The following is a 276,297-nucleotide window of genomic DNA, read 5'->3' on the forward strand; positions in this document are numbered from 1 at the left end:
TCACTAGTCAGCAACGAGTCACGTTATAAAGCTGGATGGATCACTAGTCAGCAACGAGCCACGTTATAAAGCTGGATGGATCACTAGTCAGCAACGAGCCACGTTATAAAGCTGGATGGATCACTAGTCAGCAACGAGCCACGTTATAAAGCTGGATGGATCACTAGTCAGCAACGAGTCACGTTATAAAGCTGGATGGATCACTAGTCAGCAACGAGCCACGTTATAAAGCTGGATGGATCACTAGTCAGCAACGAGCCACATTATAAAGCTGGATGGATCACTAGTCAGCAACGAGCCACGTTATAAAGCTGGATGGATCACTAGTCATCAACGAGCCACGTTATAAAGCTGGATGGATCACTAGTCATCAACGAGCCACGTTATAAAGCTGGATGGATCACTAGTCAACAACGAGCCACGTTATAAAGCTGGATGGATCACTAGTCATCAACGAGCCACGTTATAAAGCTGGATGGATCACTAGTCAGCAACGAGCCACGTTATAAAGCTGGATGGATCACTAGTCATCAACGAGCCACGTTATAAAGCTGGATGGATCACTAGTCATCAACGAGCCACGTTATAAAGCTGGATGGATCACTAGTCATCAACGAGCCACGTTATAAAGCTGGATGGATCACTAGTCATCAACGAGCCACGTTATAAAGCTGGATGGATCACTAGTCAGCAACGAGCCACGTTAGAAAGCTGGATGGATCACTAGTCAGCAACGAGCCACGTTATAAAGCTGGATGGATCACTAGTCAGCAACAAGCCACGTTATAAAGCTGGATGGATCACTAGTCAGCAACGAGACACGTTATAAAGCTGGATGGATCAATAGTCATCAACGAGCCACGTTATAAAGCTGGATGGATCACTAGTCAGCAACGAGCCACGTTATAAAGCTGGATGGATCACTAGTCAGCAACGAGCCACGTTATAAAGCTGGATGGATCACTAGTCAGCAACGAGCCACGTTATAAAGCTGGATGGATCACTAGTCAGCAACGAGCCACGTTATAAAGCTGGATGGATCACTAGTCATCAACGAGCCACGTTATAAAGCAGGATGGATCACTAGTCATCAACGAGCCACGTTATAAAGCTGGATGGATCACTAGTCAGCAACGAGCCACGTTAGAAAGCTGGATGGATCACTAGTCAGCAACGAGCCACGTTATAAAGCTGGATGGATCACTAGTCAGCAACGAGCCACGTTATAAAGCTGGATGGATCACTAGTCAGCAACGAGCCACGTTATAAAGCTGGATGGATCAATAGTCATCAACGAGCCACGTTATAAAGCTGGATGGATCACTAGTCAGCAACGAGCCACGTTATAAAGCTGGATGGATCACTAGTCAGCAACGAGCCACGTTATAAAGCTGGATGGATCACTAGTCATCAACGAGCCACGTTATAAAGCTGGATGGATCACTAGTCAGCAACGAGCCACGTTATAAAGCTGGATGGATCACTAGTCAGCAACGAGCCACGTTATAAAGCTGGATGGATCACTAGTCATCAACGAGCCACGTTATAAAGCTGGATGGATCACTAGTCATCAACGAGCCACGTTATAAAGCTGGATGGATCACTAGTCAGCAACGAGCCACGTTATAAAGCTGGATGGATCACTAGTCAGCAACGAGCCACGTTATAAAGCTGGATGGATCACTAGTCATCAACGAGCCACGTTATAAAGCTGGATGGATCACTAGTCAGCAACGAGCCACGTTATAAAGCTGGATGGATCACTAGTCAGCAACGAGCCACGTTATAAAGCTGGATGGATCACTAGTCAGCAACGAGCCACGTTATAAAGCTGGATGGATCACTAGTCATCAACGAGCCACGTTATAAAGCTGGATGGATCACTAGTCATCAACGAGCCACGTTATAAAGCTGGATGGATCACTAGTCAGCAACGAGCCACGTTATAAAGCTGGATGGATCACTAGTCAGCAACGAGCCACGTTATAAAGCTGGATGGATCACTAGTCAGCAACGAGCCACGTTATAAAGCTGGATGGATCAATAGTCATCAACGAGCCACGTTATAAAGCTGGATGGATCACTAGTCAGCAACGAGCCACGTTATAAAGCTGGATGGATCACTAGTCAGCAACGAGCCACGTTATAAAGCTGGATGGATCACTAGTCAGCAACGAGCCACGTTATAAAGCTGGATGGATCACTAGTCATCAACGAGCCACGTTATAAAGCTGGATGGATCACTAGTCATCAACGAGCCACGTTATAAAGCTGGATGGATCACTAGTCATCAACGAGCCACGTTATAAAGCTGGATGGATCACTAGTCATCAACGAGCCACGTTATAAAGCTGGATGGATCACTAGTCAGCAACGAGCCACGTTAGAAAGCTGGATGGATCACTAGTCAGCAACGAGCCACGTTATAAAGCTGGATGGATCACTAGTCAGCAACGAGCCACGTTATAAAGCTGGATGGATCACTAGTCAGCAACGAGCCACGTTATAAAGCTGGATGGATCAATAGTCATCAACGAGCCACGTTATAAAGCTGGATGGATCACAAGTCAGCAACGAGCCACGTTATAAAGCTGGATGGATCACTAGTCAGCAACGAGCCACGTTATAAAGCTGGATGGATCACTAGTCATCAACGAGCCACGTTATAAAGCTGGATGGATCACTAGTCAGCAACGAGCCACGTTATAAAGCTGGATGGATCACTAGTCAGCAACGAGCCACGTTATAAAGCTGGATGGATCACTAGTCAGCAACGAGCCACGTTATAAAGCTGGATGGATCACTAGTCAGCAACGAGCCACGTTATAAAGCTGGATGGATCACTAGTCAGCAACGAGCCACGTTATAAAGCTGGATGGATCACTAGTCATCAACGAGCCACGTTATAAAGCTGGATGGATCACTAGTCAGCAACGAGCCACGTTATAAAGCTGGATGGATCACTAGTCAGCAACGAGCCACGTTATAAAGCTGGATGGATCACTAGTCATCAACGAGCCACGTTATGAAGCTGGATGGATCACTAGTCATCAACGAGCCACGTTATAAAGCTGGATGGATCACTAGTCAGCAACGAGCCACGTTATAAAGCTGGATGGATCAATAGTCAGCAACGAGCCACGTTATAAAGCTGGATGGATCACTAGTCAGCAACGAGCCACGTTATAAAGCTGGATGGATCACTAGTCAGCAACGAGCCACGTTATAAAGCTGGATGGATCACTAGTCAGCAACGAGCCACGTTATAAAGCTGGATGGATCACTAGTCAGCAACGAGCCACGTTATAAAGCTGGATGGATCACTAGTCATCAACGAGCCACGTTATAAAGCTGGATGGATCACTAGTCATCAACGAGCCACGTTATAAAGCTGGATGGATCACTAGTCATCAACGAGCCACGTTATAAAGCTGGATGGATCACTAGTCATCAACGAGCCACGTTATAAAGCTGGATGGATCACTAGTCATCAACGAGCCACGTTATAAAGCTGGATGGATCACTAGTCATCAACGAGCCACGTTATAAAGCTGGATGGATCACTAGTCATCAACGAGCCACGTTATAAAGCTGGATGGATCACTAGTCAGCAACGAGCCACGTTATAAAGCTGGATGGATCACTAGTCATCAACGAGCCACGTTATAAAGCTGGATGGATCACTAGTCATCAACGAGCCACGTTATAAAGCTGGATGGATCACTAGTCATCAACGAGCCACGTTATAAAGCTGGATGGATCACTAGTCAGCAACGAGCCACGTTATAAAGCTGGATGGATCACTAGTCAGCAACGAGTCACGTTATAAAGCTGGATGGATCACTAGTCAGCAACGAGTCACGTTATAAAGCTGGATGGATCACTAGTCAGCAACGAGCCACGTTATAAAGCTGGATGGATCACTAGTCAGCAACGAGCCACGTTATAAAGCTGGATGGATCACTAGTCAGCAACGAGTCACGTTATAAAGCTGGATGGATCACTAGTCAGCAACGAGCCACGTTATAAAGCTGGATGGATCACTAGTCAGCAACGAGCCACGTTATAAAGCTGGATGGATCACTAGTCAGCAACGAGCCACGTTATAAAGCTGGATGGATCACTAGTCAGCAACGAGCCACGTTATAAAGCTGGATGGATCACTAGTCAGCAACGAGCCACGTTATAAAGCTGGATGGATCACTAGTCAGCAACGAGCCACGTTATAAAGCTGGATGGATCACTAGTCAGCAACGAGCCACGTTATAAAGCTGGATGGATCACTAGTCATCAACGAGCCACGTTATAAAGCTGGATGGATCACTAGTCAGCAACGAGCCACGTTATAAAGCTGGATGGATCACTAGTCATCAACGAGCCACGTTATAAAGCTGGATGGATCACTAGTCATCAACGAGCCACGTTATAAAGCTGGATGGATCACTAGTCATCAACGAGCCACGTTATAAAGCTGGATGGATCACTAGTCAACAACGAGCCACGTTATAAAGCTGGATGGATCACTAGTCAGCAACGAGCCACGTTATAAAGCTGGATGGATCACTAGTCATCAACGAGCCACGTTATAAAGCTGGATGGATCACTAGTCATCAACGAGCCACGTTATAAAGCTGGATGGATCACTAGTCATCAACGAGCCACGTTATAAAGCTGGATGGATCACTAGTCATCAACGAGCCACGTTATAAATTTGGATGGATCACTAGTCATCAACGAGCCACGTTATAAAGCTGGATGGATCACTAGTCAGCAACGAGCCACGTTAGAAAGCTGGATGGATCACTAGTCAGCAACGAGCCACGTTATAAAGCTGGATGGATCACTAGTCAGCAACGAGCCACGTTATAAAGCTGGATGGATCACTAGTCAGCAACGAGCCACGTTATAAAGCTGGATGGATCACTAGTCAGCAACGAGCCACGTTATAAAGCTGGATGGATCACTAGTCAGCAACGAGTCACGTTATAAAGCTGGATGGATCACTAGTCAGCAACGAGTCACGTTATAAAGCTGGATGGATCACTAGTCAGCAACGAGCCACGTTATAAAGCTGGATGGATCACTAGTCAGCAACGAGCCACGTTATAAAGCTGGATGGATCACTAGTCAGCAACGAGCCACGTTATAAAGCTGGATGGATCACTAGTCAGCAACGAGTCACGTTATAAAGCTGGATGGATCACTAGTCAGCAACGAGCCACGTTATAAAGCTGGATGGATCACTAGTCATCAACGAGCCACGTTATAAAGCTGGATGGATCACTAGTCATCAACGAGCCACGTTATAAAGCTGGATGGATCACTAGTCAGCAACGAGTCACGTTATAAAGCTGGATGGATCACTAGTCAGCAACGAGCCACGTTATAAAGCTGGATGGATCACTAGTCATCAACGAGCCACGTTATAAAGCTGGATGGATCACTAGTCAGCAACGAGCCACGTTATAAAGCTGGATGGATCACTAGTCAGCAACGAGCCACGTTATAAAGCTGGATGGATCACTAGTCAGCAACGAGCCACGTTATAAAGCTGGATGGATCACTAGTCATCAACGAGCCACGTTATAAAGCTGGATGGATCACTAGTCAGCAACGAGCCACGTTATAAAGCTGGATGGATCACTAGTCAGCAACGAGTCACGTTATAAAGCTGGATGGATCACTAGTCAGCAACGAGCCACGTTATAAAGCTGGATGGATCACTAGTCATCAACGAGCCACGTTATAAAGCTGGATGGATCACTAGTCAGCAACGAGCCACGTTATAAAGCTGGATGGATCACTAGTCAGCAACGAGCCACGTTATAAAGCTGGATGGATCACTAGTCAGCAACGAGCCACGTTATAAAGCTGGATGGATCACTAGTCAGCAACGAGCCACGTTATAAAGCTGGATGGATCACTAGTCAGCAACGAGCCACGTTATAAAGCTGGATGGATCACTAGTCAGCAACGAGCCACGTTATAAAGCTGGATGGATCACTAGTCAGCAACGAGTCACGTTATAAAGCTGGATGGATCACTAGTCAGCAACGAGCCACGTTATAAAGCTGGATGGATCACTAGTCAGCAACGAGCCACGTTATAAAGCTGGATGGATCACTAGTCAGCAACGAGTCACGTTATAAAGCTGGATGGATCACTAGTCAGCAACGAGCCACGTTATAAAGCTGGATGGATCACTAGTCATCAACGAGCCACGTTATAAAGCTGGATGGATCACTAGTCATCAACGAGCCACGTTATAAAGCTGGATGGATCACTAGTCAGCAACGAGTCACGTTATAAAGCTGGATGGATCACTAGTCAGCAACGAGCCACGTTATAAAGCTGGATGGATCACTAGTCAGCAACGAGCCACGTTATAAAGCTGGATGGATCACTAGTCAGCAACGAGCCACGTTATAAAGCTGGATGGATCACTAGTCAGCAACGAGCCACGTTATAAAGCTGGATGGATCACTAGTCAGCAACGAGCCACGTTATAAAGCTGGATGGATCACTAGTCAGCAACGAGCCACGTTATAAAGCTGGATGGATCACTAGTCAGCAACGAGCCACGTTATAAAGCTGGATGGATCACTAGTCAGCAACGAACTGGATTCATGCTGTAAACATACAGAAGATTAGGTAACACTGTTTTAATATTCCGTAATACCGTTTATTAAATAATTACTCCCACATCTATAAACTATTTACTACCCACCACTGTGACCTGTACGCTCTTGTTGGCTGGTCCTCACTACATGTTCGTCGTCAAACCCACTGGCTCCAGGCCATCTATAAATCACTGCTAGGCAAATCCCAGCCTTATCTTAGCTCATTGGTCACCATAGCAGCACCCACCCGTAGTCTGCGCTCCAGCAGGTATATCTCACTGGTCATTCCCAAAGCCAACACCTCCTTTGGCCGCCATTCCTTCCAGTTCTCTGCTGCCAATGACTGGAACGAATTGCAAAAATCTCTGAAGCTGGAGACTCTTATCTCCCTCACTAACTTTAAGCATCAGTTGTCAGAGCACCTTACCGATCACTGCACCTGTACACAGCCCATCTGTAATTAGCCCACCCAACTACCTCATCCCTATATTGTTATTTATTTTGCTCTTTTGCACCCCAGTATCTCTATTTGCACATAATCTCTTGCACATCTAGCATTCCAGTGTTAATACTATTGTAATTATTCAGAAAAGTATTTAGTCAGCCACCAATTGTGCAAGTTCTCCCACTTAAAAAGATGAGAGAGGCCTGTAATTTTCATCATAGGTACACGTCAACTATGACAGACAAAATGAGGAAAGAAAATCCAGAAAATCACATTGTAGGATTTTTTATGTATTTATTTGCAAATTATGGTGGAAAATAAGTATTTGGTCACCTACAAACAAGCAAGATTTCTGGCTCTCACAGATCTGTAACTTCTTCTTTAAGAGGCTCCTCTGTCCTCCACTCGTTTCCTGTATTAATGGCACCTGTTTGAACTTGTTATCAGTATAAAAGACACCTATCCACAACCTCAAACAGTCACACTCCAAACTCCACTATGGCCAAGACCAAAGAGCTGTCAAAGGACACCAGAAACAAAATTGTAGACCTGCACCAGGCTGAGGAGACTGAATCTGCAATAGGTAAGCAGCTTGGTTTGAAGAAATCAACTGTGGGAGCAATTATTAGGAAATGGAAGACATACAAGACCACTGATAATCTCCCTCGATCTGGGGCTCCACGCAAGATCTCACCCCGTGGGGTCAAAATGATCACAAGAACGGTGAGCAAAAATCCCAGAACCACACGGGGGGACCTAGTGAATGACCTGCAGAGAGCTGGGACCAAAGTAACAAAGCCTACCATCAGTAACACACTACGCCGCCAGGGACTCAAATCCTGCAGTGCCAGACGTGTCCCCCTGCTTAAGCCAGTACATGTCCAGGCCCGTCTGAAGTTTGCTAGAGTGCATTTGGATGATCCAGAAGAGGATTGGGAGAATGTCATATGGTCAGATGAAACCAAAATATAACTTTTTGGTAAAAACTCAACTCGTCGTGTTTGAAGGACAAAGAATGCTGAGTTGCATCCAAAGAACACCATACCTACTGTGAAGCATGGGGGTGGAAACATCATGCTTTGGGGCTGTTTTTCTGCAAAGGGACCAGGACGACTCATCCGTGTAAAGGAAAGAATGAATGGGGCCATGTATCGTGAGATTTTGAGTGAAAACCTCCTTCCATCAGCAAGGGCATTGAAGATGAAACGTGTCTGGGTCTTTCAGCATGACAATGACCCAAACACACCGCCCGGGCAACGAAGGAGTGGCTTCGTAAGAAGCATTTCAAGGTCCTGGAGTGGCCTAGCCAGTCTCCAGATCTCAACCCCATAGAAAATCTTTGGAGGGAGTTGAAAGTCCGTGTTGCCCAGCGACAGCCCCAAAACATCACTGCTCTAGAGGAGATCTGCATTGAGGAATGGGCCAAAATACCAGCAACATTGTGTGGAAACCTTGTGAAGACTTACAGAAAACGTTTGACCTGTGTCATTGCCAACAAAGGGTATATAACAAAGTATTGAGAAACTTTTGTTATTGACCAAATACTTATTTTCCACCATAATTTGCAAATAAATTCATTAAAAATCCTACAATGTGATTTTCTGGATTTTTTTTTCTCATTTTGTCCGTCATAGTTGACGTGTACCTATGATGAAAATTACAGGCCTCTCTCATCTTTTTAAGTGGGAGAACTTGCACAATTGGTGGCTGACTAAATACTTTTTTCCCCCACTGTAACTCTGTGTTGTTTTTATTGCACTGCTTTGCTTTATCTTGGCCAGGTCGCAGTTGTAAATGAGAACCTGTTCTCAACTGGCTTACCTGGTTAAATAAAGGTGAAATAAAAAAAATAAAAAAAAATCATTAAAGCGTTTTTGCAGTTCCTAATCTACAGTGAGCTCTATTTAACATTGACATAACCCTAAATGGTTCATTACAGAACATTAAAATAAAGGGTAAAGTAAAGTGAAGACTATAACATATTATGTCTATAGAGCGACGACAGACAGACATGCAGGAAAGTAACGTTGTTTTATTAAAATCATGCACATCACGTTAGTGCAAATACTTATTTGATGTACTCCGTATAACTCTCCATTTCTTTACAAAATAGAATTTTAAACAATGATTTATTCAATCTGTACAATATTTTCAAATATAACTATGTACAGAGAACATGATGTGCACTGGCTTGGTATCATGAGAGAGACTGACTGGGCAGATTCTTTAATCATTATTTTCAGGAGGAAATCAAAACCGTTGGAATATTAAATATGACAAACGATTTTCTTTTAACAAAATGTTTGAATAAATTATACAAATAATTTAGTATGATACGATTCAGTAAGGAACAGCGAACAATTGTATAAAATATCCAGATACGCTGACCCTCCCTGTGCTGGTTGTATTAACTACAGTACTTTACCAAACTATCCTGAGTCTATACTCTTCAAGTAGTCTAATAAAACTGGTGATAAAATTATTTGATGCAACAATGTGAATTATTTTCCAATGACCAAAATTATTGGATTCCTGTGTTGGTCAGGCAGTAGGTGAATTAGGCTGAATAAAAACACGCTTTCTGAGACTTTAATCAGTTTGATCATGAAATATCTAAATATATGAAAACTAGATGTTAATTAGTGATAGAAAAAACTAAACCGCAAAATGTATTTTATGAGAAGAAAATGGCGATACCGTAAATGTGGGGGTAAATTCTTTTTAATGTACCAATTGTTTATTTTTTTTAGCCAAAGTCACGACTGAAATAAACCCAAATCAAAAACCAACAATGACTGATTAAATTGAAAGTGATTGAAACCCCCCCCACATACATAATGATAATGAATGATGGCATATTGAACTGAAACATGGAGACTAGGGTGCAGACCAAATCCCTATATACTGCACTAAAAAGGGGATAGGGTGCCATTGGGGAAAGACTAGGGCTGAGGGGAAGTGTATTATTGATAAGCCCACACAGACTCACCAACACATTCTGTTGAATATCAACTCCAGCAGGGTTGGATGTGACCAATATCAACTTTTATTTTGTGTAGATAATGTATATTTACACACACACGTGCATACATTCATACAGTGACCTGCAAAAGTATTGGGACAGTGACCATTTGTTTTGATGTTTTGGCTCTGTACTCCAGCACTTTGGATTTGAAATGATACAATGACTGAGGTTAAAGTTCATTTGTAAGTCGCTCTGGATAAGAGCGTCTGCTAAATGACGTAAATGTGAAGTGCAGACAGTCAGCTTTAATTTGTGTGTAAGTTCATACAGCACTTTTTGTACATAATCCTCCCATTTTAGGGGACCAAAAGTATTGGGACAAATTCACTTATATGTGTATTAAAGTAGTCAAAAGTGTAGTATTTGGTCCCATATTCTGACTCTACGCACTTGTTGGATGCGTTTGCTGTTTGTTGAGAGGTTAGCATGTCTTGGGGGTATATTTGGGAGTCTTATTCAGGATTATCTGTAATCCCGGTAGCGTCCACGTTAATGTAGAAGAGTTTAGAAACATATTCTATTCTTATTTACAATAAAAGTGACTCCAAAATGACACTATACATTATTTACCATTCATTTCTATTGGGCACAAAATAATTTGAAACAACCAAGACACAACAACATGCAGCCAAGGAGTGTGTAAAGTCACAAGCTTAAAGCAATCCGTACGTGCTGTGAATATGGAACCAAATACTAAACTTTGTACTACTTTAATACACATATAAGTGAATTTGTCCCAATACTTTTGGTCCCCTAAAATGGGGGGGACTATGTACAAAAAGTGCTGTAATTTCTAAACGGTTCACCCGATATGGATGAAAATACCCTCAAATTAAAGCTGACGGTCCGCACTTTAACCTCACAGTCATTGTATCGTTTCAAAAGTGCTGGAGTACAGAGCCAAAACAGCAACATGTGTCCCAATACTCTTGGGTGACTTGAGAAGGCCTGCATTCTAGCGATAGTAGCAGGTGTCGTCAAAACATCCCATTTGGAAAGCGTGAAAAGGGAATTGCTGTTGCGTCCTTCAGATGACGAGAGGCCTCGTTGTGATGTAGCACACAGTTACTGTGTGATGTAGAACTCGGTGTGAATAAGAATAAACACTGTTCTAGTTCAAGGTGTACCGCTGGCTGGCTGTTGGACTGACATTTTAACCTCAATCCTTCCTGGTCTCTTGTATAGTCCAGTCCTGTGCTTTGTGGTGGCGTCACAGGACAGGGGCGTTGAAGCGTTGACAATAACGTGTATTGACACAGTGAAATACGATGAATAGCTTGTTTGCCCTCGGAGTGACAGTGTTTATTTACAGCTACAGCAAAGGCAGTGTCCCTGTATAATCCTGGTATAACCAGACTGAATCAGTGAGCTCAAATGGTGATCGCAGCATTTCGTCTGCTTTAACCAGACTAGGCATCACAACCTTTCCTTCCTTCGCCATGTTGGTCGTCTTCCTCTCAGAACCTCCTGGTTCACATGGCGCCTCATAACAAATCAGATCCAGTCTCTCTACACGACCCTCTCGGGTTAACCTCTGAACGTCACTGTGCTTAGTGGTAGGATCACAATAATGCCAAACCAACCAGTCCGACATGTTCATAGCTTTCTGCTACAGATTCAGTCTGGAGGTGAGACAGACAGACGGGTAACTCCATGTCACAGACAGGTAAGGCAGCAGAATCATCCTTAGGTGAGTTTGTAGTAGCTACAGAGGGCTTTCTGGCTGGCTGGGAATAGAACCATTAACATACTGGTATGGGACTAGAACCCAGAGCGTACAGAGAACTCTGTCTGGGGACTAGAACCCAAAACATACTGTGCACTTGGGGCTGGGGACTAGAACCCATAAAGTACAGAGGGCCTAGAACCATAGACACATGGGCGGGGTCTGGGCCTAGAACCAGACACACGAGCAGGGTCTGGGCCTAGAACCATAGACACATGGGCAGGGTCTGGGCCTAGAACCATAGACACATGGCTGGGGTCTGGGCCTAGAACCATAGACACATGGGCAGGGTCTGGGCCTAGAACCATAGACACATGGGCAGGGTCTGGGCCTAGAACCATAGACACATGGGCAGGGTCTGGGCCTAGAACCATAGACACATGGGCAGGGTCTGGGCCTAGAACCATAGACACATGGGCAGGGTCTGGGCCTAGAACCATAGACACATGGGCAGGGTCTGGGCCTAGAACCATAGACACATGGGCAGGGTCTGGGCCTAGAACCATAGACACATGGGCAGGGTCTGGGCCTAGAACCAGACACATGGGCAGGGTCTGGGCCTAGAACCATAGACACATGGGCAGGGTCTGGGCCTAGAACCATAGACACATGGGCAGGGTCTGGGCCTAGAACCATAGACACATGGGCAGGGCAGGAAAACATGAGGCCACATCACTTTTCAAATCAGCTGAGGCAATACTTTTTACTGTTACACACACACCACTTTAGATTTAGTTTAATAAAATACATTGACGCAAAGTGTTAAAAAGCGGCGCTTTTTGTGCTGTTTCTTTTAGACCGATTTGCCTCATGATTTGTCAACTTGCGCAAAAAATGTCTGTCCTTCACATCGGAGTGCTGCTGCAGGCTCTTTGCGTGTCTTGACCAAATCGGATTCACGGGAATTGCAGGAAGCGCAGGCCAGGCACAAAGCTCAAGGCGTGCTTTCCACTTTCCTTCCAGTATTTATTTAGCAAGCATGATAAAACACATCACTCTCGACAGACACAAGCAAAAAACTCTTACATAAACGTAGCAGCCTATAACACACCTAAACATTAGCGAATCTGACATGCTGTACTGCATGGAAACAATCCTTTCAACTGTTACTAACAGCTGGAGTCTAGCCCACTACGACCCCGTCCCCCTGGCCAGGGGAAATTAAGCAGTAACGTTTGTTTGTGAGAAAATGTGAATGAGATCAAATTTGGTTTGCGTTCAAACTTGGGCTGGTTCAGCTACCAAGACTGGAATTAATCAATAAACAGAACAGCTGACCTGACGGAGTCCATTTTTCATTAGGCCTACAAGTTGAATAGGGCAGGACCACACGTTGCAAACCTACATAAAGCAAAGCTCAGCGCTGTGAGTTTTACTGTCCAATCATGTTGCTTTCTCTGTGTCTGTGTATACGAAACCCCCTTTAAAAGATAATTAATACGAACAAGTACAAGGTTGCTGCAGTTGGACAGATTTTGATCCTCCAAGGCCAGGAGTTATTCCAGCAGTTTTCATGTGACCCGATTAGAAAAACTCTGGTCCCATCATAGCCCATATTAAACCTTTTTACAACAAATGAATCACATCATTTACCGTATCAGGTCCAGTTTACCCTGGGTAGGTTACCATCTGCACATGGGCCAAGCACCCAGAGTTAGCAGGCTAGAGTTAGCAGGCTAGAGTTAGCAGGCTAGAGTTAGCAGGCTAGAGTTAGCAGGCTAGAGTTTAGAGACAGACAGACAGACAGACAGAGACACAGACAGACAGACAGACAGACAGACAGACAGAGACAGACAGAGACACAGACAGACAGACAGAGACAGACAGACAGACAGACAGAGACAGACAGACAGACAGAGACAGACAGACAGACAGAGACAGACAGACAGAGACACAGACAGACAGACAGACAGACAGACAGACTACAGATGCAGTCCCCTACAGCCTTTACACACGATCAACTGAAGGGGTTTGGTTTGTGCCCATAATGTCTTCTAGTGTCTAAAACCAGTTGCCAAATAAACTGTGTTCAAGTCAACAGGTGCCTTTGTTCATATCTCCAAAAATGACCAAAACTCATCTAGTAGCATATCAAATAACTTTCCATTTGAATGACAAAGTCTACGTTCTGTAGTGTTGTTTTAAACATTATTAATATTTGTTCATAGTTATTTTTTTTTTTTTACAATACACAGATAAAACAAGACAGAGTAGTACAGCAGAGATCACGTTGGTATAAAACCCAGTCACCTCCACACCAGAGGTTTCAATAACTGGCTCTGAGAGGCGCTTCTAGACAGTCCGGTCCGACTCCACACCCCTGTTAGATTCATTAGGCATTTAACAAGCCCTTGTGCCTAATGACTTTCCCAAATTGCCCCCTACTCCCTATATAGTGCAGTACCTTTTCCCAGGGCACTATACAGGGAGTAGGGTGGCGTTAGGGATTCAACCTAATAATCATAATCAGATTGATGATTTGGCTTCAATTTTAAACCCATATTTGTAATAGCACATTAACACCCCAACATGGTAAACCAAGCACACAGACACTCCTCTAAAACAACCTGGAGCCCAAAAGAAAATAATACAGGTTTGGTACCCATCAGAAAAACTAAAAACAAAGCCTAGTTTAGGCCACTTTAATAATAATAATAATACAATGACCAATATTCCCATCATCAAACTGATTAAGAACAGAAAACAATAACTGCTGATATAGTATTTAATCTATGGTAGAAATAACTATTTGTATTCATCTTCTTTCTCTCTCTCTCTCTCTATATATATATATATACAGTTTGACTTTGTACAGTTTAAAGCAGAGGGCCTTTCTGTGGGGGAATGACTAGACCAGACGGGATGTTATCGATCAATCAATTCATTCATTAATAAATCTATCAATCAAGGGGGCAGAGGAGTAGCAGCCCTGGAGGATCAATCAGGTGGCTAGAAGGGCGGGAGGTCGGGGTGTTGAGGGAGGACAAGCTGGACAGGAGGTTGGGGTGTGGAGGGAGGAATGGAGGCCAGGTAGACAGGTAGACAGGTGGAGGTGGTACAGGAGGTTGGGGTGTGGAGGGAGGAATGGAGGCCAGGTAGACAGGTAGACAGGTGGAGGTGGTACAGGAGGTTGGGGTGTGGAGGGAGGAATGGAGGCCAGGTAGACAGGTAGACAGGTGGAGGTGGTACAGGAGGTTGGGGTGTGGAGGGAGGAATGGAGGCCTGGTAGACAGGTGGAGGTGGTACAGGAGGTTGGGGTGTGGAGGGAGGAATGGAGGCCAGGTAGACAGGTAGACAGGTGGAGGTGGTACAGGAGGTTGGGGTGTGGAGGGAGGAATGAAGGCCAGGGCAGGCCTGGTAGACAGGTGGAGGTGGTACAGGAGGTTGGGGTGTGGAGGGAGGAATGGAGGCCAGGTAGACAGGTGGAGGTGGGACAGGAGGTTGGGGTGTGGAGGGAGGAATGGAGGCCAGGTAGACAGGTGGAGGTGGGACAGGAGGTTGGGGTGTGGAGGGAGGAATGGAGGCCAGGTAGACAGGTGGAGGTGGGACAGGAGGTTGGGGTGTGGAGGGAGGAATGGAGGCCTGGTAGACAGGTGGAGGTGGTACAGGAGGTTGGGGTGTGGAGGGAGGAATGGAGGCCAGGTAGACAGGTAGACAGGTGGAGGTGGGACAGGAGGTTGGGGTGTGGAGGGAGGAATGGAGGCCTGGGCAGGCCTGGTAGACAGGTGGAGGTGGTACAGGAGGTGTGGTACTAAATGTTGCTGCCGCCTCAGGTCGAGGTGCTCTTGGAGAAGTTGGGGTAAAGCACCGCTGCTGTCACCGCTACCATCACTGCTACCACTGGCATCCAGGGGCTCCAACCAATCTGCAAGGAGAGACACAGAGAGAGGGTTAGAGTTGGAAGTCTAGGTCTTCAGCTGGCCTACACTGGTCAGGTGGAGGAAAGAGAGAGAGAGAAGCATGCAAGAGAAAGTTTCCCTGGGAGTGAGCCATTTGAGTTACCTCACAGGACCGTCCTGTTCTGAGGAAGCAATGAAAAATACATGTTGATTAAAATAAAATGCCAGAGGAAAAAATCTAGAGCTGCAAAAGAATGATGGTCATAAAGTATGATGTCATAAAGTATGATGGTCTTAAAGTATGATGTCATAAAGTATGATATCATAAAGTATGATGGTCATAAAGTATGATATCATAAAGTATGATGGTCATAAAGTATGATATCATAAAGTATGATGTCATAAAGCAATAATGACAAAAATAGTTCAAAAATAAGTAAAAAGGTGAAACAACCCCCCAGAATAAGCCTTGGTGGGTTAGTGATCCAAGCAACACAGACGGCAGGCTTCAATGACTGGTTGTATTAGTAGGACAGTGTTTCCCAACACCAGTCCTCCAGTACCGTCCGGGGCCACAATGAAAATGTGTACTGTTGGGGGATCTGGAAGACCGGAGTTGGGAAACACTGTAGTAGGAGACTGACTGTATAGACCAGGACTGCCCAACCCTGTTCCTGGAGAGCTACCCTCCTGTAGGTTTTAACTCCAACCCTGTTCCTGGAGAGCTACCCTCCTGTAGGTTTTAACTCCAACCCTGTTCCTGGAGAGCTACCCTCCTGTAGGTTTTAACTCCAACCCTGTTCCTGGAGAGCTAGCCTCCTGTAGGTTAACTCCAACCCTGTTCCTGGAGAGCTACCCTCCTGTAGGTTTTAACTCCAACCCTGTTCCTGGAGAGCTAGCCTACTGTAGGTTTTAACACCAACCCTGTTCCTGGAGAGCTAGCCTCCTGTAGGTTAACTCCAACCCTGTTCCTGGAGAGCTACCGTCCTGTAGGTTTTTGCTCCAACCCTAATCTAGCACACCTGATTCTAATAATTAGCAGGTTGATAAGATGAATCAGGTTAGTAACACCTGTGGTTGGAGCGAAATCCTACAGGAGGGTAGCTCTCCAGGAACAGGGTTGGGCAACCCTGGTATAGACCAAGGGTAGGCAACCCTAGTTCTGGAGTGCCGCAGGCACTTCATGTTTTTGATTTAACCGACCTGGCAGACCAGGTGTGTTTAATTTAGTCAATCACTGAACTGATCAATTAGCTCAGTTGGTCAGATGGGGTGCCTAGTTGGAACAAAATCCTGCAGTACCTGCAGCACTCCAGGAACAGGGTTGTCTTCCCCTGGTCTATAATAATAATAATAATAATAATAATAATAATAATAGTTAGTTTAGTGCAGGGCTGTTCAACTCAGGTCCCTGGAGCGCCGAAACACTTTTCATTAGTATCCTCTCCTTCCATCAGACTGGTTCAGACCTGGGACACCTGGTTCAGACCTGGGACACCTGGGCAGCGTTTACACAGGCAGCCCAATTCTGATCTTTTTTTTTTACTGATTGGTCTTTGGGGACTAATCATATCAGCTCTTTTGTCCATAATTGAGCTGTCTGTGTAAACGCGGATCTGGTGAGTGAGTGTGGGACATTAACTACCAGGTAGAAACAAAACCCAGAAGTGTTTTGGGATTTCGGCCCTTCAGAACCAGAATTGACCAGCCCAGGTTTAGTGTTAGTTCTCCCCAGTGTTGGTTGTGCCAAGCAGCAGCTGCAGGGGGAGTGGTTGAATGAATGATAGCCATGCACTGGAGAGTTGGAGGAGGAGGAGGAGGAGGAGGAAGAGGAGGAGGAGGAGGAGGAGGAGGAGAAGAGAGGAGGAGGAGGAGGAGGAGGAGGATGCAGACAGATGAGACCACACCAACTCAACAGAACGTCGGGTACCTTTCTACCACAACTGGCTGAAGCACCAATACAGCAAAGCCAGGATAAGGCCGATGAAAATGGCTTGGACAGGCTGCAATATGGATGGCTAAAGGAGGGAAGGGATCAATCAATCAGAGAGAATAATCAATTGTTATAAACTCATCAAAACGAATAAATAATGGGAAAATAATCCAAATGAATAAATAAACAGAAAACTGAAGTGAAGGCCAGTTGGATTAATTTTTAAAGTCAACAGAAGAGGGGGATTGGGAGAGGGATAGGGCAGGGGGCTGGAGGAAGATAGGGCAGGGGGCTGGAGGGGGATAGGGCAGGGGGCTGGAGAGGGATAGGGCAGGGGGCTGGAGAAAGATAGGGCAGGGGGCTGGAGAAAGATAGGGCAGGGGGCTGGAGAAATATAGGGCGGGGGGCTGGAGAGGGATAGGGCAGGGGGCTGGAGGGAGATAGGGCAGGGGGCTGGAGAGGGATAGGGCGGGGGGCTGGAGAGGGATAGGGCGGGGGGCTGGAGAAAGATAGGGCAGGGGGCTGGAGAAAGATAGGGCAGGGGGCTGGAGAAAGATAGGGCAGGGGGCTGGAGAGGGATAGGGCAGGGGGCTGGAGAGGGATAGGGCAGGGGGCTGGAGAGGGATAGGGCAGGGGGCAGGAGAAAGATATGGCAGGGGGCTGGAGAGGGATAGGGCAGGGGGCTGGAGAAAGATAGGGCAGGGGGCTGGAGAAAGATAGGGCAGGGGGCTGGAGAAATATAGGGCAGGGGGCTGGAGAAATATAGGGCGGGGGGCTGGAGAGGGATAGGGCAGGGGGCTGGAGGGAGATAGGGCAGGGGGCTGGAGAGGGATAGGGCAGGAGAAAGATATGGCAGGGGGCTGGAGAGGGTTAGGGCAGGGGGCTGGAGAGGGATAGGGCAGGGGGCTGGAGAAAGATAGGGCAGGGGGCTGGAGAAATATAGGGCGGGGGGCTGGAGAGGGATAGGGCAGGGGGCTGGAGAGGGATAGGGCGGGGGGCTGGAGAGGGATAGGGCGGGGGGCTGGAGGGGGTTAGGGCAGGGGGCTGGAGGGAGATAGGGCAGGGGGCTGGAGGGGGATAGGTCAGGGGGCTGGAGAAAGATAGGGCAGGGGGCTGGAGAAAGATAGGGCAGGGGGCTGGAGAAAGATAGGGCAGGAGAAAGATAGGGCAGGGGGCTGGAGAGGGATAAGGCGGGGGGCTGGAGGGGGTTAGGGCAGGGGGCTGGAGGGAGATAGGGCAGGGGGCTGGAGGGGGATAGGGCAGGGGGCTGGAGAAAGATAGGGCAGGGGGCTGGAGAAAGATAGGGCAGGGGGCTGGAGGGGATTAGGGCAGGGGGCTGGAGAGGGATAGGGCAGGGGGCTGGAGAGGGATAGGGCAGGGGGCTGGAGAGGGATAGGGCAGGGGGCAGGAGAGGGATAGGGCAGGGGGCTGGAGAGGGATAGGGCAGGGGGCTGGAGAGGGATAGGGCAGGGGGCTGGAGAGGGATAGGGCAGGGGGCTGGAGAGGGATAGGGCAGGGGGATACATCTAGAAGCTGAACACAGGTATAGATACATGTCACACCACATCTAGAAGCTGAACACCATAACAGTAAGACTATGGGACAGTGGAGAGAGAGGGGTTTAACACAAACACACTGGAACATACTGCGCAAACCGATTTTGAAAGCTGATCACTCTTAGGCCGGGATTCAATTAGATCCTGCTGTGTCCACAATGCTCCATTTAAATGTCATTTCTGATAGAGCCATTTACCGTTAACTGTGAACACGGTCTCCGCAAATGCAGGAACATTTCCTTTAAATGGCGACAAAGCATGATCAGATTGAATCCCAGCCTTTGTTGATTTGATGTCCCAGGACTGAGATTAATTTGATGTCCCAGGACTGAAATTAATTTGATGTCCCAGGACTGAGATTCATTTGATGTCCCAGGACTGAGATTCATTTGATGTCCCAGGACTGAGATTAATTTGATGTCCCAGGACTGAGATGAATTTGATGTCCCAGGACTGAGATTGATTTGATGTCCCAGGACTGAGATTGATTTGATGTCCCAGGACTGAGATTGATTTGATGTCCCAGGACTGAGATTGATTTGATGTCCCAGGTCTGAGATTGATTTGATGTCCCAGGACTGAGATGAATTTGATGTCCCAGGACTGAGATGAATTTGATGTCCCAGGACTGAGATGAATTTGATGTCCCAGGACTGAGATTGATTTGATGTCCCAGGACTGAGATTGATTTGATGTCCCAGGACTGAGATTCATTTGATGTCCCAGGACTGAGATTCATTTGATGTCCCAGGACTGAGATTAATTTGATGTCCCAGGACTGAGATTGATGTGTGTGTGTTATTTGTTAATCTTGACCAGGGCAGAGGGGTTTCTAGTAGTAGGAGCCTGGCCGGTAGTGATTAACAGCCACAGGCTGTGTTGCATCCTAAATGCATTAGGGGTTGATGTAGCATGGAACTACAGGGAGCTTCCATCCCATTTCTCACACCAGTCCTTCCATGAGGATGTTATGAAAAGTAGCCCAAGGATATATATATATATATATAGCTCAGAAATAGAACAGAAACCCAAAGTTATCCATCACCACATCTGATGACAACTTCTGGCTCCTAACAGAAACTACTGTAGAGGACAGAAAGGCACGAAACTGGCCTCCATCCTTTTCCAATAGTACTGTAGAGGACAGAAAGGCATGAAACTGGCCTCCATCCTTTTCCAATACTCCTGTAGAGGACAGAAAGGCATGAAACTGGCCTCCATCCTTTTCCAATACTCCTGTAGAGGACAGAAAGGCACGAAACTGGCCTCCATCCTTTTCCAATACTCCTGTCAGTCCCTTACAGTGATGGATGTGGGCAGATCAAAGGTTGCTGAATATGTTCCCAACGTGCTGAGTGATGACTTTATCAGTCTCTTAAGAAATGACTTCTTTGCTGACTGCCAATAGCAGGAATAAACAGAACCAGCAGGTCATTACTACTGTGATGCTAATCATTGGGACTTGCAGACATGGAGCTCTGTGTGGTGCTGTTGGTAACGTTCAGCTACTTCATGGAGCTCTGTGTGGTGCTGTTGGTAACGTTCAGCTACTTCACGGAGCTCTGTGTGGTGCTGTTGGTAACGTTCAGCTACTTCATGGAGCTCTGTGTGGTGCTGTTGGTAACGTTCAGCTACTTCATGGAGCTCTGTGTGGTGCTGTTGGTAACGTTCAGCTACTTCACGGAGCTCTGTGTGGTGCTGTTGGTAACGTTCAGCTACTTCATGGAGCTCTGTGTGGTGCTGTTGGTAACGTTCAGCTACTTCACGGAGCTCTGTGTGGTGCTGTTGGTAACGTTCAGCTACTTCACGGAGCTCTGTGTGGTGCTGTTGGTAACGTTCAGCTACTTCACGGAGCTCTGTGTGGTGCTGTTGGTAACGTTCAGCTACTTCACGGAGCTCTGTGTGGTGCTGTTGGTAACGTTCAGCTACTTCACGGAGCTCTGTGTGGTGCTGTTGGTAACGTTCAGCTACTTCACGGAGCTCTGTGTGGTGCTGTTGGTAACGTTCAGCTACTTCATGGAGCTCTGTGTGGTGCTGTTGGTAACGTTCAGCTACTTCACGGAGCTCTGTGTGGTGCTGTTGGTAACGTTCAGCTACTTCACGGAGCTCTGTGTGGTGCTGTTGGTAACGTTCAGCTACGTCATGGAGCTCTGTGTGGTGCTGTTGGTAAAGTTCAGCTACTTCATGGAGCTCTGTGTGGTGCTGTTGGTAACGTTGAGCTAATTTGACATGTTCCTGGATCTCAAAAAGTGGGGGCCCTAAGCAAGAAGTCAAATCAGACATTTCCTTTTGCATCTTGACAACACAACAATCATCCCTTGGGATGCTGTTATCTGTAGTAAGTCTAGTAAATGAACCAGAGAGAGAGAGACAGACAGAAAAGGCCTGGTGGCTTCTGGACAGGAAATGGGGTTAGGATGTAACTACTCACATTCTTGCTCTTGTCCTGCAGCAGTTTGAGGTTGACTTTACACTGTTGCAGCTCCTCGTTGATGGAGCGTTTCTCCTGCTCTGTCCTCTCATAACGCTGCCGCAGGTCAGATAGCGAGGTCTGGGTGTCCTCATACTGGAGGGGGGGGGTTGGAGAGAGAGATTCATGTGAGCAACATTCAAAAACAGACAAACTTTGCATGCAGCCGCTGGCTGTGTGTCTGTATAGTACCCCTCTCTACAGGCTGTGTGTCTGTATAGTACCCCTCTCTACAGGCTGTGTGTCTGTATAGTACCTCTCTACAGGCTGTGTGTCTGTATAGTACCTCTCTACAGGCTGTGTGTCTGTATAGTACCTCTCTACAGGCTGTGTGTCTGTATAGTACCTCTCTACAGGCTGTGTGTCTGTATAGTACCCCTCTCTACAGGCTGTGTGTCTGTATAGTACCTCTCTACAGGCTGTGTGTCTGTATAGTACCTCTCTACAGGCTGTGTGTCTGTATAGTACCCCTCTACAGGCTGTGTGTCTGTATAGTACCCCTCTCTACAGGCTGTGTGTCTGTATAGTACCCCTCTCTACAGGCTGTGTGTCTGTATAGTACCCCTCTCTACAGGCTGTGTGTCTGTATAGTACCCCTCTCTACAGGCTGTGTGTCTGTATAGTACCTCTCTAAAGGCTGTGTGTCTGTATAGTACCCCTCTCTACAGGCTGTGTGTCTGTATAGTACCTCTCTACAGGCTGTGTGTCTGTATAGTACCCCTCTCTACAGGCTGTGTGTCTGTATAGTACCCCTCTCTACAGGCTGTGTGTCTGTATAGTACCCCTCTCTACAGGATGTGTGTCTGTATAGTACCCCTCTCTACAGGCTGTGTGTCTGTATAGTACCTCTCTACAGGCTGTGTGTCTGTATAGTACCTCTCTACAGGCTGTGTGTCTGTATAGTACCCCTCTCTACAGGCTGTGTGTCTGTATAGTACCCCTCTCTACAGGCTGTGTGTCTGTATAGTACCCCTCTCTACAGGCTGTGTGTCTGTATAGTACCCCTCTCTACAGGCTGTGTGTCTGTATAGTACCCCTCTCTACAGGCTGTGTGTCTGTATAGTACCTCTCTAAAGGCTGTGTGTCTGTATAGTACCCCTCTCTACAGGCTGTGTGTCTGTATAGTACCCCTCTCTACAGGCTGTGTGTCTGTATAGTACCCCTCTACAGGCTGTGTGTCTGTATAGTACCTCTCTACAGGCTGTGTGTCTGTATAGTACCTCTCTACAGGCTGTGTGTCTGTATAGTACCCCTCTCTACAGGCTGTGTGTCTGTATAGTACCCCTCTCTACAGGCTGTGTGTCTGTATAGTACCCCTCTACAGGCTGTGTGTCTGTATAGTACCCCTCTCTACAGGCTGTGTGTCTGTATAGTACCCCTCTCTACAGGCTGTGTGTCTGTATAGTACCTCTCTACAGGCTGTGTGTCTGTATAGTACCCCTCTCTACAGGCTGTGTGTCTGTATAGTACCCCTCTCTACAGGCTGTGTGTCTGTATAGTACCCCTCTACAGGCTGTGTGTCTGTATAGTACCTCTCTCTACAGGCTGTGTGTCTGTATAGTACCCCTCTCTACAGGCTGTGTGTCTGTATAGTACCCCTCTCTACAGGCTGTGTGTCTGTATAGTACCCCTCTCTACAGGCTGTGTGTCTGTATAGTACCTCTCTACAGGCTGTGTGTCTGTATAGTACCCCTCTCTACAGGCTGTGTGTCTGTATAGTACCTCTCTACAGGCTGTGTGTCTGTATAGTACCCCTCTCTACAGGCTGTGTGTCTGTATAGTACCCCTCTCTACAGGCTGTGTGTCTGTATAGTACCTCTACAGGCTGTGTGTCTGTATAGTACCCCTCTCTACAGGCTGTGTGTCTGTATAGTACCCCTCTACAGGCTGTGTGTCTGTATAGTACCTGTCTCTACAGGCTGTGTGTCTGTATAGTACCTCTCTACAGGCTGTGTGTCTGTATAGTACCTCTACAGGCTGTGTGTCTGTATAGTACCCCTCTCTACAGGCTGTGTGTCTGTATAGTACCCCTCTACAGGCTGTGTGTCTGTATAGTACCTCTCTCTACAGGCTGTGTGTCTGTATAGTACCTCTCTACAGGCTGTGTGTCTGTATAGTACCTCTCTACAGGCTGTGTGTCTGTATAGTACCCCTCTCTACAGGCTGTGTGTCTGTATAGTACCCCTCTCTGCAGGCTGTGTGTCTGTATAGTACCCCTCTCTACAGGCTGTGTGTCTGTATAGTACCTGTCTCTACAGGCTGTGTGTCTGTATAGTACCTCTCTACAGGCTGTGTGTCTGTATAGTACCTCTCTACAGGCTGTGTGTCTGTATAGTACCTCTCTACAGGCTGTGTGTCTGTATAGTACCTCTCTACAGGCTGTGTGTCTGTATAGTACCCCTCTCTACAGGCTGTGTGTCTGTATAGTACCTGTCTCTACAGGCTGTGTGTCTGTATAGTACCTCTCTACAGGCTGTGTGTCTGTATAGTACCTCTCTACAGGCTGTGTGTCTGTATAGTACCTCTCTACAGGCTGTGTGTCTGTATAGTACCCCTCTCTACAGGCTGTGTGTCTGTATAGTACCTCTACAGGCTGTGTGTCTGTATAGTACCCCTCTCTACAGGCTGTGTGTCTGTATAGTACCCCTCTCTACAGGCTGTGTGTCTGTATAGTACCCCTCTCTACAGGCTGTGTGTCTGTATAGTACCCCTCTCTACAGGCTGTGTGTCTGTATAGTACCTCTCTAAAGGCTGTGTGTCTGTATAGTACCCCTCTCTACAGGCTGTGTGTCTGTATAGTACCCCTCTCTACAGGCTGTGTGTCTGTATAGTACCCCTCTCTACAGGCTGTGTGTCTGTATAGTACCTCTACAGGCTGTGTGTCTGTATAGTACCCCTCTCTACAGGCTGTGTGTCTGTATAGTACCTCTCTCTACAGGCTGTGTGTCTGTATAGTACCTCTCTACAGGCTGTGTGTCTGTATAGTACCTCTCTCTGCAGGCTGTGTGTCTGTATAGTACCTCTCTCTGCAGGCTGTGTGTCTGTATAGTACCTCTCTCTGCAGGCTGTGTGTCTGTATAGTACCCCTCTCTACAGGCTGTGTGTCTGTATAGTACCTCTCTACAGGCTGTGTGTCTGTATAGTACCCCTCTCTACAGGCTGTGTGTCTGTATAGTACCTCTCTACAGGCTGTGTGTCTGTATAGTACCTCTCTCTGCAGGCTGTGTGTCTGTATAGTACCTCTCTCTGCAGGCTGTGTGTCTGTATAGTACCTCTCTCTGCAGGCTGTGTGTCCTGCTAGCAGCCTGGGCCAGCTGTGTCTGCAGCTTGTTAGCATCCTGGAGGTGTTGGTCCTGCAGTGAGCCCAGTCTACTCTGCATCTCTCTCTGGGACTTCTCCAGACTGGCAGTCTGCTCCCTGGAACTGAGGAGGGGGAGGACAGGGGGAGGTAGGGGGGAGGTCAGGGGGAGGACAGGGGGAAGACAGGGGGAGGGCAGGGGGAGGTGGTCAGCACATGGATGTGTTTTGTAATAATAAGGTTAGTCTATTGTAGATGTTGTGTACTTCAGCTTGCTCTCAATATTTCAACTGCTCTCTCCCCCTCCTCCCCCTCCATGCTGCCCAGCCCCATGTCAGCTCCTGCATACTACTGTGGTAGAAGCCCACCCATCCAGCTAATAAGTACCTAACAGGTTATCCACCCACCCAGCTAATAAGTACCTGACAGGTTATCCACCCACCCAGCTAATAAGTACCTGACAGGTTATCCACCCACCCAGCTAATAAGTACCTAACAGGTTATCCACCCACCCAGCTAATAAGTACCTGACAGGTTATCCACCCACCCAGCTAATAAGTACCTGACAGGTTATCCACCCACCCAGCTAATAAGTACCTGACAGGTTCTCTACCCATCCACCCACCCAGCTAATAAGTACCTGACAGATTCTCTACCCACCCAGCTAATAAGTACCTGACAGGTTATCCACCCACCCAGCTAATAAGTACCTGACAGGTTATCCACCCACCCAGCTAATAAGTACCTGACAGGTTATCCACCCACCCAGCTAATAAGTACCTAACAGGTTATCCACCCACACAGCTAATAAATACCTGACAGATTATCTACCCACCCAGCTAATAAGCACCTGACAGGTTATCCACCCACCCAGCTAATAAGTACCTGACAGATTATCCATCCACCCAGCTAATAAGTACCTGACAGGTTATCCACCCACCCAGCTAATAAGTACCTGACAGGTTATCCACCCACCCAGCTAATAAGTACCTGACAGGTTATCCACCCACCCAGCTAATAAGTACCTGACAAGTTATCTACCCACCCAGCTAATAAGCACCTGACAGGTTATCCACCCACCCAGCTAATAAGTACCTGACAGGTTACCCACCCACCCAGCTAATAAATACCTGACATGTTATCACAAACCCACCCACCCAGCTAATAAGTACCTGACAGGTTATCCACCCACCCAGCTAATAAGTACCTGACAGGTTACCCACCCACCCAGCTAATAAATACCTGACATGTTATCCACAAACCCACCCACCCAGCTAATAAGTACCTGACAGGTTCTCTACCCACCCACCCAGCTAATAAGTAGCTGACAGGTTCTCTACCCATCCACCCACCCAGTTAATAAGCACCTGACAGGTTATCCACCCACCCAGGTAATAAGTACCTGACATGTTATCCACAAACCCACCCACCCAGCTAATAAGTACCTGACAGGTTCTCTACCCACCCACGCAGCTAATAAATACCTGACAGGTTCTCTACCCACCCACACAGCTAATAAGTACCTGACATATTATCCACAAACCCACCCACCCAGCTAATAAGTACCTGACAGGTTCTCTACCCATCCACCCACCCAGCTAATAAGTACCTGACAGGTTATCCACCCACCCAGCTAATAAGTACCTGACAGGTTCACTACTCACTCACCCAGCTAATAAATACCTGACAGGTTACCCACCCACCCAGCTAATAAATACCTGACAGGTTACCCACCCACCCAGCTAATAAATACCTGACAGGTTATCCACCCACCCAGCTAATAAGTACCTGACAGGTTACCCACCCACCCAGCTAATAAGTACCTGACAGGTTCTCTACCCACCCACGCAGCTAATAAATACCTGACAGGTTCTCTACCCACCCACCCAGCTAATAAGTACCTGACAGGTTCTCTACCCACCCACGCAGCTAATAAATACCTGACAGGTTCTCTACCCACCCATCCAGCTAATAAGTACCTGACATGTTATCCACAAACCCACCCACCCAGCTAATAAGTACCTGACATGTTATCCACAAACCCACCCACCCAGCTAATAAGTACCTGACAGGTTCTCTACCCATCCACCCACCCAGCTAATAAGTACCTGACAGATTCTCTACCCATCCACCCACACAGCTAATAAGCACCTGACAGGTTATCCACCCACCCAGCTAATAAGTACCTGACAGGTTCACTACCCACCCACCCAGCTAATAAATACCTGACAGGTTACCCACCCACCCAGCTAATAAATACCTGACAGGTTACCCACCCACCCACCCAGCTAATAAATACCTGACAGGTTACCCACCCACCCAGCTAATAAATACCTGACAGGTTATCCACCCACCCAGCTAATAAGTACCTGACAGGTTATCCACCCACCCAGCTAATAAATACCTGACAGGTTACCCACCCACCCAGCTAATAAATACCTGACAGGTTATCCACCCACCCAGCTAATAAATACCTGACAGGTTACCCACCCACCCAGCTAATAAATACCTGACAGGTTCTCTACCCACCCACCCAGCTAATAAATACCTGACAGGTTCTCTACCCACCCACCCAGCTAATAAATACCTGACAGGTTCTCTACCCACCCACCCAGCTAATAAGTACCTGACATGTTATCCACAAACCCACCCACCCAGCTAATAAGTACCTGACAGGTTCTCTACCCATCCACCCACCCAGCTAATAAGTACCTGACAGATTCTCTACCCATCCACCCACCCAGCTAATAAGCACCTGACAGGTTATCCACCCACCCAGCTAATAAGTACCTGACAGGTTCACTACTCACTCACCCAGCTAATAAATACCTGACAGGTTACCCACCCACCCAGCTAATAAATACCTGACAGGTTACCCACCCACCCATCTAATAAATACCTGACAGGTTATCCACCCACCCAGCTAATAAGTACCTGACAGGTTACCCACCCACCCAGCTAATAAGTACCTGACAGGTTCTCTACCCACCCACGCAGCTAATAAATACCTGACAGGTTATCCACCCACGCAGCTAATAAATACCTGACAGGTTACCCACCCACCCAGCTAATAAATACCTGACAGGTTATCCACCCACCCAGCTAATAAGTACCTGACAGGTTATCCACCCACCCAGCTAATAAATACCTGACAGGTTATCCACCCACCCAGCTAATAAATACCTGACAGGTTATCCACCCACCCAGCTAATAAATACCTGACAGGTTATCCACCCACCCAGCTAATAAATACCTGACAGGTTACCCACCCAGCTAATAAATACCTGACAGGTTACCCACCCACCCAGCTAATAAATACCTGACAGGTTACCCACCCACCCAGCTAATAAGTACCTGACAGGTTACCCACCCACCCAGCTAATAAGTACCTGACAGGTTATCCACCCACCCAGCTAATAAATACCTGACAGGTTACCCACCCACCCAGCTAATAAATACCTGACAGGTTATCCACCCACCCAGCTAATAAATACCTGACAGGTTACCCACCCACCCAGCTAATAAATACCTGACAGGTTATCCACCCACCCAGCTAATAAGTACCTGACAGGTTACCCACCCACCCAGCTAATAAGTACCTGACAGGTTACCCACCCACCCAGCTAATAAATACCTGACAGGTTATCCACCCACCCAGCTAATAAGTACCTGACAGGTTACCCACCCACCCAGCTAATAAATACCTGACAGGTTATCCACCCACCCAGCTAATAAATACCTGACAGGTTATCCATCCACCCAGCTAATAAGTACCTGACAGGTTCTCTACCCAACACTGTACCAGGCTAGCACATCCCCCCAATAGCACTAGATTCCTCCCCCCTCCGACAGCGCTGAATGTGATGAAGGATTTCAACAGTAAGGAGTGTTGAGTGTCAGCAGAGACCTGGGGACTGACAGAGAGCAGAGACCTGGGGACTGACAGAGAGCAGAGACCTGGGGACTGACAGAGAGCAGAGACCTGGGGACTGACAGAGAGCAGAGACCTGGGGACTGACAGAGAGCAGAGACCTGGGGACTGACAGAGAGCAGAGACCTGGGGACTGACAGAGAGCAGAGACCTGGGGACTGACAGAGAGCAGAGACCTGGGGACTGACAGAGAGCAGAGACCTGGGGACTGACAGAGAGCAGAGACCTGGGGACTGACAGAGAGCAGAGACCCGGGGACTGACAGAGAGCAGAGACCTGGGGACTGACAGAGAGCAGAGACCTGGGGACTGACAGAGAGCAGAGACCTGGGGACTGACAGAGAGCAGAGACCCAGTCTGCAGTAAGCCTGGTCTGCAGTAAGCCTGGTCTGCAGTAAGCCTGGTCTGCAGTAAGCCTGGTCTGCAGTAAGCCTGGTCTGCAGTAAGCCTGGTCTGCAGTAAGCCTGGTCTGCAGTAAGCCTGGTCTGCAGTATGCAAAAAGCAACACTTGGCAAACCTACCACTGTCACTTTAGCTGGATCTTATTGCTCTGTGTTGTGGCCGCAACCCTCCGCCCCACATCATATGTCTTGGTGTAACAGTGTTCAGTAGAGTCAGGGCTACCCCCCCCAATGGCTGTGTCTGCAGTGTGTAGACCCACCTGTTCAGTTCAGTCTCCAGTCTGTGTAGTCTGTCCACCAGGGTAGTCTTCTCGGAACGGAGCCACTCACACTCCTGCTGCAGACTGGAGCAGTCCTTCTGAAGACGGTCCAACTCTCCTACAGAGAGACAGATTATCATTATTATAGCAGTCCTCCTGAAGACGCTCCAACTCTCCTACAGAGAGACAGATTATCATTATTATAGCAGTCCTCCTGAAGACGCTTCAACTCTCCTACAGAGAGACAGATTATCATTATTATAGCAGTCCTTCTGAAGACGCTCCCTCTCCTACAGAGAGACAGATTATCATTATTATAGCAGTCCTTCTGAAGACGGTCCCTCTCCTACAGAGAGACAGATTATCATTATTATAGCAGTCCTCCTGAAGACGCTTCAACTCTCCTACAGAGAGACAGATTATCATTATTATAGCAGTCCTTCTGAAGACGCTCCCTCTCCTACAGAGAGACAGATTATCATTATTATAGCAGTCCTCCTGAAGACGCTCCCTCTCCTACAGAGAGACAGATTATCATTATTATAGCAGTCCTTCTGAAGACGCTCCAACTCTCCTACAGAGAGACAGATTATCATTATTATAGCAGTCCTCCTGAAGACGCTCCCTCTCCTACAGAGAGACAGATTATCATTATTATAGCAGTCCTCCTGAAGACGCTCCAACTCTCCTACAGAGAGACAGATTATCATTATTATAGCAGTCCTTCTGAAGACGCTCCAACTCTCCTACAGAGAGACAGATTATCATTATTATAGCAGTCCTCCTGAAGACGCTCCAACTCTCCTACAGAGAGACAGATTATCATTATTATAGCAGTCCTCCTGAAGACGCTCCCTCTCCTACAGAGAGACAGATTATCATTATTATAGCAGTCCTTCTGAAGACGCTCCAACTCTCCTACAGAGAGACAGATTATCATTATTATAGCAGTCCTCCTGAAGACGCTCCCTCTCCTACAGAGAGACAGATTATCATTATTATAGCAGTCCTCCTGAAGATGCTCCAACTCTCCTACAGAGAGACAGATTATCATTATTATAGCAGTCCTCCTGAAGACGCTCCAACTCTCCTACAGAGAGACAGATTATCATTATTATAGCAGTCCTCCTGAAGACGCTCCAACTCTCCTACAGAGAGACAGATTATCATTATTATAGCAGTCCTCCTGAAGACGCTCCAACTCTCCTACAGAGAGACAGATTATCATTATTATAGCAGTCCTTCTGAAGACGCTCCCTCTCCTACAGAGAGACAGATTATCATTATTATAGCAGTCCTTCTGAAGACGCTCCCTCTCCTACAGAGAGACAGATTATCATTATTATAGCAGTCCTTCTGAAGACGCTCCAACTCTCTGATTTCAAAACAGTGGCAACTTTAATGCTGCAAGGATGTGATCACAAAGAAGTGGATTTTTCGCTGGGGTATAGAGAGAGATGTCAGTTTCAATTCCATATGATGGAGGATAATGTAAGAGCAAACTTCAATTCCTGAGGAATTGATCAGGAAAACCCATATGGCTCTGCTATTGGAAGGGTTAGTGGTTAGCGTGGTATCGTACCTTGTAGCTGGTGGGCTCTCTGCTGGTGCTGGCTCTGCTGTTGGAAGGGTTAGTGGTTAGCGTGGTGTCGTACCTTGTAGCTGGTGGGCTCTCTGCTGGTGCTGGCTCTGCTGTAGGAAGGTGGCCTGCAGGGAGTTGATCTCCTGTTCGTATTTTGCCGCAGCCTGCCGCCACTTCTCCAGCTCGGCCGTGACACCTCCCAGGTCCCTCTGCAGGGCGGCGATGTCGCGCTCCCTCTCGGCCGTGGCGGCCTCCATGGCGTGGCGGAGGACTAGCACCTCCTCCTGAGCCGAGTACAGCTCCTCCCACGTGCTGCTGCTGCTCTCTCTCTGCTCCTTCAACTCCTCCATGTCCCCTGCTAGCTTCCCCAACTGGCCTGGGAACATATAGTAAATACAATATATAACCTCGCTTCCCCAACTGGCCTGGGAACATATAGTATATATAACCTCGCTTCCCCAACTGGCCTGGGAACATATAGTAAATACAATATATAACCTCGCTTCCCCAACTGGCCTGGGAACATATAGTATATATAACCTCGCTTCCCCAACTGGCCTGGGAACATATAGTATATACAATATATAACCTCGCTTCCCCAACTGGCCTGGGAACATATAGTATATATAACCTCGCTTCCCCAACTGGCCTGGGAACATATAGTATATATAACCTCGCTTCCCCAACTGGCCTGGGAACATATAGTATATACAATATATAACCTCGCTTCCCCAACTGGCCTGGGAACATATAGTATATACAATATATAACCTCGCTTCCCCAACTGGCCTGGGAACATATAGTATATACAATATATAACCTCGCTTCCCCAACTGGCCTGGGAACATATAGTATATACAATATATAACCTCGCTTCCCCAACTGGCCTGGGAACATATAGTAAATACAATATATAACCTCGCTTCCCCAACTGGCCTGGGAACATATAGTAAATACAATATATAACCTCGCTTCCCCAACTGGCCTGGGAACATATGGTATACAGTGATCCCTCGCCACTTCGCGGTTCACTTATCGCGGATTCGCTATTTCGCGGATTTTCATAATGCATTTTTTTTTTTTTGGTGCATTGTGCTCTGCATTCTGATTCGCTAAAAACTCACTCCCGCTTCTTGTATCAAAACATGCTACGAATTGTGCTATCATTTTGTCGTCTCGTGCAGTTATGTGTACGTACATAAAACAGCTTGGCAAATTTACATTAAGTTGGCCAAAATATCTTGTAATTTCGAACATCTCCTAAACCCATAATGTCGACGAAACGGCCTGGACCGACAAAAGCACCTGCGGATGGGCCCAAACGGCGGAAGATGCTACCTATCTCAGATAAAGTTAAACTTCTGGACATGCTAAGGGAAGGTAAATGACAAAGCCACAAAGCGACGATGAAAGAGAAGAGGGAGAAGAGGACACGAGAGATGAGGAGGAAGGACTAACGCTTGGTCGCTTAGCAACCATGGTGCGAATGGCCACTGAACTTAAGCGAGTAGCTGAGGAATGGGACCCTTTGATGAGCCGTTCATTACAGTTCTCCAACGTAATCGATGGTGGCATGTCGGTGTACAAGGATCTTTTTGCAAAGAAGAAAAAAGAGCGACAACAGCTGCCTATCACTATGTTCTTCTCCCGAACAAACACACCTGCACCGCGGGCTTCAGAAGAAGAGAACACTGCAGAGCGCAGTCAGGATGCAGCGGCCCAGTCTGAAGAGCAGTGAAACGGCCTACACGTGAGTCACTGTATTTGTATACATGTAATAGTTGCTAATTGTAAAAAAAAAAAGTTTTCTATTTCGCGGATTTCACTTATCGCGGGTCATTTTCGGAACGTAACCCCCGCGATAAACGAGGGATTACTGTATACAATATATAACCTCGCTTCCCCAACTGGCCTGGGAACATATGGTATATACAATATATAACCTTGCTTCCCCAACTGGCCTGGGAACATATAGTAAATACAATATATAACCTCGCTTCCCCAACTGGCCTGGGAACATATAGTATATATAACCTCGCTTCCCCAACTGGCCTGGGAACATATAGTAAATACAATATATAACCTCGCTTCCCCAACTGGCCTGGGAACATATAGTATATACAGTCATGTACACTATATAATATACAGTGCTATGAAAAAGTATTTGCCCCCTTTCTAATTTTCTTGACTTTTGCATATTTGTGATACTGAATGTTATCAGATCTTCAACCAAAACCTAATATTAGATAAAGGGAACATAAGTGAACAAATAACACAACAATTACATATTTATTTCATAAACAAAGTTATGCAACACCCAATTCCCCTGTGTGAAAAAGTAATTGCCCCCTTACACTCAATAACTGGTTGTGCCACATTTAGCTGCAATGACTCCAACCAAACGCTTCCTGTAGTTGTTGATCAGTCTCTCACGTCGCTGTGGAGGAATTTTGGGCCCACCCTTCCATGCAGAACTGCTTTAACTCAGTGACGTGTGGGTTTTCAAGCATGAACTGCTCATTTCAAATCCTGCCACAACATCTCAATTGGGATTAGGTCTGGACTTTGACTAGGCAATTCCAAAACGTCCAATTTGTTGCTTTTTAGCTATTTTCATGTAGACTTGATTGTGTGTTTTGGATCATTGTCTTGCTGCATGACCCAGCTGCGCTTCAGCTTCAGCTCACAGATGGATGGTCTGACATTCTCCTGTAGAATTCTCTGATACAGAGCAGAATTCATGGTTCCTTCTACTAAGGCAAGTCGTCCAGGTCCTGAGGCAGCAAAGCATCCCCAAACCATCACTCCACCACCACCACCATGCTTGATCTTTGGTATGATGTTCTTACTGTGGAATGCAGTGTTTGGTTTTCGCCAGGCATAATGGGACCCATCTCGTCCATAATTGTTGTGTTATTTGTCCACTTATGTTCCCTTTATCTAAAATTAGGTTTTGGTTGAAGATCTGATAACATTCAGTATCACAAATATGCAAAAGTAGAGAAAATTAGAAAGGGGGCAAATACTTTTTTTCATAGCACTGTATAACCTCACTTCTCCAACTGGCCTGGGAACAATCATGTAATGTAGACAATAATATATATGGGCTGTAAGACGCGGGTTGCCATACACAAGGTTGCTGGTTTGATTCCCACCCCAACCCTAAACTTAACCAATCACGTTTGCACATCTGCCATAAGGGGGTGGGGTGGGGGGTGGGGGGACAACTGTCTGTTTGTTAGTTACTATACGCACTCTGTCAGTAATGTATCTGGATGGTATAGTAATATAAAGTAATGTATCGTATAGTAATGTAAAGTATGGTAATGTAATGTATGGTATAGTAATGTAAAGTATGGTAATGTAAGGTATGGTATAGTAATGTAATGTAAAGTAATGTATGGTATATTAATGTAAAGTATGGTATAGTAATATAAAGTAATGTATCGTATGGTAATGTAAGGTATGGTATAGTAATGTAAAGTACAGTGGGGGGAAAAAAGTATTTAGTCAGCCACCAATTGTGCAAGTTCTCCCACTTAAAAAGATGAGAGGCCTGTAATTTTCATCATAGGTACACGTCAACTATGACAGACAAAATGAAAAAAAAAAAATCCAGAAAATCACATTGTAGGATTTTTAATGAATTTATTTGCAAATTATGGTGGAAAATAAGTATTTGGTCAATAACAAAAGTTTGTTGGCAATGACACAGGTCAAACGTTTTCTGTAAGTCTTTACAATGTTTTCACACACTGTTGCTGGTATTTTGGCCCATTCCTCCATGCAGATCTCCTCTAGAGCAGTGATGTTTTGGGGCTGTCGCTGGGCAACACGGACTTTCAACTCCCTCCAAAGATTTTCTATGGGGTTGAGATCTGGAGACTGGCTAGGCCACTCCAGGACCTTGAAATGCTTCTTACGAAGCCACTCCTTCGTTGCCCGGGCGGTGTGTTTGGGATCATTGTCATGCTGAAAGACCCAGCCACGTTTCATCTTCAATGCCCTTGCTGATGGAAGGAGGTTTTCACTCAAAATCTCACGATACATGGCCATTCATTCTTTCCTTTACACGGATCAGTCGTCCTGGTCCCTTTGCAGAAAAACAGCCCCAAAGCATGATGTTTCCACCCCCATGCTTCACAGTAGGTATGGTGTTCTTTGGATGCAACTCAGCATTCTTTGTCCTCCAAACACGACGAGTTGAGTCTTTACCAAAAAGTTATATTTTGGTTTCATCTGACCATATGACATTCTCCCAATCCTCTTCTGGATCATCCAAATGCACTCTAGCAAACTTCAGACGGGCCTGGACATGTACTGGCTTAAGCAGAGGGACACGTCTGGCACTGCAGGATTTGAGTCCCTGGCGGAGTAGTGTGTTACTGATGGTAGGCTTTGTTACTTTGGTCCCAGCTCTCTGCAGGTCATTCACTAGGTCCCCCCGTGTGGTTCTGGGATTCTTGTGATCATTTTGACCCCACGGGGTGAGATCTTGCGTGGAGCCCCAGATCGAGGGAGATTATCAGTGGTCTTGTATGTCTTCCATTTCCTAATAATTGCTCCCACAGTTGATTTCTTCAAACCAAGCTGCTTACCTATTGCAGATTCAGTCTTCCCAGCCTGGTGCAGGTCTACAATTTTGTTTCTGGTGTCCTTTGACAGCTCTTTGGTCTTGGCCATAGTGGAGTTTGGAGTGTGACTGTTTGAGGTTGTGGACAGGTGTCTTTTATACTGATAACAAGTTCAAACAGGTGCCATTAATACAGGTAACGAGTGGCGGACAGAGGAGCCTCTTAAAGAAGAAGTTACAGGTCTGTGAGAGCCAGAAATCTTGCTTGTTTGTAGGTGACCAAATACTTATTTTCCACCATAATTTGCAAATAAATTCATAAAAAATCCTACAATGTGATTTTCTGGAGAAAAAAATTCTCATTTTGTCTGTCATAGTTGACGTGTACCTATGATGAAAATTACAGGCCTCTCTCATCTTTTTAAGTGGGAGAACTTGCACAATTGGTGGCTGACTAAATACCTTTTTTCCCCACTGTATGGTAATGTCAGGTAAGGTATGGTATAGTAATGATATGTATGGTAATGTATGGTATAGTAATGTATGGTATAGTAATGTATAGTATAGTAATGTATGGTATAGTAATGTATGGTATAGTAATGTATGGTATAGTAATGTATGGTATAGTAATGTAAGGTATGGTATAGTAATGTATGGTATAGTAATGTATGGTATAGTAATGATATGTATGGTAATGTATGGTATAGTAATGTAAAGTCTGGTATAGTAATGTATGGTATAGTAATGTATGGTATAGCAATGTAACGTATGGTAATGTAATGTATGTTAATGTATGGTATAGTAATGCAATGCATGATAATGTAATGTAATGTATGGTATAGTAATGTAATGTATGGTAATGTATGGTATAGTAATGCAATGCATGATAATGTAATGTAATGTATGGTATAGTAATGTAGGTAGGTACTGTATCGATATAGTATGTGGCAGGGGTATTCAACTCTTACCCTACGAGGTCCGGAGCCTGCTGGTTTTCTGTTCTACCTGAACTGGATCTGTACTATACTCACTATGTAATGTACTGGATCTGCACTATATTCTAATGTACTGGATCTGCACTATATTCTAATGTACTGGATCTGCACTATATTCTAATGTACTGGATCTGCACTATATTCTAATGTACTGGATCTGCACTATACTCTAATATACCAAATCTATACTGTACTGGGTCTGTACTATACTCGCCCTGTAGGTACTGATCTGTACTATACTCTGTAGGTACTGATCTGTACTATATATACTCACTCTGTAGGTACTGATCTGTACTATACTCACTCTGTAGGTACTGATCTGTACTATACTCACTCTGTAGGTACTGATCTGTACTATATACTCACTCTGTAGGTACTGATCTGTACTATACTCACTCTGTAGGTACTGATCTGTACTATACTCACTCTGTAGGTACTGATCTGTACTATACTCACTCTGTAGGTACTGATCTGTACTATACTCTGTAGGTACTGATCTGTACTATATACTCACTCTGTAGGGACTGATCTGTACTATACTCACTCTGTAGGTACTGATCTGTACTATATACTCACTCTGTAGGTACTGATCTGTACTATATACTCACTCTGTAGGTACTGATCTGTACTATATATACTCACTCTGTAGGTACTGATCTGTACTATATATACTCACTCTGTAGGTACTGATCTGTACTATATATACTCACTCTGTAGGTACTGATCTGTACTATATATACTCACTCTGTAGGTACTGATCTGTACTATATATACTCACTCTGTAGGTACTGATCTGTACTATATATACTCACTCTGTAGGTACTGATCTGTACTATATACTCACTCTGTAGGTACTGATCTGTACTATATATACTCACTCTGTAGGTACTGATCTGTACTATATATACTCACTCTTTAGGTACTGATCTGTACTATACTCACTCTGTAGGTACTGATCTGTACTATATACTCACTCTGTAGGTACTGATCTGTACTATATACTCACTCTGTAGGTACTGATCTGTACTATACTAACTCTGTAGGTACTGATCTGTACTATACTCACTGTAGGTACTGATCTGTACTATATACTCACTCTGTAGGTACTGATCTGTACTATATACTCACTCTGTAGGTACTGATCTGTACTATACTCACTGTAGGTACTGATCTGTACTATATACTCACTCTGTAGGTACTGATCTGTACTATATACTCACTCTGTAGGTACTGATCTGTACTATACTCACTGTAGGTACTGATCTGTACTATACTCACTGTAGGTACTGATCTGTACTATACTCTGTAGGTACTGATCTGTACTATACTCACTCTGTAGGTACTGATCTGTACTATATACTCACTCTGTAGGTACTGATCTGTACTATATATACTCACTCTGTAGGTACTGATCTGTACTATATATACTCACTCTGTAGGTACTGATCTGTACTATACTCACTGTAGGTACTGATCTGTACTATACTCACTCTGTAGGTACTGATCTGTACTATATACTCACTCTGTAGGTACTGATCTGTACTATATATACTCACTCTGTAGGTACTGATCTGTACTATATATACTCACTCTGTAGGTACTGATCTGTACTATATACTCACTCTGTAGGTACTGATCTGTACTATATATACTCACTCTGTAGGTACTGATCTGTACTATACTCACTGTAGGTACTGATCTGTACTATACTCACTGTAGGTACTGATCTGTACTATACTCACTCTGTAGGTACTGATCTGTACTATATATACTCACTCTGTAGGTACTGATCTGTACTATATATACTCACTGTAGGTACTGATCTGTACTATACTCACTCTGTAGGTACTGATCTGTACTATACTCACTCTGTAGGTACTGATCTGTACTATACTCACTCTGTAGGTACTGATCTGTACTATACTCACCCTGTAGGTACTGATCTGTACTATACTCACTCTGTAGGTACTGATCTGTACTATATACTCACTCTGTAGGTACTGATCTGTACTATACTCACCCTGTAGGTACTGATCTGTACTATACTCTGTAGGTACTGATCTGTACTATATACTCACTCTGTAGGTACTGATCTGTACTATATACTCACTCTGTAGGTACTGATATGTACTATATACTTACTCTGTAGGTACTGATCTGTACTATATACTCACCCTGTAGGTACTGATCTGTACTATACTCACTGTAGGTACTGATCTGTACTATACTCACCCTGTAAGTACTGATCTGTACTATACTCTGTAGGTACTGATCTGTACTATATACTCACTCTGTAGGGACTGATCTGTACTATACTCACTCTGTAGGTACTGATCTGTACTATACTCACTCTGTAGGTACTGATCTGTACTATATACTCACTCTGTAGGTACTGATCTGTACTATATACTCACTCTGTAGGTACTGATCTGTACTATATACTCACTCTTTAGGTACTGATCTGTACTATACTCACTCTGTAGGTACTGATCTGTACTATATACTCACTCTGTAGGTACTGATCTGTACTATATATACTCACTCTGTAGGTACTGATCTGTACTATATACTCACTCTGTAGGTACTGATCTGTACTATACTCACTCTGTAGGTACTGATCTGTACTATACTCACTGTAGGTACTGATCTGTACTATATACTCACTCTGTAGGTACTGATCTGTACTATACTCACTCTGTATGTACTGGTCTGTACTATACTCACTGTAGGTACTGATCTGTACTATACTCACTGTAGGTACTGATCTGTACTATACTCACTCTGTAGGTACTGATCTGTACTATATACTTACTCTGTAGGTACTGATCTGTACTATATACTCACCCTGTAGGTACTGATCTGTACTATACTCACTCTGTAGGTACTGATCTGTACTATAATCACTGTAGGTACTGATCTGTACTATACTCACTCTGTAGGTACTGATCTGTACTATACTCACCCTGTAGGTACTGATCTGTACTATACTCACTCTGTAGGTACTGATCTGTACTATATACTCACTCTGTAGGTACTGATCTGTACTATACTCACCCTGTAGGTACTGATCTGTACTATACTCTGTAGGTACTGATCTGTACTATACTCACTGTAGGTACTGATCTGCACTATACTCACTCTGTAGGTACTGATCTGTACTATATACTTACTCTGTAGGTACTGATCTGTACTATATATACTCACTCTGTAGGTACTGATCTGTACTATACTCACTCTGTAGGTACTGATCTGTACTATACTCACTGTAGGTACTGATCTGTACTATATACTTACTCTGTAGGTACTGATCTGTACTATATACTCACCCTGTAGGTACTGATCTGTACTATACTCACTCTGTAGGTACTGATCTGTACTATACTCACTCTGTAGGTACTGATCTGTACTATACTCACTCTGTAGGTACTGATATGTACTATATACTCACTCTGTAGGTACTGATCTGTACTATACTCACTCTGTAGGTACTGATCTGTACTATACTCACTGTAGGTACTGATCTGTACTATATACTCACCCTGTAGGTACTGATCTGTACTATATTCACTGTAGGTACTGATCTGTACTATATTCACTGTAGGTACTGATCTGTACTATATTCACTGTAGGTACTGATCTGTACTATACTCACTCTGTAGGTACTGATCTGTACTATATACTCACTCTGTAGGTACTGATCTGTACTATATATACTCACTCTGTAGGTACTGATCTGTACTATACTCACTCTGTAGGTACTGATCTGTACTATACTCACTGTAGGTACTGATCTGTACTATATACTCACTCTGTAGGTACTGATCTGTACTATACTCACTCTGTAGGTACTGATCTGTACTATACCCACTCTGCAGGTACTGATCTGTACTATACTCACTCTGTAGGTACTGATCTGTACTATATACTTACTCTGTAGGTACTGATCTGTACTATATACTTACTCTGTAGGTACTGATCTGTACTATACTCACTCTGTAGGTACTGATCTGTACTATACTCACTGTAGGTACTGATCTGTACTATACTCTGTAGGTACTGATCTGTACTATATACTCACTCTGTAGGTACTGATCTGTACTATATATACTCACTCTGTAGGTACTGATATGTACTATACTCTGTAGGTACTGATCTGTACTATATACTCACTCTGTAGGTACTGATCTGTACTATATACTCACTCTGTAGGTACTGATCTGTACTATATACTCACTCTGTAGGTACTGATCTGTACTATACTCACTCTGTAGGTACTGATCTGTACTATATACTCACTCTGTAGGTACTGATCTGTACTATACTTACTCTGTAGGTACTGATCTGTACTATACTCACTCTGTAGGTACTGATCTGTACTATATACTCACTCTGTAGGTACTGATCTGTACTATACTCACTCTGTAGGTACTGATCTGTACTATACTCACTCTGTAGGTACTGATCTGTACTATACTCTGTAGGTACTGATCTGTACTATATACTCACCCTGTAGGTACTGATCTGTACTATACTCACTCTGTAGGTACTGATCTGTACTATAATTACTCTGTAGGTACTGATCTGTACTATATATACTCACTCTGTAGGTACTGATCTGTACTATATATACTCACTCTGTAGGTACTGATCTGTACTATACTCACTCTGTAGGTACTGATCTGTACTATATACTCACTCTGTAGGTACTGATCTGTACTATATACTCACTCTGTAGGTACTGATCTGTACTATATACTCACTCTGTAGGTACTGATCTGTACTATACTCACTCTGTAGGTACTGATCTGTACTATACTCACTCTGTAGGTACTGATCTGTACTATACTCTGTAGGTACTGATCTGTACTATATACTCACTCTGTAGGTACTGATCTGTACTATATACTCACTCTGTAGGTACTGATCTGTACTATACTCACTCTGCAGGTACTGATCTGTACTATACTCACTCTGTAGGTACTGATCTGTACTATATACTTACTCTGTAGGTACTGATCTGTACTATATACTTACTCTGTAGGTACTGATCTGTACTATACTCACTCTGTAGGTACTGATCTGTACTATACTCACTCTGTAGGTACTGATCTGTACTATACTCTGTAGGTACTGATCTGTACTATATACTCACTCTGTAGGTACTGATCTGTACTATATATACTCACTCTGTAGGTACTGATATGTACTATACTCTGTAGGTACTGATCTGTACTATACTCACTCTGTAGGTACTGATCTGTACTATATACTCACTCTGTAGGTACTGATCTGTACTATATACTCACTCTGTAGGTACTGATCTGTACTATACTTACTCTGTAGGTACTGATCTGTACTATACTCACTCTGTAGGTACTGATCTGTACTATATACTCACTCTGTAGGTACTGATCTGTACTATACTCACTCTGTAGGTACTGATCTGTACTATACTCTGTAGGTACTGATCTGTACTATATACTCAATCTGTAGGTACTGATCTGTACTATACTCTGTAGGTACTGATCTGTACTATACTCTGTAGGTACTGATCTGTACTATATACTCACTCTGTAGGTACTGATCTGTACTATACTCACTCTGTAGGTACTGATCTGTACTATACTCACTCTGTAGGTACTGATCTGTACTATACTCTGTAGGTACTGATCTGTACTATATACTCACTCTGTAGGTACTGATCTGTACTATATACTCACTCTGTAGGTACTGATCTGTACTATACTCACTCTGTAGGTACTGATCTGTACTATACTCACCCTGTAGGTACTGATCTGTACTATATACTCACTCTGTAGGTACTGATCTGTACTATATACTCACTCTGTAGGTACTGATCTGTACTATATACTCACTCTGTAGGTACTGATCTGTACTAATATACTCACTCTGTAGGTACTGATCTGTACTATATACTCACTCTGTAGGTACTGATCTGTACTATATATACTCACTCTGTAGGTACTGATCTGTACTATATATACTCACTCTGTAGGTACTGATCTGTACTATATACTCACTCTGTAGGTACTGATCTGTACTATACTCACTCTGTAGGTTCTGGATCTGTACTATACTCACTCTGTAGGTACTGATCTGTACTATACTCACTCTGTAGGTACTGATCTGTACTATATACTCACTCTGTAGGTACTGATCTGTACTATACTCACTGTAGGTACGGATCTGTACTATACTCTGTAGGTACTGATCTGTACTATATACTCACTCTGTAGGTACTGATCTGTACTATACTCACTCTGTAGGTACTGATCTGTACTATACTCACTGTAGGTACGGATCTGTACTATACTCTGTAGGTACTGATCTGTACTATATACTTACTCTGTAGGTACTGATCTGTACTATACTCACTCTGTAGGTACTGATCTGTACTATATACTCACTCTGTATGTACTGATCTGTACTATATAATCACTCTGTATGTACTGATCTGTACTATATACTCACTCTGTAGGTACTGATCTGTACTATATACTCACTCTGTAGGTACTGATCTGTACTATATACTCACTCTGTAGGTACTGATCTGTACTATACTCACTCTGTAGGTACTGATCTGTACTATATATACTCACTCTGTAGGTACTGATCTGTACTATATATACTCACTCTGTAGGTACTGATATGTACTATATATACTCACTCTGTAGGTACTGATCTGTACTATACTCACTCTGTAGGTACTGATCTGTACTATATATACTCACTCTGTAGGTACTGATATGTACTATATATACTCACTCTGTAGGTACTGATATGTACTATATATACTCACTCTGTAGGTACTGATCTGTACTATATACTCACTCTGTAGGTACTGATCTGTACTATACTCTGTAGGTACTGATCTGTACTATATACTCACTCTGTAGGTACTGATCTGTACTATATACTCACTCTGTAGGTACTGATCTGTACTATACTCACTCTGTAGGTACTGATCTGTACTATATATACTCACTCTGTAGGTACTGATCTGTACTATATATACTCACTCTGTAGGTACTGATATGTACTATATATACTCACTCTGTAGGTACTGATCTGTACTATACTCACTCTGTAGGTACTGATCTGTACTATATATACTCACTCTGTAGGTACTGATATGTACTATATATACTCACTCTGTAGGTACTGATATGTACTATATATACTCACTCTGTAGGTACTGATCTGTACTATACTCACTCTGTAGGTACTGATCTGTACTATATATACTCACTCTGTAGGTACTGATCTGTACTATACTCTGTAGGTACTGATCTGTACTATATACTCACTCTGTAGGTACTGATCTGTACTATATACTCACTCTGTAGGTACTGATCTGTACTATACTCACTCTGTAGGTACTGATATGTACTATATATACTCACTCTGTAGGTACTGATCTGTACTATACTCTGTAGGTACTGATCTGTACTATACTCACTCTGTAGGTACTGATCTGTACTATATATACTCACTCTGTAGGTACTGATATGTACTATATATACTCACTCTGTAGGTACTGATATGTACTATATATACTCACTCTGTAGGTACTGATCTGTACTATATACTCACTCTGTAGGTACTGATCTGTACTATACTCTGTAGGTACTGATCTGTACTATATACTCACTCTGTAGGTACTGATCTGTACTATACTCACTCTGTAGGTACTGATCTGTACTATACTCACTCTGTAGGTACTGATCTGTACTATACTCACTCTGTAGGTACTGATCTGTACTATATACTCACTCTGTAGGTACTGATCTGTACTATACTCTGTAGGTACTGATCTGTACTATACTCACTCTGTAGGTACTGATCTGTACTATACTCACCCTGTAGGTACTGATCTGTACTATACTCACCCTGTAGGTACTGATCTGTACTATACTCACCCTGTAGGTACTGATCTGTACTATACTCTGTAGGTACTGATCTGTACTATACTCACTCTGTAGGTACGGATCTGTACTATACTCACTCTGTAGGTACTGATCTGTACTATACTCACCCTGTAGGTACTGATCTGTACTATACTCACTCTGTAGGTTCTGGATCTGCTTGGCTGACTCCTCTGTCTGCTGCGTGTTCCTCCTCCTCTCCTCTTCCAGTAAGGCCTGGAGGTCCAGACACTTCTGCTTGCCTGTGTTGGCCAACTCCTGGGCCTCCAGCAGCTCTCTGTGGAGGTGGTGAATCACCTGCTCTGTGTCCCTGGGCTCCAGGTTGACCCGACGGAGCTCGTCTGGAGAGAGGAGAGACAAGATAGTTAGACTTAGGGACGGGACAGACCGGGACCCCCTCCCCCTCCCCCCAGACCAGGACCATGTCTGGCATAATGACTGCTGGAGGGTTATGTGCTTGATGTGGTGGAGAGTCCCGGGGTGTGAAGGTCCTGTGGGATGATGTGGTCTGGGGGCAGGGAGGGACCACAAACCAACCATGTCATCTCACTCCTCCACTCACATCACAGATCACAGACCAGATGTTAACACTGATGTCATGATTCTGTTTATACCTGCTTATATTTCTGTCCCCCTTCCTGTGTCAGACCTTACAACCAGTACATAGTGATCGCGCTGACGTCAACCCCGTCAACTCCCGATGGCGCATGAAGTACGGAAGTATTTGAATTTGAAGCGAGCCATATTTTGCTGAATGGGGCTGAATGGCACCAGAAACATCTCAAAAGGATCATGGTAGATGTAGTTGTTTTTCCTCTTGCCTGACAGAGTTTAATGGGGGCCTCCTGGTAGCCTGCCGTCCTGTATGATGACATGTACTAGTCAGAATGCATCACTATTGAAACCTTAAAATAATTCACCGTGGGGATAGAACTTGATCATAATAAACTAAATTTGAGAGCCGAAAACGGGCATCTAGAGTTTTTGGGGTTTACATAGGCTTTCTAGGGCAGACCAGGGCTTTCTAGGGCAGACCAGGGCTTTCTAGGGCTGACCAGGGCTTTCTAGGGCAGACCAGGGCTTTTGGCACCCCCCAGTAGAGCTTGTGACTTCATGCTCCAGACCAGACACTGGTGTGTTTGTTAGAGGGTGACCAAGGAGCGTATTTACTTTACAGTGACTAACACACATGGCCTTTAGATCTCTCTCTCTCCCACGCCCTCTCCCTCCCTCCCTCCCTCCCTCTCTCTCTCAACTCCCTCCCTCTCTACACTCCTTCCTTCCTCTCTACATCCCTTCCTTCCTCTCCACACCCCTTCCCCTCTCCACACCCCCCCTCTCTCTCCACCCCCCCTCCACACCCCTCCCCACACCCCTTCCTTCCTCTCCACACTTCTCCCCTCTCTCCACACCCCTTCCTCTCTCCACACCCCTTCCTCTCTCTCCACACTTCTCCCCTCTCTCCACTCCACCCCCCCTCTCCAACCCCCCCCTCCACACCCTCCCCTCTCTCCACACCCCTCCCCTCTCTCCACACCCCTTTCTCTCTCTCCACACTTCTCCCCTCTCTCCACCCCCCCCCCCCTTCCTCTCCACACCCCTCCCCCTCCTCTCTCCACTCCCCACCCTCTCTTTCCACATCCCTCCTTCCCTCTCTATATAACTATATATCTTCAGGACCTGGAAGACTTGCTGTGATAAATGGAACCATGTATTCTGCTGTCCACCAAAAAATCCTGAAGGAGAATGTACGGCCATCAGTTTGTGACCTCAAGCTGAAGCGAACTTGGGTTCTGCAGCAGGACAATGATCCAAAACACACCAGCAAGTCCACCTCTGAATGGCTGAAGAAAAACAAAATGAAGACTTTGGAGTGGCCTAGTCAAAGTCCTGACCTGAATCCTATTGAGATGCTGTGGCATGACCTTAAAAAGGCAGTTCATGCTCGAAAACCCTCCAATGTGGCTGAATTACAACAATTCTGCAAAGATGAGTGGGCCAAAATTCCTCCACAGCGCTGTAAAAGACTCATTGCAAGTTATCGCAAACGCTTGATTGCAGTCGTTGCTGCTAAGGGTGGCCCAACCAGTTATTAGGTTGTAGGGGGCAATCACTTTATCCCACAGGGCCACGTGGGTTTGGATTTTGTTTTCCCTTAATAATAACAACCTTAATTTCAAAACTGCATTTTGTGTTTACTTGTGTTATCTTTGACTAATATTTACGTTTGTTTGATGATCTGAAACATTTAAGTGTGACAAACATGCAAACAAATAACAAATCAGGAAGGGGGCAAACACTTTTACACCACTGTATAGCATCCAGAACAATGGGACTGAATGGTCATAATGTTCGGTTCAGTTTCCAGGGGGCCAGAGAATCAGAGGGCCTTGCTCCAGGGAGAAGTGATGACAGGGCTGGGCATCAGAAGGGATTTACTGTATGACCTCTAGAGTGAGAAGTGAGTGAGGACGGGGGGCTCTTCAGTCACACCAGGCTCGGTGCTATGGAGGTGTTGAGATGTGAGGCTGAAGCTCTCTGGCTGCTTCTGTCTGACTAGAGCCCAGTCCCAGGCACATGATGGCCCTGCTGAACGGCCATATCCTCCCACGCCTCTGCACCTGGACCAGGATTCACCTTGCTGCCTGGGGTAGGGCCAGGTCAGGCCAGTGTCAGAGAGGAAGTCAGGCCAGGCCAGTGTCAGAGAGGAAGAGTCAGGCCAGGCCAGTGTCAGAGAGGAAGAGTCAGGCCAGGCCAGTGTCAAAGACAGGCCAGGCCAGTGTCAAAGAAATAGGTACTCCTAAATGCTTAATTTAGAGTTATTAATGTAACTTTAGTTGTTCTACAAATGTTGGGCTATATGTTTTGATTTTTAATACATTGTAAGGCTGCATGATGCGACTATTGATGATTTGAAAAAAGTCACTTGAAAGTCGTGAGCTCTGCTTTGTTTTTTTGCGCAGGCTGTACACACTTCATCAGTCTCTCATTCACTATTTGACAAGCACTTGATAATGCCTCAAATTTCACGGTGGCATCCCCTTTGTGTGGCCGTAATGCACAATAAAAAAATCCTTGCCTTTTGCGGCCAGTGGCCGTTGTGCCCTTCTCCCTGAGGTTGGCCTCTGCTCTCCCTAACACAACACCATCACAAAGCTCTCCCTAACAACACCATCACAAAGCTCTCCCTAACACCATCACAAAGCTCTCCCTAACACAGCACCATCACAAAGCACTCCCTAACACCATCACAAAGCTCTCCCTAACAACACCATCACAAAGCTCTCCCTAACAACACCATCACAAAGCTCTCCCTAACACAACACCATCACAAAGCTCTCCCTAACAACACCATCACAAAGATCTCCCTAACAACACCATCACAAAGCTCTCCCTAACAACACCATCACAAAGCTCTCCCTAACACAACACCATCACAAAGCTCTCCCTAACAACACCATCACAAAGCTCTCCCTAACACAACACCATCACAAAGCTCTCCCTAACACAACACCATCACAAAGCTCTCCCTAACACCACACCATCACAAAGCTCTCCCTAACACCACACCATCACAAAGCTCTCCCTAACACCATCACAAAGCTCTCCCTAACACAACACCATCACAAAGCTCTCCCTAACAACACCATCACAAAGCTCTCCCTAACAACACCATCACAAAGCTCTCCCTAACACACCATCACAAAGCTCTCCCTAACACAATACCATCACAAAGCTCTCCCTAACACACCATCACAAAGCTCTCCCTAACAACACCATCACAAAGCTCTCCCTAACAACACCATCACAAAGCTCTCCCTAACAACACCATCACAAAGCTCTCCCTAACACACCATCACAAAGCTCTCCCTAACACAACACCATCACAAAGCTCTCCCTAACACAACACCATCACAAAGCTCTCCCTAACACAACACCATCACAAAGCTCTCCCTAACACACCATCACAAAGCTCTCCCTAACACAACACCATCACAAAGCTCTCCCTAACACAACACCATCACAAAGCTCTCCCTAACACACCATCACAAAGATCTCCCTAACACACCATCACAAAGCTCTCCCTAACACAACACCATCACAAAGCTCTCCCTAACACACCATGACAAAGCTCTCCCTAACACACCACCATCACAAAGCTCTCCCTAACAACACCATCACAAAGCTCTCCCTAACACAACACCATCACAAAGCTCTCCCTAACACAGCACCATCACAAAGCTCTCCCTAAAACACACCATCACAAAGCTCTCCCTAACACAACCATCACAAAGCTCTCCCTAACACACCATCACAAAGCTCTCCCTAACACAACACCATCACAAAGCTCTCCCTAACACAACACCATCACAAAGCTCTCCCTAACACAACACCATCACAAAGCTCTCCCTAACACCATCACAAAGCTCTCCCTAACACACCATCACAAAGCTCTCCCTAACACACCATCACAAAGCTCTCCCTAACACAACACCATCACAAAGCTCTCCCTAACACAACACCATCACAAAGCTCTCCCTAACACAACACCATCACAAAGCTCTCCCTAACACAACACCATCACAAAGCTCTCCCTAACACAACACCATCACAAAGCTCTCCCTAACACCATCACAAAGCTCATCACAAAGCTCTCCCTAACACAGCACCATCACAAAGCTCTCCCTAACACAACACCATCACAAAGCTCTCCCTAACACCATCACAAAGCTCTCCCTAACACCATCACAAAGCTCTCCCTAACACAACACCATCACAAAGCTCTCCCTAACACACCATCACAAAGCTCTCCCTAACACACCATCACAAAGCTCTCCCTAACACACCATCACAAAGCTCTCCCTAACAACACCATCACAAAGCTCTCCCTAACACAACACCATCACAAAGCTCTCCCTAACACAACACCATCACAAAGCTCTCCCTAACACCATCACAAAGCTCTCCCTAACACAACACCATCACAAAGCTCTCCCTAACACCATCACAAAGCTCTCCCTAACACAACACCATCACAAAGCTCTCCCTAACACACCATCACAAAGCTCTCCCTAACACACCATCACAAAGCTCTCCCTAACACACCATCACAAAGCTCTCCCTAACACAACACCATCACAAAGCTCTCCCTAACACAACACCATCACAAAGCTCTCCCTAACACAACACCATCACAAAGCTCTCCCTAACACAACACCATCACAAAGCTCTCCCTAACACCATCACAAAGCTCTCCCTAACACCATCACAAAGCTCTCCCTAACACCATCACAAAGCTCTCCCTAACACAGCACCATCACAAAGCTCTCCCTAACACAACACCATCACAAAGCTCTCCCTAACACACCATCACAAAGCTCTCCCTAACACAACACCATCACAAAGCTCTCCCTAACACACCATCACAAAGCTCTCCCTAACACACCATCACAAAGCTCTCCCTAACACACCATCACAAAGCTCTCCCTAACAACACCATCACAAAGCTCTCCCTAACACAACACCATCACAAAGCTCTCCCTAACACCATCACAAAGCTCTCCCTAACACAACACCATCACAAAGCTCTCCCTAACACACCATCACAAAGCTCTCCCTAACACACCATCACAAAGCTCTCCCTAACACAACACCATCACAAAGCTCTCCCTAACACAACACCATCACAAAGCTCTCCCTAACACAACACCATCACAAAGCTCTCCCTAACACCATCACAAAGCTCTCCCTAACACCATCACAAAGCTCTCCCTAACACACCATCACAAAGCTCTCCCTAACACAACACCATCACAAAGCTCTCCCTAACACAACACCATCACAAAGCTCTCCCTAACACAACACCATCACAAAGCTCTCCCTAACACCATCACAAAGCTCTCCCTAACACAACACCATCACAAAGCTCTCCCTAACACAACATCACAAAGCTCTCCCTAACACACCATCACAAAGCTCTCCCTAACACACCATCACAAAGCTCTCCCTAACACAACACCATCACAAAGCTCTCCCTAACACAACACCATCACAAAGCTCTCCCTAACACAACACCATCACAAAGCTCTCCCTAACACAACACCATCACAAAGCTCTCCCTAACACCATCACAAAGCTCTCCCTAACACCATCACAAAGCTCTCCCTAACACACCATCACAAAGCTCTCCCTAACACAACACCATCACAAAGCTCTCCCTAACACAACACCATCACAAAGCTCTCCCTAACACAACACCATCACAAAGCTCTCCCTAACACACCATCACAAAGCTCTCCCTAACACAACACCATCACAAAGCTCTCCCTAACACACCATCACAAAGCTCTCCCTAACACACCATCACAAAGCTCTCCCTAACACACCATCACAAAGCTCTCCCTAACACAACACCATCACAAAGCTCTCCCTAACACAACACCATCACAAAGCTCTCCCTAACACAACACCATCACAAAGCTCTCCCTAACACAACACCATCACAAAGCTCTCCCTAACACAACACCATCACAAAGCTCTCCCTAACACCATCACAAAGCTCTCCCTAACACCATCACAAAGCTCTCCCTAACACCATCACAAAGCTCTCCCTAACACAGCACCATCACAAAGCTATCCCTAACACAACACCATCACAAAGCTCTCCCTAACACCATCACAAAGCTCTCCCTAACACAACACCATCACAAAGCTCTCCCTAACACACCATCACAAAGCTCTCCCTAACACACAATCACAAAGCTCTCCCTAACACACCATCACAAAGCTCTCCCTAACAACACCATCACAAAGCTCTCCCTAACACAACACCATCACAAAGCTCTCCCTAACACACCATCACAAAGCTCTCCCTAACACAACACCATCACAAAGCTCTCCCTAACACAACACCATCACAAAGCTCTCCCTAACACACCATCACAAAGCTCTCCCTAACACACCATCACAAAGCTCTCCCTAACACAACACCATCACAAAGCTCTCCCTAACACAACACCATCACAAAGCTCTCCCTAACACAACACCATCACAAAGCTCTCCCTAACACAACACCATCACAAAGCTCTCCCTAACACCATCACAAAGCTCTCCCTAACACACCATCACAAAGCTCTCCCTAACACAACACCATCACAAAGCTCTCCCTAACACAACACCATCACAAAGCTCTCCCTAACACAACACCATCACAAAGCTCTCCCTAACACAACACCATCACAAAGCTCTCCCTAACACCATCACAAAGCTCTCCCTAACACAACACCATCACAAAGCTCTCCCTAACACACCATCACAAAGCTCTCCCTAACACACCATCACAAAGCTCTCCCTAACACACCATCACAAAGCTCTCCCTAACACACCATCACAAAGCTCTCCCTAACACAACACCATCACAAAGCTCTCCCTAACACAACACCATCACAAAGCTCTCCCTAACACAACACCATCACAAAGCTATCCCTAACACAACACCATCACAAAGCTCTCCCTAACACAACACCATCACAAAGCTCTCCCTAACACATCACAAAGCTCTCCCTAACACAACACCATCACAAAGCTCTCCCTAACACAACAACATCACAAAGCTCTCCCTAACACAACAACATCACAAAGCTCTCCCTAACACAACACCATCACAAAGCTCTCCCTAACACAACACCATCACAAAGCTCTCCCTAACACACCATCACAAAGCTCTCCCTAACACAACACCATCACAAAGCTCTCCCTAACACAACACCATCACAAAGCTCTCCCTAACAACACCATCACAAAGCTCTCCCTAACAACACCATCACAAAGCTCTCCCTAATACAGCACCATCACAAAGCTCTCCCTAACACACCATCACAAAGCTCTCCCTAACACAACACCATCACAAAGCTCTCCCTGACACAACACCATCACAAAGCTCTCCCTAACACAACACCATCACAAAGCTCTCCCTAACACAACACCATCACAAAGCTCTCCCTAACACAGCACCATCACAAAGCTCTCCCTAACACAACACCATCACAAAGCTCTCCCTAACACACCATCACAAAGCTCTCCCTAACACAACACCATCACAAAGCTCTCCCTAACACAACACCATCACAAAGCTCTCCCTAACAACACCATCACAAAGCTCTCCCTAACACACCATCACAAAGCTCTCCCTAACACAACACCATCACAAAGCTCTCCCTAACACAACAACATCACAAAGCTCTCCCTAACACAACACCATCACAAAGCTCTCCCTAACACAACACCATCACAAAGCTCTCCCTAACACACCATCACAAAGCTCTCCCTAACACAACACCATCACAAAGCTCTCCCTAACACAACACCATCACAAAGCTCTCCCTAACAACACCATCACAAAGCTCTCCCTAACAACACCATCACAAAGCTCTCCCTAATACAGCACCATCACAAAGCTCTCCCTAACACACCATCACAAAGCTCTCCCTAACACAACACCATCACAAAGCTCTCCCTGACACAACACCATCACAAAGCTCTCCCTAACACAACACCATCACAAAGCTCTCCCTAACACAACACCATCACAAAGCTCTCCCTAACACAGCACCATCACAAAGCTCTCCCTAACACAACACCATCACAAAGCTCTCCCTAACACACCATCACAAAGCTCTCCCTAACACAACACCATCACAAAGCTCTCCCTAACAACACCATCACAAAGCTCTCCCTAACACACCATCACAAAGCTCTCCCTAACACCATCACAAAGCTCTCCCTAACACAACACCATCACAAAGCTCTCCCTAACACCATCACAAAGCTCTCCCTAACACAACACCATCACAAAGCTCCATATATAGTCAGGAGTACCAGCTGTGAGACCCACACCCCACCCTGCCAGGTTGGCAGGCCTGATATGATACAAATGGCACCCTATTCCCTATATAGTGCACTACTAATACCCATAGGCTGCACTATATAGGGAATAGGGTGCCATTTGGTAATACCTAATAAAAATGTTCATCATACAACATCCCCATAAATGGCACCGACCACTGTTGAAGTGAACCACTGTTGATCCATCCTGTTGCCTCCACCCAACAAGGTTTGATGTTAACCATACTACCACAGAATAAACAAGTCAACCAATATTGAGAAGTAAATCTATATTATTATATATAAATATGTATTACCTTTGAGCAGGGCGACCCTGTTCTGTGGATCGTTCAGCTCATGATCATCCATGTTTCCGTCTACACACACACAGACACACACAGACAGAGTGAGAGAGACAGAGTGAGAGTGAGAGTGAGAGTGAGAGTGAGAGAGAGAGAGAGAGAGAGAGAGAGAGAGAAGGAAAAGAGAGAGAGACAGTGAGAGAGAGAGACGTAAAAGAGAGAGGAGGGAAAGACAGGAAGGAAAGAGATGATTAACAGTGAGATGGGACCAGACCAGGCCAAACGGACAGAAAGAGGCATTGAGTGACAAACTAAATCAATAGTTATCCCATGGTTCTGCTCTGGATAGAGTTTAATTAGCACGCTATGCTGATGTCGTAGTTATAATTGATTAACATAAAACAAAAAACAAAATTTACACATCGGCTTATCATCTTAGAAGCATAGTGAAGAGTGATTGACGTTATGAATGAACATAAAGTCTACAGTAATTGAAATCTGTCAGTCCTTATAATTAAATAAAAAAGGACATACCTCTGTCAACTTCAAAATAGTTCACCTTTAAAAAAATTTGCTGAAAAAAATATAGACTTCTTTATATTATAAAAGGTTGAACTGTATTTTGTTGTTGGAGGTGTTTTACCTGACGTGTCGTCACTGCTGCGATCTTTGCTGGGGCTTAGTGTATCTGACATGTCCGACTCCTTGGCATCCAGCAGGTTTTCTACTGGACAGAGGGACCGGCCAATTAGAACAGGGGAAGGGGACTACACACACACAACACTGAACTACCAAATTCATAAAACCACATGACATAAAATGTAAGAGAAAGTATGTTTAACTCTATAAGCAATATTAAAACAGTACACATGACATGTCCACAAAGCTCTCCCTAACACAACACAATACCACAAAGCTCTCCCTAACACAACACAATACCACAAAGCTCTCCCTTTTAATTTTATTTAATTTACCCCCCGTGGGAATCAAACCCACAACCCTGGCGTTGCAAACGCCATGCTCTACCAACTGAGCTACATCCCTGCCGGCCATTCCCTCCCCTACCCTGGAGGACGCTGGGCCATTCCCTCCCCTACCCTGGAGGACGTTGGGCCAATCCCTCCCCTACCCTGGAGGACGCTGGGCCATTCCCTCCCCTACCCGTTGGGGCTAAACACTAAAACTAGTTACTGTTCTACAGAGCCAGTTGGGGGTAAACACTAAAACTAGCTGTTTGCTAACTCAACAATGGTCCTTATGCACTGTGGTATTTGGGGAGTGAGAGTAAGAGTGAGTGAGTGAGTGAGTGAGTGAGTGAGTGAGAGAGAGAGAGAGAGAGAGAGAGAGAGAGAGAGAGAGAGAGAGAGAGAGAGAGAGAGAGAGAGAGAGAGAGAGAGAGAGAGAGAGAGAGAGAGAGAGAGAGAGAGAGAGAGAGAGAGAGAGAGAGAGAGTGAGAGAGAGAGAGTGAGAGAGAGTGAGAGAGTGAGTGAGAGAGAGAGAGAGAGAGAGAGAGAGTGAGAGAGAGTGAGAGAGAGAGTGAGAGAGAGAGTGAGGGAGAGAGAGAGAGAGAGAGAGAGAGTGAGTGAGAGAGAGAGTTAGGGAGAGAGTGTGCACAATAGTGGAAATGTGTCCAGGGGTCCAGGCATTGTCTCACAGCTCAGAGCTCCCATCCAACAACATAACAAGGGATTTGTTAGTCTGACTCTGTTCAGGGCAGCTCAGAGCTCCTGTCCAACACAACAAGGGCTTTGTCTGACTGTTCAGGGCTGGTGTTAGAGCCATTTTGATGTAAGAAAGAAAATGTATTCAACTTATTTTGGTTGATTTATTAAAAGATAAATCAATGTATAGAAAATGCTTATTATTGTAGAGGAATGTATGTCAACTGTTCTTTATGTTATATGTATGATAGAAGCCTTTTATGGATGCTATAGTGACACCTGGTGGACACAATTTGATATAATAATGGGCCTGAGGGAACACAGTGTGTTGTGAATTCTGTAATGAATGTATTGTAATGTTTTTAAAATTGTATAACTGCCTTAATTTTGCCGGACCCCAGGAAGAGAAGCTGCTGCCTTGGCAGCAGCTAATGGGGATCTATCATAAATACAAATACCTACGGTTTACCTGTAAGAATAGAGAATGATGGGTTATGGGTAAAGATGGTGTCAGTAACTCATTAGGACAGCTGATTGACCTGAGGGAAGTTGCTTAGTAGAGCTACAGTTTTCTACCCTTTCTTTTGGATTGAATTTGCCTGTTGCTATTTATCATTTTGTACTTTGGGATTTGACCTTTTTGCCATATCACTTGGAACCCGTTTAACCTCATCTGGATTACAACGCTTTCTTTTACAATTTACCAACCTGGAATCTGTGTGACAAACAATGGACAATTAACTTGAGTAATAAATACATTTGAACTGCAACAGCAAATCTCCTTTCATCGATGGAAACTCGTAAGGAACCAAACCTGTATTTAGGCTTTTATAGAAGAGGCCTTTTAAAATCTGGAACCTTAACCACTACAGCTGATCAGAGCCACCGTCCAACAACAACAAGGGGTGTGTCGGACTCTGTTCAGGGCTGCTCAGTCACCCTATAGTAGAGGTCTTCGTGATCTTCCTGTTCGGCTTTGCGTCCCCTCGGGCTCGTGCGGTGGAGGAGATCTTCGTGGGCTATACTCAGCCTTGTCTCAGGGTGGTAGGTTGGTGGTCTGTTGATATCCCTCTGGTGGTGTGGGGGCTGTGCTTTGACAAAGTGGGTGGGGTTAAATCCTGCCTGGTTGGCCCTGTCTGGGGGTATCGTCGGACGGGGCCACAGTGTCTCCCGACTCCCCGTCTCAGCCTCCAGTATCTATGCTGCAATAGTCTATGTTCTATCTGGTGTAATTCTCCTGTCTTATCTGGTGTCTTTAAGTTCTCTCTCCCTATCTCTCCCCCCTCCCGGAGGACCTGAGCCCTAGGACCATGCCTCAGGACTACCTGGCCTGACGACTACTGTCTGTCCCCAGTCCACCTGGTCGTGCTGCTGATCCAGTTTCTGCTGTTCTGCCTGCGGCTATGGAACCCTGACCTGTTCACCGGACATGCTACCTTGTCCCGGACCTGCTGTTTTCGTCTCTCTCCCTCTCCCTCCCCTGTGTCGACCTCTGAATGCTCGGCTATGAAAAGCCAACTGACATTTACTCCTGAGGTACTGACCTGTTGCACCCTCTACAACCACTGTGATTATTATTTGACCTTGCTGGTCATCTATGAACGTTTTAACATCTTCAAGAACGATCTGGCCTTAATGGCCATGTACTGTTATAATCTCCACCCGGCACAGCCAGAAGAGGACTGGCCACCCCTCAGAGCCTGGTTCCTCTCTAGGTTTCTTCCTAGGTTCCTGCCTTTCTAGGGAGTTTTTACTAGCCACGGTGCTTCTACATCTGCATTGCTTGCTGTTTGGGGTTTTAGGCTGGGTTTTCTGTATAAGCACTTTGTGACGTCTGCTGATGTAAAAAGGGCTTTATAAATACATTTGATTGATTCACGGATCCACATGTACCCGAATGCCCGAGACGGGACCCGAGTAGGTCCGGATCCAGAATTATATATGACACTGGTCTGGGTCGTCGGATCTGATATGATAGTTACGGTCTTGGGTATGTATCATTTCAACTGACTTGTCTGAACGCGACTGCTGCAGTAAAAATCCCCAGGTCCATTATGGAAAGGGTCCGACCTCTACCCTATGACCCAGGGTCTGCTGATCCTCCTGGGTTACAGCTCAAACTCTGTCAACCTACATGAGTATATTTGTAATTTGCTATTTGGACTATTGATTTTCTTCTTGATATTTTGAGTGGACATTTTTACTGCAAGAGGGATCTGGCAATACAAGCATTTCGCATCACCTGTAATAACTGCTAAACGGTGTATGCAACAAATAAACGTTGATTTGAGATTGGAAACACAGGCGCTGCCGATCAGTGGTTTCTGTTTTGAGCAGCCTCTTGCCTGATCTTGGTGGCAGTAATCTGGTGTGTGTGTGTGTACTGTAATCTGGTGTGTGTGTGTACTGTAATCTGGTGTGTGTGTGTACTGTAATCTGGTGTGTGTGTGTACTGTAATCTGGTGTGTGTGTGTACTGTAATCTGGTGTGTGTGTGTGTACTGTAATCTGGTGTGTGTGTGTGTGTGTGTACTGTAATCTGGTGTGTGTGTGTGTACTGTAATCTGGTGTGTGTGTGTACTGTAATCTGTATAATCTTGGGGGATTAAGGTTGGTCAGATGCCATGAGACATCTGTAGCATCTCTGCCATTCCCTCCCATCCTTCACTCTGAAACAAAACTATTGGCATGATGAGGTCTGTTAGTGACTGTTCCCTGCTGCTAGAATCCTTGTCAGTGGCCTGGTCTCGTATTATAAAACAGTGTTGTGTGATTCAGCTGCAGTTTAATCTCCTGGCTGCATTCGGACTGCAGAGAGAGACGGTACCAGGCAGCTGAGCCTTAGACGATTCGTGCCAGGAGAACTTTAACAGCCGACTCGTGGCTTGGATGCGACTAATAATGCCCCGAGTACAGTTTTACCTACAAAAAACAGGCACTGTGGTTGGGAAAAGCTTCAAGAGCTGATACCCACGGATCATGCAGATTCAGGATAGACAGGTGAACCACAGAGGCCAAGCCAGATTCAGGATAGACAGAAGGAGAACCACAGAGGCCAGATTCAGGATAGACAGAAGGAGAACCATAGAGGCCACGCCAGATTCAGGATAGACAGAAGGAGAACCACAGAGGCCAGGCCAGATTCAGGATAGACAGAAGGAGAACCAGAGAGGCCAGATTCAGGATAGACAGAAGGAGAACCAGAGAGGCCAGATTCAGGATAGACAGAAGGAGAACCAGAGAGGCCAGATTCAGGATAGACAGAAGGAGAACCAGAGAGGCCAGATTCAGGATAGACAGAAGGAGAACCAGAGAGGCCAGATTCAGGATAGACAGAAGGAGAACCAGAGAGGCCAGATTCAGGATAGACAGAAGGAGAACCAGAGAGGCCAGATTCAGGATAGACAGAAGGAGAACCAGAGAGGCCAGATTCAGGATAGACAGAAGGAGAACCAGAGAGGCCAGATTCAGGATAGACAGAAGGAGAACCAGAGAGGCCAGATTTAGGATAGACAGAAGGAGAACCAGAGAGGCCAGATTCAGGATAGACAGAAGGAGAACCAGAGAGGCCAGATTCAGGATAGACAGAAGGAGAACCAGAGAGGCCAGATTCAGGATAGACAGAAGGAGAACCAGAGAGGCCAGATTCAGGATAGACAGAAGGAGAACCAGAGAGGCCAGATTCAGGATAGACAGAAGGAGAACCAGAGAGGCCAGATTCAGGATAGACAGAAGGAGAACCAGAGAGGCCAGATTCAGGATAGACAGAAGGAGAACCAGAGAGGCCAGATTTAGGACAGGCCAAAGAGATGACTACCCGACGGTAGAGAGCAGGCCAGTTGCAACTAAACGGAGAGCTGGCCTGGCTCAGGTTGGGCTCCTCTGGAAGAACAATACCTGGTAACAAGCACAGGGTGGCGCTGTTGGGCACATGCTGGAGTTTATCTCGTTTTTCTTATACCCAATAGACGGTTGTTGTTAAGCAACAAAACCGACGCGTGCAACTATGGGGCAAAACAGATGAGGTTGGCTAAGATAGTTGACAACATGTAAGCTATATATATATATATATATATATATATATATATATATATATATATATATCGTCTCCAATGTTAACTGAAAAAATTAATACATTTGCACAATGAGCACTTGTCTCAAATACATCGATACAGTCATTGGTTAGCTAGCTAGCGAATTTTAGCAATATTAGCATTGCCATGAAATCAGACGAAAACACCTCAAAACAAGACATGACGAGCTGAAACGAGCCACTTGCGATTCCCCACATGGCAGCTTCCTGTCATTGTTGCTAGCAATCTGTGCGTCCAGAATCACAACAACATGCGGACTTCTGCCCCGTGGAAGCGAGCACATGGTTTTGGTGACGTTGTCAGCTAACCCATCTATAGAGCCCTTGTAATGAACAGTGTTTTACCTTTGAGTCTGTCAGGACTGGTAAGGCTGTCTCCTTCTGCCGTCTGGTGGTTCTGCAGGTGGGCATCTATGACCTCTGAGACAGATGCATAGTAGAGGTCAGCCATTAGTAAGACTGTGGTCATAAACACCTCATATCAGTTACATTTAGGGAAAAGTATTGGAAATCAGCATACGATGCAATTTTATCGTATCTGTCCCTAATATTGAAATTTGAGAGGAGCAAAACTTCTCTCCCGACACTTATGCCACAACATTTGTACAATCAAAATAAACTATCTACATTTGTCATTTTATTTTCTAATGATCTGTCAGTCGGTGAACATGCCTGGGCCAGAATAAATAATAAACACAAGCAGACAAAGGAGACCTTCTAAACAACGCCAAGTAGACCAACTAAAACAACCATATGGCCTCAGCCAAGTAGAGACTAAAACAACCATATGGCCTCAGCCAAGTAGACCGACTAAAACAACCATATGGCCTCAGCCAAGTAGAGACTAAAACAACCATATGGCCTCAGCCAAGTAGAGACTAAAACAACCATATGGCCTCAGCCAAGTAGAGACTAAAACAACCATACGGCCTCAGCCAAGTAGAGACTAAAACAACCATATGGCCTCAGCCAAGTAGAGACTAAAACAACCATATGGTCTCAGCCAAGTAGACCGACTAAAACAACCATATGGCCTCAGCCAAATAGAGACTAAAACAACCATATGGCCTCAGCCAAGTAGAGACTAAAACAACCATATGGCCTCAGCCAAGTAGACCGACTAAACCAACCATATGGCCTCAGCCAAGTAGACCGACTAAACCAACCATATGGCCTCAGCCAAGTAGACAGACTAAAACAACCATATGGCCTCAGCCAAGTAGAGACTAAACCAACCATATGGCCTCAGCCAAGTAGACTGACTAAAACAACCATATGGCCTCAGCCAAGTAGAGACTAAAACAACCATATGGCCTCAGCCAAGTAGAGACTAAAACATCCATATGACCTCAGCCAAGTAGACCGACTAAAACAACCATATGGTCTCAGCCAAGTAGAGACTAAAACAACCATACGGCCTCAGCCAAGTAGACCGACTAAACCAACCATATGGCCTCAGCCAAGTAGAGACTAAAACAACCATATGGCCTCAGCCAAGTAGAGACTAAAACAACCATACGGCCTCAGCCAAGTAGAGACTAAAACAACCATATGGCCTCAGCCAAGTAGAGACTAAAACAACCATATGGTCTCAGCCAAGTAGACCGACTAAAACAACCATATGGCCTCAGCCAAATAGAGACTAAAACAACCATATGGCCTCAGCCAAGTAGAGACTAAAACAACCATATGGCCTCAGCCAAGTAGACCGACTAAACCAACCATATGGCCTCAGCCAAGTAGACCGACTAAACCAACCATATGGCCTCAGCCAAGTAGACAGACTAAAACAACCATATGGCCTCAGCCAAGTAGAGACTAAACCAACCATATGGCCTCAGCCAAGTAGACTGACTAAAACAACCATATGGCCTCAGCCAAGTAGAGACTAAAACAACCATATGGCCTCAGCCAAGTAGAGACTAAAACATCCATATGACCTCAGCCAAGTAGACCGACTAAAACAACCATATGGTCTCAGCCAAGTAGAGACTAAAACAACCATACGGCCTCAGCCAAGTAGACCGACTAAACCAACCATATGGCCTCAGCCAAGTAGAGACTAAAACAACCATATGGTCTCAGCCAAGTAGAGACTAAAACAACCATATGGCCTCAGCCAAGTAGAGACTAAAACAACCATATGGCCTCAGCCAAGTAGAGACTAAAACAACCATATGGCCTCAGCCAAGTAGAGACTAAAACAACCATATGGCCTCAGCCAAGTAGAGACTAAAACAACCATATGGTCTCATCCAAGTAGACCGACTAAAACAACCATATGGCCTCAGCCAAGTAGAGACTAAAACAACCATATGGCCTCAGCCAAGTAGACTGACTAAAACAACCATATGGCCTCAGCCAAGTAGACAGACTAAAACAACCATATGGTCTCAGCCAAGTAGACCGACTAAAACAACCATATGGCCTCAGCCAAGTAGACCGACTAAACCAACCATACGACCTCAGCCAAGTAGACTGACTAAACCAACCATAAGGCCTCAGCCAAGTAGAGACTAAAACAACCATATGGCCTCAGCCAAGTAGAGACTAAAACAACCATACGGTCTCAGCCAAGTAGACCGACTAAAACAACCATATGGCCTCAGCCAAGCAGACCGACTAAAACAACCATATGGCCTCAGCCAAGTAGACAAACTAAAACAACCATATGGCCTCAGCCAAGTAGACCAACTAAAACAACCATATGGCCTCAGCCAAGTAGACTGACTAAAACAACCATACGGCCTCAGCCAAGTAGAGACTAAAACAACCATACGGCCTCAGCCAAGTAGACCGACTAAAACAACCATACGGCCTCAGCCAAGTAGACCGACTAAAACAACCATATGGCCTCAGCCAAGTAGACCGACTAAAACAACCATATGGCCTCAGCCAAGTAGACCGACTAAAACAACCATATGGCCTCAGCCAAGTAGAGACTAAAACAACCATACGACCTCAGCCAAGTAGAGACTAAAACAACCATACGACCTCAGCCAAGTAGACTGACTAAAACAACCATATGGCCTCAGCCAAGTAGAGACTAAAACAACCATACGGTCTCAGCCAAGTAGACCGACTAAAACAACCATATGGCCTCAGCCAAGTAGACTGACTAAAACAACCATATGGCCTCAGCCAAGTAGAGACTAAAACAACCATACGACCTCAGCCAAGTAGACTGACTAAAACAACCATACGGCCTCAGCCAAGTAGACCGACTAAAACAACCATATGGCCACAGCCAAGTAGAAAGGAAATAACTAGATTTAACAACAATGACTAGCTAAACCTAATTCCTACACTACTATTTTGCTGGCAAAGCAAACCATCGAGAACACACACACACACACACTTACCGTCATAGTTGGCCAGCTTGTGCAACGACGAGCCCACTGCTTCTTTCAACTGCTTCACGGCTGTAGAGGGGAGAAAGGGTGGTCAACACGTGACTATGACTGAATGGGACACCTGTAGGGACACCTGTAGGGACACCTGTAGAGACACCTGTAGGGACACCTGTAGGGACACCTGTAGGGACACCTGTAGGGACACCTGTAGAGACACCTGTAGAGTGAGAGAAGCATCCATCTCTAAGCCTTGTCTCAGGATTAGCCTCTAGCTAGCTTCTGAGTGGCAGTAGTAGGAAGGCAGCTTATTTAAGAACAGCAAACCCAAAATGTTCAACAAATTAGCTATTAATACGTTAATTTAAATTTGGCATGCTGGAATTCTCTCAACACAGTACCACTCAAAGCAGTGTGATGTCAAAATATACAGAACAGTACAAACGATCGGTGCAAAGACAACAGCTAGCGTCATCAGTGGTAGGTAAACTACAGTACCCAACATGCAACAGAACAAGGAAGTTAAACACCCAGACAGTCCAAGAGAGGAACCACACGGTTAGGCTAATATCTAGTGAAAAGTTAAAAAGGTGGTGTTATCATGCAGAAAACAAAGCGTGAATGTCTCAAAAGAAGAGAAAAACAAGTTATGCAATTATATGAAGAAGAAACAATATGTTGTAAAGGGAACCGTTCTAGAAGCCTGCCCTTAGACACGGTACACACTCCTATACCAGGAAACCATTCTAGAAGCCTGCCCTTAGACACGGTACACACTCCTATACCAGGAAACCATTCTAGAAGCCTGCCCTTAGACACGGTACACACTCCTATACCAGGAAACCATTCTAGAAGCCTGCCCTTAGACACGGTACACACTCCTATACCAGGAAACCATTCTAGAAGCCTGCCCTTAGACACGGTACACACTCCTATACCAGGAAACCATTAGAAGCCTTCCCTTAGACACGGTACACACTCCTATACCAGGAAACCATTCTAGTAGCCTGCCCTTAGACACGGTACACACTCCTATACCAGGAAACCATTCTAGAAGCCTTCCCTTAGACACGGTACACACTCCTATACCAGGAAACCATTAGAAGCCTTCCCTTAGGCACGGTACACACTCCTATACCAGGAAACCATTAGAAGCCTTCCCTTAGACACGGTACACACTCCTATACCAGGAAACCATTCTAGAAGCCTGCCCTTAGACACAGTACACACTCCTATACCAGGAAACCATTCTAGAAGCCTTCCCTTAGACACGGTACACACTCCTATACCAGGAAACCATTAGAAGCCTTCCCTTAGACATGGTACACACTCCTATACCAGGAAACCATTCTAGAAGCCTGCCCTTAGACACGGTACACACTCCTATACCAGGAAACCATTCTAGAAGCCTGCCCTTAGACACGGTACACACTCCTATACCAGGAAACCATTCTAGAAGCCTTCCCTTAGACACGGTACACACTCCTATACCAGGAAACCATTCTAGAAGCCTGCCCTTAGACACGGTACACACTCCTATACCAGGAAACCATTCTAGAAGCCTGCCCTTAGACACGGTACACACTCCTATACCAGGAAACCATTCTAGAAGCCTTCCCTTAGACACGGTACACACTCCTATACCAGGAAACCATTCTAGAAGCCTGCCCTTAGACACGGTACACACTCCTATACCAGGAAACCATTCTAGAAGCCTGTCCTTAGACACGGTACACACTCCTATACCAGGAAACCATTCTAGAAGCCTGCCCTTAGACACGGTACACACTCCTATACCAGGAAACCATTCTAGAAGCCTGTCCTTAGACACGGTACACACTCCTATACCAGGAAACCATTCTAGAAGCCTGCCCTTAGACACGGTACACACTCCTATACCAGGAAACCATTCTAGAAGCCTGCCCTTAGACACGGTACATGTGGCTAACCCTAAACTCTTAGATCACAGCAGTTCCCTTGACAACAATAAACTCTGGTTTCATCACGGGCAGCATGGATGGACAGCGTTCTCCAAACCACAGTCAACTAAACGCATCAGTAGGACAGGAAATGGATGTCAGAAACTTTGCGCTACAGGTATTCCTCCACAGTAGCTCTGCGGTAAAGTCGCCCTTAAGGTACACATCTAGGATCAGCTTCCCCTCACCCAATCCTAACCTTAACCATGGGGGGGGAACACATCTAGGATCAGCTTCCCCTCACCCAATCCTAACCTTAACCATGGGGGGGGGAAACGGGAAAAACTGACCCAAGATCAGCATTTAGGGGCAAATTCACCCTGAACCCCTGAACCCCTGAGCCCCTGAACCCCTGAGCCCCTGAACCCCTGAGCCCCTGAGCCCCTGAACCCCTGAGCCCCTGAACCCCTGAACCCCTGAACCCCTGAACCCCTGAACCCCTGAGCCCCTGAACCCCTGAGCCCCTGAACCCCTGAACCCCGGGGAATAATCATTCATAATCTGAAATATCCTGATGACAGGCTGACTACTGTCTGCACTATAGTGAAAGCATTGTAACAGATCAGATTTTACACTAGCACCTAGGTCTGGCTGTTCAACCGATTGGCAAACGTACTGCAAATTGAAAAATCATGTGACTAAATAAAATAAAAAGAAGAAGAAACTCCACTATGAAACAAAGATAAATGACACAAAGAATGATAGTAAAAAGCTTCGGAAGACCTAAAATGATTGGGGGAAGTCTGTCCATAATAAAGCGCTGCTCTACCTTCTTAACATCACTATCAACAAGGCAGGTCCTACAGGCCCTAGTTCTGTCACACCTGGACTACTGTTCAGTCGTGTGGTCAGGTGCCACAAAGAGGGATTTAGGAAAATTGCAATTGACTCAGAACAGGGCAGCACGGCTGGACCTTGGATGTACACAGAGAGCTAACATTAATAATATGCATGTCAATCTCTCCTGGCTCAAAGTGGAGGAGAGATTGACTTCAAATCAAATTTTATTTGTCACATGCGCCGAATACAACAGGTGTAGACCTTACCGTGAAAAGCTTACTCACAAGCCCTTAACCAACAATGCAATTTTAAGAAAATAGGATTGAGAAAATATTGACTAAATAAACTAAAAAGGGTGTCAATGCCGAAACTAGTCCGGGTGGCCATTTGATTAATTGTTCAGCAGTCTTATGGCTTGGGGGTAGAAACTGTTAAGGAGTCTTTTGGACCTAGACTTGAGGCTCCGGTACCGCTTGCCGTGCGGTAGCAGAGAGAACAGTCTATGACTAGGGTGGCTGGAGTCTTTGACCATTTTGAGGGCCTTCCTCTGACACCGCCTGGTATAGAGGTCCTGGATGGCAGGAAGCTTGGCCCCAGTGATGTACTGGGCCGTACGCACTACCCTCCGTAGCGCCTTACGGTCGAATGCCGAGCAGTTGCCATAGCAGGCGGTGATGCAACCTGTCAGGACGCTCTCGATGGTGGATCTGGGGACCAATGCCAAATCTTTTCAGACTCCTTAGGGGGAATAGGTTTTGTCATGCCCTCTTCACAACTGTCTTGGTGTGCTTGGACCATGTTAGTTTATTAGTGATGTGGACACCAAAGAACTTGAAACTCTCGACCCCGCTCCACTACAGCCCTGTCGATGTGAATGGGGGCGTGTTCTGCCTGCCTTTTCCCGTAATCCACAATCATCTCCTTTGTCTTGCTCACGTTGAGGGAGAGGTTGTTGTCCTGGCACCACACTGCCAGGTCTCTGACCTCCTCCCTATAGGCTGTCTCATTGTTGTCGGTGATCAGGCCTACCACTGTTGTGTCGTAAGCAAACTTAATGATGGTGTTGGAGTCGTGCTTGGCCACGCAGTCGTGGGTAAACAGGGAGTACAGGAGGCGACTAAGCACGCACCCCTGAGGGGCCCCCGTGTTGAGGATCAGCGTGGCAGATGTGTTGTTGTCTACCCTTACCACCTGGGGGCGGCCCGTCAGGAAGTCCAGGATCTAGTTGCAGAGGGAGGTGTTTAGTCCCAGTGTCCTTAGCTTAGTGATGAGCTTCGTGGGCACTATGGTGTTGAACGCTGAGCTGTAGTCAATGAACAGCATTCTCACGTAGGTGTTCCTTTTGTCCAGGTGGGATAGGGCAGTGTGGAGTGCGATTGAGATTGCCTCATCTGTGGATCTGTTGGGGCGGTATGCGAATTGGAGTGGGTCTAGGGTTTCCGGGATGATGGTGTTGATGTGAGCCATGACTAGCCTTTCAAAGCACTTCATGGCTACCGACGTGAGTGCTACAGGGCAGTAGTCATTTAGGCAGGTCACCGTCACTTTCTTGGGCACAGGTACTATGGGGGTCTGCTTGAAACATGTAGGTATTACAGACTTGGTCAGGGAGAGTTTGAAAATGTAAGTGAAGACACTTGCCAGTTGGTCCGCGCATGCTCTGAGTACACGCCCTGGTAATCCATCTGGCCCCGCGGCCTTGTGAATGCTGACCTGTTTAAAGGTCTTGCTCACATCGGCTACAGAGAGCGTGATCACACAGTCGTCCGGAACAGCTGGTGCTCTCCTGCATGCTTCAGTGTTGCTTGCCTTGAAGCTTGCATAAAAGTCATTTTGCCCGTCTGGTAGGCTCGCGTCAGTGGGAAGCTCGCAGCTGGGTTTCCCTTTGTAGTGCGTAATAGTTTGCAAGCCCTGCCACATCTGACGCTTTGCCTGTTTGATGGTTCGTCGGAGGTCGTAGCGGGATTTCTTATAAGCGTCCAGATTAGAGTCCCGCTCCTTGACAGAGGCAGCTCTAGCCTTTAGCTCAGTGCGGATGTTGCCTGTAATCCATGGCTTCTGGTTGGGATATGTACGTACGGTCACTGTGGGGACGTCGTCGTCGATGCACTTATTGATGAAGCCGGTGACTGAGGTGGTCTACACCTCAATGCCATTGGATGAATCCCGGAACATATTCCAGTCTGTGCTAGCAAAACAGCCCTGTAGCGTCTGCGTCATCTGACCACTTCCGTATTGATCGAGGTACATCCTGCTTCCTTAGTTTTTGCTTGTAAGCAGGAATCAGGAGGATAGAATTATGGTCAGATTTGCCAAATGGAGGGCGAGGGAGAGCTTTGTACGCGTCTCTGTGTGTGGAGTAAAGGTGGTCTAGATTTTTTTTCCTCTGGTTCCATGTGACATGCTGGTAGAAATGAGGTCAAACGGATTTAAGTTTGCCTGCATTAAAGTCCCTGGCTACTAGGAGCGCCACTTCTGGATGAGCATTTTTTTGTCTGCTTAGAGACTGTAGCATCAACAGCTCGTTGAGTGAGCTCTTTTCGGTCATAAGAGATGGTAGCATATACAGCTCGTTGAGTGCGGTCTTAGTGCCAGCATCGGTTTGTGGTGGTAAATAGACAGCTACGAAAAATATAGATAAACTCTCTTGGTAGATAGTGGGTCTACAGCTTATCATGAGGTACTCTACCTCAGGCGAGCAATACCTCGAGACTACCTTAATATTAGACATCGCGCACCAGCTGTTATTGACAAATAGACACACACCTCCACCCCTCGTCTTACCGGACGTAGCGGTTCTGTCCTGCCGATGCGGAAAACCCAGCCAACTGTTTATTATCCGTGTCTTCGTTCAGCCAACGACTCGGTGAAACATAAGATTGTAGGATATTCTCGAACGGAGCTCATCCAGTTTATTCTCCAGTGATTGCACGTTGGCCAATAGAACGGAAGGTGGAGGCGGGTTACCCATTCGCCGACGAATTCTCACAAGGCACCCTGATCTCCGCCCCCTGTATTTCCTCCTTTTCTTCATGCGAATGACGGGGATTTGGGCCTTGTCTGAGAGCAACATTATATCCTTCGCGTCAGACTCATTAAACAAAACATCTTCGTCCAGTTCGAGGCGAGTAATCACTGTTCTGATATCCAGAAGCTCTTTTCGGTCAAAAAAACACACAAAATAGCACAATTGGTTATGAGCTCGTAAAACGGCAGCCATCCCTTCCGGTGCCATTCTCCTACTTGTATTTGTGATAGGTATTGACATGTTTAAACGACTAGCACACAGCTCGGACACCCATGCATACTCCACAAGACATGCCACCAGAGGTCTCTTCACAGTCCCCAAGTCCAGAACAGACTATGGGAGGAGCACAGTACTACATAGAGCCATGACTACATGGAACTCTATTCCCCATCAAGTAACTGATGCAAGCAGTAAAATTAGATTAAAAAAACAGATACAAAAACACCTTATGGAACAGCGGGGACTGTGAAGCAACACAAACATAGGCACAGACACATGCACACACACACACAATAACATACGCACTATACACACACGCACACATGGATTTTGTGTTGTAGATATGTGGTAGTGGAGTAGGGGCCTGAGGGCACACAGTGTGTTGTGAAATCTGTTGTGAATGTATTGTAATGTTTTTTTTTTTTAAGTATAACTGCCTTAATTTTGCTGGGCCCCAGGAATGGGGATCCATAATAAATACAAATACTCAACCTACAACAACCTGAACTCAATTTCAAATTGCTGAGGCAAATATTAACCTATCTGGTATTCTCAGGGCATCAATGGAACACGTAGAGCACTCAGATGGTGGAAAATCAATTGAAAGTCTGCCTCCATAAATGTAGTGCATGGCCAGCAATATATTGACAGGAGCCCTTCAGCCCAGGGCTGGAATCTGCGTGCTGTGGTCTATTAATAAAGCTAGGATTTGATTAGAGCTGATGTAGTCTGAACTGGAGCAAGCAAACAGTGGAACGAATGCTGTAGTGTACACTATGTACTCTCTAGTGTGTTGCTGTAGTGTACACTAAAGTAGTGCAGTCCCCTCCACCCTTTTCAAGAAAGTAGTCTAACAAAGAAAGAAACAAAAATATCATGATGTATGACCACTACATAATCTGACCACTACATAATCTGACCACAACATAATCTGACCACTGAGAGATGTATGACCACAACATAATCTGACCACAACATAATCTGACCACTGAGAGATGTATGACCACAACATAATCTGACCACTACATAATCTGTCCACTGAGAGATGTATGACCACTGAGAGATACAGAATATAGTATAATATGTATAGGACATATCTATAGTATAATATGTATCGGACATATCTATAGTATAATATGTATCGGACATATCTATAGTATAATATGTATAGGACATATCTATATATGTATAGGACATATCTATATATCTATAGGACATATCTATAGGACATATCAGTAGTAACTTGTGCAGACAGATCAGTACAATAGGCTGGACAGACACACAGGACATCCAGTCTTAAATTAGGGAACAGCAACAGGACAAGTCATTGGACATCCAGTCTTAAATTAGGGAACAGCAACAGGACAAGTCATTGGACATCCAGTCTTAAATTAGGGAACAGCAACAGGACAAGTCATTGGACATCCAGTCTTAAATTAGGGAACAGCAACAGGACAAGTCATTGGACATCCAGTCTTAAATTAGGGGAACAGCAACAGGACAAGTCATTGGACATCCAGTCTTAAATTAGGGAACAGCAACAGGACAAGTCATTGGACATCCAGTCTTAAATTAGGGGAACAGCAACAGGACATCCAGCCTCCTCTATCTAACAGTCTACTACAGACTTCACCTGGAACTCTCATCTGGTCTATCAACGATGCAAATATCAAGTAGCCTAATGCCAAATCCAAACTACCAATGGCACACCCATAAATCCAAGATGCTCTGATCGGAATCCACGTGGAATCGGGAACAAAAAACTATAAACCTTTTCCTCCTCCAGGTTTCCAGTGTTCATTCAATCAATATCAAAAATCAGTCAAATGTATTTAGAAAGGCCTTTTCACATCAGCAGTAAGTTGTCACAAAATACTTTCACAACAGATACAAGCTTTGTCTCAGCGCGGCAACTCAGACCTGGCTGCCTCAGCAATACTACAGTACTACTACTACTGTTCATGTTACGGTATCCAGGGAGATCACACTGCACCGCAAAGAGATGATGGACAGGTTCACTGGTGCCTGAAGGCCTGTGCAATGGGCCAATGTTTACAGTAAAGCTACTGTAATGTACACTGTTGTTGTGTGAGTCACATTAGGAGACTGCGTAGAACATCCTTTTCTTACAAGAGAATACCAGTGCTGTTTTACATAATAACACATAACAAGTCCCTCTCAATCTACATTGATGAATCTATAGTTAATTAACTTCCTGTTAGTTAGAAAATATTAAATGGAATCCAACACAACTTGTGAATAATTTTAATGGAACACCAGTACTCCCTACAGAACAGGACTCCACCCTCAAGTTGACCACTAGAGAATGAGCATCAGTATGAACCAGTTCATCACACTCCTTTACACATTGTTGATTTAAAGCACCCAGATCATCATTGTGTAGTCACCAGCAAGTGAAGAACACAGCAAGAGAGATCCCAGGTGAAACACTAAAGCCAAACGACCTTCCTGTTGGTTCAGATCAATGTCAGCGTCCATGTCATTGTCTCCTGCTGGATCTCCTGGTACACAGACATGAAGCCTCAACGACCCCAAACAAGCTCAATTTACAGTATATCATATTGATTTAAAAAACAGCAGCAATAGTCAAAATGACTTACAGTAACCTAAGTAACCTGGCCTAGACCCCAGTGTGTTACGGTAACCTGGTCTAGACCCCAGTGTGTTACGGTAACCTGGCCTAGACCCCAGTGTGTTACGGTAACCTGGCCTAGACCCCAGTGTGTTACGGTAACCTGGCCTAGACCCCAGTGTGTTACGGTAACCTGGCCTAGACCACAGTGTGTTACGGTAACCTGGCCTAGACCCCAGTGTGTTACGGTAACCTGGCCTAGACCCCAGTGTGTTACGGTAACCTGGCCTAGACCACAGTGTGTTACGGTAACCTGGCCTAGACCCCAGTGTGTTATGGTAACCTGGCCTAGACCCCAGTGTGTTACGGTAACCTGGCCTAGACCACAGTGTGTTACGGTAACCTGGTCTAGACCCCAGTGTGTTACGGTAACCTGGTCTAGACCCCAGTGTGTTACGGTAACCTGGTCTAGACCCCAGTGTGTTACGGTAACCTGGCTTAAACCCCAGTGACTTACAGTAACCTGGTCTAGACCCCAGTGTGTTATGGTAACCTGGCCTAGACCCCAGTGTGTTACGGTAACCTGGCCTAGACCACAGTGTGTTACGGTAACCTGGTCTAGACCCCAGTGTGTTACGGTAACCTGGTCTAGACCCCAGTGTGTTACGGTAACCTGGCCTAGACCCCAGTGTGTTACGGTAACCTGGCCTAGACCACAGTGTGTTACGGTAACCTGGTCTAGACCCCAGTGTGTTACGGTAACCTGGTCTAGACCCCAGTGTGTTACGGTAACCTGGTCTAGACCCCAGTGTGTTACGGTAACCTGGTCTAGACCCCAGTGTGTTACGGTAACCTGGTCTAGACCCCAGTGTGTTACGGTAACCTGGTCTAGACCCCAGTGTGTTATGGTAACCTGGCCTAGAACCCAGTGTGTTACGGTAACCTGGTCTAGACCCCAGTGTGTTACGGTAACCTGGTCTAGACCCCAGTGTGTTACGGTAACCTGGCCTAGACCCCAGTGAGTTACGGTAACCTGGCCTAGACCCCAGTGTGTTACGGTAACCTGGCCTAGACCCCAGTGTGTTACGGTAACCTGGTCTAGACCCCAGTGTGTTACGGTAACCTGGCCTAGACCCCAGTGTGTTACGGTAACCTGGCCTAGACCCCAGTGTGTTACGGTAACCTGGCCTAGACCCCAGTGTGTTACGGTAACCTGGCCTAGACCCCAGTGAGTTACGGTAACCTGGCTTAAACCCCAGTGTGTTACGGTAACCTGGCCTAGACCCCAGTGTGTTACGGTAACCTGGCCTAGACCCCAGTGTGTTACGGTAACCTGGTCTAGACCCCAGTGTGTTACGGTAACCTGGCCTAGACCCCATTGTTTATTTAACAAAAAGTGGTTTATTTAACAGAAACTCAGATTTGATGTGTGCAAAGATATGCGAACCCCTTCAGTCAACAGATTGTGGCACCTCCATTAGCATCGATAACTTGGACTAAACGTCTCCTATAGCCAGTAATCAGTCTCTGACGTCTGTTTTGAGGGATCTTTGCCCACTCCTCCTTACAGAACTCAATTTAGTGAGGTTTGAGGGGTGTCTTGCATGAACTGCCCGCTTCAGGTCCTGCCACAGCATCTCGATTGGATTTAGGTCAGGACCAATCCAAAACACAAATCTTATTTCTCCTGAGACACTCTTTGCTTGAATGCTTTGGGTCGTTGTCTCGTTGGAAGACCCATTTTCGGCCCAGCTTTAGCTCCTTGACTGATAGCCTCACGTTCTGTTCAAGAATCTCCTGGGATACCTCAGAATTCATGGTTCCCTTAATGATGTGGAGTCGTCCAGGTCCAGAGGAGGAAAATCAGCCCCAGATCTTGACATTCCCACCACCATGCTTGACTGTTGGGATAAGGTTATTTTGGTGGTAGGCAGCGTTGGGTTTTCACCAAACATAGTGGTGTTGATTGTGAACAAAAAGTTCAATTTCGGACTCATCGGTCCAGAGAATGGACTTCAAGAAACCTTCAGGTTTGTCCAGGAGGTCTCTGGCAAAGTTAAGACAAGACAGTTTGGTTCTGTTTTGACAGCAGAGGATTCTTCCTAGCAACCCTCCCGTGAACGGCATTTTGATTCAGTGTTCTTACTGTTGAAGCATGCACAGTTACCGGAGAGCAGTAAGGGACTCTGCAAATCTCTAGATGTTATGTTTGGGTTGGCTTTTACCTGATTTATTATTGTTCTTGAGGCTCTTGGGGATATTTTGGAAAGGCGTCCACTTCTAGGCCAAGTTGCTGCCATGATAAATGCTCTCCATTTGTAAATGATTTGCCTCACAGTGGACTTGATGGAGCTCAAATCTTTTTGAGATGATTTTATAGCCTTCCCCAGACTGATGTGCTCTCACTACCCTCGTCCTGATGTCCTCTCCCTACCCTCGTCCTGATGTCCTCTCCCTACCCTCGTCCTGATGTCCTCTCACTACCCTCGTCCTGATGTCCTCTGAGATCCCCAGACTGATATGCTCTCACTACCCTCGTCCTGATGTCCTCTGAGATCTCCTCTCCTCTCGGCATGGTGTGGCTTTGCATTCACCTGGATGGGTAACACCAAACGGACCAGGTTTCTTATCTCTATTTATCAGAGTCCCGCCCAAACTCTTTCCTAACGATCTCTCCTTTGATTGGTTCATTTGGTAGCTAATTATTTACCCACCTGATTCTACTTACCTACTTCATTTAAACAACGCAACTTCGGTTCACTTATTTTTGCACCTGCACTAATTCCTTTTTAATGTTGTTTTTCTACTACACGCGTGATTTCCTCTACACCAACATATGGTATTGATAAATATAAACCTGTTATGTCAGATCAAAAAGACTGGTTCTGATTAAATGACGATTTCATGGTATAAACTGAAGAAATCTGCACAAGGAGTTCACATACTTTCAAGCAGCACTGTATATCCCAATATAGAAACACATATAGAAACTGATAAGGACACGCTTGTGAAGCAGCACTGGATAGAAATCATGCTTGGTGAACAAACAGCTACAGGAACCAGTAGCTAGCTACCATTCAGACAACAGATCAGAAGGAGCAAGACTGACGGACTGACAGACTGACAGACGGACGGACGGACTGACGGACGGACGGACTGACGGACAGAACGAAGTAGATGAAGAATAACAAGCAACGGAAGGTCAGAAGCTCTGAGTCATGTTCCCTATGGGCCCTGGTTAAATATAGTGCACTACGGAGGGAACAGGGTTCCCTATGGGCCCTGGTTAAATATAGTGCACTACGGAGGGAACAGGGTTCCCTATGGGCCCTGGTTAAATATAGTGCACTACGGAGGGAACAGGGTTCCCTATAGGCCCTGGTTAAATATAGTGCACTACGGAGGGAACAGGGTTCCCTATGGGCCCTGGTTAAATATAGTGCACTACGGAGGGAACAGGGTTCCCTATGGGCCCTGGTTAAATATAGTGCACTACGGAGGGAACAGGGTTCCCTATGGGCCCTGGTTAAATATAGTGCACTACGGAGGGAACAGGGTTCCCTATAGGCCCTGGTTAAATATAGTGCACTACGGAGGGAACAGGGTTCCCTATGGGCCCTGGTTAAATATAGTGCACTACGGAGGGAACAGGGTTCCCTATGGGCCCTGGTTAAATATAGTGCACTACGGAGGGAACAGGGTGCCATAGCGGCTGAAGCCAAGCAGAGCACTAACGTTAAGACACGTCGGGTCTGACGGACCGTCACTCACCTAAACTGTTGTTGTCCTTTATGCTTTTGTCCTGCAGCTGATCTAACCCAACTGGAAACAACAACAACTTCAATTATTCTCTGAGGACATGGACTGGAGTGACCCAAGGTCAATTTAAATTATTCTTTGAGGACATGGACTGGAGTGACCCAAGGTCAACTTAAATTACTACTACTGTTCAAAGGTGTGTGTGTGTCTCTGTTGCTAACCTTGCAGGGCAGTGAGGCGCTCGTTAGTGAAGTCGTTATCAGCCTGCAGGGCCTCAATACGAGCCTGTAGAGTCTGTTCCTTCTCCTCCATCTCCTCAATACAAAGCTGCAGCTCCTTCTTCTCCAGCTGACCCTTCTGAGTCAGCTCCTCCTGGCGGCCCTCTGCCAGCTACACACACAAACATTTGGTCATGTTAAAGCCATGTTAAAGCCATGTTAAAGCCATGTTAAAGGCATGTTAAAGCCATGTTAAAGCCATGTTAAAGCCATGTTAAAGCCATGTTAAAGCCATGTTAAAGCCATGTTAAAGGCATGTTAAAGCCATGTTAAAGGCATGTTAAAGCCATGTTAAAGGCATGTTAAAGCCATGTTAAAGCCATGTTAAAGCCATGTTAAAGGCATGTTAAAGGCATGTTAAAGGCATGTTAAAGGCATGTTAAAGGCATGTTAAAGCCATGTTAAAGGCATGTTAAAGGCATGTTAAAGCCATGTTAAAGGCATGTTAAAGCCATGTTAAAGCCATGTTAAAGCCATGTTAAAGCCATGTTAAAGGGTGTTCTGGAGAATCTGATGTGTGCTGGTGCTCAGACATTAGATAGAAATGTCACTGATCTTCAAGCCTCTACAATAAAGTGACTGAGTTTCTTCCTCCTCTTCAACCTGTGTCCCCCCCTCTCTCCTCTTCAACCTGTGTCCCCCCCCCCCCTCCTCTCCTACCTGTCCCCCCCCCCTCTCTCCTCTCATACCTGTCCCCCCCCCCCCCTCCTCTTCAACCTGTGTCCCCCCCCTCTCTCCTCTCCTACCTGTCCTCCCCTCTCTCCTCTCCTACCTGTCCCCCCCCTCTCTCCTCTCCTACCTGTCCCCCCCCTCCTCTTCAACCTGTGTCCCCCTCCCTCTCTCCTCTCCTACCTGTCCCCCCCCCTCTCTCCTCTCCTACCTGTCCCCCCCCCTCCTCTTCAACCTGTGTCCCCCCTCTCTCCTCTCCTACCTGTGCCCCCCCCCCTCTCCTCTCCTACCTGTCCCCCTCCCTCTCTCCTCTCCAACCTGTGTCCCCCCCCCCTCTCTCCTCTCCAACCTGTGTCCCCCCCTCTCTCCTCTCCTATCTGTGCCCCCCCCCTCTCCTATCCAACCTGTGCCCCCTCCCCTCCCCCAACATGTGTCTCCACCCCCCTCACCAACCACGTTCACCTACTGTACCTTGATCTTGTCTGTGAGGTCCTTGATCTCGTTGATGGCCCCGTTGTACTTATTAGCCAGTTCTCTGAACTCTTCCTGGTTCCTCTCATTCATCTCCTTCAGATGGGTACACTCATCCTCCGTGTTACTCAGAGATCTCTGGAATAACAACAGTTGAGATGACAACACATTCATTCATTCATCCTCCACACACACACACACACACACTTCACCCAGCCCCGGGTCTCACCTCGACCTCTGACAGCTTCCTGACCACCTCGATCTTCTCCTGCAGGACCCTCCTCAGGGACTCTTTGGCCGTGGTCTCATAGTTGTGTTTGTCTTCCTGCAGGGCTGCCAGCTCGTTACGCATCCCATCCTCCGTTTGGTTCTTGAGAGGGGGAGGTGGGAGGTTAGCCAAATAGAGAGAGGGGTAGGGTGGGGGGGGAGGTTAGCGAAATAGACAGAGGGGTGGGGTGGGACTGTGTCTATGGGGTTGTCTCTGGTGCTTTGACTAATACACAGTCATAGGGTCAGGAGTTTTTTATGGCCATGTAAAGTGCCCATCAGTTCCCATGGTCAGGAAAGACTATTAATCCAAATACAGGAAGAAAAAAACCCCAATTAGAATGTCAATTGATATATACAGTGAGCTCCAACAGTAGTGGGACAGGGACACATTGGTTGTTGTTTTGGCTCTGTACTCCAGCACTTTGGATTGGAAATGATACAATGACTATGAGGTTAAAGTGCAGACTGTCAGCTTTAATTAGAGGGTACTTTCATCCATATCGAGTGAACCGTTTAGAAATTACTCCCCATTTTAGAGGACCAAAAGTATTGGGACAAGTTCACCTACAGTACCAGTTAAATGTTTGGACACACCTAGAGAATGCCAAGAGTGTGCAAAGCTGTCATCAAGGCAAAGGGTGGCTACATTGAAGAATCTCTAATATAAAATATATTTTTTGGTTACTACATGATTCCATGTGTGTTATTTCATAGTTCTGATGTCTTCGCTATTATTCTAGGGCGGCAGGTAGCTTAGTGGGTAAGAGCGTTGTGCCAGTAACCGAAAGGTTGCTGGTTCTAATCCCCGAGCTGACTAGGTGAAAAATCTGTCGATGTGCCCTTAAGCAAGGCACTTAACCCTAATTGCTCATGTAAGTCGCTCTGGATAAGAGCGTCTGCTAAATGACTAAAAATGTAAAAAATGTAATGTAGAAAATAGTACAAAATAAAGAAAAACCCTTGAATGAGTAGGTGTGTCCAAACTTTTGACTGGTACTGTATATAGTATCTATAATGGTAGTGTATATGTGTATTAAAGTAGTAAAAAGCGTAGTATTTGGTCTCATATTCCGGGCATTCAATGACTACATCAAGCTTGTGACGCTACAATTTTGTTTTGGTTGTTTCAGATTATTTTGTGCCCAATAGAAATGAATGGTAAATAAATTAGACGCACATATATCATACCCCCCAAGACATGCTAACCTCCCCTGTTATTGTAATGGCGAGAGGTTAGCATGTCTTGGGGGTATGATATAAAATGCTAACTTCCCCTGTTATTGTAATGGTGAGAGGTTAGCATGTCTTGGGGGTATGATATAAAATGCTAACCTCCCCTGTTATTGTAATGGTGAGAGGTTAGCATGTCTTGGGGGTATGATATAAAACGCTAACCTCCCCTGTTATTGTAATGGTGAGAGGTTAGCATGTCTTGGGGGTATGATATAAAATGCTAACCTCCCCTGTTATTGTAATGGTGAGAGGTTAGCATGTCTTGGGGGTATGATATAAAATGCTAACTTCCCCTGTTATTGTAATGGTGAGAGGTTAGCATGTCTTGGGGGTATGATACTTGTGCGAGTAACTTATTTACCATTCGTTTCTATTGGGCAAAAAACAAACAGCAAATGATTCCAACAAGTGCGTAGATTCACAAGCTTGATGTAGTCGTTGCCTGCTGTGAATATGGGACCAAATACTAAACTTTAGACTACTTTAATACACATATAAGTGAACTTGTCCCAATACTTTTGGTCCTCTTCAAAATGGGGGGGACTATGTACAAAAAGTGCTGTAATTTTTTAACTGTTTACCCAATATGGATGAAAATACCCTCAAATTAAAGCTGACTGTCTGCACTTTAACCTCATAATCACTGTATCATTTCAAATCCAAAAGGGCTGGAGCCAAAACAACAACACAATGGTGAATGTCACAGTACATTTGGAGCTCACTGTAACTAGGTGACTCACTTTAGGTATTTATCATTTAAAGACGCAAATCGCTCCGCCATTTCCTGGTTGCTAAAAATTGTAAATAGTTCGCCTAATTTCGGTTTATGTGACAAAACAAGCAGGTATCGTGTAGAGAATCGTTGTACCCATCTAAACCGCTGTGAAATATATTTTCCATGACCAAAAATATTGTATTTTCAGCCGTTGGAAGCTGGTGTACAAAACCGAAAGTAAAAGACGCAAAAAATAAAAAATTAACGGGAAGCATAGAAATACATAATGTAGAGCAGATCTACCGCTTCTTAGACTGGCTGTCAATAAGAATGACAGATCTATAACACATTTCTATGTGAATCTGGTCAGCTCGCCCAAAAGGTTACATATTGTAGCTTTAAATGTTCTTACTTTAGAGTAGGTATTTACACTGAACAAAAATATAAAACGCAACAATTTCAAAGATTTTACTGAGTTACGGTTCATATAAGGAAATCAGTCAATTGAAATAAAATTCATTAGGCCCTAATCTATGGATTTCACATGACTGGGAATACAGATATGCATCTGTTGGTTACAGATACCGTAAAAGAAAGGTAGGGTTGTGGATCAGAAAACCAGTCAGTATCTGGTGTGACCATTATTTGCCTCATGCAGCGCGACACATCTCCTTCACAGAGAGTTGATCAGGCTGTTGATTGTGGCCTGTGGAATGTTGTCCCATTCTGAACATGCTCAGTGGGTGACAGGTCTGGTGAGTATGCAGGCCATGGAAGAACTGGGACATTTTCAGCTTCCAGGAATTGTGTACAGATCCTTGCGACATGGGGCCTGTGAATTATCATGCTGAATCATGAGGTGATGGCGGCGGATGAATGGCACGACAATGGGCCTCAGGATCTCGTCACGGTATCGCTGCGCCTTCAAATTGCCATCGATAAAATGCAATTGTGTTCGTTGTCCGTAGCTTATGCCTGCCCATACCATAACCCCACCATGGGGCACTCTGTTCACAACCTGGACATCAGCAAACCGCTCGCCCACATCTGCCATCTGCCCAGTACAGTTGAAACCGGGATTCATCTGTTAAGAGCAAACTTCTCTAGCGTGCCAGCGGCCATCGACGCCGAACTGCAGTCAGGTCAAGACCCTGGTAAGGACGACGAGAACGCAGATGAGCTTCCCTGAGACGGTTTCTGACAGTTTGTGCAAAAATTATTTGGTTGAGCAAACCCACAGTTCCATCAGCTGTCCGGGTGGCTGGTCTCAGATGAACCCCCAGGTGAAGAAGCTGGATGTGGCGGTCCTGGCCTGGCGTAGTTACACGAGGTCTGCGGTTGTGAGGCCGGTTGGACGTTCTGCCAAATTCTCTAAAACGACTTTGGAGGTGGCTTATGGGAGAGAAATTAACATTCAATTCTCTGGCAACAGCTCTGGTGGACATTCCTGCAGTCGGCATGCCAATTACACACTCCCTCAAAACTGTAGACATCTGTGGCATTCTGTTGTGTGACAAAACTGCACATTTTAGAGTGGCCTTTTCTTGTCCCCAGCACAAGGTGCACCTGTGTAATGATCATGCTGTTTAATCAGCTTCTTGATATGCCACACCTGTCAGGTGGATGGATTATCTTGGCAAAATGAGAAAATGCTCACTAACAGGGATGTATACAAATTTGTGCACACCATGAGAGAAATAAGCTTTTTGTTCGTATGGAACATTTCTGGGATCTTTTATTTCAGCTCATGAAACAGGGGACCAACACTTTACACGTTGCACTTATATTTTTGTTCAGTGTGTCATTTAAATGATCTCACTTTAGGCATTTATCATTTAAATGATCTCACTTTAGGCATTTATCATTTAAATGTTCTTACTTTAGGCATTTATCATTTAAATGTTCTTACTTTAGGCATTTATCATTTAAATGTTCTTACTTTAGGCATTTATCATTTAAATGATCTTACTTTAGGCATTTATCATTTAAATGATCTCACTTTAGGCATTTATCATTTAAATGATCTCACTTTAGGCATTTATCATTTAAATGATCTCACTTTAGGCATTTATCATTTAAATGATCTCACTTTAGGCATTTATCATTTAAATGATCTCACTTTAGGCATTTATCATTTAAATGATCTCACTTTAGGCATTTATCATTTAAATGATCTTACTTTAGAGTAGGTCTGCAGCTGGTTGCCCATCACCTCTAGTCTGGAGAGAAGCCGGTCCTCATCGATCAGAGCCTAGCAGAGAGAGACAGAGAGAATTCAGGCTGTAACAACAAAATGTGGAAAAAGTTGAGCGGTGTGAATAATTTCTGAAGGCCCTGTAGCAGTTAGTCAGTATAAGCCATTACCCTCTGAAGGATTAACACAGGCCTGGTCTAGTGGTAATGACCCTGGTTCTGAAGGTTTAACACAGGGCTGGTCTAGTGGTAATGACCCTGGTTCTGAAGGTTTAACACAGGGCTGGTCTAGTGGTAATGACCCTGGTTCTGAAGGTTTAACACAGGGCTGGTCTAGTGGTAATGACCCTGGTTCTGAAGGTTTAAAACAGGGCTGGTCTAGTGGTAATGACCCTGGTTCTGAAGGTTTAACACAGGGCTGGTCTAGTGGTAATGACCCTGGTTCTGAAGGTTTAACACAGGGCTGGTCTAGTGGTAATGACCCTGGTTCTGAAGGTTTAACACAGGGCTGGTCTAGTGGTAATGACCCTGGTTCTGAAGGTTTAACACAGGGCTGGTCTAGTGGTAATGACCCTGGTTCTGAAGGTTTAACACAGGGCTGGTCTAGTGGTAATGACCCTGGTTCTGAAGGTTTAACACAGGGCTGGTCTAGTGGTAATGACCCTGGTTCTGAAGGTTTAACACAGGGCTGGTCTAGTGGTAATGACCCTGGTTCTGAAGGTTTAACACAGGGCTGGTCTAGTGGTAATGACCCTGGTTCTGAAGGTTTAAAACAGGGCTGGTCTAGTGGTAATGACCCTGGTTCTGAAGGTTTAACACAGGGCTGGTCTAGTGGTAATGACCCTGGTTCTGAAGGTTTAACACAGGGCTGGTCTAGTGGTAATGACCCTGGTTCTGAAGGTTTAACACAGGGCTGGTCTAGTGGTAATGACCCTGGTTCTGAAGGTTTAACACAGGGCTGGTCTAGTGGTAATGACCCTGGTTCTGAAAGTTTAAAACAGGGCTGGTCTAGTGGTAATGACCCTGGTTCTGAAGGTTTAACACAGGGCTGGTCTAGTGGTAATGACCCTGGTTCTGAAGGTTTAACACAGGGCTGGTCTAGTGGTAATGACCCTGGTTCTGAAGGTTTAACACAGGGCTGGTCTAGTGGTAATGACCCTGGTTCTGAAGGTTTAAAACAGGGCTGGTCTAGTGGTAATGACCCTGGTTCTGAAGGTTTAACACAGGGCTGGTCTAGTGGTAATGACCCTGGTTCTGAAGGTTTAACACAGGGCTGGTCTAGTGGTAATGACCCTGGACCACATATTACATTTTAACCTTTTATCTGGCAATAAAACTTCAAAATACTTGAGGATTGTGGAATTGTGTTTCGGTACCTGCCAGCTGCTCTCTGAAGCCTCCTGTGTGGTGGTCAGTAGGGTTAGGGTGGTAGTGTGCACTAGGTAGTGTATAGTGTATCTCTACCTGCCAGCTGCTCTCTGAAGCCTCCTGTGTGGTGGTCAGCAGGGTTAGGGTGGTAGTGTGCACTAGGTAGTGTATAGTGTATCTCTACCTGCCAGCTGCTCTCTGAAGCCTCCTGTGTGGTGGTCAGTAGGGTTAGGGTGGTAGTGTGCACTAGGTAGTGTATAGTGTATCTGTATCTGCCAGCTGCTCTCTGAAGCCTCCTGTGTGGTGGTCAGCAGGGTTAGGGTGGTAGTGTGCACTAGGTAGTGTATAGTGTATCTCTACCTGCCAGCTGCTCTCTGAAGCCTCCTGTGTGGTGGTTAGTAGGGTTAGGGTGGTAGTGTGCACTAGGTAGTGTATAGTGTATCTCTACCTGCCAGCTGCTCTCTGAAGCCTCCTGTGTGGTGGTCAGTAGGGTTAGGGTGGTAGTGTGCACTAGGTAGTGTATAGTGTATCTCTACCTGCCAGCTGCTCTCTGAAGCCTCCTGTGTGGTGGTCAGTAGGGTTAGGGTGGTAGTGTGCACTAGGTAGTGTATAGTGTATCTCTACCTGCCAGCTGCTCTCTGAAGCCTCCTGTGTGGTGGTTAGTAGGGTTAGGGTGGTAGTGTGCACTAGGTAGTGTATAGTGTATCTCTACCTGCCAGCTGCTCTCTGAAGCCTCCTGTGTGGTGGTCAGTAGGGTTAGGGTGGTAGTGTGCACTAGGTAGTGTATAGTGTATCTCTACCTGCCAGCTGCTCTCTGAAGCCTCCTGTGTGGTGGTCAGTAGGGTTAGGGTGGTAGTGTGCACTAGGTAGTGTATAGTGTATCTCTACCTGCCAGCTGCTCTCTGAAGCCTCCTGTGTGGTGGTCAGTAGGGTTAGGGTGGTAGTGTGCACTAGGTAGTGTATAGTGTATCTCTACCTGCCAGCTGCTCTCTGAAGCCTCCTGTGTGGTGGTCAGCAGGCGTTGCAGCGTTGCCAACTTCTGCTCCAACATCTGCTCCCTGTGTAGGGCCTCCTGGTGGGGGGAGAGGAGAGGGAGGGAGGGAGAGAGGGGGGAGAGGGGAGGGAGGGAGGGAGAGAGGGGAGAGGGGAGAGGGGGGAGAGGAGGGAGAGGGAGGGAGGGGGGAGGGAGGGAGGGAGAGAGGGGAGAGGGGGGAGAGAGGGAGAGAGGGGAGAGGGGGAGAGGAGGGAGAGGGAGGGAGGGGGGAGGGAGGGAGGGAGAGAGGGGAGAGGGGGGAGAGGAGGGAGAGGGAGGGAGGGGGGAGAGGAGGGAGAGGGAGGAGAGGGAGAGGGAGGGAGAGAGAGGGAGGGAGAGGGGGAAGGAGGGAGAGGGGAGGGGAGAGAGGAGGGAGGGGGAGAGGAGGGAGGGGGGAGAGGGGAGAGGGGGGAGGAGGGAGAGGGGAGGAGGGAGAGGGGGGAGGAGGGAGGAGAGGGAGGAAGAGAGGGAGAGGGAGGGAGGTAGGGGAGAGGGAGGGAGGTAGAGAGGAGGGAGAGGAAGGTAGAGAGGAAGGGAGGAGGGAGAGGAAGGGAGGAGGGAGAGGGAGGGAGGAGAGAAGGGGAGGGAGGAGAGAAGGGGAGAGAGGAGAGTGGAGGGAGAGCGGAGGGAGGAGAGAGGAGGGAGAGGGAGAGCGGAGGGAGGAGAGAGGAGGGAGAGGGAGAGCGGAGGGAGGAGAGAGGAGGGAGAGGGAGAGCGGAGGGAGGAGAGCGGAGGGAGAGGGAGGGAGGGAGGTAGAGAGGAGCAGGGAGAGAGGGAGGAGAGCGGCGGGAGAGGGGGGAGGAGAGCGGCGGGAGAGGGGGGGAGGAGAGCGGCGGGAGAGGGAGGGAGGAGAGCGGCGGGAGAGGGAGGGAGGAGAGCGGCGGGAGAGGGAGGGAGGAGAGCGGCGGGAGAGGGAGGGAGGAGAGCGGCGGGAGAGGGAGGGAGGAGAGCGGCGGGAGAGGGAGGGAGGAGAGCGGAGGGAGAGGGAGGGAGGAGAGCGGAGGGAGAGAGGAGGGAGAGAGAGAGAGCGGGAGAGAGAGGGAGGGAGAGAGAGCGGGAGAGAGAGGGAGGGAGAGAGAGGAGGGAGAGAGAGGGAGAGAGAGGAGGGAGAGAGAGGAGGGAGAGAGAGGAGGGAGAGAGAGGAGGGAGAGAGAGGAGGGAGAGAGAGAGGGAGGTAGGTAGAGAAAATGACATTCATCAGCATTCAGCATAATCAGTTGAAAGCAGAGCTGATGCATAAGCAGTATATATTTTCAGTCATCCATTTATCCATTTTGTGAGGGATGTTCGAAGAGGGTAAAACTGCAGTACACCAATAACAGATGAGAGAGAAAGCACACATCTTCAAAGTCCCATATAATTTGACCAGTCAAGTCAGCAGTTCCACAGACTACGAAGCCATGCACCCAGCAGTGGTAAGAGCGTAGTAGCGCTCCCTAGCCAGTAGATGTCAGCGTTGTTCCATAAATACCTGCAGATACTGGGAGAGCTGGAAGAGTTCCTGAGAGTACATAGTGGGGGTGTTGGCTGCAACCTGCAGGAGGGGAGGAGAGACGCAGACCAGGACATCAGGTTAGACAGGAACACTGGTAACACACACACCTCAGTCAACATGGCTTACCCTCACGTATCTAACTACCTAGGCTCATCTGCTGGCAAAGGCTGAGTTCACTCACAGAGTCAAAATAACACCAAGTGATGTTTGATGTATCGTCTAATATGATTAATAGTTGGGCCCTGAGAAGTTTCCTGACTATCTGGACGTCACTGTTCTAGCCAATACATCTATTGCTGTGCCTAACACGTGGAAGATTATGGAAGGGTCCAAAAAACTCAGTGTGAGTCACGAGTCAGCGTCTCAGTAGAAATAGTCAGATGATGCAGTCAGATATACCCTAGCCTGGGATCAGACCATCAGATATACCCTAGCCTGGGATCAGACCATCAGATATACCCTAGCCTGGGATCAGACCATCAGATATACCCTAGCCTGGGATCAGACCATCAGATATAGGGCTGTGCTGCTCCTTCACTGGGCCCTAAAATAAGCCTGTTACTCTGGTCAGGCAGAGAAAGGAGAGGGGCTCAGTGTTTAGGTCAGGAACAGGAGGAGAGGAGAGATTGGTGTTTAGGGCCGGAGGGAGAGGAGGGTTTGGTGTTTAGGGCCGGAGGGAGAGGAGGGTTTGGTGTTTAGGGCCGGAGGGAGAGGAGGGTTTGGTGTTTAGGGCCGGAAGGAGAGTATGGTTTGGTGTTTAGGGCAGGAAGGAGAGGAGGGTTTGGTGTTTAGGGCAGGAAGGTGAGGAGAATATAATATAATAATATGCCATTTAGCAGACGCTTTTATCCAAAGCGACTTACAGTCATGTGTGCATACATTTTTACGTATGGGTGGTCCCGGGGATCGAACCCACTACCCTGGCGTTACAAGCGCCATGCTCTACCAATTGAGCTACCAATTGAGCTACAATATGGTTTGGTGTTTAGCCCAGGGCAGGCAGGGAGAGAGAGGAGAATATCAGTAATTCAATTTGCACTGTGCTCTATCTAATAAGATTAGGAGTCTTAAACAAGGAGCCTGGCTGAGGCACTTCCCTCTCAATCTACAGAGAAAGACACCACTGTATTGGCTTGGGCTTGATATGCAGTCAGACCCTGTGTACAGTAGAGCTGCTGATGTCGTAGACGTGTTGAATTGGCCGTTGGGTAGTGTTGCATGGAATACCGAAACTTCTGTACTTTACCAATAGGGGGGAAAAAACGGTTCGGTACTACAATTTTTCTTACATTCTGTACTTCTGTCAAATGTGTCTCACGTATTTGAGAGGATCAAGTCTGTATCAGCCCCTTACTAGAGCTGTCTGGCTGCATTGTTAGCTTCATACTCATCATGTTGCACAGAAGTTAACACACTTGAATAATGTAACACGGCATGTAGAAATGTTGAAAATGTTAATTACTGTTCGCAAAACAATGTCCATACAGGCAAGAACACTTAAAATTTGGGCTGTCTCCAACAAAAAAATGTTTTTGTGTCGACCGAAAATCGATGTATTTCAATAAAATCAACTATATGCTTGTCTGATGCTTTAAGCGAATTGTTTGATGAATTAAGACAAATGACTCAAGAGGGAGCCAGAAATCAAGATATCCAGAAGAAAGAAAAACATATGAACCATCCCCCTCCTACTGTCTTTCTACTCTCCTGAAGATGCCGGTAATAGGCTACGAGGAGTCTGCAACCTTTCTGATGTGGAATCCCAATTTAATCCTGATCCTGATCTGCGTGCCAGTTATTGTTTTCACATGCACATTTGACGAACAGTTTCATTTAAATGTATAATAACGTCTTCGCATCTCAAAATCATTGTCGTGTGGTTAATCAAAGTAAAAAAACGTTGCAGCCTGCGGGTAGAAAATATCCTGATAAAAATCAATATCCTATAAATCGCATTGGCTATGCATGGCCTGTCTGCAACGAACTTGAAACATTGTATCAACTATCAACTTTGGTACAGCCCTCGCATTAGCAAAGTCACAACATGGTATAAAATATTCTGGGCCCTCAGAGTTACTCTCAGCAGTAGGGTATTGAGAAATAATAATCAGGCCCATTTTATGTTTTCACTGGATCCGAGCATTTTTCCCTTTCACGCTGAGTGGTTATCAAAAGGGAGAGCTGGAAAGATATTTCAAAAAGGCTACGTTAAGGAAATATTGTCATTCTCAATGGATGCAAAAACGGACTTTGCTTGCTGTTTGAGGTGAAGAAAACATTGCTCTGAGAAGCTCCACAGCTCATTAGTGGTGGTGCGTTAAGCCAATCAGAAATACTATCAGATCCCCAAATGGGCACATTTAAGCCTATATTTATGCCTAAGGCCAGGTAGCCTATAGACCTACACTACATGACCAAAGGTATGCGGACACCTGCTTGGCAAACATCTCATTCCAAAATCATGGGCATTAATGCGGAGTTGGGTTCCCCCCTTTGCTGCTACAACAGCATCCACTCTTCTGGGAAGGTTTCCCGCTAGATGTTGGAACATTGCTGAGGGGACTTGCTTCCATTCAGTGTTGCAACCGAGGACAGATTATTTTTATGCACTACGTGCTTCAGCACTCGGCAGTTCGGTTCTGTGAGCTTGTGTGGCCGACCACTTCATGGCTGAGCCACTGTCTCGCTTAGACGTTTCCGCTTCACAATATCAGCACTTGTAGTTGACGGGGGTCTGGGGAGTTTCCTGGCCATGGACCCAAAATTTCGATGTTTTGTTCCCCGAGCCACTTAGTTATCACTTTTGCTGGAAAAGGCATTGGTCATCACCAAACTGTTCTTGGATGGTTGGGAGAAGTTGCTCTCGGAGGATGTGTTGGTACCATTCTTTATTCATGGCTGTGTTCTTAGGCAAAATTGTGAGTGAGCCCACTCCCTTGGCTGAGAAGCAACCCCACACATGAATGGTCTCAGGATGCTTTACTGTTGGCATGACACAGGACTGATGGTAGCGCTCACCTTGTCTTCTCCGGACAAGGTGTTTTCCGGATGCCCCAAACAATCGGAAAGGGGATTCTTCAGAGAAAATGACTTTACCCCAGTCCTCAGCAGTCCAATCCCTGTACCTTTTGCAGAATATCAGTCTGTCCCTGATGTTCTTCCTGGAGAGAAGTGGCTTCCTCGCTGCCCTTCTTGAAACCAGGCCATCCTCCAAAAGACTTCGCTTCACTGTGCGTGCAGATGCACTCACACCTGCCTGCTGCCATTTCTGAGCAAGCTCTGCACTGGTGGTGCCCCGATCCCGCAGCTGAATCAACTTTAGGAGACGGTCCTGGCGCTTACTGGACTTTCTTGGGCACCCTGACGCCTTCTTCACAACAATTGAACCTCTCTCCTTGAAGTTCTTGATGATCCGATAAATGGGTAATTTAGGTGCAATCTTACTAGCAGCAATATCCTTGCCTGTGAAGCCCTTTTTCTACCTGCAGGCTGCAATGTATTTATTTGTTGGTTTCTGTAGACTATTTTTATAATCTTGATTTACCACATGACATTGATTTTGAGATATGAAGACTTTATTATAAATAAAATAACTGTTCCACAAAAATGTGCATATGAAAATCATAACTGTCACGCAGATCAGTAGAAATGGCAGGATAACTTGGCACTCCAAATGGAAAAGGACATCATAACTGTCAGGCAGATCAGTAGAAATGGGAGGATAACTTGGCACTCCAAATGGAAAAGGACATCATAACTGTCAGGCAGATCAGTAGAAATGGGAGGATAACTTGGCACTCCAAATGGAAAAGGACATCATAACTGTCAGGCAGATCAGTAGAAATGGGAGGATAACTTGGCACTCCAAATGGAAAAGGACATCATAACTGTCACGCAGATCAGTAGAAATGGGAGGATACCTTGGCACTCCAAATGGAAAAGGACATCATAACTGTCAGGCAGATCAGTAGAAATGGGAGGATAACTTGGCACTCCAAATGGAAAAGGACATCATAACTGTCACGCAGATCAGTAGAAATGGGAGGATAACTTGGCACTCCAAATGGAAAAGGACATCATAACTGTCACGCAGATCAGTAGAAATGGGAGGATAACTTGGCACTCCAAATGGAAAAGGACCGACCGCTGGTTTAGCCAATTACTTATTACTGGCAACTTCAGGAGCGTCACGGCAGAATGTGTGGAGGCCAGCAGCAGTGGGAGGAGAGGGGGGCGGGGAACAGTTTTTTTTTCTTCTTCTGGCTAGGCTATATTGATCTCTGGCTCCCTCTTTAGTAATTTGTGTCATCATTTTTAATTGCAGTTTTTAAAGCATCAGATAAGCTCAGTAGCCTACAAACATACAAGTTTTAAAATTTCGTCCAATCAATTGGTCGAAAAAAACGGACAATTCTCGTTCGACAAACACTTTTTTTTTTTTTTTTTTTTTTTTTTGTGGACTGCCCCAAATATAGTGTACTTCTATGAGTAATCAGGTGCGCGTCCTTACTCAGCAGTGACAGTAGCGCTCCAAACAAAAGAAATTGACAAAACTCTTAAAAACGGAATGAAATAAACCAAAACAAAGTCAAATTCCACAGCCACATTCTGCCTGGCGAATTAAGTCATTCATTTCTTAAAGAGACAGCGCACAGTTTTAGAAGAGGTTGCTTCTTCTATGCAAATGTTGTTAATCAGTACAATAAAATAATATGTTCTCCTAACCGTTACCAATAAAATAAATGTCCTAAATGGAAGGGATTGTTTGTCATCTATAGCCCCGTGAACTAGGTGAAAACAGGCTCAATAACTCAATGCATTCACACACTCCTATTGAATAATATGCATTCACCTGATTTACCCAATCTATCAATAGAGATTTACCACTCAGATAATCGATTACCTTTATTGTTTTGTAGTTAGATTGGTAAAAACAAAGTCAAATTGACTCAATGCATACATGACTGTAATTTTTTTTAAACATAAAATGTTTATGATATTGAACTCAAAGTTGCCCAACGATTGACAGAGCAGTAGCTGAGTTTATCTGTCTGGATCAAGTGGCATTCTGGGACTTTGGCTAATATGCCTTTTTTTGTGTGATATTTTTGGTATTGAGTATCGTGATGGTATCGAGTATTGTGATACTAAACCTATCGGTATCGAAGTCCAAATTCTGGTATCGTGACACTAAACCTATCGGTATCGAAGTCCAAATTCTGGTATCGTGACAACACTACCATCAGGTAACAACTGAATCAACAGAAGGTAAGTACACATGTTGAATGGGCCATCAGGTAACAACTGAATCAACAGAAGGTAAGTAGACGTGTTGAATGGGCCATCAGGTAACAACTGAATCAACAGAAGGTAAGTAGACGTGTTGAATGGGCCATCAGGTAACAACTGAATCAACAGAAGGTAAGTAGACGTGTTGAATGGGCCATCAGGTAACAACTGAATCAACAGAAGGTAAGTAGACGTGTTGAATGGGCCATCAGGTAACAACTGAATCAACAGAAGGTAAGTAGACGTGTTGAATGGGCCATCAGGTAACAACTGAATCAACAGAAGGTAAGTAGACGTGTTGAATGGGCCATCAGGTAACAACTGAATCAACAGAAGGTAAGTAGACGTGTTGAATGGGCCATCAGGTAACAACTGAATCAACAGAAGACATGAGGTAAACTTTTGGCCACAGTCCCCCAAGACAGCAACCGATGATTATCATCCTTGGGAAACCAACTGTATTAAAACCAACCATATTAAAACCAACTAGCCATCTGATAAAGAGGTCAGCAACATCCCATGGACCTGTTGAAACACTGTCATGTTTCACAACTTCTACCCACTGTGGTTGGTTGATGAACAGATAAATAACATCCACATGGATAGTGAACTAGTCCCCAGTAGCTCAGTTGGTAGAGCATGGTGCTTGCAACGCCAGGGTTGTGGGTTCGTTTCCCACTGGGGGGCCAGTATGGAAATGTATGCACTCACTAACTGTAAGACGCTCTGGATAAGAGTATTCTTGCCAATTGAAAATGTGTTTTTCATTCTAGCAGTCGTGCCTGCATGTCAAAGGTCACACGGTAGCAACATAACTTGTAAACTACAACACGATAGTATTTCAGGCATTCACAGCTTACATTCGTTAATGCATTTAGTCTAATTCTACTGTTAAATTAACCTTGCATTGTTATACAGATTCAATTTTTGTAAACGTGACATTTATCTCAGGGGGGCTTAAAGGGTACAGTAGCATAAAGCCTGAATGGAAAATGGCAACAAATAAATATTGATCAATATGATCGACACTAACTTTGCATAATATTGTAGCTCATCGCGCATATTTGTACCCCAAACCACCGGTTTCCAAATATTTTATGAGAAGACTACGCTATTCTGAATTCTTCACCATAAAAATCACTGTTGTTCCAATTAAGCCCAGTACGCTCCTATTGAGCCCGGTTTGCATTGAAACACATGGGGATAGTGTGTTGATATCCATAATATTCAATGAGCTTGAGCATAGTTATTTTTTTTAGATTTACGTTGATTAAAAACGACAGGTTATGCTTCTAGCCCTGGTGCCTTTACCAAGATTAGAAACAACTAGAAACCTCTTTACTCTCTCTTAAGACGTCTGGAGCGGACAGGAAGTGGTTGATGCAGAGAGAGTAGAAGAAGACCAGGGTTGAGGGATATCAGGGAACAAGACGACGACTACTGGGCAACTACTTATGGACTTTTGGGTGGAGGCATCGTCATTGTTGTCCTTCACTCATCCAGGTGATAAGTGTTTTTTTTCTTTTTTTTCTTCTGCTACTTTTGTAATAGAACAATAGAGAGGGAGACTTGAACTGTCTTCAGACAGGCTTTAGAAAGACAAGTTGATCTAATTAACAACAATAGCAGTACAGCAAAGGTGAACCAGCTTTTCAGATAATTAATAGAAACTTTGTGCATGGCTTCTTATCCACAGACGGCCAGTGTGGGTGCAGTTTTTTTTTATAACCAAGCAATAACACCTGATTCAACTAATCATGTCTTGATTGAAGTCTATGATTAGTTAAATCAGGTGTGTACTGGTTCAACTACAATAACAGCCTAAGTCCAGATCTGTGATGTGATTGGACCCCCCCCCAGTACTTTGTTGAAGCACCTTTGTCAGCATCTTCTTGGGTATGACGCTACAAGCTTGGCACACCTGTATTTGGGGAGTTTCTCCCATTCTTCTCTGCAGATCCTCTCAAGCTGTGTCAAGTTGTATGGGGAGCGTTGCTGCACAGCTATTTTCAGGTCTCTCCAGAGATGTTCGATCAGGTTCAAGTCCGGGCTCTGGCTGGGCCACTCAAGGACATTCAGAGACTTGTCCCGAAGCCACTCCTGCATTGTCTTGGCTGTGTGCTTGGGGTCGTTGTCCTGTTGGAAGGTGAACCTTCGCCCCAGACTGAGGTCCTGAGCGCTCTGGAGCAGGTTTTCATCAAGGATCTCTCTGTACTTTGCTCCGTTCATCTTTGCCTCGATCCTGACTAGTCTCCCAGTCCCTGCCGATGAAAAACATCCCCACAGTATGATGGGAGAAACTCCCCAAATACAGGTGAGCCAGGCTTGTAGCGTCATACCCAAGGAGATGCTGTAATTGCTGCCAAAGCTGCTTCAACAAATTACTGAGTAAAGGGTCTGAATACTTTTGTAAATGTGATTTCAGTTCTTTATTTTATAAATTAGCTAAAATTAAATTAAAATTAAAAAACTTTAGATTTGTCATTATGGGGTATTGTTTGTAGATTTATGAGGAAAAAAGCAATGTAATCAATTTCAGAATAAGGCTGTAACTTAACAAAATGTGGAAAAAGTCAAGGGGTCTGAATACTTTCCGAAGGCACTGTTGACAAAAGATATAAACAGACGGATCGAGTAAACAGAAAAACACAGTACCATTTTTCCAGAAACCATATTCCAAAAGCCTTCATGGATGCAAGGATGAGGATTCTTGGACATCCAATCGAGTGTAAAAAAAAAAAAAAAAACTTTAAAAAGTCTAATGTGTGGCCCTCCACAACTACCCTGGCCTCCACGGATTAAGCCCAATCGCAAGATACGTGCCTTCCGCAACTACCAACCTGGAGAGCGGAGGAGGGTTGTGGCAGGGGACAACCACCTCCAAGAGCCAGGGAGACTGTCTCATGCCAGGGGGACAACCACCTCCAAGAGCCAGGGAGCCTGTCTCATGCCAGGGGGACACCAACCTCCAAGAGCCAGGGAGACTGTCTCATGCCAGGGGGACAACCACCTCCAAGAGCCAGGGAGACGGTCTCATGCCAGGGGGACAACCACCTCCAAGAGCCAGGGAGACTGTCTCATGCCAGGGGGACGAGGCTTGATAAACAAGTTAAGGACTTCTTCCTCCCCCCAGACCTGTGCCTGGGGGGGCGGTGTGAGGAAGATGGTTAGGAGAGGACAACTCAACCCAAGGCCAGCCAATCATGCCAAATAGGTCTTTGGACTGCTCACACACACTTGATGGACACAGACTCAGTTCTTTGTGTGCACTGTGAACCAAAGCACTCTGTACTCAAATGTAGAATTTAAATCTGGTTAATAACATGAAACCTGATTCTATGACGTCTCAGTGTTCAGTCATTTAGATTAGATTGAACTACACCACCAGTACAAGAAAGCCTGTAAAGTCTGTGGCTCACAGCTATTCTCTACGGTGTCAGCACCTGATGTTCAGATAGAATGCATTGGAACGCCTTGTATTGAGATTAAGAAATGCCAACAGAGCTTTTTCAGCACACAAAAAATACATCTTTATTCTGGCTTCTGAACATAAACCACAATACAACAGTGCCTGCTATGAACACTCGTATAAAACAAAAGTGTCACAAAACATTTCAGTGTAGATACAAATATTTATGAGCAATATAAATATTTTGGAACAATATAAAACAGATGTCTGAACAACCGAACAAGTAGTTCATTTCACTGGGGTCCCAGTCATTCGGTCCATGTCCTCTTTTTGAAGTCATGCACAATCTCATGCAGCTGGTGATAGACTTCCTCTGAGTTTTGGCGAGAGTTCATCCATGAAATCAGCTATAGGTGCCAGGGCCCTGTGGAGAGGAGGAGAAGAGGGGGGACATTAGGAGAGTCTGGAGAGCAGTGTGCATGGTGAGGAGAGGAGGAGATCAGAGTAAAGGAGGAGAGTCTGAAATGGTTTGTATTTATTTACCTCTGGGACAAGCTGGTGGCTCGGTGTATGACTTTCTTCAGATTGAGATCTGTCTTCAATCATTTGCAATGCCTTTTGCGAGTGATGTGTCAAGGACTGAGTCTGCTGCTAACCTGTAGCGTCGGTGAGGAGCAAGCCAGTGGAGTAGGACTTGGGAGGGCTCAGGATAGAACTTACCAGGTCCTACATGGAGATTGTTTCCAATTCTGCACTGCAGCTCAGTGCGGGAGATGGGCGGGGGGCCAATCACCAGTCAGTACTGGGGGCAGAGGCAGTGCTGGGGGCCAATCACCAGTCAGTACTGGGGGCAGAGGCAGTGCTGGGGGCCAATCACCAGTCAGTACTTGGGGCAGAGAACAAAACCAGGTGTTGTCTCCATTCAGTGGTGTCTGTGCCTTGAAAAATAAAAATAAAGTAAAGGGCTATTTATTACACATATGCAAACCGATCAACGAACATCAAATATCATTAACCGAGACTAAAATAGACTATATAAACGGCCTGGACTAGCTACTCAACGCTGATAAAACGTTTGCAACATTTTGACTTGCTACCAAACGTTGACTTTGCTGTTATCAATGTGGGAAACTTCTGATAAAAAGTTGTAAAGATCTTTAGTTTATTTGGTTGGCTCGCTTGCTTTCTCTGGACAAGTATGCCGCTAGGCTATCTAGCCAGCCAAGTAGCTAGCACTAGCTATTGTTAGCAAAACATGGCTACTTTTTGTCGACTACAATAGAAAATACAACATACCCCATCCTTTGGTGAAGACGGCATGTTGCTTTTAATCTTCCCATGCTTCACGTGCTGAACAAGCCAGCAGCAACATTTCTGGAGTAGCCTTTCCACCGGCTGAGCCCTCTGGAGTAGCCTTTCCACCGGCTGAGCCCTCTGGAGTAGCCTTTCCACCGGCTGCAGCCCTCTGGAGTAGCCTTTCCACCGGCTGAGCCCTCTGGAGTAGCCTTTCCACCGGCTGAGCCCTCTGGAGTAGCCTTTCCACCGGCTGAGCCCTCTGGAGTAGCCTTTCCACCGGCTGAGCCCTCTGGAGTAGCCTTCCCACCGGCTGAGCCCTCTGGAGTAGCCTTTCCACCGGCTGAGCCCTCGTTTCTTTTCTTGCCTTGACGAACTTCGAGAAACCTACCCCAGTTCTTTGAACAAGTGGTTGGGTCGGACCCCAGCGTCGCCGCAATCTCCCGCCATTAATTGGATGGGTGTCCACATAAAAATAGTCTGTCCTCGGTTGCAACACTCACTACCGAGTTCCAAACTGCCTCTGGAAGCAACGTCAGCACAAGAACTGTTCGTCATGAAATGGGTTTCCATGGCACACAAGCCTCAGATCACCATGTGCAATGCCAAGCGGCGGCTGGAGTGGTGCCAAGCGTCGGCTGGAGTGGTGTAAAGCTCGCCGCCATTGGACTCTGGAGCAGTGGAAACGCGTTCTCTTTAGTGATGAATCACGCCTCACCAGATGGCAGACCGACGGACGAATATGGGATTGGCAGATGCCAGGAGAACGCTACCTGCCCGAATGCATAGTGCCAACTGTAAAGTCTGGTGCAGGAGGAATAATGGTCTGGGGTTCGGGTTTTTCATGGTTCGGGCTAGGCCCTTTAGTTCCAGTGAAGGGAAATCTTAACGCTACAGCCTACAGTTACATTCTAGACCATTCTGTGCTTCCAACTTTGTGGCATCCCCATCAAACACCTTTGGGATGAATTGGAAAGCTGACTGCGAGCCAGGCCTAATCGCCCAACATCAGTGCCGACCTCATTAATGCTCTTGTGGCTGAATGGAAGCAAGTCCCCGCAGCAATGTTCCAACATCTAGTGGAAAGCCTTCCCAGAAGAGTCGAGGCTGTTATAGCAGCAAAGGGGGGGACCAACTCCATATTAATACCCATGATTTTGGAATGAGATGTTCGATGAGCAAGTGTCCACATACTATTTGTCATGTAGTGTATGAACAAGAACTGCTCCGAACTGCTTCGGTTGCCATAACCCTAACTACTAACCCCAATTCTAAACCTAATTATAACCCTAACCCCTAAGCTTAAAATATCCCCCCCCCCCCCCCCCCCCACACACACACACACACACACACACACACACACACAGGAGAACGCATTGCAACAGGGGGCGGCAGGTAGCCTAGTGGTTAAGAGCGTTGGGCCAGTAACCGAAAGGATGCTGGTTCGAATCCCCAAGCTGACTAGGTGAAAAATCTGTTGATGTGCCCTTGAGCAAGGCACTTGCTCTTGTAAGTCGCTCTGGATAAGAGCGTCCGCTAAATGTAGAAAATGTAAAATTTTATGCAACACTTACCTTATCAACAGGAAGTGGTAAAGGTGCTTGGATGACGCTGTGGAGAGGACAGAGGTCAGGAGTCAGAGCTCAGTTCAGAGAGAGGTTAAAGGTCATTCAACAGTTTATACCATAGAGATACATCTATATATACACAGTCTGTTACAGCCCGAATTCAACATTAGATTCTCACCCATCTACACACAATATCCCATAATGACAAAGTGAAAATGCTAATGTTTGAAAATGAAATACAGAGATCTCATTTACACAAGTATTCACACCCCTTTGCTATGACACTCCAAATTGAGCTCAGGTGCATCCAATTCCCTTTGATCATACTTGAGACGTCACTACAACTTGGAGTCCAACTGTGGCCAATTCAAATGTTTAGACATCACTGTGGGCTATATACCACCCCTCCTATCTCTGTGGGCTATATACCACCCCTCATATCTCTGTGGGCAATATACCACCCCTCCTATCTCTGTGGGCTACATACCACCCCTCCCATCTCTGTGGGCTATATACCACCCCTCCTATCTCTGTGGGCTATATACCACCCCTCCCATCTCTGTGGGCTATATACCACCCCTCCTATCTCTGTGGGCAATATACCACCCCTCCTATCTCTGTGGGCTATATACCACCCCTCCCATCTCTGTGGGCAATATACCACCCCTCCTATCTCTGTGGGCAATATACCACCCCTCCTATCTCTGTGGGCAATATACCACCCCCCCTATCTCTGTGGGCTACATACCACCCCTCCTATCTCTGTGGGCTACATACCATCCCACCCTCTTCTGATCTCTATATCTTTTAACCATGCTGTGACGCTTCACTTCAGTCTTTCTAATCGCATAGAATCAACCGATTGAGAGTTGAAGATAAACGTTTTAGCTAAGAGTATTATTATATTGTTAAATGATTGACCATGTCTTCCCATATCTCCCAACAATGCTATTTATAGTGTTAATTTTAGATAAATGTTATGCCATTATAGCCATACCTGAATCTGAGACCAGAAAGAGGCTGCCTGGGGTCCAGAACAGATGGTCTAACTCCCTCAAACTACACTCTGGACCTCAAAGTCAGTTCCACTGCGTTTCACTGTTCCCCTCTAATCAGGGACTGATTTAGACCTGGGACACCAGGTGGGTGATTCCCCTCTAACCAGGGACTGATTTAGACCTGGGACACCAGGTGGGTGCAATTAAGTTTCAGGTAGAACAGAAAACCAGCAGGCTCCGGACCTCGTAGGGTCAGAGTTGAACACCCCTGGTCTAGCGATTCTGTCTCTTCACAGCAAAATCTGCAGATCTGAGATGGTTGTATGCCCCATATATTTAACATTTTGTTTGTGGCAAGACTTTTGTACAATAATTTAAGCTGAAAAGCACAAAATATTGAATCTTGCTTTGTAAACTCAGCAAAAAAAGAAACGTCCCTTTTGCAGAACCCTGTCTTTCAAAGATCATTCGTAAAAATGTATAAAGCCACACCAAGTCTCGCGGGGGAAAAAAGTAGAACCCAAAGTAGTCTAAATGAGTTGATGGAATCGATTTTCTTACGATTATTGGTCAAATTTCGGGAATTTATCAAATAGATTACCATGTATAGTTTTGTAAGACTATAACTTACCAACCACCCAGCTTTGGACTAGTTCGGTCTATTTCCATGCTATTGAGGAGCTGGCTAGTACATACCCATTGACTTTCAGGAATTTAAACGTCGGACTCTGGGTAAGTAGACAATTACACAAAATCTCAAAAGTATCCCTTTAAACAGTTTTATACAACAGTCATGAAATAGTTAATAACTATATCAATGTTGACAGTCCAATGGGAGAACAGAACAGGTAAATAGAGCAGGACGTTGTTGACCTCTGTGCTGTAGTTAATGATTGACAGAAGTCAGCACAGTGACAGCTTGGGTATTTCCAAATACAGACCGTATGACTTTCAATAGTGTTTCAATATATATATATTTTGGCCTCATGAGGGCTGCGGGGTGCGTGCTACGCCACTGCTTATAACTATGGGTTAAGCATAACTAGAAGAAATCTAAGATGCGTCAAATAAATGGGCTGGCCTTTCTGTCCGACTCCCTCCCACTACCGCAAGAACAGCTCCCAAACCCAACCACTGTCCCGCTAGCGGATATGACACAGCTCTCTGGCCTTTCTGTCCGACTCCCTCCCACTACCGCAAGAACAGCTCCCAAACCCAACCACTGTCCCGCTAGCGTTATTTCAGGCGGATATGACACAGCTCTCTTGCCAGCCATGGTCCCGGCAATGTTGCAACCCCTATAGGCAATATCAAATGCGCAAAAATAACTTAGGAGATAACACTGATTTAGACTGCTAGACATACTGTATGACACATTACATACATACATGCATACATACATACATACATACACAGTTTAAAATGGGAATAATTTGATTTGCTCTTCTTCTGTAACCAAGGACTGATGTTCCTACCTTGGACCTGTTTAACTGCCAGTATCAAAATGTCTGCCTGTGTTGAATGTTACGGTTAGAGTTGGGCTCCAGACTGGGCCGGGGACACTGATTATGTCTCTGGTGATGTTGTGACTTCCTACAGCCTCTCTGGCTGGTGTGATGTGTATCAGGTGATGTTGTGACTTCCTACAGCCTCTCTGGCTGGTGTGATGTGTATCAGGTGATGTTGTGACTTCCTACAGCCTCTCTGGCTGGTGTGATGTGTATCAGGTGGTGTTGTGACTTCCTACAGCCTCTCTGGCTGGTGTGATTGTGTATCAGGTGATGTTGTGACTTCCTACAGCCTCTCTGGCTGGTGTGATTGTGTATCAGGTGATGTTGTGACTTCCTACAGCCTCTCTGGCTGGTGTGATTGTGTATCAGGTGATGTTGTGACTTCCTACAGCCTCTCTGGCTGGTGTGATTGTGTATCAGGTGATGTTGTGACTTCCTACAGCCTCTCTGGCTGGTGTGATTGTGTATCAGGTGGTGTTGTGACTTCCTACAGCCTCTCTGGCTGGTGTGATGTGTATCAGGTGATGTTGTGACTTCCTACAGCCTCTCTGGCTGGTGTGATGTGTATCAGGTGATGTTGTGACTTCCTACAGCCTCTCTGGCTGGTGTGATTGTGTATCAGGTGATGTTGTGACTTCCTACAGCCTCTCTGGCTGGTGTGATGTGTATCAGGTGATGTTGTGACTTCCTACAGCCTCTCTGGCTGGTGTGATGTGTATCAGGTGGTGTTGTGACTTCCTACAGCCTCTCTGGCTGGTGTGATGTGTATCAGGTGATGTTGTGACTTCCTACAGCCTCTCTGGCTGGTGTGATGTGTATCAGGTGATGTTGTGACTTCCTACAGCCTCTCTGGCTGGTGTGATTGTGTATCAGGTGATGTTGTGACTTCCTACAGCCTCTCTGGCTGGTGTGATTGTGTATCAGGTGATGTTGTGACTTCCTACAGCCTCTCTGGCTGGTGTGATTGTGTATCAGGTGATGTTGTGACTTCCTACAGCCTCTCTGGCTGGTGTGATTGTGTATCAGGTGATGTTGTGACTTCCTACAGCCTCTCTGGCTGGTGTGATGTGTATCAGGTGATGTTGTGACTTCCTACAGCCTCTCTGGCTGGTGTGATTGTGTATCAGGTGATGTTGTGACTTCCTACAGCCTCTCTGGCTGGTGTGATGTGTATCAGGTGATGTTGTGACTTCCTACAGCCTCTCTGGCTGGTGTGATTGTGTATCAGGTGATGTTGTGACTTCCTACAGCCTCTCTGGCTGGTGTGATGTGTATCAGGTGATGTTGTGACTTCCTACAGCCTCTCTGGCTGGTGTGATTGTGTATCAGGTGATGTTGTGACTTCCTACAGCCTCTCTGGCTGGTGTGATTGTGTATCAGGTGATGTTGTGACTTCCTACAGCCTCTCTGGCTGGTGTGATTGTGTATCAGGTGATGTTGTGACTTCCTACAGCCTCTCTGGCTGGTGTTTAGAGAACATTGGTGCTGTCTGATTAATATATAAACGCTTTCGCAGAGAAGGCCCATTAGACATGTTCTCTGCTGTCTGTGCTGGAGGTGTCTCCCTGTTGCAACATCGGCTGCTACACATCACTGCTGATGTGGGATGTGTCTCTATAAGCTTGGCACATTTAGCCACTGGGAGTTTTGCCCATTCTTCAAGGCAAAACTGCTCGAGCTCTTTCAAGTTGAATGGGTGTAGAGCAATCTTTAAGTCATACCACAGATTCTCAATTGGATTGAGGTCTGGGCTTTGAATAGGCCATTCCAAGACATTTAAATGTTTCCCCTTAAACCACTCGAGTGTTGCTTTAGCAGTATGCTTAGGGTCATTGTTCTGCTGGAAGGTGAACCTCTGTCACGTTCGTTTAAGGACTGGTCAGACCAAGGCGCAGCGTGAAAGGCATACATGTTTATTTCACCGATAAACACACGAACAAAACAACAAACCAACGAAAGGTGAAGTCCTCAGGCTGAACACAAAACAAGCCTCTAACGCGGAACAAGATCCCACAACTAACGAGTGCCAACAGGCTGCTTAAGTATGATCCCCAATCAGAGACAACGAGCGACAGCTGCCTCTGATTGGGGATCACACCCGGCCAAACATAGAACTACACAACCTAGAATGAGAACATAGAAATACTAACATAGAATATCCACACCCTGACTCAACATACAAGAGTCCCGTGAGTCAGGGTGTGACAAGGCATCTCCCTGTTGCAACTTGTAATTAAACCTAAATGATTTATGATAGACTATATCAGCGCCTGCGCTTCTCTTTGTTTCACCTGAAAATCCCCTTTACACACCTTAACCTTTTGTGACCGTTTCACTACCTCCATGACAACCCAGAACACTCCCTCCCCATCTCCTAGATCAAATCTGGTTCATGATTTGCATAAATAAAAACGTGGTGACCGGCGAGTGGCACAAACAAATGAAGTCTCTAAAGAAAGGTTTTCTATCGTGACCCGTCACAGAATCACAACTGTAGACAATTTGATCTTCATCTCTGTATGTGGAAGCTAGTCTTCCCAGACGCTTTCACGCCGGAAATCTCTCCAACTCTACTGTAGACAGATGTTTACCTTCATGATTAACTACAAGTTAAAAAATATTTAACAGTATATCTGACAGCTATTTCCAGATGATTTCGCTCCTTTAAATCCCATCAAAAAAATAAAAAAAGGTCAAAAAGGGAAAAGATTATTGTGAAAGTTAAACAGTTGGTTGACCTTTGCATTGCATGGGCATCTCACGCTATTAAACTAGCCCTGTGCCTAGGTCCCAAAGACAAACCTACAGGCTTATTGTTATAAGAGAGTGACTCCGCTGTCGTCTCCTGCTCTACTCTACAGTCTACTACATTCTGCTGGAAAAACGCCATCAGGGCTTCCTTCCTCGTCTTTTCAGTAACACTTCTTTTTCTAAAGCTTAGCCTACAAATGCACAAAGGTATTGACTTGCACGCACTGGTTCACACGCATTGACTGACACACACAAGCACACATTGACACACGTCAGGTTACCTGATAAGCACTTGGTTTCACTCAACCTGGTCAGCTCCAACAACCATTAGTAGACAGCCTGTATTCCCTTCAGACCAGTCCGTAACGTCCCCCCTGTATCACTAGTACGTCAACATACTGGTTGATAAATGAGGAACTTCAGTTCAGCTACCTCCGTTTCCCTCACAGCCAGATAAGACAGACTTCTGTATTTTCAAACCAGCCTGTCACAATCACACCACAGAGCACTGCAGGGCCAACCTCCTCACTCACTCACTAACTGCCCCTCCCAGAAGGAAGAGTCAAAGAGCGCCCACACACGGATTGACCCTCAGGCAGTAAAATGTTGAGGAAACCAGTGATAAGGACGCATCCCTTATGGTGTCCAGAGAGAGAGAGACAGAGAGACAGAGAGACAGAGAGACAGAGAGACAGAGACACAGAGACACAGAGACACAGAGACACAGAGACACAGAGAGAGAGAGAGAGAGAGAGAGAGAGAGAGAGAGAGAGAGAGAGAGAGAGAGAGAGAGAGAGAGAGAGAGAGAGAGAGAGAGAGAGAGAGAGAGAGAGAGAGAGAGAGAGAGAGAGAGAGAGAGAGAGAGACAGAGACAGAGACAGAGACAGAGACAGAGACAGAGACAGAGAGACAGAGACAGAGACAGAGACAGAGACAGAGACAGAGACAGAGACAGAGACAGAGACAGAGACAGAGACAGAGACAGAGACAGAGACAGAGACAGAGACAGAGACAGAGACAGAGACAGAGAGAGACAGAGAGACAGAGAGACAGAGAGAGGTCGTAAAACTGGAGCAGGACAATAGCAGTTAGACCGGTGTCTGTCTGTCTGTCTGTCTGGTGGCTCCCAACACACTGCGGTTAACCTAAACCAGTATAAAACGGTTACTGTTCCGGTTATCCGTTGTCACCAGGTATAACATGGTTCTCTACAGGTGACCGACAGGACACACAGGTTGGACGACATTCCATTTCACACCACAAAACCTGTGACAGTCGAGTACAAATAGAAAGTCTGGTTGTCCTCACCATAGAAAATGAATGCACAAGCTTGCACAACAATGTCTTTTAGTCCAGACTTAAAAAGTGATGCTTCAGAACTTTTGTATAATTTCAGACAGTTTTGAAAAGTGCTCACGTGCCAAAATGGGTCCCAAATATGGTGTACAATTGTGTACTACGTCATCCATTATGTTATGTTAAGTCCTGCAAAAACTAAAATGTACATTTGTGTGCAATTCGTACAATATGTTAAAAGCCCTGACAGCTCCAGTACATACGCCACAGTGCATTCCGAAAGTATTCAAACCCCTTGACATTTTCCACATTTTGTTACGTTACAGCCTTATTCTAAAATAGATTTTTCCTCAATCTACACACAATACCCTATAATGACAAAAATAATAGTTCATTTAAAATGTTTGCAAATTTATACAAATAAAATAAATACCTTATTTACATAAGTATTCAGACCCTTTGCTATGAGACTCAAAATTGAGCTCAGGTCCATCCTGTATGTTATCATGTGTCTGTCTATGTTTGTGTTGTTTCACAGTCCCCGCTGTTTCATAAGTTGTATTTGTATCAGTTATTTTTTAAAATCTGATTCTACTGCTTGCATCAGTTACCTGATGTGGAATAGAGTTCCATGTAGTCATGGCTCTATGTAGTACTGTGCACCTCCCATAGTCTGTTCTGGACTTGGGGACTGTGAAGAGACCTCTGGTGGCATGTCTTGTGGGGTATGCATGGGTGTCCGGGCTGTGTGCTAGTCGTTTAAAAACAGACAGCTCGGTGCATTCAACATGTCAATACCTCTCACAAATACAAGTAGTGATGAAGTCAATCTCTCCTCCACTGAGCCAGGAGAAACAAAGTACAGGCTCAGTGAGCACAGCCTTGTCATTGAGAAGGGTAGACACAGGAGCGCGAGGGAGCGAAGAGCAGCGAGACAGGAGAGAGAGCGCGCGAGAGAGACGGGGGAGAGAGACGGGCGAGAGACGGGGGAGAGAGACGGGGAGAGAGACGGGGGAGAGAGACGGGGGAGGAGAGACGGGGGAGAGACGGGGGAGAGAGACGGGGGAGAGAGCGGGAGAGAGACGGGGAGAGAGCGCGCGAGAGAGACGGGGGAGAGCGAGAGAGAGACCGTGGAGAGCGAGAGAGAGACTGGAGAGCGAGAGAGAGACTGGAGAGCGAGAGAGAGACTGGAGAGCGAGAGAGAGACTGGAGAGCGAGAGAGAGACTGGAGAGCGAGAGCAAGAGACATGACTGATTGAGTGGGAAATACTGAGTGAGGGGTCACGAGACTGAAGTCTATATCATTGCTACAGCTCACAGGGACAGACATGAATAATACCATGGATCTGTGTGTGTGGGGGGGGGGGGGGTCTGTGTGCTAGAGGTCGCAGTGTGAAGTCCACACTAAGTCTGAGCTGAGTGCCAAGAGACAGAGACACAGAGACAGAGACAGAGACACAGAGAGAGAGACAGAGAGAGAGAGAGAGAGACAGAGAGACAGAGAGACAGAGAGACAGAGAGACAGAGAGACAGAGAGACAGAGAGACAGAGAGACAGAGAGACAGAGAGACAGAGAGACAGAGAGAGAGAGAGAGAGAGAGAGAGAGAGAGAGAGAGAGAGAGAGAGAGAAGGTAAGCAGCTACAGCCAGTTAGCCAGAGACGGCCGTTAGCCCTGATGATGTGTTACAGTAGTGGCTGGCTTGACTATAGTTTTTTTTTTTTTATATGCCAGCAGCACACCACCCTGCATCCTATTGGCTGGCTGGCCTCTGAAGCTAAGCAGGGTTGGTCCTGGTCGGTCCCTGGATGGGCCAATAGGAGCAGTGGCGACCAGTCAATTTAGGTTTTTTTTGTTGCCTATTTTGCGTGTTATTTTGGCATTAATACGCGTCACATATGAGTTTGCAAACAATGTTAAAAAAAAAGTATAATCTTTGAGTTAATAAAGCCGCATACAGACTTGGTCTCTTTTTTGCTTTCTTGAGTAAGGCAGCTCCAAAATGCAGGTGTTTCAGCCTAGCTCAGTGCTTTCTGTGGTGGTGGGGCAGCCAGCGGAACATACGGAGCGTAGGGGTTGGTAATGTTCTCTAGTTGTGCCGTGATTGGCTCAGTGTTCTGTCACTCATGGGGACACTACGTCACCGCTAAATCTACTGGGAGAGCTCGGAAATTCAAGACCCTTGGGTGCTGCCATGGAGTTACATTAGAAGGGCCCATCCAAGAAGGCTCAAGGTCATTGGCCACAGATAAAAATGACGTCAAATCACGTTATATCCACAGTAGTTTCCATTGGATGATCATGTCAACGTCATACTTTCAAAATCTTAGCTAGCAGTCATCATGAATCAAGTCGACAATCTACTGGCAAATCATTATTCCTTGTCATATGAAGAGAAATTATGAAGAGAAATTATAGATAAAACGTATAGATGCTCGTCGGCCATTAGACATAAACATTACACAACAAGTTGGAAATTGCAAATTCAACAATGAGTGGTTTGGAAGGAATCAGTGGCATTGCAAAGCAATCACTAGCCTGCTATTCAGTGGAATGGATGTGTGGTCCAAGTCCGGGTTTAAGGGTCTCTTGTCCAAGCTTAACATTGGCCATGCTCTCAATCCAGCTTGACTTCTGCCGCTTTCAAAACTGGAAACTCGGAAATCTCAGACTTCAGTGAGTTCAAGACAACTGGGAACTCTGGGGGGGGGGGGGGAAACGAATTCCGACTGGGAAAATACGTTTTGAATGGTCATCCAACTTGGAATTCCAAGTCGGGAACTCAGGCCTCTTTCTAGAGCTCCGACCTGAAGATCACTAACGATAATGACTTGACTGTGTTTTTTTCAGAGTTCCCAGTTGTCTTGAAAGCACCATAAATCCAGAGAATGCCAGACTTTGATGACAAAATTTGCCCACGAAGGACCGCCGCGCCACCTTCCTGTTCAAGTGAGCACAGCACAACAAGGTGATTCCAAAAATGTCTTGTATGCTGCTGCATAAATGATGTAATATGCCAGGGAGATATGTATGCTGTAGCTAAGAAAGTAATACTAAGTGTATGTTGTGTAGTAAGCTGTTAGTAACCCATGTGCCTCACTCTAATAATTTGGTCCCTTTCCACCCTCATAACGTAGTCTACTGTTCTGACTTGGTGGTGCACATGTAGCCTATAGCCTGTTTTAGAGAAATGTCATTGTCTGCTTATATGCCCCCTTTATTTATCCTAGGGTTCTGACTTGATGTACTGTAAGAACGGCCCATGTTCTGAATTCTGTCGCTGTACATTTCAAAAGTGCTGAAGAAATAGTTATGACTACGTCCGTCCCAGCTCGCTCATTAATGTCTTAATCGAAATTACGGATTGCCTCTTATCCGCTCGTCCCCTTATGCCATAGTTTGTACATCTCAATTGTCAGTAGAAACCACATTTGTTTAAGCAAGTCAGCCATATCAGCTATGTTTTTTTTAAGGCAGTAAATGAGGCTGATAGCAAGGTGTAGCAGTGGTAAGGATTCACTACATGGTGCTGAAAAGAAAGATCTGCTGTTGGGAAAGCTTTATGTAGGCCCTAACAGTTTGTGGGCACCGTTAGTCACCGTTATAGTCCAGACAAGCTAAACACCTTCGCCCGCTTTGAGGATAACACAGTGCCACTGACGAGGCCCACTACCAAGGACTGTGGCCTCTCATTCTCCATGGCCGACGTGATTAAGACATTTAAGCATGTTAACCCCCGCAAGGCTGCCGGCCGAGACAGCATCCCTAGCCGCGTCCTCAGAGCATGCGCAGACCAGCTGGCTTGTGTGTTTATGGACATATTCAATCTCTCCCTTTCCCAGTCTGCTGTTCCCACATGCTTCAAGATGGCCACCATTGTTCCTGTACCCAAGAAAGCAAAGGTACAGTTGAAGTCGGAAGTTTACATACACTTAGGTTGGAGTCATTAAAACTTGTTTTTCAACCACTCCACAAATGTCTTGTTAACAAACTATAGTTTTGGCAAGTCGGTTAGGACATCTACTTTCTGCATGACACAAGTAATTTTTCCAATAATTGTTTACAGACAGATGATTTCACTTATAATTCACTATCACAATTCCAGTGGGTCAGAAGTTTACATACACTAAGTTGACTGTGCTTTAAACAGCTTGGAAAATTCCAGAAAATGATGTCATGGCTTTAGAATATTCTGATAGGCTAATTGACATCATTTGAGTCAGTGCATCAAAGCTGGGACCGAGAGACTGAAAAACAGCTTCTATCTCAAGGCCATCAGACTGTTAAATAGCCATCACTAGCACATTAGAGGCTGCTGCTGCATATTGAAATCACTGGCCACTTTAAGAAATGGAACACTAGTCACTTTAATAATGTTTACATATCTTGCACTACTCATCTCATATGTATATACTGCATTCTATTCTATAATATTCTACTGTATCTTAGTCCATGCCGCTCTGTCATTGCTTGTCCATATATGTATATATTCTTAATTCCATTCCTTACTAGTTTTGTGTGTATTGGGTATATGTTGTGAAATTGTTAGATATTACTGCACTGTCAGAGCTAGAAGCACAAGGATTTCGCTACACCCGCTATAACATCTGCTAAACACGTGTACGTGACCAATACAATTTGATTTGATTAATGTATTGTTCAGTATTGTGATGTGTAGTTGCTTTGCTGGCATGCATCTAAAAAAAACATTTTGAGTTTGCCCCACCAAGATTTATATGCTAAAATCGGCACTGAGTAGGAGGCGCCCTATCCCAGGGACATTACCCTGTATAGGGTGCAGTCTTTCGGATGGGACGTTAAACAAGTGTCCTGACACTCTGTGGTCACTAAAGATCCCATGGCACTTATCGTAGAGGCCAGAGTGTGACTACCTGCCAACGTGGCTGGCGAATTGGACATTCTGACCTGCCAACGTGGCTGGTACCTTAGTAGCCCCCCCACTGGTACCTTAGTAGACCCCACCACTGGTACCTTAGTAGACCCCACCACTGGTACCTTAGTAGACCCCCCACTGGTACCTTAGTAGACCCCACCACTGGTACCTTAGTAGACCCCACCACTGGTACCTTAGTAGACCCCACCACTGGTACCTTAGTAGACCCCCCCACTGGTACCTTAGTAGACCCCCCACTGGTACCTTAGTAGACCCCCCACTGGTACCTTAGTAGACCCCCCACTGGTACCTTAGTAGACCCCCCACTGGTACCTTAGTAGACCCCCCACTGGTACCTTAGTAGACCCCCCACTGGTACCTTAGTAGACCCCCCACTGGTACCTTAGTAGACCCCCCACTGGTACCTTAGTAGACCCCCCACTGGTACCTTAGTAGACCCCCCACTGGTACCTTAGTAGACCCCCCACTGGTACCTTAGTAGACCCCCCACTGGTACCTTAGTAGACCCCCCACTGGTACCTTAGTAGACCCACCCCACTGGTACCTTAGTAGACCCCACCACTGGTACCTTAGTAGACCCCACCACTGGTACCTTAGTAGACCCCACCACTGGTACCTTAGTAGACCCCCCCACTGGTACCTTAGTAGACCCACCCCACTGGTACCTTAGTAGACCCACCCCACTGGTACCTTAGTAGACCCCCCCACTGGTACCTTAGTAGACCCACCCCACTGGTACCTTAGTAGACCCCCCACTGGTACCTTAGTAGACCCCCCCACTGGTACCTTAGTAGACCCCCCACTGGTACCTTAGTAGACCCACCCCACTGGTACCTTAGTAGACCCACCCCACTGGTACCTTAGTAGACCCCCCACTGGTACCTTAGTAGACCCCACCACTGGTACCTTAGTAGACCCCCCCACTGGTACCTTAGTAGACCCCCCACTGGTACCTTAGTAGACCCCCCCACTGGTCGTTTGTAACAGCAGTTTAATGGGAATGCCAGAACTATCAGCTACATATTAGTACTACTTACTCTGATCGTCGTCGAGCCTCCATGCCGTCCGGTAGAAACAGCTTGATTGTAGAAACTATGCAGCCATGAGTAACTGGAACACACGTGTTATCATGTTATTGTCAAACACCACCACAATCCTATATAAACAATGACCAACCATAAAGATCCACTGACGAGGCTCCAAAAAGGGTCATTGTTAGATGACATATTAAAAAGACAACTAAGAGAGTTTGAAGATAAAATAAAATGTAAAACTAGCATTTCTCCCAGTCTCTAAAGCAGGGTAAAGTTAAACATCTGTATAATACAGGTAGACCAATACATGGTAAGTCCAGTATAATACAGGTAGACCAATACATGGTAAGTCCAGTATAATACAGGTAGACCAATACATGGTAAGTCCAGTATAATACAGGTAGACCAATACATGGTAAGTCCAGTATAATACAGGTAGACCAATACATGGTAAGTCCAGTATAATACAGGTAGACCAATACACGTTAGGTCCAGTATAATACAGGTAGACCAATACATGGTAAGTCCAGTATAATACAGGTAGACCAATACATGGTAAGTCCAGTTGTATCATAATGCAGTAAAGTGTCCCAGCCAGAGCCCGGACTTGAACCCGATCGAACATCTCTGGAGACACCTGAAAATAGCTGTGCAGCGACGCTCCCCATCCAACCTGACAGAGCTTGAGAGGATCTGCAGAGAAGAATGGGAGAAACTCCCCAAATACAGGTGTGCCAAGCTTGTAGTGTCATACCCAAGAAGACTTGAGGCTGTAATCGCTGCCAAAGGTGCTTCAACAAAGTACTGAGTAAAGGGTTGGAATACTTATGTAAATGTGTTTATTTTTATTTTTATGTTTAATACATTTGCAAAAATGTGTAAAAGCCTGCTTTTGCTTTGTCATTATGGGGTATTGTGTGTAGATTAAATGAGGGAAAAAACAATTTAATACATTTTAGAATAAGACTAACGTAACAAAAATGTGGAGAAAGTGAAGGGGTCTGAATACTTTCCGAACGCACTGTATATCGTCTTACTTTTGAACTCTGCATTGTTGGGAAAGGGCTCGTCTGTAAGCATTTCACGGTAAGGTCTACACCTGCTGTATTGAAATTCCCACTTGGTTTACGAACGCACCACGACACTGCCTCCTTCAGTGGCAGATGCACACTTGTGACTCAAAGGGGGCGTGTCTGTAGCGCGGAAAATGTGATGTCACTGTTACAGGGTGCATTGGCCAATTCATTGAAAACCTTTGCATTGGCTTGCTATTATTAGAGTGGGTACTACCCGTTGGCTGAAATGGGTGCAAGAGGGATGTTCGTAACGTTGCTCGAGCACTTTCACGAGGTGCTGAAACCCCCTATTCTTCTCAACCACGAATATCTGCGGCTATAAATCATAGACTGTAAAAAATATAAACATAACCTAACGATCGCTCTTGTAATGTCTTTGTCCAAGGGCTGCTTGAATGCAGAGGGGAGACCATGTTTTTGTGCTACCGTCTTGCTCCAGAATAATGGGGTGAGGTCAGTGTAAACCTGTCAGATATTTGAGGTGATGGCAGCTGCATAGGCTATTGCCGTCAACATACTTTTAACTTTTTATCCACAACTCTGTCCATCGCAGCTTTAATCTACTGGGAATACAAAATGTTCCTAAACTGGACATTTAAACAGGATGGAGGACCCTCCCAATTCCGGTTGATCAACCCCATCGTACAGAACTAGTTCTCAGTTGCTCCTCACAAAAAGGACCATTTGAAATGCGGCAATTAAGATTTGAATGTTAATTACAACATGTGGCTGTATTAGTGGAAATAGGCCTGAATCGTTTTTTCAGCTCAGATTTACTCAAGAGGCATAAGCCTACAATGCAGCATAGGCAAAGTCTACAGGCCTAGTGTTTTCTATTTGGTAAATATTGTTTTATGTATTTACACGGGTTCACAGTGCGGACCGAACCGAGGTCCCCACACTGAACAGTTCAGTACCAATACATGTACCGTTACACCCCTATGGGCTAATTTCTACCATATTTGTTTAACCAGTTATTCCCTTTCAAATCAGTGAAGGGATGTGACCAAGTGCACACTTTGGGGGGGGCGGGGGGATAATAGCCTTTATGTTGTGTAGCCCTCTACGTGTACCATAGCGATGGACGTACTTCCCAGAATGCCCCATTTAGTACAATTGAGGGCTTTCAGACTATACCACAGGCTAGACCTCAGAGTAACCTCCGGTAACCGTTAGATACAAATGTAATAAACAGAGGTTTTCTTCCCAATAATGTGCTTCTCTCACTTGAACCGTTTTAAGATAGTGAATATTATGACCCCATCACTGAAAGAGAAGACTCTCAGGAACACGCGTGTGTCTTCTGTTTCCCTCTACACACGCCTCATTAGAACAGAGTGGACAAGACCAGGCACTAAATCAGACTTGGGGGGGGGGGGAGAGACAGAACATCAATGAGGATGTTCTTTTCTCCACAGAAGATCATACAAAATTATTGCCTGATTATCTTCTGACCTTCCCAATAGTTTTGTTGCGTTTTAGTCACTTCAAACCAGGGGTTGGAACTGGTTCAAGGAACAAAGCCCTCGCTGTCACTCAGAAATGTATTCCAGTGTCTGCCAGCTGAACATCTTTACCAGTGTGTGTAGGCTACCTGCCCCTCCCCCCGAAGCACGCATAGTCTGCTGTAGCTACTGACGCTAAGTCTGCTGTAGCTACTGGCGCTAAGTCTGCTGTAGCTACTGGCGCTAAGTCTGCTGTAGCTACTGGCGCTAAGTCTGCTGTAGCTACTGGCGCTAAGTCTGCTGTAGCTACTGGCGCTAAGTCTGCTGTAGCTACTGGCGCTAAGTCTGCTGTAGCTACTGGCGCTAAGTCTGCTGTAGCTACTGGCGCTAAGTCTGCTGTAGCTACTGGCGCTAAGTCTGCTGTAGCTACTGGCGTTAAAGGCGTGATTCAGAAATGAGGGAGAGAGATTTTTTAAATTAGACAACAATGGATTCACTTTTTCAATGCAAGTGTTATCAAGTTTCACATTGGATTTATTAACTACAAAAAGGTAAGACGTGTTTTTATTTAAATTCTGGTGGCCGCTCTGCACACACAAGCTTGTTAGCTAGCTTGTTAGCTAGCTCTGGTCCAGCTCTCAAACTGCAGGCGGTATTATGTGTAATGTAACGGAACTGAGAGTCATGACCAAGGGCTAGCTCTGGTCCAACGTTAGCTAAGCCAACTCAATTAAGTTCAAGGACATTCAAAGTTCCTTCACAGAAGCCTCTCCTCCGTAGGTATAATTCTGATAATGCATGTCATAACAACAAGATGCCCAGCGCCTCATGCCCAGCGCTCTCCTCACCCGCCAAATGTCAGTCGCATATTACACTACCCAATGGATACATAGCAAGCTGCTCTACCAGATGGTGAATTTAATGTAGTGCAAAATGTTTGTTTTTTTAAAGTAGATTTCAGAGGTTTAAAAATGAACGTTTTATGGGTTCGAACAGGTTCCGAACTTTATTTTGCTGGTCGGAACAGTGGAACGGAACAAAAAAAAAGATATGGGGTCTTTCCAACTCTGATGTGTACTAACCATACACATTGTTGTGTACCATATACCTTGCATTTACATTTACATTTTAGTCATTTAGCAGACGCTCTTATCCAGAGCGACTTACAGTTAGTGAATACATATATTTTTATACTGGCCCCCCGTGGGAAACGAACCCACAACCCTGGCGTTACAAACGCCATGCTCTATCAACTGAGCTACTTCCCTGCCGGCCATTCCCTCCCCTACCCTGGACGCCGCTGGGCCAATTGTGCGCCGCCCATGAGTCTCCCGGTCGCGGCCGGCTGCGACAGAGCCTGGATTCGAACCAGGATCTCTAGTGGCACAGTTAGCACTGCGATGCAGTGCCTTAGACCACTGCGCCACTCAGGAGTACGCATCATTGTTGTGTACCATATACCTGACATCATTGTTGTGTGTACCTTTGCGCGTGTTCTCTGTGACGTCGACCCCGAACTGGATGCTGTCACCAGAGAGGACCTCACAGGGGGGGCTTTCCTCGGACCCCCGGCTCAGACGCTGGCTGTTGATGAACGTCCCGTTACTGCTCTTAGTGTCCTGGAGGTAGAACTGCAGGAAACACAGAAATACACCGTTACTCTACGTCAGTCAACACCATAGTAACCCCAGCTAAATACACCGGTACTCTACGTGAGTCAACGCCATAGTAACCCCAGCTAAATACACCGGTACTCTACGTCAGTCAACACCATAGTAACCCCAGCTAAATACACCGTTACTCGACGTGAGTCAACGCCATAGTAACCCCAGCTAAATACACCGGTACTCTACGTCAGTCAACACCATAGTAACCCCAGCTAAATACACCGTTACTCGACGTGAGTCAACGCCATAGTAACCCCAGCTAAATACACCGGTACTCGACGTGAGTCAACGCCATAGTAACCCCAGCTAAATACACCGTTACTCGACGTGAGTCAACGCCATAGTAACCCCAGCTAAATACACCGGTACTCTATGGTAGTCAATACAGGAAAATACAACAGGGTATATAATAGGGGCGTAACGGAGCACATATTCGTACCAAACCATTCAGTACAGGGAACCCCAATGAATACAAAATATATACACTACCAGTCAAAAGTTTAGACACCTACTCATTCAACGGTTTTTCTTTATTTTTACTATTTTCTACATTGTAGCATAATAGTGAAGACATCAAAACTATGAAATTAAACATGGAATCATCTAGTAGCCAAAAAAGTGTTAAACAAATCAAAATATATTTTAGATTTGAGATTCTTCAAAGTAGCCACCCTTTGCCTTGATGACAGCTTTGCACACTCTTGGCATTCTCTCAGCTTCCAGGAGAACAGATGATGTAGACTAAACCAACAGGCTGTTCACACAGCTTCCAGGAGAACAGATGATGTAGACTAAACCAACAGGCTGTTCACACAGCTTCCAGGAGAACAGATGATGTAGACTAAACCAACAGGCTGTTCACACAGCTTCCAGGAGAACAGATGATGTAGACTAAACCAACAGGCTGTTCACACAGCTTCCAGGAGAACAGATGATGTAGACTAAACCAACAGGCTGTTCACACAGCTTCCAGGAGAACAGATGTAGACTAAACCAACAGGCTGTTCACACAGCTTCCAGGAGAACAGATGTAGACTAAACCAACAGCCTGTTCACACAGCTTCCAGGAGAACAGATGATGTAGACTAAACCAACAGGCTGTTCACACAGCTTCCAGGAGAACAGGGTCCTGTTCAATAGGCACCAAACCGAACAACACTGAGGCAACAAGGGATTAACTGGATTTGTCCAATAAGAAATGTTAATTTTTATTTTCTGCTGCAAAACATCTGAAAACATTTTATGTTATGTGCCCCAATGAACACAGCCCGGCCTGCTGTGGATTTAACAACATCCTCCTGACCTCCGAGGCCTCACTTCTACAAACAGCCTTCGAAACATCCATCAAAACACTGCCTAGATCACACATCTGCAATTATTCCATCAGGCAGTACACCTCCCTCCCACCCACCCACCCACCTCCGCAGTTCTCCCAATGAGCCACAGTCCCCTCCTCTCCTTCACCTCTCCTTCCTCCACCTCGTCTTCCTCCTCTCCCCCCCCCCTCCAGCTCCTCCTCTCCTAGCCAATCAGGATAGAAAATAAAACAGAGTAGCAGCAGAGTATGTGTGTGTGTGTGTGTGTGTCTGTGTGTGTGTGTGTGTGTGTGTGTGTGTGTGTGGCATCAATATGTGTATGTCGTGTGTGTGTGTGTGTGTGTGGCATCAAAATGTGTATGTTGTCTGTGTGTGTGGCATCAATATGTGTGTGTGTGTGTGTGTGTGTGTGTGTGTGTGTGTGTGTGTGTGTGTGTGTGTGTGTGTGTGTGTGTGTGTGTGAGTGTGGCATCAATATGTGTATGTTGTGTGTGTGTGTGTGAGTGTATGTCGTGTGAGTGTTGAAGTGTCAGTGTGGTATGTGTGAGTGTGCAGGTAGAGTCCAGTGAGGGTGCAGAGAGTCAGTGCAGATTTTTTAATTTTTTTAAAGGGGGTCAAAGCAAATAGTCCGGGTGGCCATTTTATTAACTGTTCCGCAGTCTTATGGCTTGGGGGTAGAAGCTGTTCAGGAGCATTTTGGTCCTAGATTTTGCGCTCCGGTACCGCTTGCCGTGTTGTAGCAGAGAGAACAGTCGATGACTTGGGTGGCCGGAGTCTGACATTTTTCTTCGGCCTTCCTCTGACACCGCCTGGTATAGAGGTCCTGGATGGCAGGGAGCTCAGCCCCAGTGATGTACCTGGACGTATGCACTACCCAATGTAGAGCCTTACGATCGGGATGCCAAGCAGTTGCCATACCAAGCCGTGATGCAGCCAGCTTGATAAAGCTGCAGCAAGATGTATTTTCAAATGCAACATCTCATGTCCAGAGATGGGTTTGGGCTTCCAGAGTAGCACCCTCTGACAACTGTTTATTCAAGGAACTATAGAGAAGTCCTTTCTTCTTCCATCAGAGACCAGAGAAAGACGGCACCACAGGGCTGCAGTCAACCTCTAGAAAACAACCTTACATGACTGCCACTGGTAGTGCTGCTCCTTCTGGTCCCCATGGTTACTGAAACGACCTCTGTCTCCACGGAAACAACTACCTGTTGCCAGTGAACAACAAGCTAGACATGTCTGTCTGCTTTCCACCCAACAGAGACTTAGACAGTACACTGCACAAGGGGCAAGGACACACACACAAACACGTCAGATTGCCTCACTGCACGACTCAACACAGCGCCAGAGAAGAGCTCAAATCAGAAGGAGTGGGGTCTGTCGCTCTGATAGAAGAATTTGTATGTGTAAAGTAATGACGAAAGTGTTTCCACCCCCCCGATACTGTATAAATGTGTAAACTGTGTTAGTGTTATAAAGACAATAAAACCACTAAACAGGGAAGATGGGTAGAAACTGTTGGAGACGAACATTCCATAGTAAGGGGGGGGGCCTAGAAACTGTTGGAGACGAACATTCCATACTAAGGGGGGGGGACCTAGAAACTGCTGAAAGAAACATTCTATACTGTGGAAAGTCACAGGCCGCCTAAAGGTGGGAGGAGCAAAGTTCCTTTGTGTGGACGCATATAAAAAGCCTGTGTGTGTTTTTAGCGCCAGAGATCTCATGAATAAAAAGACGGACCTATTGCAGAAGGGGACTTTGTTTAATTCATTATTAAACCAGAGCCTTACACCCTCTGGCAATTATTCAAAGCTTGAGTGATAGTTGAGTTCAACCATTGAGATAACAACATTCTCGTGACAGGGTCTCCGTAGGTTATCAGAGGGAGTGGGTCTGTGGGTCTGTGGGTCTCCATAGGTTATCAGAGGGAGTGGGTCTGTGGGTCTCTGTAGGTTATCAGAGGGAGTGGGTCTCCGTAGGTTATCAGAGGGAGTGGGTCTGTGGGTCTCCGTAGGTTATCAGAGGGAGTGGGTCTGTGGGTCTCCGTAGGTTATCAGAGGGAGTGGGTCTGTGGGTCTCTGTAGGTTATCAGAGGGAGTGGGTCTGTGGGTCTCCGTAGGTTATCAGAGGGAGTGGGTCTGTGGGTCTCCGTAGGTTATCAGAGGGAGTGGGTCTGTGGGTCTCCGTAGGTTATCAGAGGGAGTGGGTCTGTGGGTCTCCGTAGGTTATCAGAGGGAGTGGGTCTGTGGGTCTCCATAGGTTATCAGAGGGAGTGGGTCTGTGGGTCTCCATAGGTTATCAGAGGGAGTGGGTCTGTGGGTCTCCGTAGGTTATCAGAGGGAGTGGGTCTGTGGGTCTCCGTAGGTTATCAGAGGGAGTGGGTCTGTGGGTCTCTGTAGGTTATCAGAGGGAGTGGGTCTGTGGGTCTCTGTAGGTTATCAGAGGGAGTGGGTCTCTGTAGGTTATCAGAGGGAGTGGGTCTGTGGGTCGCCGTAGGTTATCAGAGGGAGTGGGTCTGTGGGTCTCCATAGGTTATCAGAGGGAGTGGGTCTGTGGGTCTCCGTAGGTTATCAGAGGGAGTGGGTCTGTGGGTCTCTGTAGGTTATCAGAGGGAGTGGGTCTGTGGGTCTCCGTAGGTTATCAGAGGGAGTGGGTCTGTGGGTCTCCGTAGGTTATCAGAGGGAGTGGGTCTGTGGGTCTCCGTAGGTTATCAGAGGGAGTGGGTCTGTGGGTCTCCATAGGTTATCAGAGGGAGTGGGTCTGTGGGTCTCTGTAGGTTATCAGAGGGAGTGGGTCTGTGGGTCTCTGTAGGTTATCAGTGAGCTGTCCTGCACCTATAGTGGTTCGCAGGCGCACTGCATTGCTGTGTGGTGTTGTAGTGTACTGTGTGTTATGGTGTGTTCTGAGGTAAAGTCGTGCTGTGCGGTGTTGTAGTGTACTGTGTGTTATGGTGTGTTCTGAGGTAAAGTCGTGCTGTGTTGTAGTGTACTGTGTGTTATGGTGTGTTCTGAGGTAAAGTCGTGCTGTGCGGTGTTGTAGTGTACTGTGTGTTATGGTGTGTTCTGAGGTAAAGTCGTGCTGTGCGGTGTTGTAGTGTACTGTGTGTTATGGTGTGTTCTGAGGTAAAGTCGTGCTGTGTTGTAGTGTACTGTGTGTTATGGTGTGTTCTGAGGTAAAGTCGTGCTGTGCGGTGTTGTAGTGTACTGTGTGTTATGGTGTGTTCTGAGGTAAAGTCGTGCTGTGTGGTGTTGTAGTGTACTGTGTGTTATGGTGTGTTCTGAGGTAAAGTCGTGCTGTGTGGTGTTGTAGTGTACTGTGTGTTATGGTGTGTTCTGAGGTAAAGTCGTGCTGTGTGGTGTTGTAGTGTACTGTGTGTTATGGTGTGTTCTGAGGTAATGTCGTGCTGTGTGGTGTTGTAGTGTACTGTGTGTTATGGTGTGTTCTGAGGTAAAGTCGTGCTGTGTGGTGTTGTAGTGTACTGTGTGTTATGGTGTGTTCTGAGGTAAAGTCGTGCTGTGCGGTTGTATGTGTTGTGTCAGGAACTCCCTAAAAATACTATTAGCATTCCAAAAGGGCCGCAAACTCCACATGCAGGCATTAACATTGATTGAACTTTGCTTCTCTCCCCCCCTAACAACTGCCCTAACAACTGTTACTAAGGAGGAGGATAAGGTGCCCTAACAACTGTTACTAAGGAGGAGGATAAGGTGCCCTAACAACTGTTACTAAGGAGGATAAGGTGCCCCAACAACTGTTACTAAGGAGGAGGATAAGGTGCCCCAACAACTGTTACTAAGGAGGAGAATAAGGTGCCCTAAAAGCTGTTTATACAGAGTTTATATCTGTAACAACCATATGATGACATGCCAGATCTTCTCCCATCAGTCCAATAGGAAAAATACAAACTATTAAAGGGATACTTAGGGATATTGGCAACGAAGCTAATAATCTACTTCCCCCAGAGTCAGATGAATTTGTGGATACCATTTTTATGTCTGTGAGTAGTTTGAAGGAAGTTGCTAAATAGCATAACGTGCAAGCGCTAACTAGCATTAGCGCAATGCCTGGAAGTCTATGGTAAGTGATAGCATGCTATTAGATACTATAGACTTCGTCACGAAACAACCTCTAACTTCCTTCATACTGGATGCAGAGACATAAACATGGTATCCACGAGTTCATCTGACTCTGGGTGAAGTAGATAAAGTGATAATTTGGTCTCTCATTACCACATTGTGAAGTGTTACAGGGTTTCATTGCCAGACACTGCACAATCACAAGCAGACAGAATGTGCATCCCAAATGAAACCCTATAATGTGACCTACTACCCTACAGGCCCTCGTCAAAAGTAGTGCACTATATAGGGAACAAGTTGCCATTTGGGACACAAACAGATAAATGTTTCCAATTAAAAACAGAGGGGGAAAATATTTTGGGTTAAAATTAGGTCTGACCCCATTTAGACGACTGGTTGATTGCTGGTCGATAGGCACAGTCCATCACTCTAAGACAGGCATCGGCAATGTAAGGCTACGAGAGTGTTTGCCTTGGCACGCCAAGCAATTTTATAAAAATGGAGAAAGTGAAATTGCATTGGTTTCCCATAAATTGCTACTGCTTCAGACATGACACCGTTTGTGTGTTCCTTAGGTGAGTGTGTGAAGGTAATGTGTCTTGGGTTAAAATTAAAATGTTGAGTCAAGAAGGGGAGAGTGGTTTAGATGCACAAGGCGTTTCCCTCTCTTCAGAATGTGCTCCCTCACGCCAATTCGTGAACATTTGTTTGTAAAAAAAGAAAACTGAAGCGCTAAGCACAGGGAGATGAATTCACCTTTCAGCAGGACAATAACCTAAAACACAAGGCCAAATCTACACTGCAGTTGCTTACCAAGAAGACAGTGAATGTTCCTGATTGGCCGAGTTACAGTTTTGACTTAAATCTACTTGAAAATCTATGGCAAGACCTGAAAATGGTTGTCTAGCAATGATCAATAACCAATTAGACAGAGCTTGAAGAACTTTGAAAAGAATAATGGGCAAATGTTGCACAATCCAGGTGTGGAAATCTCTTAGAGACTTACCCAGAAAGACTCACAGCTGCAATGGCCGACAAAGTTGATTCTAACATGTATTGACTTCGTGGGTGGAATATTTATCTAAAATCAAGAGTAGTTTTTTTCCATGTTTTTTTTTTCATGTTTTTTTTCAACTGTTAGATTCCTTCCAACGTTTTTTTTTTGGTAGATAGTTGACAAAAAATGACAATGATACATTTTAATCCCACTTTGTAACAAAATGTGGAAAAGGGGTGTGAATACTTTCTGAAGGCAGTAGAAGTCTGATTGTCAACGAACGCTAATTCCATGATGACCGAATTTTGCATTGCAAATATTCAAAGTCTGAACTATTTAAATACCTGGTTGACATATCCATTCTTGCATTGGCATTTACTGGTAGATATAATAACTTCTAAAATCTTTCATACCGCTGCACGCAACAACCAGCTATTTGAGAGCTAGGCTACGTGTGTGCAGCGCTCTCTCTCTCTGCAGGACATATTATCTATAGCTATCCATATCTACGCTTATCAAAAATATAAAATGCAACATGTAAAGTGTTTCATGAGCTGAAATGAGTTTCAAAAAGCTTATTTCTCTCAAATTTTGTGGACAAATTTGTTTACATCCTTGTTAGTGGGCATTTCTCCTTTGCCAAGAAAATCCATCCACCTGACAGGTGTGGCATATCAAGAAGCTGATTAAACAGCATGATCATTACACAGGTGCACCTTGTGCTGGGGACACTAAAAGGCCACTCTAATATGTGCAGTTTTGTCACACAACACCACAGATGTCTCAACCGTAGACCACGTGTAACCATGCCAGCCCAGGACCTCCACATCCGGCTTCTTCACCTGCGGGATCATCTGAGACCAGCCACCCGGACAGCTGATGAAAAAAGTAAGGGGCCTAGACAGCTGCCCTGGGGAATTCCTGATTCTACCTGGATTACGTTGGAGAGACTTCCATTAAAGAACACCCTCTGTGTTCTGTTAGACAGGTAACTCTTTATCCACAATATAGCAGGGGGTGTAAAGCCATAACACATATGTTTTTCCAGCAGCAGACTATGATCGATAATGTCAAAAGCCACACTGAAGTCTAACAAAACAGCCACCCCAATCTTTTTATCATCAATTTCTCTCAGCCAATCATCAGTCATTTGTGTCAGTGCTGTGCTTGCTGAGTGTCCTTCCCTGGGAAACTGAGGGCCCAGAATAGTTGATACAATGTTGCAAAGCCAGACCCAGTTGGTACAAGTTTGTTTCAGACAGGCAGAGTTGAGAGATGAATGCAACTGAAAGAACATGAACAAACCTCCATGCTTGCCAATGTGACTTATAGGATATTTTCTACCTGCAGTGTTTTTATTTGTTGGCTATATGTAGGCTATTTTTACCTAGTTGGCAATAGAACAAAAATAAGTTATACAAAGTTTAACTAAAACTGTTCAACGAAAACATGCATATGAAAATCATAACTGGCAGATCGGTAGAACATTTTAAGATCAAATGTAAATTGAGTTCCACATGAAAAATGTTGCCGACCCCTGGTTAAGCCTATTGCCAGCAACTTCAGGAGCGTAACGGCAGAATCTGGGAAGGAAAGCAGGAGCGGGAGGAGAACAGGTTCTGGATCCCTCGAGTCATTTGTGGGTCTTAATTATTTCATCAAACAGGGCGCTTATAGCATAAAGCTCAATGCATATAGTTGACTTTATTCAAACACATAAGGTGCGTCTATGGAAAAATACACGTTTTAAAATTGGTCAAAAAAACAGACCAAGATCTTTTGGGGAGTTGGGGACAGCCCTAGTTCAAATCCTACTCAAAATCCATTTCAAATACTTTATCTGGGCTAGAATGAGCTTGTCTGGCACCACGGAACCAATAGAATAGTCTTAAGAACACAAACCCCGCCCATCTGGAACTCCAGGGAGGCTACAACAAATGCTAAAAAGTATTTGAAAGATTGAGTAGCATGTCAACCCAGGTTTGCTCAGGACGTACTAATATTTCCAAACGTTTGGTGAGGTCATACCTCAGAGAAACAGTATGATCTACCACAGAAAGCAAACGACGAACGGAGGCCTAATCCACAGACTTTTCTCAAAACCATAACATATATAAAAAAGCGCCCTTTAAGGTGTGTCCAATTACAGGGGTGATGTGTTTTTCTTGTGGTATTGCAAAGTGTCCTTGTGTTCTAGAATGGCACTATAAAACCAATGTATTATCATTGATTATCTCTGCGTGGAGTGGTATTGGTAGTGGTATTCATATTAACTGCAGTCCAATTACAGGAGAGGAGGGTAACTACAACATTGAGACAGAGAGAAAAACAGAGGGACCCAAGGAGAGGAGGGAGGAAGGAGGAAGGAGAGGGTCATAGGAGGATGTGAGTTTGCTGTTGCCGTGACTACCATACAGGGCCGGGAAAGAGCAGCAGTTGGGGGGTTTGGATCTCAGTTGGGTGCAGAGGGGAGTGGTAAGGCAGGGGCTTGCTGTTCGGATCTCAGTTGGGTGCCGAGGGGAGTGGTAAGGCAGGGGCTTGCTGTTCGGATCTCAGTTGGGTGCAGAGGGGAGTGGTAAGGCAGGGGCTTGCTGTTCGGATCTCAGTTGGGTGCAGAGGGGAGTGGTAAGGCAGGGGCTTGCTTTTCGGATCTCAGTTGGGTGCAGAGGGGAGTGGTAAGGCAGGGGCTTGCTGTTCGGATCTCAGTTGGGTGCAGAGGGGAGTGGTAAGGCAGGGGCTTGCTGTTCGGATCTCAGTTGGGTGCAGAGGGGAGTGGTAAGGCAGGGGCTTGCTGTTCGGATCTCAGTTGGGTGCAGAGGGGAGTGGGAAGGCAGGGGCTTGCTGTTCGGATCTCAGTTGGGTGCAGAGGGGAGTGGTAAGGCAGGGGCTTGCTGTTCGGATCTCAGTTGGGTGCAGAGGGGAGTGGTAAGGCAGGGGCTTGCTGTTCGGATCTCAGTTGGGTGCAGAGGGGAGTGGTAAGGCAGGGGCTTGCTGTTCGGGGGTTTGGATCTCAGTTGGGTGCAGAGGGGAGTGGTAAGGCAGGGGCTTGCTGTTCGGATCTCAGTTGGGTGCAGAGGGGAGTGGTAAGGCAGGGGCTTGCTGTTCGGATCTCAGTTGGGTGCAGAGGGGAGTGGTAAGGCAGGGGCTTGCTGTTCGGATCTCAGTTGGGTGCAGAGGGGAGTGGTAAGGCAGGGGCTTGCTGTTCGGATCTCAGTTGGGTGCAGAGGGGAGTGGTAAGGCAGGGGCTTGCTGTTCGGATCTCAGTTGGGTGCAGAGGGGAGTGGTAAGGCAGGGGCTTGCTGTTCGGATCTCAGTTGGGTGCAGAGGGGAGTGGTAAGGCAGGGGCTTGCTGTTCGGATCTCAGTTGGGTGCAGAGGGGAGTGGTAAGGCAGGGGCTTGCTGTTCGGATCTCAGTTGGGTGCAGAGGGGAGTGGTAAGGCAGGGGCTTGCTGTTCGGATCTCAGTTGGGTGCAGAGGGGAGTGGTAAGGCAGGGGCTTGCTGTTCGGATCTCAGTTGGGTGCAGAGGGGAGTGGTAAGGCAGGGGCTTGCTGTTCGGATCTCAGTTGGGTGCAGAGGGGAGTGGTAAGGCAGGGGCTTGCTGTTCGGATCTCAGTTGGGTGCAGAGGGGAGTGGTAAGGCAGGGGCTTGCTGTTCGGATCTCAGTTGGGTGCAGAGGGGAGTGGTAAGGCAGGGGCTTGCTGTTCGGATCTCAGTTGGGTGCAGAGGGGAGTGGTAAGGCAGGGGCTTGCTGTTCGGATCTCAGTTGGGTGCAGAGGGGAGTGGTAAGGCAGGGGCTTGCTGTTCGGGGGTTTGGATCTCAGTTGGGTGCAGAGGGGAGTGGTAAGGCAGGGGCTTGCTGTTCAGATCTCAGTTGGGTGCAGAGGGGAGTGGTAAGGCAGGGGCTTGCTGTTCGGATCTCAGTTGGGTGCAGAGGGGAGTGGTAAGGCAGGGGCTTGCTGTTCGGATCTCAGTTGGGTGCAGAGGGGAGTGGTAAGGCAGGGGCTTGCTGTTCGGGGGTTTGGATCTCAGTTGGGTGCAGAGGGGAGTGGTAAGGCAGGGGCTTGCTGTTCGGATCTCAGTTGGGTGCAGAGGGGAGTGGTAAGGCAGGGGCTTGCTGTTCGGATCTCAGTTGGGTGCAGAGGGGAGTGGTAAGGCAGGGGCTTGCTGTTCGGGGGTTTGGATCTCAGTTGGGTGCAGAGGGGAGTGGTAAGGCAGGGGCTTGCTGTTCGGATCTCAGTTGGGTGCAGAGGGGAGTGGTAAGGCAGGGGCTTGCTGTTCGGGGGTTTGGATCTCAGTTGGGTGCAGAGGGGAGAGGTAAGGCAGGGGCTTGCTGTTCGGATCTCAGTTGGGTGCAGAGGGGAGTGGTAAGGCAGGGGCTTGCTGTTCGGATCTCAGTTGGGTGCAGAGGGGAGTGGTAAGGCAGGGGCTTGCTGTTCGGATCTCAGTTGGGTGCAGAGGGGAGTGGTAAGGCAGGGGCTTGCTGTTCGGGGGTTTGGATCTCAGTTGGGTGCAGAGGGGAGAGGTAAGGCAGGGGCTTGCTGTTCGGATCTCAGTTGGGTGCAGAGGGGAGTGGTAAGGCAGGGGCTTGCTGTTCGGATCTCAGTTGGGTGCAGAGGGGAGTGGTAAGGCAGGGGCTTGCTGTTCGGGGGTTTGGATCTCAGTTGGGTGCAGAGGGGAGTGGTAAGGCAGGGGCTTGCTGTTCGGGGGTTTGGATCTCAGTTGGGTGCAGAGGGGAGAGGTAAGGCAGGGGCTTGCTGTTCGGGGGTTTGGATCTCAGTTGGGTGCAGAGGGGAGAGGTAAGGCAGGGGCTTGCTGTTCGGGGGTTTGGATCTCAGTTGGGTGCAGAGGGGAGAGGTAAGGCAGGGGCTTAATGTTTGGGGGTTTGGATCTCAGTTGGGTGCAGAGGGGAGAGGTAAGGCAGGGGCTTGCTGTTCGGGGGTTTGGATCTCAGTTGGGTGCAGAGGGGAGTGGTAAGGCAGGGGCTTTAATGTTTGGGGGTTTGGATATCTATCACCATGATACAGTACTACGTGGAGATGTAGCCTTGATTTGAAATTAAGATAGTGAAGACATTCTGGCAAAACATGAAGAAAAATGCTCCACTTCTTTGGTACATTGTGCGCATTGGGAAAGTATTAAGACCACATGACTTTTTCCACATTTTGTTAAGTTACAGCCTTATTCTAAAATTGATTAAATTGTTTTTTCCCCCACCTCATCTACACAAAATACCTCAATGACAAAGCAAAAACAGTTTTAGACATTCTTGCAAATGTATGCAACATAAAAAACAGAAATACCTTATTTACATATGAATTCAGACACTTTGCTATGAGACTGGAAATTGAGCTCAGGTGAATCCTATTTCCATTGATCATTTTTTAGATGTTTCTACAACTTGGAATCCACCTCTGGCAAATTCAATTGATTGGACATGATTTGGAAAGGCACACACCTGTCTATATAAAGGTCCCACAGTTGACAGTGCATTTCAGAGCAAAGACCAAGCCATGAGGTTGAAGGAATTGTCCGTAGAGCTCCGAGACAGGATTGTGTCGAGGCACAGATCTGGGGAAGGGTACCAAAAAATGTCTGCAGCATTGAAGTTCCGCAAGAACACAGTGACCTCCATCATTCTTAAATGGAAGAAGTTTGGAACCACCAAGACTCTTCCTAGAGCTGGCCGCCCGGCTAAACTGAGCAATCGAGGGAGAAGGGCCTTGGTCAGGGAGGAGACCAAGAACCCAATGGGTCACCCTGACAGAGCTCCAGAGTTCCTCTGTGGAGATGGGAGAACATTCCAGAAGGACACCCATCTCTGCAGCACTCCACTAATCAGGCCAGACGGAAGCCATTCCTCAGTAAAAGGCACATGACAGCCCGCTTGGAGTTTGCCAAAAGGCACCTAAAGGACTCTCAGACCATGAGAAACATGATTCTCTGGTCTGATGAAAACAAGATTGAACTCTTTGGCTGAATGCCAAGCATCACGTCTGGAGGAAACCTGGCACCATCCCTACGGCGAAGCACGGTGGTGGCAGCATCATGATGTGGGGATGTTTTTCAGCAGCATGGACTGGGGGACTAGTCAGGATCGAGGAAAAGATGAACAGCGCAAAGTACAGAGAGATCCTTAATGAAACCCTGCTCCAGAGTGCTCAGGACCTCAGACTGGGGCGAAGGTTCACCTTCCAACAGGACAACGACCCTAAGCACACAGCCAAGACAACGCAGGAGTGGCTTCGGGACAAGTCGAAGCATTCTGCAGTGATACGCCATCCCATCTTGTTTGGTCTTAGTGGGACTATCATTTGTTTTTCAACAGGACAATGAACCAACACACCTCCAGGCAGTTTAAGGGCTATTTTACCAAGAAGGAGAGTGATGGACTGCTGCATGAGATGACCTGGCCTCCACATTTCCCCGACCTCAACCCAATTGAGATGGTTTGGGACGAGTCAGACAGCAGAGTGAAGGAAAAGCAGCCAACAAGTGCTCAGCATATGTGGGAACTCCTTCAAGACTGTTGGAAAAGCATTCCAGGTGAAGCTGGTTGAGAGAATGCCAAGTGTGCGCAAAACTGTCATCAAGGATAAGAGTGGCTATTTGAAGAATCTCAAATATAAAATATATTTTGATTTGTTTAACACTTTGGTTACAACATGATTCCATGTGTGTTATTTCAGTTTTGATGACTTCACTATTATTCTACAATGTAAAAAAATTATAAAAATAAAGAAAAACCCTTGAATGAGGAGGTGTGTCCAAACGTTTGACTGGTAGTGTAGGTCCTGGATGGCAGGAAGCTTGTACTGGGGAGTACGCACTACCCTCCGCCTTGCGGTCGGATACCGAGCAGTTGCCATACCACTGCGCCACTCTCCTGGTTGCATCGCAGTGCTAACTGTGCCACTAGAGATCCTGGTTGGAATCCAGGCTCTGTCGCAGCCGGCCGCGACCGGGAGACTCATGGGTGGCGCACAATTGGCCCAGCGTCGTCCAGGGTAGGGGAGGGAATGGCCGGCAGGGATGTAGCTCAGTTGATAGAGCATGGCGTTTGCAACGCCAGGGTTGTGGGTTCGATTCCCACGGGGGGCCAGTATAAAAAAATATATATATGTATTCACTAACTGTAAGTCGCTCTGGATAAGAGCGTCTGCTAAATGACTAAAATGTAAAATGTAAATGTAATACCAGGCGGTGATGCAACTGGTCAGGATGCTCTCGATGGTGCAGCTTTAGAATTTTTTGAGGATCTGAGGACCCATGCCAAATCTTTTCAGTCTCCTGGAGGGGGAAAAGGTGTTGTCGTGCCCTCTTCACGACTGTCTTGGTGTGTTTGGACCATGATAGTTTCAAGTTCCTTGGTGTCCACATCACCAACAAACTATCGACCCGCTCAACTACAGCCCCTTCGGTGTGAATGGGGGCGTGTTCGGCCCTCCTTTTCCTCTAGTCCACAATCAGCTCCTTTGTCTTTCTCACGTTGAGGGAGAGGTTGTTGTCCTGGCAACACACTGCCAGCTCTCTGACCTCCTCCCTATAGGCTGTCTCATCGTTGTCGGTGATCAGGCCTACCACCGTTGTGTCATCAGCAAACTTAATGATGGCGTTAGAGTCGTGCTCGGCCACGCAGTCGTCGGAAAACAGGGAGTACAGGAGGGGACTAAGCATGCACACCTGAGGGGCCCCTGTGTTGAGGATCAGCGTGGCAGATGTGTTGTTGCCTACCCTTACCACCTGGGGGCGGTCCGTCAGGAAGTCCAGGATCCAGTTGCAGAGGGAGGTGTTTAGTCCCAGTGTCCTTAGCTTAGTGATGAGCTTTGTGGGCACTATGGTGTTGAACGCTGAGCTGTAGTCAATGAACAGCATTCTTACATAGGTGTTCCTTTCGTCCAGGTAAGAAAGGGCAATGTGGACTGCGATTGAGATTGCCTCATCTGTGGATCTGTTGGGGCGGTATGCGAATTGGAGTGGGTCTAGGGTTTCTGGGATGATGGTGTTGATGTGAGCCATGACCAGCCTTTCAAAGCACTTCATTGCTACCGACGTGAGTGCTACAGGGAGGTAGTCATTTAGGCAGGTTACCTTCGCTTTCTTGGGCACAGGGCTACGGTGATCTGCTTGAAACGTAGGTGTTACAGACTCAGTCAGAGAGAGGTTGAAAATATCAGTGAAGACACTTGCCAGTTGGTCCGCGCATGCTCTGAGTACACGTCCTAGTAATCCGTCTAGCCCCGCGGCCTTGTGAATGTTGACCTGTTTAAAGGTCTTGCTCACATCGGCTACGTAGAGTGTGATCACACAGTCGTTCGGAACAGCTGGTGCTCTCATGCATGCTTCACTTTTGCTTGCCTCGAAGCGAGCACAAAAAGGCATTTAGTTCGTCTGGTAGGCTTGCCTCACTGGGCAGCTCGCGGCTGCCTTTCCCTTTGTAGTCTGTAATAGTTTTCAAGCCCTGCCACATCCGACGAGTGTCAGAGCCGGTGTAGTAGGATTCAATCTTAGCCCTGTATTGATGCGTTGCCTGTTTGATGGACGGTCTGAGGGCATAGCGGGATTTCTTATAAGCTTCCGGATTAGTGTCCCACTCCTTGAACGCGGCAGCTCTAGCCTTTAGCTCGTTGAGGATGTTGCCTGTAATCCATGGCTTCTGGTTGGGATATGTACGTGCGGTCACTGTGGCTACGACATCGTTGATGTACTTATTGATGAAGCCGGTGACTGAGGTGGTATATTCCTCAATGCCATCGGATGAATCCCGGAACATATTCCAGTCTGTGCTAGCAAAACAGTCCTGTAGCATCCGCGTCATCTGACCACTTCCGTATTGATCGAGTCACTGGTACTTCCTGCTTTAGTTTTTACTTGTAAGCAGGACTCAGGAGGATAGAATTATGGTCAGATTTCCCAAATGGAGGGCGAGGGAGAGCTTTGTATGAGTCTCTGTGTGGAGTAAAGGTGGTCTAGAGTTCTCTTTCCCTCTGGTTGCACATGTAAACCGGAGTGAAGTTTGCCTGCATTAAAGTCCCCTGCCACTAGGAGCGCCGCTTCTGGATGAGCATTTTCTTGTTTGCTTAGAGACTGTAGCATCAACAGCTCGTTGAGTGAGCTCTTTTCGGTCATAAGAGATGGTAGCATATACAGCTCGTTGAGTGCGGTCTTAGTGCCAGCATCGGTTTGTGGTGGTAAATAGACGGCTACGAAAAATATGAACTCTCTTGGTAGATAGTGGGTCTACAGCTGATCATGAGGAACTCTACCTCAGGCGAGCAACACCTTGAGGCTTCCTTAATATTAGACATTGCGCACCAGCTGTTATTGACAAATAGACACACACCTCCACCCCTCGTCTTACCAGACTTAGTTGTTTTGTCCTGCCGACGCATGGAAAACCAAGTCAGCTGTATATTATCCGTGTCGTCGTTCAGCCTCTACCAAACATAAGATATTACAGTTAATGTCCCGTTGGTATGATAGTCTCGAACGGAGATCATCCAGTGATTGCATGTTGGCCAATAGAACAGATGGTAGAGGAGGGTTACCCACACGCCGACGAATTCTCACAAGGCATCCCGATCTCCACCCCCTCTATTTCCGTATTTCCTTCACGCGAATGACAGGGATTTGGGACTGGTCTCGGAGAAGCAGTATATCCTTCGCGTCGGACTCATTAAAGAAAAATTATTAGTCCAGTTCAAGGTGAGTAATCGCTGTTCTGATATCTAGAAGCTATTTTCAGTCATAAGAGACGGCAGCAGCAACATTATGTACAAAATAAGTTACAAACAATGTGAAAACACAAAATAGCACAGTTGGTTAAGAGCCCTGTAAAACGGAAGCCATCCCCCTCCGGCACCATTATTCATTCCCTGCAGAGAAAAATGGGAGAAACTCCCCAAATACAGGTGTGCCAAGCTTGTAGTGTCATACCCTGAGTGTCATACCCCGTCTCCTGAGTGGCGCAGTGGTCTAAGGCACTGCATCGCAGTGTTAACTGTGCCACTAGAGATCCTGGTTCGAATCCAGGCTCTGTCGCAGCCGGCCGCGACCGGGAGACTCATGGGCGGCGCACAATTGGCCCAGCGTCGTCCAGGGTAGGGTAGGGAATGGCCGGCAGGGATGTAGCTCAGTTGATAGAGCATGGCGTTTGCAACGCCAGGGTTGTGGGTTTGATTCCCACGGGGGGCCAGTATAAAAAAAAAGATGTATTCACTAACTGTAAGTCGCTCTGGATAAGAGCGTCTGCTAAATGACTAAAATGTAAATACCCAAGAAGAGTCGAGGCTGTAATCACTGCCAAAGGTGTTCAACAAAGTACTGAGTAAAGGGTCTGAATACTTATGTAAAAGTGATATTATTTATATGAATGTGCTAAAAAGGCTGTAACGTCACAAAATGTGGAAAAAGTCAAGGGGTCTGAATACTTATGAATATCAGAAGAGATGGCCAGAAGTAGAGTATAGGATGTAGTATAGGATATAGGATGTAGTATAGGATGTAGTATAGGATGTAGTATAGGATGTAGGATGTAGTATAGGATGTAGGATGTAGTATAGGATGTAGAATGTAGTATAGGATGTAGTATAGGATATAGGGTGTAGGATATAGGATGTAGTATAGGATATAGTATAGGATATAGAATGTAGTATAGGATATAGTGTAGGATGTAGGATGTAGTGTAGGATATAGGATGTAGTATAGGATATAGGATGTAGTATAGGATATAGGATGTAGTATAGGATATAGGATGTAGTGTAGGATATAGTATAGGATATAGTATAGGATGTAGTATAGGATGTAGTATAGGATGTAGTATAGGATATAGTATAGGATGTAGTGTAGGATGTAGTATAGGATGTAGTATAGGATATAGGATGTAGTGTAGGATGTAGTATAGGATAGGATATAGTATAGGATGTAGTATAGGATGTAGTATAGGATATAGGATGTAGTGTAGGATGTAGTATAGGATATAGGATGTAGTGTAGGATGTAGTGTAGGATGTAGTATAGGATATAGTATAGGATATAGTATAGGATGTAGTATAGGATGTAGTATAGGATGTAGTATAGGATATAGGATGTAGTATAGGATATAGGATGTAGTATAGGATATAGGATGTAGTATAGGATATAGGATGTAGTATAGGATATAGTATAGGATATAGTATAGGATATAGGATGTAGTAAAGGATATAGTGTAGGATGTAGGATATAGGATGTAGTGTAGGATATAGTATAGGATATAGTATAGGATATAGTATAGGATGTAGTATAGGATGTAGTATAGTATATACATGTAGCAGGGAACAGGAACAGACATGTATGTTAACATAACTGCTAGTGCAAGTGACGTGAGATTTGGTTCTGATTTACGAGATGTAATGAACAAGTAATCTATGGCAGACTGACAAATTACTAGATTCATGTGTGTTTGTGTGTGGAAACATTAAAATGCTAGATCCACTGCATTAGTCAGCTCATGATCAACAGCCCACCTGACAGTAAAACAAAAAAATGGTAGCTCGTTTTCACTCTGGCCACACTAAATAATTCCAGTCTAAGGCTCTTTCTCAGTATTTCCTGATTCCTCACGTCCCGCCTCCTGAAACCGCATTGGTGGAGAAGACCCAATGGTCCCTGATCTTATCCCACAAATTGGTCTTTTGACCAATCGGATCAGTTCTCCAGCCCATAATTGGGCTGTGTGTAAACGCAGTTCAAGTCCTTTTCCACTGATCTTCTCCAATGCGTTTTAGAAAAAAAAAGCAAGGAATAGCGCTTAAATTGATTAAGAGCCACTAAATCTACTCAGACCAACTCCAGTAACACTCCAATCTGAAACAGTCCGACACCACGGTCCTGTTTTCTTCTGTCTTGACAGTTTCCACTACAATAGCCAAGGTTCTTCCATTAGACCGTGATGGAGCCTGGCAGTACATCTGATCGTCTTCCCTCTGCACTCTCTCCTCTAAAACGTAGGACATGATTCTGGAAAAAGGATATAGCTCAGGTTTAATAGGAGTTGACACAGTCCTCCCTCCTTCCATATGCCCAAACTCATGAGCTAGCCTACATCCTCTCCATTTTGGAAGGAATTTATACACAGATACTCCTCCCCAGGTGACTGAATGAGAAAACATGTTGTCATTCACAGCAGTCACCTGCTTGAGGTTGGTCCAGGCCAGGACAGGGTAGCAGGCAGCTAGAGGCTGGTCCAGGACAGGACAGGGGCAGCTAGAGGCTGGTCCAGGACAGGACAGGGGCAGCTAGAGGCTGGTCCAGGACAGGACAGGGGCAGCTAGAGGCTGGTCCAGGAAAGGACAGGGGCAGCTAGAGGCTGGTCCAGGAAAGGACAGGGGCAGCTAGAGGCTGGTCCAGGCCAGGACAGGGTAGCAGGCAGCTAGAGGCTGGTCCAGGACAGGACAGGGTAGCAGGCAGCTAGAGGCTGGTCCAGGACAGGACAGGGGCAGCTAGAGGCTGGTCCAGGACAGGACAGGGGCAGCTAGAGGCTGGTCCAGGACAGGACAGGGGCAGCTAGAGGCTGGTCCAGGACAGGACAGGGGCAGCTAGAGGCTGGTCCAGGACAGGACAGGGGCAGCTAGAGGCTGGTCCAGGACAGGACAGGGGCAGCTAGAGGCTGGTCCAGGACAGGGTAGCAGGCAGAACGTGTGTATTATGAAGCACTAACACACACACACACACACACACACACACAACCTGCTCATTATCAAACAGACTGCTGTGTGCTTGGGTGTGTGTGTTTGCATGTGTACAGACCGAAAGTCGGCTGGTACACGGACGTTAACGCAACATGGTTGCTTCAACATGTTCTGTCCCATGTCCTTTCTGCTAAATTGGTTTTGTTTTTCCCTTCAGCTAATTGGTTAGCTTAGGAGTTCCACACAAACACACTGTGCCAGCATGCCAACTCCTTGCTCATTCTCATGCCAACAGCAGAGGAGGAGTTAAGAACAAACAGTTCAGATCTGGGACCAGGCTAAACCACAGAGAGAGAGATCAGATCTGGGACCAGGCTAAACAACCCAGAGAGAGAGATCAGATCTGGGACCAGGCTAAACAACCCAGAGAGATCAGATCTGGGACCAGGCTAAACCACACAGAGAGAGATCAGATCTGGGACCAGGCTAAACCACACAGAGAGATCAGATCTGGGACCAGGCTAAACCACACAGAGAGATCAGATCTGGGACCAGGCTAAACAACCCAGAGAGAGATCAGATCTGGGACCAGGTTAACCCACACAGAGAGAGAGAGAGAGATCAGATCTGGGACCAGGCTAAACAACCCAGAGAGAGATCAGATCTGGGACCAGGCTAAACAACCCAGAGAGAGATCAGATCAATCTACCAACCTTCACAGGAGCAGAAGAACCCCTTGACTGTTACAGGCTGAATTTTAAATGCATTGAGATTTTTTTGTCACTGACCTACACACAATACCCCATAATTTTAACAAATTCATAAAAAAGCCAATAAATATTCAATCCCTTTGTTATGGCAAGCCTAAATAAACTCAGGAGTAAAAAGTTGCTGTGTGAAAGTGTTTAACCCATAACAGTCTAAGCTATATGGAATAGTTTTAAAAAGGTCATACCAAGGATCATTTCGCCATTTGATTTAGAATTTTAAAGACCCATTGAAGTACAAAAAAAATAAAAATAGATTTTAAAAAATAAAATAAAAATTGTCTTTCTGCTATTATCCCATACAAACGCATTGAATAACAGATTCACTACATGGAACAGATAGTCCCCAAAAAAATATCAAAAGGAAGTTTGTTCTGAAGTGTCTGTCCTATATCTAAGAGAAATAAGAAAGATCAGGAAACATGTCTTATTTTTACATTAATTTAACCCCATACAGTGGGGGGAAAAAGTATTTAGTCAGCCACCAATTGTGCAAGTTCTCCCACTTAAAAAGATGAGGCCTGTAATTTTCATCATAGGTACACGTCAACTATGACAGACAAAATGAGGGGAAAAAATCCTGAAAATCACATTGTAGGATTTTTTATGAATTTATTAGCAAATTATGGTGGAAAATAAGTATTTGGTCACCTACAAACAAGCAACATTTCTGGCTCTCACAGACCTGTAACTTCTTCTTTAAGAGGCTCCTCTGTCCTCCACTCGTTACCTGTATTAATGGCACCTGTTTGAACTTGTTATCAGTATAAAAGACACCTGTCCACAACCTCAAACAGTCACACTCCAAACTCCACTATGGCCAAGACCAAAGAGCTGTCAAAGGACACCAGAAACAAAATTGTAGACCTGCACCAGGCTGGGAAGACTGAATCTGCAATAGGTAAGCAGCTTGGTTTGAAGAAATCAACTGTGGGAGCAATTATTAGGAAATGGAAGACATACAAGCCCACTGATAATCTCCCTCGATCTGGGGCTCCACGCAAGATCTCACCCCGTGGGGTCAAAATGATCACAAGAACGGTGAGCAAAAATCCCAGAACCACACGGGAGGACCTAGTGAATGACCTGCAGAGAGCTGGGACCAAAGTAACAAAGCCTACCATCAGTAACACACTACGCCGCCACAGACTCAAATCCTGCAGTGCCAGACGTGTCCCCCTGCTTAAGTCCAGGCCCGTCTGAAGTTTGCTAGAGTGCATTTGGATGATCCAGAAGAGGATTGGGAGAATGTCATATGGTCAGATGAAACCAAAATAGAACTTTTTGGTAAAAACTCAACTCGTCGTGTTTGGAGGACAAAGAATGCTGAGTTGCATCCAAAGAACACCATACCTACTGTGAAGCATGGGGGTGGAAACATCATGCTTTGGGGCTGTTTTTCTGCAAAGGGACCAGGACGACTGATCCGTGTAAAGGAAAGAATAAATGGGGCCATGTATCGTGAGATTTTGAGTGAAAACCTCCTTCCATCAGCAAGGGCATTGAAGATGAAACGTGGCTGGGTCTTTCAGCATGACAATGATCCCAAACACACCGCCCGGGCAACGAAGGAGTGGCTTCGTAAGAAGCATTTCAAGGTCCTGGAGTGGCCTAGCCAGTCTCCAGATCTCAACCCCATAGAACATCTTTGGAGGGAGTTGAAAGTCCGTGTTGCCCAGCGACAGCCCCAAAACATCACTGCTCTAGAGAAGATCTGCATGGAGGAATGGGCCAAAATACCAGCAACAGTGTGTGAAAACCTTGTGAAGACTTACAGAAAACGTTTGACCTGTGTCATTGCCCCAACAAAGGGTATATAACAAAGTATTGAGAAACTTTTGTTATTGACCAAATACTTATTTTCCACCATAATTTGCAAATAAATTCATAAAAAATCCTACAATGTGATTTTCTGGATTTTTTTTTCTCATTTTGTCTGTCATAGTTGACGTGTACCTATGATGAAAATTACAGGCCTCTCTAATCTTTTTAAGTGGGAGAACTTGCACAATTGGTGGCTGACTAAATACTTTTTTCCCCACTGTATTTTAACCACATATATACTTCACTTCCATTCATTTTTTCAACTGGTACCGGGGGACCTTCAGACGAGTCTTGTGAGGCCTGTGGGCGTCCTAGAGCAAAACAACCGACGTGTTCGTGTCCCAGAGAGCCTCACCTTTCCACAGAGGGGTCATATCAGTGTGTTTCCCAAACTCCACAATACTAACCTAAATGACAGAGTGAAAAGGAAAGCCTGTAGAGAATAACAATACTCCAAAACATGCATCCTGTTTCCAACAAGGTACTAAAGTAAAACTGCAAACAATGTGGCAAATAAATTAATTTTATGTCCTGAATACAAAGTGTTACATTTGGGGCAAATCCAACAACACATACACTTACTACCACTCTTCATATTTTCAAGACTGGTGGTGGCTGCATCATGTTCTGGGTATGCTTGTCATCGGCAAGGGAGATTTTTTGGGATAAAAACATTACAGAATAGAGCTAGCACAGGCAAAATTCTAGAGGAAAACCTGGTTCCGTCTGCTTTCCAGACACTGGGAGATGAATTCACCTTTCAGCACGACAATAACCTAAAACACAAGGCCAAATCTACACCGGCGTTGCTTACCAAGAAGACAGTGAATGTTCCTGATTGGCCGAGTTAAAGTTTTGACTTAAATCTGCTTGAAAATCTATGGCAACTGTTCAATTTTTTTCTTCCACTTTTTTGTTGTTGTAGATTGTTGACAAAGAAAATGACAATGATACATTTTAATCCCACTTTGTAACAAAATGTGGAAAAAGGGGGTGTGAATACTTTCTGAAGGCAGTAGAACTTCTAAATCTGCAACCGTAACTTCAAATGACTTTTCAAAGGACCAAAGAGCCTAGAGGAAAAGTCTGATTGTCAACGTAGGCTATTCCATGATGACCTAATTGCGCATTGCAAATATTCAAACGGAACTTTTTAAATACCTGGTTGACATACCCATTCATGCATTGGCATTTACTGGTAGATATAATAACAAAAACTTTGCTACCCCTACCGCTGTTAGTCTATAGCTATCCATATCTACACTGAACAAAAATATAAACGCAACATGTAAAGTGTTGGTCCCATGTTTCATGAGCTGAAATAAAGATCCCAGAAATGTACCATATGCACAAAAAGCTTATTTCCCTAAAATTTTGTGGACAAATTTGTTTACATCCCTGTTAGTGAGCATTTCTCCTTTGCCAAGACAATCCATCCACCTGACAGGTGTGGCATATCAAGAAGCTGATTAAACAGTATGATCATTACACAGGTGCACCTTGTGCTGGGGACAATAAAAAGCCACTAAAATGTGCAGTTGTCACAGATGTCTCAACTTTTGAGGGAGCCTGCATTTGGCATGCTGACTGCAGGAATGTCCACCAGAGCTGTTGAGAAGAGAATTGAGTGTTCATTTCTCTACCATAAGGCGCCTCCGTCATTTTAGAGAATTTGGCAGTACGTCCAACCGGCCTCACAACCACACCAGCCCAGGACCTCCACATCCGGCTTCTTCACCTGCGGGATCGTCTGAGACCAGCCACCCGAACAGCTGATGAAACTGTGGGTTTGCACAACTGAAGAATTTCTGCACAAACTGTCAGAAACCGTCTCAGGGAAGCTCATCTGCGTTCTCGTCGTCCTCACCAGGGTCTTGACCTGACTGCAGTTCGATGGCCACTGGCACGCTAGAGAAGTGTGCTCTTAACAGATGAATCCCAGTTTTAAGTGTACCGTGCAGATGGCAGATGTGGGCGAGCGGTTTGCTGATGTCCAGGTTGTGAACAGAGTGCCCCATGGTGGGGTTATGGTATGGGCAGGCATAAGCTACGGACAACGAACACAATTGCATTTTATCGATGGTAATTTGAATGCAGAGATACCGTGACGAGATCCTGAGGCCCATTGTCATGCCATTCATCTGCTGCCATCACCTCATGTTTCAGCATGATAACGCACGGCCCCATGTCGCAACGATCTGTACACAATTCCTGGAAGCTGAAAATGTCCCAGTTCTTCCATGGCCTGCATACTCACCAGCCATGTCACCCATTGAGCCTGCTTGGGATGCTCTGGATCGACGTGTACGACAGCGTGTTCCAGTTCCCGCCAATATCCAGCAACTTCACACAGCCATTGAAGAGGAGTAGAACAACATTCCACAGGCCACAATCAACAGCCTGATCAACTCTATGCGAAGGAGATGCGTCGCGCTGCATTAGGCAAATGGTGGTCACACCAGATACTGACGGGTTTTCTGATCCACGCCATTACCTTTTAGGTACTGTATCAGTGACCACCAGATTAATATCTGTATTCCCAGTCATGTGAAATCCAAAGATAAGGTCTTAATGAATTTATTTCAATAGACTTATTATATCTGTAACTCAGTCAAATGTGTCGCATTGCCAAATCAAAACAGTTGCACTACATTTACATTTTACATTTTAGTCATTTAGCAGACGCTCTTATCCAGAGCGACTTACAGGAGCAATTAGGGTTAAGTGCCTTGCTCAAGGGCACATTTACGTCATTTAGCAGACGCTCTTATATAGTACTTACCAGAACCTGATGATTATATAGGGAATATGTGCCAAATGCCATTTGGGCCGACCCTTCAAGTGAAATATGTATTTTGTCGCTACACAGCTGCTAACAGCTGGTCATAGTTGGAATGTTCTGGCGCTGGGGATGGAACGTCCCAAACGGCCTATTCCCTGGTCAAAAGGGGATGGAGCGTCCCAAACGGCCTATTCCCTGGTCAAAAGGGGATGGAGCGTCCCAAACGGCCTATTCCCTGGTCAAAAGGGGATGGAGCGTCCCAAACGGCCTATTCCCTGGTCAAAAGGGGATGGAGCGTCCCAAACGGCCTATTCCCTGGTCAAAAGGGGATGGAGCGTCCCAAACGGCCTATTCCCTGGTCAAAAGGGGATGGAGCGTCCCAAACGGCCTATTCCCTGGTCAAAAGGGGATGGAGCGTCCCAAACGGCCTATTCCCTGGTCAAAAGGGGAGCACAATTTAGTGAATAGGGTGTGCCATTTGGGACACAGGCCGAAAGTCTCTAGGCTGGCCCAGTTTTACGTGACTCGGTGTTGGCAACTTCTCCCAACACTCCTCATACAGTATCAGCCATGCCAGGGGAGTCTTTCCTTTCAGGTCAATAGAGCTCCCCGAGGCTCGCTGCCTGTAGTAGTGGTCTCTGGGGAGAATAATCTCTTGGCCTTACCATAAGAGTTGACAAGACTGCACAAATGGTACTGTTTGTAGGGCTGTCCCCGACCCCAAAAAAAATCTTAGGTTGACCGAAATTAGTCTGTTCTTTTGACCAATCGATTGGTCAAAATTTACCACATATTTTTACCTATAGACACACCCTGTGTTTTAATCAAATCAAATATATTCATTGAGCTTGTCTGATACTTTAAGCTCACTGTTTGATGACATAAGACACCAATGACTCAAAAGGGAGCCAGAGATCTAGATAACCAGAATAAAAAAATAACTTAACCTGACCCAACCATTCTCCTCCCGCAGATTCTGTAAATTAAAATGATTATCTAAAAAGTCAATGCTATTGCCAACTATGTAAAAATAGCCTACATAAAGCCAAACAAATAAAAACGTGCAACATTGTATAAAATATTCTGGGCCCTCAGAGTTTCCCGTGCCAGTGAGCTCGGGACAGACAGCTGTAGGCTATATACGCAAGGGTTAAGAAGCAGTGCTTGACTGGTGCAGGAGCTCACTGGAGTTGAGTACCGGCACCTCAACTTTTCTACTGCTTGAGCTCCTGTTCCTCTTATAGAATATTAGCTCAAAAGTATTGTGGAGCTCCTGCACCTAAATATTAAAAACAGTACCAGCCCCCAAAATGAGTACCGGAACCTATTTCAGTCCAAGTCGAGCACTGGTAAGAAGTAATCAGGTAGGCATATTTTATGACGTTTCCACTGGATCATAGCATGACATTTTCCCTTTCACGCCGAGTGGTTATAGAAAGTTAGAGAGCTGGAAAGATTTTTTCAAATACACTGAGGAACTATTGTCATTCTTAATGGATGTAAAAACAGACTTTGCTTGCTGTTTGAGGTGAAGAAAACTTTACTTTGAAAAGCTCCACAGCTCATTACATTAAGCCAATCAGAAATACTATCAGATCCACAAATGGGCACATTTATGAGTACATTTGTGTGCAGGCCAGGTAGCCTATATACTTCTATGCATACTCAGCTGTGCGTCCTTACTCAACATTGACAGGAGCGCTCCAAACCAAAACACAATGACTAAACTGAATTGACAACTAGTAAATGTAATGAAATAACGTGTCCACTCCCACAATGAGAACGGTAAGACTGGAATAATAATATATTGAATACATTAACGGAAATACCATAACCAAACAAACATTGTAAATTAGAAATGATAGGAATTAACGGTAAAACGTACTACTGGTGATATACGTAACGGGGAAGGGATATACACTAACAATCAAATGCAAACAATTCACACAATGAAGTTATGAAACAGTGAAGTGTGCACAAATTGGCGGGGGAGAACGCATTCTGGATAGATAAGTGCATTGTGCATCTGGGCACTGCATGGTCAATCCGACATCTGCACAGGGCCATGCAGCATTTACGGTGATACTGCCTCAGGGCCTTCATCCTTCGCAGAGCAGTACGGAGCTGTTGTGAAGGAAGTGAGTTTGTGTTTATAAAAGGATGCATCACCCCAACCTACCGTCAACGTGGAACTATACAGAGCCTTCCGCATTGTTACAAGATTTGGGAGGCGCATGGTGATGCGGTACGGAGCTCGATTTGGCCTCTACATGCCTCTGGAGGCTCCACAATTGCGTCACACCATCCATACGGAGCCTCCGACCACATTTTCAGATCAAGCATAAATTGGCTTTTAGTCTAGGCCTCCGCAATGGATTAGTTCGCTGAGATGGGCGCGAATGACTGTACATCTATCCATCTATAAACAATCTTGGGTCGACCAACAGCCTATCGACCAAACAATCAACCACTGGACTAATTGGGGTCAGCCCTAGCTGCGTGACCAGGCTACTACTCTCAGACAGTCACCGGTAGCAGTCACAGTAGCAGGGCTCAGTCACCATACAGTACCAGGGCTCAGTCACCATACAGTACCAGGGCTCAGTCACCATACAGTACCAGGGCTCAGTCACCATCCAGTACCAGGGCTCGGTCACCATCCAGTACCAGGGCTCAGTCACCATACAGTCCCAGGGCTCAGTCACCATACAGTCCCAGGGCTCAGTCACCATACAGTCCCAGGGCTCAGTCACCATACAGTCCCAGGGCTCAGTCACCATCCAGTACCAGGGCTCAGTCACCATACAGTACCAGGGCTCAGTCACCAGACAGTCCCAGGGCTCAGTCACCATACAGTACCAGGGCTCAGTCACCATACAGTACCAGGGCTCAGTCACCATACAGTACCAGGGCTCAGTCACCAGACAGTCCCAGGGCTCAGTCACCAGACAGTCCCAGGGCTCAGTCACCATACAGTCCCAGGGCTCGGTCACCATCCAGTACCAGGGCTCAGTCACCATACAGTCCCAGGGCTCAGTCACCATACAGTCCCAGGGCTCAGTCACCATACAGTCCCAGGGCTCAGTCACCATACAGTCCCAGGGCTCGGTCACCATCCAGTACCAGGGCTCAGTCACCATACAGTACCAGGGCTCAGTCACCAGACAGTCCCAGGGCTCAGTCACCATACAGTACCAGGGCTCAGTCACCATACAGTACCAGGGCTCAGTCACCATACAGTACCAGGGCTCAGTCACCATACAGTCCCAGGGCTCAGTCACCATACAGTCCCAGGGCTCAGTCACCATACAGTCCCAGGGCTCATAATAATAATAATATGCCATTTAGCAGACGCTTTTATCCAAAGCGACTTACAGTCATGCGTGCATACATTTTTGTGTATGGGTGGTCCCGGGGATCGAACCCACTACCTTGGCGTTACAAGCGCCGTGCTCTACCAGCTGAGCTACAGAGGCTCAGTCACCATACAGTACCAGGGCTGTCACCATACAGTCCCAGGGCTCAGTCACCATACAGTCCCAGGGCTCAGTCACCAGACAGTCCCAGGGCTCAGTCACCATACAGTACCAGGGCTCGGTCCCCATACAGTACCAGGGCTCGGTCCCCATACAGTACCAGGGCTCGGTCCCCATACAGTACCAGGGCTCAGTCACCATCCAGTACCAGGGCTCAGTCACCAGACAGTACCAGGGCTCAGTCACCAGACAGTCCCAGGGCTCAGTCACCATACAGTCCCAGGGCTCAGTCACCATCCAGTACCAGGGCTCAGTCACCAGACAGTACCAGGGCTCAGTCACCAGACAGTCCCAGGGCTCAGTCACCATACAGTACCAGGGCTCAGTCACCATCCAGTACCAGGGCTCGGTCCCCATACAGTACCAGGGCTCAGTCACCATCCAGTACCAGGGCTCAGTCACCATCCAGTACCAGGGCTCAGTCACCAGACAGTACCAGGGCTCAGTCACCAGACAGTACCAGGGCTCAGTCACCAGACAGTCCCAGGGCTCAGTCACCAGACAGTCCCAGGGCTCAGTCACCATACAGTCCCAGGGCTCAGTCACCATACAGTCCCAGGGCTCAGTCAGCAGACAGTCCCAGGGCTCAGTCACCAGACAGTCCCAGGGCTCAGTCACCAGACAGTACCAGGGCTCAGTCACCAGACAGTACCAGGGCTCAGTCACCATACAGTACCAGGGCTCAGTCACCATACAGTACCAGGGCTCAGTCACCATACAGTACCAGGGCTCAGTCACCATACAGTACCAGGGCTCAGTCACCATACAGTACCAGGGCTCAGTCACCATACAGTACCAGGGCTCAGTCACCATACAGTACCGGGGCTCAGTCACCAGACAGTACCGGGGCTCAGTCACCAGACAGTACCAGGGCTCAGTCACCAGACAGTACCAGGGCTCAGTCACCATACAGTACCAGGGCTCAGTCACCAGACAGTACCAGGGCTCAGTCACCATACAGTACCAGGGCTCAGTCACCAGACAGTACCAGGGCTCAGTCACCAGACAGTACCAGGGCTCAGTCACCAGACAGTACCAGGGCTCAGTCACCAGACAGTACCAGGGCTCAGTCACCATCCAGTACCAGGGCTCAGTCACCAGACAGTACCAGGGCTCAGTCACCATCCAGTACCAGGGCTCAGTCACCATACAGTCCCAGGGCTCGGTCACCATACAGTACCAGCTGTTTCAGGTGTTCAGGGCCCATATCCACAAAGCATCCCAGTGAAGTGCTGATGTAGGATCAGGTCCCCACCTGTCCGTATAATATTATTCACTGACCTAAAAAAAGAGAAACTTTAGCTCCATCACTCCTGCTCCGTGAGGTATTGTGGATACAGGACCAGCTGGTCTCTGGGGGAAACCCCTCTCATAGCCTAGATATGTTTGCGCTGTCTACATGACAATAGGAGTTCACAAGATGGCACAAAGAGCACTGAGAACAGCGCAGGCTAGGTTACCACTGTCTGGCCATAGGACAGAAAGCCCTAATAATGCCAGAGCTCCAGAATGATTAACCACAACAGTCAACACAAATCCTTCTACCCCCCCACCACCCATAAAATAAAAGGTGTTTGTCCCACTGGCTATCATAAGTTGAATGCACCAATTTGTACGTCGCTCTGGATAAGAGCGTCTGCTAAATGATGTAAATGTAAATGGAGCGCCACGGTGACGGCACCACCAGGATTCCAATTCAGAATCACAACTCCGGAACCTGGAAAACATAAACAACTGATTACTCAGGACTGCTGCTCATGCCTGGAGATCATAAAACTAAGCCCTGACTGTTGGCATTTTAAAAATGCACTACCTACCGGAGAGAACAGAGCAGGGTATTAAAAGACCTGGCACATACCCACAGTAGACTAGGCCTATTGTTAGGGCCAAATGGCACCCTATTCCCCTCATAAGACCCCATTATCCTCTATAGTGCACTACTTTTCACCAGAACCCGATGGGGAATAGGGTGCCATTTCGGGCGCACATTTCCCCTCAATCTCCTTCCTATAGGCTGAACAAGAATGCCTGGGGGCGGGGGATCCGCTTGTTGCTGGTGGTTTTAGCAGGCCTTAGGAACATTTACAAAATGAACATTGTTAAGACATCACAGAGCCTGTAGACGTTAACAAAGGCAGAGAAATGTGTTCTCTTAAAGATGCAAAGGCTTTATATGTATACTGAAAAAATATATATAAAAACGCAACATGCAACAATTTCAAAGATTTTGCTGATTTACAGTTCATATAAGGAAATCAAGTCAATTTAAATGAATTCATTAGGCCCAAATCTATGGATTTCACGACTGGGCAGGGGTTCAGCCATTGGTCGGCATAGGCCCACCCACTGGGGAGCCAGGCCCATCCAATCAGACTTTTTTCCCTCAAAAGGGCTTTATTACCCCCCCCCCCCCAGAATATCCCGCAGGTGAAGAAGCCGGATGTGGAGGTCCTGGGCTTGCATGGTTACACGTGGTCTGTGGTTGTGAGGTCGGTGGGACGTTCTGCCAAATTCTCTAAAACGACATTGCAGGCGGCTTATGGTAGAGAAATTAACATTAAATTCTCTGGCAACAACTCTGGGGGACATTACTGCAGTCAGTATGCCAATTGCACGCTGCCTCAAAACTTGAGACATCTGTGGCATTGTGTTGTGACAAAACTGCACATTTTAGAGTGGCTTATTGTCCCCAGCACAAGGTGCACCTGTGTAATGACCATGCCGTTTAATCAGCTTCTTGATATGCCACACCTGTCAGGTGGATGTATTATCTTGGCAAATGAGAAATGCTCACTAAGAGGGATGTAAACAAATTTGTGCACAACATTTGAGAGAAATATGCTTTTGTACGTATGGAACATTTCTGGAATCATTTATTTCAGCTAATTAAACTTGGAACCAACACTTTACAGGTTGCGTTTACATGAACAGCCAACAAAACGTAATTTTCTCAAATTTGCCAAAATGCAATTCGCGGGAAAACACCATTCTAAACAGCGCGCCTGATAGCGGTTACATACAGTGCATTCAGAACCTGTGACTTTTTCCACGTTTTGTTACAGCCTTATTCTAAAATTGATTAAATTGTTTTTTTCCCCTCATCATTCTACACACAATACCCCATAATGACAAAGCAAAAACAGGTTTTTAGATTTTTTGCAAATATAAAATAAAACAGAAATATCACATTTACATAAGTATTCAGACCCTTTACTCAGTACTTTGTTGAAGCACCTTTGGCAGCGATTACAGCCTCCAGTCTTCTTGGGTATGACGCTACAAGCTTGGCACACCTGTATTTGGGGAGTTTCTCCCATTCTTCTCCGCAGATTCTCTCAAGCTCTGTCAGGTTGGATGGGGAGCGTCGCTGCACAGCTATTTTCAGGTCTCTCCAGAGATGTTCGATCGGGTTTAAGTCCGGGCTCTGGCTGGGCCACTCAAGGACATTCAGAGACTTGTCCCGAAGCCACTCCTGCGTTGTCTTGGCTGTGTGCTTAGGGTTGTTGTTCTGTTGGAAGGTGAACCTTCGCCCCAGTCTGAGGTTCTGAGCGCTCTGGAGCAGGTTTTCATCAAGGATCTCTCTGTACTTTGCGCCGTTCATCTTTTCCTCGATCCTGACTAGTCTACCAGTCCCTGAAAAACAAACCCACAGCATGATGCTGCCATCACCATGATTCACCGTATGGATGGTGCCAGGTTTCCTCCAGAAGTGATGCTTGGCATTCAGGACAAGGAGTTCAATCTTGGTTTCATCAGACCAGAGAATCTTGTTTCTTATGGTCTGAGAGTCCTTTAGGTGCCTTTTGGCAAACTCCAAGCGGGCTGCGTGCCTTTTACTGAGGAGTGGCTTCCATCTGGCCACTCTACCATAAAGACCTGATTGGTGGAGGGATGCAGAGATGGTTGTCCTTCTGGAAGGTTCTCCCATCTCCGCAGAGGAACTCTGGAGCTCTGTCAGTGACAATTCCTTTGACCTCAAGGCTTGATTTTTGCTCTGACATGCACTGTCAACTGTGGGACCTTATATAGACAGGTGTGTAAATGTAAATGTGTGTGCCTTTCCAAATCATGCCAATTTCGAGTTTCAAAGCAAAGGGTCTGAACACTTATGTAAATAATGTTTTATTTTTATTTTTTTACAAAATATTTCACACAGAAAACTGTTTTAACTGTCATTATGGGGTATTGTGTGTAGTTGAGGGAAAAATGTTGTAAATCCATTATAGAATAAGGCTGTAATGTAATTTTTTTGGGAAAAAGTCAAGGGCTCTGAATAGTTTCTGAATGCACTGTATGCGTTGCATGTGCATGACCATCAGGGCCTATTGCATATCATAATCACATTATTACATTGGTTATAACACTCTGAACACGTGACAGCAAAACGGATGCAGATGCCGGACAAATAAACTAAAAACGGGGAAATGTTTGGTCAGAAGGTAAAGGGGAAGTCAGATGTGATATAAATGTGACTAGTTGTGGAGATCAAGATAATAATAATAATAATAATAATAATAAGTGTGACAAACAGGTGCTGTTAGATTACAATATAAAAATTCTGACAGTTTGGAACAATGTAAACACTAAATAAATTATAAGCGTACCAGTCTTTTTTGGAAAGCCTTTTTTTTTTTTTTTTTTTACAGCAAAAAATAAAAAAGTCACACAAAAAACGTGAATGCAATTGCCGACATGGAACGGTTTATTTATTGTTTACACTAATTATTTAAGAGTCGCTTTATTTTAAAACTAAAATGCTTGATTGCATTTCCAATCATGAATGACTCGTGTGCTGTGTGATGACATGAACGAATGAATGCAGTCTATATAAGTATTGAAATATAGGCCTAATTTAGGGTATTAAGACTAAACGGGATGTTTTGTAACAGGATGTTTATCTAAAACAGGATGCGTTCTTACGACTACAGCTCCATGTTGGTTATACAAGACTGCCTACCAATGATAATGACATCACTTATTATAATATTCACAATAATAACAATAAGGAGATCGAGGTTATTATTAGAAATATTATTTTTCTGACAATTTGGGAGTTTAAACACTAAATAAATGATAAGTAATTCCAGAGGCAGTTCTAACAGGATAAAAAAAAAGTGTAAAGCCTTTATTACAGCAATGATTAAAAACCAGAGGTAAAGGAGAACTGATGTTTCAGAACGGCAGGCCGCTATCCAACGCGGGAGAAAAGCGCATTTCTTACAAAATAATTATAAACCTGGGTTGTTTTGAGCCCTGATTTCTGATTGGCTGGAAGCCATGGTATATAAGACCGTATACCACGGGTATGACAAAATATTTAGATTTTACTGCTCTAACTACGTTGGTAACCGATTTATATAATAATAAGGCTCCTCCAGAGTTTGTGATATATGGCCTGTATACAGTTGAAGTAGGACGTTTACATCCTCTTAGGTTGGAGTCATTAAAACTAGTTTTTCAACCACTCCACACATTTCTTGTTAACAAACTATAGTTTTGGCAAGTCGGTTAGGACATCTACTTTGTGCATGACACAAGGAATTTTTCCAACAATTGTTTACTTACAGATTATTTCACTTATAATTCACTGTATCACAATTCCAGTGGGTCAGAAGTTTACATACACTAAGTTGACTGTGCCTTTAAACAGCTTGGAAAATTCCAGAAAATGATGTCATGGCTTTAGAAGCTTCTGATAGACTAATTGACAGCATTTGAGTCAATTGGAGGTGTACCTGTGGATGTACAAACTCAGTGCCTCTTTGCGTGACATCATGGGAAAATCAAAAGGAATCAGACAAGACCTCAGAAAAAAATATATAGACCTCCACAAGTCTGGTTCATCCTTGGGAGCAATTTCCAAACGCCTGAAGGGACCACGTTCATCTGTACAAACAATAGTACGCAAGTATAAGCACCATGGGACCACGCAGCCGTCATACCGCTCAGGAAGGAGACGCGTTCTGTCTCCTAGAGATGAACGTACTTTGGTGCGAAAAGTGCAAATCAATCCCAGAACAACAGCCAAATACCTTGTGGAGATGCTGGAGGAAACGGGTACAAAAGTATCTATATCCACAGTAAAACGAGTCCTATATCGACATAACCTGAAAGGCCGCTCAGCAAGGAAGAAGCCACTGCTCCAAAACCGCCATAAAAAAGCCAGACTACGGTTTGCAACTGCACATGGGGACAAAGATCGTACTTTTTGGAGAAATGTCCTCTGGTTTGATGAAACAAAAATAGAACTGTTTGGCCATAATGACCATCGTTATGTTTGGAGGAAAAAGGGGGTAGCTTGCAAGCCGAAGAATACCATCCCAACCATGAAGCACGGGGGTGGCAGCATCATGCTGTGGGGGTGCTTTGCTGCAGGAGGGACTGGTGCACTTCACAAAATAGATGGCATCATGAGGAAGGAAAATTATGTGGATATATTGAAGCAACATCTCAAGACATCAGTCAGGAAGTTAAAGCTTGGTCGCAAATGGGTCTTCCAAATGGACAATGACCCCAAGAATACTTCCAAAGTTGTGGCAAAATGGCTTAAGGACAACAAAGTCAAGGTATTGGAGTGGCCATCACAAAGCCCTGACCTCAACCCTATAGAAAATGTGTGGGCAGAACTGAAAAACCGTGTGCGAGCAAGGAGGCCTACAAACCTGACTCAGTTACACCAGCTCTGTCAGGAGGAATGGGCCAAAATTCACCCAACTTATTGTGGGAAGCTTGTGGAAGGCTACCCGAAACGTTTGACCCAAGTTAAACAATTTAAAGGAAATGCTACCAAATACTTATTGAGTGTATGTAAACTACTGACCCACTGGGAATGTGAAGAAAGAAATAAAAGCTGAAATAAATCATTCTCTCTAATATTATTCTGACATTTCACATTCTTAAAATAAAGTGGTGATCCTAACTGACCTAAGACAGGGACTTTTTACTATGATTAAATGTCAGGAATTGTGAAAAACTGAGTTTAAATGTATTTGGCTAAGGTGTATGTAAACTTCGACTTCAACTGTACCACGGCTAAGGGCTGTGTCCAGGCGTTGCGCCGTGCATAAAAACAGCCCTTAGCCGTGGTATATTGACCATATACCACACCTCCTCGGGCCTTATTGCTTAAATATAATTTTTTATTAGTGTTGCACCATTCTTTTTACATAATATAACCATATACGATTTCAGTAGCACGTCTTAAGAGTGATGGACTGTGCCATCCCCACGGCCTCCACAATGGATCAGTCCACTCAGACGGGAGCCAATCAGAATGGATCAGTCCACTCAGACAGGAGCCAATCAGAATGGATCAGTCCACTCAGACAGGAGCCAATCAGAATGGATCAGTCCACTCAGACGGGAGCCAATCAGACCGGTGTCTTGTACAACATGAATTATTTATATATTTTTTGCTATATGAAGAAATCTCGGTCGACCAACAGCCTTAATGGGGTCAGCCCTAATTGACATCGACTTGTATTTCCAATGAATAAAAAGCATTATTTTGCTAATGGGATTTCACATTTTGGCCGGCAACAGTTTTAATCGGCTTTTCGTTTATTTATTGTTAAATTCGGCCAAAAGCCGGCTAATGTAAACCATGCATAGCTTTATTACAGGTGACCGTTTTAATACTCATCACTGCATCCTGTATCAGATGGTCGGCTGGACTGCGCTCAAGTCCCCTAGATCACTTCATTACTCCCTTCTTGTTTACAAAGCTCTGCTCCACAAGCGTCCAACATACCTCACTTCCCTTGAAATATACAAAATATGAGATACCAAACTCGTTGGTCCTGCTTGTCTCCACAAAGTTTTAGTTTTATCACCACAGTTATGGAATAGAATCTGCATACTGGACCCTATTCCAACTAAACTACTGATAGAGCTACTTCCTGTGCTTGGCCCTCCTATGTTGAACATAATAAATGGCTCCTTATCCACCGGATGTGAACCAAACTCACTAAAAGTGGCAGTAATAAAGCCTCTCCTGAAAAAGCCAAACCTTGACCTGGAAAATGTTTTAAAAAACTATTGGCCTAAATCGAATCTCCCATTCCTCTCAAATATTTTAGAAAAAGATGTTGCACAGCAACTCACTGCCTTCCTGAAGACAAATAATGTATACAAAATGCTTCAGGGTTTTAGACCCCATCATAGCACTGATACTGCCCTCGTGAAGGTGGTAAATGTCATTTTAATGGAGTCAGACCAAGGGTCCTGCATCTGTCCTCGTGCCCCTAGACCTTAGTGCTGCTTTTGACACCATCGATCACCACATTCTTCTGAAGAGATTAGAAACCCTAATTGGTCTACACGGACAAGATCTTGCCTGGTTTAGATCTTATCTGTCGGAAAGATATCAGTTCGTCTCTGTGGAAGGTTTGTCCTCTGACGAATCAATTGTACGTTTTGGCATTCGTCACGGTTCCATTTTAGGACCACTATTGTTTTCACTATATATTCTAACTCTTGGTGATGTCATTCAGAAACACAATGTCAACTTTCACTGCTATGTGGACGACACACAGCTGTTTTACTTTTAAACTCGGACAAAACAGAGATGCTAGTTCTATGTCCCAAGAAACAGAGAGATCTGCTGTTTGACCTGACAATTAATCTTGATGGTTGGACAGTCGTCTCAAATAAAACTGTGAAGGACCTCGGCGTTACTCTGGACCCTGATCTCTCTTTTGACGAACATAAAGAATATTTCAAGGACAGCTTTTTACCAGCTTCGTAACATTGCAAAAATCAGAAACCTTTTGTCCAAAAATTATGCAGAAAAGCTCATCCATGTTTTTGTCACTTTTAGATGAGACTACTGCAATGCTCTACTCTCCGGCTACCTGGATAAAGCACTAAATAAACGTCAGTTAGTGCTAAACACGGCTGCTAGAATCTTGACTAGAACCAAAAAATGTGATCATATTACTCCAGTGCTAGCCTCTACACTGGCTTCCTGTTAAGGCTAGGGCTGATTTCAAGGTTTTACTGCTGACCTACAAAGCATTACATGGGCTCGCTCCTCCTCATCGCTACGATTTGGTCCTGCCGTCTCTTGCTGTCTCTGATTGGCCGGCTCCCATCTCTCCACTGGGATTCTCTACCTCTGACCCTATTACGGGGGCTGAGTCACTGGCTTACTAGTGCTCTTCCATGCCGTCCCCAGGAGGGGTGCGTCACTTGAGTGGGTTGAGTCACAGACGTGATCTTCCAGTCCGGTTTGTCGCCCCCTCGGGCTCGTGCGGTGGAGGAGATCTTCGTGGGCTATACTCAGCCTTGTCTCAGGGTAGTAGGTTGGTGGTCTGTTGATATCCCTCTGGTGGTGTGGGGGCTGTGCTTTCAAATCAAATCTAATTTTATTGGTCACATGCGCCGAATACAACAGGTGCAGACATTACAGTGAAATGCTTACTTACAGCCCTTAACTAACAGTGCATTTATTTTTAACAAAAAAAGAAAAAAGAAAACAACAACAAAAAAAGTGTTGAGAAAAAAAAGAGCAGAAGTAAAATAAAGTGACAGTAGGGAGGCTATATATACAGGGGGGTACCGTTGCAGAGTCAATGTGCGGGGGCACCGGCTAGTTGAGGTAGTTGAGGTAATATGTACACGTGGGTAGAGTTAAAGTGACTATGCATAAATAATTAACAGAGTAGCAGCAGCGTAAAAAGGATGGGGTGGGGGGGGCAGTGCAAATAGTCCGGGTAGCCATGATTAGCTGTTCAGGAGTCTTATGGCTTGGGGGTAGAAGCTGTTGAGAAGTCTTTTGGACCTAGACTTGGCACTCCGGTACCGCTTGCCGCTTGTCCTGTGCTTTGGCAAAGTGGGTGGGGCTATATCCTCCCTGTCCGGGGGTATCGTCGGACGGGGCCACAGTGTCCCCCGACCCACGTGTCTCAACCTCCACTATCTATGCTGCAATAGTCAATGTGCCAGGGGGCTAGGATCAGTCTGTTATATCTGGTGTAATTCTCCTGTCTTATCTGGTGTCCTGTGTGAATTTAAGTATGCTCCCTCTAATTCTCTCTCCCTCCCCTCCCGTAGGACCTGAGCCCTAGGACCATGCCTCAGGACTACCTGGCCTGATGACTCCTGGCTGTCCCCAGTCCACCTGGTCGTGCTGCTGCTCCAGTTTCAACTGTTCTGCCTGCGGCTATGGAACCCTGACCTGTTCACCGGACGTGCTACCTTGTCCCAGACCTGCTGTTCTCAACTCTCTCTCTCTACCGCATCTGCTGTCTCGACCTGTGAATGCTCAGCTATGAAAAGCCAACTGACATTTACTCCGGAGGTGCTGACCTGTTGCACCCTCTACAACCACTGATTATTATTTGACCCTGCTGGTCATCTACGTTTGAACATCTTGAAGAACAATCTGGCCTTAAATGGCCATGTACTGTTATAACCTCCACCCGGCACAGCCAGAAGAGGACTGGCCCCCCCTCAGAGCCTGGTTCCTCTCTAGGTTTCTTCCTAGGTTCCTGCCTTTCTAGGGAGTTTTTCCTAGCCACCGTGCTTCTACATCTGCATTGCTTGCTGTTGGGGTTTTAGGCTGGGTTTCTGTATAGCACTTTGTGACGTCTGCTGATGTAAAAAGGGCTTGATAAATACATTTGATTGACAAAACAAATTACACCTGGATTCCCTGGTGCCAATTTAACTCAAAATGTAAAGCCCCTGTTTAGGGGACCTGCTACAGGTTCCGACCTACATTTTTCACGTATAAATCGATCAGTGGACACCGTAGATCGAAATGGCTTGCATTGAGCGGTAACCATGATTCTCACGGACACAGGTGTACGTCTAATCTGCCTGCGTGAAGCAGAATATGAAACATGACGCCACTTGAAGCTGGGATGTCCCTCCCTCCATTTAATTCGCTCTTCCGGCTGTCCATCAACTCCTGGCTGAACGTCACAGCCACTAACAACTGCCTGGAATCCTGAAATCGTAACAAAATTAATATGAGATGAGAGGAGAGTTCCTGAGTTCAGGAACCCAATCTAGAGCTCTGTGAGAAGTTAAGGTGAAATCTTAGTTGTTTTATCAATTGATTATACTATATCTATAAAAAATATAAGTAATTTCAATCCTTATTTTATACACTTTTGTTGAATAGCAAATACATAAAACATTTCATATTTTCATAATTTGTACGTGTACTTGAGCTTGTCCTCAAAAAAGTGACGACACCTCAGCAATTTATTTTTACAAGAAAGGTGAGATTTTAACCTTAGAGTTTGCAGCATTACTAGTTACTGTTAATGCAAATGTATTAAAAATAAAAATAAAAGAAATACCTTAACATAAGTATTAAGACCTTTTGCTATGAGATTCGAAATTAAGCTCAGATAATCCTTGAGATTTTTTCTACAACTTGATTGGACATGATTTGGAAAGGCACACACCGGTCTATATAAGGTCCCACAGTTGACAGTGCATGGCAGAGCAAAAATCAAGCCATGAGGTCGAAGGAATTGTAACTGACAGAGCTCCAGAGTTCCTCTGCGGAGATGGGAGAACCTTCCAGAAGGATAACCATCTCTGCATCCCTCCACCAATCAGGTCTTTATGGTAGAGTGGCCAGACGGAAGCCACTCCTCAGTAAAAGGCATATGACAGCCCGCTTGGAGTTTGCCAAAAGGCACCTAAAGGACTCTCAGACCATAAGAAACAAGATTCTCTGGTCTGCTGAAACCAAGATTGAACTCCTTGGCCTGAATGCCAAGCGTCACGTCTGGAGGAAACCTGGCACCATCCCTACGGTGAAGCATGGTGGTAGCAGCATCATGCTGTGGGGATATTTTTCAGCGGCAGGGACTGGGAGACTAGTCAGTATCGAGGGAAAGGTGAACGGAGCAAAGTACAGAGAGATCCTTGATGAAAACCTGCTCCAGAGCGCTCAGAACCTCAGACTGGGGCGAAGGTTCACCTTACAACAGGACAATGACCCTAAGCACACAGCCAAGACAACACAGGAGTGGCTTCGGGACAAGTCTCTGAATGTCCTTGAGTGGCCCAGCCAGAGCTCGGACTTGAACCCGATCGAACATCTCTGGAGAGACCTGAAAATAGCTGTGCAGCGACGCTCCCCATCCAACCTGAGAGCTTGAGAGGATCTGCAGAGAAGAATGGGAGAAACTCCACAAATACAGGTGTGCCAAGCTTGTAGCGTCATACCCAAGAAGACTTGAGGCTGTAATCGCTGCCAAAGGTGCTTCAACAAAGTACTGAGTAAAGGGTCTGAATACTTGTGTAAATGTGATATTTCAGTTATATTTTTTATGAATTTGAACAAATTTCTAAAAACCTGTTTTTGCTTTGTCATTATGGGGTATTGTGTGTAGATTGATGAGGGAAAAAAGCAATTTAATCTATTTTAGAATAAAGGCTGTAACTTAACAAAATTTGACAAAAGTCATGGGGTCTGAATATTTTCCGAATGCACTGTAGATTACATTTAGTTACATTTAAGAGGTTTTAAAACTTAAAATTAGTTCACTAAAGTGTGCAATTGTTTCAATTGATTATTATAACTTGTTGTACTAACCTGATGTAATGTATTTATAGCTGTCTTGTGGTTTAAATATTCTTGTTGTTGCTCTATTGATGTAATTGTTGTCCTCAGGGCCCCATTGTAAATGAGACACTGGTCTCAAATTGGGTTCCCCTGAATAAATATGTTGTTTTTTTAAACAGTAACACACTGCAGAATTTGTTTAACAGTAATATGATACTGGAATAGTAAAATGCCAGTTCTTCAAGCAGTTATAGTCCTAGTAGCAAACCATGTGCTTATAATTAAACGATGTAGAATCATCATGAAATGAACAGTGAATGACGGCTGATGTTCTGTGGTCAGAGAAGATAGGAACGGACACCAGCGGATTCAAAACCGTTCATCGGCGCGGTCTGGTTTGTCCTTTAAGCAGTGAGACGTAGGGAGCTTATAAAGGACTGGCAGAGTAAGACTGCATTCCAAGTTAGGGGGTGTGTAATCTCTTGGTCTATATTAAACTCTTGGCTCTGCCTGCTACACATAGAATGATGTTCAAACTAAGACATTCAGCCAGTGAGGTCAGGTAACAAGAAGCACAATATGACACAGACACCTAGTTAATAAAACAGGTATTTAAATCTACTTACATCATTAAAACAGGAAGTGGGGCCTATATCTTCCTGGACTGAACAACTACAGTTGCTATTACGTTTTAGAAGTTTACAGGAATCTGAGGGAGAGGCCTATATCAGCGCTAAAATCAGTTCAGTAAACAAACTGGTCGCATTACGTAGGCCTACTCATGTGGAAGGGGTGGAGCAGACTGTGTAACAGGTATGGTACATATGGTATGGTGAACGTCGAGCAATATCCACGCCACCTCTGGCTGTCTAAGTTTGAATCATATTGAACCACTGACACATGATCCCGGTGCAAGCCAACCGTCCAAGGGTGCAAGCCAACCGTCCAAGGGTGCAAGCCAACCGTCCAAGGGTGCAAGCCAACCGTCCAAGGTTGCTCTGTAGCGACAACTGCACTAGTTACTGCACGCTGTCCAGGACTCTACCAATGACAGGCAAGTGAAGCCCAGGTGAGGTGTGCCCCCCCCCCCCCTCGCACAATGTATTGGGTGGTATTTATTAAGGCATACCGTAACAAAAACTTTTTACAATGGAATATGAAAATGCTCCAAGCGTTTCTCATGGAACAAGTTCCGCCGGTAGTGCTTCATGGTTTCAGTCCATTTCTTCAGTGTGTCTAATGAATACAACTCTGGTGGGTTTCTCATTCCTCCCCCCCCAGGTGAAATGAACCAATACATGCCCTGTAACTTCTCATGACAACAACACAACTGCCCCCAGCGAAAGTAACATTACCGGTCTGTCTGACAAGACAACTACAACCATTTCGTCAAGGAAGCACTAAAACCTTCTGTTCTTGGGTGTGTGTCACATGATGCAGTTACGACAGATTGATGTGCATGTGGGTACATGAGGACCTCGTTGGGAGGTATGAGATGCGTGTATTAGGGTGGGGTGTTGTCTTGGGTTGTCTTGGCTTGCAGGCAGCTGTGTGTCTTGCATTAACCGTCTTTATCCAAGAAGCTCATGTTTATCCAAGAAGCTTTATTATTATTATTATTATTTATTATTTAAGCTCAAAAACAGACTTCCGAGCAGCTGTAGCCTAAGCAATTACCTACGGGATCCTTAAGCGCATCCCAAACTACACCCTATGTAGTGCACTACTCTTGACCAGAGCATTTGGAAAGCACAGGGTGCCATTTGGAAAGCAGACTATAAATCTCCCCTGGATGCTCTAAAAGGTGATATCCCACATGATTATGTGTTTATTTAGGTGGGAGGAAGTTGGCACACAGACTGCAACATTTGTGTCCTAGGCTAGCCCTATACAAAACAGAAATTCGACCAATGGTTTGAAATTCTATCTCAGCACAGTTGCCATAGCTGGCTGTCAGTCAGTGGCAAACCGTGTGTGTGAGTCTCACCCCTGCAGCCATGACCCATTATGTATCCATAGGTGGCTGACAGACCACTTACTCCATTGAGTTACCTGGATATGGCGACTGCAAGGCCCGTTCAACCTGTTCTGACTGCATGCCAGTGATTGCGCAAAGTGATTGTACCAAGCGAGGTAAAAAGCTAGTCGCTAGCCGACTGGTTGACAGACTCACCTTGCCAGTCTTGTGATCGAACCAGAGAAGAGCGTGGTTCCGTGACAGAACCTTGCAGTCGAACGTAGCATTGTTCTGAGCGGGTCGGCATCGCGCCACAGAGCGCCCGATCTTGACTGGCTCGTCCAGGTAGACATGACGTTCCTGAAAAGGGTGTGAATTCGGACGGCAGGAGAAGACGGCCAGCGCTGAAGGCATTGATGATGGCTTGGGAGTGTTACTCCAACCAGAGACTAAAGACAATGTTTCTTGATCCAGAATGACAATGCTCGAAGTCTTCAATCATCCGCTGTTAATTCATTTAGCCTAGCTATTCCGCTGGCTGGCGGCTATTCTATTTTGAGTTAGGCACTAACTAGCTATCAAACATTACTATTCATTTTGACGTTTTTCAACGAGAAACGTAACCAATACCCTCTTGTATAAATCTAACAAGTAAAAAAAAATAAACAATTTCTTTATGGACTATCTTTCTACAGAGCTACATTACGTCCAGTTAATGTTACTCAACACGACTATGTACAGGTCAGAATTCCCACTAGCCAGAACCGCATGACGATAGCAACAGAAGCCGTCTAAAAAATATCTTCCCACGTCCATCAAAATGTGCAGGGAAAGAAGCTATATTGAGCAGGCTAGTATGGCAACAAATCTTTAGCCCAGCATCGGATATATCCAGATTGGTCGTTTACACAAACTATTTGACCAGTGCGCGGTTTCCTATCCCTGCTGATGATACGGCTATTTTAACACACCCGTTGTCAACCTGACCGTGGTTTAATAGGTCATTAATACATTGTTTTTCTATAGAGTTTGTGTCATTACTTTGTGTTTATCCTACGCACTATGGACCGGTGCGATATAGGAGTATCTGACCTTGTTTGTTAGCTAGCTGGCTAACTAGCTAATGCAAACCTCCAGCCACTCCCAACTCAGGCAGGCTAGCAAGCTAATATTGAGTTTCAGGGGCCTAAACAGCAACAAATCCTTCTAATCTCGAGGCCAAATGTTCCAAACTGCTTCAAAGACAAACCTTAAAACTAAAATGGGTATTACAGCGGGGGGTGTAGAGATTGATATGACACATACAATAACCCTGCAGTGTGGCTATGTTTGTTGGCAACTACCTAACGTTAGATAGATATCCATTTAACGTTAGCTAGCATTATTTTTTTTAAATATAGCTAACTAAGCTAACGCGCTAACAACTTGTAATTTAGCCGCAGCAGTAGATGGGTCTCTTCGGGCGACTCGTACTCAACCAACTCTTGAACGACGCTACTTCAGGCAAAATATAGTCCCTTTGACAAAAAAACAAGTAACGCTAGACAGTAAACTGGGGCCCTCTTCGAAAGCAAACGTTAGCCGAGTCGGAAAGAGTTAGCTAGGATGGGATAGCCTTGCTAGCTAGCTGACAGAAAACTGAGACGAGTTTGGCTGCAGCTCCTCGCTAGCGCATCACCAGTCCAGTAGCTAATCTTCTGACGATTCCAAGTGAAGCCACACTATCGATAGCACAACGTGTGATTTACAGAATGATCCCGTTGAACTGGGTAAACTTTCGAAAAATGTATCCTCCTCCGCAAGAATCCGCCGCCATACTGAAATGAAATAATACAACACGAAAACAGACCCGGTAAGCGCCAATGTGTTGCCGTTTAGCGCACGCGACATGCCCACAACGTAATTGGAGGCGGGACCAAGGTTCAAAATGGACAAACTGGGGTCCAATCAGAATAGACGTTCATGACACGCTGCAGTTTTACGTGTACATGCACATTTTACGTGTACATGCAAATATTGTTTAAGTAGCTTATATACCGAAGTATTTTTTATTGTAACACTTGCATGCTTTTTCAGTCAATGGTAGATTTGAAGTTAAGATATATACAATCTCAATTGCAAATCTAATATGATTAATTAGACATTCAGAAAACTCATTTCTGAATCCCAAGGGATTTACCAGACTTCATTACGGAAAGATTATAAGAGTTGTTCTAAAACGTTTAAATGTATGAACCCCCCTGCTTCAGTCCTTATAATCACTGATCTGTGAGTTACATGCAAACCTCACCGGCCACGTTGCGTGCGCGAGCGTTGCAAAAATAAATGTACACATACATATTATTCAATAATTTCACCCACACCGCTCACTCATAATGGAGTGTCTGCATAGCCAAGCCCTAAAATAGAACTTGGTTCTATAGACTCGCCACAAGTCCCCTCCTTATTGGATATCAGGAAGATACAAACCCACCTGGATACTTGAAAGTCAAATGAGGATATATTAATTTAAGATAACGCACTAAAAACTATGTTTCCCTTTTTATATGTGGATTAATCGTCTGAGTAGAGAAACACATTATTTTGTATGACTCCAGGTCAAAATCCCCCCCCCCCCCCTAATTAATATATTTGGTTCACAGTTGTTTTTTATATTTTAACCTGTGTCTCCTGATCTCATCTGGTGAGGATGGACAAAATCAACATGCGCACGTGGACGCACGCGTTTTGCCGTGTAGTCAGAATGTTAGGTTTCCTCAATATATCCACAGGAAAGTGTAATTCCGTCAACTTTTAAAATTGCTGGTAGTGTGTTCAGATTTCTATCACCTGAAGCATGCGCACAAGATAAAAAAATACACGCATGAGACACATGCATACTTGCCGAGCTCCTGCAGGTGTTTACATAATTCAGCACATGATTCAGGTGATAGAAATCTGAACACACACTACCAGTGCTTTGAAAAGTTGATGTAATTATACTTTCCTGTGGATATATTGTCTCACATTCCTACCTGCAAAAGGTCCAACAGCACGGACAACCAGTAAAGGAAGCTAAAAAATATATAATTGTATTCAACATTCTGGCTTGTAGACTTACATTTACGCAGACACTCTTATCCAGAGCGACTTACAGATAGTGAGTGCATACATAATCGTTAAATTTTTCATACTGGCCCCCCGTGGGAATCGAACCCACAACCCTGGCGTTGCAAACGCCATGCTCTACCAACTGAGCTACATCCCTGCCGGCCATTCCCTCCCCTACCCTGGACGACGCTGGGCCAATTGTGCGCCGCCCCATGGGTCTCCTGGTCGCGGCCGGCTACGACAGAGCCTGGATTCAAACCAGGATCTCTAGTGGCACAGCTAGCACTGCGATACAGTGCCTTAGACCACTGCGCCACTCAGGAGGTTAAACTTGATTCAAACGCACATTTCTTCCCGACCTAGAATTCATTGCAGTTCAACATTAGGTTTCCAGCCGAGGTTTCATCTTCAGTGGCCACGTTTACATGCACACCAATATCCCGTTAGTATTCGGGATACTCAAGTATTCTGTTTTTGAGTTGACGCATACAAACACAATATCCATAATAAAAGCTTGTATCCCGTTCATGAGAAACCCGGATAAAATGCCTGGGATATGCTGATCTAAGACGGGATACTGTGGCATGTAAACATTTCCCATTTACTGTTGTTTTTGCAGTCTGCCCAGGCTCAGTTTCGCATGTCATGGATTGTCAAACAAACCATGTCAAAAAGTAGGCTACCTGCGCAGTTCAATCCACCATAATAATTCCATAATAATTTAGTCTAGTATAATTAATTTTCTACTGGCTACTTTCACCCCTAATTTAGACACGTTTCTGCTAACAATTTCCGACATTTGGTTGCCAATATTTACAATTTCCAACATTTGTTTCAGAGTGGCGCAGTGGTCTAAGGCACTGCATCGCAGTGCTAGCTGTGCCACTAGATCCTAGTTCGAATCCAGGCTCTGTCGTAGCCGGCCGCGACTGGGAGACCCATGAGGCGGCGCTCAATTGGCCCAGCGTCGTCCAGGGTAGGGGAGGGAATGGCCGGCAGGGGATGTAGCTCAGTTGGTAGAGCATGGTGTTTGCAACTCCAGGGTTGTGGGTTCGATTCTCACGGGGGGCCAGTATGAAAAAAATGAAAAAAAGAATGTATGCACTCACAAACTGTAAGTCGCTCTGGATAAGAGCGTCTGCTAAAAATGTAAATGTAAATGTAAAACTAGTTTGATAGGCCTACAAATAATATGTTCCTGGAGTATCCTTTATGGGTTCTTCAAATTGAAATTGTGGGGGAACCCCTATAAGTTCTCAGAGGAACCCTTTAAAAGGGTTCTTCAAAGAACCCCTTTTAATGGATCCTCGAATAACCTTTTGAATAACCTTTATTTATATTATTATAATAATAATACGCACAACAATAACAACAATAACAACAATAACACAATATTGTAGTTGTCAGTGTTTATTATGATTTTAGTGGCAAAGCAGAAGTAAAAAATCTAAATATGAGGTAAACTCCCAGCAGAGCCCCAAGTCCAATGGATATATCCTCTGGCATGTTGATGTTAATGTGTTGATGTTCTCCGTATCCATAGCCAGAATGATTTTGCAGTGCATGGTGATCGAACAGGTTTCCTGTTATATTCAGAGGTGTAGGGAGGGTGAAGTCTGTGAATCCAAAAAAAATAGTAATTATATAGATGATTAACAAAACATGCACATGACAGTACTCATACCTTGGTTTTTGTGGTAAATGTGGATGGAAAAAAACTTTTGATAATGGTTTTCATACACATATCTTGTCCACAATGTAGAGGCCTATGGGATATTCATTGAAGAGGTAAGGGAGGAGGATGGTGAATGTGATCTGCATAACATACCAATAGACATCCATTTGTATGCCTCCTCGTCTGTATACCTGCAGACACAGACACAAAAGTGAGCAGTTCAGTCACCTGCACCCAATACAGCTAGCCTTCAACATATTCTTATAGCATACATATTCTTACCTCTTCTTTGATTGATATCCATTGAATTGTGTCCATTTTCTGTTTTAGAAAGATTTGCATAAATATGAAAAGATAGATGGTATCATCATAAAACAATATCAATTTAGATCGTACAAGGGACAAACCTTACCTTAAATTGAGGAGATCTTTAAAAAATGTCAGCTAAGTGCCTGCACCTGCTGTCCTTTCAAATTCAAATCCAAATGTTTCAGTTGGGCAGTTCCTGCAAGAACCCCCACCAACTAAGGAGGTTCCTCGATGAACCCCACCTCCTATGGGGTTCTTGGAAGAACCTTTTGGGGGAAATTGTCAGTGCCAAGAACCCTAAGGTTCTTCGAAGAACTTTGAGGATCTTAGAAGAACCCTTGTTGAACCCCTAATTTTTAGAGTGTACATGCAATTTCTCTTCTGTGATAATTTGCTTCCCCAGAAGACTAAATAAAGTATTGCTCACCAGAATAATGTCTTACATTGATACAATGAATGCATTAGTAATCTAGTTTACACCGGTAAAGTTGTCTGTTTCATTTAGGGACCGGGGAGAAAACAAATTAACTTCAAAAAAGTGGAAAGATTATTCCTGTGCAAAATGTCATCAGTTTTAAGGAAATGGAAAGCTGAGAAAACAACGAAACTCTTTTCTGATAAGTCTTCAGTTCATCTTGGGCGCATATTTTATGTGGTTGAAATACACATTACACCTGCATTCACATTTTCTCAAGAGATGTTGAAAGAAATTAATCATATTTCTCCAATCCTGTTCCCATGACAAAATAAACATGTGTTATATAATTTCACTGCAAGAAATGCATAATTCTGCAGGAGTTAATATTATTTAATAGGTTATAGGGCCTACAGTCAGTGTCCATATTTCAGTTACTATTCCATTTAACCCATATACATAAATGAGGAATATTCTGTTTATTCATGGCAACAGGGATACTCATGAGCGGGATATCAAAGGAACATGGCCTGTTTATTGCCTTACCTCCATAACTTGCTACATTTGAACACACTGTATATATATTTTCTGTTGTATTTTTTGACTTTATGTTTTGTTTTACCCCATATGTAACTCTGTGTTGTTGTTTTTATCGCACTCCTTTGCTTTATCTTGGCCAGGTCGCAGTTGTAAATGAGAACTTGTTCTCAACTGGCTTACCTGGTTAAATAAAGGTGAAAAAAAAAAAAAGGTCCTGATAGAGACCTTAAGCAGGATATGAGCTACTATCCGGAATATAGTGCGCATGTAAACGTGGTCAGTGCCTCTGCACCTCTAGTCCCCATAAAGCTGCTCTCTGGACAAACCTTTAGGCCTATGACAAACTTTGTTTTTGTTTTTTTACAATGAAGATGTATATTTCGACTCAACTTCCATTGTCCTCCTAGTCACACACACACACACACACACACACACACACACACACACACACAACACACACTCTCCATGACTGCTGCTACTGGACTCATATTTATTACAACTGCACAATGTCTATTTATTATTGAACAATCTATTGCTTAATTCCCATGCACATGTCTAAATATCCTACTTCAATTCGTTTCAGTGCCTTCTTGTGTTATATTTCTGAAAAATATTGTAGCCTATTTTTATTAATTGAGCTTTTATTTTCTAGTACTCATTTATTCACTTAATTACGCTTCTATTGTTGTTGCATTGTTGAGAGGTGAAATTGCAAGTAAGCATTGGATTGCACTGTGTATTCCAGGTACACCGAGTGGACAAAACATTATGTTCTTTCCATGGCCGACTGACCAGGTGAATCCAGGTTAAAGCTATGATCCCTTATTGATGTCACTCGTTAAATCCACTTCAAATCAGTGTAGATGAAGGGGAGGAGACGGGTTAAAGAAGTATTTTCAATTGCCTTGAGACAATTGAGACATGGATTGTGTATGTGTGTATGTTTTGTGTATTGAGGGTGAATGGCCAAGACAAAATATTTTAAGTGCCTTTGAACGGGGTATGGGTAGTAAGTGCCAGGCTCACCGGTTTGAGTGTGTCAAGAACTGCAACGCTGCTGGGGTTTTTCCACGCTCAACAGTTTCCAGTGTGTATCAAGGACGGTCCACCACCCAAAGGACACCGATGAATTTAGGCTATTCTGAGGGCAACTCAATATTAGGATGTTTTGTACACTCAGTGTATATCATGTTTATATGACATATAAACAAATTTGAACTTGAGAGTACTTTGCATAGTAGTTATATGAAGTCAGTGACATGTCTAAGGAGGGAAACATATATACATTTAGTGGTTGATAGCTAGACTGCTAACTCATGGCCCTAAGTAAACCACATAGCATATTTCCTGGCCCTAAATCTCTCACAACCCTCCAAAATAGAGACTGGGATGTCTTTGGGGGAATGGACAACAGCTGTCACAGTCATTCTGGGGTTCAGCAGTGTCTTGGACCCCTCCTCTCTGTAATCTCATTGCTTAAGTCAGTGTTGTGGCTAATAGAGGAATTAAAGAATTTGCCCTTAGATTACGATCATGAATCTCATGATGTCACGAAACATGGTCTTGTGTTTTGATGCAGTGTTCGACCTATATGATGCAGTGTTTTGCAATTATATGATTTTTTTATTTCAACAAATGAAATACATTGAAATGAAAGATAAGGCAGTAGTTGTCACCGAAGCCACTATCCGAGATGTGAGTTTTTAACATTTGGTTTCGATTAAGGGGGAAGAGCCAGACCGAGGCTTGTACTTGAATCTCTACATTGGTGGCAGTGCCACTGCCGGGATAGTGGGATTTGGAATTACGCTCGGACGCCAGTTCTGGAGAGGAGGAACCCATCTAAACATGGTGGTAAAGCGGGGGGAGAACCAATAACCCTGTGGCTTTTAGGGAAGCGTCCAACCACCTGGCCATCAAGGTTAATCTGATAAGAGACTGTAGTAGTCGCTCTGTTTCTCCTGTTTGTGCCAACTGTACTAGGAGTCATTCAACATACTGCCCAAAGCTCCTGCCTCAGTCTTCTAAGAGGTCTTGTTCTAGGGCGCAGGAGTTCCTGCTTAACCCTTGCTGCAAGCACAGAGTTACTGGTTCAAGTGCCCTTTCAACTGCCCCCCCCCCCCCTTAATTACTACAATTTATTTTATTTACTGAAACCTTTAGGTATATGATCAGATGCTTCTGCATAAATGACTAGAATGGCAAAAATAGCAACTAAACGAAGAGCCAATGAAATTCGACTACAGATGAGGACACTTCTAGCCAATCAAAAACCACAAAACCAGCCGTGGTTGTAGCGCTCACTAGTGGGCTTGTGCCGCTACTGCATTTCTGGTTGTAACGTTACGTCCTTACGTAGCGTAGCTACGTTTTCTGTGTTGTTGGTTTTGTTTCTGTGTGGGGTACGTTGGTTAGCTTGCTATCAAGGGATAAAGAGACCAGTATAAAAGTTATCGAAAGGAAACATTTTCCACCGTTGGGCTTCGTGATGGCTTTGCAGGGCTCCGAGGAGAAACTCGCAGAGCCGGAAGAGGTTGGAGACGAGGATGTGAGCGTCTCTCCAGCGGAAGAAATAACGTTAACGGTCGGGCCTGAAGGAGAGGAGGACACGGACCCGCTTCTCCTGCCGTGGGATCGCTTCTCTGCCTGGCTACACTGCATCTGTGTCGTCGGGTTCGATCTGGAACTCGGCCAGGCGGTGGAGGTAACGTTACAGTTAAATACTTTTCCTCTGCTTGTTGTCAGTTCGTTAGATGGCTAGCTAACTTAGCTAGCTAACTTAGCTAGCTGGCTAACTTAGCTAGCGAATGGTGTTAGTTGTAGCTAACTATCTATCTGGCTAACGTTCTTTAGCAAGCTATTGGAATTGAAAGTATACAGTTAGCATCTACCTAGCTAGCTAACCAGCGAGCTATCCTGGTTGACCGCTATCTAGCTAACTGTTGTTTCTCTCACTTACAGGTCATCTACCCACACCATTCCAAACTATCCGAGAAGGAGGCAAGTTGTGTTTTCAAAAGTAACGTCATGTATCACACTGACTGTGTTGTATTCAAATGTCACATCAAACAAACGATCAATTATTTTTGTTACAGAAAACAAGTATCTGCTACTTGTCATTCCCAGACTCCAACTCAGGTGAGCTCCTTCCTTCACAGTCTCTCATGAACCAGAATCTGGGTTTACAGGAGACGTTGAATATGACGATTTACCTTGAAACCCAGGAAGCAGCCATTAACTTGCTATTCACAAGCTTAATAATGTAAAAATACGTTCGGTACTTAGCAAAAAATGGAGTCTTGCTGAGCAACTATCGTCATTACTGCCGTCACGACAGGTATGTAGTTTAAAAAAATGCCTAAATAAATTTGCATTCAGTTTTGATGCCCACGATTTAAAAAAAAATATATTTATTCTCAGCTGGTAATTGAAGCGCGCTTCCCATTCCCCATTCAAGTACATATATGTTTTCAACTTTCTTTCATTGTCCAGTAGCCAAAGGCACAATCCAAGTCTTATTAGCAACCCCATCCTAGTTGTTGCACCTTTAGATCTCCCCTCTTTCTCAAATTTCGAACGGTTATTTTCACCGCTTTTGGCAACGGTGTTTTCCCGCTAATTGCATTATGGAACAAACATTCACACACAGTCTACTGCCTTGTGCGCATTTCTGCGCATATAATGTGAAGAAATAATACTTTATCAACATTTAAAGCTAAACGTTTTGATCTGTTGCATCCGCCTAATTGCTTTGAAACGTTTTTGTGTAGCTTAGGCCTACTGGATGTATGAATTTGGGCTCTATCGTCCCACAACTGTCCCAGAGTCTGTTTGGAATAGGCAATTTCTTTCTTGACAAGCTGACCAATAGAATAGGTCTACTTTTCTACGATGGGGGATAGTAGATTGACGTAGGCTAGTGATTTTGCTGTTCGTTATTTGTCTTGTTGGCTGAGGAAAAGTAAATGTGACCGTTATTCTAACATCTTCAAAGTGTGCATTGGAATTCGGTAAGAAGGACGTTTCAGCCTCAACTTGAATGTGAATTGAACATGAATTACTGTAATGTAAGTGTGATTTCTGTCATTCTGAGCACCGTGGGTGGACACCCTAATCAGGTAAAGCACCCAATGCGTATGGGTCCAGTACATTTCTAAAATGTCTGTTAAATTAAATGCTGCTGGTCAAATGTCTGAGGCCACATTTTCCTAACTGGACCCAGCCACTGAGTCAGCTTTTACTCCACAGCTGATTGGGTATCAGGCAATAGCCGAGCTTATAAAGCTATTCAAATATTTTCTCTGGACTCTCCCACTTTTCTAAGTAGTACGTACACACACACACTTAATGTAAACAATGAACAAGATTAGCTCTCCCTTACTTTGACTTAAACAGGAGACAGACAGGGGAGTAGAATTTAGCAGATGTAGGCCTAATCCACAGTGGTATGTAGTGTGTGTCTGTCTGTCTGTCTATCTGTATTTCTGTGTGTCTGTCTGTGTGTGTGACTGTCAAATCTGTGCGTCTGTCTGTCTGTGTGTGTCTGTCTGTGTGTGTGACTGTCAAATCAAATGTATTTGTCATATGCGCCGAATACAACAGGTGTGGACTTTACCGTGAAATGCTGACTGACGAGCCCTTAACCAACAATGCAGAGTTAAAAAGTAAGAACAATTTGCAAGACAGAAAAAGGAAACGGTAACAATAAAATAACAATAATGAGGCTATATACAAGGAGTACCAGTACTGAGTCAATGTGCAGGGGTACCAGGTAGTAATGAGACTATATACAAGGAGTACCAGTACTGAATCAATGTGCAGGGTTACCAGGTAGTAATGAGACTATATACAAGGAGTACCAGTACTGAATCAATGTGCAGGGTTACGAGGCAGTTGGAGGTAATATGTACACTACCGTTCAAAAGTTTGGGTTCACATAGAAATGTCCTTGTTTTCCATGAAAACATACATGAAATGAGTTTGAATAGGAAATATAGAAAAATGAATAGGAAATGTAGTCATTGACAAGGTTAGAAATAATGATTTTTAATTGAAATAATAATTGTGTCCTTCAAACTTTGCTTTCATCAAAGAATCCTTCATTTGCAGCAATTACAGCCTTGCAGACCTTTGGCATTCTAGTTGTCAATTTGTTGAGGTAATCTGAAGAGATTTCACCCCATGCTCCCTGAAGCACCTCCCACAAGTTGGATTGGCTTGATGGGAACTTCTTACGTACCATACGGTCAAGCTGCTCCCACAACAGCTCAATAGGGTTGAGATCCGGTGCTGGCCACTCCATTATAGGCAGAATACCAGCTGACTGCTTCTTCCCTAAATAGTTCTTGTATAGTTTGGAGCTGTGCTTTGGGTCATTGTCCTGTTGTAGGAGGAAATTGGCTCCAATCAAGCGCCGTCCACAGGGTATGGCATGGCGTTGCAAAATGGAGTGATAGCCTTCCTTCTTCAAGATCCCTTTTACCCTGTACAAATCTCCCACTTTACCACCACCAAACCATCACATTGCCTCCACCATGCTTGACAGATGGCATCAAGCACTCCTCCAGCATCTTTTCATTTGGTCTGCGTCTCACAAATGTTCTTCTTTGTGATCCGAAAACCTCAAACTTCGATTCGTCTGTCCATAACACTTTTTTCCAATCTTCCTCTGTCCAGTGTCTGTGTTCTTTTGCCCAGCTTAATCTTTTATTTTTATTGGCCAGTCTGAGATATGGCTTTTTCTTTGCAACTCTGCCTAGAAGGTCAGCATCCCGGAGTCGCCTCTTCACTGATGACGTTGAGACTGGTGTTTTGCGGGTACTATTTAATGAAGCTGTCAGTTGAGGACCTGTGAGGCACCTGTTTCTCAAACTAGACACTCTAATGTATTTGTCCTCTTGCTCAGTTGTGCACCGGGCCTCCCACTCCTCTTTCTATTCTGGTTAGAGCCAGTTTGCACTGTTCTGTGAAGGGAGTAGTACAGTGTTGTACGAGATCTTCAGTTTCTTGGCAATTTCTCGTATGGAATAGCCTTCATTTCTCAGAACAAGAATAGACTGACTAGTTTCAGAAGAAATTTATTTGTTTCTGGCCATTTTGAGTCTGTAATCGAACCCACAATTGCTGATGCTCCAGATAATCAACTAGTCTCAAGAAGGCCAGTTTTATTGCTTCTTTAATCAGCATAAACATTTTTCAGCTGTGCTAACATAATTGCAAAAGGGTTTTCTAATGATCAATTAGCCTTTTAAAATGATAAACTTGGATTAGCAAACACAACGTGCCATTGGAACACAGGACTGATGGTTGCTGATAATGGGCCTCTGTACGCCTATGTAGATATTCCATAAAAAATCAGCTGTTTCCAACTACATTAGCCATTTACAACATTAACCATGTCTACACTGTATTTCTGATCAATTTGATGTTATTTTAATGGACAAAAAAAATTGCTTTTCTTTCGAAAAACAAGGACATTTCTAAGTGACCCCAAACCTTTGAACGGTAGTGTACATGTGGGTGGAAGTAAAAGTGACTAGGCAATCAGGATAGATAATAAACAGAGTAGCAGCGTGTGTTGTAGTGTAATTGTGTGGGTAGAGTCCAGTGAGTGTGCATAAAAGGGTGTCAATACAAATAGTCAGGGTAGCCATTTGATTAACTGTTCACCAGTCTTATGGCTTGGGGGTTGAAAAGTAATCTTTAGACATGTTGTATTTTACTTAAATGTAGTTTTGTTATTGACTACAACAAACAGACAAGAAAATTGTGTTTGGAAAAATGTGAAGTTTTGCTGAGAGCCAATGGGGTAACCTAGGTAACCACAGGTTGTTTTCCCCACGGGCGGGCGGGCTGCGACGTTCTGTCCAATACCGACTGGGACAATGCAATAAAATGTTTGCAGGCCGATAAAGGAATGTTGAGACAGGACGGAATGTTCACATGCTCATTGAAAAATGAGAACAGCAATAGAACATTTGTATTGGGTGGATCGCATCTTAAAAACATGATATTTGGTTAGTTTTTGCCATCAGACCAAATGATTTACCTAGCCTGACTCCTCATTGAAACAACAATGTGACAAATAGCAGAACTACATATTTGATTTAGTGAAATGAGTCATACTGGGATAAAGTCCAAGAGATCCAAATCCAGTTACGTATTGGCTTTTACCCCTTTTGCACTAACTCTTTTGACTCATCACATACGCTGCTGTTACTGTTTATTATCTATCCTGTTGCCTAGTTACTATCCCTACTTATCTGGACATATCTATATACTGGTACCCTGTGTACAGTGGGGAAAAAAAGTATTTAGTCAGCCACCAATTGTGCAAGTTCTCCCACTTAAAAAGATGAGAGAGGCCTGTAATTTTCATCATAGGTACTGTTACTGGTACCCCCCCATCATAGGGGGGGTACCAGTAACCTGGACGACGCTGGGCCAATTGTGCGCCGTCCTATGGGACTCCCGGCCACAGCCGGTTGTGGCACAGCCCGGGATCGAACCCGGGTCTTTAGTAACGCCTCTAGCGATGCAGTGTCTCTCGGGAGGTCCTATACTTATCTATTTCATAATTATGTTTTTTGATCAGACATTATGCATTTTACCACATTTATTAGTGTTTTCGAAGTCCAAAACAGTAATAAACAAAAAAATAAAAAATAATAAAAAAATAATTGCGTTGCTCCCATAATGAAAAGGCCTAAATTACATACATTTACATCATTTAGCAGACGCTCTTATCCAGAGCGACTTACAATTTGGTGCATTCAACTTATGATAGCCAGTGGGACAACCACTTTAAAAAAAAAATGTTATGTGGGGGGGGGGTAGAAGGATTCCTTTATACTATTCCAGGTATTCCTTAAAGAGGTGGGGTTTCAAGTGTCTCCGGAAGGTGGTGAGTGACTCCGCTGTCCTGGCGTCGTGGGGGAGCTTGTTCCACCATTGGGGTGCCAGAGCAGCGAATAGCTTTGACTGGGCTGAGCAGCGAATAGCTTTGACTGGGCTGAGCAGCGAATAGCTTTGACTGGGCTGAGCAGCGAATAGCTTTGACTGGGCTGAGCGGGAACTGGGCTGAGCGGGCACTGGGCTGAGCGGGCACTGGGCTGAGCGGGCACTGGGCTGAGCGGGCACTGGGCTGAGCGGGCACTGGGCTGAGCGGGCACTGGGCTGAGCGGGCACTGGGCTGAGCGGGAACTGGGCTGAGCGGGAACTGGGCTGAGCGGGAACTGTGCTTATCTGACTACCCCTCTAGATGATGCATCATGGGTGAATAAATATTTTAAAAATGGATTGGAGTTTTTACTGGATCTTGAAAAAGTGTTACGGTAATGAGACATGTCCACATACTGCCTCGCCTGGTTCACCAACTACTTCTCAGATAGAGTTCAGTGTGTCAAATCGGAGGGCCTGTTGTCTGGACCTATGGCAGTCTCTATGGGGGTGCCACAGGGTTCAATTCTTGGGCCGACACTTTTCTCCGTGTATATCAATGATGTCGCTCTTGCTGCTGGTGACTCTCAGATCCACCTCTACGCAGACGACACCATTTTGTATACATCTGGCCCTTCATTGGACACTGTGTTAACAAACCTCCAAACGAGCTTCAATGCCATACAACAATCCTTCAGTAGCCTTCAACTGCTCTTAAACACTAGTAAAACTAAATGCATGCTTTTCAATCGAACGCTGCTAGCACCCGCCCACCCGACTAGAATCACCACTCTCGACGGGTCTGACCTAGAGTATGTGGACAACTACAAATACCTAGGTGTCTGGTTAGACTGTAAACTCAACTTCCAGACTCACATAAAGAATCTCCAATCCAAAGTTAAATCTAGAATCGGCTTCCTATTTCGCAACAAAGCCTCCTTCACTCATGCTGCCAAACATGCCCTCGTAAAACTGACTATCCTACCGATCCTTGACTTCGGCGATGTCATTTACAAAATAGCCTCCAACACTCTACTCAGCAAATTGGATGTAGTCTATCACAGTGCCATCCGTTTTGTCTCCAAAGCCCCATACACTACCCACCACTGTGACCTGTACGCTCTTGTTGGCTGGTCCTCACTACATGTTCGTCGTCAAACCCACTGGCTCCAGGCCATCTATAAATCACTGCTAGGCAAATCCCCGCCTTATCTTAGCTCATTGGTCACCATAGCAGCACCCACCCGTAGTCTGCGCTCCAGCAGGTATATCTCACTGGTCATTCCCAAAGCCAACACCTCCTTTGGCCGCCATTCCTTCCAGTTCTCTGCTGCCAATGACTGGAACGAATTGCAAAAATCTCTGAAGCTGGAGACTCTTATCTCCCTCAATAACTTTAAGCATCAGTTGTCAGAGCACCTTACCGATCACTGCACCTGTACACAGCCCATCTGAAATTAGCCCACCCAACAACCTCATCCCTATATTGTTATTTATTTTGCTCTTTTGCACCCCAGTATCTCTATTTGCACATCATCTCTTGCACATCTAGCATTCCAGTGTTAATACTATTGTAATTATTCTGCACTATAGCCTATTTATTGCCTTACCTCCATAACTTGCTACATTTGCACACACTGTATATTATATGTATTTCTGTTGTATTTTTGACTTTGTTTTGTTTTACCCCATATGTAACTCTGTGTTGTTTTTATTGCACTACTTTGCTTTATCTTGGCCAGGTCGCAGTTGTAAATGAGAACCTGTTCTCAACTGGCTTACCTGGTTAAATAAAGGTTAAATAAAAAATAAAAATAAAAACATTTTTTTGTACTAAATAAATATTATAGTTTAATGTAAACTTCAACTAGTATACCATTTATGATTTATGTACAGACTACAGCAGCATGTTTTGTTTTATTCAAATAAGTTAGGTTTTTCTAAAGAAACATTATTACAAAATGACCCGAGAATTTAATCCGGACTCATTTCGGTAATGAGAATTCGAGGTGAAAAATGTAAAGAAATTCAGGCGAAAATGTATTTAAAATTAGACACTTTCCCAAACACTAGACATCTTAGTCCTCAGCACTATAGTTGATTTTTGCAGATGCATCATGGTTTTGTAACTCAATTTTGCTACAGACATTTAAAAACTGTCTCGGGCGCCTCTCCAGGAAGTGTTCAACTGGGTTGAGATCTGGTGACTGAGACACATACACACACACACACACACACACAGTCACACACAGTCACACACACACACAGTCACATACACACACACACACACACACACACACATACCCTTGAAACCTCCCATGCTCCTTTGAGACCCCTCTTTCTAAGTCACTGAGATCTCTTCTAACCATGGTTGCCAAATTAATGGGCAACTGGCCATTTTTAATACATGACCCTAAGCATGATGGGATGTTTTAATTTCTTAACTCAGGAACCACACCTGTGTGGAAGCACCTGCTTTCAATATACAGTCGTGGTCAAACGTTTTGAGAATGACACAAGTTTTGGTCTTCACAAAGTTTGCTGCTTCAGTGTTTTTAGATGTTTTTGTCAGATGTTACTATGGTAACACTGAAGTATAATTACAAGCATTCCATAAGTGTCAAAGGCTTTTATTGACAATTACATTAAGTTTATGCAAAGAGTCAATATTTGCTGTGTTGACCCTTCTTTTTCAAGACCTCTGCAATCCGCCCTGGCATGCTGTCAATTAACTTCTGGGCCACATCCTGACTGATGGCAGCCCATTCCTGCATAATCAATGCTTGGAGTTTGTCAGAATTTGTGGGTTTTTGTTTGTCCACCCGCCTCTTGAGGATCGACCACAAGTTCTCAATGGGATTAAGGTCTGGGGAGTTTCCTGGCCATGGACCCAAAATGTTGATGTTTTGTTCCCAGAGCCACTTAGTTATCACTTTTGCCTTATGGCAAGGTGCTCCATCATGCTGGAAAAGGCATTGGTCGTCACCAAACTGTTCTTGGATGGTTGGGAGAAGTTGCTCTCGGAGGATGTGTTGGTACCATTCTTTATTCATGGCTGTGTTCTTAGGCAAAATTGTGAGTGAGCCCACTCCCTTGGCTGAGAAGCAACCCCACACATGAATGGTATCAGGATGCTTTACTGTTGGCATGACACAGGACTGATGGTAGCGCTCACCTTGTCTTCTCCGGACAAGCTTTTTTCCGGATGCCCCAAACAAACGGAAAGGGGATTCATCAGAGAAAATGACTTTACCCCAGTCCTCAGCATTCCAATCCCTGTACCTTTTGCAGAATATCAGTCTGTCCCTGATGTTTTTCCTGGAGATAAGTGGCTTCCTCGCTGCCCTTGTTGACACCAGGCCATCCTCCAAAAGACTTCGCCTCACTGTGCGTGCAGATGCACTCACACCTGCCTGCTGCCATTCCTGAGCAAGCTCTGCACTAGTGGTGCCCCGATCCCGCAGCTGAATCAACTTTAGGAGACGGTCCAGCGCTTGCTGGACTTTCTTGGGCGCCCTGAAGCCTTCTTCACAACAATTGAACCTCTCTCCTTGAAGTTCTTGATGATCCGATAAATGGTTGATTTAGGTGCAATCTTACTAGCAGCAATATCCTTGCCTGTGAAGCCCTTTTTTTTACAAAGCAATGATGACGGCACGTGTTTCCTTTGCAGGTAACCATGGTTAACAGAGGAAGAACAATGATTTCAAGCACCACCCTCCTTTTTAAAGCTTCCAGTCTGTTATTCTAAATCAATCAGCATGACAGAGTGATCTCCAGCCTTGTCCTCGTCAACACTCTCACCTGTGTTAACGAGAGAATCACTGACATGATGGCAGCTGGTCCTTTTGTGGCAGGGCTGAAATGCAGTGGAGGGATTAAGTTCATTTTCATGCACAAAGTGAGGTCCATACCGAAATGGCTTGTCGAGATCGTTGTGGAAGTACTTGACTGGCCTGCACAGAGCCCTGACCTCAACCCCATCGAACACCTTTGGGATGAATTGGAAAGCCGACTGCGAGCCAGGCCTAATCGCCCAACGTCAGTGCCCGACTTCACTAATGCTCTTGTGGCTGAATGGAAGCAAGTCCCTGCAGCAGATGTACTGTCTCCTCTGGTCTGTAGTCTGATGTACTGTCTCCTCTGGTCTGTAGTCTGATGTACTGTCTCCTCTGGTCTGTAGTCTGATGTACTGTCTCCTCTGGTCTGTAGTCTGATGTACTGTCTCCTCTGGTCTGTAGTCTGATGTACTGTCTCCTCTGGTCTGTAGTCTGATGTACTGTCTCCTCTGGTCTGTAGTCTGATGTACTGTCTCCTCTGGTCTGTAGTCTGATGTACTGTCTCCTCTGGTCTGTAGTCTGATGTACTGTCTCCTCTGGTCTGTAGTCTGATGTACTGTCTCCTCTGGTCTGTAGTCTGATGAGTTAAATTCCAGTGAGTAAAGTCAGAGGACACTACTGACCTACCGACCAGGGCTCTGGTCAAAGGTAGTGTCCTATATAGAGAATAGTGTGTCATTGAACAGGATTAGACAGCTGCTGTATTTCTACACTATGTACTGGGCTGGCTTAGACGATTACTCTGTACTGGACTGGCTTAGACGATTACTCTGTACTGGGCTGGCCTAGACGATTACTCTGTACTGGACTGGCTTAGACGATTACTATGTACTGGACTGGCTTAGACGATTACTCTGTACTGGGCTGGCTTAGACGATTACTCTGTACTGGGCTGGCTTAGACGATTACTCTGTACTGGACTGGCTTAGACGATTACTCTGTACTGGGCTGGCTTAGACGATTACTCTGTACTGGGCTGGCTTAGACGATTACTCTGTACTGGGCTGGCTTAGACGATTACTCTGTACTGGGCTGGCTTAGACGATTACTCTGTACTGGGCTGGCTTAGACGATTACTCTGTACTGGACTGGCTTAGACGATTACTCTGTACTGGGCTGGCTTAGACGATTACTCTGTACTGGGCTGGCTTAGACGATTACTCTGTACTGGACTGGCTTAGACGATTACTCTGTACTGGGCTGGCCTAGACGATTACTCTGTACTGGGCTGGCTTAGACGATTACTCTGTACTGGGCTGGCTTAGACGATTACTCTGTACTGGGCTGGTTTAGACGATTACTCTGTACTGGGCTGGCTTAGACGATTACTCTGTACTGGGCTGGCTTAGACGATTACTCTGTACTGGGCTGGCTTAGACGATTACTCTGTACTGGGCTGGCTTAGACGATTACTCTGTACTGGGCTGGCTTAGACGATTACTCTGTACTGGGCTGGCTTAGACGATTACTCTGTACTGGGCTGGCTTAGACGATTACTCTGTACTGGGCTGGCTTAGACGATTACTCTGTACTGGGCTGGCTTAGACGATTACTCTGGGCTGGCTTAGACGATTACTCTGTACTGGGCTGGCTTAGACGATTACTCTGTACTGGGCTGGCTTAGACGATTACTCTGTACTGGGCTGGCTTAGACGATTACTCTGGGCTGGCTTAGACGATTACTCTGTACTGGGCTGGCTTAGACGATTACTCTGGGCTGGCTTAGACGATTACTCTGTACTGGGCTGGCTTAGACGATTACTCTGTACTGGGCTGGCTTAGACGATTACTCTGGGCTGGCTTAGACGATTACTCTGTACTGGGCTGGCTTAGACGATTACTCTGTACTGGGCTGGCTTAGACGATTACTCTGTACTGGGCTGGCTTAGACGATTACTCTGTACTGGGCTGGCTTAGACGATTTTAAACTCAACTCCACGATTTACGATGGAGGTGAGCGGCGACTGATTTCAGCACACAAAGAATAGCCCGGAGTTACACACGACATTGTTCTATGAGTGACAAGGAGTTGGCATGATGGCACAAACAGACTGGAACTCAGACCACTAGTTACCTGCTTCAGAGGACAAGCAAAAACTCAGGAAAAGATTCAGATCACTTTATTCATTAATTGTACACTAGGTCCAAACGAAATTTGACTTGCACTTTATTCCAACCCCTTTGAAAGACTCATAGCTATACAGGTTGTAGAGATTGGAGCTCTGCCTCGCTGGGCACCTGGGAAAACCTCCTGTCCCTGGTGGTGTGCAGCAGACAGGCTGACATGCAGCCTCTGCTCTGGAATGTAGGACTGGTTTTCCACTGGGCAGTAACTCAGAGGGATAGAACCTTCATTACATCACTGTGTTCTCTCTCACTGGGCAGTAACTCAGAGGGATAGAACCTTCATTACATCACTGTGTTCTCTCTCACTGGGCAGTAACTCAGAGGGATAGAACCTTCATTACATCACTGTGTTCTCTCTCACTGGGCAGTAACTCAGAGGGAAAGAACCTTCATTACATCACTGTGTTCTCTCTCACTGGGCAGTAACTCAGAGGGAAAGAACCTTCATTACATCACTGTGTTCTCTCTCACTGGGCAGTAACTCAGAGGGATAGAACCTTCATTACATCACTGTGTTCTCTCTCACTGGGCAGTAACTCAGAGGGATAGAACCTTCATTACATCACTGTGTTCTCTCTCACTGGGCAGTAACTCAGAGGGATAGAACCTTCATTACATCACTGTGTTCTCTCTCACTGGGCAGTAACTCAGAGGGATAGAACCTTCATTACATCACTGTGTTCTCTCTCACTGGGCAGTAACTCAGAGGGATAGAACCTTCATTACATCACTGTGTTCTCTCTCACTGGGCAGTAACTCAGAGGGAAAGAACCTTCATTACATCACTGTGTTCTCTCTCACTGGGCAGTAACTCAGAGGGATAGAACCTTCATTACATCACTGTGTTCTCTCTCACTGGGCAGTAACTCAGAGGGAAAGAACCTTCATTACATCACTGTGTTCTCTCTCACTGGGCAGTAACTCAGAGGGAAAGAACCTTCATTACATCACTGTGTTCTCTCTCACTGGGCAGTAACTCAGAGGGATAGAACCTTCATTACATCACTGTGTTCTCTCTCACTGGGCAGTAACTCAGAGGGAAAGAACCTTCATTACATCACTGTGTTCTCTCTCACTGGGCAGTAACTCAGAGGGATAGAACCTTCATTACATCACTGTGTTCTCTCTCACTGGGCAGTAACTCAGAGGGAAAGAACCTTCATTACATCACTGTGTTCTCTCTCACTGGGCAGTAACTCAGAGGGATAGAACCTTCATTACATCACTGTGTTCTCTCTCACTGCGCAGTAACTCAGAGGGATAGAACCTTCATTACATCACTGTGTTCTCTCTCACTGGGCAGTAACTCAGAGGGATAGAACCTTCATTACATCACTGTGTTCTCTTCTGCTGCCTGCTGGAATGTCTGTCCACTTGACCTGTTATGTTAATGTTTCCCCCTTCAAATGTCTGTCAACTTGACCTGTTATGTTAATGTTTCCCCCTTCAAATGTCTGTCAACTTGACCTGTTACGTTAACGTTTACCCCTTCAAATGTCTGTCAACTTGACCTGTTACGTTAACGTTTCCCCCTTCAAATGTCTGTCAACTTGACCTGTTACGTTAACGTTTCCCCCTTCAAATGTCTGTCAACTTGACCTGTTACGTTAAAGTTTACCCCTTCAAATGTCTGTCAACTTGACCTGTTACGTTAACGTTTACCCCTTCAAATGTCTGTCAACTTGACCTGTTACGTTAACGTTTCCCCCTTCAAATGTCTGTCAACTTGACCTGTTACGTTAACGTTTACCCCTTCAAATGTCTGTCAACTTGACCTGTTACGTTAACGTTTCCCCCTTCAAATGTCTGTCAACTTGACCTGTTACGTTAACGTTTCCCCCTTCAAATGTCTGTCAACTTGACCTGTTACGTTAACGTTTCCCCCTTCAAATGGCTGTCAACTTGACCTGTTACGTTAACGTTTCCCCCTTCAAATGTCTGTCAACTTGACCTGTTACGTTAACGTTTCCCCCTTCAAATGTCTGTCAACTTGACCTGTTACGTTAACGTTTACCCCTTCAAATGTCTGTCAACTTGACCTGTTACGTTAATGTTTCCCCCTTCAAAAGTCTGTCAATTTGACCTGTTACGTTAACGTTTACCCCTTCAAATGGCTTCACCAAATGCCTTGTTGGACTTAAATGTCTTATTTGGACCTGTATGTCTTTTTATTAGCCTGGTCCCAGATCTGTTTGTGCTCTTGCCAACTCCATTGCTGTCATTGTCAAGCATGATAATTTCATAAGGAGTTGACAAGAGAGCAAAAACAGTATTTAACCGTATGGTTTAAAAGCACCCTTCATCTCAGGACCTTGTTGATATCACAGCATTCCTCCCCTCTGAGTGACCACCCCTCCCCATGTCAGTGCTGGAATTCCATCCAGCCTAGAGAAAAGAGCTGGAGCATGGAGGAGGAGGATAACTACATGTGTTTCCTCTTCCTGTTTGGCAGGTTGTCTAGGGGACACACAGTTCTGCTTCCGTTTCCGCCAGGCCTCAGGCAGGATGTCCTCTCTGGGGTTTTTTCTGGACCAGTTTGACCGTGATGCCCCAGTCTGCCTCAAGGTAAAAAGGGTTCAGGAACACTCTACATGTCTGGCTGGCTGTCGCTGTCTGTCTGGCTGGCTGTCTGGCTGGTTGGCTGTCTGTCTGTCTGGCTGCCTCTGTCTGGCTGGCTGGCGGTCTCTGGCTGGCTGTCGCTGTCTGGCTGGCTGCTTCTGTCTGGCTGGCTGTCTCTGTCTGTCTGGCTGCTTCTGTCTGGCTGGCTGTCTCTGTCTGTCTGGCTGCTTCTGTCTGGCTGGCTGTCTCTGTCTGTCTGGCTAGCTGGCTGCCGGCTGGCTGTGTCTGGCTGGCTGGCTGGCTGCAGCGCCCTGCTCCAGAGGACCAGAACCAGTGTCACAAGAACACCTTCAAACGTCTTTAGACCTTTTACTAGACAGTGTAAAGAGCCTGGAGTTGCTCCCGGATCGTAAAACTCTACATCACAGGGTCTCTACATCACAGGGTCGCTACAGTTGTTGTTATTTGCGGTCGTAAACATTGTTTTGAGTTAATTCTATGAGGGGGGAGGGTCTGCAATTTATTTAACAGTGCAAGGGGAGGGTCATGTGAAAATATTTTTGAGGTTGGGGAGTGGGGGTAGCGTGCTGAATAAAGATAGCTGGGTTATAATAGCATGTCCACTAAGGGGAAACTCCTCATGACTCTACAGGTAAACATCGACCTGAGAGATGAGAATCTCTGTGAGAGCCATACAGACTCAGCCAACACTTTCCCCATGCCATTACACACATCAGTCAGTCACCAACCGGCCATTACACACATCAGTCAGTCACCAACCGGCCATTACACACATCAGTCAGTCACCAACCGGCCATTACACACATCAGTCAGTCACCAACCGGCCATTAAACATCAGTCAGTCACCAACCGGCCATTACACACATCAGTCAGTCACCAACCGGCCATTAAACATCAGTCAGTCACCAACCGGCCATTACACACATCAGTCAGTCACCAACCGGCCATTAAACATCAGTCAGTCACCAACCGGCCATTAAACATCAGTCAGTCACCAACCGGCCATTACACACATCAGTCAGTCACCAACCGGCCATTAAACATCAGTCAGTCACCAACCGGCCATTACACACATCAGTCAGTCACCAACCGGCCATTACACACATCAGTCAGTCACCAACCGGCCATTAAACATCAGTCAGTCAGTCACCAACCGGCCATTAAACATCAGTCAGTCACCAACCGGCCATTACACACATCAGTCAGTCACCAACCGGCCATTACACACATCAGTCAGTCACCAACCGGCCATTACACACATCAGTCAGTCACCAACCGGCCATTAAACATCAGTCAGTCACCAACCGGCCATTAAACATCAGTCAGTCACCAACCGGCCATTAAACATCAGTCAGTCACCAACCGGCCATTAAACATCAGTCAGTCACCAACCGGCCATTAAACATCAGTCAGTCAGTCACCAACCGGCCATTAAACATCAGTCAGTCACCAACCGGCCATTAAACATCAGTCAGTCACCAACCGGCCATTAAACATCAGTCAGTCACCAACCGGCCATTAAACATCAGTCAGTCACCAACCGGCCATTACACACATCAGTCAGTCACCAACCGGCCATTACACACATCAGTCAGTCACCAACCGGCCATTACACACATCAGTCAGTCACCAACCGGCCATTACACACATCAGTCAGTCACCAACCGGCCATTAAACATCAGTCAGTCACCAACCGGCCATTACACACATCAGTCAGTCACCAACCGGCCATTACACACATCAGTCAGTCACCAACCGGCCATTAAACATCAGTCAGTCACCAACCGGCCATTACACACATCAGTCAGTCACCAACCGGCCATTAAACATCAGTCAGTCACCAACCGGCCATTAAACATCAGTCAGTCACCAACCGGCCATTACACATCAGTCAGTCACCAACCGGCCATTAAACATCAGTCAGTCACCAACCGGCCATTACACACATCAGTCAGTCACCAACCAGCCATTGAACATCAGTCAGCAGCCATAGCCATCCATGGCTTCCTACTGCACTCTGACTGCCAGGTCTGGTCACACACTGGAAAACACTAAAGTTGGAAAACGAATATATTCCTTGGGAGTATGCTGCCCTGACATCTGGGTTTCAGTATTTAACCTGTCCTATAGAGAAGGGGATAGTGTTATGTCTGGGTTTCAGTATATAACCTGTCCTATAGAGAAGGGGATAGTGTTATGTCTGGGTTTCAGTATATAACCTGTCCTATAGAGAAGGGGATAGTGTTATGTCTGGGTTTCAGTGTATAACCTGTCCTATAGAGAAGGGGGATAGTGTTATGTCTGGGTTTCAGTGTATAACCTGTCCTATAGAGAAGGGGATCAATTCACTTGTCATCTTTCCACTTCCAACCATGCAGTATGTAGGCCTACACCAATGACTAATGTACTGGTGTGTGTGTCTTAATGTACTGGTGTGTGTGTGTGTCCTTACTAAATGTGAGTTTGTGTGTGTAGAGGGACCAGGGCCATTACTATGGTTACGTCTACTTCAGACAAGTCCGGGACAAGTCACTCAAGAGGGGCTACTTTCAGAAGGTGAGTTGGCAGGATTCAGCACGTGATATGAGACAACATCTTTGCATAATTTTTTATTCTTGCTACATTTTTTTTTTTTCAAAACTCCCTGATCTTATTTCAGTATGATTAACTGTTGATCTGTGTGTGTTTCCAGTCCCTGGTCCTTATCAGCAAGCTACCCTATGTCATGTTCTTCCACTCCCTGCTGAAGCTCATTGCTCCAGAGTACTTTGAGAAGCAGGAGCCATGCCTGGAGGCTGGTGAGTCTCCCAGTTCATCCTGCTCCAAACGGGGAAACAGGGAGGGACTTCTTCAACACTCGGATTCATTTTCTTTTGCAAAGCTTTTTGCTACAGCCTGCCCTAATGAGCACAACTCTGTTCTCTGAGCTATGGAATGATTAGTAGAGGGTCTGGTCCCTGGTCCCTTTATAAAGTGTTGTCTGATTAGTAGAGGGGCTGGTCCCTGGTCCCTTTATAAAGTGTTGTCTGATTAGTAGAGGGGCTGGTCCCTGGTCCCTTTATAAAGTGTTGTCTGATTTAGTAGAGGGGCTGGTCTGTGGTCCCTTTATAAAGTGTTGGCTGATTAGTAGAGGGGCTGGTCCCTGGTCCCTTTATAAAGTGTTGTCTGATTAGTAGAGGGGCTGGTCCCTGGTCCCTTTATAAAGTGTTGTCTGATTAGTAGAGGGGCTGGTCTGTGGTCCCTTTATAAAGTGTTGTCTGATTAGTAGAGGGGCTGGTCCCTGGTCCCTTTATAAAGTGTTTTCTGATTAGTAGAGGGGCTGGTCCCTTGTCCCTTTATAAAGTGTTGTCTGATTAGTAGAGGGACTGGTCTGTGGTCCCTTTATAAAGTGTTGTCTGATTAGTAGAGGGGCTGGTCCCTGGTCCCTTTATAAAGTGGTGTCTGATTAGTAGAGGGGCTGGTCCCTTGTCCCTTTATAAAGTGTTGTCTGATTAGTAGAGGGGCTGGTCTGTGGTCCCTTTATAAAGTGTTTTCTGATTAGTAGAGGGGCTGGTCCCTTGTCCCTTTATAAAGTGTTGGCTGATTAGTAGAGGGGCTGGTCCCTGGTCCCTTTATAAAGTGTTGGCTGATTAGTAGAGGGGCTGGTCCCTGGTCCCTTTATAACGTGTTGTCTGATTAGTAGAGAGGCTGGTCCCTGGTCCCTTTATAAAGTGTTGGCTGATTAGTAGAGGGGCTGGTCTGTGGTCCCTTTATAAAGTGTTGTCTGATTAGTAGAGGGGCTGGTCCCTGGTCCCTTTATAACGTGTTGTCTGATTAGTAGAGAGGCTGGTCCCTGGTCCCTTTATAAAGTGTTGTCTGATTAGTAGAGGGGCTGGTCCCTGGTCCCTTTATAAAGTGTTGTCTGATTAGTAGAGGGGCTGGTCTGTGGTCCCTTTATAAAGTGTTGTCTGATTAGTAGAGGGGCTGGTCCCTTTATAAAGTGTTGTCTGATTAGTAGAGGGGCTGGTCCCTTGTCCCTTTATAAAGTGTTGTCTGATTAGTAGAGGGGCTGGTCTGTGGTCCCTTTATAAAGTGTTGTCTGATTAGTAGAGGGGCTGGTCCCTGGTCCCTTTATAAAGTGTTGTCTGATTAGTAGAGGGGCTGGTCCCTGGTCCCTTTATAAAGTGTTGTCTGATTAGTAGAGGGGCTGGTCCCTTGTCCCTTTATAAAGTGTTGTCTGATTAGTAGAGGGGCTGGTCCCTGGTCCCTTTATAAAGTGTTGTCTGATTAGTAGAGGGGCTGGTCTGTGGTCCCTTTATAAAGTGTTGTCTGATTAGTAGAGGGGCTGGTCCCTTGTCCCTTTATAAAGTGTTGGCTGATTAGTAGAGGGGCTGGTCTGTCGTCCCTTTATAAAGTGTTGTCTGATTAGTAGAGGGGCTGGTCCCTTGTCCCTTTATAAAGTGTTGTCTGATTAGTAGAGGGGCTGGTCCCTTGTCCCTTTATAAAGTGTTGTCTGATTAGTAGAGGGGCTGGTCCCTGGTCCCTTTATAAAGTGTTGTCTGATTAGTAGAGGGGCTTGTCCCTGGTCCCTTTATAAAGTGTTGTCTGATTAGTAGAGGGGCTGGTCCCTTGTCCCTTTATAAAGTGTTGTCTGATTAGTAGAGGGGCTGGTCCCTTGTCCCTTTATAAAGTGTTGTCTGATTAGTAGAGGGGCTGGTCTGTGGTCCCTTTATAAAGTGTTGTCTGATTAGTAGAGGGGCTGGTCCCTTTATAAAGTGTTGTCTGATTAGTAGAGGGGCTGGTCCCTGGTCCCTTTTATAAAGTGTTGTCTGATTAGTAGAGGGGCTGGTCCCTTGTCCCTTTATAAAGTGTTGGCTGATTAGTAGAGGGGCTGGTCTGTGGTCCCTTTATAAAGTGTTGTCTGATTAGTAGAGGGGCTGGTCTGTGGTCCCTTTATAAAGTGTTGTCTGATTAGTAGAGGGGCTGGTCTGTGGTCCCTTTATAAAGTGTTGTCTGATTAGTAGAGGGGCTGGTCCCTGGTCCCTTTAGAAAGTGTTGTCTGATTAGTAGAGGGGCTGGTCTGTGGTCCCTTTATAAAGTGTTGGCTGATTAGTAGAGGGGCTGGTCCCTGGTCCCTTTATAAAGTGTTGGCTGATTAGTAGAGGGGCTGGTCCCTGGTCCCTTTATAAAGTGTTGTCTGATTAGTAGAGGGGCTGGTCCCTTTAGAAAGTGTTGTCTGATTAGTAGAGGGGCTGGTCTGTGGTCCCTTTATAAAGTGTTGGCTGATTAGTAGAGGGGCTGGTCCCTGGTCCCTTTATAAAGTGTTGGCTGATTAGTAGAGGGGCTGGTCCCTTTATAAAGTGTTGTCTGATTAGTAGAGGGGCTGGTCCCTTGTCCCTTTTATAAAGTGTTGTCTGATTAGTAGAGGGGCTGGTCCCTTTATAAAGTGTTGTCTGATTAGTAGAGGGGCTGGTCCCTTGTCCCTTTATAAAGTGTTGTCTGATTAGTAGAGGGGCTGGTCCCTGGTCCCTTTATAAAGTGTTGTCTGATTAGTAGAGGGGCTGGTCTGTGGTCCCTTTATAAAGTGTTGTCTGATTAGTAGAGGGGCTGGTCCCTGGTCCCTTTAGAAAGTGTTGTCTGATTAGTAGAGGGGCTGGTCTGTGGTCCCTTTATAAAGTGTTGGCTGATTAGTAGAGGGGCTGGTCCCTGGTCCCTTTATAAAGTGTTGGCTGATTAGTAGAGGGGCTGGTCCCTGGTCCCTTTATAAAGTGTTGTCTGATTAGTAGAGGGGCTGGTCCCTTTAGAAAGTGTTGTCTGATTAGTAGAGGGGCTGGTCCCTGGTCCCTTTATAAAGTGTTGTCTGATTAGTAGAGGGGCTTGTCCCTGGTCCCTTTATAAAGTGTTGTCTGATTAGTAGAGGGGCTGGTCCCTTGTCCCTTTATAAAGTGTTGTCTGATTAGTAGAGGGGCTGGTCCCTTGTCCCTTTATAAAGTGTTGTCTGATTAGTAGAGGGGCTGGTCTGTGGTCCCTTTATAAAGTGTTGTCTGATTAGTAGAGGGGCTGGTCCCTTTATAAAGTGTTGTCTGATTAGTAGAGGGGCTGGTCCCTGGTCCCTTTTATAAAGTGTTGTCTGATTAGTAGAGGGGCTGGTCCCTTGTCCCTTTATAAAGTGTTGGCTGATTAGTAGAGGGGCTGGTCTGTGGTCCCTTTATAAAGTGTTGTCTGATTAGTAGAGGGGCTGGTCTGTGGTCCCTTTATAAAGTGTTGTCTGATTAGTAGAGGGGCTGGTCTGTGGTCCCTTTATAAAGTGTTGTCTGATTAGTAGAGGGGCTGGTCCCTGGTCCCTTTAGAAAGTGTTGTCTGATTAGTAGAGGGGCTGGTCTGTGGTCCCTTTATAAAGTGTTGGCTGATTAGTAGAGGGGCTGGTCCCTGGTCCCTTTATAAAGTGTTGGCTGATTAGTAGAGGGGCTGGTCCCTGGTCCCTTTATAAAGTGTTGTCTGATTAGTAGAGGGGCTGGTCCCTTTAGAAAGTGTTGTCTGATTAGTAGAGGGGCTGGTCTGTGGTCCCTTTATAAAGTGTTGGCTGATTAGTAGAGGGGCTGGTCCCTGGTCCCTTTATAAAGTGTTGGCTGATTAGTAGAGGGGCTGGTCCCTTTATAAAGTGTTGTCTGATTAGTAGAGGGGCTGGTCCCTTGTCCCTTTTATAAAGTGTTGTCTGATTAGTAGAGGGGCTGGTCCCTTTATAAAGTGTTGTCTGATTAGTAGAGGGGCTGGTCCCTTGTCCCTTTATAAAGTGTTGTCTGATTAGTAGAGGGGCTGGTCCCTGGTCCCTTTATAAAGTGTTGTCTGATTAGTAGAGGGGCTGGTCTGTGGTCCCTTTATAAAGTGTTGTCTGATTAGTAGAGGGGCTGGTCCCTGGTCCCTTTAGAAAGTGTTGTCTGATTAGTAGAGGGGCTGGTCTGTGGTCCCTTTATAAAGTGTTGGCTGATTAGTAGAGGGGCTGGTCCCTGGTCCCTTTATAAAGTGTTGGCTGATTAGTAGAGGGGCTGGTCCCTGGTCCCTTTATAAAGTGTTGTCTGATTAGTAGAGGGGCTGGTCCCTTTAGAAAGTGTTGTCTGATTAGTAGAGGGGCTGGTCTGTGGTCCCTTTATAAAGTGTTGGCTGATTAGTAGAGGGGCTGGTCCCTGGTCCCTTTATAAAGTGTTGGCTGATTAGTAGAGGGGCTGGTCCCTTTATAAAGTGTTGTCTGATTAGTAGAGGGGCTGGTCCCTTGTCCCTTTTATAAAGTGTTGTCTGATTAGTAGAGGGGCTGGTCCCTTTATAAAGTGTTGTCTGATTAGTAGAGGGGCTGGTCCCTTGTCCCTTTATAAAGTGTTGTCTGATTAGTAGAGGGGCTGGTCCCTGGTCCCTTTATAAAGTGTTGTCTGATTAGTAGAGGGGCTTGTCCCTGGTCCCTTTATAAAGTGTTGTCTGATTAGTAGAGGGGCTGGTCCCTTGTCCCTTTATAAAGTGTTGTCTGATTAGTAGAGGGACTGGTCTGTGGTCCCTTTATAAAGTGTTGTCTGATTAGTAGAGGGGCTGGTCCCTGGTCCCTTTATAAAGTGTTGTCTGATTAGTAGAGGGGCTGGTCCCTGGTCCCTTTAGAAAGTGTTGTCTGATTAGTAGAGGGGCTGGTCTGTGGTCCCTTTATAAAGTGTTGGCTGATTAGTAGAGGGGCTGGTCCCTGGTCCCTTTATAAAGTGTTGTCTGATTAGTAGAGGGGCTGGTCCCTGGTCCCTTTAGAAAGTGTTGTCTGATTAGTAGAGGGGCTGGTCTGTGGTCCCTTTATAAAGTGTTGGCTGATTAGTAGAGGGGCTGGTCCCTGGTCCCTTTATAAAGTGTTGGCTGATTAGTAGAGGGGCTGGTCCCTGGTCCCTTTATAAAGTGTTGTCTGATTAGTAGAGGGGCTTGTCCCTGGTCCCTTTATAAAGTGTTGTCTGATTAGTAGAGGGGCTGGTCCCTTGTCCCTTTATAAAGTGTTGTCTGATTAGTAGAGGGACTGGTCTGTGGTCCCTTTATAAAGTGTCGTCTGATTAGTAGAGGGGCTGGTCCCTGGTCCCTTTATAAAGTGTTGTCTGATTAGTAGAGGGGCTGGTCCCTGGTCCCTTTAGAAAGTGTTGTCTGATTAGTAGAGGGGCTGGTCCCTGGTCCCTTTATAAAGTGTTGTCTGATTAGTAGAGGGGCTGGTCCCTGGTCCCTTTATAAAGTGTTGTCTGATTAGTAGAGGGGCTGGTCCCTGGTCCCTTTATAAAGTGTTGTCTGATTAGTAGAGGGGCTGGTCCCTGGTCCCTTTAGAAAGTGTTGTCTGATTAGTAGAGGGGCTGGTCTGTGGTCCCTTTATAAAGTGTTGGCTGATTAGTAGAGGGGCTGGTCCCTGGTCCCTTTATAAAGTGTTGGCTGATTAGTAGAGGGGCTGGTCCCTGGTCCCTTTATAAAGTGTTGTCTGATTAGTAGAGGGGCTGGTCCCTGGTCCCTTTATAAAGTGTTGTCTGATTAGTAGAGGGGCTGGTCCCTTGTCCCTTTATAAAGTGTTGTCTGATTAGTAGAGGGGCTGGTCTGTGGTCCCTTTATAAAGTGTTGTCTGATTAGTAGAGGGGCTGGTCCCTGGTCCCTTTATAAAGTGTTGTCTGATTAGTAGAGGGGCTGGTCCCTGGTCCCTTTATAAAGTGTTGGCTGATTAGTAGAGGGGCTGGTCCCTGGTCCCTGTATAAAGTGTTGTCTGATTAGTAGAGGGGCTGGTCCCTGGTCCCTTTATAAAGTGTTGTCTGATTAGTAGAGGGGCTGGTCCCTTGTCCCTTTATAAAGTGTTGTCTGATTAGTAGAGGGGCTGGTCTGTGGTCCCTTTATAAAGTGTTGTCTGATTAGTAGAGGGGCTGGTCCCTGGTCCCTTTATAAAGTGTTGTCTGATTAGTAGAGGGGCTGGTCCCTGGTCCCTTTATAAAGTGTTGTCTGATTAGTAGAGGGGCTGGTCCCTGGTCCCTTTATAAAGTGTTGTCTGATTAGTAGAGGGGCTGGTCCCTTTATAAAGTGTTGTTGTGTGTTTAGTTGTAACTATTATTTGCCCTGTGAAGTCTGTAGTCTGTAGCCTGTAGCCTGTAGCCTGTAGCCTGCAGCCTGTAGCCTGTTGCCTGCAGCCTGTAGCCTGTAGCCTGTAGCCTGCAGCCTGTTGCCTGTAGCCTGTAGCCTGCAGCCTGTAGCCTGTAGCCTGCAGCCTGCAGCCTGTCTGTGTGTCTTCATCTGGCTTGTTTCTGTGTGTGACAGCCTGCAACGACATCGACCGCTGGCCCACTCCTCATCCAGGGAAAATACTGACCCTCCCTATAATGGGGACAGTTATGAAGGTACGTCTAACCCTAACCCAGGGTAAATACTGACCCTCTCTATAATGGGGACAGTTATGAAGGTACGTCTAACCCTAACCCAGGGTAAATACTGACCCTCCCTATAATGGGGACAGTTATGAAGGTACGTCTAACCCAGGGTAAATACTGACCCTCTCTATAATGGGGACAGTTATGAAGGTACGTCTAACCCTAACCCAGGGTAAATACTGACCCTCTCTATAATGGGGACAGTTATGAAGGTACGTCTAACCCAGGGTAAATACTGACCCTCTCTATAATGGGGACAGTTATGAAGGTACGTCTAACCCTAACCCAGGGTAAATACTGACCCTCTCTATAATGGGGACAGTTATGAAGGTACGTCTAACCCAGGGTAAATACTGACCCTCTCTATAATGGGGACAGTTATGAAGGTACGTCTAACCCAGGGTAAATACTGACCCTCTCTATAATGGGGACAGTTATGAAGGTACGTCTAACCCAGGGTAAATACTGACCCTCCCTATAATGGGGACAGTTATGAAGGTACGTCTAACCCTAACCCAGGGTAAATACTGACCCTCTCTATAATGTGGACAGTTATGAAGGTACGTCTAACCCAGGGTAAATACTGACCCTCTCTATAATGGGGACAGTTATGAAGGTACGTCTAACCCAGGGAAAATACTGACCCTCTCTATAATGGGGACAGTTATGAAGGTACGTCTAACCCAGGGAAAATACTGACCCTCTCTATAATGGGGACAGTTATGAAGGTACGTCTAACCCAGGGAAAATACTGACCCTCTCTATAATGGGGACAGTTATGAAGGTACGTCTAACCCAGGGAAAATACTGACCCTCCCTATAATGGGGACAGTTATGAAGGTACGGAATGGCTAAATATTGATATAGGCCTTTTCTACGATTACCAATCAATCAAATGTATTTATAAAGCAATTTTTTTTACACCAGCAGTTGTCTCAAAGTACTTGTCTTTTACAGTAATGATTATAGTGTTAAGCAACTCAAACATAATCAATCAATAATCAATATTTCTTCATGTTTTGCTAGGTTCGGATCCCTACATGTTATGACAAGCCTGGAACTTCTCAGCTGGTGCAGTCAACACAGGTGATGATGGGAATCACCATGCTACTAAAAACATGACGAGGCATCCAAAATGGCTCCCTCTATTCGCTATTAGTGAACTACTTTTGACCAGAATAGGATGCCATTTCAGATGCATACCGTGTCATTCTGGTGCACTGCTGATAATCTCCTCATAACCCTGTGACCCTTATTATACCCGATGACTCATTTGTGTTACAGAATGACAACCTGGTGTCCATAGTTCTCCCCACAATCCATGAGGTAGACTTGTTCATGTGAGTACATGTTAGTAGTGGGGGGTTCATCCCAAATGGTGCGCACTATATCTTTTATATAGTGCACCACCTTTGACCAGGGCCTGCATAGGGCTCTGGTCAAAAGTAGTGCACTATATAGGGAAAAGGGTGCTGGACTGTTGATGAGTTGTTGTACCACCTCCTCAGCTCTCTGATGCCACCCATTGGTAGGGAGTGGTAGTGCAGGCCTGCCCCTTTTGTACCCTTAGCTGCTTTATGTTGTTCCCCCACTGTAGCCATGGTAACATCAGTTCCTCCTCTCAGGGACTCGTTTCTGTAAAGAATCCATCCAGGGGGAAACGGAGAGCAGATCCAGTTACAGTCTGTGTTTGCATGAACATCTGTCCATCTCTTTCACTCACTCTCTCTGCAGGTGTTTCCACCCAGTCTTCTTCCACATTCAGATGTTATGGGAGCTGGTGTTGCTAGGAGAGGCTCTGGTTGTCATGGCACCATCACCGGCAGAATCCTCCGATACTGTTCTGGCATTGGTCAGGTGAGACAAGGAGGGTGTGGCTAGAAAGATTAACATATTTTTTAAAAATAAAACAGTATACAGATATAATGTAAAATACAGTGCTGTGAAAAAGTATGTTCCCCTTTTAGAATTTTCTCTATTTTTGCATATTTTTGACACTGAATGTTTTTCGATCTTCAACCAAAACCTAATATTAGATAAAGGGTACCTGAGTGAACAAATAACACAACATTTTGACAATTATTTTATTTATTTCATAAACAAAGTTATGCAACACCCAATTCCCTTGTGTGAACAAGTAATTGCCCCCTTACACTCAATAACTGGTTGTGCCACATTTAGCTGCAATGACTCCAACCAAATGCTTCCTGTAGTTGTTGATCAGTCTCTCACATCGCTGTGGAGGAATTTTGGGCCCAACCTTCCATGCAGAACTGCTTTAACTCAGTGACGTGTGGGTTTTCAAGCATGAACTGCTCGTTTCAAGTCCTGCCACAACATCTCAATCGGGTTGAGGTCTGGACTTTGACTAGGCCATTCCAAAACATTAAATTAGTTGCTTTTCAGCCATTCCGATGTAGACTTGATTGTGTGTTTTGGATCATTGTCTTGCTGCATGACCCAGCTGCGCTTCAGCTTCAGCTCACAGACGGATGGTCTGACATTCTCCTGTAGAATTATCCCACAAATGTTCTGCATGGAAGGGTGGGCCCAAAATTCCTCCACAGCGACGTGAGACACTGATCAACAACTACAGGAAGCGTTTGGTTGGAGTCATTGCAGCTAAAGGTGGGGAATTACTTCTTCACACAGGGGCATTGTGTGTTGCATAACTTTGTTTATTAAATAATTATCCAAATGTTGTGTTATTTGTTCACTCAGGTACCCTTTATCTAATATTAGGTTTTGGTTGAAGATCTAAAAACATTAAGTATCAAAAATATGCAAAAAATAGAGAATCAGAAAGGCAAATACTTTTTCCCACAATGTCATGCAGGAGCTACATGCAGGCTGATGCCAGTATAATATACGCAACCCCTTTATCAAGGTTATTAACGTGTCTGGAGTACAATCACTAATGTGTGTGTGTGTCCTGTGTGTGTGTGTGTGTGTGTCCTGTGTGTGTGTGTGTGTGTGTGTGTGTGTGTGTGTGTGTGCGTGTACAGCTGCATCTCTCCACTGCGTTACTGCAGTGACTTCAGACCGTACTTCACCATCCATGACAGCGAGTTTAAGGAGTACACCACCAGGACACAGGCCCCGTGAGTAACACTATACCACCAGGACACAGGCCCCGTGAGTAACACTATACCACCAGGACACAGGCCCCGTGAGTAACACTATAGTATAGTATAGTAGGAGTACCAGGACACAGGCCCCGTGAGTAACACTATATTAGGAGTACACCACCAGGACACAGGCCCCGTGAGTAACACTATAGTATAGTAGGAGTACACCACCAGGACACAGGCCCCGTGAGTAACACTATAGTATAGTAGGAGTACACCACCAGGACACAGGCCCCGTGAGTAACACTATAGTATAGTAGGAGTACCAGAACACAGGCCCCGTGAGTAACACTATATTATAGTAGGAGTACCAGGACACAGGCCCCGTGAGTAACACTATATTATAGTAGGAGTACACCACCAGAACACAGGCCCCTTGAGTAACACTATAGTATAGTAGGAGTACCAGGACACAGGCCCCGTGAGTAACACTATAGTATAGTAGGAGTACCAGGACACAGGCCTCCTGAGTAACACTATAGTATAGTAGGAGTACACCACCAGGACACAGGCCCCGTGAGTAACACTATAGTATAGTAGGAGTACCAGAACACAGGCCCTGTGAGTAACACTATAGGATAGTAGGAGTACACCGCCAGGACACAGGCCCCGTGAGTAACACTATAGTATAGTAGGAGTACCATAACACAGGCCTCCTGAGTAACACTATAGTATAGTAGGAGTACACCACCAGGACACAGCCCCCGTGAGTAACACTATAGTATAGTAGGAGTACACCACCAGGACACAGGCCCCGCGAGTAACACTATAGTATAGTAGGAGTACACCGCCAGGACACAGGCCCAGTGAATAACACTATAGTATAGTAGGAGTACACCACCAGGACACAGGCCCCGTGAGTAACACTATAGTATAGTAGGAGTACACCACCAGAACACAGGCCTCCTGAGTAACACTATAGTATAGTAGGAGTACACCACCAGGACACAGGCCCCGTGAGTAACACTATAGGATAGTAGGAGTACCAGGACACAGACCTCCTGAGTAACACTATAGTATAGTAGGAGTACCAGGACACAGATCTCCTGAGTAACACTATAGGATAGTAGGAGTACCAGGACACAGACCTCCTGAGTAACACTATAGTATAGTAGGAGTACCAGAACACAGGCCTCCTGAGTAACACTATAGTATAGTAGGAGTACAAGAACACAGGCCTCCTGAGTAACACTATAGTATAGTAGGAGTACACCACCAGGACACAGGCCCCGTGAGTAACACTATAGTATAGTAGGAGTACACCACCAGGACACAGGCCTCCTGAGTAACACTATAGTATAGTAGGAGTACCAGAACACAGGCCTCCTGAGTAACACTATAGTATAGTAGGAGTACAAGAACACAGGCCTCCTGAGTAACACTATAGTATAGTAGGAGTACCAGAACACAGGCCTCCTGAGTAACACTATAGTATGAGTACACCACCAGGAGACAGGCCTCCTGAGTAACACTATAGTATAGTAGGAGTACCAGGACACAGGCCTCCTGAGTAACACTATAGTATAGTAGGAGTACAAGAACACAGGCCTCCTGAGTAACACTATAGTATAGTAGGAGTACCAGAACACAGGCCTCCTGAGTAACACTATAGTATAGTAGGAGTACCAGAACACAGGCCTCCTGAGTAACACTATAGTATAGTAGGAGTACCAGAACACAGGCCTCCTGAGTAACACTATAGTAGGAGTACACCACCAGGACACATGCCTCCTGAGTAACACTATAGTATAGTAGGAGTACCAGGACACAGGCCTCCTGAGTAACACTATAGTATAGTAGGAGTACAAGAACACAGGCCTCCTGAGTAACACTATAGTATAGTAGGAGTACCAGAACACAGGCCTCCTGAGTAACACTATAGTATAGTAGGAGTACCAGGACACAGGCCTCCTGAGTAACACTATAGTATAGTAGGAGTGCCAGGACACAGGCCTCCTGAGTAAAACTATAGTATAGTAGGAGTGCCAGGACACAGGCCTCCTGAGTAACACTATAGTATAGTAGGAGTACCAGAACACAGGCCTCCTGAGTAACACTATAGTATAGTAGGAGTACACCACCAGGACACAGGCCCCGTGAGTAACACTATAGTATAGTAGGAGTACCAGAACACAGGCCTCCTGAGTAACACTATAGTATAGTAGGAGTACCAGAACACAGGCCTCCTGAGTAACACTATAGTATAGTAGGAGTACCAGAACACATGCCTCCTGAGTAACACTATAGTATAGTAGGAGTACCAGGACACAGGCCTCCTGAGTAACACTATAGTATAGTAGGAGTGCCAGGACACAGGCCTCCTGAGTAACACTATAGTATAGTAGGAGTACCAGAACACAGGCCTCCTGAGTAACACTATAGTATAGTAGGAGTACCAGAACACAGGCCTCCTGAGTAACACTATAGTATAGTAGGAGTACCAGGACACAGGCCTCCTGAGTAACACTATAGTATAGTAGGAGTACCAGGACACAGGCCTCCTGAGTAACACTATAGTATAGTAGGAGTACACCACCAGGACACAGGCCCCGTGAGTAACACTATAGTATAGTAGGAGTACCAGAACACAGGCCTCCTGAGTAACACTATAGTATAGTAGGAGTACCAGAACACAGGCCTCCTGAGTAACACTATAGTATAGTAGGAGTACCAGAACACAGGTCTCATGAGTAACACTATAGTATAGTAGGAGTACCAGAACACATGCCTCCTGAGTAACACTATAGTATAGTAGGAGTACCAGGACACAGGCCTCCTGAGTAACACTATAGTATAGTAGGAGTACCAGAACACATGCCTCCTGAGTAACACTATAGTATAGTAGGAGTACCAGAACACATGCCTCCTGAGTAACACTATAGTATAGTAGGAGTGCCAGGACACAGGCCCTGTGAGTAACACTATAGTATAGTAGGAGTACCAGAATACAGGCCCTGTGAGTAACACTATAGTTTGGTAGGAGTACCAGGACACAGGCCCTGTGAGTAACACTATAGTATAGTAGGAGTACCAGAATACAGGCCCTGTGAGTAACACTATAGTTTGGTAGGAGTACCAGGACACAGGCCCTGTGAGTAACACTATAGTATAGTAGGAGTACCAGGACACAGACCTCCTGAGTAACACTATAGTATAGTAGGAGTACCAGGACACAGGCCCTGTGAGTAACACTATAGTATAGTAGGAGTACCAGGACACAGACCTCCTGAGTAACACTATAGTATAGTAGGAGTACCAGGACACAGGCCCTGTGAGTTAACTGGCACAACTGAAAACACCTTGTGCTCTCAACTGAGGGGTATACTACAAAGCAGCTTCTATGAATTAGCCAACTCACTCTGATAAGCCAGCAGAAATAACTATGGATTTGCTTCTTCATTAAAAAAAGCTACACTTAGATATGTGTTGTCGTTTGTTGAATCAATTAGAGCATACCAATTTCAAGCTTATCTTAAAAAAATATTTATATATTTCAGAATATTTAGGTAAATTGGCTAGCTAACTCCTTGATCCTGCTTAGTAGGATACCGCTGTGGCCTGATCTCTACTCTCAAGCTAGTTATCGACACAGGCCCAGTGCGTAACTGGAGGAATAACGATCACTTTATACTTCACATTTGATTTGATTTGGGGAGGCAGGTAGCTTTGTGGTTAAGAGCGTTTTGCCAGTAACCGAAAGGTTGCTGGTTCTAATCCCCGAGCTGACTAGGTGAAAAATCTGTCGATGTGCCCTTGAGCAAGGCATTTAACCCTAATCGCTCCTGTAAGTCGCTATGGATAAGAGCGTCTGCTAAATGACCAATAAAAAAAATAATTAAAAAAAATAACAATTTGTCTAGCTATGTAGAATGGACATGCTAGCTATGAGTTTTTAGGGAGTGTATGGAGCACAGAAGCCAGCCAGACATGCTTATGTTGTCAAGTAGAGCTACAATGATTTCTTAACATGTGTGTCTTTGTGCCTGTCTGTCTTTGTGGCTGTCTGTCTTTCTGACTGTCTATGTCTGTCTCTCTTTCTCTGTCTGTCTCTCAGGCCATCTGTGATTCTTGGCGTGACCAACCCGTTCTTTGCTAAGACCCTCCAACACTGGCCTCACATCATCCGTATTGGAGACATGAAGCAGGCTGGAGAGACGGTCAAGCAGATGAAGGTCAAGAAGCTGAAGAACCTGAAGACCCTGGACTCTAAACCAGGTTATTGACCGTAGGCTTTACTCTCACATGACTAGGGTTGCAAAAATACCCGGCTTTTTTAAATCCTGGTTGAAGAATTCCAGGATGGAGAATTCCCTTGCAGGTGATTCCACAAATGCTTCTTTCTGGGATTTCTGAAAAACTTTTGAATTTTGTGAAAGTTTCTGGATTTTTACAACCCTACGCATGACTGGTATGGATGGCTGCTGGTGTTTTTACAACCCTACGCATGACTGGTATGGATGGCTGTTGGTGTTTTTACAACCCTACGCATTACTGGTATGGATGGCTGCTGGTGTTTTTATATACACATTCCCCTTTCACCAATGGAGGCTCCTCAGAGGAGGAAGGGGAGGACCAACTTACTCAGTGAATTTCATAAAAATAAAATAGTGAAACATTAAGGTTATCCTTTTTAGATAAAACTATACTAAATATATTCACATGTCACAATCATTTATTAAAACACTGTTTTGCAAAGAAGGTCTACAGTAGCCTCAACAGCAGTCTGTAGGGTAGCACCATGGTGTAGCCGGAGGACAGCTAGTTTCCATCCTCCTCTGGGTACATTGACTTCAATACAATACCTAGGAGGCTCATGGTTCTCACCCCATTCCATAGACTTACACAGTAATTATGACAACTTCCGGAGGACGTCCTCCAACCTATCAGAGCTCTTGCAGCATGAACTGACATGTTGTCCACCCAATCAAAGGATCAGAGAATGAATCTAGTATTGAAAGCATAAGCTACAGCTAGCTAGCACTGCAGTGAATAAAATGTGGTGAGCAGTTGACTAAGAGAGGAAGACAATAGTTTAACAGTTTTCAACAACTTAACAGAGAGGAAGAGAGAGAGAGAGCTATATTTCGTTGTATTTTTTCTCTCACTTTAACAGCTAGCTAAGTTAGCCTACTCACACACCCGGCTCAAACAGAGGAATGCTGTTTATGTTAGCTAGCTGGCTAAGGCTATCCAACACTGGAACTCTTCCAAGTCAAGGGAAGCTTTCAGTTGTATTAATGTATTGCCACCGGGGCCCGCCGGTGTAACTGCTAAACTGCTTACTGTACTGCGTGATTGTAGCGGGTTTACTAATGCGTTAGTTCTAGTAGCTGTGTTGACTATGACGTTAGCTAATATGGTGACAATGATATAGGCCAGGGTTCTTCAATTCCGGTCCTGGAGGGCCGAAACACCTCTGTTTTTCATCCTCTCCTTCTAATCGGGGGCTAATTCAGACCTGGGACACCAGGTGAGTGCAATTAACTACCAGGTAGAAATAAAAAACAAGTGTTTCGGCCCTCCAGGACCGGAATTGAAGAACCCTGATGTAGGCTGTGTGTAGCGGTTAGTGATCAGGGTATGAAGGTTTGGCTTGGAAAGGTTTTTTCGCCTGGACACAGAATAGCGGGTAGATGGAAGAAGGGCTTATACAACGAGCCAAGGGATCATGCTGTTTGTATGTGGCTGCTATGAAAGTCAACTGTGTTTGGGGGTGATCATTCCGCCGATTCTGTTAAAAAGTTTCTTAAACGGAAGCAACGGAACGAAACGGGGATAAACCTAGCTGAATTTGTCCAATAGAAACTCTCGTTTGCAACTGTTTGGACTAATGATTACACCCTAGATCCGCTAGATGCAGGCCAGAGTGTGCAAGGCGGTATTTTCTGTCACTTTGATTACTCCAACTTGGGTCTCGACCTGTGCACCTCCTTTATAAACTTTCATTCGTAGGCTATGTTGTAGCAACCTCATGATAGGTATAGGGAACATTTTAGTATCATTTAGTATCCTAAACATATTGATGGTACATTGAGCTGGGTGAATGGAATATGAATTACAGTCATCCAATATGCTGTAATAGAAATAAGGCCATGCTCATAAAAATAATAATCGTTCTCCCAAATCTTAAACGGCACGGACCGACACTGCCCTTCACTGTGTAAAGCTAGTGTTCCCATATCCACATTGCCCCTTCACTGTGTGAAGCTAGTGTTCCCATATCCACATTGCCCCTTCACTGTGTGAAGCTAGTGTTCCCATATCCACATTGCCCCTTCACTGTGTGAAGCTAGTTTGTGTGTTCCATTGCAGGTGTCTACAGCGCATACAAGCCCTACATTAGCAAAGATGAGGATATCATCAAACAACTACAGAAGGTAAGCGGGGAACTAGGGAACTACAGAAAGTAATGGGGGGGGTGTATTGGGGGGGGGGGGGGGGGGGGGGGTGTATTGGCAATAGCGAGCCGTTTGGGACTAACTATGCCTGCTGTATATACTGAGGTTCCTGTTGTGCCCTCCCCTCAGGATGTTGTTGTTGTTGTTGTTGTGTATACTGAGGTTCCTGTTGTCTCCTCCCCTCAGGGTGTCCAACAGAAACGTCCCTCGGCGGCACAGAATGCCATCCTGCGACGGTACTTCCTGGAGCTGACGCAGAGCTTCATCATTCCACTGGTGAGAACATCAGAAACTTAGAACATCAAACTTAGAACATCAGAAACTTAAAACCTCAGAACCTGGGAACCTTAGAACCTAGAACATCAATAACTGCTCTTATATTCCGAGTCCATACTCACGTAACAATAAGGAATTCCCCTCGACCACACCCACACATTTGGGAAAACATACATTCCTTCCTCTTGTAAAAGAGCCAACTTCGTCGTCTATTTTTTTTGTTATACAGAAATAACAAAACGTGCCGAAAAGCTGCTGCGTTGTTCAATGTAACCAGGCAAAAATCTCGACCTACGGTTTGCGATGCTCCCACGTAGGGAAATAGAGCCTGCGAGAAGAGCTCTTCTGAAAGCCAGTCAATATTTAAATTAACCAGAAAATAAACTTCTCTGTTGATATCACATACATTATTAAGGATTTCACACATGTTATCCAGATACAGACTGTTAGCTCTTGGTGGTCTATAGCAGCTTCCCACCAGAATGGGCTTTAGGTGAGGCAGATGAACCTGTAGCCATATTACTTCAACAGTATTTAACATGAGATCCTCTCTAATCTTTACAGGAATGTGGTTCTGAATATAAACAGCAACACCTCCACCATTGGCATTACTGTCTTGTCTGTAAATGTTATAACCTTGTATTACTACCACTGTATAATCAAAGGTATTATCTAAGTGAGTTTCAAAGATAGTCAGAATATGAATGTCATCTGTTACTAGCAAATTATTGATTTCATGAACATGTTTCTTAAGCTACATATGTTAAGGTGGGCTATTGTGAGCACTTTTCCTCTGGGATGTTTTAATTGCTTTACTGGGAAACTTAGCAGAAGTAGATATGCTCATGTTATTTATGTTAGTGCAGGGTGAGCTGCACACAGTGGACTTCCTACTAGGGCACACCACCTGAGTTCTAACAGTATAAATCTGGTTTTAGGCACATGATTACTGCATCCAATAGCTATAGGATCAGCAGAGGCATTCAGGGCAGTTAGAGGGACATAAATTAGGTTACTTACATTGTGTCTACCAACGCCCCTGATGTAATGTGCATTTGCTGAAGCATTATGACAACTCAGCGTCACAATGGTAGGGATTAACTGAGCTGGGCTTGGGTCATTGATAAGTCATTGTCACAATGCAGCCTTATAATGCTGTGAAAGGATCCAGGAACCCAAATGATTTTGATGGATCACATCCTCCTTACAAAACGTGTTTTGTTTCCAAAAGATATCGAAATTGTCAACAAAAGTTACACCCATTGAGCTGCAATAATCCCGTAGCCAGTTGTGAAGAGAAAGAATCCTGCTAAAGCATTCAATACCACGATTCAGAGAGGGCACAGGGCCAGATATGATGGGTCTTTTTATTAGTGTCTAGCAGAGAGTCAATCAGCTCTTTAAAATCCAGTTTCAACTGTTCAGAGCTGCCCTTCATAATGTCATTAAAACCCACATGGACTACGATAGAATCGATTTCCATGTCCTGACGTAGTACATTCGGGAGCAGCTTAGTAATGTCATTTACTTGAGCTCCGGGATAGGACATTGTTTTTGCACCTGGAACGGTCACATTTCTTGATCACAGGTAAGACATTTAACTTGTTTAATATAGTCTGTTTGTAACTCTCTCACTACTTGTAGCTGTATATTCTGCTTGTAACTCCACTCACTACTTGTAGCTGTATATTCTGTTTGTAACTCCACTCACTACTTGTAGCTGTATAGTCTGTTTGTTTGCGTTGTTGGTCTTGGTTAGCTTAATGTTCCGGTCGGTAGCTAACTAGCACCGTCATGAAAAGAGACTTGAGGGAAGCCCTTCAATATTACGTTTTTCTAAGTAGTGAGAACGCTTGGTGGGAAGCCCTACAATATTACGTTTTTCTAAGTAGTGAAAACGCTTGGGAGCAGGCAATGTTGAAAAGTAATCTTTAGACATGTTGTACTTGAAATGTAGTTTTGTTATTGACTACCAATCAAATCAAATCAAATGTTATTGGCCACATGCGCCGAATACAACAGGTGCAGACATTACAGTGAAATGCTTACTTACAGCCCTTAACCAACAGTGCATTTATTTTTAATAAAAAAGTAGAATAAAACAACAAAAAAGTGTTGAGAAAAAAAGAGCAGAAGTAAAATAAAATAACAGTAGGGAGGCTATATATACAGGGGGGTACCGGTGCAGAGTCAATGTGCAATAACAGTAGGGAGGCTATATATACAGGGGGGTACCGGTGCAGAGTCAATGTGCAATAACAGTAGGGAGGCTATATATACAGGGGGGTACCGGTGCAGAGTCAATGTGTGGGGGGCACCGGCTAGGCTATATACAGGGGGGTACCGGTGCAGAGTCAATGTGCGGGGGCACCGGTGCAGAGTCAGTGTGCGGGGGCACCGGTGCAGAGTCAATGTGCGGGGGCACCGGTGCAGAGTCAATGTGCGGGGGCACCGGTGCAGAGTCAATGTGCGGGGGCACCGGTGCAGAGTCAATGTGCGGGGGCACCGGCTAGGCTATATACAGGGGGGTACCGGTGCAGAGTCAGTGTGCGGGGGCACCGGCTAGGCTATATACAGGGGGGTACCGGTGCAGAGTCAGTGTGCGGGGGCACCGGCTAGTTGAGGTAATATGTAGATGTGGGTAGAGACAAGCAGACAACAAGAAAATATGGGTTGAAAAAGGTTCCGTTTTTGCTGTGAGCCAATGGGATTAACCTAGGTAAGCACAGGTTGTTTCTCCCCCCAGGTGGGCGGGGCCGCGACGTTCTATCCAATACCGACTGGGAATATAGAACACTGTGCTGAGAACCTTTAAAAAGTAGTTGTGTTGAAGGGCTTTATGAAAACTTCTCTAACACAAGTCTTCTTCTATTCCCTTTCTCCGTCTCACAGGAGCGTTACGTGGCCAGTCTGATGCCTCTGCAGAAGAGCATCTCTCCTTGGAAGAGTCCTCCCCAGTTGAGACCGTTCCTCCAGGAGGAGTTTATGAAGACTCTGGAGAAGGCTGGTCCTCAGCTCACCTCACGACTCAAAGGAGACTGGATGGGACTCTACAGGTGCTGACATCCACATTTGCATTGTTGACACGCATAGATAGCCTGGTTCCACGTGTATTTAACCTTTTATTTATCCAGGGAGTCGACTGAGATGTCTCTTTTACAGATGAGCCCTGAATTACAAAAACGCACACATCAAATATACAAAATGCAAAACAAACACAGTCATAGGGGAAAGACACATTCATCAGTAAAAATGTCCTCAATCAGTTTTCAGAATTTCCCTAGATGCACCAAAGCATCCCATTTTAAAGAGTTTTTGAGATTATTCTATAAATAAGGTGCAAAAAACTAAAATCGGATTTACCTAACTATGTAGATACCAAAGGAATTTCCAGTGTTCACTATTCCTGAGACCGGGGCAACGTGTACAGTACGTCTAAAAGTTATCCCTGAGACCGGGGCAACGTGTACAGTACGTCTAAAAGTTATTCCTGAGACCGGGGCAACGTGTACAGTACGTCTAAAAGTTATCCCTGAGACCGGGGCAACGTGTACAGTACGTCTAAAAGTTATCCCTGAGACCGGGGCAACGTGTACAGGACGTCTAAAAGTTATCCCTGAGACCGGGGCAACGTGTACAGTACGTCTAAAAGTTATCCCTGAGACCGGGGCAACGTGTACAGTACGTCTAAAAGTTATCCCTGAGACCGGGGCAACGTGTACAGGACGTCTAAAAGTTATCCCTGAGACCGGGGCAACGTGTACAGTACGTCTAAAAGTTATCCCTGAGACCGGGGCAACGTGTACAGTACGTCTAAAAGTTATCCCTGAGACCGGGGCAACGTGTACAGTACGTCTAAAAGTTATCCCTGAGACCGGGGCAACGTGTACAGTACGTCTAAAAGTTATCCCTGAGACCGGGGCAACGTGTACAGGACGTCTAAAAGTTATCCCTGAGACCGGGGCAACGTGTACAGTACGTCTAAAAGTTATCCCTGAGACCGGGGCAACGTGTACAGGACGTCTAAAAGTTATCCCTGAGACCGGGGCAACGTGTACAGTACGTCTAAAAGTTATCCCTGAGACCGGGGCAACGTGTACAGTACGTCTAAAAGTTATCCCTGAGACCGGGGCAACGTGTACAGTACGTCTAAAAGTTATTCATGATATTAGGTACAGCGGGTGTTTTGGTAAAATAGCTTTCTTTAGAAACTAAAAAAGAGAGTAGTGCATTGATCGTTGAGACTAAAGAGCGGGCCAGCCTACTTCCTGATGTAGAAGGCAGTGATGTGTACTGAACCTATCACCAGCGTAATAAATCGTAATGTGTTATGATAAACTGGGTCCAGTGGCGTCAATACAGTGGCAGCTGCATTCATATACAGTGGGGAAAAAAAGTATTTAGTCAGCCACCAATTGTGAAAGTTCTCCCACTTAAAAAGATGAGAGGCCTGTAATTGTCATCATAGGTACACGTCAACTATGACAGACAAAATGAGAAAAAAAAATCCAGAAAATCACATTAGGATTTTTTATGATTTTATTAGCAAATTATGGTGGAAAATAAGTATTTGGTCAATAACAAAAGTTTCTCAATACTTTGTTATATACCCTTTGTTGGCAATGACACAGGTCAAACATTTTCTGTAAGTCTTCAAGGTTTTCACACACTGTTGCTGGTATTTTGGCCCATTCCTCCATGCATATCTCCTCTAGAGCAGTGATGTTTTGGGGCTGTCGCTGGGCAACACGGACTTTCAACTCCCTCCAAAGATGTTCTATGGGGTTGAGATCTGGAGACTGGCTAGGCCACTCCAGGACCTTGAAATGCTTTTTACGAAGCCACTCCTTCGTTGCCCGGGCGGTGTGTTTGGGATCATTGTCATGCTGAAAGACCCAGCCACGTTTCATCTTCAATGCCCTTGCTGATGGAAGGAGGTTTTCACTCAATCTCACGATACATGGCCCCATTCATTCTTTCCTTTACACGGATCAGTTGTCCTGGTCCCTTTGCAGAAAAACAGCCCCAAAGCATGATGTTTCCACCCCCATGCTTCACAGTAGGTATGGTGTTCTTTGGATGCAACTCAGCATTCTTTGTCCTCCAAACACAACGAGTTGAGTTTTTACCAAAAAGTTCTATTTTGGTTTCATCTGACCATATGACATTCTCCCAATCCTCTTCTGGATCATCCAAATGCACTCTAGCAAACTTCAGACGGGCCTGGACATGTACTGGCTTAAGCAGGGGGACACGTCTGGCACTGCAGGATTTGAGTCCCTGGCGGCGTAGTGTGTTACTGATGGTAGGCTTTGTTACTTTGGTCCCAGCTCTCTGCAGGTCATTCACTAGGTCCCCCCGTGTGGTTCTGGGATTTTTGCTCACCGTTCTTGTGATCATTTTGACCCCACGGGGTGAGATCTTGCGTGGAGCCCCAGATCGAGGGAGATTATCAGTGGTCTTGTATGTCTTCCATTTCCTAATAATTGCTCCCACAGTTGATTTCTTCAAACCAAGCTGCTTACCTATTGCAGATTCAGTCTTCCCAGCCTGGTGCAGGTCTACAATTTTGTTTCTGGTGTCTTTTGACAGCTCTTTGGTCTTGGCCATAGTGGAGTTTGGAGTGTGACTGTTTGAGGTTGTGGACAGGTGTCTTTTATACTGATAACAAGTTCAAACAGGTGCCATTAATACAGGTAACGAGTGGAGGACAGAGGAGCCTCTTAAAGAAGAAGTTACAGGTCTGTGAGAGCCAGAAATCTTGTTTGTTTGTAGGTGACCAAATACTTATTTTCCACCATCATTTGCAAATAAATTCATTAAAAATCCTACAATGTGATTTTCTGGATTTTTTTTCTCTCAATTTGTCTGTCATAGTTGACATGTACCTATGATGAAAATTACAGGCCTCTCTCATCTTTTTAAGTGGGAGTACTTGCACAATTGGTGGCTAACTAAATACTTTTTTTGCCCCACTGTAGATGCTATTGCCATAGTCTAAAGCTGAGATGAATGTCGACTGGATTATTCGTTTTCTGCTATTTAATGAAAGGCATGCCCTATTCTTATAAAAGAAGCCCATTTTTAAGCTTTTATAAGATAGCTTTATTTTTTTACTTCTGTCTGTCTACCAGGAAACACAAGTCTGTTATGATGTAATATAATGACAGTCTGTTATGATGTAATATAATGACAGTCTGTTATGATGTAATATAATGACAGTCTGTTATGATGTAATATAATGACAGTCTGTTATGATGTAATATGATGACAGTCTGTTGTGATGTAATATAATGACAGTCTGTTATGATGTAATATGATGACAGTCTGTTATGATGTAATATGATGACAGTCTGTTATGATGTAATATGATGACAGTCTGTTATGATGTAATATGATGACAGTCTGTTATGATGTAATATGATGACAGTCTGTGCGTTTCCTGTTTGCAGACTTTGTGAATGTGACATGGTCTATGCATCCTAAAAGCCTGTTGTTGTTGTTGTTGTTGTTGTTTTCATCTTGGTGTGTATTTCCTATCCAGACAGTTCCTGAGGTGTCCTAACTTTGACGGCTGGTTCAGGAATCGCAGGAGAGAGATGATGAAGAAACTGGAGGCCCTTCACCTGGAGGCTCTCTGTGAGGAGGTGAGTAATGAAGAAACTGGAGGCCCTTCACCTGGAGGCTCTCTGTGAGAAGCACTACATGAGGTATTTTTTATTTATTATGGATCCCAATTTAGTTCCTGCCAAGGCAGCAGCTACTCTTCCTGGGGTTTATTATGGATCCCCATTAGTTCCTGCCAAGGCAGCAGCTACTCTTCCTGGGGTTTATTATGGATTCCCATTAGTTCCTGCCAAGGCAGCAGCTACTCTTCCTGGGGTTTATTATGGATCCCCGTTAGTTCCTGCCAAGGCAGCAGCTACTCTTCCTGGGGTTTATTATGGATCCCCGTTAGTTCCTGCCAAGGCAGCAGCTACTCTTCCTGGGGTTTATTATGGATCCTCATTCGTTCCTGCCAAGGCAGCAGCTACTCTTCCTGGGGTCCAGCAACATTAAGGCAGTTATACAATTTTAAAAAACATTTCAATACATTCATAACAGATTTCACAACACACTGTGTGCCCCCAGACCCCTACTCTAATACCATATATCTACAATACAAAATCCATGTGTACATTCCCTGCTGTTCCATAAGGTGTGTATGTGTGTGTGTATATATATATATATATATATAATTTTTTTTGGTGGTATTTTACCCCTTTTTCTCCCCAATTACGTGATATCCAATTGGTAGTTACAGTCTTGTCCCATCGCTGCAACTCCCGTCCTCTGAAACACAACCCAACCGAGCCGACACTGCTTCTTGACACAGTGCCCGTTTAACCTGGAAGCCAGCCACACCAATGTGTCGGAGGAAACACTGTACACCTGGCGACCGAGTCAGCGTGCACTGCGCCCGGCCCGCCACAGGATTCGCTAGTGCGCGATGGGGCAAGAACATCCCTTCCTGGTCAAACCCTACCCTACCCTGGACGACGCTGGGCCAATTGTGCGCTGCCCCATGGGTCTCCCAGTCACGACAGAGCCTGGACTCGAACCAGGATCTCTAGTGGCACAGCCTTAGACCACAGCGCCTCTCGGGAGGCCCCATAAGGTGTATCTTTAAACGTTTTTTAAATCTAATTTTACTGCTGGCATGAGTTACTTGATGTGGAATAGAGTTCCATGTAGTCATGGCTCTATGTAGTACTGTGAACCTCCCATACTCTGTTCTGGACTTGGGGGCTGTGAAGAGACCTCTGGTGGCATGTCTGTGCGCCTCCCATAGTTTCCCAAGTCCCTCTTTGTGGCACCTGACCACACGACTGAACAGTAGTCCAGGTGTGACAAAACTTGGGCCTGTAGGACCTGCCTTGTTAATAGTGATGTTAAGAAGGCAGAGCAGCGCTTTATAAAAACAAAATCAGTAGATCAGCTTTAATATTGCAGATAGATTGTAACTTCCATCAATGTAATTGTCAGCATCACTTCCAATCCCCCATGTTTTTTTCTTGCATATATATATACATACATACATACATACATACATGCATACATGCATACATGCATACATGCATACATACATGCATACATACATACATGCATACATGCATGCATACATGCATACATACATACATACAGTGAGGGGAAAATAGTATTTGATCCCCTGCTGATTTTGTACGTTTGCCCACTGACAAAGACATGATCAGTCTATAATTTTAATGGTAGGTTTATTTGAACAGTGAGAGACAGAATAACAACAAAGAAATCCAGAAAAACACGTCAAAAATGTTATAAATTGATTTGCATTTTAATGAGGGAAATAAGTATTTGACCACTCTGCAAAACATGACTTAGTACTTGGTGGCAAAACCCTTGTTGGCAATCACAGAGGTCAGACGTTTCTTGTAATTGGCCACCAGGTTTGCACAACTCTCAGGAGTGATTTTGTCCCACTCCTCTTTGCAGATCTTCTCCAAGTCATTAAGGTTTCGAGGCTGACGTTTGGCAACTCGAACCTTCAGCTCCCTCCACAGATTTTCTATGGGATTAAGGTCTGGAGACTGGCTAGGCCACTCCAGGACCTTAATGTGCTGCTTCTTGAGCCACTCCTTTGTTGCCTTGGCCGTGTGTTTTGGGTCATTGTCATGCTGGAATACCCATCCACGACCCATTTTCAATGCCCTGGCTGAGGGAAGGAGGTTCTCACCCAAGATTTGACGGTACATGGCCCCATCCATCGTCCCTTTCATGCAGTGAAGTTGTCCTTTCCCCCTAGCAGAAAAACACCCCCAAAGCATAATGTTTCCACCTCCGTGTTTGACATTTTTACATTTACATTTTAGTCATTTAGCAGACGCTCTTATCCAGAGCGACTTACATGAGCAATTAGGGTTAAGTGCCTTGCTTAAGGGCACATCGACAGATTTTTCACCTAGTCGGCTCGGGGATTAGAACCAGCGACCTTTCGGTTACTGGCACAACGCTCTTACCCACTAAGCTACCTGCCGCCCTGACGGTGGGGATGGTGTTCTTGAGGTCATAGGCAGCATTCCTCCTCCTCCAAACACGGTGAGTTGATGCCAAAGAGCTCGATTTTGGTCTCTTCTGACCACAACACTTTCACCCAGTTCTCCTCTGAATCATTCAGATGTTCATTGGCAAACTTCAGACGGGCCTGTATATGTGCTTTCTTGAGCAGGGGGACCTTGCGGGCGCTGCAGGATTTCAGTCCTTCACGGTGTAGTGTGTTACCAATTGTTTTCTTGGTGACTATGGTCCCAGCTGCCTTGAGATCATTGACAAGATCCTCCCGTGTAGTTCTGGGCTGATTTACTCACGTTTCTCATGATCATTACAACTATACGAGGTGAGATCTTGCATGGAGCCCCAGGCAGAGGGAGATTGACAGGTCTTTTGTGTTTCTTCCATTTGAGAATAATCGCACCAACTGTTGTCACCTTCTCACCAAGCTGCTTGGCGATGGTCTTGTAGCCCATTCCAGCCTTGTGTAGGTCTACAATCTTGTCCCTGACATCCTTGGAGAGCTCTTTGGTCTTGGCCATGGTGGAGAGTTTGGAATCTGATTGATTGATTGCTTCTATGGACAGGTGTCTTTTATACAGGTAACAAACTGAGATTAGCAGCACTCCCTTTAAGAGTGGGCTCCTAATCTCAGCTCGTTACCTGTATAAAAGACACCTGGGAGCCAGAAATCTTTCTGATTGAGAGGGATTCAAATACTTCTTTCCCTCATTAAAATGCAAATCAATTTATAACATTTTTGACATGCGTTTTTCTGGATGTTTTTGTTGTTATTCTGTCTCTCATGCTCCAAAGCTTTTTACTATCATTCTTTATATCAATTATCTTTGTTTCATAGTGTAGTTTCTTCTTCTTTTTATTCAGTTTAGTCACATGATTTCTCAATTTGCAGTACGTTTGCCAATCGGTTTTACAGCCAGACCTATTTGCCACATCATGCATCGGGGCCTATTGACAACTCTCTCTCCATTTGTATATTCTTCATGTAGGATCTGCAGTTGCGTGTCCAGCAACACACTGAGGTGGAGACTGTGGACCTCGTTCTCAAACTCAAAGACAAACTGGTCAGTATGGGGTTGTTTTCATTGTAACAGATTGACATGGTATTCTCCAGACTGACAGGACTTCAGCCTTCTGCTTAGAACACATAACAGTAGTGTGGTTCTACCAACCCATAGATTTGTACTCTACGTGGCCAAAAGTATGTGGACACCTGCTCGTCGAACATCTCTTTCTAAAATCATGAGCGTTAATATGGAGATGGTCGCCCCCTTTGCTGCTATAACAGCCTCCACTCTTCTGGGAAGGCTTTCCACTAGATGTTGGAACATTGCTACGGGGACTTGATTCCATTCAGCCACAAGAGCATTAGTGAGATCGGGCACTGATGTTGGGCGATTAGGCGTTCCAATTCATCCCCAAGGTGTTCGATGGAGTTGAGGTCAGGGCTGTGTGCAGGCCAGTCAAGTTCTTCCACACCGATCTCGACAAACCATTTCTGTATGGACCTCGGTTTGTGCACTGGGTCAATGTTATGCTAAAACAGGAAAGGGCCTTCCCCAAACTGTTGTCACAAAGTTGGAAGCACAGAATGGTCTAGAATGTCATTGTATGCTGTAGCGTTAAGATTTCCCTTCACTGGAACTAAGGGGCGTAGCCCGAACCATGAAAAACAGCCCCAGACCATTATTCCTCCTCCACCAAACTTTACAGTTGGCACTATGCATTGGGGCAGGTAGCGTTCTCCTGGCATCCGCTAAACCCAGATTCATCCGTAGGATTGCCATATGGTAAACCATGATTCATCACTCGCGTTTCCACTGCTCCAGAGTCCAATGGTGGCGAGCTTTACACCACTCCAGCTGACGCATGGCATTGCGCATGGTGATTTGTATTTCTATTTATTATGGATCCCAATTTAGTTCCTGCCAAGGCAGCAGGCTACTCTTCCTGGGGTTTATTATGGATCCCCATTAGTTCCTGCCAAGGCAGCAGGCTACTCTTCCTGGGGTCCAGCAAAGTTAAGGCAGTTATACAACAGATTTCACAACACACTGTGGTGTCCTCAGGCCCCTACTCCACCACTACCACATATCTACAGTACAAAATGTGTACGTGTGTGTATAGAGCGTATGTGATCTTAGTCCTGTGTTTGGCTGCTCAGCCATGGAAACCCATTTCATGACGAACAGTTATTGTGCTGACGTTGCTTCCAGAGGCAGTTTGGAACTCGGTAGTGAGTGTTGCAAACGAGGACAGACGATTTTTACGCGTTTCAACACTCGGCGGTCCCGTTCTGTGAGCTTGTGTGGCCTACCACTTCACGGCTGAGCCGTTGTTGCTCCTAGACGTTTCCACGTCACAATAACAGCATTTACAGTTGACCAGGGCAGAAATTTGACGAACTGACTTGTTGGAAAGGTGGCATCCTATGACGGTGCCACGTTGAAAGTCACTGAGCTCTTCAGTAAGACCATTCTACTGCCAGTGTTTGTCTATGGAGATTGCATGGCGGTGTGCTCGATTTTTATACACCTGTCAGCTGAAATAGCCAAATCCACTCATTTGAAGGGGTGTCCACATACTTTTGGCCATGGTATGTTCAGTGTAAGCTAAATTAACTTGATTTATGTTAGCTAACACAAAGTATCTTAAAGAACTGGGAAGTCATCCAGATGATTTGATGCCTTGCTGACCTGTTCCTCCCTACTGTCTGTTCTAGACTCAGGCAGAGAGAGAGCAGCTTCCTCTGAGGCCGGGGACGTTGACCAAACTACAGGCCCACATCGACTCTGTCATCCTGTCATTACCTGATGATCTACAGGGAATCCTGCACAAGCCCTCCACACCCTGACCTCCACACCCCTGACCTTTAACCCCTGACCACTAATCATTGACCTATAACCCCTGGGGGAGGAGGAAGGAAGGACTGTTTCAGTCTCAGCATTGAACTATGGATTTTTAACAGACATATATATTATATATAATTTTTTTAAAGTGCCCTCTCTAAGATCTGTGTGGCTGCCAGCCCCAGCCCCTCTCCCACATCATGTGCAATGCTGGCATTGCCCAAATCCGCTGATGATTATTGATTATGCAACCTGTCAGAAATAAGAAGATAAGCCAATAAGTGGTTTATTCCTCAGAGAACGTCTGTGCTGCAGTGAGTCATGTGACGTGGTGAAGTCAAAAAGGGAAAGACCATAATCTGTGTCCGGGAAACCGGCCCTTAGTCTACACTTATTAAAACAGCCTGGTTTGGTTTCTACACTGCGCTGATACTGCAGTTGCAATAAACGACAGACAGGTTGCGTAATATATGGCTTAATTGTCAACAGTCCGTGTACGGTATGAAAGGTTGCTGTGCTGTTGTGTATATATGTTGAAGACATGATGACAGGAAGAGCTGTAATGTATAGCATCACTGAGTGTACAAAACATTAAGAACACCTTCCTAATATTGAGTTGCGGCCCCTTTTGCCCTCAGCCTCAATTCGTCGGGTGCATGGACTCTACAAGGTGTCGAAAGCGTTCCACAGGGATGCTGGTCCATGTTGACTCCAATTTTTATTATTATTTTTTTATTTCACCTTTATTTAACCAGGTAAGCCAGTTGAGAACAAGTTTGCTTCCCACAGTTGTGTCAAGTTGGCTGGATGTCCTTTGGGTGGTGGACCATTATTGATACACACAGGAAACTGTTAAGCGTGAAAAACCCAGCAGCGTTGAAGTTCTTGACACAAACCGATACGCCTGGCACCTACTACCATACCCCGTTCAAAGGCACTTAAATATTTTGTCTTGGCCATTCACCCTCTGAATGGCACACATACACAATCCATGTCTCAATTGTCTCAAGGCTTAAAAATCCTTCTTTAACCTGTCTCCTCCCCTTCATCTACACTGATTTGAAGTGGATTTAACAAGTGACATCAATAAGGGATCATAGCTTTCACCTGGATTCACCTGGTCAGTCTATGTCATGGAAAGAGCAGGTGTTCTTAATGTTTTGTACACTCAGTTGAGGAGACGACATCAGGGTGGCATTCATGAGGCACAAAACAGATTTGAAACAAGCTTGTCCAATAATAAATGGTTGTTTGCTTTGCGTTGCAAAACGTTTTGTTACGCTGTGCCCTAATGAATAGGACCCGGTTGGAGGTTGGTCTGTGTGTGTTGATTAGAATACCAGGGTGCTGTTGTTATTTTAGACCAATACCAGGGTGCTGTTGTTATTTTAGACCAATATGATTGAACTTGTATATCATCATCATTATTAGAAGAACAGAAGGAGAAAGACCTGAACTGCTTCCCAAATGGCACCCTATTCCTTCTATTGGAACAACACTTTTGGTCTAAATTTGTATTTTATATTAGGGAGACATTTGGGATGCAATAATTCTAAATCATGTTGTTAAATCATGTTGTTAAAATGGGCAACAGGGAAACTGACTGACTGACATTGCCTTGTCATATTGATTTGGACCTGATTTTGTGAAGTTGTACCCCATTATTCATCTGTGTAGGCCCACCACAACCCATATGAAAAGTCCTTGAGCACCAGGACTTTCTAGCGGCTAGCTAAACCAGAGTTGGGGGGTTTCCTACCGTTCCACTGACACTGGCTGGTTCTCCAATGGCACCCTGTTCCATTTCCACTTGAGACCCAGCCACTTTCTCTCTGTCTTGAGACCCATCCACTGTCTCTCTGTCTTGAGACCCATCCACTGTCTCTCTGTCTTGAGACCCAGCCACTGTCTCTCTGTCTTGAGACCCAGCCACTGTCTCTCTGTCTTGAGACCCAGCCACTTTCTCTGTCCGCCATGTCATTTATTTGGTTCACACCAACTGTTTCATCATAAACAAATGTTGCTGATCATAATGGTTGTTGATAGCCTTGGTACCAGTCTGTTTAGCTAATCATCCCACTGCTTGTCTTATGACATGGAGTACAAGGAGTGGAATACATTTTACATTTCAGTCATATAGCAGACGCTCTTATCCAGAGCGACTTACAGTTAGTGAGTTTTTTTTATTTATACTGGCCCCCCCGTGGGAATCGAACCCACAACCCTGGCGTTGCAAGCGCCATGCTCTACCAACTGAGCTACAGGGGACTGTTGGCTAACAGACTGGTCCCCGGGCTAACAGACTGGTCCCCGGGCTAACAGACTGGTCCCCGGGCTAACAGACTGGTCCCCGGGCTAACAGACTGGTCCCCGGGCTAACAGACTGGTCCCCGGGCTAACAGACTGGTCCCCGGGCTAGGATGTTGATACGGTATGTGGAAATGCTGTGATGTTAGCTTCATGATCTTGTTTAGCCTTCTAGATCCTAACTGTTTTGTATTCAAGCTATTTTAATGAACAAACTTCACTTTTGTTTTTATGCTTTGAGTAGTAGTTTTGTTTAGAGCGTATTCCATGCATGGTGTGCAATGTCTCAACCATGAGATGCAATGTCTCAACCATGAACTGACTGATGAGATGTTAGTGTAGAGTTCTTCCTCTGTTGAACTGTTAAACATTATGCTGAACAACATTACTGCAGAGGATGTTTTTCTAAATAGAGATGTTGCAGTCAGACTTTCCAGCCATTAGACTACCTATGGGTTTTACATCTTACATTTTGAAAACCGATATATATGATTTGATTTGTTGAATATTTTGATGTTACAGAATACGTTATTTTTCTTGATCCGCTTTTTATCATAGGGTGTGCCTTTTAATGAGGGATGGTTAGGAAAACGGAGCCAAAGGTTAAATGTCAAACTGTGACGGTGTGGTAGGCTTATAATAACATCTGCTGATATCTACAGTAGTGGCTCACTCACTCAGTAACCTGTCATATTCTGATCTGCTTCAAACACCATGGAACACCATCATTCCATTGGAACCGTTGTAACGCATCAGCATCAGAATTCCATTGGAACGGTATGGAACGCTATCATTCCATTGGAAATGTTGTAACGTATCAGAATTCCATTGGAACGGTATGGAACGCTATCATTCCATTGGAACTGTTGTAACGCATCAGAATTCCATTGGAACTGTTGTAACGTATCAGAATTCCATTGGAATGGTATGGAACGCTATAATTCCATTGGTACTGTTGTAACGCATCAGAATTCCATTGGAACTGTTGTAACGTATCAGAATTCCATTGGAACTGTTGTAACGCATCAGAATTCCATTGGAACTGTTGTAACGCATCAGAATTCCATTGGAACGGTATGGAACGCTATAATTCCATTGGAACTGTTGTAACGCATCAGAATTCCATTGGAACGGTATGGAACGCTATCATTCCATTGGAACTGTTGTAACGCATCAGAATTCCATTGGAACGGTATGGAACGCTATAATTCCATTGGAACTGTTGTAACGCATCAGAATTCCATTGGAACGGTATGGAACGCTATCATTCCATTGGAACTGTTGTAACGCATCAGAATTCCATTGGAACTGTCCTCCGAGGGAACATTTCAGTTAAATTAATATTGGTAGGTACACACCTGTGACAATTGGTTTTATATTTTGAAAATACTTATTTTAACAAGCTTCAATTTTGTATAAAGGGCTATTCTCATATTCCATTCATCTAAAAAGTTATGTTTTGTACATATGTTGTAAAAAAATATATACCCAGCCATCGCCCATTTATGATTATATTCATTATATTACCATTACAATGGTTATTTTACTAAATATAGATATTACTGACATGGAATACTATAAATGTGTAATATCTTCCAATGGGCTGGTTAGATGTTACAGAACTAGATTAAGGATGGTAACAAAACAACAAAATATACTACATCATATTGCTTTGAGTAACTCAGTATTTTTACATTTGCAATGTTTGATCCTTTTGTATTGAAGCCTTAATATATTAACTACTGAGGAACCACTATTAATGCTTACAGACTGTAATGGCATTCAGTGAGAGGAAGTATTTTAATGTGAATAAACGGGCAACTAGGAACTTACTAATAAATGGTTTGGTATTTTCTTTGTTTTGTTAATGGGGAGTGTTGTAAAATACATACAGTATATTAACACACTTATCTTAACACAGCATTTAGAATGTTAACAGTGTAGTAAGTAGGAAATAGCAGCCTTGTGGACCAATCAGATTCTATCTGTATAAAAGAGCATTTGCAACATCCTCTTTCATGACTCCAACAGAATATATACACTGAGTATGAAAAAATGTATGCACTCACTTAACTGTAAGTCGCTCTGGATAAGAGCGTCTGCTAAATGACTAAAAATGTAAAATGAAAGTGACGTGGAGGCGCAGTGGTCTAAGGCGCTGCATCGCAGTGCTAGCTGTGCCACTAGAGATCCTGGTTCGAATCCAGGCTCTGTCGTAGCCGGCCGCGACCGGGAGACCCATGGGGCGGCGCACAATTGGCCCAGCGTCGTCCAGGGTAGGGGAGGGAATGGCCGGCAGGGATGTAGCTCAGTTGGTAGAGCATGGTGTTTACTAGAGACTATATAAGCGGGGCAGGGAGGTAGCTCAGTTGGTAGAGCATGGCGTTTACTAGAGACTATATAAACGGGGCAGGGAGGTAGCTCAGTTGGTAGAGCATGGCGTTTACTAGAGACTATATAAGCGGGGCAGGGAGGTAGCTCAGTTGGTAGAGCATGGCGTTTACTAGAGACTATATAAGCGGGGCAGGGAGGTAGCTCAGTTGGTAGAGCATGGCGTTTACTAGAGACTATATATAAGCGGGGGAATGGCCGGCAGGGAGGTAGCTCAGTTGGTAGAGCATGGCGTTTACTAGAGACTATATAAGCGGGGGAATGGCCGGCAGGGAGGTAGCCCAGTTGGTAGAGCATGGTGTTTACTAGAGACTATATAAGCGGGGGAATGGCCGGCAGGGAGGTAGCTCAGTTGGTAGAGCATGGTGTTTACTAGAGACTATATAAGCGGGGGAATGGCCGGCAGGGAGGTAGCTCAGTTGGTAGAGCATGGCGTTTACTAGAGACTATATAAGCGGGGGAATGGCCGGCAGGGAGGTAGCTCAGTTGGTAGAGCATGGTGTTTACTAGAGACTATATAAGCGGGGCAGGGAGGTAGCTCAGTTGGTAGAGCATGGTGTTTACTAGAGACTATATAAGCGGGGGAATGGCCGGCAGGGATGTAGCTCAGTTGGTAGAGCATGGTGTTTACTAGAGACTATATAAGCGGGGCAGGGATGTAGCTCAGTTGGTAGAGCATGGTGTTTACTAGAGACTATATAAGCGGGGCAGGGAGGTAGCTCAGTTGGTAGAGCATGGTGTTTACTAGAGACTATATAAGCGGGGCAGGGATGTAGCTCAGTTGGTAGAGCATGGCGTTTACTAGAGACTATATAAACGGGGCAGGGATGTAGCTCAGTTGGTAGAGCATGGCGTTTACTAGAGACTATATAAGCGGGGCAGGGAGGTAGTTCAGTTGGTAGAGCATGGCGTTTACTAGAGACTATATAAGCGGGGGAATGGCCGGCAGGGAGGTAGCTCAGTTGGTAGAGCATGGTGTTTACTAGAGACTATATAAGCGGGGGAATGGCCGGCAGGGAGGTAGCTCAGTTGGTAGAGCATGGCGTTTACTAGAGACTATATAAGCGGGGCAGGGAGGTAGTTCAGTTGGTAGAGTATGGTGTTTACTAGAGACTATATAAGCGGGGGAATGGCCGGCAGGGAGGTAGCTCAGTTGGTAGAGCATGGTGTTTACTAGAGACTATATAAGCGGGGGAATGGCCGGCAGGGAGGTAGCTCAGTTGGTAGAGCATGGCGTTTACTAGAGACTATATAAGCGGGGCAGGGAGGTAGTTCAGTTGGTAGAGTATGGTGTTTACTAGAGACTATATAAGCGGGGGAATGGCCGGCAGGGAGGTAGCTCAGTTGGTAGAGCATGGTGTTTACTAGAGACTATATAAGCGGGGCAGGGAGGTAGCTCAGTTGGTAGAGCATGGCGTTTACTAGAGACTATATAAGCGGGGGAATGGCCGGCAGGGAGGTAGTTCAGTTGGTAGAGCATGGCGTTTACTAGAGACTATATAAGCGGGGCAGATACATCTGTTCATGCTGCTGCTTGCCTAACCCTGGAGGATTGGTTGAAGAGCGTGATTGGCTGCTGCAGATGGGGATGTGTTTTGCTCATTTTGGGTTCTTTATTGGTCCAAAATATATATATTTTTTAGCTTTTTCAGAATACCACAGTATGAGTCATAATACCCATAAAACCTAGCGGTCAAACAGGGAAATGGTTCCAATCGTTTTTCCACCATTCATTTTGTCTAGGGGACTTTAGAAAGACTTAAAATAAGGTCTGTGTTTCGTGAAGGCTTACCCTGGCGTGACGTTTAGATAACCGTGTAAATCTCTCTAGGACGAGGTGTTTATGTTCCTAGTCCTAACCCCAAGAACATAGAGAGATACAGTACCTGTCAAAAGTTTGGACACACCTACTCATTCAAGGTTTTTTCTTTAGTTTTACTATTTTCTACATTGTAGAATAATAGTGAAGACATCAAAACTATGAAATTAAACATCATGTAGTAACCAAAAATATATATTTGAGATTTGAGATTCTTCAAAGTATCCACCCTTTGCCTTGATGACAGCTTTGCACACTCTTGGCATTCTCTCAACCAGCTTCATGAGGAATGCTTTTCCAACAGTCTTGAAGGAGTTCCCACATATGCTGAGCACTTGTTGGCTACTTTTCCTTCACTCTGCCGTTCGACTCATTTGTATTTATTTATTTCACCTTTATTTAACCAGGTAAGCCAGTTGAGAACAAATTCTCATTTACAACTGCGACCTGGCCAAGATAAAGCAAAGGAGTGTGATTAAAAACAACAACACAGAGTTACATATGGGGTAAAACAAAACATAAAGTCAAGAAAACAACAGAAAATATATATACATTGTGTGCAAATGTAGCAAGTTATGGAGGTAAGGCAATAAATAGGCCATAGTGCAAAATAATTACAATTAGTATTAACACTGGAATGATAGATGTGCAAGAGATGATGTGCAAATAGAGATACTGGGGTGCAAATGTGCAAAATAAATAACAATATGGGGATGAGGTAGTTGGGTGGGCTAATTTCAGATGGGCTGTGTACCCCATCCCAAACCATCTCAATTGGGTTGAGGTTGGGTGATTGTGGAGGCCAGGTCATCTGATGCAGCTCTCCATTACTCTCCTTCTTGGTCAAATAGCCCTTACACAGCCAAGAGGTGTGTGTGTTGGGTCATTGTCCTGTTGAAAAACAAATGATAGTCCCACTAAGCCCAAACCAGATGGGATGGCGTATCGCTAGAGAATGCTGTGGTAGCCATGCTGGTTAAGTGTGCCTTGAATTCTAAATAAATCACTGACAGTGTCACCAGTAAAGCACCATCACAACTCCTCTTCCGTGCTTCATGGTGGGAACCACACATGCAGAGATCATCCGTTCACCTACTCTGCGTCTCACAAAGACACGGCGGTTGGAACCAAAAATCTCAAATTTGGACTCATCAGACCAAATGACAGATTTCCACAGATCGAATGTCCATTGCTCGTGTTTCTTGGCCCAAGCAAGTCTCTTCTTCTTATTGGTGTCCTTTAGTAGTGGTTTCTTTGGAGCAATTCGACCATGAAGGCCTGATTCACGCAGTCTCCTTTGAATAGTTGACGTTGAGATGTGTCTGTTACTTGAACTCTGTGAAGCATTTATTTGGGCTGCAATCTGAGGTGCAGTTAACTCTAATGAACGTATCCTCTGCAGCAGAGGTAACTCTGGGTCTTCCATTCCTGTGGCGGTCCTCATGAGCCAGTTTCATCATAGCGCTTGATGGTTTTTGCAACTGCACTTGAAGAAACTTTCAAAGTTCTTTACATTTTCCGGATTGACTGACCTTCATGTCTTAAAGTAATGATGGACTGTCGTTTCTCTTTGCTTATTTGAGATGTTCTTGCCATAATATGGACTTGGTCTTTTACCAAATAGGGCTATCTTCTGTATACCCCCCTACCTTGTCACAGCACAACTGATTGGCTCAAACGCATTAAGAAGGAAATAATTTCCACAAATTAACTTTTGACAAGGCACACCTGTTTAATTGAAATGCATTCCAGGTGACTACCTCATGAAACTGGTTGAGAGAATGCCAAGAGTATGCAAAGCTGTCATCAAGGCAAAGTGTGGCTACTTTGAAGAATCTCAAATATAACATATATTTAGATTTGTTTAACACTGTTTTGGTTACTACATGATTCCATATGTGTTATTTCATAGTTTTGATGTCTTCACGATTATTCTACAATGTAAACAATAGTAAAAATAAAGAAAAACCCTTGAATGAGTAGGAGTGTCCAAACTTTTGGCTGGAACTGTATATATTTATGTTCCTAGCCTTGGTAACGTAGAGATGCACTCTATAACCCTAACAGCCTCAACTATGGGACCAATTTTCAATCCAGTGAATTCAGGAGATATACTGAAATTCCAATTGCAATGTTCCTCCTGTCAAGGCTTGTCTGTGTTGTTCCAACAGAGTAGTAAAGATGTGTGTGAGTGTGTATTGCATCTGTAAGGCACTGGCCTACTCTGACCTATTGGACTGAAATGGCATGTCATGTGACGTGTTTCATCTAGGATCTTTGTGGTGGGACAGCAGCGATCCTGAGAGGATGCTCCAGAACATGGTGTATCATCTGTCCTTACCTACTGTACACACCACAGCCCTTAGTCTGCTCTGACATTGGCCACCAACTTTACAGAGAGAAGTACTGTGAGTGTTTGCATTCCCTGTTAATGATCCCCACATAGCTCCGGGAGGACCAGCTGGGAGACATAGCTCCGGGAGGACCAGCTGGGAGACATCGCTCCGGGAGGACCAGCTGGGAGACATAGCTCCGGGAGGACCAGCTGAGAGACATAGCTCCGGGAGGACCAGCTGGGAGACATAGCTCCGGGAGGACCAGCTGAGAGACATAGCTCCGGGAGGACCAGCTGAGAGACATAGCTCCGGGAGGACCAGCTGGGAGACATAGCTCCGGGAGGACCAGCTGGGAGACATAGCTCCGGGAGGACCAGCTGGGAGACATAGCTCCGGGAGGACCAGCTGGGAGACATAGCTCCGGGAGGACCAGCTGGGAGACATAGCTCCGGGAGGACCAGCTGGGAGACATAGCTCCGGGAGGACCAGCTGGGAGACATAGCTCCGGGAGGACCAGCTGGGAGACATAGCTCCGCTGGTGTTCGCCAATAAAACATGACCTACCCAACGCCATGTCTGTCGGTGACATCACAGATAAACTGATAGACTGCGGATGCTTCTGCTCAGGACCCCTGTTAAGTATGACTGGAAAATTATGTTGGATGGGAGTCCGTGCTTAGCTTGAATGACACCAAACTCAAAGTCCTCCCCTTCCTGGAGGAAGTTTGTGTTTGTAGCAGATGGGGATCTGTTTAACTCACTCTTCAACCTGAAGTGTTTCCACCTACGCTGCCGAATAGCAGCTAGCTACTAGCTTTAAGGTGGAAGTGTTTCCACCTACGCTGCCGAATAGCAGCTAGCTACTAGCTTTAAGGTGGAAGTGTTTCCACCTACGCTGCCGAATAGCAGCTAGCTACTAGCTTTAAGGTGGAAGTGTTTCCACCTACGCTGCCGAATAGCAGCTAGCTACTAGCTTCAGGGTGGTGTGACTGGTTACTGTAAGACGCTTCAGGGGGGCATGTTGTTTGGCAGGGTCGGGTTCAGGTCCGATAGACTGGACGGGCTCTCTGACCAGCTCTTCAAGAAATAGCTAGCCAGGAAGTGGTACTCGCTAAGCAAGCAATATGACATCCTTTAAACATTTTAGTCTTTTAGCAGACGCTCTTATCCAGAGCGACTTAGTTAGTTAGCTATCTGAAGATGAATGCACTTGGTGAGACAACCACATCAGTCATAGTAAGTAAATTTTTCCTCAAAATACAAAATATATATGTACAAAAGTATGTGGACACCCCTTCAAATTAGTGGATTCGGCTACTTCAGCCACACCCGTTGCTGACAGGTGTATAAAATTGAGCACACAGCCATGCAATCTCCATAGACAAGCATTGGCAGTAGAATGGCCTTAATGAAGAGCTCAGTGACTTTCAACGTGGCACCTTTCCAACAAGTCAGTTCGTCAAATTTCTGCCCTTCTAGAGGTGCCCCGGTCAACTGTAAGTGCTGTTATTGTGAAGTGGAAACGTCTAGGAGCAACAACGGCTCAGCCGTGAAGTGGTAGGCCACACAAGCTCACAGAACGGGACCGCTGAGTTCTGAAGCGCGTAGAAATCATGTGGCCTCGGTTGCAACACTCACTACAGAGTTCCAAACTGCCTCTGGAAGCAACGTCAGCACAATAACTGTTCATCGGGAGCTTCATGAAATGGGTTTCTATGGCCGAGCAGCCGCACACAAGCCTAAGATCACCATGTGCAATGCCAAGCGTCAGCTGGAGTGGTGTAAAGCTCACCGCCATTGGACTCTGGAGCAGTGGAAACGCGTTGTCTGGAGTGATTAATCACGCTTCACCATCTGGAAGTCCAATGAATTCCTCAATGTTGCAAACATTCAAGCGAACTGAGCGCACCCCTGGTGTGGTGCCTAGATGGAACAAAATCCAGCAGTCTCTGCGGCGCTCCAGGAACAGGGTTGTATCCTGCAGTCTCTGCGGCACTCCAGGAACAGGGTTGTATCCTGCAGCGCTCCAGGAACAGGGTTGTATCCTGCAGCGCTCCAGGAACAGGGTTGTATCCTGCAGCACTCCAGGAACAGGGTTGTATCCTGCAGCACTCCAGGAACAGGGTTGTATCCTGCAGCACTCCAGGAACAGGGTTGCTTACCCCTGTTGTAGAGCATGAACCTGGAGGAGTGGGTCACTGCTTTGACGTTGCAGAGAATGACAGGGCGTTGGCGAAGGGGTAGTTGAGAAATCTGTTTGTGTGGCCTGATGCTAGACAAGCCGTTAGCGTTTAGCGCTGCCCTCTACTGTAGTAACGCATCATGGGTGCATTCACTAGGGAACCGAACAGAAAGAAACTGTGAGGGACCTAACTGAATTTGGCAAAATAGCAACTTTCGTTGTAAAACATTTTCCATTGTGAAACGTTTTGCTAGGGTGTGCACAAATTATAACACCCCATGTTGGATCAAAGGTGAAGTACAGGCTAGAGACTTTGGCCAGGGTTGAATTTATGGCACCTTAGAGACAGCTGCCTTTTTAAAGGAATTTTCCCAGACATTATAGAGACATCTGCCTTTAAGGCATTTCACGAGTTTAAGGACGAAACATTTAAGTGGGTTTACAATATTATATATAGGAAATGGGATGTGAGAATGAGGTTTGAAGAGAGGAGAGAGAATGGACCCGATCCAGGGAGTGGACTCTGTAGATTTTGGCTTGGCGTTTCAAGCAGACCTCGTCGCCAGGCCATTGCAGTCCACCCCAGGAGATCCTTGGAAGAACCTAAGAGATGCTAGATAGAAGGGATGCACCGCTTGACAATTCACTGCAGAACAAACAGGGGGAATGTTATTTTGGTCATGTTTAAGAAGGGTGGCAGGTGGTGATTTAAGGGGAGTGAGGACAGGCGTAGAAGCTGGTTAGCGATGAGTTGCAGCTATCAAGGCAACTAGTTAGTGTTGCAAACAGGTGTGGAGGCTGATTGGCCATTAGTAGCAGCTGGTGCTTGTTGGTGGAGGCTGATTGGCCGTTAGTAGCAGCTGGTGCTTGTTGGTGGAGGCTGATTGGCAATTAGTAGCAGCTGGTGCTTGTTGGTGGAGGCTGATTGGCCGTTAGTAGCAGCTGGTGCTTGTTGGTGGAGGCTGATTGGCAGTTAGTAGCAGCTGGTGCTTGTTGGTGGAGGCTGATTGGCAGTTAGTAGCAGCTGATTTGCTAGGGAGCTCCGTTCAAGGCAACTAGTATTGCGTTCAAGTCTGGTCCTCTCTCCTGAATTTTTGTTAATTCTTCACACCATTTTCCCAGACATTGTAGAGCAGTGTCGATCTCATTCTACAGAGGGCCGAGTGTCTGCAGGTTTTAGTTTTTCTCTTTCAATTAGGACCTAGACAACCAGGTGAGGTGAGTTCCTTACTAATTAGGGATCTTAATTCATCGATCAAGTCCAATGGTGGAGCGAAAACCCGCAGGCACTCGGCTCTCCATGGAATGAGTTTGACACGTGTTATAGAGACGGCTGCCTTTTACAGGCATTTTCCCAGACGTTCGTGGAGATTGCATTCACTGTAAATGCTGCGCATGTCGGCTCAAGTGCAAATTACCTTCAAAAGTCTTGTAATGCGCTGCTTTTAACATGCCTTGGATTGAATCCCGGCCTAAATTTGGTAAAGAATATGCCGTCTGTTTTTCTGGTTAATGCTGTTTTTCTGGTTCTTCTCTCCTCCTGTCTCCAGTGGTTTGTCCAGGCCTCTTGGTCAGTTCTGATAGAGGGGATGGACTGGTTGTCTGACCAGCGCTTCAAGAAATACTGGAACTTGCTGAGCTTCCTGCTTATGGACAAGGAGGCGGCTACATTTACTCTGATGCTCCATTGAGCAACTTCAATTGGAATTAATGGACATTTTTCTTGACTTGGTCTACTATATATTAGTCTAGTGTTTTTGTTAGCATGTTAACAGAACCAACCAGGGAAGTGCCTTCCTGAGTAGTCCCATCTGTTTCATGTTTTCTTATATTACTTCTATATAATGTTTATTCTAATGCCTTCTGTATTACACTGTGATATCGTAGAATGAAAAGTACTTTGTTTTTATTTAATTTATTGTAGAATGAAAAGTTTATATTATCACTGAATTAATGTAAGCAATAAAGTAATGTATAATTGTATCTGCAGTGGTTTTTCTTTGTGATCCGATCACAGTGCAGATGAAAGGAACTCAATTCAGAAGCAACACAAGCGTTTCCATCATTACTGGGTTTGTCTGGCGGAGAGCAAGACTCATCTTTATTCAATTACACATGAATAATCAAAGGGTCTGTATGAGAAATAGCAGTCATTCATGGATCAACTGGTTGGTTGGAGAATATAATGAAGAACAAACCATTTCATTACTCAGCACACTGTTAATAAACTGATCCTCCACAGAAAGCATCTCGGAGGCCTGGTTGGTTTCCCAAGCACTGGGCACGTATTCAGAAAGCATCTCGGAGGCCTGGTTGGTTTCTCAAGCACTGGGCACGTATTCAGAAAGCATCTCGGAGGCCTGGTCGGTTTCCCAAGCACTGGGCACGTATTCAGAAAGCATCTCTGAGGCCTGGTTGGTTTCCCAAGCACTGGGCACGTATTCAGAAAGCATCTCTGAGGCCTGGTTGGTTTCCCAAGCACTGGGCACGTATTCAGAAAGCATCTCGGAGGCCTGGTTGGTTTCTCAAGCACTGGGCACGTATTCAGAAAGCATCTCTGAGGCCTGGTTGGTTTCCCAAGCACTGGGCACGTATTCAGAAAGCATCTCGGAGGCCTGGTTGGTTTCTCAAGCACTGGGCACGTATTCAGAAAGCATCTCGGAGGCCTGGTTGGTTTCCCAAGCACTGGGCACGTATTCAGAAAGCATCTCGGAGGCCTGGTTGGTTTCTCAAGCACTGGGCACGTATTCAGAAAGCATCTCGGAGGCCTGGTTGGTTTCCCAAGCACTGGGCACGTATTCAGAAAGCATCTCAGAGTAGGAGTACTGGTCCAGGATCAGCCCCCCCCAAAGGGAAAACCTATCCTAGATCAGCGCTCCTACTCTGAGATGCTTTCTGAATATGGGCCCTGGTCTCAGGGAGGCTGCTCACTGCTATTTCAGTTCCCAGAGTGATCGGTTTCATTTAAGAGATGTACTAGTTGGTCAGAACCCTGAAACACAATGTAGGGGCCCTGATATAGAGACATGGTTTAGAAACACAATGTAGGGGCCCTGATATAGGGACATGGTTTAGAAACACAATGTAGGGGCCCTGATATAGGGACATGGTTTAGAAACACAATGTAGGGGCCCTGATATAGAGACATGGTTTAGAAACACAATGTAGGGGCCCTGATATAGGGACATGGTTTAGAAACACAATGTAGGGGCCCTGATATAGAGACAGACATGGGCCATGTCCCAATTATCTCTCCATTCTCCCAAAGTGTGCACTGGTTCACTTCCCTTCACTGATTTAAAAGGAAATGACTGGTAACAGAAATATGGCGTAATCTCCCAGTACCCCCCTACCCTCCGCCAATCTAACGCTTTTAGATTTGTGGGAAGTGATGAACAAGTTTACACTTCAGGAGAAAGGAGATGTGATTGGGACCGCTCCTGGTTGAGAAACGGCACCAGTCTGAGACCCTGGGGTGGATCAGGCACAGACCGCTGTATACAGGGGAGATAGCTTTGCTTCACTTCCACCTGAGGTCACAGACCAGTGCTATGTGATCAGAGGGGTGTGAGACGCTGGGCAGGGCCTGACAGGTAGTGATCTCCTGGTGGCTGGGCAGAGGGATCATCTGTTCCACCTGCAGCACCCGTGGATCCATGAAGATATAGTCCAGGCATCCGTGGAAGCCCCCTACGTAGTTAGTATAGGCCGGCTCCCCGCAGGCGCTACTCAGCTGGAAGGGGTTGGAGACCTCCATGGGGCAGAGCTCGTCCGGCCCGTTGGAGCTCCAGTCTGGGTGGGTGCTGGGCAGAGCTCCCTGGCTCACCAGCTGGAAAACCCCTGAGGACGGGGTGCTGTTGAAGTCTCCGGAGAAGAGGAGCGAGGCGTCAGGGTAACTCTGGGTGATCACCTGCTGCAGCTGTTTCAGAGCTACGGACATCTGGACCAGACGCACATTCCCACCTGTGGTGAGGATATAGAACCGTTAAACCGTTATAACAATGGAATATGTTTATGGCTGGAATATGTACTTGATTCACACTAGTGTGCCAACTTAAACCGTGATAGGTTGGTTTGGATATTTAGTTTTCAGCATGGTTCCAGTGATAGGTTGGCTTGGATATTTAGTTTTCAGCATGGTTCCAGCAACTATGGTGGATGTGCAAACAGTCCAGCTCGGCTCAGTGGTGTGAAACAGGTCATGCTGTGCTGCATAGCTAAGGCCCAGAGTTTTACCTAACCATGTTACTTGATGAGAAACAACTCTGGGCTCCTGTAATAATGTAGACTGTAACTAGGGCTAAGGGTAGTAACGCATTGCTGATACAATAACACTTTACCTTTGGGATGCCAGTAGAGGTGGGTGTTGGCAACACAGATCTTCTTAGACGGATCATTCAGACACTGAAGGACACTCACCTACAAAGGAGAAAATAAGGTTTCAGCCAAGCAGAGCCAAACTGAGGGGAGAGAGCACACACATGTCAATTAGCCTAGCCACACACACACACACACACACACGCCTAGCTCCGATTGTAGCTAGATCCCAAAGGGCCTCGGATCCCAGCAGATCCTAGTTACAGCCGGAGCCAACACACCCCCCATTACTCTACCTGTAGTGTGGTAGATCTTTGCACCACCTTCTCCTTCAAGGCAGGGTTGCTGCTCACTCTGTCCAACAGTTCTTCGTGGATCGGGTCTGACGTCAGAGCTTCACTCAGCATTATGTCGTGTTGACTGAGCAGTTTAAACTTCGACCTCCTGTAGTAGGTGGCCAAGCCTTCGTGCTGCTTCTCCTTAATCCTGAAGACCCCGTCGAAGCCGAACGCGTCCAGGGCCGGAGACAGACTGTCGGCGAACACGTTCTTATCCACCTCCTGAAGGCAGATGATGTCAGCGTTATAGCCGGACAGTTCTTTTTTTATCAGACTTTGTCTGTAGTCCAGTTCCAACGCATAGGGGGTGCAATACGGGTACAGGACGGTTTTGGAGAGGTCCGTTTGTGCGTAAACGTCAGCTAAGATGTTGTATGACACTACTCTGATGGCGGTGTCATCTGTCACCTTGTTGGTGTACATGTGTCTGTTGTCAAAGGTACACGTGCCAGGCCCTGCCTCGACTGTACCGATGGTTATTAACTCCTTGTCCATCCCACACCTTTTTCCATCTCCCGGCGTGCATGTCAGTTTAAGCTTGGAGCCAATGTCCATATTTGAAGGGATGAACACCCGTTCGCTCCCCGCCTCGGTCCAATCAGTCTCTCCTCGACGCTCCTCGTCACCTGCACCCGACTTGCTCTCCTTGAACCATTTAAACCGACAGTCTTTCAAATCCCCAAATTCTATCTTGAGCTTCGGGCACACGGGAAACCCGGCCAGGAGAGAAGCGGGCAGCTCTGCCGTGGTGAATGTGGGAGGGTTCCTCTCCACCGTGTACTTACTGTCACCCACGTGTAAAACTGCCCCATCCTGCCAGGCATCGGAGTTTATAGCATCCCCTGCCACAAAGTCTCCGTTGTAGTACAGCCTCACCGCTGTAGCGGGCTCCTGGGCGTCCGTGGGCGCGCCTTTGTTTTTCTTGGATTTCTTAGCTTTGCCCTGGCCCTTGATGATACTGTTAGCGATCCGTGCCAGAGCTTTGCCTAGCTCCTCCGTCTGGTCCCTGAGCATTTGTTTGTTGCTCCCGTCAAGGACGAAGGAAATGGTGAGTTTGGATTCCCAAGGGACACATCTTACCACGGCTCGATCCATTCTCCTGTAAAACCGACAGATGATGTTGTAGTTACCCCTCGACGAGATGGGCACGGTGTTTCGGAGAAATAATCTGGAGGCGGTAGTCAAATAGTTTAACATAGGGCCCAGAGAATGAGTGGACGAGTAGTCCGCTGTACGTGTAGCTAGCTAGTGAAGCGAAAGCGGTGATCTGTAACGTCAAATGGCTAATTCACCAACCAAGCAACCAGTAGCTTCCGTTTTCAGAGTAGCAGTTTCGATTATGTTTATTGCATAATCTTTACTATGAACGTTAAAGAGGGCTGAACAGTCATACTTTTTTTAAAAATGATCATCTCATTCACCTCAAGAAATTAGTTTACCACGACTTTATCACGAATTCAGATAATTTCCACGATAGTACTCACTGTTTTACGCAGCAACAACTTCTTTTTTTTTACTCAATGGTAAACCTCTTCTAACATATGGCGCATACTGTCACCTAGTGGAGGCTAGGGGTGTTCTACAAACCTGGTCCTGGGGGAAGGTGTGTGTGGGTTTCTTTGACATATAGTGGACACATTTTTTGGCAGCTAGAATTGTAGACAAACACACCCCTCCCGTAATGACAGTGGGGTTGGAGTAAACTCTGGTAGCCAGCAAATACCACTACCCTAACGATAACAGGGTACGTCGTATCCGGCCGCGACCGGGAGACCCATGGGGCGGCGCACAATTGGCCCAGCATCGTCCAGGGTAGGGGAGGGAATGGCCGGCAGGGATGTAGCTCAGTTGGTAGAGCGTGGCGTTTGCAATGCCAGGGTTGTGGGTTCGATTCCCACGGGGGGCCAGTATGATTATTTTTTACTGTAAGTTGCTCTGGATAAGAGTGTCTGCTAAATGACTAAAATGTAAAATGTACGGAATGTGCTGGTTATTTATTTGATTACAATGTTTGTCTACTACTTAATCTGCCAAAACAATGATTATAAAGTCCTGTCTCATTCACATTACAAACTTCATAGGAGCTGAATCACACAGACACACAAACATCTGTCCCTTCATAGTCCCCTGTAGCTCAGTTGGTAGAGCATGGCCCTTGCAACGCCAGGGTTGTGGGTTCGTTTCCCACGGGGGGCCAGTATGAAAATGTATGCACTCACTAACTGTAAGTCGCTCTGGATAAGAGCGTCTGCTAAATGACTAAAATGTCAAATGTACACCCCCTCTGGCCAGAAACATCTGTCCCTTCTCCTCTCCAACTACTTATCCATGAACTCCACCCGACAGAGCACTACACAGGTAATAATCTTCCTACGTGTTAAATAAGTGTATTATCCATGAACTCCACCTGACAGAGCACTACACAGGTAATAATCTTCCTACGTGTTAAATAAGTGTATTATCCATGAACTCCACCTGACAGAGCACTACACAGGTAATAATCTTCCTACGTGTTAAATAAGTGTATTATCCATGAACTCCACCTGACAGAGCACTACACAGGTAATAATCTTCCTACGTGTTAAATAAGTGTATTATAACTTAGTGATTTTATTGCGAATGGCAACAGTGTCACGCACCTTGTGGGTCTCCCTGCCCATAGTCAGACCTGCTATCCACTGGTCCAATGTGGGTACATTTTTGGGAGAGGAACCGAACAGGCTCCTACGCAAATCAAATCGTATTTGTCACATGCGCCGAATACAACAGGTGTAGACTTTACAGTGAAATGCTGACTGGCGAGCCCTTAACCAACAATGCAGAGTTCAAAAGTAAGAGAAGATTAGCAAAAAAAAAAGAGGATATATACTGAACAAAAATATAAATGCAACATGCAGCAATTTCAACGCTTTTTCTGAGTTACAGTTCATATAAGGAAATCAGTCAATTGAAATAAATAAATTAGGACCTAATCTGTGGATTTCACATGACTGGGCAGGGGTGCAGCCATGGTTGGGCCTGGGAGGGCAAAGGCCCACCCACTTGGGAGCCAGGCCCAGCCACTGGGGAGCCAAGCCCAGCCAATCAGAATGAGTTTTTCACCACAAAAGGGCTTTATTACAGACAGAAATACTCCTCAGTTTCATCAGCTGTCCGGGTGGCTGGTCTCAGACGATCCCGCAGGTGAAGAAGCCAGATGTGGAGGTCCTGGGCTGGTGTGGTTACACGTGGTCTGCGGTTGTGAGGCTGGTGAACGTACTGCCAAATTCTCTAAAACAACGTTGGAGGCGGCTTATGGTAGAGAAATTAACTTTTAATTATCTGGCAACAGCTCTGGTGGACTTCCTGCAGTCAGCATGCCAATTGCACGCTCCCTCAACACTTGAGACATCTGTGGCATTGTGTTGTGTGACAAAATTGCACATTTTAGAGTGGCCTGTTACTGTCCCCAGCACAAGGTGCACCTGTGTAATGATCATGCTGTTTAATCAGCTTCTTGATATGCCAATTTCTGGGATCTTTTATTTCAGCTCATGAAAAATGGGACCAACACTTTCATGTTGCATTTATATTTTTGTTCAGTATAGGAACACAATAAAATAACAATAATGAGGCTATATACAGGGAGTGCCGGTACTGAATCAATGTGCAGGGGTGCGAGGTAGTTGAGGTATAAGTAAAAGTGACTAGCCAATCAGGATAGATAATAAACAGAGTAGCAGCAGAGTATGTGAAGAGTGTGTGTATGTGTGTGTGGCGTCAATACGCATGTGAGTGTGTGTGTGTGTGTATATGTAAATGTCTGTTGGAATGTCAGTGTGAGTGTGTGGGGAGAGTCCAGTGAGTGTAGATAGAGCCAGTGCCAGAATGTCAGTGCAAAAAAAAGGGGGAGTTAATGCAAATAGTCCGGGTAGCCTTTTGATTAACTGTTAAGCGGTCTTATGGCTTGGGGGTAGAAGCTGTTCAGAAGCATTTTGGTCCCAGACTTGGCGCTCCGGTACCGCTTGCCGTGCGGTAGCAGAGAGAACAGTCTATGACTTGGGTGGCTGGAGTCTTCAACCATTTTTAGGGCCTTCCTCTGACACCGCCTGGTATAGAGGTCCTGGATGGCAGGAAGCTTGGCCCCAGTGATGTACTGGGCCGTACGCACTACCCTCTGTAGTGCCTTGTGGTCGGATGCCAAGCAGTTGCCATACCAAGCAGTGATGCAACCGGTCATTGTATCACAATTCCAGTGGGTCAGAATTTTACATACACTAAGTTGACTGTGCCTTTAAACAGCTTGGGAAATTCCAGAAAATGATGTCATGGCTTTAAATGCTTCTGATAGGCTAATTGACATCATTTGAGTCAATTGGAGGTGTACGTGTGGATGTATTTCAAGACCTACCTTCAAACTCAGTGCCTCTTTGCTTGACATCATGGGAAAATCAAAATAAATCAGCTAAGGCCTCAGAAAAAAATGGTAGACCTCCACAAGTCTGGTTCATCCTTGGGAGCAATTTCCAAACGCCTGAAGGTACCAGGTTCATCTGTACAAACAATAGTACGCAAGTATAAACTCCATGGGACCACGCAGCCGTCATACCGCTCAGGAAGGAGACGCGTTCTGTCTCCTAGAGATTAACGTACTTTGGTGCGAAAAGTGCAAATCAATCCCAGAACAGCAAAGGACCTTTTGAAGATGCTGGAGGAAACAGATACAAAGGTATCTATTTCCACAGTAAAACGAGTCCTATATCAACATAACCTGAAAGGCCGTGAAGTGTCGAGTCAAATGTTGCTAATAATGCTGTTAAACAAAGGAGTCCGCTTATACTGAGCTTTGATCATAAGTTTTATTCATATCACAAGATTTCAGCATAAGTGTACAGGTGTCCAGATCACCCGGAGAGCAGTGGTTCCCAAATTGCAATGTCTGCTCTGCTCTTCTTCGTTTAAACCCAGTACTTATAATTTTCCCAAGATATGGGTGGCTCCCTCTACTGTCCAATCCCCTGTCTACAACACACAGACTTCTCTGTCCTATGTGGCATCACACTAAAACAAATCCCTCTGACACTAAATAAACATCCTCTCAGGTTCCACATAAAAACACTAACAAAGTCATAATCTTAATACACTACATTCCCCCCTTCGAGACTAACTAAAAGTCTCGAAAACAAAAAGAATAGGATTATGACAAGTAACAATTTATCTTATTGAGTATCTTTAACAATAAACCAAAAACATTTTCCTCTGGAGTGTAAATACCTTTCTATGAAATATGAACAAATCTTTATGAAGTGTGAATACATTACTATTAGGGGTGTAACGATCCATCTACTACATTGATGTATCGATTTATATTCATATGATCCAACTACATCGATCTGTGCTCGGCGAGTTGGCCTTTTGGACAACATATATCGATCTAACATCGTTTTAAAATGTAATAAATCGATTGTATCGATACTAGGAAATAACCCATTTGATTTAAGCACGTCAGACTTTATATGCAGGGGTGCACATAACTGGTACGCAGATACGCAAGCGCGACAAAAATCAGGAATGCGTAATGCCACTTGTGTTACTACGCGCCTTTGCGTACTTGACCGATCTTCTCATCTAACCTTACACATGACATGTTGCTTGTCAACTACTGTCAGGGATGTCCAAAAAGCAACAGACATTAAGCAGCTTCTTTGGCGTTTCGCCACCTACAAAGAAACGCCAACTGGAGCCAGAGCCGAAGAAAATACTTAACGATGAGCGCACTGAAATGTGGTGCAAGATTTGCCGCTCAAATCCACATCTAGCAGACAAAACATGTGCATTTTATAAAGGCTCAAAGAATTTCAACCATCCTTTATTTGACAAACATGAAAAGAGCAAGGAGCACACGAATGTGGCGCAAGCCATTGCTAAAAGCTAGCCGAGAATAAATGTCCAGTCGGTCACTTGCCAGATGGCGAGACAAGCTGAATGAAGAACAGCGGCAAGCTCTGTTTAATATTTTTCTCTTTCCATAAAGCTAAACATCAGATCCATCAAAAAGCAGCCCCCAAAATTCAGCAGACTGCAACTTGGCTCGTAACTCCCCGCTGATGGGTGAGCGATGCTAGAGCAAAAAAAACTGCTGCACTGAATAAAGCGAAGTGAAGAAAATGGGATCTCCTTTGTGGAACTGGGTAAGTTTCATAATATCTGATGGTCTGCATGGAGGCATGAAACACTGTTAAAAATATAAAGACTATTGCCAGCCATTAAAATGCAACTGGTTACCAGGTATTTATTTCAGTCACACTGGTTGAATTTTTGGCTAAAAGGTTACTGAATCGATTTCAAGTCACTGAATCGTTTCGGATCGTATCGTTCTAAATGAACCAATATCGTCCTTGAATCGTATCGACAACCACGAATCGTGATACAAATCGAATCGTTGTTAAAACGAATCGTTACACCCCTAATTACTATGAAATATGAACAAATCTTTATGAAGTGTGAATACATTACTATGAAATATGAACAAATCTTTATGGAGTGTGAATACATTACTATGAAATATGAACAAATCTTTATGAAGTGTGAGAGCGAAAAATCTGTCTGGCAGCCTTCTTTCCAAATATCCATCCATCAATCAAGACAGTAAAATTCTCTCACGGCCCCTCTGCCCCAGGCAACCACCTAGGTACTCCAGATCAATTCATAAATCTTTATCAATGCATTTGAAACTATGATGCAATTAAATACACATGTAAGCCCCTGCAAACAAAATACTATCCAAAAAATATCCACACTAAGGCTGGTCGACCCATCGGACCCTACGGTGGATTATCTCTATCCCTGCCTAGACTCCATGTCCCTAAGCTTCCACGAAATAAACAAAAACATCTAAGATCCCCACATGTATTCAATAACATCAAATATCATTCTACAAAAATTAATACCTAAGAATATGACACAAATTATGTATTACACATGCAAATATGTCTATATTTCATTGCAGACACTGGAATGTAGTCCACTACACTTCATCTCCTCCGTAGTCTCGACTTCCAATGCATCTTCGATGATGGAATTGGAACATTTCCACACCTTCCTTGTTCCATCTCCTCCAGTCCCTTCATATTGTCCTTTCATATTGTCCCTTCATATTGTCTTTGTTTGAGTATTTCAATCTCTACATATTCCCCCAAATGCTTCTGGAAGAAAAGAAAAGACCAAACAGTATCTTTTGCAAAACAACACTTTCAAATTAAAACATCAATATCAACTAAGAATATAAAAAATGATATAAAATGATATATGAATCACATTATCCTATTTCCCCCCTTTGATTCATAACAACATACTAAAATCACACTAATATTGAAAAACATTTGAAAAATGATCAAATAATCAAAAAGGATATTTATCCATCAATACTCCATCCAGTCCCACTTGTCCATCTTCATCCAGATCAGGAACAGTCAACAACGGCATCTGAGTGTTGTCTCCAGGCATCACTACTCCAACCCATCTCAATATCATAGCTTTCGCAAAGGTCAGTAACAAATTACAAAAGAAAAACATCACACACAGTGCTATCAAAGCTGATATTAAAATTTGAACCCTCACTGCTCCCACTGGGCCTAACTGATCTTGCAACCAAGACTTCACTGACCATCCAGCTCCTTCAGATCTACCAAATGCATCCCTTATATTCTTCAATGCATCTATAACACTAGTGATATTATCTGAACTATCTGGAATCAAAGTATAGCTAATATTATCAATATGATCTTCCCAAATTTTACACCATACCATGGAAAAATCCCCACTTCTCTCTTAGACTTATTCTCCAATGATAGGCTTCCCAGACTATGAAATTCCTCTAAAATTGGTGCTGGAGCTATCTGCTCCCTTGTAATCAAATGCGATATATTTATGGCTTTAATAACTATCAATGTTGAAAGAGTTAAATTGCTTCTCACTGTTGTTATAATAGGCTGAAGTGTTGATGTCCTTGTTGTTACTTCATCCATTCTCCCTAAGACTTTTAACTCCTTACTTGTATTTCCATTTATCACCACTAGTGTCACTCTCTCTTCCTACTAACATTGAAACTTAGCTTACTGTCCTAGAGTTCCTTCAACCCTAGTTTTCCTAACTTTTTTAATCTAATCTTTTCTCCTAACCTTTAAAAACCTGTTCCACTGATTTATTCACAAAATCCTTTTACCACCAATTTTTAGAATATGTGATCGGGAAGTTTGAAATCTCTTGCACCTCTTGGTGTAGGAATGTAACCAAGAATAACTGTCACCCCTTTTAACTTTATTTTTCAGACAGATTGTCTAATAGGCAGTCTAATAGATTCCCAAAAACCCTATTCTTTTAAAATCTTCTACCAGACAGCCGTCTAGTGTACCTCTTATTGTACAGTTCAATTTACACAATGCATCTCTTCCCAACAATGCAATAGGTATATGTTCTGATACCAGTATGTGTATTTTAATTTCTCTTTGATTTTTATAGCAGATCTCAATTGGTTCCTTAAGAGTAATCAGCTGTTTTACTCCCTCAAATCCCTATCCTAATTAGTTTATTTTACATAGTGAGATGTTTAACCTCTTTAGGCTCAACACAGATAAAAGCTTTTCCTCTATTCCTTCTCATAGTCCTTTTTATTTTCACTTCAATTGTTGGATATTTTTTCTTCTTCTCCCTAAATCGGTGCTATCAGCTGACACCCCCCTTCGGATCTTCTAGGCACTCTAGAATCCTTGCTCCTTTAAGGGTTCACCTGGAGGACAGGTGATCTTCACTTGCTCCTTTATCTTCCTCAGAAATGTCCTCTGTTGTTTCCTCCTGGCGCATTGCACTCACAGGTAAAGTGACCAACCTGTCCACAATTATAACACACTTCTGAAAGTTGCTGGAAGTGTAGCTGAAACCTTCCTCCTCCTTCTAAGCCTTCTCGTCCTCTTCCTCTCCAATTCTGTGTCTGTCCAGAAACTGGCTGTGGATATGGAACAACTGGAACCGCTATTGGTGGCTGATACAATTGCATTTGACCTTGTTCAGTTGAAGCTGTAGCAGTGATTGTTGATTTGGTTCACCCTGATTCTTCATAACCAAAGCTTTTCTTCTCCTTCTTCTTCTTCACCAGTTGTATTTGATTGAGTTTTCTGAGAGTTTCTTGGTCCTGCACTTTCTTGTTGTTGACATATCAGTATTCTTCAAAAGGTTATATTCTAAGTTCTGTCCTCGAAATATCATCTTCCATCATCTTCTTACTTTTCTCTCTTTCCTTGGCCTCAATGTATTCTTCTCCTCCAATTCTTGGGATCATTTTCTCAGCAGTTTCTTCTTCTCTTCTGTATCTTCAGCTTCTTGAGTTGTTCCTCCAGTTCTCTTTGTCTCTTCTAAATTATTCGCTTTATCCAGGCATGATACGCATCGGTCTATATCTCTTTCTATTTCTTCTTTGCTAATCATTGTAGGATAAAATCCTCTTGAATATGAAGCACCTTTAATCTCCAAGTCTTCATCTTTGTCTTCATCTTTCCGAACCTCATTCTTCTCTTAGTTTCCAGACATCTCGGTTTTTTCTTACTTCTGGAGTTTGGATTCATTTTTATGGTCGTTTCTGCTTGTCCTCTCTCTATTATTCGTTCATCTTCATCTCTGATGCAATAATCACCCTCCTGAATGATCACCGGAAGCTTTATCGTTGGTATCTTTCATCAGTTTTTGTTTGAGAATGAAGGACAACTTAAGAACCCCCAGCTCTCTTTGTCTCTTTTCTTTTAGTTGTTCCCTTTTTTCCCTTTCTTTTGAACTGCTTTATGAATTGACAGAAGCACTTTCATGATGTTGATGACGTCAGGGTTAAGAGTCCCTTCCACTGGCCATGGTTGTTCAATGTCAGGCCAACTTTTGTTCCATTTGCCGGATAACCTCGCAATACTTTAGTTAATGGTATTGCTATTTTGTACTATATCAACAGGTGTAATTACCTTCATAGTCCTGATATCCTTTTTCCCCATTGTAACAACTCTTTTATATTCCTTTATTGTGAATTATTTTACTTTAGACTATATAGCCTATGGCTTCCTCCCTTTAATTTTTAATATAAACCAAAACAAAAAAAATATGTTTTTCTTTCCTAAATAACAAAAACTAATCAATAAAAAATATGAATATTCAAAAATAATTAATCAAAAAATTTTCTTCTTCCCCCAATTAACCAATTAATCAATAAATGTATGAATAATCAAAAAAAAATTTTTTATTTCCATTTCCTATTTTACTAATTTATCAATTAGTGGCTATCTTACCACCTTCAATCAGGAAAAGTACAGGAAAGTAGACAACTTCAGAGCAATCCAAAAAGAAAATACCTATAATCCAGCAACACTACAGTACTCATAAACCAATTATTTAATAAGCACCCAATTATCTTAATTTTACAGAATAATGTCAGTACTCGATTCCCAACACAACTCTAATCAACCCACTCATTCACAAAAACTCCAATACGCAATTTTTATTTTATCAGTCTTTTGCCAAGCCCCTGTCAAATTGTCATAACATCAAATATCCTGTAGGGGAAGGTTTTGTAAACAGAACAGCACTAGCCTGATATTTGACTCGATCCTCTGTCGCGTCACACCTGTCGCGTGATGTACACGTCAGCACCTCCTCTCTTTCTCTCTCTCTCCTCTCGTCCTATCGTCTCTCATATGACAAAAGAACAAAGAAACAGACAAGAATTTAGTAGTTTATGCAATCACTGAGTCACTTCAACCATTCAATATTCCTCCGTTCACATTCGCTCTAAGAATTAACTCAGGAATCGCATAAATAGCTCAATAACATTTTTATTTTATTTATTTACTTAATTATTTTTATTTTTAATCCGTCAACATCTCTCTCTCATTTATCAATTCAATAGGTCTCAAGAAAACAGTTTCATCTTCAAACAACAGCCGATGTAACAACCAGAATACACCATTAGACTCTAAATGTCTAATTCTTTGTTCCTCCGTCTGTGTCTCCCCGCAGCACAGTGCAACAGAGGATTTACCTATTTACCCCTACGTCACTCTAGTGTCGTAAAATTACACGTGTCGTAATCTAGTGTCGTAAAATCACACGCATGCGCAGTTCATTCACCAATACGATTTCACCGTGGAAGGGAGCCCTCCCAGCTCTCTCTCCAAGCCAAACAGAAAGTTAACAGTCCCGCTGTGACTCCGTTTTCTCCTCATAGCCAAACAACATTTAACAGAGCTCACAAAGCATAGAACTTAAATTCTACACACACAAACATACTTTAAGAGGCTTTATTCCATCGCGATGGCCCTCTAAGGTCACATGTTAGCATGTAGCATGTAGCATGTATGTAAAATGTGGCATGTAACATGTAGCAATGTAACCTACATTGCGCCAAATTCCTTTTCCTTTGTCCCTAACTTTATGCTGCCGCGAGTTATGGATATTCTATGAGCGGTCACATCAAACAAATTTTTCGTCAAACACCAGCTGAGCGATAACTTGCAATAGAATGTATATACCACTCTCCAGTCCCAGACTCACCTAAAACACATCTAACGCGTTATCAGGATTTTCGGCCCATCCTAAGATCGCCTCCCTGAGGTCTTGCCAGATCCGCAATGCCCTAATTTGTATACATATCTTGGCCTTATTCACTTCCATCGATTGTTCTTGAATTCCTATTCAAGCCACATATCTCTATAGACACTCTATAGGCTCTCTCCCCCCTTTTGCGCTGTCTACCAGTGCAAAGAAATTTAGAATGTTTAGGCCAGACCCCCAGTTCTCAGCAATAAAGCAACACAAAGCACACATCGGTCCCCAATAGTACATCTCTCCAGCGCACACTCAAATAGCCTCCGAACTAACAAATGCCCAAAGTGGTGAGGAACTCACCCTTATCTGGCCATGACTTCGGAACGAGAGTCAGCTTGGCGCCCATGAATGGAACACAGGAGAGACGCAGACCGTCCCTTTTCGTGACGCCATTTTGTAGTGTCGAGTCAAATGTTGCTAATAATGCTGTTAAACAAAGGAGTCCGCTTATACTGAGCTTTGATCATACGTTTTATTCATATCACAAGATTTCAGCATAAGTGTACATTTACATTTTAGTCATTTAGCAGACGCTCTTATCCAGAGCGACTTACAGTTAGTGAATACATATATATATATATTTTTCTTATACTGGCCCCCCCGTGGGAATCGAACCCACAACCCTGGCGTTGCAAACGCCATGCTCTATCAACTGAGCTACATCCCTGCCGGCCATTCCCTCCCCTACCCTGGACGACTTGTGCGCCGCCCATGAGTCTCCCGGTTGCGGCCGGCTGCAACAGAGCCTGGATTCGAACCAGGATCTCTAGTGGCACAGTTAGCACTGCGATGCAGTGCCTTAGACCACTGCGCCACTCAGAAGCCTGGGTACAGGTGTCCAGATCACCCGGAGAGCAGTGGTTCCCAAATTGCAATGTCTGCTCTGCTCTTCTTCGTTTAAACCCAGTACTTATATAATTTTCCCAAGATATGGGTGGCTCCCTCTACTGTCCAATCCCCTGTCTACAACACACAGACTTCTCTGTCCTATGTGGCGTCACACTAAAACAATTCCCTCTGACACTAAATAAACATCCTCTCAGGTTCCACTTAAAAACATTAACAAAGTCATAATCTTAATACACTACAGCCGCTCAGCAAGGAAGAAGCCACTGCTCCAAAACCACCATAAAAAAGCCAGACTACGGTTTGCAACTGCACATGGGGACAAAGATCGTACTTTTTGGAGAAATGTCCTCTGGTCTGATGAAACAAAAATAGAACTGTTTGGCTATAATGACCATCGTTATGTTTGGAGGAAAAAGGGGGTAGCTTGCAAGACGAAGAACACCATGCCAACCGTGAAGCACAGGGGTGGCAGCATCATGCTGTGGGGGTGCTTTGCTGCAGGAGGGACTGGTGCACTTCACAAAATGGATGGCATCATGAGGAAGGAAAATTATGTGGATATATTGAAGCAACATCTCAAGACATCAGTCAGGAAGTTAAAGCTTAGTCGCAAATGGGTCTTCCAAATGGACAATGACCCCAAGCACACTTCCAAAGTTGTGGCAAAATGGCTTAAGGACAACAAAGTCAACGTATTGGAGTGGCCATCACAAAGCCCTGACCTCAATCATATAGAACATTTGTGGGCAGAACTGAAAAAGCGTGTGCGAGCAAGGAGGCCTACAAAGCTGACTCAGTTACACCAGCTCTGTCAGGAGGAATGGGCCAAATTTCACCCAACTTATTGTGGGAAGCTTGTGGAAGGCTACCCGAAACATTTGACCCAAGTTAAACAATTTAAAGGCAATGCTACCAAATAATAATTGAGTGTATGTAAACTTCTGACCCACTGGGAATGTGGTGAAAGAAATAACATCTTAAATAAATCATTCTCTCTAATATTATTCTGACATTTCATTAGATGAGTTGGATTGCGGAGTAAAGGAAAAGAAGCCAACAACTGCTCAGCATATGTGGGAACTCCTTTAAGACTGTTGGAAAAGCATTCCAGGTGAAGCTGGTTGAGAGAATTTCAAGAGTGTGCAAAGCTGTCATCAAGGCAAAGTGTGGCTAATCTTAAATATAAAATATATTTTGATTTGTTTAACACTTTCTTGGTTACTACATGATTCCATATGTGTTATTTCATAGTTTTGATGTCTTCACTATTATTCTACAATGTAGAAAATAGTAAAAAATAAAGAAAAACCCTTGAATGAGGAGGTGTGTCCAAACTTTTGACTGGTACTGTGTGTATATCTGCTGTCAGTGTATATCTGCTGTCTGTGTATATCTGTGTATATCTGCTGTCTGTGTATATCTACTGTCTGTGTATATCTGTGTATATCTGCTGTCTGTGTATATCTGCTGTCTGTGTATATCTGCTCTGTGTATATCTGCTGTCTGTGTATATCTGCTGTCTGTGTATATCTGTGTATATCTGCTGTCTGTGTATATCTGCTGTCTGTGTATATCTGCTCTGTGTATATCTGCTGTCTGTGTATATATGCTCTGTGTATATCTGCTGTCTGTGTATATCTGCTGTCTGTGTATATCTGCTCTGTGTATATCTGCTGTCTGTGTATATCTGCTGTCTGTGTATATCTGCTCTGTGTATATCTGCTGTCTGTGTATATCTGCTGTCTGTGTATATCTGCTCTGTGTATATCTGCTGTCTGTGTATATCTGCTCTGTGTATATCTGCTGTCTGTGTATATCTGCTGTCTGTGTATATCTGTGTATATCTGCTGTCTGTGTATATCTACTGTCTGTGTATATCTGCTGTCTGTGTATATCTGCTGTCTGTGTATGTCTGTGTATATCTACTGTCTGTGTATATCTACTGTCTGTGTATATCTGTGTATATCTACTGTCGGTGTATATCTACTGTCTGTATATCTGCTGTCTGTGTATATCTGCTGTCTGTGTATATCTACTGTCTGTGTATATCTACTGTCTGTGTATATCTGCTGTCTGTGTATATCTGTGTATATCTACTGTCTGTGTATATCTACTGTCTGTGTATATCTGTGTATATCTGCTGTCTGTGTATATCTACTGTCTGTGTATATCTGCTGTCTTGTGTATATCTACTGTCTTGTGTATATCTACTGTCTGTGTATATCTACTGTCTGTGTATATATGCTGTCTTGTGTATATCTGCTGTCTGTGTATATCTACTGTCCGTGTATATCTGCTGTCTTGTGTATATCTGCTGTCTGTGTATATCTACTGTCTGTATATCTGCTGTCTGTATATCTGCTGTCTGTGTATATCTACTGTCTATATATCTGCTGTCTGTATATCTGCTGTCTGTGTATATCTGCTGTCTATGTATATCTGCTGTCTGTGTATATCTGCTGTCTGTGTATATCTGTGTATATCTGCTGTCTGTGTATATCTACTGTCTGTGTATATCTACTGTCTGTGTATATCTGTGTATATCTACTGTCTGTGTATATCTGCTGTCCGTGTATATCTGCTGTCTGTGTATGTCTGTGTATATCTACTGTCTGTGTATATCTACTGTCTGTGTATATCTGTGTATATCTACTGTCTGTGTATATCTACTGTCTGTGTATATCTGCTGTCTGTGTATATCTGCTGTCTGTGTATATCTACTGTCTGTGTATATCTACTGTCTGTGTATATCTGTGTATATCTGCTGTCTGTGTATATCTGTGTATATCTACTGTCTTGTGTATATCTACTGTCTGTGTATATCTGTGTATATCTACTGTCTGTGTATATCTACTGTCTGTGTATATCTGCTGTCTGTGTATATCTGCTGTCTTGTGTATATCTACTGTCTGTGTATATCTACTGTCTGTGTATATCTGCTGTCTTGTGTATATCTACTGTCTGTGTATATCTGCTGTCTGTGTATATCTACTGTCTGTGTATATCTGCTGTCTTGTGTATATCTACTGTCTGTGTATATCTGCTGTCTGTGTATATCTGCTGTCTGTGTATATCTACTGTCTGTGTATATCTACTGTCTGTGTATATCTGCTGTCTGTGTGTATCTACTGTCTGTGTATATCTACTGTCTGTGTATATCTGCTGTCTTGTGTATATCTACTGTCTGTGTATATCTGCTGTCTGTGTATATCTACTGTCTGTGTATATCTACTGTCTGTGTATATCTACTGTCTGTGTATATCTGCTGTCTGTGTATATCTACTGACTGTGTATATCTGCTGTCTGTGTATATCTACTGTCTGTGTATATCTACTGTCTGTGTATATCTGCTGTCTGTGTGTATCTACTGTCTGTGTATATCTACTGTCTGTGTATATCTGCTGTCTTGTGTATATCTACTGTCTGTGTATATCTGCTGTCTGTGTATATCTACTGTCTGTGTATATCTACTGTCTGTGTATATCTACTGTCTGTGTATATCTACTGTCTGTGTATATCTGCTGTCTGTGTATATATACTGTCTGTGTATATCTGCTGTCTTGTGTATATCTACTGTCTGTGTATATCTGCTGTCTGTGTATATCTGCTGTCTGTGTATATCTGTGTATATCTGCTGTCTGTGTATATCTACTGTCTGTGTATATCTGTGTATATCTGCTGTCTGTGTATATCTGCTCTGTGTATATCTGCTGTCTGTGTATATCTGCTGTCTGTGTATATCTGTGTATATCTGCTGTCTGTGTATATCTGCCGTCTGTGTATATCTGCTCTGTGTATATCTGCTGTCTGTGTATATCTGCTCTGTGTATATCTGCTGTCTGTGTATATCTGCTGTCTGTGTATATCTGCTGTCTGTGTATATCTGCTGTCTGTGTATATCTGCTCTGTGTATATCTGCTGTCTGTGTATATCTGCTGTCTGTGTATATCTGCTCTGTGTATATCTGCTGTCTGTGTATATCTGCTCTGTGTATATCTGCTGTCTGTGTATATCATCTGTCTGTGTATATCTGTGTATATCTGCTGTCTGTGTATATCTACTGTCTGTGTATATCTGTGTATATCTACTGTCTGTGTATGTCTGTGTATATCTACTGTCTGTGTATATCTACTGTCTGTGTATATCTGTGTATATCTACTGTCTGTGTATATCTACTGTCTGTATATCTGCTGTCTGTGTATATCTGCTGTCTGTGTATATCTACTGTCTGTGTATATCTACTGTCTGTGTATATCTGCTGTCTGTGTATATCTGTGTATATCTACTGTCTGTGTATATCTACTGTCTGTGTATATCTGTGTATATCTGCTGTCTGTGTATATCTACTGTCTGTGTATATCTGCTGTCTTGTGTATATCTACTGTCTTGTGTATATCTACTGTCTGTGTATATCTACTGTCTGTGTATATATGCTGTCTTGTGTATATCTGCTGTCTGTGTATATCTACTGTCCGTGTATATCTGCTGTCTTGTGTATATCTGCTGTCTGTGTATATCTACTGTCTGTATATCTGCTGTCTGTATATCTGCTGTCTGTGTATATCTACTGTCTGTATATCTGCTGTCTGTATATCTGCTGTCTGTGTATATCTGCTGTCTATGTATATCTGCTGTCTGTGTATATCTGCTGTCTGTGTATATCTGTGTATATCTGCTGTCTGTGTATATCTACTGTCTGTGTATATCTACTGTCTGTGTATATCTGTGTATATCTACTGTCTGTGTATATCTGCTGTCCGTGTATATCTGCTGTCTGTGTATGTCTGTGTATATCTACTGTCTGTGTATATCTACTGTCTGTGTATATCTGTGTATATCTACTGTCTGTGTATATCTACTGTCTGTGTATATCTGCTGTCTGTGTATATCTGCTGTCTGTGTATATCTACTGTCTGTGTATATCTACTGTCTGTGTATATCTGTGTATATCTGCTGTCTGTGTATATCTGTGTATATCTACTGTCTTGTGTATATCTACTGTCTGTGTATATCTGTGTATATCTACTGTCTGTGTATATCTGCTGTCTGTGTATATCTGCTGTCTTGTGTATATCTGCTGTCTGTGTATATCTACTGTCTGTGTATATCTACTGTCTGTGTATATCTACTGTCTGTGTATATCTGCTGTCTTGTGTATATCTACTGTCTGTGTATATCGGCTGTCTGTGTATATCTACTGTCTGTGTATATCTGCTGTCTTGTGTATATCTACTGTCTGTGTATATCTGCTGTCTGTGTATATCTGCTGTCTATGTATATCTACTGTCTGTGTATATCTGTGTATATCTACTGTCTGTGTATATCTACTGTCTGTGTATATCTGCTGTCTGTGTATATCTGCTGTCTGTGTATATCTACTGTCTGTGTATATCTACTGTCTGTGTATATCTGTGTATATCTGCTGTCTGTGTATATCTGTGTATATCTACTGTCTTGTGTATATCTACTGTCTGTGTATATCTGTGTATATCTACTGTCTGTGTATATCTGCTGTCTGTGTATATCTGCTGTCTTGTGTATATCTGCTGTCTGTGTATATCTACTGTCTGTGTATATCTACTGTCTGTGTATATCTACTGTCTGTGTATATCTGCTGTCTTGTGTATATCTACTGTCTGTGTATATCGGCTGTCTGTGTATATCTACTGTCTGTGTATATCTACTGTCTGTGTATATCTGTGTATATCTACTGTCTGTGTATATCTGCTGTCCGTGTATATCTGCTGTCTGTGTATGTCTGTGTATATCTACTGTCTGTGTATATCTACTGTCTGTGTATATCTGTGTATATCTACTGTCTGTGTATATCTGCTGTCTGTGTATATCTGCTGTCTGTGTATATCTACTGTCTGTGTATATCTACTGTCTGTGTATATCTGTGTATATCTGCTGTCTGTGTATATATGTGTATATCTACTGTCTTGTGTATATCTACTGTCTGTGTATATCTGTGTATATCTACTGTCTGTGTATATCTGCTGTCTGTGTATATCTGCTGTCTTGTGTATATCTGCTGTCTGTGTATATCTACTGTCTGTGTATATCTACTGTCTGTGTATATCTACTGTCTGTGTATATCTGCTGTCTTGTGTATATCTACTGTCTGTGTATATCGGCTGTCTGTGTATATCTACTGTCTGTGTATATCTGCTGTCTTGTGTATATCTACTGTCTGTGTATATCTGCTGTCTGTGTATATCTGCTGTCTGTGTATATCTACTGTCTGTGTATATCTACTGTCTGTGTATATCTGCTGTCTGTGTGTATCTACTGTCTGTGTATATCTACTGTCTGTGTATATCTGCTGTCTTGTGTATATCTACTGTCTGTGTATATCTGCTGTCTGTGTATATCTACTGTCTGTGTATATCTACTGTCTGTGTATATCTACTGTCTGTGTATATCTGCTGTCTGTGTATATCTACTGTCTGTGTATATCTGCTGTCTGTGTATATCTACTGTCTGTGTATATCTACTGTCTGTGTATATCTGCTGTCTGTGTGTATCTACTGTCTGTGTATATCTACTGTCTGTGTATATCTGCTGTCTTGTGTATATCTACTGTCTGTGTATATCTACTGTCTGTGTATATCTACTGTCTGTGTATATCTACTGTCTGTGTATATCTGCTGTCTGTATATATACTGTCTGTGTATATCTGCTGTCTTGTGTATATCTACTGTCTGTGTATATCTGCTGTCTGTGTATATCTACTTTCTGTGTATATCTGTGTATATCTACTGTCTGTGTATATCTACTGTCTGTGTATATCTGCTGTCTGTGTGTATCTGCTGTCTGTGTATATCTACTGTCTGTGTATATCTACTGTCTGTGTATATCTGTGTATATCTGCTGTCTGTGTATATCTGTGTATATCTACTGTCTTGTGTATATCTACTGTCTGTGTATATCTGTGTATATCTACTGTCTGTGTATATCTACTGTCTGTGTATATCTGCTGTCTGTGTATATCTGCTGTCTTGTGTATATCTGCTGTCTGTGTATATCTACTGTCTGTGTATATCTACTGTCTTGTGTATATCTACTGTCTGTGTATATCTGTGTATATCTGCTGTCTGTGTATATCTGTGTATATCTACTGTCTTGTGTATATCTACTGTCTGTGTATATCTGTGTATATCTACTGTCTGTGTATATCTACTGTCTGTGTATATCTGCTGTCTGTGTATATCTGCTGTCTTGTGTATATCTGCTGTCTGTGTATATCTACTGTCTGTGTATATCTACTGTCTGTGTATATCTACTGTCTGTGTATATCTGCTGTCTTGTGTATATCTACTGTCTGTGTATATCTGCTGTCTGTGTATATCTACTGTCTGTGTATATCTGCTGTCTTGTGTATATCTACTGTCTGTGTATATCTGCTGTCTGTGTATATCTGCTGTCTGTGTATATCTACTGTCTGTGTATATCTACTGTCTGTGTATATCTACTGTCTGTGTATATCTGCTGTCTGTGTGTATCTACTGTCTGTGTATATCTACTGTCTGTGTATATCTGCTGTCTTGTGTATATCTACTGTCTGTGTATATCTGCTGTCTGTGTATATCTACTGTCTGTGTATATCTACTGTCTGTGTATATCTACTGTCTGTGTATATCTGCTGTCTGTGTATATCTACTGTCTGTGTATATCTGCTGTCTGTGTATATCTACTGTCTGTGTATATCTACTGTCTGTGTATATCTGCTGTCTGTGTGTATCTACTGTCTGTGTATATCTACTGTCTGTGTATATCTGCTGTCTTGTGTATATCTACTGTCTGTGTATATCTGCTGTCTGTGTATATCTACTGTCTGTGTATATCTACTGTCTGTGTATATCTACTGTCTGTGTATATCTGCTGTCTGTGTATATATACTGTCTGTGTATATCTGCTGTCTTGTGTATATCTACTGTCTGTGTATATCTGCTGTCTGTGTATATCTACTGTCTGTGTATATCTGTGTATATCTACTGTCTGTGTATATCTACTGTCTGTGTATATCTGCTGTCTGTGTGTATCTGCTGTCTGTGTATATCTACTGTCTGTGTATATCTACTGTCTGTGTATATCTGTGTATATCTGCTGTCTGTGTATATCTGTGTATATCTACTGTCTTGTGTATATCTACTGTCTGTGTATATCTGTGTATATCTACTGTCTGTGTATATCTACTGTCTGTGTATATCTGCTGTCTGTGTATATCTGCTGTCTTGTGTATATCTGCTGTCTGTGTATATCTACTGTCTGTGTATATCTACTGTCTGTGTATATCTACTGTCTGTGTATATCTACTGTCTGTGTATATCTGTGTATATCTACTGTCTGTGTATATCTACTGTCTGTATATCTGCTGTCTGTGTATATCTGCTGTCTGTGTATATCTACTGTCTGTGTATATCTACTGTCTGTGTATATCTGCTGTCTGTGTATATCTGTGTATATCTACTGTCTGTGTATATCTACTGTCTGTGTATATCTGTGTATATCTGCTGTCTGTGTATATCTACTGTCTGTGTATATCTGCTGTCTTGTGTATATCTACTGTCTGTGTATATCTACTGTCTGTGTATATCTACTGTCTGTGTATATATGCTGTCTTGTGTATATCTGCTGTCTGTGTATATCTACTGTCCGTGTATATCTGCTGTCTTGTGTATATCTGCTGTCTGTGTATATCTACTGTCTGTATATCTGCTGTCTGTATATCTGCTGTCTGTATATCTGCTGTCTGTGTATATCTGCTGTCTATGTATATCTGCTGTCTGTGTATATCTGCTGTCTGTGTATATCTGTGTATATCTGCTGTCTGTGTATATCTACTGTCTGTGTATATCTACTGTCTGTGTATATCTGTGTATATCTACTGTCTGTGTATATATGCTGTCCGTGTATATCTGCTGTCTGTGTATGTCTGTGTATATCTACTGTCTGTGTATATCTACTGTCTGTGTATATCTGTGTATATCTACTGTCTGTGTATATCTACTGTCTGTGTATATCTGCTGTCTGTGTATATCTGCTGTCTGTGTATATCTACTGTCTGTTTATATCTACTGTCTGTGTATATCTGTGTATATCTGCTGTCTGTGTATATCTGTGTATATCTACTGTCTTGTGTATATCTACTGTCTGTGTATATCTGTGTATATCTACTGTCTGTGTATATCTACTGTCTGTGTATATCTGCTGTCTTGTGTATATCTGCTGTCTGTGTATATCTACTGTCTGTGTATATCTACTGTCTGTGTATATCTACTGTCTGTGTATATCTGCTGTCTTGTGTATATCTACTGTCTGTGTATATCTGCTGTCTGTGTATATCTACTGTCTGTGTATATCTGCTGTCTTGTGTATATCTACTGTCTGTGTATATCTGCTGTCTGTGTATATCTACTGTCTGTGTATATCTGCTGTCTGTGTATATCTACTGTCTGTGTATATCTACTGTCTGTGTATATCTGCTGTCTGTGTGTATCTACTGTCTGTGTATATCTACTGTCTGTGTATATCTGCTGTCTTGTGTATATCTACTGTCTGTGTATATCTGCTGTCTGTGTATATCTGCTGTCTGTGTATATCTACTGTCTGTGTATATCTGCTGTCTGTGTATATCTGCTGTCTGTGTATATCTGCTGTCTGTGTATATCTACTGTCTGTGTATATCTGCTGTCTGTGTGTATCTACTGTCTGTGTATATCTACTGTCTGTGTATATCTGCTGTCTTGTGTATATCTACTGTCTTGTGTATATCTGCTGTCTGTGTATATCTACTGTCTGTGTATATATACTGTCTGTGTATATCTACTGTCTGTGTATATCTGCTGTCTGTGTATATATACTGTCTGTGTATATCTGCTGTCTTGTGTATATCTACTGTCTGTGTATATCTGCTGTCTGTGTATATCTACTGTCTGTGTATATCTGTGTATATCTACTGTCTGTGTATATCTACTGTCTGTGTATATCTGCTGTCTGTGTGTATCTGCTGTCTGTGTATATCTACTGTCTGTGTATATCTACTGTCTGTGTATATCTGTGTATATCTGCTGTCTGTGTATATCTGTGTATATCTACTGTCTTGTGTATATCTACTGTCTGTGTATATCTGTGTATATCTACTGTCTGTGTATATCTACTGTCTGTGTATATCTGCTGTCTGTGTATATCTGCTGTCTTGTGTATATCTGCTGTCTGTGTATATCTACTGTCTGTGTATATCTGCTGTCTTGTGTATATCTACTGTCTGTGTATATCTGCTGTCTGTGTATATCTACTGTCTGTGTATATCTGCTGTCTTGTGTATATCTACTGTCTGTGTATATCTGCTGTCTGTGTATATCTACTGTCTGTGTATATCTGCTGTCTGTGTATATCTACTGTCTGTGTATATCTACTGTCTGGGTATATCTGCTGTCTGTGTATATCTACTGTCTGTGTATATCTGTGTATATCTACTGTCTGTGTATATCTGCTGTCTGTGTATATCTACTGTCTGTGTATATCTACCTGTCTGTGTGTATCTACTGTCTGTGTATATCTGTGTGTATCTACTGTCTGTGTATATCTACTGTCTGTGTATATCTACTGTCTGTGTGTATCTACTGTCTGTGTATATCTGTGTGTATCTACTGTCTGTGTATATCTACTGTCTGTGTATATCTACTGTCTGTGTGTATCTACTGTCTGTGTATATCTACTGTCTGTGTATATCTACTGTCTGTGTATATCTACTGTCTGTGTATATCTACTGTCTGTGTGTATCTACTGTCTGTGTATATCTGTGTGTATCTACTGTCTGTGTATATCTACTGTCTGTGTATATCTACTGTCTGTGTGTATCTACTGTCTGTGTATATCTGTGTGTATCTACTGTCTGTGTATATCTACTGTCTGTGTGTATCTACTGTCTGTGTATATCTGTGTGTATCTACTGTCTGTGTATATCTGCTGTCTGTGTATATCTACTGTCTGTGTATATCTACTGTCTGTGTATATCTACTGTCTGTGTGTATCTACTGTCTGTGTATATCTACTGTCTGTGTATATCTACTGTCTGTGTATATCTACTGTCTGTGTATATCTACTGTCTGTGTATATCTACTGTCTGTGTGTATCTACTGTCTGTGTATATCTGTGTGTATCTACTGTCTGTGTATATCTACTGTCTGTGTATATCTACTGTCTGTGTATATCTACTGTCTGTGTGTATCTACTGTCTGTGTATATCTGTGTATATCTACTGTCTGTGTATGTCTGCTGTCTGTGTATTTCTGCTGTCTGTGTGTATCTACTGTCTGTGTGCCTGTTTGTAGGTATGTGTATATATTTTGAAGCTGTACAGCTATAGCCCTTCAGGGGCAATAAAGATGTATTCGCTTGTATACTGAATGTAATGTCATGTAGGTGGAGAAAACTGAGCGTTCCAGAGCTGTAAGATGTCGGCCAGGGAGAAAGCAGACACAGTCCGCCATTACATCGCCAGCCTGGCCTTGATGGACGTCATCCTTAACAGACCCGCTACCTTGGACAGGCTGGAGAATCAAACGGGGGACTTTGACCTGAGGAGGTTGGCTTTTAGCAAATGGGATGAGTAGACAGTGTGAGGTAGCCTCTTACGACGAGCTAGCAAGCTCAGGATGGCTGTACGAGACTAAGTGTGAGGTAGCCTCTTACGACGAGCTAGCAAGCTCAGGATGGCTGTACGAGACTAAGTGTGAGGTAGCCTCTTACGACGAGCTAGCAAGCTCAGGATGGCTGTACGAGACTAAGTGTGAGGTAGCCTCTTACGACGAGCTAGCAAGCTCAGGATGGCTGTACGAGACTAAGTGTGAGGTAGCCTCTTACGACGAGCTAGCAAGCTCAGGATGGCTGTACGAGACTAAGTGTGAGGTAGCCTCTTACGACGAGCTAGCAAGCTCAGGATGGCTGTACGAGACTAAGTGTGAGGTAGCCTCTTACGACGAGCTAGCAAGCTCAGGATGGCTGTACGAGACTAAGTGTGAGGTAGCCTCTTACGACGAGCTAGCAAGCTCAGGATGGCTGTACGAGACTAAGTGTGAGGTAGCCTCTTACGACGAGCTAGCAAGCTCAGGATGGCTGTACGAGACTAAGTGTGAGGTAGCCTCTTACGACGAGCTAGCAAGCTCAGGATGGCTGTACGAGACTGTGTGAGGTAGCCTCTTACGACGAGCTAGCAAGCTCAGGATGGCTGTACGAGACTAAGTGTGAGGTAGCCTCTTACGACGAGCTAGCAAGCTCAGGATGGCTGTACGAGACTAAGTGTGAGGTAGCCTCTTACGACGAGCTAGCAAGCTCAGGATGGCTGTACGAGACTAAGTGTGAGGTAGCCTCTTACGACGAGCTAGCAAGCTCAGGATGGCTGTACGAGACTAAGTGTGAGGTAGCCTCTTACGACGAGCTAGCAAGCTCAGGATGGCTGTACGAGACTAAGTGTGAGGTAGCCTCTTACGACGAGCTAGCAAGCTCAGGATGGCTGTACGAGACTAAGTGTGAGGTAGCCTCTTACGACGAGCTAGCAAGCTCAGGATGGCTGTACGAGACTAAGTGTGAGGTAGCCTCTTACGACGAGCTAGCAAGCTCAGGATGGCTGTACGAGACTAAGTGTGAGGTAGCCTCTTACGACGAGCTAGCAAGCTCAGGATGGCTGTACGAGACTAAGTGTGAGGTAGCCTCTTACGACGAGCTAGCAAGCTCAGGATGGCTGTACGAGACTAAGTGTGAGGTAGCCTCTTACGACGAGCTAGCAAGCTCAGGATGGCTGTACGAGACTAAGTGTGAGGTAGCCTCTTACGACGAGCTAGCAAGCTCAGGATGGCTGTACGAGACTGTGTGAGGTAGCCTCTTACGACGAGCTAGCAAGCTCAGGATGGCTGTACGAGACTAAGTGTGAGGTAGCCTCTTACGACGAGCTAGCAAGCTCAGGATGGCTGTACGAGACTAAGTGTGAGGTAGCCTCTTACAACGAGCTAGCAAGCTCAGGATGGCTGTACGAGACTAAGTGTGAGGTAGCCTCTTACGACGAGCTAGCAAGCTCAGGATGGCTGTACGAGACTAAGTGTGAGGTAGCCTCTTACGACGAGCTAGCAAGCTCAGGATGGCTGTACGAGACTAAGTGTGAGGTAGCCTCTTACGACGAGCTAGCAAGCTCAGGATGGCTGTACGAGACTAAGTGTGAGGTAGCCTCTTACGACGAGCTAGCAAGCTCAGGATGGCTGTACGAGACTAAGTGTGAGGTAGCCTCTTACGACGAGCTAGCAAGCTCAGGATGGCTGTACGAGACTAAGTGTGAGGGGTGGTTAAACAAATCAAATGTTCAATAGTTTTATTGTAATTCTGTGTAATGTGTAGCGAACGAGAGGGACAGGTTGGGCAGATGTTGTATGGTAATTCTTATTGATTGATGATTAATGATGATTGATATATATCTTAGCCTTCCTATAAATATTAATACAATTGTATGGCTTATGTGATTTAATCACAAAAACAACAATAATTGTTTACCAAAAAAAAAAGACAGTTTACTCATTCTACTGTTGTGAGATCTGTGTTGCTTCTGATGTCACAGTATTTTGGTCTTTCTAGAAACGAGGGAACCAGTGAGGATTTCCTACACTGGACAACTTGTTACAGTTGACAAATCATTGATAATAATCTGCCAATTAGTTTCTTGTCATTAGATTAAGATAAGGGGGATCAATATTTAATATTTCACGAGTTGATTTAATTAAGGCCTATGTTTAAACCTTTATCATGTTTGGTGTCTTGACAGATTTGTCCAAAATCGTGTGATATAAAACATTACTTTTCTGTCCTTGCATTTATGTCAGCGTAAGTTGTAATTCTATCATATATTAAGCAGGAATCAGTTAAATTAGACATTGGACGTGAACCCTGTAAGTATCCTGGATCTAGATGTCAGACGGTTATTTTTTTGTATAGAGATCTCAGAAATGCAGTGTAACTAGGTTACATTTTGTGTATCCTTATGTTATGTGGTGAAAACAGTTTTCATGGGCACACAAATCCAAAATAATAAATGCGATTGAAAAATCAAATGCTTCTAACCGAAATAAATCAAATCAAATCAAATTTTATTGGTCACATGCGCCGAATACAACAGGTGCAGACATTGCAGTGAAATGCTTACTTACAGCCCTTAACCAACAGTGCATTTATTTTAAACAAAAAAAGTAAGAATAAAACAACAACAACAAAAAAGTGTTGAGAAAAAAAGAGCAGAAGTAAAATAAAGTGACAGTAGGGAGGCTATATATACAGTAAAATAAAGTGACAGTAGGGAGGCTATATATACAGGGGGGTACCGTTGCAGAGTCAATGTGCGGGGGCACCGGCTAGTTGAGGTAGTTGAGGTAATATGTACATGTGGGTAGAGTTAAAGTGACTATGCATAAATACTTAACAGAGTAGCAGCAGCGTAAAAAGGAGGATGGGGTGGGGGGGCAGTGCAAATAGTCCGGGTAGCCATGATTAGCTGTTCAGGAGTCTTATGGCTTGGGGGTAGAAGCTGTTGAGAAGTCTTTTGGACCTAGACTTGGCACTCCGGTACCGCTTGCCGTGCGGTAGCAGAGAGAACAGTCTATGACTAGGGTGGCTGGAGTCTTTGACAATTTTGAGGGCCTTCCTCTGACACCGCCTGGTATAGAGGTCCTGGATGGCAGGGAGCTTTGCCCCAGTGATGTACTGGGCCGTACGCACTACCCTCTGTAGTGCCTTGCGGTCAGAGGCCAAGCAGTTGCCATACCAGGCGGTGATGCAACCAGTCAGGATGCTCTCGATGGTGCAGCTGTAGAATTTTTTGAGGATCTGAGGACCCATGCCAAATCTTTTTAGTCTCCTGAGGGGGAATAGGCTTTGTCGTGCCCTCTTCACGACTGTCTTGGTGTGTTTGGACCATGATAGTTCGTTGGTGATGTGGACACCAAGGAACTTGAAGCTCTCAACCTGTTCCACTACAGCCCCGTCGATGAGAATGGGGGCGTGCTCAGTCCTCTTTTTTTTTCCTGTAGTCCACAATCATCTCCTTTGTCTTGGTCACGTTGAGGGAGAGGTTGTTGTCCTGGCACCACACGGCCAGATCTCTGACCTTCTCCCTATAGGCTGTCTCATCGTTGTCGGTGATCAGGCCTACCACTGTTGTGTCGTCGGCAAACTTAATGATGGTGTTGGAGTCGTGCCTGGCCATGCAGTCATGGGTGAACAGAGAGTACAGGAGGGGACTGAGCACGCACCCCTGAGGGGCCCCCGTGTTGAGGATCAGTGTGGCAGATGTGTTGTTACCTACCCTTACCACCTGGGGGCGGCCCGTCAGGAAGTCCAGGATCCAGTTGCAGAGGGAGGTGTTTAGTCCCAGGATCCTTAGCTTAGTGATGAGCTTAGAGGGCACTATGGTGTTGAATGCTGAGCTGTAGTCAATGAATAGCATTCTCACGTAGGTGTTCCTCTTGTCCAGGTGGGAAAGGGCAGTGTGGAGTGCGATAGAGATTGCATCATCTGTGGATCTGTTGGGGCGGTATGCAAATTGGAGTGGGTCTAGGGTTTCTGGGATTATGCTGTTGATGTGAGCCATGACCAGTCTTTCAAAGCACTTCATGGCTACAGACGTCAGTGCTACGGGTCGGTAGTCACCTTACCTTGAGACTTAAAACCTAAATCGATACTGTCATTAACGTGGTTCTTCAATAATTGTGCATAATACTTGTTCGATGCGCATTTGCTGTTGAGCTGTTTAAATACGCCTTTATATTTTCACACATCATCATCTGACCCAGGAAGGAATGTTCTGAATGACAGCCAAGTGACGAACAGCTGTTGTGATAGAGCATGTGATGCTACAGCAGCTGTTGTGATAGAGCATGGGATGCTACAGCAGCTGTTGTGATAGAGCATGTGATGCTACAGCAGCTGTTGTGATAGAGCATGGGATGCTACAGCAGCTGTTGTGATAGCCCATGGGATGCAACAGCAGCTGTTGTGATAGAGCATGGGATGCTACAGCAGCTGTTGTGATAGCCCATGGGATGCAACAGCAGCTGTTGTGATAGAGCATGGGATGCAACAGCAGATGTTGTGATAGAGCATGCGATGCTACAGCAGCTGTTGTGATAGAGCATGGGATGCTACAGCAGCTGTTGTGATAGAGCATGGGATGCAACAGCAGCTGTTGTGATAGCCCATGCGATGCTACAGCAGCTGTTGTGATAGCCCATGGGATGCTACAGCAGCTGTTGTGATAGAGCATGGGATGCTACAGCAGCTGTTGTGATAGAGCATGGGATGCTACAGCAGCTGTTGTGATAGAGCATGGGATGCTACAGCAGCTGTTGTGATAGCCCATGGGATGCTACAGCAGCTGTTGTGATAGAGCATGGGATGCTACAGCAGCTGTTGTGATAGAGCATGGGATGCTACAGCAGCTGTTGTGATAGAGCATGGGATGCTACAGCAGCTGTTGTGATAGCCCATGGGATGCTACAGCAGCTGTTGTGATAGCCCATGCGATGCTACAGCAGTTGTTGTGATAGCCCATGCGATGCTACAGCAGCTGTTGTGATAGCCCATGCGATGCTACAGCAGCTGTTGTGATAGCCCATGCGATGCTACAGCAGCTGTTGTGATAGCCCATGGGATGCTACAGCAGCTGTTGTGATAGCCCATGGGATGCTACAGCAGCTGTTGTGATAGCCCATGCGATGCTACAGCAGCTGTTGTGATAGCCTATGCGATGCTACAGCAGCTGTTGTGATAGCCCATGGGATGCTACAGCAGCTGTTGTGATAGCCCATGCGATGCTACAGCAGCTGTTGTGATAGCCCATGGGATGCTACAGCAGCTGTTGTGATAGCCCATGCGATGCTACAGCAGCTGTTGTGATAGCCCATGCGATGCAAGAACAGCTGTTGTGATAGCCCATGCGATGCTACAGCAGCTGTTGTGATAGCCCATGCGATGCAACAACAGCCCAAGTGCTGTTGTTGAGGAATGTCCAGAATATTTTGGTGTCTCATTCGTTACACCGGTGAAGACAGTTGTGTCTGGATCCACACTGGATCTAATATCCCTATCGAGTTGAGGTTGATCATTTGTTGCTGTCTGCTTGATTTACAGCAGGGTCTCGTTAGATTTAACAGAGAAAGCATCAAGGTAACGAGTTAATGTTTTCATATGTTTTTGTACCTCGGATTGGACACCGAGTCTACTGTGCGCAATTGTATAGGGATGGGCTATTGTACAAGACCCAACGCTCTTCCTGTTAATGGTTCTGGATATAATGACAACAAATGACATAGCCTAGATGGCTTCTTCACAATATGATCAGGTAATGAAATAACAGGACAAATACATTTTTTATTTTTTTTACATTGTAGAATAATAGTGAAGACATCAAAACTATGAAGTAACACATATGGAATCATGTAGTAACCAAAGAAGTGTTAAACAAATCAAAATATGTTTTATAATTGAGATTCTTCAAAGTAGCCACCCTTTGCCTTGATGACAGCTTTGCACACTCTTGCCATTCTACATATACATATAAATACATACATACACAGAGTACAATACTGTATATATACACATCTTTAAAAATAAAAAATATTTTCCTTTATTACTTTCTAACCCCACCACCCCTTCCCTAATTGGAGTAAACTAGTGAACAACAACGCTTAGGCCTCTACTTCCAGCTTATACACACTATATCAATGTTATGGACACAGTCTATTTTACAATAGTTCTATTTTATTTGTTTTTACTCCTGAACTTCCTCTACCCTCAACCTCTCCGATCTGTTTCTGATGTCCATCCGGTTTGATTTCTATTTGCCACATCTTTCAAACTGTGCTCTTTCACAAAAGTTCTTAACCTATGACCTATATATACGTTTTACGGACACAGTATGTTTTACAGTCCTCATCTTGTTGTTATTAGTTGTTATTAGTCCCAACCTTCAGCGCCATTCAACACCACCCATCTATCTCTTAACACCATCCATATTGGATTTCTATTTGCCATATATCTTTCAACTGTACTGTGATGTTTCGCAAAAGTTCTGAACCTTTCTATTCTTATTGTTTCCACAGATTGTAAATTGAAAATAAACATTTTTGCTAAAAGTATTATTATATTATTGATCGATTGACTATGACTTTTCAGCTCACCCAGTAGTGCTATCTGCAGGGTTAGCTCCAGGTAAATATTGCAATCCTTTAGCCATTCCTGGACCTGTGTCCAAAAACAAGCTACAAATGGACAGTACCAAAACAAATGATCTAATGATTCTGTCTCTTCACAGGAAAATCTGCAGAGCTGGGAAGATTGTATCCCCCATATAAATAACATTCTATTGGTTGCAAGAATTTGGTATAATAATTTAAATTGAAAAAATAAACGTTTTGAATCCAGCGTGGTTTTACATATCAGTTCATAAACCCTGTTGCCATGGAATCGGCACGTCAGAAATCTCTTCCCAACTATTTTCAATCTATATGGGACGGCTGTCAATCCTTTGGTCCTTAAATGAAACTGGTATACTTTTTTATTTATCACAGTTTTCTTTAACCAATTATGTTCTTTAATGCAGGGCCGACAGAAAAGTTCCTTACTTTTTCCCCCTTCCACTTTCCTCTTACATTTTTGCAGTAATATTGCAATTATTTGGTTGTAATTTTGGGTAGAGCAGACATTTCCATGTTTTTGTTAGCTGCCTGTGCGACAACTCCACCAGTCTCAAAAGCTCAGTGCTGCTGTAGTCTGCTCTCCAACAGCCTAACATCCTGCAGATGACAGACAGACAGATACTGTTAGTCAGTTTTTAGTCAAAGACAGACAGACTGATACTGTTAGTCAGTTTTTAGTCAAAGACAGACAGACAGACTGATGTTAGTCAGTTTTCAGTCAAAGACAGACAGACTGATGTTAGTCAGTTTTCAGTCAAAGACAGACGTGAAGTTGCCAGTCGGAAGAGAGAAAGGACTGGCACCTTGTGAAACCGAAACACATCCGCCTGGCCCCCTGCAGCCCCCCCCACCATCATCATCATCATCATCAATCACTGCTGTGTGACTCAATTATTCCAGGTGAAGTTAGATATACAATTTACAATTTACATTATTTAGCAGACGCTCTTATCCAGAGCGACTTACAGTTAGTGCATACATTATTCTTTTATTTTATTTTTTATACTGGCCCCCCGTGGGAATCGAACCCACAACCCTGGCGTTGCAAACGCCATGCTCTACCAACTGAGCTACCTCCCTGCCGGCCATTCCCTCCCCTACCCTGGACGACGCTGGGCCAATTGTGCGCCGCCCCATTGGTCTCCGGTTGCAGCCGGCTACAGCAGAGCCTGGATATAATGTGAAACAGAGAAATGTAACCTTAATCTCAGTGCTCTGCAATTTTTATTTTTTATATTTTACCTTTATTTAACTAGGCAAGTCAGTTAAGAACAAATTCTTATTTACAATGACGGCCTATAACGGCCAAACCTGGACAACGCTGGGCCAATTGTGCGCCGCCCTATGGGACTCCCAATCACGGCCGGTTGTGATACAGCCTGGAATCGAACCAGGGGGGTCTGTAGTGACGCATCAAGCACTGAGATGCAGTGACTTAGACCGCTGCGCCACTCGGTCTGTAGTGACGCCTCAAGCACTGAGATGCAGTGCCTTAGACCGCTGCGCCAATCGGGAGCAATGAAGAGTTAGGCGTGTTTACGTTGTCTAAAGATACAATGTTTCCATACCACTGCACATCGTAGTATTAAGGCCAGGCTGTTCTTCAGGGTGTTCTGGCCGTGACAGAGAACAGCTCCTTCAGTTACAGCAGGGTTTCCCAAACAACGGTCCTCGGGACTCCAAGGGGTGCACCTTTTGGGTTTTGCCCTAACACCACACAGCTGATTCAAATGATCAAAGCTTGATGATTAGTTGATTATTTGAATCAGCTGTGTGGTGCTAGGACCGAGTTTGGGAAACACTGAGTTACAGCTTGTGTCCCAAATGGCACCCTATTCCCTGTTTAGTGCACTACTGTTGACCAGGACCCATACGGCTCTGTTGAAAAGTAGTGCACTATTTAGGGAATACTGTGCCATTTGGGATGCAGTTACATTCTCCTGACAACCATGCAGGCCAGAACACTGATACTAACCCTAACGCTGTAAACTGGGTGAGTCAACACCTTCTACTATAACGCTGTACACTGGATGAGTCAACACCTTCTAATCTAACGCTGTACACTGGATGAGTCAACACCTTCTAATCTAACGCTGTACACTGGGTGAGTCAACACCTTCTAATCTAACGCTGTACACTGGGTGAGTCAACACCTTCTAATCTAACGCTGTACACTGGGTGAGTCAACACCTTCTAATCTAACGCTGTACACTGGATGAGTCAACACCTTCTAATCTAACGCTGTACACTGGGTGAGTCAACACCTTCTAATCTAACGCTGTACACTGGGTGAGTCAACACCTTCTAATCTAACACTGTAGACTGTGTTAATATGTGTATGTGAATGACTGGCGTCGGAGAGTTGGATGAGATGCAAGCATAATCCTTTACTCAGGTATGACATGTTACAGGTCACAACATCCTAATCAGACTCTCATAATGCACCTGTTTATCTATCCTAGATAGATAACCCTGCACACTGGATGACTCAACACCTTCTAATCTTACATTTTACATTTACATTTACGTCATTTAGCAGACGCTCTTATCCAGAGCGACTTACAAATTGGTGCATTCACTCTATAACCAGTGGGATAACCACTTTACAATTATTATTTTTTTAAATATATATATATATATTTTTTTTTTAGGTGGGGGGGGTAGAAGGATTACTTTATCCTATCCCAGGTATTCCTTAAAGAGGTGGGGTTTCAAATGTCTCCGGAAGGTGGTGAGTGACTCCACTGTCCTGGCGTCGTGAGGGAGCTTGTTCCACCATTGGGGTGCCAGAGCAGCGAACAGCTTTGACTGGGCTGAGCGGGAACTATGCTTCCGCAGAGGAAGGGGAGCCAGCAGGCCAGAGGTGGATGAACGCAATGCCCTCGTTTGGGTGTAGGGACTGATCAGAGCCTGAAGGTACGGAGGTGCCGTTCCCCTCACAGCTCCATAGGCAAGCACCATGGTCTTGTAACAGATGCGAGCTTCAACTGGAAGCCAGTGGAGTGTGCGGAGGAGCGGGGTGACGTGAGAGAACTTGGGAAGGTTGAACACCAGACGGCTGCGGCATTCTGGATGAGTTGTAGGGGTTTAATGGCACAGGCAGGGAGGCCAGCCAACAGCGAGTTGCAGTAATCCAGACGGGAGATGACAAGTGCCTGGATTAGGACCTGTGCCGCTTCCTGTGTAAGGCAGGGTCGTACTCTCCGAATGTTGTAGAGCATGAACCTGCAGGATCGGGTCACCGCCTTGATGTTAGCGGAGAACGACAGGGTGTTGTCCAGGGTCACGCCAAGGCTCTTCGCACTCTGGGAGGAGGACACAACAGAGTTTTCAACCGTGATGGCGAGATCATGGAACGGGCAGTCCTTCCCCGGGAGGAAGAGCATCTTCAGGTGATGCTCTCAACAAGACAGCGTTCATTAATTGCTTGGTGGTTACGCAGAATGAGTGTGAGTGCTTGGTGGTTAAAGTTATGTTCTGACTGTCTGTTTCACTGCTGCCCTGGTGCACGTTCAGAGATTAGCGCCACAGCTATTTCCTCTTAACAAATCTCATTTCGGTGCGCTACAAGAATACACACACACACACACGTGTCCCTCTCTGCAGAAATGCTTCTGCATCAACCTCCGATGGAAACCACAGATAGAAGCGCATCAGTCAGACGAAATATGCAGACTCCGGTTTCGTTTCAATACGTTTGTATATTCAAACAAGGTGAGTCCAGAATGGTTGTCATTCCAGTAAAGGTCTGCTGGTAAGTGCTCGGGTGCAGGGCTGCCTGCTGGTAAGTGCTGTATGTGGGTCATGTTTGAGGTTAGAGTGTGGAGACCAGTATCTTCTGCTGTTATGGTTAGGGTTAGCACATGGTGTCAACCCTCCGTCAGTTAGTGTTAGTAACATGGTTACCTAATGTACAAAAAGAAAACCTGCACTCACTGAAGTAGTCTTTACATTATAATGGTATTTAGCAGTAGCAGAGGTCAAAGAATCACGTGTTTCAGAGTTTGTACTGTTTGCCTTTTAGAATCCGGCACCCAAAGAATTCTCATGATGAACTATTGAGTTGAAAACTATTTCTGTTCTGCTATTTCAGAAGAAGAACCACAGGATGAGACGTCCGATTCAGAAGGCCTTTATTGGATCATCGCTGCAGCATTACAACAGAATGTGGAAGGGCTGGCCGGGAATCACCACTTAAAAGGCTTTACATTTTAAAGTTTAAAAGAAGAATTGAGGTAAAAAAACGGTTCCAAAGTATAACATTTATTTTAAAACTGCAGGGCAGAGCAAGTCAAAATCATAAATAAATACAAAAACATTGTAGCTGAAAACACGCTGGTTAAAATCTCTTGAAAATTAGATTTTTATCTCAACGAGACTAACCTGGTTAAAGAAAGGTTCAACAAAAACACACTCTACCTCACAAACATTTAGGCACACTTATATATAATGGTAGGTGACATAATTATAAGAACTAAAAAAACATGGACCATGAAGAGATGGCGGTTATTCATTCTTCTACAAAACAAAATACACTTTCAACACAATCCAATAAATACTTAGAACTAGATTGTAATTTAACAAGTAAAAATGTGTTCCTTGCTTCAGCTCTTTTAAAACTATTAGTTCATGGTAGTGGAAGAAGTGTTCTGATTTCAGATTTAAATAGCAGAGAAGTAGACAAAGATTTCATACACTAAGTTGTTGTCTAACTTGTTGGGAAAGTGGTCAAGACGGCAGTTGTTTCAAACAGTTAAGACAAAGTAGTTGATGCGGTTACTACAACAGCTGTCACTTTTGATTGGTAGAAGATAATTCTATCCTGATTTCATATTTAAATAGCAGAGAAGTAGACCAAGTTTTCATACCCTCTATTGACAACGTTGTTGGGAAAGTGGTCAAAGTAGCTGATTTGTGTAAAAGGTTACATTGTTTACAGTGAATAGAATGTTGAAGAAATCCCCTGAAAGTGGATGAAGTTTAATAAAAGTTTAATAGTTAAAAAAGTATAAATAGTTTCAAAAAGTTGTATGCAAGCACACTATTCCAGACCAGTCTGCACATTTTAAAGCTTGAATGGCGTTTCTAGCTTAAATGGTGTAGGAGGAGTAGGGGTCCAAAGAATAATGTCAGAAATAATTTGTATCATATTTCAGGTGTGGCTGCTTTCTTAAGTCACACTAATAAACATTATGGTGCAGTATTCCACTTAGATTCACAGACAGTTTTAATTTAAATCAATACTGATATTGGTAGTAAACATACTGTAAGCTATATCTAAATGTTGCAATACGTTGTAAACATGGTGATGTGTAATACAGTCATTATTACAGATCAGTCAATGATCACATATTAAAAACATGTTAAAGGTAAATGTGTAAAATAGGACATTCTATACATTCTCTGTCACACTGGTAAATGTGAAGCCTAGATGTCCCTTTCTACACAGTAACATATGATTCCTTCCTCCACATGGTGGTTAGATTAACATCACATCATGACTGTAACATATGATTCCTTCCTCCACATGGTGGTTAGATTAACATCACATCATGACTGTAACATATGATTCCTTCCTCCACATGGTGGTTAGATTAACATCACATCATGACTGTAACATATGATTCCTTCCTCCACATGGTGGTTAGATTAACATCACATCATGACTGTAACATATGATTCCTTCCTCCACATGGTGGTTAGATTAACATCACATCATGACTGTAACATATGATTCCTTCCTCCACATGGTGGTTAGATTAACATCACATCATGACTGTAACATATGATTCCTTCCTCCACATGGTGGTTAGATTAACATCACATCATGACTGTAACATATGATTCCTTCCTCCACATGGTGGTTAGATTAACATCACATCATGACTGTAACATATGATTCCTTCCTCCACATGGTGGTTAGATTAACATCACATCATGACTGTAACATATGATTCCTTCCTCCACATGGTGGTTAGATTAACATCACATCATGACTGTAACATATGATTCCTTCCTCCACATGGTGGTTAGATTAACATCACATCATGACTGTAACATATGATTCCTTCCTCCACATGGTGGTTAGATTAACATCACATCATGACTGTACTATCTGAGGAAGGACGTCCAGAGAGTCAATCCTAAAAATTCTACGAATTCAACTTTACAGCAGAATGTTTCAGTCAATATGACTCAGTAATAAAGTTTTGATTAACCTGAGGCTAAATGTGGTTCAGGACTTTAAAGAGAAGGTCCTCAGGACCAATACACTTTAGTCTCATGGTCTTCCACAAAGACGCAGTCCCAGATTCCTGGACTGCAGTTTAGATGTTTGGACTTTGAGGTTATTTGAGGTTAGGGTTACCCACAGAACTTTGGCTAATTCTGATTGGTCCAGGCTCAGGGTCAGGGGTCAGTGATTGCGTCTCTGAGAGACCAGGTACTCCTCGATGTAGTTGAAGAGCAGGTCCAGCTCTCCCATTGCCTTATACAGGCCCTTATCCTGCATCTAGACACACAGGAAACACACTCAGGTTAGACGAAACACACTCAGGTTACAGGAAACACACTCAGGTTAGAAGAACTACACATACAGACGCACACACACACACACACACACACACACACACACACACATTCACTCACTCACTCACTGAGAGGCTGAGGCTGAAGGAGACTTACCTTCTTATATGAGGAGGTGAACTCGTTGATGTCAAATGGTTTCTTACAGGAGAAGTAGTTCCTCTATAGAGAGAGATTGGGATTGTTAGGAGTGACAGAGTAGTAGACTGTCCCACAATGCAGCAGTATTGGTTGCAGAGTGCTGGGAACACCTACACATTATCTCTCTCTCTAGCGTGGGAACAGTAGGTTTGTTGGATGCTGTGTAAGTTAGGAAGTAATCGTGTCAGTGTTGTGTGTTTGGGGTTAGACCGCCGGCCGGTCCCTAAATCTGAGGTTTCTGACGAGGCCTAGATATATTGCTATGTCGTACAACCTGACGAAGCTTTAATGACATGAAACACAACCATGGAAATATCATCTCAACAATATCCCTGTGACCTTAACCAAACCACATCAAGACACTTTCACATCATAAACTCATAACGCTTTCACAGGATATAGGACCAGACTATATAGGACCAGACTATATAGGACCAGACTATATAGGACCAGACTATATAGGACCAGACTATATAGGACCAGACTATATAGGACCAGACTATATAAGACCAGACTATATAGGACCAGACTATATGGGACCAAACTATATAGGACCAGACTATATAGGACCAGACTATATAGGACCAGACTATATAGGACCAGACTATATGGGACCAAACTATATAGGACCAGACTATATAGGACCAGACTATATAGGACCAGACTATATAGGACCAGACTATATAGGACTATATAGGACCAGACTATATAGGACCAGACTATATAGGACCAGACTATATAGGACCAGACTATATATGCCTTCTGAAAGTATCCACATTTTGTTGTGTTACAATGTGGGGTTAAAATGGATTTCATTGTCATTTTTTGTCAACGATCTACACAAAATACTCTGTAAGTGGAAGATACATTTTAACATTTGTAATAAATGCATGAAAAATAAAATACTAATATATCTTGATTAGATAAGTATTCAACGCCCTAGCACCAGGCAATATAGGACCAGACTATATAGGACCAGACTATATAGGACCAGACTATATATGACCAGACTATATAGGACCAGACTATATAGGACCAGACTATATAGGACTATATAGGACCAGACTATATATGACTAGACTATATAGGACCAGACTATATAGGACCAGGCAATATAGGACCAGACTATATAGGACTATATAGGACCAGACTATATAGGACCAGACTATATAGGACCAGGCAATATAGGACCAGACTATATAGGACTATATAGGACCAGACTATATATGACTAGACTATATAGGACCAGACTATATAGGACCAGACTATATAGGACCAGACTATATAGGACCAGACTATATAGGACCAGACTATATAGGACCAGACTATATAGGACCATATAGGACCAGACTATATAGGACCAGACTATATAGGAACAGACTATATAGGACCAGACTATATATGCCTTCTGAAAGTATCCACATTTTGTTGTGTTACAATGTGGGGTTAAAATGGATTTCATTGTCATTTTTTGTCAACGATCTACACAAAGTACTCTGTAAGTGGAAGATACATTTTAACATTTGTAAAAAATGCATGAAAAATAAAATACTAATATATCTTGATTAGATAAGTATTCAACGCCCTAGCACCAGGCAATAGAGGACCAGGCTACTTACACATTGGACGATCTCTTTCTTCAGCATGTGGAAGATGTTTCCCATGGAGTCGATGGGAGATTTAAAGTCGTTGTTGTTCTGTGTTCTGTTGTTCATGGCGGTGGGAAACACCGTGTCGAGGTAGAACTTCAGGATGCTGTCCATAGCGTGACACCCCAACGGACTCTGATGAGGAAACAAGATCATTGACATCACACTTATAGAGAGAGGAACAGTTATAACTAACCCTAACTGAAGGTGAGGAGATTATAACTAACCCTAACTGAAGGTGAGGAGATTATAACTAACCCTAACTGAAGATAGGACCTTATAACTAACCCTAACTGAAGGTGAGGAGATTATAACTAACCCTAACTGAAGGTGAGGAGATTATAACTAACCCTAACTGAAGGTGAGGAGATTATAACTAACCCTAACTGAAGGTGAGGAGATTATAACTAACCCTAACTGAAGGTGAGGACCTTATAACTAACCCTAACTGAAGGTGAGGACCTTATAACTAACCCTAACTGAAGGTGAGGAGATTATAACTAACCCTAACTGAAGGTGAGGAGATTATAACTAACCCTAACTGAAGGTGAGGACCTTATAACTAACCCTAACTGAAGGTGAGGACCTTATAACTAACCCTAACTGAAGGTGAGGAGATTATAACTAACCCTAACTGAAGGTGAGGAGATTACCTCTAGCTATATATCTACTACAGTATAACCAGGATAGCCATCAGTATAACCAGGATAGCCATCAGTATAACCAGGATAGCCATCAGTATAACCAGGATAGCCATCAGTATAACCAGGATAGCCATCAGTATAACCAGGATAGCCATCAGTATAACCAGGATAGCCATCAGTATAACCAGGATAGCCATCAGTATAACCAGGATAGCCATCAGTATAACCAGGATAGCCATCAGTATAACCAGGATAGCCATCAGTATAACTAGGATAGCCATCAGTATAACCAGGATAGCCATCAGTATAACCAGGATAGCCATCAGTATAACTAGGATAGCCATCAGTATAACCAGGATAGCCATCAGTATAACCAGGATAGCCATCAGTATAACCAGGATAGCCATCAGTATAACCAGGATAGCCATCAGTATAACCAGGATAGCCATCAGTATAACCAGGATAGCCATCAGTATAACTAGGATAGCCATCAGTATAACCAGGATAGCCATCAGTATAACCAGGATAGCCATCAGTATAACTAGGATAGCCATCAGTATAACCAGGATAGCCATCAGTATAACCATCAGTATAACTAGGATAGCCATCAGTATAACCAGGATAGCCATCAGTATAACCAGGATAGCCATCAGTATAACCAGGATAGCCATCAGTATAACTAGGATAGCCATCAGTATAACCAGGATAGCCATCAGTATAACCATCAGTATAACTAGGATAGCCATCAGTATAACTAGGATAGCCATCAGTATAACCAGGATAGCCATCAGTATAACCAGGATAGCCATCAGTATAACTAGGATAGCCATCAGTATAACCAGGATAGCCATCAGTATAACCATCAGTATAACCAGGATAGCCATCAGTATAACCAGGATAGCCATCAGTATAACTAGGATAGCCATCAGTATAACCAGGATAGCCATCAGTATAACTAGGATAGCCATCAGTATAACCAGGATAGCCATCAGTATAACCAGGATAGCCATCAGTATAACCAGGATAGCCATCAGTATAACCAGGATAGCCATCAGTATAACCATCAGTATAACTAGGATAGCCATCAGTATAACCAGGATAGCCATCAGGGTATTTTCTTAATCTTCATCTCACTTCTAATTCAGGAATGGATTGGACATGCATCCTCGTCCTGATCTGTTTCTTTATCTCAAACCGTTCCATAAGGGGAGAACTCTATCCTACTGTTGGAATAGAGAGAACAGTGTGAAGGAGAGGGTGAACTCACCTTGAAGTGGTGTAGAATCCCTTCGTCCAGCAGGACTGTCTCCAGATCATCGTTAGCCTCCTGCAGACAACAAACAGCACAGTTTAGACTCGCAGTTTACTGATGTTTGTTTTATATGAAATCAAAGGTTGTTCATCACGTGCACATGATATAGTGGGTGTAAATGGTACAGTGAGATGCTTACTGAAGGCTAACATATCTACATTTCTTCCACAATATTCATTAAATCTCTCTGGTTAGTTGCCTACTATCAATTACTTTTTTTCATGTCAAAAACAGAAGCTATGGCATTATTTAGGATGGAAGCTTATACTTCACTAAACCAATTGTTTGAACAACAATGTGCAGAAAGTGTGATGTCACGTTTTTTTTTTATAGGCGTTGTTGGGATTTGACCCAATTCCCTGTCGTCTGTGAGTGTTCTGGTCCCCGAGATCTCTACCTGTTGAGCTACCGTCCAGGTGACATTCCATGAACAAATCCGAACTACATTGTAAGTACGGTGTCAAGTAGAGCTCGGTATTTGAAAGCAACTTGGAATCAAAGTAAGCACTGGAACCAATGGCGAAATCAATGGGATTTTGCAACCACGTGATCAAACGACGCTTCGGACATAATTGATCACGTGATAATGTTACTTTGAAACAAGCATCGGTACATTGTGACGGGATCAGTAGTAAGCACAAAAGTCTTTCGGAGCCATTATCGACTCAGTGGGTTTTGTCCAACATGTCTCTGGACCTACTCACTGCCACAGTCATACTCTGGACCTAGTTTTGTCCCATGGAATAAATGTTGTAGATCTTAATGTTTTTCCACAAAATCCTGGACTATCGGACCACCATTTTATTACGTTTGCAATCGCAACAAATAATCTGCTCAGACCCCAACCAAGGAGCATCAAAAGTCGTGCTATAAATTCTCAGACAACACAAAAATTCATTGATGCCCTTCCAGACTCCTTCTGCCTACCCAAGGACGTCAGAGGACAAAAATCAGTTAACCACTTAACTGAGGAACTCAATTTAACCTTGCGCAATACCCTAGATGCAGTTGCACCCCTAAAAACGAAAAACATTTGTCATAAGAAACTAGCTCCCTGGTATACAGAAAATACCCGAGCTTTGAAGCAAGCTTCCAGGAAATTGGAACGGAAATGGCGCCACACCAAACTGGAAGTCTTCCGACTAGCTTGGAAAGACAGTACCGTGCAGTACCGAAGAGCCCTCACTGCTGCTCGATCATCCTACTTTTCCAACTTAATCGAGGAAAATAAGAACAATCCAAAATTTCTTTTTGATACTGTTGCAAAGCTAACTAAAAAGCAGCATTCCCCAAGAGAGGATGGCTTTCACTTCAGCAGTGATAAATTCATGAACTTCTTTGAGGAAAAGATCATGACCATTAGAAAGCAAATTACGGACTCCTCTTTGAATCTGCGTATTCCTCCAGGGCTTAGCTGTCCTGGATCTGCACAGCTCTGCGAGGGCCTGGGATCGGGAGAGACACTTAAGTGTTTTAGTACTATATCTCTTGACACAATGATGAAAATAATCATGGCCTCTAAACCTTCAAGCTGCATACTGGATCCTATTCCTACTAAACTGCTGAAGGAGCTGCTTCCTGTGCTTGGCCCTCCTATGTTGAACATAATAAACAGCTCTCTATCCACCGGATGTGTACCAAACTCACTAAAAGTGGCAGTGATAAAGCCTCTCTTGAAAAAGCCAAACCTTGACCCGGAAAATATAAAAAACTATCGGCCTATATCGAATCTTCCATTCCTCTCAAAAATTTTAGAAAAAGCTGTTGCGCAGCAACTCACTGCCTTTCTGAAGACAAACAATGTATACGAAATGCTTCAGTCTGGTTTTAGACCCCATCATAGCACTGAGACTGCACTTGTGAAGGTGGTAAATGACCTTTTAATGGCGTCAGACCGAGGCTCTGCATCTGTCCTCGTGCTACTAGACCTTAGTGCTGCCTTTGACACCATCGATCACCACATTCTTTTGGAGAGACTGGAAACCCAAATTGGTCTACACGGACAAGTTCTGGCCTGGTTTAGATCCTACCTGTCGGAAAGATATCAGTTTGTCTCTGTGAATGGTCTGTCCTCCGACAAATCAACTGTACATTTCGGTGTTCCTCAAGGTTCCGTTTTAGGACCACTATTGTTTTCACTATATATTTTACCTCTTGGGGATGTTATTCGAAAACATAATGTTAACTTTCACTGCTATGCGGATGACACACAGCTGTACATTTCAATGAAGCATGGTGAAGCCCCAAAATTGCCCTCGCTAGAAGCCTGTGTTTCAGACATAAGGAAGTGGATGGCTGAAAACTTTTTACTTTTAAACTCGGACAAAACAGAGATGCTTGTTCTAGGTCCCAAGAAACAAAGAGATCTTCTGTTAAATCTGACAATTAATCTTGATGGTTGTAAAGTCGTCTCAAATAAAACTGTGAAGGACCTAGGCGTTACTCTTGACCCTGATCTCTCTTTTGACGAACATATCAAGACTGTTTCAAGGACAGCTTTTTTCCATCTACGTAACATTGCAAAAATCAGAAATTTTCTGTCCAAAAATGATGCAGAAAAATTAATCCATGCATTTGTTACTTCTAGGTTAGACTACTGCAATGCTCTATTTTCCGGCTACCCGGATAAAGCACTAAATAAACTTCAGTTAGTGCTAAATACGGCTGCTAGAATCCTGACTAGAACCAAGAAATTTGATCATATTACTCCAGTGCTAGCTTCCCTACACTGGCTTCCTGTTAAGGCAAGGGCTGATTTCAAGGTTTTACTGTTAACCTATAAAGCGTTACATGGGCTTGCTCCTACCTATCTTTCCGAGTTGGTCCTGCCGTACATACCAATACGTACGCTACGGTCACAAGACGCAGGCCTCCTAATTGTCCCTAGAATTTCTAAGCAAACAGCGGGAGGCAGGGCTTTCTCCTATAGATCTCCATTTTTATGGAACAGTCTGCCTACCCATGTGAGAGACGCAGACTCGGTCTCAACCTTTAAGTCTTTACTGAAGACTTATCTCTTCAGTAGGTCATATGATTGAGTGTAGTCTGGCCCAGGAGTGTGAAGGTGAACGGAAAGGCTGGAGCAACGAACAGCCCTTGCTGTCTCTGCCAGGCCGGTTCCCCTCTCCACTGGGGTTCTCTGCCTCTAACCCTGTTGCAGGGGCTGAGTCACTGGCTTGCTGGTGCTCTTTCATGCCGTCCCTGGGAGGGGTGCGTCACTTGAGTGGGTTGAGTTACTGACGTGATCTTCCTGTCTGGGTTGGCGCCCCCCCCTTGGTTTGTGCTGTGGTGGAGACCTCTGTGGGCTATACTCGGCCTTGTCTCAGGATTGTAAGTTGGTGGTTGGGGATATCCCTCTAGTGGTGCGGGGGCTGTGCTTTGGCGGAGTGGGTGGGGTTATATCCTTCCTGTTTGGCCCTGTCCGGGGGTTTCTTCGGATGGGGCCACAGTGTCTCCGGACCGCTCCTGTCTCAGCCTCCAGTATTTATGCTGCAGTAGTTTATGTGTCGGGGGGCTGGGGTTAGTTGGTTATACCTGGAGTACTTCTCCTGTCTTATCCAGTGTCCTGTGTGAATTTAAGTATGCTCTCTCTAATTCTCTCGTTCTCTCTTTCTCTCTGAGAACCTGAGCCCTAGGACCATACGTCAGGACTACCGGGCATGATGACACCTTGCTGTCCCCAGTCCGCCTGGCCTTGCTGCTATTCCAGTTTCAACTGTTCTGCCTGCGGCTACGAAACCCCTACCTGTCCCAGACCTGCTGTTTTCAACTCTTAATGATCGGCTATGAAAAGCCAACTGAGAGACCTGAGCCCTAGGACCATACGCCGGGACTACCGGCCGTGGTGACTCCTTGCTGTCCCCAGTCCGCCTGGCCTTGCTGCTATTCCAGTTTCAACTGTTCTGCCTGCGGTTATGGAACCCCTACCTGTCCCAGACCTGCTGTTTTCAACTCTTAATGATCGGCTATGAAAAGCCAACTGAGATTTATTCCTGATTATTATTTGACCATGCTTGTCACTTATGAACATTTTTGAACATCTTGGCATGGTTCTGTTATAATCTCCACCCGGCACAGCCAGAAGAGGACTGGCCACCCCTCATAGCCTGGTTCCTCTCTAGGTTTCTTCCTAGGTTTTGCCTTTCTAGGGAGTTTTTCCTAGCCACCGTGCTTCTACACCTGCATTACTAGCTGTTTGGGGTTTTAGGCTGGGTTTCTGTACAGCACTTCGAGATATTAGCTGATGTAAGAAGGGCTATATAAAATAAAATTGATTGATTGATTGCTTTGAAAACTGCATGAGTTATTCAAGACCATGTACTAGCCAAGCGTGGTGAAGGGTACACAAATAGAATAATGGGTTTTGACATTTAAATGTAGTTAAAGAAGGGGTGTGGTGATGCCTTTCTGTGCTGTTAAGAGTAAGAACACAGTATAATGTAATATAGACAAATACTGGTTTCAGTTGTGACTGGGGTATATTGATCAGATTATCAGACATTTTTTGGATTTATTTTCCCTTAAATTCTCACCAGATACAACCATTTCATAGCTATTTAAAAAAAATATATATATGTCAACCCCCCTAGAGAGAGTTGACACCGGAACCAAGTGACCCTGCCCCCCCCCCCCAATATCCATCACAAAGTGATTTACGTAGTAGTATATATATATATATAGAGAGAGGGGGTAGTAGTATAGTATATATGTTGTACTTATGTAGTAGTATAGTGTACAGAGAGAGAGTACTTACGTAGTTGTATAGTGTATGTATATGTGTATATATATAGTAGTATAGTATATATATAGAGAGAGAGGGTAGTAGTACAGTATAGTATATATGTAGTACTTATGTAGTAGTATATTATATATATATATATGAGAGGGTAGTAGTATAGTATATATGTAGTACTTATGTAGTAGTATAGTGTACAGAGAGAGAGTACTTACGTAGTTGTATAGTGTATGTATATGTGTATATATATATATATGTGTGTGTGTGTATATATGTATGTGAGAGAGAGAGAGAGGGTAGTAGTACAGTATAGTATATATGTAGTACTTACGTAGTAGTATAGTATATATATATATGAGAGGGTAGTAGTACAGTATAGTATATATGTAGTACTTACGTAGTAGTATAGTATATATATGAGAGGGTAGTAGTATAGTATATATGTAGTACTTATGTAGTAGTATAGTGTATATATATATATATATATGAGAGGGTAGTAGTACAGTATAGTATATATGTAGTACTTACGTAGTAGTATAGTATATATATGAGAGGGTAGTAGTATAGTATATATGTTGTACTTACGTAGTAGTATAGTGTATATATATATATGAGAGGGTAGTAGTACAGTATAGTATATATGTAGTACTTATGTAGTAGTATAGTATATATATATATAGAGAGAGGGTAGTAGTACAGTATAGTATATATGTAGTACTTATGTAGTAGTATAGTATATATATATATGAGGGTAGTAGTATAGTATATATGTAGTACTTATGTAGTAGTATAGTATATATATATATATATATATATATATATATATATATATATATATATATATATATATATATATATATATATGAGAGGGTAGTAGTACAGTTTAGTATATATATATATATGAGAGGGTAGTAGTATAGTGTGTATATATATATATATGAGAGGGTAGTAGTATAGTATATATGTAGTACTTACGTAGTAGTATATATATATATATATATATGAGAGGGTAGTAGTATAGTGTGTATATATATATATATATATATATATATATGAGAGGGTAGTAGTATAGTATAGTATATATGTAGTACTTACGTAGTAGTCTCTGATGGTGGAGAAGGCGGTGCGGAGTTCCTTCAGTCTGACGGGGAAGCCCTCTATGAAGGAGCAGCAGCGGTCGGAGCACATCACACGTCTGCACTGGGCACGCTCACACTGCAGCGCTGCAGCCAGCAGCAGGGATAGGAGGAGAGAGCAGGGAGACATCCTGGAGTCTACTGGTACTACACTGTACTGGTGCTGCACTCTACTTCTGGTTCTGGTGTCTCCTGGTACTAGAGTGTACTGGTGCTGCACTCTACTTCTGGTTCTGGTGTCTCCTGGTACTAGAGTGTACTGGTTCTGGTTGTCCTCTGGTGGTCCTCTTGAGGAGCAGACAGGAGAGCATGTGTACTCTGGCCTAAACCCCTCGTCATTTATACCCTGAGAAACGTCTCACCTATTTCCTCTGTGATGCGAACAGAGTTGGTCATGTGTTCTGGTGATGAGGGGAGGGGGAGGGAGTTCCTGGCAGCACTAGGGTTAACTCCTCACACTTGATGTTCATGATGCAACAAATTCAGTCATTTACATATCGATTGCGTTGGGGAAAGTTCTGAGTGTGTAATGAGAGACAAGTCACTCCTCCCTCCCTCCTCCTCCGTCCTCATTCACTCTATGTCTTTAAGATGGACAGAAAAAGAGAGAAGGAATTCCTGGTATAGATACAAGAGATATAAATAGATATTTAACATGAATCAGAAAAGATGCAAGTCATTGTTTTTGTTAAATTTGCTTTGTAGATTTGTCCCTGTTTCTGCCCATCATGATAGCATTCTGCTTTCCTAGTGTTAATCTCAATGATGCAGTTACACTGAGTGGACAACATTATGAACACCTGCTCTTTCCATGACATAGACTGACCAGGTGAAAGCTATGATCCCTTATTGATGTCACTTGTTAAATCCACTTCAATCAGTGTAGATGAAGGGGAGGAGACAGGTTAAAGAGGAATTTCTAAGACAATTGAGACATGGATTGTGTCATTCAGAGGGTGAATGGGCAAGACAAAAGATTGAAGTGCCTTTGAACGGGGTATGGTAGTAGGTGCCAGGCGCACCGGTATGTGTCAAGAACTGCAACGCTGCTGAGTTTTTCACGCTTAACAGTTTCCCGTGTGTATCAAGAATGGTCCATCACCCAAAGGACATCCAGCCAACTTGACACAACTGTGGGAAGCATTGGAGTCAACATGGGCCAGCATCCCTGTGGAACGCTTTCGACACCTTGTAGAGTCCATGCCCTGACGACTTGACGCTGTTCTGAGTGCAAACGGGGGTGCAACTCAATATTAGGAAAGTGTTCCTAATGTTTTGTACACTCAGTGTATATTAATGGTTATGTCTTCATATGACTAACATGTTCATAAATTGTGCATCAATTCATTCAAACAGCTGTATTTGTCCCCTGAGGGCCATTCTACCATTATTTAAAGCAGGGATCGGCAACAGGCTGATATTTCCCCCTCAATGTAATCAAGGTATGAAGTTATTGTTCTTTTCAAATACAATCTCTTTTTGGGCTTGCTCGTGGTCAATTAGCGGTGAATCTAGGATTTCAAGGCTGCTATCTAGGTTTGTTGAGCTCTTTGTGTGTAATAATGTATGTTGGCCTTTCTGATAAATGATCTCACATACCTTCTATATGATATGTTATTGAACTATTTCATCTGTTTAATAACTAATAAACAATTCTGTCATTTTGCACGGAGTTTCTGATTAAAGTCCTCAAAATGTATTTTGTTTGCAAACACTGGGATGTTTAGATTACCTGCTGGATTACGACAAGGTTGGATTAGACAGTGTGTGAATTAGAACATACAGTATATTCCATGGAAAATATTTGAAATAACTGAAATGTATTTTTGCCCTAGCACTACACAGCTGAGAGAGGCAGGCAGGCATTCAGGCAGGCATTCAGGCAGGCAGGCAGGCATGCATGCATGCATACATAGAGAGAGAGAACACCAGACCGACCGACCGTCTCTCACAGTTGAAGTGTACCTATGATCAAAATTACAGACCTCTACATGCTTTGTAAGTAGGAAAACCTGCAAAATCGGCAGTGTATCAAATACTTCTTCTCCCCACTGTATATGTTGAAGAGGGTGGGGCTTAAACTGCATCCCTGTCTCACCCCACGGCCCTGTGGAAAGAAATGTGTGTGTTTTTTGCCAATTTTAACCGCACACTTGTTGTCTGTGTACATGGATTTTATAATGTCGTATGTTTTTCCCCCAACCCAACTTTCCATCAATTTGTACAGCAGACCCTCATGCCAAATTGAGTCAAAAGCTTCTTTGAAGACTTTGCCTTTATTTTGGTTTGTTTGTTTGTCAATTAGGGTCGACCGACCGACCGACCGACCGACCGACCAGCTGAGAGAGAGAGAACCAGTGTTTTAGTTTTTGCCCTAGCACTACACAGCTGAGACAGAGAGAGAGAGAGTGGTGTTGATGGTCTCCTAAATGAAATCATAAAATATACAGACCACAAATTCCAATTGGCTATACGTACACTTTTTAACATCATCCTCAGCTCTGGCATCTTCCCCAATATTTGGAACTAAGGACTGATCACCCCAAAAGTGGAGACAAATTTGACCCCAATAACTACCGTGGGCTATGCGTCCAACAGCAACCTTGGGAAAATCCTCTGCATTATCATTAACAGCAGACTAGTTCATTTCCTCAGTGAAAAGAATGTACTGAGCAAATGTCAAATTGGCTTTTTCCCAAATTACCGTACGACAGATCACGTATTCACCCTGCACACCCTAATTGACAAACAAACAAACCAGAATAAAGGCAAAGTCTTCTCATGCTTTGTTGATTTCAAAAAAGCTTTTGACTCAATTTGGCATGAGGGTCTGCTATACAAATTGATGGAAAGTGGGGTTGGGGGAAAAACATACGACATTATAAAATCCATGTACACAAACAACAAGTGTGCGGTTAAACTTGGCAAAAAACACACACATTTCTTTCCACAGGGCTGTGGGGTGAGACAGGGATGCAGTTTAAGCCCCACCCTCTTCAACATATATATCAACGAATTGGCGAGGGCACTAGAACAGTCTGCAGCACCCGGCCTCACCCTACTAGAATCTGAAGTCAAATGTCTACTGTTTGCTGATGATCTGGTGCTTCTGTCCCCAACCAAGGAGGGCCTACAGCAGCATCTAGATCTTCTGTAACTTTCACAAAGCTGTGAACGATCTGAGAGACAAGGCAAGAAGGGCCTTCTATGCCATCAAAATGAACATAAAATTCGACATACTAATTAGGATCTGTCAAAAAATACTTGAATCAGTTATAGAACCCATTGCCCTTTATGGTTGTGAGGTCTGGGGTCCGCTCACCAACCAAGAATTCACAAAATGGGACAAACAACAAATTGAGACTGTGCATATCCTTAGTGTACAACGTAAAACACCAAATAATGCATGCAGAGCAGAATTAGGCCGATACATAGGCAGACCTGGCTCTCAAGAGAAGACAGGCTATGTGCACACTGCCCACAAAATGAGGTGGAAACTGAGCTGCACTTCCTAACCTCCTGCCAAATGTAAAACCATATTAGAGACACATATTTCCCTCAGATTACACAGACCCACAACAAATTCTAAAACAAATCCAATTTTGATAAACTCCCATATCTATTGGGTGAAATACCAGTGTGCCATCACAGCAGCAATATTTGTGACCTGTTGCCACAAGAAAAGGGCAACCAGTGAAGAACAAACACCATTGTAAATACAACCTATATTTATGTTTATTTATTTTCCCTTTTGTACTTTAACTATTTGCACATCGTTACAACACTGTATATAGACATAATATGACATTTGAAATGTCTTTATTCTTTTGGAACTTATCTGAGTGTAATGTTTACTGTTCATTTTTTATGGTTTATTTCACTTTTGTTTACTATCTACTTCACTTGCTTTGGCAACGTTAACACACGTTTCCCATGCCAATAAAGCTCTTAAAATGATTTGAGGGAGAGACAGAAAGAGTCTTCTCTTGTTTTTCTCTCCATCTTATCGTCTCTCCATCTTATCGTCTCTCCATCTTATCGTCTCTCCGTCTTCAAACAGTGTGAGAGCTGATCGTGTTCTGATTGTGTTCAATGTAATGACGGCTATTGTTGGTTAATCTATGGGTCCGAGTTGCAGGTGAGAAGAGCACAGAAACGGTTATGATTAAGCATTTCTGATCAACAAGCTAATGACGTATAATGCATATGTTAAACCACGTTCACACACACAGAGTGTGTAATAAAGAGTTGAGTGATAAATGCTGAGTGAGCCTGAGTATGTGAGGTCTGTATACCTGACCATTAAAATATCCTCTATCATAAAGCCTGTCTGCTACTGGCTCCCTCTGTCTCCCCCACTGTCTCCCCTCTCTCCCACTGTCTTG

The 276,297-nt window shown here is 44.7% G+C and overlaps 4 protein-coding genes and 2 long non-coding RNA genes across 10 annotated transcripts; 3 read left to right on the top strand and 3 right to left on the bottom strand.

Moving 5' to 3' along the window:
- Positions 1-14,443: 14,443 nt before the first annotated feature.
- Positions 14,444-157,507, bottom strand: slmapa (sarcolemma associated protein a). Of its 4 annotated transcripts, none has more exons than XM_084166831.1 (22): positions 155,890-157,507; positions 113,038-113,185; positions 109,037-109,109; positions 96,536-96,572; positions 84,947-85,009; positions 83,419-83,514; positions 81,061-81,132; positions 76,893-77,033; positions 76,664-76,801; positions 75,467-75,635; positions 75,258-75,308; positions 62,900-62,959; positions 59,883-59,957; positions 54,428-54,508; positions 53,800-53,859; positions 44,740-44,940; positions 31,159-31,461; positions 29,504-29,621; positions 24,887-25,037; positions 21,576-21,710; positions 17,586-17,673; positions 14,444-15,681 (listed from the first exon to the last, which is right to left on the bottom strand). In XM_084166831.1, the coding sequence occupies exons 1-21, from the start codon at positions 156,085-156,087 to the stop codon at positions 17,590-17,592; spliced, it is 2,454 nt and encodes an 817-aa protein (XP_084022957.1). In that variant the 5' UTR covers positions 156,088-157,507; the 3' UTR covers positions 14,444-15,681; positions 17,586-17,589. The 4 variants fall into 4 exon arrangements, with proteins under 4 accessions (XP_084022957.1, XP_084022956.1, XP_084022958.1 ...); XM_084166830.1 differs by having other exon boundaries at positions 54,428-54,511; XM_084166832.1 differs by lacking the exon at positions 75,258-75,308 and having other exon boundaries at positions 54,428-54,511.
- LOC311133330 lies at positions 38,966-40,068 on the top strand. Its single transcript, XR_014613580.1, has 5 exons — positions 38,966-39,010; positions 39,107-39,168; positions 39,203-39,264; positions 39,623-39,684; positions 39,865-40,068. It is a non-coding gene; the product is annotated as an uncharacterized lncRNA (long non-coding RNA).
- Positions 40,094-41,550, top strand: LOC311133329. The gene is made up of 4 exons (XR_014613579.1): positions 40,094-40,138; positions 40,283-40,344; positions 40,379-40,498; positions 40,895-41,550. It is a non-coding gene; the product is annotated as an uncharacterized lncRNA (long non-coding RNA).
- Positions 157,508-164,097: 6,590 nt separating the features above from the next.
- Positions 164,098-222,195, top strand: dennd6a (DENN/MADD domain containing 6A). Of its 2 annotated transcripts, none has more exons than XM_084167900.1 (18): positions 164,098-164,406; positions 164,664-164,702; positions 164,798-164,840; positions 178,059-178,171; positions 180,662-180,742; positions 180,879-180,984; positions 187,466-187,545; positions 188,602-188,661; positions 188,860-188,915; positions 189,310-189,432; positions 190,581-190,676; positions 194,758-194,918; positions 197,016-197,080; positions 197,288-197,377; positions 200,270-200,433; positions 203,922-204,024; positions 207,454-207,528; positions 221,899-222,195. In XM_084167900.1, exons 1-18 carry the CDS (start codon positions 164,191-164,193, stop codon positions 222,037-222,039), a joined length of 1,812 nt encoding a protein of 603 aa, XP_084024026.1. In that variant the 5' UTR covers positions 164,098-164,190; the 3' UTR covers positions 222,040-222,195. The 2 variants fall into 2 exon arrangements, with proteins under 2 accessions (XP_084024026.1, XP_084024027.1); XM_084167901.1 differs by lacking the exon at positions 221,899-222,195 and adding an exon at positions 209,187-213,460.
- Positions 222,196-222,409: 214 nt separating this feature from the next.
- Positions 222,410-226,240, bottom strand: pde12 (phosphodiesterase 12). Its single transcript, XM_084167799.1, has 3 exons — positions 224,962-226,240; positions 224,689-224,767; positions 222,410-224,311 (listed from the first exon to the last, which is right to left on the bottom strand). The coding sequence occupies exons 1-3, from the start codon at positions 226,198-226,200 to the stop codon at positions 223,869-223,871; spliced, it is 1,761 nt and encodes a 586-aa protein (XP_084023925.1). The 5' UTR covers positions 226,201-226,240; the 3' UTR covers positions 222,410-223,868.
- Positions 226,241-262,125: 35,885 nt separating this feature from the next.
- LOC311133162 (interleukin-10-like) lies at positions 262,126-272,801 on the bottom strand (the record flags this gene model as incomplete). Its single annotated transcript, XM_084166602.1, has 5 exons — positions 271,872-272,801; positions 265,997-266,056; positions 264,056-264,220; positions 262,395-262,457; positions 262,126-262,221 (listed from the first exon to the last, which is right to left on the bottom strand). The coding sequence occupies exons 1-5, from the start codon at positions 272,040-272,042 to the stop codon at positions 262,126-262,128; spliced, it is 555 nt and encodes a 184-aa protein (XP_084022728.1). The 5' UTR covers positions 272,043-272,801.
- Between the last annotated feature and the right edge of the window lie 3,496 nt (positions 272,802-276,297).

This window comes from Coregonus lavaretus (assembly GCF_964263955.1).
Source record: "Coregonus lavaretus genome assembly, chromosome: 8".
NCBI lineage: Eukaryota > Metazoa > Chordata > Actinopteri > Salmoniformes > Salmonidae > Coregonus > Coregonus lavaretus.

What these genes read in the sequence shown, in the direction of transcription:
- pde12 (XM_084167799.1), bottom strand. Translation starts at nt 226,200, where the DNA reads ATGTTAAACTATTTGACTACCGCCTCCAGATTATTTCTCCGAAACACC. An exon ending in AAAGATCTACCACACTACAG is followed by an intron (nt 224,768 to 224,961) that starts GTAGAGTAATGG and finishes TCTCCTTTGTAG; the next exon opens with GTGAGTGTCCTTCAGTGTCT. An exon ending in CCTCTACTGGCATCCCAAAG is followed by an intron (nt 224,312 to 224,688) that starts GTAAAGTGTTAT and finishes TCCTCACCACAG; the next exon opens with GTGGGAATGTGCGTCTGGTC.
- slmapa (XM_084166830.1), bottom strand. Translation starts at nt 156,087, where the DNA reads ATGCCTTCAGCGCTGGCCGTCTTCTCCTGCCGTCCGAATTCACACCCT. An exon ending in TCGATCACAAGACTGGCAAG is followed by an intron (nt 113,186 to 155,889) that starts GTGAGTCTGTCA and finishes TGTTTCCTGCAG; the next exon opens with TTCTACCTCCAGGACACTAA. An exon ending in CAGTCCTGACAGACTCAAAG is followed by an intron (nt 54,512 to 59,882) that starts GTAAAACACTGT and finishes CCCTCTGTCCAG; the next exon opens with TAGAAAACCTGCTGGATGCC.
- dennd6a (XM_084167900.1), top strand. Translation starts at nt 164,191, where the DNA reads ATGGCTTTGCAGGGCTCCGAGGAGAAACTCGCAGAGCCGGAAGAGGTT. An exon ending in CCAAACTATCCGAGAAGGAG is followed by an intron (nt 164,703 to 164,797) that starts GCAAGTTGTGTT and finishes TTTTTGTTACAG; the next exon opens with AAAACAAGTATCTGCTACTT. An exon ending in ATTCCCAGACTCCAACTCAG is followed by an intron (nt 164,841 to 178,058) that starts GTGAGCTCCTTC and finishes CCTGTTTGGCAG; the next exon opens with GTTGTCTAGGGGACACACAG.